The sequence below is a fragment of the Phodopus roborovskii genome, unplaced genomic scaffold (assembly GCF_943737965.1).
Source record: "Phodopus roborovskii unplaced genomic scaffold, PHOROB, whole genome shotgun sequence".
Taxonomy (NCBI): Eukaryota; Metazoa; Chordata; class Mammalia; order Rodentia; family Cricetidae; genus Phodopus; species Phodopus roborovskii.
This window is the reverse complement of record NW_026126567.1, coordinates 3,983,174-4,242,500: the sequence shown is the minus strand read 5'-3', so window position 1 is coordinate 4,242,500 and position 259,327 is coordinate 3,983,174. Positions and strand designations below refer to the sequence as shown.

Genomic DNA, 259,327 nt, shown 5'->3' with positions numbered 1-259,327 from the left:
TCTCCATCTTGGCTCCTCCTTACTACTTCCTCTTTCCTCCTTGTCTCCTAGTCCCTCCTATCTTCATTTCCTATTGGCCAACAGTGCTTTATTCATTAACCAGTATGAGAAACATATACATAATAACATCTCCCATCAGACAAACGGTCACCTGCGCATTCGTGTGTAAATGTGTGCCCACATGTGCATTCATACATGTGTGCATGATACGGAATGATGGGCTAAAGTTATGAAAGGTCATTTAATCTGTTTTTAGCTCACTACCAGGCTGGGGATGGAGCTTAGAGGTCATATATATGCCTGGCATATGCAAGGCCCTGGGTTCTTTCCTTAACTCACAAAATGCAGGAAGTAAAATCAGCCACAGGGAGAGAGGCTAGCAGCAGGAGAAACTTCTTTCTTGCTGCAAAGGAAGAGGAAAAGGAAAGAGAATAATGTAAAATAGGTTAATAGGGCCCGAGGAATAGAAAACGTTGACGCCACTGTACATTACATTAAGACATGCCCATCCAATTTATTGATGGTGTATTCCCCAAACTCAAACATATGTGTGAGTGTAGTGACGTTAGAATAAACCATCAGAGTAGGAAGCATCCAATCCTGCAGCCTGTTACTGGCTGAATGAAGAGTCTGACCTTCATCTGAACCAACAGTGTGGGAGACCCTGAAGGGCTTTAAGTGAGGAAAGAAAAACCAGACTTGCATTTTTAAAGCTCAGTGCGGTGCAGCATAGGCAATCAGTGAGACACTGGACAATGATATAGAAGGGGGGGATTGGTGGGGAGTGGGGGGGGTAGGGTAGGGGTGGAGTTGAGGGGCTCTTAGAAAAAAAAAACCATAGGGCTTATAGACAAAGCCATTGGGGGTGCAGGGAAGGGGCAAGGCTTCCAGACCTCTGGAAGAATGGGGAGACCATTCAAATGGACAGAGAACCCCAAGAGAGAAGAAAATGGGTGTGGGGAGCCGTTTGCAAGAGGAAGGACAATTGTTTCTTTAGACATGGGAATACAAAAGCAAAACAAGACCAGAGTGGTTCCTTAATCAGAGACCCACTTGATTTAAGGCCAACAGAGGGGCTTGTCATAAAAACAAATTTGGAGAAACTGTTCAAGGGCTAAGGATCATGGCTGGGCAGCTTGCAGCCTGGGGTCCTCGGCCGATGCGATGTCCCCCACTCTGGGTTTTGCTTAACTGTTCTGTGAGGTAGGCTGTCCTTTTCCTATTCCAGCAGCAGGTTCTTCAACTCCAGTGGCATTATTTCTTTGGTATATAATGTTTTATTCCTCCCTGTGCTGTTAAAAACCCAGAAAACAAATCACCAGCAATTTATATAGATTTTTAAAGTGTGCTTTATATAGATAGGCTTCGGTTTGATGAGCAGCTGTGGTGATTTGAATGAGAGATGTCTCAAAATAACCAGGGACGTTTGAACACTTGATCCCCAGTTGGTGGTGCTGTTGGGAGATGCTTAGCTGGCAAAGCCTTGTTGACCAAGGATGTGAGTGAGCTCTTGGCCTCCCGCTGCAGCTGCCATGCTTGCGGCTTCCTGTCCTGCTTCTCAGCCAGCTCGCATGGAACCTGCAACCAAAAGTTCAGGCACAATCTTTCTTCTATGAGATGTATAAGGATTCAGGCATTATGCTGACCCCATCCCCTAACAACTGGCACTCAGGCAGATACTTAGCTCAACGGGCCCTGTGCTACATGGCTATGTCGTGCATTACGCAGCTGCATAGGGGCTCTGTACGCATGTGCAAGCTTTCCCTTTTAAGCAAGTGCCTCCCACCTGTTCCTGCCTTCTTTCCCCCTCCCCTTTCCCTTCCATCCCTGTCGCTGGTGGGCGACACCTACCCCTCACTTTGCTCCCTTTCCCCCAATAAACTCCATGTGGGTTTTACTGAGTTTTGTGATTCGTATTTCATCGGCTGCAGCTGCATCAAAACAACAAACAACAAGATGCTTTGGCTGTGGTGTTTCATAGCAGCAACGGAAAGTAATTAATACAGCGGCCTAGTTTTTTGAAGGCGCCCATGAACTTACTAGCACATCTATCATGGGCTAAGACACCGTGTGCGAGTGACTTAAGTGCACAGTATTGCTCCATCTCAATATTTCTGCGAGGGAGAGGTTTATGACCGACGAGGCTTTGGCTTAGTGAGGTCCTTTCCTTGATGGTCTCTGTCACAGCTTGCAGTTGAGAGGCCAGCCTCCAAAGCCTGTGCTCTTTCTGCTATGTCTCAGAAATACTTTGGAGATGACTTGGGTGCATGCGCAAGGGCTCATAGGTAAAAGCTTGAACCTTGGTTAGTGACGGTAAGAGATGGTGGGACCTGGGTGAGGTGGGGGCTTGTGGAAGATCTTTTGGTCCTGATGGGCACTGCCTTCAGAAAGGTTAAATCCATGCTCAGGAGAACCTGGTTAAGGCCTGAGATAGAAGGTTGCTAAGAAGCAGGAAGACTAGCCCCTCTCCTGCCTCTGCATCCTGTCTCATCACGAGTTATTGCTGTCTCATCACTGAGGTTTTTTTTTTTCTCTCTCTCTCTCTTCCACACACCCCACCCTCTATGAAGCCTTACCCATGGGCTGAACTGATAGGGCAATCTGGACTTTCAACCGCCAAAACCCCAAGCTAAGTAAATTTTCATCTGTATAAAATACTCAGCCCCAGTTCTTCAGTACAGAGACTGAAAACAGTGTGATACTGGCTCTTGGTAATAGCCTTTTGTTTCAAAGTAGAACAACAGAGCCCTCTTTCTGATAAGCAAGGTTAGGGGGAAAAAAAACCAAGACCAGCAAAAAATCTAGACATTGTTTTCTAAACTCACTGATGCCGCATTAGCTAAAGATGCTATCTAAGAAATAGGTTTCCAAAATTAGCTCTTTCCTAGACTTCCTCACTATTCACAGTTTCATAGATGGAAGACAAGGGAAGCCCATCCTTGGAATGAGCAGCTGGCCTGCGGAACAGTTGACAGGGAAAAGGAAACCAAGGCCCCCATTTCACAGGGAAAACAAGGAGAAACAACTTGACTACTTCCGAGTACATAGTAGCAATCTGGGAGGAAAAATTCCATTTGTAACCAGTAAAGTTCACTGTTACTCACTGGGGTTATTGTTACAGCTTTTGTTTTGTCTGTGGAAGAAAATGTCAAATCGTCCTCAGGTCATGGAATCCTAAGCAGTGGACCTGAGTGACTTGTATCAATAAATCACCACTAGATGTCTGCTGACCTCAATCTCTTTACTGGACAAACACACTTTTTTTTATTTGACCTCAACACCCAAGGGAGAGCAGTATCTCAGACCAGTATTAAAAATCAGCTGCAAAATGTGTTCGCTGCATTGGGATTACTCTATTTCTCTAAGGAACCTTTGCAGAAGACACACTGTCTACCTGGTCATATTGCAAAGCCCTCGCTGTCTACCTGGTCATGTTTTCAATGTTAACAAGTTTCATTTTCATGAGAATCCACCGAGTTAGGTGGTGGTGTGACACTCCTTTGACAATGGAGGGAAGTAAAATGTGGGTCAAATAACTCTTTCAAGGTCACACAGGCATGAAGAAGCTGGCTCTTTAAGATATAATCTTACCTGTCTTGCTAAGTGGCCCTGTATTTCTGAGGCAGATGATGGCACTGTAGTGTCTATGGGTTTATTCCCCTGAGGACTAGCAGCTCCTAGTTTTCCTCCTGTGAAACAGAGAACTGGTGTCCCCAAGCCACATGGATGGTGTGTGGGACATGCATGGTGTGAAATTCTTAGTGAGTGCAGACCCTTCACATTTTAAATAGCATATCAATTTTCTCTGAATGTGGACTTTCAAAGTCTGAGCGAGATTTCCAGACAACATAAAGGGGAAAAGGGAATCAACTAGAAAAGAAACTGAGGCCAGTACTGGATGTGCCAATGAGTAGCCATGCAGATGTGTAGAGTGTAAATAAGTAAAAAGTCTTTACCCCATAGCACAAGGCACAGTAGTTTCATTATCCTTCTATCCTCTGAATCTATCCTGTGTCCGCTTCAACCTCCTTCTGTGTCTGAAAGGCTATGCTCTAAATATGCCATTTGGACTTCCCTGACCTCTCTGTCTTCTTCTTGGACTCAGCCAAAGGGAGGTACCTGCTGGGGGGACTATATAAAAGGGTGAGGTCGGGGTGCTTGGTCCCCTGGATCATTCCTAGATGTACCCTGTCTTCAGCTCCATCTTTGTGGAGTGTTTTCTTCTGCCCCTACAGCTGGCACAAACCTAGTTTTCCTTGCGCTCTGTAGAGGCAGGGTGGCCAAGTTTTATGCTGATGTGTCACACAGCTAGCTACTCTCCCCTTTTAGTTTCTCTCTCCCCACCCTCACCGTGTAAATAACCTTTTCCGAAAATCCTGTTACGGCCCTTTCTGAGTGCTCCATTTCTGTCCTCTCAGGATTCTAATAAATTGAAAGAGAGTATAAGCAAAAAGGAAATAGAAGACTCGCTGTTTGATAACACGGTAAGAGAAAACAATATACTATTTCACTAGATGGTCTTCTCTATGTGGGGGGGAGGGGGGCGTGAGTACGTTCACTTGCCCATCGCACCCTTTCATTTGCTGTGTGGGGTGTCTCACTACGAGACTTAGGTTTTAAGCACCTCTTTGAGGACACACCAGGTTATACTTGCATGACCCTGAGGTTGACAGGGCATCTGTCCCTGCTTGGTGATAAATGGGGATAGGTGTAGTAATACCGAACGAGCGAAGTGGGACCTTTGGAGGATCCATGGCAGGTGAGGGGACAAACAGCAGGTGAGAGGCAGACAGACCTGCAGATGTAACTCATGTGGAAGAGAATGGAGCAAGGCAAGGGAAGGGAGAGGGAGGGAGAGAGAGAGACAGAGAGGGGACAGACAGACAGACAGACAGACAGACAGACAGACAGACAGACAGATAGACAGAGACAAGGACAGTGACCTGCTTCCTCAGAGAAAGAGCAGGAAGAGAGCGGACATGGGCAGAGCTTGCCTCTTAAAGGAACACTCACGCCTGTGTACAGAGACAGGATACTGCTTGCCATGCATGCCAGGTCCCCCAGGAGCTGGGGTGGGTGGGTGGCAGATTTGCGTTTGCCTGGATGATAGCACTAAAGAGACAGGGAATAGCCTTAAAGCTATGTCTGGTCCCATATGGTCATCTCTGATGCCTGTAAGAAATGACGACCCTAGCAGGCATACATTCTTGCCTTCCATGGTTGCTTTCCCAATGACTAGCGGCAAAATCTCACCAAATAGTAACTCCAGCCCCAGAGTTCACCCCATTGTCAAAAAGTAGGCATACCCAGACGAGTCTGCTGCCCCTGATATTCACGGTCCATCCCTCCTCCCTTCTTGTCCCACATGACCTGATCCCATGAGCCCTGCTCAAATGGATTTTAGGGTTTAAAGCCCTAAGGAGAGGGGGTGTTATCTTTAAATAGTGAAAACAACACGATACTATTATTTTCATATTTGAAGACTGTGAGCCTCCTTTGGAGAATGTCTGAGAGTTTGGTGGTAGCATTTTAACGGTAGTAGTAGTAACAGTAACAGCCACTTCTGTTGGAGGCTGTCAGCTGCTTACCAAGCATCCATAGTCTCTTTTCCCTTACCGAAGAACTCCAGTTTTGTTGGAGATGGCAATGTACCCAAATGTGCCAGAGAGAATCATCTGGGAAGAGGGCAGCTCACCAGACTCCCCTGAAGGCGAGTGTAGGGAAGGGGTCACATCTTCCTGATTACTGACTGATGTTGATGTGGGAATGTTAAGAGTAGTTTTTCCTCTGCCAGTCTGGTTCCACTGCTGCACCAGCCCCAAATAACACACTGAGACATTGTAATGATAGAAAGCTATTGGCCAGTTACTAGCGTTTCTTATCGGCTAGCTCTGTCTTAAATATTAACCCATTTCTATTAATCTAAGTATTTCCACATGGTTTCATCTTACCAGAAAGAGGCCCCACGTCGTCATTTCCACTTGACTCAACCTGATGCATCTGAACTACAAACATCACCCTAAAACCGGTTTGAGACTGTTTTGCTCGAGACAACTCCTGACTAGCTAGCTGTTATGGTGCACCTTCTTATTACACCCTGGCCAGAGTTTCAGATAGAACCCCAGCAAAGCATTTCCTGCCACACAGTGACTAGCTACACGTCACAGCCAGTCCTGTCGAAATTTTGTTGCTAAAAATTTTCTTCCTACAGGGTCCCATGGAGCAATCATTTTCCCAGTTCAGCAGGAAGTAATCTTAAGATAACGACGCCCCCTTTCCCTACTCTTGGCTATTAGAGATAATATTTATCTTCTTAGGGTTGGTTTTAGTTACTTAGGGTTGGGTTTGGAAGGTGATGCTTAGACGCGGGTATCTCTTTTAGACAGGGATAGGGTATGATTGGGAAGGATATTGTTTAGATGGTATATAGGTAGATTAGCCTATCTTCTTGTGAATTATTTTAGTAATAGTGAGATATTAGTATTATACAGCTTACATTGTTATAAGTTCTTATATGTAGTAACCTATGTAAAATTATGTTTATATTCCCTTCCTGGAAGAATTGTATAATTATATTTTGTCATATTGTATAAAATCTCTCCAATTATGATGTTTTATGCACATTATACTTACCATATTCTATGTATGTATACTTTTACTTATGTTCAAGACATTTGTATATTGATAAAATTCAGGATATTTTTATCATGCTGCCCTTTATAGTTCTACCTCTGGTCTAGACATTTCTACTCTACCTCTGTTTAGGGGATTTACATGTATATATACGTACATAGTTATATTGCTTAGATATTTGTCCCTGCTTTACTCAGGGAAGTTTCAACCAGTTTTATAGCTAGGTTCCTGAGTATTACAGATTATTTTCAACCATGTTTTCTATACCTATGAGGTTAGTCAGACATAGATGCTTAATCTTCAAACACTTCATAGACCTGCAGAACATGGCATTTAAATGTTTCAATATTAGTACTCCGTTGACATGAGACACTGTTGCTCCTGACAGCACTGTGCACTTTCCTGAAAATATGTTGGACACTGTTGTTGCTCCTGCTGGAGTTCATTCTCGCCTCAGCTAATGGCCTCTTGTGCAAAGAACTGCCCCCACCTCAACCACTGATTTGGACATGCGGTCCTATGTGCTTGCAGGAGACAAACATAGAAGACTGCTGGACCCTGCCAAGTCAAAGTAAGACAGCCTTCCTACCTTCCTGCTGTTGTTGTGGTCTGTCAGATACTCCAGGCCTTAACCAAAACTGGCTCTACCAACATTGCTGTGAGACCTTGGGTGACTGTCCAGGTAGTTTGCTGTTTCTGTCCTTGCTGCACCTTTTGGAAGTTGCCCATCTGCACTTCCAGTCTACCCTAGTATCATTATTTTCCTTCTCAGGTCTTGATGAGGTTGAAGATTAAACTATCACAACTATTATTCTCTTTTCCTAGTTAGATATATAGGAACTAGACTTAAGCTTTCCAGCTTAGGACAACTCTATTATAAACACTGTTTCGACTTTACCCTAGGACTAGATAGTTAGGTCTTAAGTTTGTACGTTCTCGATTTTCCTTTTCTTAGAGCACACTTGTTATTCACTGTTTTGTATCAAGCCTAAATCTTTTCCTAGACTGAAAGAGGAATTGTAGTGAGATATTCACTCTGTCTGCATCTGTGGCACTGACCATGCCCATTGGGGGTGGAGCCAGGGACGGAAGTGACCTGGCGGAACTAGGTCTGAGGAGGAGCCCGGAGAGTTTTCTTGCTTGCAGCACAGGGACAGGAGAGGATCTGGAGGCATCCTTGGGACCAGGAACCTGCTGGTGTTCATCTGTCTATGTTGTAAGTTATTTCTCCCTGAATAAACATCTGTTCAGCCTATTTGTTTACCCTGATCCTTATTAAACCAGGATATGGGAGGGCTCATCCAATGGTTCGCAATGTTAACCCTGGCCAGGTGGTCCTTGGTTGCATAAGAAAGTGGGCTGAGCGGGGCAGTAAGCAGCATACTTCCATGGTCTCTGCTTCAATTCCTGCCTTCAGGTTCCTGGGTCAGATCCTGCCTTGCTTTTCCTCAGAGATGGACTATAATGTGGAAATTTAAGACAAATAATCACCTCTCCAAGTTGGTTTTGGTGAGTGACTCATCATCACAACCGAGAACCCTGAGCATAACCCTGAGCAAGTATTGCCCTTGTCAGCTCTGCCCCATGCAAGCAAGTATCCCCATTGCTGTGTACATCTATTTGGTTTTGAGACAGGATCTCACTATATAGCCTTGGCTGTCCTGGAACTTGGTATTTAATCCGGACTGGCCATGAACTCATAGTGATCTGCTTGCTTTCACGTTTTTTTTTTTTTAATTAATTTACTTTTATTTTATGCACATTGGTGTTTTGCCTGCATGTATATCTGTGTGAGGGTATCAGATCTTGGGGTTATAGATGATTGCTAGCTGCCATGTGGATGCTGGGAGTTGAACCTGGGTCCTCTGGAAGATCAGTCAGTGCTCTTAACTGCTAAGCCATCTCTCCAGCCCCTGTTGTACATGTTGTGCTCAGATTTTGAATCCCCAAATCACCCGTTCCAATGCAAAAGCAAAAAGCATTCTATTGCTGTTTAACAAACTAACTGCAACAACTGGGCCCTTCATTTGTTCATCATGGCGGATGGCGGGAGGCGGGGAACTTATTAGGCAGTGTAAGGGGAGTGCCTAGGGGTGCGCAGAAGTCTCAGGACTGGTGCACTTCTGGGCTTGGATGACCTGTCCTGTGTTGATTGGTCAGCACATCCAGAGTCCCACCAGCCAGCTAACTTCTGATTGGTTCCTTGTCACAAGGAAACTATCTGACCTCCTAGTGACTAAGAGCAGGCCCAGTAAGGTCAAACACTGCTGAGTCAGAGGCCTACATGCCTTTTCTGCAGCCTGTCATGGCTGCTGAAGCAGGGGGCTGGTCCCTTCAGCAAATCTTCAGTGACATTTTGGGGGGCTGCAGGAAAGCATCTTACCGACAGAAAAGGATGAGCACGTTCTAACCGCTTCCCTGTGATCTTTCCATCCTTCCTCTTCTTCTTGTCTGGGACGAGGTTAGGATGCCCACAATGGAAAGGGATCAGATTTGCCAGTTTGAGGACGGTGAAAGGAACATAGCATCGGTGGCATCCTGTAGCCACCACACCAGGTGTACACAGTGTACTTTGGGACTTGGTGAAGAATGAGAATTAGGCACATGTATTTGGTTAGGTGCTGAAGGCAGGACTTTCTTTAATTCGGAATCACTCACTTATTGACACACTGTAAGGCCCACGTCAAAGCCATTGTCCACATGTATGTAATGGATTAGCATGTGAATGGATGCTGTTACTAGTAAGGAATTACTTATAACGCTGTGTAATCATAGTTGAGTTTAAATGTTAAAGGACTGTGGTGCTTGCTCTCCCCACTTCCTGGTTACTCACTTCCTGGTTATCCACTTCCTGGTTACCCACTTCCTGGTTACCCACTTCCTGGTTATCCACTTCCTGGTTACCCACTTCCTGGTTACCCACTTCCTGGTTACCCACTTCCTGGTGCTTCCTGGAACCATTTTCCAAATAAATACTTGGCTCAGGGTTATTATCCAGGGTGTGTGCTTCTGGGGGGGACACACCCAAGGCTTTCACAGGGAACCAGATAAGCCACATACCTGTCTTAGCTGCTCTGTTATGCTCTGTTATGGGACAGCTTCAGGCTTTGCTGTGGGACAGCCTGGGACAAAGTTCCACATGTTCAGAGCCCGGCTAATCAATATTAAAGCGAAATAAATCACAATCCTGTAATTTTTTTTTTTTTTTGTTAATCACTGAAGGTTTTGAATTGGATTATGTTGCGCAGTGGTTTCAAATTACTAGATTCTAGAAATATTACAAAAAAAGAATATTAAAACTTATTAATATCTTTAGATTATTGACTATAATGTGGAAATAACATTCTGAATACATTGGGTTGATTAAATGACTTCATTAACTTTTGCCTCTTTTCAAATTGTTGACTTCTACATGATTTAAAACAACGTACATAGCTCATATCAACCCCCACTCCCCCGTGGAATGGCGACGCTCTACTGACATGTTCTCTGTCCTGGGCTCATGGGTCCAGCGGTCAGCACTACACATTTATCCCATAAGGGTCATAAAGTAACTCTTTGTAATGAGTGGTACCACCTTCATTTTCAAGAGACGCTTGAAGAGGCAGCTTTACCCCCAAGTCCCCAGATGATTATGGGGAGGCTGTTGATGTCGACTCTGAAGGTGGTGGCTTCAAACACCATGTGCTGTGGTAACTCAGCTGTGCAAAGGTCATTGAGCTTTCTCCATTGAGATGGTGATGGGTCGCAGACCAGCCTCGAGTAAGTGTAGCTAGAGAGGTCAAGTAAGACCCAATGAGGAGATAAATTAGCTGGACGAACCTGGGATACTACTGCCTGCCAACTGTCAACTGAGGCAGAATGAGGTGGATTAAGGACACCACACCTGTCTCCCCCATTAACAGCAAGCGGGGGCTTGGGGAGTATATATTAACCTGGTATAAATCCAGACAAAGCTAGGAGCGATAGCTGAGATTTGTGGGTGAGCTAGCTGCATCTTGTTGAGAATGCAGATAACGAAATGCTTGGCCACACGTAGCTTGTCCTGTAGCAACTGTCAAAAAGTCTACTCTTGTTCTGAAATATTTTCCTTGGGAATTCTATGGTCGCACATGAATATACAGCTTCAACTTTACGTCTGCTTTTTCCCACAGATAGGCTTACATTACCTTTCTTTAGTTATAGTTAAAGAACAATTGCAAGCTTGTACTCTTTTAAAAATGGTTTATTTCGGTTTTAATTATACGTATGCTTCTGTCTCTGTTGGTATGTTCATATGGTGCATCTGCCTGAGGAGGCCACAAGAGGGCGTCAGATGTCCTGGCACTAGTATAAGCAGTTGTGAGCCCCCCACCCCCCCACTCCTGTACTGTGAACAGGACTCAGGTCTTCTGCAAGAAGCTCAGGTGTTCCTAACTGCTGAGTTGAGCCATCCAACCCCAACACTCACCTTTTTCTTTTCAGTTTTCAAGACACTGTAACAGTCCTGGCTGTCCTGGAACTCTCTCTGTAGACAAGGCTGGTTTCAAACTCACAGAGATCCACCTGCCTCTGCCTCCTGAGTGCTGGGATTAAATGCCTGTGCCACCATGTCTGGCTAACATTGGTCTTCTTACATGATGCCTACTGTACTGGCTTTAAAAGCTTCATCACCTTACCCGTTCGTTAGCTGTTCACACCCAGACAATTTGCTACTGCCAAAAATACTTTTTTTGAGACTATTTTGGCAAACTCAGTATGTGCAGTTTTACCCTCTAATGTAGGCGGAATTGCTTTTTGTGTATTTTTATATGTCCTGATGAGAAATAGTGGGCTAGTAGATGGACATAGATGTTTTTACTGCAGTGGCAATAATGTTTTACATTTCAGTGCTGCTTTTGAAACCATAGAATCTTACAGAGCTCCAGAGTTGGTGATAACTTGGTGCATTCCAGCATCACATATGGGAAGGGTACAGGGTGGCTTCCACATCAAGGAAAATAATAAGACACATTTCTAGCATGGCTGGATCTGAGGACACAGGGAAGTTTCCAGGGTCTTCTCTGCAAGTCTTTGTCTCATCTGATCTCAATAAAACAAGAAGAAAACAACTGTTAACTTCTACACTTCCCTGGCTTAGAAATAGAGACAGAAGGATTTGGAATCTGGAGGGAACGCCAAGGCAGGTCCTGATGGGGTCCAATATGGGGTCCATATCCTCTTTTTTCTGCCCATCATGTGACTGACCCTGGATCTGTTGATTCTTGTGCCTTTGCCCACCTGGCAAAACCCAAGTGGCTCTCATGCAACACTTTTGGGGGCATGTGCTTCCAAACATGGCCACTAGGGGGTGTGCGCGCAATATTTCTGTTGTCTTTCCTGTGGGAACAGAAGGCAGATGGCTTCTGCTGTGGTAATAAGAAGTGTGCCAGGGGACCTGGGCTTGCCATCCACCAGATAGGAAGGGCATTTGCAAAGCATGTGGGATACAGAGTCAGCAGGTTAGATGGCTCCAGGTATAGGTATGTGTGGTTGGGCTGGAAGGCACGATTTTTCCTGTTGTTTTGGACTGGGTGGGACAGAGATGATATAATGAATATCGATGCACAATTGTGTGCACCTATATGTGCGTGTGCACTCACATGCTCGTGTGTGTATACTCACCGAGTGTGCATGCATGCGCATATGAGCAAATGTATCCAATCCTCCTTCCAATTTCTTAGCCACGCTTTCTTAGTCTGAGCTTCCTTCTAGCTCTCCTACGTCCCGAGTGTGGAAGCCCTCCTAGAGCCACTACTGATCTGAGGATGGGCTTCAGACTTTGAGGATTCCTGCCTACCAAAGTGTCTCCTACCCTCCCAGGGTTGCATTTAGCCCTTTCAGTCATAATCACAGCTTTGGACATCTGTTTTCTGTGGCAGCAATTGGAGTCAGAGACCAGAGTGGGCCGTTTGGGCTTCTTTTTTCTGTAACAAGTTGATGACAGATTTCTAGGTGAGGCTGTGCCATATTTGGGTGCGTGACAAAGCCACTGTCTCCAGCAGAGGTGTTACAGAGATGCTCTTTGGGAGGAATGTCCCCTAGATAAACGGCTGCATGCAGTGAACTGGCCACTCGGCCAGACCCTGGGCTAAGGAGCTGAGCGGGCTCCAAGGACACGGAGGATGAAGACTCGGTGTGGTAAACATGAACGAGAGTGTAGGTAATGCTGGTGGAGCGTGGTAGAAGATTACTTTAAGGTGTGAGACTTTTGTTTACGCTGCATTTGTTTAACTCCGTGAAGCTGTGTTACTGTGCCTGTCTAAAACACCTGGTGGTCCTGATAAAGAGCTGAATGGCAAGTATCGAGGCAGGAGAAGGACGGTTGGGGCTGGAAATAGAGAGGATAAAGAGGAGGGGAAATGAAAAAAAGAAGGGACAAAAAGAAAACAAGGAGAGAAGATGACAGGACCCAGCCACCCAGCCAGGGAGTAAGGAAGAAAAAGTAAGATGTATAAAAGGAAGATGAAAGCTCAGAGGAAGAAGGTAGACGTAATTTAAGATAAGAAAAGCTGGCTAACAAAAAGCCACGCTAAGGCCAGACATTCATAAGTGATAAGACTCCGTGTATGATTTATTTGAGAGCGGGGTGGTGGGTCCCCCCAAAAACAAAGAGTAAAAACCATTTAACAGTGGAGAGAGGAGGAAGAGCCGGAACGCATTAACACTATGAGGAGGTTTAAATCTACTTTGAGGTTGGACCCTGCAAACTGGTCACCCATCACCTTTGCCCTGGGAAGTGAGGGTGAGTGCCGGTGTAATATTGGTAGCTAGTAAACGATGGAAACAGGCGCCCAGATCGAAACCTGGCTTGATCTTCTCCACCCATGAGAACGCAGCATAAGATTCACCTGTCTCTAAACACGTAGAAAGAGGAGTTTGTTGTGTGGGAGGTAATCCTTCCACATAAGGAAACTACCTCACAGACACAGAACCTGTGCTTGGTGCCCTGATGATGTCATGCACTCCAGCTGTGTCTCCTTACTGGAGTTAATATCAGCCAGGGCTGTGTCATCTGTTTCTCCTTAGGAGCAATTGGAAGTTGTGAATGACAGCTGCCCCACCCACCAGGATTTCCAGGACTGGCTGTGCTTCCTCTGGTAGCCTGGAATGATGGGGTAGGTTGGCTTGGGGAAGTACTCCTTGCATCTTGGGTTGAGTAGCAATTCCCTGACCTGGATGTGAGGAGAAGTTAGCCCCCCCCCTTAAGTCAGCTGAAGGACTCCATGAATGGTGGCCTGCAACTGTGGAGCCTTGTGTAAGGTCTGCAGCCACATGGTGCCCTTGTCATAAGACGCCTTTGGAGAAGGCCCCCTTTGCCATGCAGTGTCCTCCAAATGCAGAGCAGGCTCGGCAAACAATGTATGCTTGGTGAGAACCACAGTGTTCTGGAAAGGTCTCCAGCCTAGAAGCCCAAGACCTGGAAGTAATTACTGCCTACAGATGTTTGCATGAAAGTTGCAACTTTCCCCAAGACCTATGTCTTTTTCTTTGTAAAGAACTCAAAAGCTATGGGTTGCTGGGTGGTGGGTTCGTGAAGAATAGTGGAGGTGCCCTACATAAGATCTTCTGGTCCAGCCAGACTGTTGGGTGGGGACAATTTCCGGATCCTCTTACAGAAACATCAGTCTTCTTCCCTGGAGGACCTGGCACCTGCCCTTTTGGAAGGTTCTGCAAGGAGGAGGGTCCCGAGCAGACGCTTCAGCATCTCAGCTGTCAGCTTCTGGTATATAGTCCTCCTCCACAGCTGCTGGCTGGGCATCTCTGCCAAATGCTCCGATGGGGGGAGACGGGAGGCGGTGGAACATAGATCTGGTCTCACAAGTCTCAGATCACTACCAGGGAAGGTGGGGGTGGGGAGCCTTTGGGACAGCGGTGGGACAGTTGGCAGAGTGTGAAATTACTCAGCCTCAGAACAGAATCTTTGCTGCCTGTATCCAGAGGACTAAGTGTAAACTGCCAGAGCAGCCCGACTCTTAGCAAATGCTTAAAATGACGACCATCAGTGAAGCTTTCTCAGTGCTTCTCAGAGCATCACTGGAATCCAAGTCTAGGGAGGAAAAAATAAATAAATAAAATAAAGACAAGCAAGAGGCATGCGTTTCTACTTAGATGTAAAGGGAGACAACTTTCCCTCAAGAGCCCCACATAACCCAGATATCGGAGGTCTGTCTGTATGTGAGGGTCAGGCTTGGGTATCATTGGGATTCCTCCCTACTCTGCTGGGGTTGTGTTCTGCGTCCAACGGCGGCGAAGCCCACACAGATGGTTTCTGCCTGTTGCCGTTCAAGGCTTGTGTCAGAGAGCAGCCATGCAAGGGAGACTACCACAGAACAGCCAGGCTTTCCTTTTCTGCTGGGTGCTTGTGAAATAGTAAATCCTCATGTGCTTTCTATGAAAACCCCTTCTTATCTCCACTTGGCAGGTGAGGAAACCGAGGTGCAAGTGACCTAACTTTGCTAACGGCCCACACACTATTAACCATTTCATTTGCTGTGTCTTGACAGTTTTGACTAAGGAGAGACACAGGACACTGTTGCAGGGGACTCTGGACTAGTACCTCCCTATGTACACATAAGGCTGGAGCAAGGGATCAGGCGTGTGGAGGATTCATTCCTTGAGCAAACCTCTCTTGTGCCCCTCCCCATACTCATCCAAGCACCGGGTGTTGGACACCTCTCCATCAGACAAAACTTGCTTTGCCCTTCGGTAGTCCTGGTCTAATGAAAGCAGAGTTGCAGTTCTGTGAACGGTTTCAGAACACAGGGAAAAGAAAATGAAGCGATTTGGTTTTCCGGGGGAGGTCTTCAGGGCTATCAAGGTACTATGATGTGGAGGTCAGGACTTGAGGTGAGGCTAATGGAGTCTGAACAAGGACTCAGGAGTCCTTAGCCAGGTGTGCGACCTTCATTCCACACTCTTCAGGGGATCTGCAAAGGGGCCTAGGACAGCATTTGCTGGGGTTTCTTTGGGCGTTTGGAAGGACAATCACCACCCAAGTGCCTTCTGGTAGGTTCCCTCCTGAGGACAGTTTTCAGAGACTCACTCATCCATGTCCAGGCACCAGCATGTTTATAGCTAAAGAGAAGGGCAACCCGAGCAAGTCTTGGAAGACAAAGACAGTCTGAAGGACAGGCGCTTTTATGTAACCGACCTCTGCGCCAAGGGTCTCAGGAGGCTGGCGTTCCAAGCCCGAGCCCAGGGTTATTTTCCTACAAATACCAGCGCACAGCAAAGAGACCTAAGTTAGACGAGTCCGCGAGTCCGCCGAGCTTTTGAGAACGAGGCACCTGGTCGCATCGCATCGCCTATTCCCAGAGCCCTGCCTGGTGAACCCGGGGTCCCCCAGACTCTGCCCTTGTCCCCTTCTCCCCAGGACCGGTGACCTTGGGCGCCCCACTTGACCTGCGGGCCTCAGTTTCCCAGCCTGTGCACATCCAAGGCAATGCCGGACAGGTTAGGGACGCTTCCCGGGGAGCCCGGGACGGACAGCGGGGGCCTGGGGACCCGATGCGCCCCCACGATCTCCCCGTCGCGGGCCCGCGCAGTCCCGGTGCCCCCGCGAGGCGGCGCGCGCCGGGCGGTCGGCTCATCGCGCAGGCGCGGCGGGTGGGGCGGGGAGGGCGCGGGATACTGCGCGGCGGCTCACAACGCGCGGGGCGGCGCGCGGGGCGGGTCGAGGCAGAGCTAGGCATCCGCGCGGCTGGCGGGCGAGCCCGGCCGGCGCTCCTCCGCTTCCCGGCTCGCTCCTTCCGCTCATCCCGCCGCCGTGCAGCCCGCGGCCCTCAGCGCGGTGATCTGGGGCTCCACGGGGCCGGGCTGAGCGGCCGCCGCCCGCCCCGAGCCGCCGCCGCCGCCCGGCCGCCCGCCCGGCTTGGCCGCCGAGGCGCCTGGCGGGGTCCGCGTCGCCGGGGGCGGGCGGCTCGGGCTGCGGGGCGGCTGGCGCGCGCGCGCCGCGGGGCGGAGAAGCGGGCCCGGCGGCCGGCGAGCATGGAGGAGAAGTACCTGCCGGAGCTGATGGCGGAGAAGGACTCTCTGGACCCCTCCTTCACGCACGCCCTGCGCCTGGTGAACCGAGGTGAGCGCGCCGGCCGTTAACGGCACCCGCGCACCTGGCTCCGGGGAGGAGGGAGGAGGCCGGGCAGCTGGGGGGGGGGGGGGGAGACGGACGACGGGATCCTGGTGGACCCAGGGGGAAACTTCTGGGGCAGACACAGCGAGCCTGCAGGGTCCTGTGTCTGGGCTGACGATGGACCAGCCTCCCGGAGAGCGACAGTGGGGCGCCCCGGGACCTGGGGTGTTCGGGGTGTCCAAGGAGCTGGAAGAAAGCGCTGCAGGGAAATGGATGGGCTTGAGCGGATTGGCTGCGCAGGAGGTGAAGGGAACAGGTGCTTGGGTTGTTAGTGAAGTTTGGGGACCTTGGTAGAGGCTTAGGGTCAGATTCTCCAAGCAAGACCGAGGGGAGGACCCCAGCGGCCCCGAGGGAGGAGCCCAGTCCCTCTCCCACGATCATTTGTGTGCCTGGGCAGCCACCGGCTGTGCAGTTTGCCGTTCCTGGGGGCGGGCACTCATGCCAGCCTGGCAGTCAGGCGGCCCTTGGAGGACTCAGTTTGGGAGAGGAGGCCCGCCAGAGAGCCAGCCGGTTCTTGCTCGCCCTTTCTCTCCGAGACAAGCTGGGCGGGTGACCCTCATTGGTGGCGGCTTGGGGTTGAGCACATTGCCAAAGGAACCACCCGCCTGTGCCGTTTTTCACACTCCTCCAACCAGCGCGGGTGGGGAAGGAGCCGGAAAGTGCCAAGGACAGGGACACCGGGGTTTATGGAGGCACGCCTACCCACAACAGTGTTCTTCAGTCCCACTTCTCCTTTGGCTTTCTGACTCGTCTGCTGGGATGGAATCTGCTGGCATGGAAGGTAAATGAAGCCTGCCTTCCCCGGATCTGTCTGCTACACCCGGGTTCAGCATATGTGTTTCAGAGGAAGATGGGCTGGGGACCTCTGGCTGCCTTCTCTCTCTCTCTGTCTCTCTCTCTCTTTTCTCTTTCTTTTTCAGGGACATGACAGATACATCATCTGGTCAGATCTGTAACCATTTTATGAATCATTCTGTGCAGTTGTGCATCTCAATGATGGCCCCGAGTCTTACTGTTGAGAAAGATGAGGCAGACATATTCTATTTGTGTGTAGATACCTATGTTTTAGAACCACGACCTCTGCTACTTGCTGCCTATGGTAGACAGTTGTCGGGAGTAGGCTCTGCCGCCTGGTGGGGGTGGTGAAGAGACAAGACCTCCACGAATTTAAGCTTCTTAGAATTGTTGAGTAGAAATAACATTTGCACAGCTCTCCCATTAATGGCATGCGTATATTTCGGTCCCTTTACTAGAACAGGCTTGTGGAAGAGTAACGGCATCCACTCCTAAATTAGAGAACGAGAATTTAAGTTTTACTGCCTGGACCTTCAGAGCAGTTCTGTAGCTAGATTCCTGCAGTTAGGTTTGTACTCCTCACTCTTTTATGATTTACATATATCTCTTGCTGCCTGCTGGGCTGTCATCTCTGTAAGAAATTTCTTTGTACATTGTGTGAGATCAGTGAGTTAGAAATGGTATGGACAGTTTTCCCAGCAAGACTCTCTCTCTCTCTCTCTCTCTCTCTCTCTCTCTCTCTCTCTCTCTCTCTCAAACCAGGGCTGTCTGTACTCAACCAGGGAAACCAGCTGTAAAGGATAATGAGTTATTTTCCATGCAGTGTTGTCGTGTCATAGCCCTGTGTTAAGATGTTCACGTTTCTGTCGGTGGTAATAATGGCCCCATTTCCTGAGCCAGATACAGGGGTGGGGATGGGGGGGTAGCTTATTGGGGCTTGTTTGGTGTTGAACTTGTTTGCCTTGCCTTTCATCCAGAGTGTAGTTCTTGTAAGAAGTACACACCTTAGCTGTGACGACAGCCCTGCCGCCAGGGTGCTCCTTCCTGTTACTCCGAGTTTTTACCGGACTTGAGGTGGAGGCTGGCATCCAGAAGGCAGTGCTCTGTCATTTACAATATTAATTATGTGGTCTGTTATGTAACTCCAACGGTACAAGTGCCTTTTTAAAAACACCGGGTCTGAAGTGAGTGTTCGGGTGATGGTTGGCCAAGTTTCATTTGAAACCCTCTTACTGCTTATATAAAATGTTATTTTTATTTTGCTGGGGGCTTGGGTCCTCCTCCCCCAGGAGAAAGTCTCCTTTGAGAAGTTGTTAGGCTGGAGTCTCAAACAGGGAATGGTCGGCACTGTGAGCCCTTGCTGTGGTGGTGTGGTAGCTGGTGTCTCCAAAGCTCAGTGTTTGCACAGTTTCCATGGCACTTTGAGGCACTTGCTAACTAGTTCCTTCCGATCTTCAGGCTTCCAGCCCCACAGGCCAGACAATCAGTGCTTTCCTGTAAGGCTGCTGGGACCCCTGCTGCCTATTAGCCTCCAGGTGCTGAGAATTAATTTGAATCCACATCTCCTGTCTTGAAAGCCGCTAAAACACTATTGAAATCAACACAGCCAGTATGAGTGTCCCTGCTTAAGTTAATGTAAGAGAGGGAAATGATGTGCATGATTTAGAAAGATTTGTGTTGCTTTAAAAGACTGTGGTCTCTTTCTGTACCTCTTTGAAGAAACAGACCTCCATCGTAGACTTGAGGATTGGATGTTAAGACCAAGGCACCTTGGAATTAAAGCCCCCCTGTGACCGGTGTTTTGGTAGTCAGCACCATGTGATAACGAGACAGTTTATAAACCAGACCTCGTCATTTCAGAATGCAGTCCTTGGGCGGACATGCTGTCAGGAGCACCCACTTCCTAGTACAGCTGGGCTTCTGCCCTTCTTTCCAGGCTGGTGTTCTGTGACGGACATTACTTACCTACTGAGTTGATGCTTAATTTCCAGCTGTTTCTCTCTCTTTGCCCCAAATGTGAGATTTTCTTCTCCAACAAAAGTAAGGATGATGCTTAATTGACATTAGAGACAAGGAAATCAGATTCAGTAAGAAATGGAAGAAGTCAGGCTTTGGCGTTCTGTCGCTGCCCTCCACTTGTTCCCATAGACATGCATGCTGTAGGGTGGAGTGTTGTGCTTCTTGCTAAGGGAGTTGGAGTTGAGGGCAGTGTTGCATGCTTTTGCAGGAGATGTACCCACTCCCTGAAGCCCTCTCCAGAATGTCTTGTGTTCTGATTTAATGTAGCACTTTGGTCAAGGCTTGGATGGCTCTCTGTCCAAGTCTATCCGAGGCACAACTCCATGTTTTTAATTATCTGGTTATGATATGTACAGGTCTGTCGCTGTTCCTGGCCTAGTGAAATTTAGTTGTTGTTGGTTATAGGAGGAGGTAGAGTGAGGGACACCAGAGTAAGGTTAACTTCATAATAAGTGGTTTTTGTGGCACCTCAATTTCTCAAGTACTGAGGTTCTTTGCATTACTTAGGACGTACGTGTCGCAACCTATGTGCAGGAAGAAGGCCACTAGCCTGTGTTTCTTTGCAGTGCACAGAATTCAGTGGTGTAGCATGGCTTTTGGGGAATCCCTTTTGCAACCATTTTGGTTTTGTTCGTATGTGCTCAGACCTGTATGGTGAGGGCTCAACAGTGAGGTTTGCAGAGTGCTGGCTAAGGTCTGGTTCTTGTATGCTTCGGAGTGCGATTTCCCACTTCATCCAGAGGAGGCTGCCATTATTTCCGTTTTTATTGTTTCTCTTCTGGTTGTGTTTTGGTTTGTCTTGTAGGAAATGCAGTGCCTCAGTTTTGAGGTCAGCCACTCTCGAGTTTTATTCAGTACTGTATAGAGAGATACAGAGTTCCAACACATGGACCGTGGGGGCCCAGCCTGTGCTGCGTACTGGAGAGGAGATGAACTAGAATACCCCATGCTCACTGTGGGAGAGAATGAGTTTTGTGTTTGTACGGTTTCTTTCCTAGGGAGCTTGGTCCTTCAGCTGTTCTGTAAGACAGAGATCAGAATGTGCAACTGGGCTAAGACAGGCCTTTTGTCCTGACCCGATGGTGCTTGTATTCTTACTACTGCCTACACACCGGGGATGGAGAGGTCTTTGGACTGGCTTTCAGTTGTAGAACTTGCCCCAAATGGCACAATTTAAGGATATCAGAGAGATGGCAAAACTTGGTGCTTGGTTTTGCCATGCCGTTCAGTACAGACCCTCGGGGTCTGGCAAGTGCAGTTCCTGTAAGACTGTTGGCTAATGACAGGATGAGACTAGGCAAGCCTGCAGTTGCTTCTTTTTCTCCCTGACCACACTGGGTTCAAAGACACATGATACGGTGTCTATTTTTATTCTAACCCCTTGAAGATTTCTGCTTTAATTCCTCCATCTACTTTCCTCTCTCCACCAAAGGGGGAGGGCTCCATTGCTTTTCTCTGGTGTCCACTCCCAGCCCTCACCTCTGCCCTGGCGGGATGCTGCTGCTTAGGTCTCATCACTTTGCTGGGAGAGTGAGGGCCTGCGAGGAGGCAGACCTGGTCCCACCTGTCCTTGTGTCTTCAGGACGTAGCATCAAGTGTCATGCTTGGGCCTTGCAAACTGAGCTCCCGCCTTCATGGCTGTACAGTAGTTGTACGTAGTGACCATGGATAAATGTGTGCTTGGAATTCGGAGCCAGGGAGAGCTCTGCTCCTAACCTGTGTGGTGCCCCAGGTCTGGGGGTGGGCATGAGGACTCCAGTGTACACATCCCTGCTCCCTGCAGGAGGGAGGGAGGGAGGGAGGGAGGGAGGGAGGGAGGGAGGGAGGGAGGGAGGCAGGCAGGCAGGCAGGCAGGCAGGCAGGCTCTAAGTGAAACCTGTTAAAGAAGCAGACCTGTACCCTGATCCTAATGTGGCAGACCAGTAGGGGTCTTTCTTCAGGAGATAATGAGAAGATGTCATCAGATCTGCTTAGAATCAGATGTTTATTTACTTTTATTCTTTCTTGAAGAACTTGTTAAACCAGGGCACTCTGGTGTGCAATCAGCTTTCCTTCTGAAATCCATAATGGGGTGACGTTTTTTCTTTTTAATAGAATCAAATTGGAATTCTAGGAACCCTTGGACCTTGTCTTGTAAGACTTCTTGCCTGAAGGAGTCAATCTGCAATTCAGGTGCCAGCCAGAAAGTAATGTACTTAACTTTCTGTTTTCCTTCCTTCCTTCCTTCCTTCCTTCCTTCCTTCCTTCCTTCCTTCCTTTCTCCCTCCCTCCCTCTCTCCCTCCCTTCCCCCCTACCCCACACTCTGCCCTTCCTCTTTTTAGACAGGATTTCACTATGTAGCCCCGGTTGGCCTAGAACTCACAGTGTAGACCAGGCTGATCTTGTCCCTTGTTCATAGAGACCCTCTGTCTGCCTCACTTCCCGAGAGCTGGGATTATAGGTGTGCACACCTGCAGCCTGGCTTAGCCACAAACCGGAAATGAGCATGGGTGGTTGGGTGGTTGGTTGTCCAGAGGCCCCGTTGCCACTGGTCATCTGTCTGACTGAAAGAAGAGAGAAAGGCTTACATTTTTACCACATCAGTAAGCAGGGTGTTGTTAGCTCCGGGACAGGGTTAAAGTACAAGCTGCCACAGAGAGGCCTCTGTGTTCCTGTGCATTATCTCTGACCCACACAGGAGCTTTCGAGATGGGTAATTTTATCCCTGCCTTCCTTGCTACCTTTGGCTTCCCCTTTATTCCTAATGCGGCACCCATAGCTCCAGCATGGAGAGCAGTGGGAGTGGAGCTTGTAGTCAGGCTGGGACTTCAGATCTGCGGGGTTTTGAAAGGATACTTTAAGAAAGGATATAGAAGGCTGTTAGTGCTGCTGTTAAATAAAAATTTTAAATTAAAAAAGTGGTAGAAGCCCATTAGGAATTTCCATTGGTGAGGATTAATTTTTAAAAGAGGTGTCTGAAAATGTGCTTCAGCAGAAAGGCAACCCCCCCCCCCCTTGTCCTGAGCTCTCAGCAGTGTTACTGAGGCTTTGGTCCCTCAGGGTAGGGGAGCCTGACTTAGGTGTGTCTCTTGGAAGTCGAAGAGGAAGCAGAGCTACATGGCCTAGAAAGTGTGCAAGTGTGACCTTGGCTCAGGGCCAGCTGTGTGGGAGGGTCCAGTGGAATTACAGAGCTCTTTGTGTTTAGTACTTCCGTGGTCGGCCAGGACTGGTTCAGAGTGTATGGTGGGGAGTTTCCATCCTTTAAAACCAGGCTCAAAGAGAAAGGCGGGGGGGAGAATGTTATGTTTTGGTGTTCTGGATGGTAATATATTTAAATATATATGCCTTGTAGTTGCTGATTGCACCTGCCGTTTATCAAGGACCTTTTCATGCTTTATGTATATTACTTCATTCTATTCTTCTAACGCTCTCAAAATGACTTCTTTAGTCATTTTGCAGGTGAGAAAGCTGAGGTCTGGAAAGTTAACCAGTGAGTGTGCCTGCGGCTTGGGCATCAGGGTGAGTGAGGTGGGCACCCTGGCTGCTCTTGCTAGTTCATCTGGTTCAGTTCAGTGAGTCTTTGCAGGGGTCATCTGCTAAGCGGAACAGATTCCATTGCTGTCCAGAGAGACAGACTGGGACTCTGCCTGTGTGGAGATTTGGGAAGAGCCATACTTAACAGGGACCAAACTGCAGAAAGTTTCCTGGGATCATGGAGGGTGTCGCCTTCAGGTTTGTCCGGTTGTGCAATTTGTCAGTTTGCCCATCAGCGGATTTGGGACACGGTGCTCTGTTGTTTGTGTGATCGATGTTCTACACATATGTAATGCAGAACACATAGGAGGTTCTAAATTATTATTCCCTGCTGTTTTTGTAGATTGGCCCAAGGCAGCTGTGTGAGTACTGGTATCACTTTGCTGACAGCAGTGTCCAGTGACACCTTAACACACAGATCCTAGCCCATGTGTATCTTAATCTTACATCATTAGTATGATTTTAGTTTCCCAGCCCTGGAAGTACGGGAAGAGAAATCCCTGTCTTAGGAAGCCTTTTTCATTCCCACCAGAATCAGCAGCTTGGGTTGATTTCAATTTAACAAGTGACGTTTCATAAACATTTCTTATGACCCCACAGCTTACAGCATGCCTGGCCACGGCAGCCTCCACAGCAAAGAGAGATTGCTCTGAGTTGGAAGGCTGGAAATTTGCATGGTTTTCACCAATCAGCTTCTGCTGCTATTTTAAGGACTTTAAAGGTGTTCTGGCAGATTATTGGTGCTCTTCCTTGGCATGGTAAAGGGCCTGGATGTGTGACGAGCACCCCTTTGATCTCTCTGTGCAGCATAAATCCTTCGGGGGGGGGTCACTGTTGGCTCGAGGTCCCAGTGAGAAATTAGAAGAACAGGGAGGGGCAGTTTTCATTCTCATTTTCCTTGTATTTTTCTTCTGCTCATGGTGTTCCTCCGTGCTCTGCTTTTCTTCCACTAGATGGCGACCCACATAGCTGCAGATCATCTTATATCCTTACTGGCTGAACTCCTGAGCTTAGTGTTCATGGACAAGCTTGTGTTTCTTTAGGGTTCCATGCATCTCTCTCTCTCTCTCTCTCCCCCTCTCTCCCTCTCTCCCTCTCTCCCTCCCCCCCTCCCCCCAAATCTAGAATACTTCCTGGCTAGCATTTCAGGTCACAGTGGAATGTTTTTCTCTCGTTGCCATTGTTTCTGAGTTCCTAAGGGGTGCTGTGCTCAGTTGCTAGTTTGCTTTTCCTTTTAGTTGTGGTATTACTGTGCGAGGTTAGTTTTGTTCATCTCATTCTACAGATAAAGCAATGGTGGTCACAGGGTCATCTGAGTGACTCATGCGGCTAACTCAGAGGGCGCTCTGTGATCTAAGGAAAGTATAGGAGCTCCGGATTGAACAAGTAGGTACTTCTTCCTTGGAAGAATTAGAGTTCTCACAGTCAGTTTGCACTGGAGTATGTGTATCAAAGTCTTAGATATGCAAGCAAGCGACAGTAAGACCAGGTTTGTCAGCTGGTGTGGGATTTCCTGCCTCTTGTTGCCTTCTGTTGCTGTTGACTTGTGTGATGCATTACAGGGTCTGTCATTGCCAGGTTCGTACAAATCCGTGTGAGGGTTTGAAAAGCAAACACAGCTCTCTTTTGAACTTATTTCTAGCGGGCTGAATGCTGGATCACTGTATTTATAAACTATAAGAATTCCAAAAATTGTTTTTCAATGATGCAAGTAATGTGTGTTGAAGTATTTTGAACTACCAAATTGAACTGTGAATATTTAATACTGCTAAATTGAATTGGAGTAATTCTGTCTCTGAGCTGACATTCCTAGCTTTGTAAATGGCAGTGATGTTTAGCTCATTTGTTGTTACTGAGATGAGTGACAATGACATCTTTACCTGGTCCTCTTTGTTCCCTACAAGCTACCTTTCATAGCTGGGTCTCAGACCCAGCTCTTGCCTGCTGGACAGGGCAGAGTGTCATACCTGTTTTCTGTGGGGAGGGACTGGGTTTTCCTACTGCCCTGGGTTCTTTGTTTTTGTTTTTGTTGTTGTTGTTGTTTTCAGTTCAGTTCTGCTCAGAGAGCATGAGCAGAAGTTATCCGCTTGGGAAAATCCTTGTGTGGCCACAGTTAGCTGACACTGGAGCAGGAGTCAGGCTACTTTGCAGCACAGGAGAGTTAAGTTTTGTGTCAACCAAATGTGGTCTCATGTCCTGGCTCTGCCCGTGTTGTTCTGTGATGGAGGCCACACTGATTGTTCTGAGCCTCAGTTTCCTGTCTGCACAGTGGTGATTAAATGAGTACATGTACCGGGAGTGTCTGTGTTGTGTCCCCTGTGCAGACAAGGTGTGTGGTGAGCGAAGAGCAAATGACTGCTGCCGTCATCCCTGCCCTCTCCCTCATTACTCATTTTAACAAAGGGGTCCATCTTTTTAAAGATTAGTGTGTGTGTGAGTGTGTGTGTGAGTGTGTGAGTGTGTGCCTGTGTGTGTTTGTGTGTGTGTGAGTGTGTGCCTGTGTGTGTGTTTGTGAGTGTGTGTGTATGTGTGTGTGTGAGTGTGTGTGTGTGAGTGTGTGCCTGTGTGTGTTTGTGTGTGTGTGAGTGTGTGCCTGTGTGTGTGTTTGAGTGTGTGTGTGGTCCATAGGAGGCATCAGATCTCTTGAAGCTGGGCTTGTGAGCTGCCTGTGGGTGCTGGGAACAGAACTTGGGTCCTTAGCAAGAGTAGCAAGAGCTCTTGCCTGTGGCGGTCTCTGCAGCCTCCTGTCTCCTTTACAGGGTGTCTCATCAAGTGTTCAGGCCCTGGCAGGGAGGTAAACATGCTAAGGAACTGCTTGCAGAGTGGGCTGTGCGCTGTGACAGAGCTCAGGATGTGAAGCTTATGCTGCTCTTCCTCTCTCAGTACAGTCTGACGGGCCTGTTTCCCCCCTCCACTCCCTCCCTCTCCCTCCCCCTCCTCTCTCCTGCCCCCTCCACCCCTCTTCTGGCGTCCCTGTCAGAGAGGTGTGAGGCTGATGCTATGTACTTAGCTCAGTGCCCTGGTGCTGGCTGCATACTGTAACCTCTTGGGGCTTTCCTGTTTCTCCTCATCTTCATTTTCCTACCTTTGATGATATTTGTCTGTTTTTTCTTCCTCCAGTATTCAAGAGTTTTTTTGTTCTTGGCATTAAAGATTTTATTTTGAAATAATTTTAAGCTTACACATCAAAAGGATAGTGCTAAGACCCCTTTATCTCATCGACAGGGGTCCACCAGCTATCGCTTGCTGTAGTTTTGTTCTCCCGACCCCTGTGTGTGTAAGGTGTGTGTGTATCACGTGGCTTGTCTACTTCCCACCAGAAGGGCATTCTTCCCCAGCTCTGACGAAGCTCAGCCGTGATGCCGGCCTGTCAGCTGCCAGGTTCCTCATGTTTTAGTGTCCATGGCCCTCTGCTTCCCTGCCTCTGAGGGCATCCAGGGTTCGTGGTGAGCATCTCTAAGTTTGGACTGTCTGATTCTTATGCACTGAGTGGAGGGGACACTGTGTCTGTCCCCTGTGTGTGAGGATGCATGGTGCTGAAAGCTGCGCAGTGCTGTGGTCGGGTTGGTGACTGGTTGAAGTTGTGCTAGCATCTCCCTTGTTGGGGGACGGATATACTTCAAGGCTAAATATTCCATGTTTGTCAACCTCAACAGACCAGCGCCCAGTCTTTCTTGCCTGAAACACGGCTGTGGGTGTGGTGTTTATAAATGACAGCCTTCTAAGTCCTCTGCTCTAGTTCCGTTTAGCAGATGACATTCTGTGAAAGGGGACATTTCTTCTCTTTGGTTGTCTCTCTGTCTCCGTTCCTTTTCCCTGCCCCTCTGTTCAGTTCATCTCATTTGTCTTGCACGGTCATGGATTATTTTACTCAATGAGTTAGGAACCTTTACCGTGTAAACAGCCCCTCATAGTGGCCCACGTGGTTATTGGGAGCCCTTTGCCTTGCATGTGCCCTCGGCCCTTTGATAGGATGATCACATGTAAGTACAGCTAGCCTACTGTTTTTAACCAGGTATGCATGAGAAATATGTGGAAAAAAATAGAATCTTTATTAAACATCTACTTTTTTGTTATGGAAATGACACACAATTACAGATTACATAGTATTAGGATCTAACAGGTATTCTAGTGACCATTTACTGAACAGAGAAGACACAGATAGCTTAATATGAGTAAGTGTCGCACTGTTTTATATGCAGAGGTTGAGCCTCTGTGGATTTGGGTATTTAGGGCAGTCCAGGAACCAGGCACCGAAGGATGTCAGAGAGGAAACAGCATCTTGTTCCAGGCCTCATTTGCTGTTCCCTTTCTCAGAAATTGGTCCTCTCTTACACAGTTCCCTGGCTTCTTTCAGTGAGGGATGCTCTTATAAACCAGGGTTTGGCATTGCTTCCAGGCTGCTTGCTCAAAGGTCTGGGAATCAGATTTGTGTCTCCATTGTCTCTATGCTAAATTCAGGCATTTTCTATAAAAACCAAACATTAGGGTGTTTTCTTTCTTCTTCTTTTTTTTTTTTTTTTTTTTTAAAGACTGATATTTTTAAGGTATGCCTTCTTCTATTAAACTCCTGTTAGTATATCAGGACAGCAGAACAGACAATATGTACATGAGTGAGTATGTTTGTACTCTGATAAGGCTTCATAAAAACAAGCAATATGCAAGGCTATGGTGGTGGTCAGGGCCTAGTCAGCCTACCTCATACTGTTCTCATGTTGCAGACTAAAGACCAGTCCTGGTACGTTTTGTTTTACCCGGTCACCCACAGTTAACAAATGATAAGAGTGAGTGAGTTACATCTATTGCAGACCACTCATTTCTCTTATGTAGATTTTTCCAACATGCTGCCACTTGCCAGTATACCTGCAAGTTGAGTCTTTTTAACTGTTTTATGCATATTATTCAGTGTTTCATTATTATATTTGGAAAATAATCTTGTAAACTCATGAGAGTTAAGTTTTCTTGGCACAGCAATACAAATGCCTTGTGCGTGGGGGAAGCCAGAGGCCTAAATCAGGTGTCCTTAGTGACACTCTACCTACTCTTTCATGGAAGCTGGAGTTCGCTGATTCAGCTGCACACTGGCCTGCAAGTCACATGGTTCCTTTTGTCTGTCATCCAGTATTAGTTAGGCTTACAAGCTGGCTTACAAGCCTGCCGCCGCTGCTGGCTTTTTGCATGGGTTCTGGGGATCCAAACTCGGATTGTCATGCTTGCATGGCAAATACAGACGGCGCCATCTCCCAGCTCTGATACTTTGTTTGTAAAGCCCTGCCTACAGGCAGAACCACACTGCGGGGCACAGCGCCTGGCCCTCCTCTGGCTTCACATTGCTCCGTCAAGGCTTTGCAGAAAGGCTAGATTTTGGCACCAATCTATTGAGTTAAAAAAAAAAAAAAAAAAAAAAAACCTCAAAATTATACTTTTCCTCTTCTTTGCAAACTTTTAATTATTTATTTGTATTTTACGTATGAGTGTTCTGTCTGTGTACATGCCAGCACACCAGAAGAGAGCATCACATCCCATTACAGATGGTTGTGAGCCAACATGTGGTTGCTGCAAATTGAACTCAGGACCTCGGGAAGAGCAGCCAGTGTTCCAGACTTGTTTCTCAAACAGTTTTTGATGTAACTTACTGGTTTAGTGTATTTATGTAAAGGGACTTGTTGAGAGCAATGACCAAGGGGTTTTATCAGGAGTGACCCCATTCTCAGGAGATTGTGTCCTTAGGACACATCGCCTGTGATTGGAAGTACAAGCTGTGCACTGGAGCAGCATGTGACACACAGCAGAATGCAGGTGGCTAGGTACAACAAACTAGGCTTTTCCTAATTGTCTCCTGTACACCACCATCATCATCACCATCATCATCACCATTATCATCATCCCCATCATCATCACCATCACCATCATCATCATCACCATCATCACCATCATCATCACCACCATCATCACCATCATCATCACCACCATCATCACCATCATCATCACCACCATCATCATCACCATCACCATCATCACCATCATCATCATCCCCAGCATCACCATCATCATCCCCATCATCATCATCACCGTCACCATCACCGTCATCATCATCACCGTCATCATCACCGTCATCATCATCACCATCATCATCACCATCATCATCCCCATCATCATCCCCATCATCATCATCCCCATCATCACCATCATCGTCATCCCCATCATCATCATCGTCATCCCCATCATCATCCCCATCACTGTCACCATCATCATCATCCTCATCACCCTCATCATCCCCAGAGGTCTTCAATTTACCAGCAAGAAGTGACCTCAACCTTGGATTGGATTGGTTCTGGAGTGACAGGTGTGTGTGCCACTAAGCCCAAAGTATTGCTCTGGATTTTCAGTCTTCGGTGATGTACAAGAATGAGAGAAGAGTTAGGAGGTAATTTACCACTTGTGTGATTGTGTTCTAGATGATTCTATCATAAGGTAGTTTCCCTTTCCCTATTCTTGGACAGTTCAGTGGTGCATTAACTTGCGATATGCACCACAAACTTCAGTGTTTTTATCTCTAAATGGTCCTGGGAGAATCTATGTGAACTGCTAATATATTGGTAGTTCTTAAAACTCCGCCATCTTCCTTTCCCCAAGTCCAGTGAGCCGGCAGCACACATGGTCCAGCGTAGAATACTGGGTCTCGAGTTGGTGCTGCTTGGATACTTCTCTGAGTTACTTATAAGAGAGCAGAATTCTTCTCTCACCTGTTTTGGTAGCACATAGGGTTGCTTCTAATGAAGAATTGCTATCATTGCTAGCAACAGTACTTGTGTAGGATTGGAGAGTTAAAGAAAGGAGAAGCATGACTTTGCACTGAGGAAATTATGGCCTCCTAGGAGCAGCTCTAGGAGGCTGACAGGTGTGACTTTCCCACTGGCTCCTCAGGCCAGGGGTGGGTTCCATCCTTCTGCAGTGGGAGCATGGTTAGACTGGGCTAAGTGCTGAAACACAGAGCTGGTTAATGTGTCATCCCTGCTTAGAGTTTCCAGCGCAGTGGGGAAGCAGCCAAATTAAAAGACATTTATATTGTAGGGTGGTAAGTGCTGTAATAAACACAGCCTGGATACTGTGCCCCACTTAGGAGCAAGTAGTGAGTGCATTATTCCAGTCAGGGGAGGGAAAGGGAACTTCAGAGTGACCCTGATGGACAGCAGAAACACCCTTGACTCTTGGGAGGAATGAATGCTTTTCCTTAGTGTCAAAAAATGTCGTCTCTGAAGACTGCAGGCTCCCTGTCTGCTGTGTAGCAGGGCAGACTCATGTGCTCTTCCATCTGTACCCCATTGCCTAGGGCACACCCCTTCAGAATCTGCCTGATCCCACTGTGTTAGTCACAATGGAATTCTGGGAGTTGTTTCCCAGGAGAACCTAAGCACTCTGTGCGGGACTGTGTCTCATTATTGTGCCTCTTGCCCCGTGCTGGGCCCTCCGCTTTGCCGGAGGCGGTGGCCATAGCATAGCTGGGGCAGGGGACTAGTTGGCTCCAGGGTTTCCAGGTTGCTTTGGTGAGGGAAGGCAGTAGATTGTTTTTCTTTTGAGTGTCCAGCGACTGGCTCTGAGGAGATCTATGTCAGGCTTGTGCATTCTGAGGTTTGTGGATGAACCATGACAGGCGAGGGCTGGACAGAAGGGTACACCCTTCTTGTAGCCTTTTAAATGGCTACTGCTGCTAACGCTGAACCCTGCACACCCTTGACCTCCAGCAGCTAGAGTGGAGCAGAGCACCATGGTACAGGGCCAGGCAGTGGCGTGGAGCTCGGCTCATGTCCCCAGAAAACTCAGCAGCCCCTGGCAGCTTCTCTTTAGCTCTGACTTTGCCAGTTGACTTTACATTTAATGGTATGCACTATGCAGTGTCTTTGTGGCTGCCTTTGATGGATGTTGCCTGGATCTTCAGACACTTGAGTGTGACTCCTCCTGCCTGCATGGGCCTGCTTGCCTCCCTGATGATATGTACAGGGTGCAGAGGCCACAACCTTTGACATAGGAACCTCAACAGATTAATGCTTAGGGCTCAGTAGAAGCCAGACCCAGGCGCCTCCCTTACTGCTGTCTTCTTATGGGTGTATTTTGGTTCTGGTTTGCTTTGTTGAGAGAGGCAGTGGCCTGATCCACAGTATGCTGGTGCATCTTTACTGCAAGAGGAAGCCCAATGATAAAAGCTGGTCAAAAAGGGAGTTTGAGGAGGAAAGATCCTTTTGTGGACAGCATCTATTAATCATCAGTCCGTCCATCCATCTGTCAATCATCTATCTATTTATCTACTATTTATCATCTATCTTTTTATCATCTGTCTTTATCTATCATATCTATCTATCTATCTATCTGTCTGTCTGTCTGTCTATTGTCCATCTACTCTTTTAAATTTTGCCCCCTGTATTCTCTGTACAGAAGCTCCACGTATGCGCCCTGTCTTGGACAAATTGATATGTCAGAGGAGTTGATTAGTACGGCCTTGGTTAAGGGGAAAACGGACCCTTGCGATACTCCACAGACTTGAGTAAAGTGTGTATTTGTTTTGCCTAAGTGAATTGTTGCTTCCTAGTGAATTAGAAAAATGTGAAGAAACTAGTTATGACAGTCTCATAACTCATTTAGTGCACTTTGAATGAAAGTGAATTTCTATTTGAATGATCTGTAAGAGACTCTTTTAGAATTTTTGATCTGTCTGAAGTGTAAATAACAGACCTTTCAATTAAGTTGAGTTGGCTTTCTTACATGGAGAGAAGATGATGGTATCAACTGACAGCACATATATAAACATAGAGGAGTAGTATGGCTTCTGTTTAAAAAAAAAAAAAAAAAGATAAAGTATTCACAAAAGATTTCAAACCATGCATTGCCTGGGAAACTGCCTTAGTTAATTTTGTGCTGCTGTAAGAAAATACTTGAAGCCAATTCACTTATAAAGAGGCTCCAGTGGCTGGAGAGTCCCAACAGCATGATGTCAGTGTCTTAGTATGGGCCTCTGTGCTGCATCAACATAGCAGAGAAGTGGAAGGAAAACCCACTGCATAGAGAAGGAGTCAAAAAACTAGGCAGCCTGTGTTCTGGCAGCTCGTTCTTAAAGAACGGTCTAGACATGAACAGCTTTAATGAGACAGCATTAGCTCATACATGCACTGTCTCCCTCTGACCCACTTACCTTCAGGGAGTTGATCACTAAAGACCAAGCTTCTACAGCATGGAGCTTTTAACCATATCCAAGCAGTGGCAGAAGCTAATCCCCAGTGCTTAAAGGTGGCCAAGTGCTCAGGGGAGGTAGGTATGCAAATCTATTGCTTAGCATCTGAAAATTGCAGCTTGACTTGAGTTGGCTCCTCCCCAAACCCCGGGGTATTTCTGTGTTTTGTGATCTATCTTGGTCTCTTTAGTTAAAATGCTGAGCTGATGCAGTTGTGTGATTTAACATCCTCTGAGTTCCTTATGGACAAGACATGTAATCATCCCAGTTAAGATCGTATAGTTTAGCGAGAAGTGTGAGTACACAGAAGAAGCGAAATTATTTTCACTTTTGTCAGTTTTCAGATTCACATCTATAAGATCTACTTGAAATAAACCTGAAAACCAGGTAATATGTTCCTTTTCTGTGGCTCTTGTGATTAATTATTATAAATACAGTGTCTTCCTTACCTCGCAGCCCAGTAGATGCTGTAGAGTGTTCTGGAAGCTCTGTAGAACTAGCTGCAGAGTGGGCTTGTAGCTCCCTCCTTTTTATCTGCAAGAGAAGTACCAGGAGGCTATCATCTTTTCCATTTGTAGGCCTTTGTGATTGCCCTGGGCTCACCTGGGTAATGGCTCCACTTTAAGGCCAGCCCATCTGCAGCCATTCTCCGCAATCCTTAATGATTATGGGCTCTGGAGGTAAGGATGCAGATGTCTTTGGAGAAAGCCAATTTTCTGTCTACCACAGAGCATTGGGGTGTGCAGCAGGAAATGAATGTTTACGGGTGCCTAGAGTATCTGCAGGCAGGCTTTAGAGATTTTTACGTACTCTGATTATCTCAAATTGTGCATCAGGATCTTAGAGACATCAAATGAGTTGTCACTGCCACAGAAGGAGTACTAAAGATGGCCTTTCAAAGCTTGAGTCCCTGCTAAACATCAGGCTGTGCTGGGAGACTGACACAGTACCCAGAACCAACTTCTGGCCTAAAGTCACAAGGCTGGCTTAACACTGAATGCTACGACTAGAAGGCAGGCTGGTTCCCAAACTCACCTTTCAGATTACAGTGGGGTGAAAAGTAAGGGAATTATGAGTTGATTTCTCTTCCTTTGTACTTCAACAAGGTCCTGTGTGTCTTATACTCAAGAGCATCTGTCAGGGTGTCTGCCAAGGATGGTGTGGCCTGCCAGAATGGTCAGGTGGCTAAATGAACAACTTGATGCCCCCCTTTCCCACCCCTGTTCCCCCATTCTGCTTCTTATCCACTGCATACCAGGCCTACCTCATTAAGTATTTTTTTGGGGGGGGGCTGCTTTTTAATTATGGCTTTTGTTTTCTCCTAAAGTGGTTTCTTCATACTCTGCAGTCTGTGAAGTGGGTACCATTGTCTTTAGCCTCAATGAAAATCTCATTTTTGAATTGCCAGATTGGAGGCTGAGCATCAGAAAGGCAGGCTGCAGAGCGTTCTGAAGGTTACCAAGTCAGTGTTGGGATGAGTTCAGCCCCTTTGTTTCCAAAGCTCTGGCTTCCCGCTTAGTTGGGTGACTGGGATAGAAAAATAGAGCAAGAGGAGAAAGAGGCGAAGCTAAGGTGAATTGCACCAGTCAAGGGTAAAGCAGTCCAGGGGCTTGTGGGCAGTAATGAGCTTGTCCCGAGTGGGGCCTGTGAAGAAAGTGGCTTGTCTGGTTCCATGTAATTAGCTCTGATCTGGTCCATAGTCAGAACTAAGTGTGACAGTGCTAGTGGTAACTCCCATCCACCTGCTATTGAGCAATTTTTTATCTGATCTTTGTAACAGCATCCTGCAGATGGGTGCCCATGCCCCATTTTACAGATAATGCCACTGAGCCTGGGGGTGTTAGGCTTTGGCATAAGTGAACACCAGACCTCCTGGAGTGGAAGGCCTGTGTTCATTTTGCTGTTCTATGCATCTTCTTTCAGCATATTCAACATTATTGACTGAAACAATTCCATAAAACTCTGGGAACTATAGAGAGAGAGAGAATCAGAGTGCCCGACGTAGAGATTATACAGGATAAACACCAAAGGAGCACAGGCGTGTGCATTTTAGAGTAGGTAAAATGTGCTTGGCTCGTAGTACCATCCTGGATATGCTCTGAGCGCTGGCAGCAGCTAGGATTTAATTCTGTTCTTGAGATACCTTGTGGCGCCGTGTTCTTGCTCTTAGTCCATAGTGCTTTCAGACATCTGGTCCCCTTCCTCCCTGTCTGCCCCCTTACCATCAAAAGAAGGTAACCCGTGGTCTGTTTTCTCTGTGGAAGTCTGTGTGTGCTAATTAAAGGCTCTGGCTGGCCAGTAAGTGTTTGGAACTTGCTAATTACGTTATGAACTCTTGCCCCACATTAAACACAGTACGGTGGTCAAGGCTGTCTGGAAAACCTTCTTAAAGCAGTAACTACTGTAGTCGCATTGTTGTTCAGCCCCAGACCCGGAGCCCAGTGGATGGCAGCAAAATGCTCTCCTCTGCCACTCGTACCTGTGTTGTGGCTTGCAGCTCCCACGGTGTTCGTGCTTGCCACCAGGTTGTGGTCCAGCTGGCTGTTGCCATGGCGGCTGCAGTGGGGAGAAGTGAGGCATCTTCTGTGCTTTACAATCTTGGATGCTGATTAGCTAAAGCATAGGAAGGAGAGGCCTGCACTGAGACCCCTGGCTCTTTTCTGCAGTGGATGCTCCCCGGGGAGAAGCCCCCTGCTCTGGCCTGTTTCTGCCTCTGTCCCTTTTCCTGCTGCCCCTCGGCTAAGCTTGCTTCAGAGGCCATGGAGACCCTCCAGGGCTTTAACTGCAGACAGGACCAGGTCATCTTCTCCTGACCCAGTGACCGTTTCTGGGTTCACACCTTCAGAGCATAGACGGAGAATCCCTGTTTGTGACTGTCCACTCATTTTGGAAGATGATGCTGTGTAATGATTAGAAATGGTCTGTCTCATCGCCCTGCTGCTTGAGTGTGTGTCCTGGGGCAAGTAACTCCCTCCCCCTAAATTTCCTGATTCAAAACTTGGCTATAGTAAAAGAAGAAGCCACCTTGCAGGACTCTTGGTGAAGAATAAATATGCCACCAGGTGTAAAACATTATTGCCTGACAGGCAGCAGCGTTCAATAAATGTTATGTATGGCTGTTATTACTTTACTATTGTTGATTTGTTAATATTGACTGCTAGGACCTGAACCGTGACTAAGGAATAGTATAGTTCCTGACCTTAGAAAAAGTAGTCTGCACAGTGTGGCCAGTGCTGTGTAAGAGACTCCTCTCCTCCTCGGTTCCCGTGTCTTCAGAGGGTGCTTTTGCACCATCTGACAGGACGCACTGACATGGTGCCCTGCTGACACTCCATACTCCATGTATGCAGTACTTTTTCCGATGCTCACTTGTAGTAGGTGTTCAGTTGGCGACAGTGAATGAACAGACACTGGGTAGGAAACAGTTAGGGAAGAATATGAACAAGGAAGTAAGCTCATGAGAATGTCATGGCGGAAGTGTCCTGCACAGGCGTGCCTCATAGTTAACGTGTTTGCAGGAGCCTTCATCAGGGTTAAACTTAGTGAGAGTGAAGAGGAAGGGGATTCAGGACATCCACAGCCACAAGGCTCCAGATAGACAGCTGTGAATTCCAGAATGATGATGTCTTTACAGTTAGGGAGGAGTGTTTGTGCGGCCGCGGGCTTTGACTTATAGGGGTGCTGCAGAAATTCTGTCTTTAAAACGTGATTCAGCCAGGCAGTGGTGGCACACGCCTTTAATCCCAGCACTTGGGAGGCAGAGGCAGAGGCAGGTGGATTACTGTGAGTTTGAGGCCAGCCTGGTCTACAAGAACTAGTTCCAGGAAAGCTTCCAAAGCTACAGAGAAACCCTGTCTTGGAAAAAAAACAATCTCCCCCCCCCCAAAAAAAACCCCAAACCCCATGATTCAGAATTTTAGCTTTAACTTATTTTCAGAATTTGTCCCTGTTTGTTCATGGCCATAGCTTCATGTACATTTCTGTATGGCATATAGGATGCCAGGTTTCAGAAAATATGTCTGTAGCATATGGATATGTTCATATGAAAAGTTGTTCATGTAGCTCTAACTTGTATTTTTATTTGGTTACATGTATTTGATATGTATATCTTAAGTGGTGGTACCCAACATTCCTGATGCTGTGAACCCATGAACACAGTTTCCCATGTTGTGGTGACCCCAACCATAAAATTACTTTCATATCTGCTTCACAACTGTAAGTTGGTACTGTTGTGAATTGTAATCTAAATATCTGGTTTGCAGAATATCTGTTATTGAAACTCCCTGAAAAAGGGTCATTCTACCTCCACAATGGTTACACCCCACAGGTTGAGTAATTTTTATGTGGATCGGCCTCTCTCTCTCTTCTCCATATCTGCCCTATCCATCTATCCATCCATCCATCCATCCATCCATCCATCCATCTTCCATCTGTTTGTCTGTCTGTCTATCTATCTATCTATCTATCTATCTATCTATCTATCTATGTTTGTCTTTCTCTGATGTTATCTGTACACTTTTCAATGCTATTTGGTTGATTTTCTTTTTTCCCCTGACAGGGAGATTATCAATACACTGGTCTCAGAAACAGAATATAAAAGGATAAATATGTTGCTCTAGATCATTTAATTCTTACCAAATTATGAAGCAAGTGTCTTTTTCAAGTAGACATGGTTGGTTGTAAGAGGAGTCATATTTCTTTCAATTAATAAGCTGTTAAGATAGTTTTGTAGTTGTGAATGGTTCTTACTGCTTGGCAGAATGGTTTAAAGATAGCTACTCTAGATTCATCTTGCTAGGAAAATGCTGTTTAGTGGGCTTAATTTATGCCATTATCTGTCTGTATTAGTGTTTGGCTTCAGTATTCAGGGATTAGAGAATCCCATGGATGGTGAATGTCAGCCTGCTTCCATACATCCTTTTCAAAACTTAAGCTATCCTTTATAGTGGAGATGTTTGGAAAACAAACTGGGGAAACAAATATCTATATATCTATATCTATATAAATAATTTATTTTTCATAAATTAAGTTATATACAAATTAGTTAGGTAATGTATGTTGACATCACTGGTATGTATTGATAGTGAATACTCTATTTGATTGGAAATCTGATTATTACCTAAACCATAAAGAACGAGTGTTCCGTCTGTACTCGGGACCATGTGGCAGTACACTGAGGTGGCAAGGATATGTGACCTGACTGTTGTAGCTGCAGCGCACGGCTAGTTGATTGGAAGGAACATCTTCTGGATGCAGAAGGCAGCCACACATGACTGTAAACTATAGAATGGCTATGATGAGTGTTGCATCACTGCTGTCTGAAACCCTGTAGCTGGTCACAGGTAGAGGCCTCCTTTCTTCTGGTATTGTGTCCAGCTGCTCCCCACATTGTCTTTGTGTGCCTCATCTCCCTTGCCCTGGGCCCAAGAGGACCATGCTGGCTTATGCCTGTTGTGGTGCCTGCCTGGTGCTGCTTTCCTGGCCTTGGTGCTCCCTGGCGCTCTATGTAGCCAATGCTGTGTCTTCTTCCACTTGCTAGTTGTATGATTTGGGCCAAAATGAAGTCAGCAAAATTAGATGCAGACTCAGGCTTCTTTTGTTTATTTTCTAGGCAGAGATTTAGGTGTCTTTTCTTACAGAGATTACATTTTAGTTATTGTGAATGTAAGTTATAGGTGCAGAGTTACTTTAATATTTTCTTGTTCTAGAGCACTTGTCTCTTCTTAACCCAGGTACCAGAAGCTTGCTCTGTTGTACCGGGAGAAAGGAAAGATTTTGCTGTCTTCTCTGAGAGAGAGGGAAGCCAGGGCTTTTTGTGTGCAGGTGCAAGCGAGGAATTCAGGGCCAGTGACTGGCTCAATTTCTAGAGCTGTAAAGATTAAATAAGACCATGGCTGTAAACCTTGAGCATTGGCAGTGCTATAGACAAGTTCCTATGATTTGACACTGAGGTCTAAAATTACTGTACGGAGTGGGGCCGAGGAACAGGGTTTCCTCACAAGGAAAATGTAGTCTCCATTGAAGGCGTTTATTTAATTGAAATGTTTCTTCTTAACTGGGGGGGAGGGGTAAATTTTTTTTTTTATTTTTACTTATGTTTTTGTAGAACTATGTGGGTTTTATAATACATCAACTGCAAGTTTGCTAAACATTTGCTTGTTTATTTCTGAGAAATTGGTGGTTTTGGGTAGGTTTTGTTTTGAGCTTCAGACTGTTGTTTCATTTCTTCTAATTTGTTGAATTTACATGCATATAGTGTTTCTAACTTTCTTTTCCTTTTACAATGTTCTGGGAGTCTGTGGTGCTATCTGTGTATTCACTTTTGATAGTATAAATTCTGTTCCTCCTTTTCTCCCCTTCCTTTCCTTTCCTTCCTCCTTTCCTTCCTATTCCTTCCCCCATCTGCCTGTCCTTTCCGTTATCCTTAGAATAAGAACAATTCAAAGAATAGCCTCCTCCTTACTCATTTTTGTCTTCTCATGCTTAAGTTTCATTGGAACTTAATCTTTTTACTGATTAGAGTTTATTTTTGATTTATCTTTTAGTTTCTTTAAGTGAGTCTTAGATTGTAGATTTTAGACAGTTCTAATAAAAATACCAACACAAAAAGTTTCTGTCTAGTGGCTATATACTACAAATGTTCGATTACTTTTTTAATTTAAAATATTTCTTAATTATCATGAAACTTCTTTTTTGACCAATGCTTATTTGTGAATTTGGTTTTGCAATTTTTGTGAATTTAAAGAATGCCCTATGATCCATTATGGACTTGTAGTTCAATCCTAGTATAGTCAAAGATGATAGTTTGTAAGAGTTCAATGTTGGGAATCATAGTCCCAGGGTTGTCAACTACTCAGGTGTGCTTTGCTTTGGTGATTGCTCTCCATGCCCTGAAAATGCTACATTGTTGCTAACCCTCTCTTTGCCCTGAAAATGTTACACTGTTGCTAACCCTCTCCATGCCCTGAAAACGATACATTGTTGCCAACCCTATGCTTGCTCTGAAAATGCTACATTGTTGCTAACCCTCTCCAGGTCCTAAAACGCTACATTGTTGCTAACCCAGGTGGTTGATGGTACTTTGTTTCTTTTTGAGACAAGATGTAGCTATATAGTGCAGGCTGTCCTTAAACTTTTGACCCTTCTGTTTCAACCTCCTTGAGTGCTTGGACTGTAGACATGTGTTACCATCTATGGCTTAAAAATATTACTTGACATTCAAAATTGTGTGGAAGCCCAATTACAGTGACTACTAATAAAGTAATATTGGATTATAGAACATCATTGGTGTTTCCATTGCAGCTGTCCTGTGCAGAAACCATGTGGTGTCTCCTACAGTTACAGAAAGGTGTACCCCATGTCCCAAGTCCACTTATTTCTCTCAGCACCCTGAGTTTGAGCCACTGTGAGTTCTGGGGTGCACACTGGATGCGTAGCAATAGTCTGCACTCAGTTCTGTGAATTGTGATCAGGAGCCATAAAGAGATCATGAAACCAAATATTCTGGCTCTCGAACGCACTCAGCAAAGTTTTATTCTTTCTGGTTCCCCTTAGTTTCTAGGCTGACCTTGAGATGCCTGCTTGACAGATAGGTGTGGATTTCCAGTGTGGAATGATGTTTACCTTTCTTCCCCTATGGGGACTTCGTGCCAGAGAATCTCATTGCATATCCCAAGACTGAGAGGTGGCCAGCCAGAGAGCAAATACCTCCTTTTCTGCTCTTCTGTGTATCCAGAGACCCTGTCCTGAGGTCTGAACAACTCCAAGGACACTTGGTGACATTTTCATTCTGTCTGTTCATAGTCAAGTTTGGAACCCAATTTTGTCCTTAAGTTTGAATCAATAGGAAACTGTATGGAAAATAGAGTATGGACAGTATTAATGTGTGTGTTGTTGTGGGGAACCAATTAGAGATGACCACTTACACATAGTGTATAGCCAGTTAAACTGGAACTACACTCAAGTATTCAGGATCTAAGTATAGCTCCATAAACAAAGGAACTTTTTAAAGGCAAAAACCACATCCTGCTGTCTCACTCAGCGGCTGCAGCGGGGAAGTTTGTACAAGCAAGCAGTTTAACAGAAGCTAAAGTAAGCTGTTAGCTGGAGGCAGGGTTCTGTAAAAGATAAGTTAGCTGGGGCATCTTGACCTCAGGTTCCTAGAATAGAGTTGGGTAATTTCCCATGGGATTCTTCATCAAGGAGATCAAATTCTAGTTAAACCTGAAATGGCTTTAGCAAGAATACAAAATGGAGGAATATCTCAACTGTCTTGTCCTGTCACAGTGTCTTCTGAGTCATTGTAAAAAAAAAACAAACCTAACAAAACTGTCTCTTTAGTTTTAAGAAAGTTTTTTTCTCCTTTCTGGAGTTTCTGTCCATAATAGGATTTGTAAGACTATTCTCAGTTGACAGAAGATAAGGCTTGGGTGGCGGAACAGAAGGTGGGCCGGGCTGGGGAGGCCTGACATAGCTTCTCAGGTCAAGTGGAACTGCTGTGTGTACCTGTAAGTTGAAAGCATCTTTAACTGAGAAGCCTGGGATTTTTAATCTTGGGATTTTGGAGTCTTTGTGTTGGTTTGGGAAGAGAGTAGAGAGATCCATTTTGAACCAGAGATGGGTGCTTTGGTAATGTTTGTGATGCCAAGGTTCCATCTGATGTGGGCAGCAGAGGCTATTATCATGGAGTCTGGGGATAGATGATAGTTGCAGAAATGGATTCCCAGGTATGAAGTGTGGGCAAAAGTCCTGGAGGGTCCCAGACCCTCAGGTGGGACAGGCTTGCAGGTTAGAATGAGTTTTCTGAGATGGTGATGTTTTTAAAGCTTTTCCCTCTGTGTTGACGTTTTTAACTGATACCATCTGTAGGTTAAACGTCAGTTCCCTTAACAGACACCAGATAGTGGCACCAAACCTTGCAGTGGTGAGTTTTATTTTCTCTGCCAGGTACTTTGAGCTTCAAAAATAGAAAGCAGGTTTCACCGAAGAATGCTCCAGATGGAGCAGTAGCAACTATTGACAATACTGAATGTGACCCCCTCGTGTACACATTTAAACAGTACTCTTTGTGAGTGCAGTCTGGATGTGGCAGTAGAAAGTTCTCAGAAAAAGCTGGTAAACATTCATCAGGAGAGGAGGCTCTTCTGCTGCAAGGATACAGGGTGGGGGTGGGGGTGGAGTGGGGATCAGGGCTATCAGCACTGCTTGGGGGGCGGGTGGGTTGGGTGTTGCTCCTCTTTGCATGGTTTTGTGCTAAACTTTGTGAGTCTTAAAGTGAAATCCATTTTATATTTACTTTAGACAGTGATTCAAATACTTCTGTATCCAAGCAGTTAATTTATTCTGAGAAAACTTGATGTTCAGAGTTAAGGTATATTAAAGAGACTCGACAGTGGGAAGGAGTGTGTGACCTTTGTGACCTTTGCTCTACTTCAGGGTCGCTCTTGTGTAGTTCATGGTCAAGCTTGTTGGCTTATGTGTCTAAGTGTTCAGCCCTGTGTCATGGACTCTTCTGCACTGAACGGCCCTTAGATGCTTATCTAACACTAGGTAACTGTAGCTCAGTTGTAATGTACTTCACAGCATGTACACACAAATCCCTGGTTCAGCCCTCAGCAGTGCAGACAAAGCTAACATGCAGTCAGCAGTGAAATACCTGCCCCGTTCTGGGTCTGTGGCTCTGTCTGTCTCTTTAAACCAGTCCCCATTGTGTTCATTGCTGGAACCGAGGAAGGCTTGGCAGCTTCGGTGTAGGTCTCTCAACGTTTAGGATTTTATTTTCTAGTCATTTAGGATCACACATACCTTTAAGCTACAGAATTGATTTAAGATTTACATAAATGTCTACCATGACCTTGATGGGACCACAGACTTGGATAGTTGAATTTTAAGAGGAAGGGCTTGTACTGGATTTCTTATCTGTGACCATGCCGTGGCCATATTTTCATTTTCAGGTTCTTTTTGGTTTCTACCTGAGTATTTGTTGTTCCTAGTACATAAGTTTTATACTCATTTTATCAAATGAACTTTAATGTCATATTTCGATAGAATCACAAATAACATCACAATGCTATTTCTAATGTTTTTGCTCTGTATTTAGCCATGCAGTTGATTGCTACATAGTACTCCCACAAGCAGCGACTCTGCTGAACTCAGGGCTACTTCTGGTGTCTTTGTTGTGGATAAATTGGAACTTTCTAGACTATTTTATCTAAATAATGACAGTTTTGCCTTTTCTAATCAGAGTTAAATTTATGTTCAGTTTTCATGTTTTTCTGTTCTGAGTAGGACTCCTGCCACAGGCTCTGAAGACACATGTTATAGCATTTTTGGTCGATTATGATGTGGCGTGGGGTTTTCTTTTTGTGTGTGTGTGTGTTATTGTGTATGTGTGTGTATCTGTTTGTGTGTGTGTATATGTGTGTGAATCTGAGTGTGTGTGTGTGTCCTATTATGTGAGTGTGTTAGTGTGTGTGTTATTTTTTGTGTGTGAATGTGTTACTGTGTTGTGTGTTGTGTATGTATGTGAATGTGTTATTGTGTGTGTTGTTGTATGTGTGTTATTGTGTGTGTGTGAGTGTGTTGTGTGTGTGTGTGTGAGAGAGAGAGAGATACGTGGTGAGAGAGAGAGAGAGAGAGATACGTGGTGAGAGAGAGAGAGAGAGAGAGAGAGAGAGAGATGTGGTGAGAGAGAGAGAGAGAGAGAGAGAGAGAGAGAGAGAGAGAGATACGTGGTGTCCAGAAGTTGACATTGGATGCCCTCCTCCATCACTGTCTATGTTATGTTTTGAGGCAGGACCTATCCTCACCTGGAGCTTGTCGGGTTGGTTGGGCCAGTGAGTTCTTCTGTGTTGCTGTCTCCAGGTCCGAGCACTGGACTTGCTACTGGGGGTCAAACTTGTCTCCAGACTTGCATAGCAAGTCCTTTCCTGACTGACCCAGCCCAACCTGTTCTTTTTTAAAGATGGCCTTTGGTCTTTTTCAGCCTGAGGAAGTTTCTTTTTCCTCTTACTTTGTGAAGAGTTTTAATTATTTCAGGTATTTACTACATTAAAGGCTTTTCTTGCATTGACTCAGATCCTCCCGGTTTCGTCTTTAGTCATTTAAGTGTAGTGATCCCTGATGAATTGTTTTCAAATCTTAGACCATGTTACCTCCCTGAAATTCTTAATGCTCTTGAGCTATGTATTATCCTATTTAAAGCTCCAGAGATTCCTGTTGCTAATATCTGTGTGGTACTCCATCCGCATTCATAAGGAATAGTAGGTAACTAGGTGGGGTTGGAGGCTTTATTTATTTTTGGAAAGGTTTGCCAGAATTTTGTGGCAGCCTGATGAAGTGTGCTTGGCATTTGTGGCTCTTCTGTTTTAGAGTAGTTTGTGTAGAACTGATAGTGTCCTCTGTTCCACGTTTTGAGGAATCATCCATGTGGGGCCATGTAGGCCTGGGAGCTTGATCCCTGAGCACAGTCCTCTGTTCTGAATAGTTCTCCATATCATCTCTTACCCCTTGAGTAGCCTTTGGTAGTTAGTGGGTTTTATGGCAATTAACTGACTTGAATTATCAAATTTATTGGTCTGAAACTTCTGATAACACCCTGTTCTCTCTGAGGGTGCTGATGTTAATAGTTATGCATTTTTCTTTTTATTGCATAGTAACCTGTAACGAGTATGGTTTTTCTCCGCCTGCTGGTTTTGTCCTGCTGCTGTGCCAGCCCCAGTTAACACACAGAGACTCTGTATTTGATATAATCCTGTTGGCCAGTTACTAGTTTCTTGTCGGCTAGCTCTGTCTTAATTATTAACCCATTTCTATGTATTTCCACGTGGTTTTACGGAGAGCGGAGGAATGGCGGTTCTGTTCTCTCCAGGCTCTCCATCCTGACTCCTCCTTACTACTTCCTCTTCCTCCTTGTCTCCTAGTCCCTCCTATCTTCCTTTCCTATTGGTCAGCAGTGCTTTATTTATTAACCAGTATGAGAAACATATACAGAATGACATCTCCCATCAGTAACCTACAGCTTTTCTTTGTCTTCTCTTTTCATTTGTTAGTTGGAAGCTTAGGTTGTTGGCCTCAGAGGCTTCTCCTTTCTATATATGCTCCTCATGTGTGGTTCTCGGCCTGTGGGTCATGACCCCTTCTGGGGGTTACATAAGTTGCCTAAGACTATCTGCATATCAAATATTTACACTACAATTCATAACAGTAGCAAAATTACAGTTAGGAAGTAGGAACAAAAATAATTTTGTGGTCAGGAGTCACCACACGAGGAACTAACTGTATTAAAGGGTCACAGCATTAGGAGGGTGGAGAGCTGCTCTAAGGCTTTGCGCCACTGTAGAACCCCTACTGGTTTCAGAAGATGTCTTCCCTCACAGCCATCAGCAGCCCCTCCCCAGGTGACCCGTCCCTTCATCTCCCACCTCTGACTGGAACAGGAACATGGAGAAGGTCACTGGTTGGGAGGGTTGTGTCTTGCCAGTGGCTGGTGGCTTTCTCTGGGTGTGACTGAGTGGAGGCAGGGTTTCCCCTGCTTCCCAGCTCCCTGTGTTTGTTTCTCTGACCATGTCCATCGTGGCTATGAGCACCAGGTGGAGGCTGGAGGAGAACGCTCCAGTGGGTGCTTTTCGGCACAGCTCCAGCTGCTGTGCTAGCCCGCACTCTGTGTGACCGTTGCTAACACATTGTTTCTTCATGGCTACTGATGTGTGGTCTGCCAGAGGTGAAGCCCTGCTTGGGCCTCACCAGACACCATCCTCAGAGTTGGTTTCCCTTGTTTCGTGACCTCAGGTCTCTGGTTGTCCCAAAAATACATCGTGGGTGATGCAGCTCTTTTCGCTTTCAAGTGCTGCTGCTGTCACCATCCTGGGTAAAAGTGGGGTAGCAGCATCCTTGGCTCCTAAGTGCCTGCAGTGGGCTGCTGTGAGGACCACACAGAATGCACTCAGATAGTCTGCTGTGGTCAGCTCTCAGTGTAACACCTGTCAGAAAGGGGGTGCTGTTGCTTTGCCGAGTTTCTGCCACTGGACACAGATTTATCGTCTTTGATCAGCTTTCGTTGGTCCTTTGTGATTTTGTGCCATGGGTCGTAATATGTCATGATCATTTCCTTACAAATTAAGGTCGGGGATTCTTTCCTGAGGGTGTCTGGGCATCATGAACTGGATGAATAGGTAACTAAAAAGGCAAGAGAGGGCTCAGCAGGCATCAAAAGCTGCCTCTGAGTGAAATTCATCTCCGAGATGCAAATATAAGTTCCTTATATTTCAGTTTTGGATATATGATATTTTTCTATTTTATACAATATACTTTAAGGCAATAAATGCTCTTTTTGAAATGCATGTTCTGTAGAGATAGGTGTTTTCTTCTAGGGAGGTAGATGTAGAGGCTCGGCGAGCTGGGGTGCACTTAACTGGAGCCCACTAGCAAGCACATTTACCTGCTTATCTGCAACTGTGAACCCGGGTGTGGTTAGACAGTAGTAGGAGAGGGCGAACATAGAAGAAAGGGCAGCTCATGCAAAGTGTGTGTGTGTGTGAGTGTGTGTGTGTGTGTGTGTGTGTGAGTGTGTGTGTGTGTGTGTGTGTGTGTGAGTGTGTGTGTGTGTGTGTGTGTGTAGACAGATAAATAAAAGTTTGGCGAGTGAACCCTGGCAAGAAAATGGTGAACTGAAGAGAGCTTCCAAGCAGACTGAGTTTCTAAGTACCAAGTTTGGGTAGAACCTGGAGACAGATGCGAGAAAGCATGGAGGCATGGTGATTCCTGACTTAAAGTCCACATATTTTGACACATGTGTTGTCTGTGTCCACATGGTAAGCCGTCCCAATCCAAGTGCCTCACCCAGAACTGGTGTGTTGCCCCTCACAGTTGGGTGGTTAGTGCCTGCTCTCCGCAGAGCTCTCCATGGACCAGGTTGCTGGATGCATGCTTCTGGCTTTCAGCTGCAGGAACTCAGCCCGGCTTTGTTGGAGCATTACCAGTGAACTGCTTGCAGCCTCACCTTGGCTTTGGCGTCTTAGAGCTAAGGAGCAGGTTTTCTAGAACCCAGCCCATGGGCAAGCATGTTGAGACCGCCTGCAGGGTTTCCTGTGCCCAGGGTCTGCTGTGCTGCTCTGGCCATAGTCATTTGTGTGCTTCTGCATTTGCTCCCTGCTGCCCAGGGCCCTGGAGCTCACGGGCGGGCGAGGTCTGGTGCTGCCTCCTTGGAAGGAGTAACACAAAGACTGGGACCATCCTCGTTGTTGGATTGTGATGAGCACACAACAGGGCTCCTTAGTTTACAAGGCTGCCTGTCCTGTAGAGGAGGCTGTGCTGTTGGTTTGGATGCAGACACTTCCTCTGGCTCTGAGCATCCTTTGCACCCTTGCTAGCTCAGTCTCTGCTAACCCACAAGTTCTGCTGGAGGGCTCAGAAGGGCGTTTCTCACAGTGCTGCCTTGGGACCCCAGCAGCTTCCTTCCTGTGTGTCCCTTTCTCTTGTCATTGAGTTTTTGTAGGTGCTGCCAAGGCTTCCATGGTTTCCATTTGCCGTCTGCACGGATTCAAACTACCTTTAACACAGGCATCTCCCACCAGTCATATGTAGTGGCATTTCCGAAAGCTCTTTTGTCTCGCTGGAGGAGTGAGCCACAGGCAGGTCTGTGGAGTCTTAAGAGTGAAGAAGGGGACATTTTAATGGACCGGGCTAAGGAGCAGCGGATAATGAGTACCTGCCCTCAGCTTCTGCTCAGCAGGTCCTCAAGCCACCAGCTGCCCCCCCCCTTCAGTAACCTGTCAAGGAAATGTTGTCCCTCAACCCTTAAAACAACAGACAAACAGAAAAACCCACCGCAAACAAACAATCCCCCCCTTTCCCTTGGTGGTCCTGGAGAGCAAACCCAGGCCCTTGCTCATGGCATGCCAGGAGTCAGTACACCTGCAGCTTACTTGTCTCCCTTTTTAAACACGAGAAAAGTGCTAACCCAGTGAGCAGACTGCTTATGTGAGGTCATAAAGGTAGAAGTTGGAAATTCTTTTTGTGCTATTCCTTCTGACTTCCCCAAATAGACATTTTGCTAATAACTGGGTCACTATCTTGTGTGTAAGGCTGGAGTCTTGTCCTCTGCACTGAATTTCCACAGTGTGGTGTGACTTCCCCCACTTCCTGTGCTGCCTGTGGACCTGGCTTCGTGATTTCTTAGGTGATTTCTTAGGGCAGACTCCACATAAAGGGAAAGATGGCTCCGGTGGCCACAGCCCAGACATAGAATACCCAGTTATATCTGTATACACTGTTCTGGAGGACTGAAGCCTGTATATTGTCAGAGCCAAATACAGCCCTCACCTTAAAGAGAACATGAGACTACTTATTCTGAAACCATATTTGAGTGATGATGGCACAGGAACACAGAGTGGATTACTCTAAATTCATGCTCCAGGTGAAAGCAGTTTCGTGGAATATTGTAGGTTAACAGAACAAAGAATATGTCAAGCCAAGTCATGTTTAAACATTTGTAGATACATCAGAAGGGTGATGACCGCAAGATGGGTTGGGGAGGCTTTTCTATAGGCCTCAGCTGCCGATGGTATACTCAAGCCTTTGGGTTGGTGCAAAGTAAGAGGTCTGCTAAGTAAACAGGTGCCAGACGGTTTTATCTATTAATCATGAGACGTTCTGACACCGGAGGGCAGGAATGGCTATTCGGGGGACTCAAGCTAGCCTGAGATAAGGTAATTGGCCTGTAGACTTGCAACATTCCAACTTCTCCACATCACTGTTGTAATCAGTCAGTCAGTCTGTGCAGACACAGCTTCTTTCCAGGAATCTCCTTGACAGTTCATAAAACACTTTCTTTGAGATGCTAGAAGTGCTTTTAGTCACCCTTAAGAAGGCCCAGCAGAGGCCTCCTGAGCTGTCCTAAGTGTGCATTCAGGACTGGTCACAGCTCCTGTGCTGAAAACCTTTCAACACCTCTGAGCTTACTTCCTCCTCTTTAACCCTGGAGTGAACTGGAGAAAGCCCTCCTGATAGAATCTTCTGTAGTTGTCACACACTGACCGCCCTTGGCTGTAAGTCCCTCTCTAGTATCTGACTTCCCTACTTTAAGTTATGTGCTGGAAAACGTGTCTGGTCTCTGGGAGGATTCTGCAGATAGTGTAAGTGCCAGCATTGGCAGGCTCCCGTAGACAGGCTCTTTGGTCCTGTGGTTGTATGATGGGAGCTATCCATTCGGGGCCACCTGAGTGCCATCCACTTGGTGGCTGGAAGTTTCCCATGTGCCGATGATCCTTCCCTGTCTCAGGACCTGAACCCAAACGGAGATCTCACCCGGCAGGTCCCCCTTCATTTGCTGCCTTCAAAGATTAAGACTGTGTTTTATGTTTACATGTAGCTTAAAGTGTCTAAAATGTGTGTCTGCTCTTCAGTGGGTGCTCAGTAAAGCCTGCTGTCTTTGTCCTTCGCGCTTCAGCTGTGTCTGATAAAGTTATGGCGGAACAGACATTTAATTTATAAACAAACAGAAGCAACGCTGGTTGAATTCCAAGCTCTTTGTCTTTCATTTTGTTTTCTTTCCTAGAATTTAAGGACTTTGAACCTGTCAGGCATTGAAGGCAGAAGCCATAAAGGCAGAAGCCTTGGCCTTTTCACACTTGGCAGGTCCCAGTCACCAAGGGAGTCTTTTGTGTGGTGTTGCTGAGTTGTACACATCCTTTCCTGAAGTGCTGAAAGCATGGGAAAGAAACAGAATAGAGTCAACAGGTTCGAGAGGAAGAATCAGGTTTCTAATCCACCCTGCAGTGAGGTTTATGATGGTTTTATCAGTTGTCTAAAAATACATTTTATGTAATAAAGATCTTTCCAGGCTTAGTGGGAGGTGCTCTGAGGTGGATCAGATTCTTTAATTATCAGGTCACTCACAGAGGGAAGGCTGGGACAGGGGATCCAATGACAACCGGCAGAATGAAGACTATCCTGACATGTCTAAACTCCAGAGGGGAGGGATCTCTGCATTTAGCAGGTGAAGTACCAGGTAGCATTTGATCCCCTCTACAGGGAAAGCGTCTGTGACCAACAAAGGGTAATTTGCTGTCCCTTCCTGTTGCAAAGTTGAAAAGTTGGCATGTGGAAGTATTTTTGGTTTTGTTCTATTGTTTGTTCTTCTGAGACAGGATTCCTGTAGAAGCCTCCAAGAACGCCTTCATCCTTTACCTCTGTCTCCCAAGTGTATAGATTACAGGTATATGCTGCCACGCCCAGCCTAGCCTTGTTAATGTTCATCCATTTGCCTCTCTCTTGTAATGGAATTTTCTTTTAATGTGCTCTGTAGCCTCCAAATCTGTGGATCTTTTTCTGTTGTTGTTGTTGTTTGTTTGTTTGTTTTGTTTTGTTTTTTTGAGACGGGGTTTCTCTGTGTGGCTTTGGAGCCTGTCCTGGAACTCACTCTGTAGACCAGAGCTCTGTCTGTCTCTGCCTCCCTAATGCTGGGATTAAAGGCGTGGGCCACCACCACCCGGCTTGCCTGTGTGTCTTTAAAGTAAGTTTGTAGTCACTAGTGCACATTTTGTGGTTCTGTTTTGTAGTCATACTTACCCTTTGTAGTCTTTCTGTGGCCACAGCCTTAGCATGCAATGTATGAGTTTTTCACTCCAGTTTCTATAAGCATATCTCACATTTGCTGAATGTTATTGTAGTGTTTTAATGGTGACTGCATGGCCTGTAGGGGATCTCGCTTCCCCCTTTTCCACCTATACAAATACCTCCCTAGATTTCTTAAGCTACGCCATAGCGGAAGCTTAGGGGGCACACACATTTATGGACGTCCCTGTCTTTCTACAGTTTCCCTACCTTTCAGTTTTACCGTTAGACACTAGATACCATGTCTTACATTTTTAAGGTTTCCTTTTGACACTTGGAAGTATGTAATGATGCATGGTGATTGCTTTCACCCACCCTTTTCTGTCTACAATCTCTCAGCCCCCTCTCTTCCTACAAGTCTCTTTCAGCTTGGCCGTGTGTAAGAGCATGGGTATGGATCTGTTCACTGGACGCTGGTGAGCTCACTAGTGGCTACACAAATAAAGATGATGATACCCATCCTTCCTCATCCATCAGCAGCCAGTAGTTCTCTGGGAAGGGACAGAACCTCAGTAGCTCCCGGGACTAACTGATAATAGGCCCAGTCTTGTGCAGGCAATCACAGCTTCTGTGAGCCCTGGATTGCTAGTATTTCCTAGCCCTCTTCATTATCATATGGGGTTTATAGTCTTCCCTTTCTTTTGATGTGTTCTTCAGCGTTAGGGGATGTGATACAGATGTCTGGTTTAGGACTGGCCACTCAGCACCCTTAGCAACCATGAGCCTCTACCTTCACTGGTATTCGCTGTAAAAAGAAGCAGCACTAATCTATGTGCATACGCATAAATATTTACAAGACAGTTTGCCAACATGTCTGTTTAGCAGAGCAACAGAAGTAGCATATAGGGCCTATGGTTTTCCCAACTGTGGATTTTTGACCAGGTTTACAGTACTAGGCATTTATTCCTGATTATAGAGCAGGCCTCAGATTGAGAGACTATTTGGTTACCTTCACATCCTGTTGCACCAGTGTGGTAGACTGGTGTTGTAACACTGACGGCCCACAGCTCATAAAACCACTGGTATGTCTTCTCCCTCAGCAGCCTGCATAGCGCTTCCCCGCACTATGTACCGTACCCAGCAAGGAGGGAGATGGCGCTCAGTTCCAGCTTGGTTTCTACATACCCTGCACAAAAGTGTGTGAAATCTTCAGCAGTGGCTCTTACCATATAGGTCTCGGGAGTAGTCAAGAACACTGGCTATAACAGTACTGACCAGTAACTCATAAAAAAAGATATCTCATACCCGATGCTGGTATTTTTCATTTGGCTGAAGACACATGGGTGCAAAGGGTAGTGTTTGTTATGTGTGGTTCCTAGGCATGGTACCATTAATCTTCAGGACTCTTCAGCCAGGCACGGTACCCTCTGTGGATATTGGGTACCAGTACCCGGATGACACCTATGTGATGTTTTGTTTTTATAATCAGGACCAGTTTTTTTTAATACTTAGGTCTGCTAACTTAAGCTCTTATTTCCTTATTATCATTACTTTATACGTGCTTACTACAGTCGCCACAAAGCTAGACAGTTGGGCTATGTGGAGGCTGTAGGTTAACACGCTGTCTAAAGCAGAGCGGTGACTGGAGAGTCCGTCAAGCATCACTTCCTACTTTTGCTTTTTCCTCTAAGCGACTTAATTTCACATTCATCTTTGCTCATGTTTTGGCTTCATTTGTTCCTAGACCTTGAGATCGTAGAGTTTAAAGGACTTGCCTGGTCACTGTGTGTATGTATACCTGCAATACAGTTCCTTTGTCAGAAGCATAATTAACAATATGATTTGTACATCCACTGCCTTCTGGTATTCACAACACAGTTTGTAAACTTAATTAGTTCTTGGAATAGCACATGTTTTGAAGATGAGAAACATTTTCTCTGTGAATAATGTGTTGAATGGTTATATATTCATAGAAACGTATTTTGTGCTGCTCAAATTAGGAGTCTGATAGGTACACTTCACAATGTGAGCCCCAACTGCAGGTGCATATCCCAGACTGCATTGTCCTGTGCCTTTCACAGGGGACACAGAAATTTAGCTCAGATCATTTAGCCTCCAAGAATATTCATTCTGGTTCCATTCCTTAGAGAGCGTCTATGCTAAGGTCATTACAGAGATTACATTTTCCTGAACAATAGTGGCTATCATTATGATGCGCACGGGGGAGGAGGGGCAGTAAACAGACACAGTGGTGAGGCATTACCCTCATCTCTCCACTCTCAGGGATGTAGGTAGCTGAGACCCAGGGCATTAGCAAGAAAACTACTGCCTGCAGCCTCTAGAGATAGCATAAACCATGCCGTGCGCCCAGGAACACTTTCTGGGCCTTTTCTTAGTACCTCATTGCCACCAATGAGTCACAAATCTTAAAAAATGAAATTATTCAGGGGGTCCTAGTTCATTCCCATGCTGGATTCCCAGCTATCAGACTTGGGGGGGGCGTTAGCTCCTCTTTGTTCAGGTCAGCTGTCTGCAACCTAGTCTTGTCCTCTCTCCATCTGCATCTGGGTTCTAGTTTGACTCAGTGTATAGGTATGGGTGTCTGCTTCTGTTTCCAACAGGTACTAGATGAGGACTCCATGATGGTGGATAAGTTAGTTTTTGATCTCACTATCCGGGAAGGGCATTTATGGTAGCCTTTCCACGCTTGCTCAAATTGTTAGTTGGTGGCAGTCTTGTAGGTCTGTAGATCTTTCTTTAGGTTCAGTTTTCTTTTCAAACCAATATTGGCTCCCTCTTTTATGTTCTCTCTCTCTCTCTCTCTCTCTCTCTCTCTCTCTCTCTCTCTCTCTCTCTCTCTATCTTCCTGGTCTCACATGTTTTCCTTTCCTCCCCCTCATTTTCTCCTACTTCTCTCTCCATTCTCTGCCCCCCTCCACTTCCCCTGAGCTCTGGGGGACTTGTCCCTTCCCCTTTCTGTAAGGGACTTTATATGAACCTCTTAGAATATACCTTGTATCCTAGTTCCTCTGGTGGTGTGAACTATAGGCTGGTGATCCTTTGCTCTAGGTCTAAAATCCATATATGAGCGAGTACATACCATGTTCCTCTTTTTGTGACTTAGTTACCTCATTCAGGATGGTTTCTTCAGGTGCCATCCACTTGCCTGTGAATTTCAAGATTCCAGTATTTTTTTCCACAGAGTATTCCATTGTGTAGATGTACTACATCTTCTTTATCCATTCTTCAGTTGAGGGGCATCTAGGTTGCCTCCAGGTTCTTGCTATTACAAATAATGCTGCTATAAACATAGTTGAGCACATGTCTTTGTTGCATGGATGTGGATCATTTGGTTGGGTATATGCCTAAGAGGGGGATTGCTGGGTCCTGTGGTAAACTGATTCCCATTTTCCTGAGGAACCGCCATACTGATCTCCAAAATGGCTGTACGAGTTTGCGCTGCCACCAGCATGTGTCTCAGCTAGAAGGACTGGGCAGTCTAAGGGACCTCAGACAGTGGAACCAGGACGTATTCCTGGTGCACACAAGGACCTTGCAGACACATCCTCCATGGAGGGATACTCCCTTAGCCTAGAGACAGGAGAGAAGTCCTAGTCCCTATTTCACATGACCTGTCAGACCTCCATGACCCCAACTGGATGGCATTGCTCTACATGTGGAATTGGGGGTGGGTTGGGAGGGGAGGGGAGGGTGGTCATGGTGCATGTAAGGGGACAGAGAGGGTAAGAGGGAGGGAGAGGGAACAAGGATCGACATGTAAAATAAAAAATAAATAAATAAAATGAAATTATTTGCCTTCTCAAGAAGAGTTGGACTAGAAAAATCAAATCAGAGGGTCTTTGTCATAAAGGCAGTAAGAAGTTAAAAAATGCCGAGAAGGAGGCTGGAGCTCATACACTGAGAAGACACCTGCTGGGTGGAGGTGGACAATTAAAGAGTGATGGTGGTTATGTCAGCACAAGGAGACTTGGGAGCCATTAACGAACAGCCAAGATCAGAATTAATGAAATAGAAGTTACCTGTCACCTCATTTCGCAGGCAGACCCCGAGTCCGTTGTTGAACTTGCTCCTTAGTGCCTTTCCATGCAGCTGCACCCTGTTGCAGAATTGGGCAGGGGTGTCCACTTCACATTTTATGTCTAGCTGAAGGGCCATATACGTTTCGGGGGACCTTTGGGGATCTCATCTACTTCTGCATAGCATGAGGTTCGAAATGTGTGACTCCTCACTGGGGACTGGCATTTGCTTGATTTATTGAAAATATCAATCTACTCATTATTCCCAAATATACAAATTCTTATTGTTGGGTTGGTGAAAACCTTGTTCCTTTTCCTCAGTAGCTAATAGAGGCTTCGGCCCCTGAGATTCCCCAGACCTGAGACTCCACATACACTCACATCTGCAGAAGACAGGGTTCGGGTCACAGATGGAGTCTTGGTTCTGGCTCCAGCAGCGTTGTCATCGGGCATCGGGTGACCTCCTTTTCTTCCTCCATTGGCTTGCTGCAGTCCCCGCGGCATGATTTCTTTTCCATTTTTACAGACAGGGTTTCTCTGTAGCCCTGGCTGTTCCTGGGACTCACTCTGTAGACCAGGGTGGCCTCAAACTCACAAGAGATCCGCCTGCCTCTGCCTCCCGAGTGCTGGGATTAAGGGTGTGCGCCACCACCACCCAGCTGCGTGGCACTATTTCTAAGTGACTTGAGTATTTTCCAGTTTCATACACCCAGTGCCTGTCTTCCAATCCTTTCTACTGAATCAGCTGGCGTAGTTTCTGTTTACCTGGGTAGATCCTGACTGATAAACCGCTTGGAAAGTTCTTTGGCTCTGGGGGAAGCACCCAGGAATCAGCAGGCTGTAGTCTTGCACACCAAACATTATGCTAAAAGTTCTGGATAGCCTCAGGATCCCAGCAACCATGAGCATCATGAAGAAGACACAGTATGGGGAGGAGACTGAGCTGGAGCAGGAGAAACAGCCTGTGAAGTGGGATTTGCAGAACTTCTGCCCATAATTCTACAACAGGACCCAGACAGCTCAGTGGGTATAGAGCTAAGAGACATCAGTTTAAAGCTGACACACAGGAGGCCTATTTGTGACATGAAGTGACAGTGACTTCCATTTTGTTAATTCTAATCTGGGCTATTCTTTAATGGTTTTAAGACTCACTGTGCCACCAAGACGACTACCATCCTGTATTTGTTCCCGTCCATTCAGCAGGTGTCTTTTGATGCATGCTATCTATATTCAAGGCCCAGGAACTGGGTTTAGGTTTACAGAATTTTAAGTGTCTAGGAACTAGTCAGTAAGACAGATGGTGGGAATATGTACATCTCAAGACCGGCAGGCATCTTTGTGTCCAGCTTGCTGTCAGATGATTGAGACATTGCTGAGAGGCTATACTAGACTGGGCTCCTGATGAACTTAAAGCTCCGAAGTAGCCATTTCTAGGTTAGTCCAATGCTGCTATATGTTAGAAACCTCATGCCTGCTTCTTTGTGGTTGTTTTCCTTTTAGTTCTCCTCTTACTGGCTGTACTTAACCAAAAGTACTTGTGTAAATGTCACTCTTTCCCAGCCATTTATCCTTTAGTGTAAGCATTCCGGGCCATTTCAGCTGCTTAACTCGGCTTTGCTGACCAACATCTTCCCTACTATTGCCTGTTCTGAGGAACGTTTTAGGCTTCCCCCATTTTCCTCTCAATGAAGTAGCCACACCTCAGCTACATTGCACATCTGCCTTTGGTAGCCAGCTTCTGTGGGGGCTGAACCCAACATCTGCGCTAGGACCATCTTTGGATCACTGGTTCTGTTGCTCTTGGAGTATTTATCTCAGTCTGTCACTGCTTTGTAGATCATCATATTCTACCTATCACAGTAACTAGACAACGGAGCACCTGCCTAAGGTAGTCACTGTTGGCCTCTCGTGCACAAAAGTCCTCCGCATTGACTCTGTATTTACTGATTCTGTGTTACTTGCCCAGACAGGCCATGTAGTAAGCCACACATTCAGCCAGAGTAGATTTGGCAAGTGAGGCCTTTGGGTTGCACATTCACTGAACTAAATCCTTTAAGGTTGAAGGACACAGAGAAAACAAATGTCATTGGCAATGCCATTTTCTTTTTAAGATCCCAAGATAAGCTTTAAGTATAACTCAGTTTAGAATATAAAAATTTGTATCTTCAAAAATGACACCCTGGAAAGAAATCCCCAGCTTGGCTGTCCACTGTGAATGGAGACAGTCAGTGTATAAAATGTGTCTGGAGGGATACCCAGAAGGGAGAAGTGGTCTCTCCAGCTTTAGTATGTGGAGAGAGTAATTTTCAACTGCTGTATATATACATCTGTCCCAAGATGTACCATGTCCTCCGAGGCTCTGACTATGAAAGTATATTCTAACTGATACTGCAGAAGCATGTTAACTTTCTGTCATGCTTATGAAATAAACTCTGAGTGACAGAATGTGCATTTATGCTGCAGTTGTATTTTACTATTCAGCATTTTTATTCATTTGGTAGTTTTCAGGTGACTGGGATAAAAATTGGGCATGATGAGTGTATGTTTTGTTTCAACACTAAAGTGTGTTGGAAGGTGTGTGTGTGTGTGTGTGTCTGTGTGTGTCTGTGTGTGTGTCTGTGTGTGTTGTTGTTGTTTTTGTTGTTGTTGGCGGGGCCATCTCTTAACAATTGATCCCTTTTATCTCTCCTGGATGTTTCCTTTGGGATCTAGTTGTAGCCTTGGATCATTTATCTTTAAAGTTCTACTTTAAATAAAAGTGACCCCTTCAGATAATATCATAGAAAAATGAAATTTAGTCTTACATTTCTTTCCAAACATTTATTTGCTTTCACTTTGTACTGAGCAGGATAGATAAGAGTGGGATGATAAAGTCTACTTTGATTCTATTTTGAGGTTGGTCACTGTATGTATTTATTATTCATCTAGCCGATAGAAAATACTCATTTGTAATCCTATTAGCTACAAAATAAAGAGTAAAATGCTTGTGTGATATGGTTGTTATAGAATGTTATTAGTGCAGTCATATTTCTGTCTCAATGTGTGATGATGCCAGCAGGATAAATGAGAAAGACATTGGATCTTCACACAAAGGAAATGGGTTTTATAATGAGTGTGGTCTGAACAGAACTAATCTTTCTTGGATCATTACTCCATCTAATCAAAAAAATTTTTTTTAATTCAAATCCTTGCAGGGTTCTAATTGGTGACCTAGAGCCTGATAATTGTTTAAGATAACTGGTTCTTTGCAGAGTACTTAATGGTGTTTGCAATTAAAAGTGAGAAATGTGCCTTAACCCCAAAGTACAACTAAAAGGTGGATTTTCTTTTTCTCAGTCTTCAGTAATTCTTACTTTATTCTAAACATTATTGACTTAAATCCTTACTGACTCAAATTAATCAAACACCGTCTGTGAGCTTTCTGAATGTTCTTACAAATGCTTTGAGTTGTACTAAAGATGATCTCTTTAGTCTTTGGAGTAGCCAGGGTGGTTACTCTGTTTGGGAAGACAAGCCCTGTGTGCTTAGCTCCTGTCCTTTTTGGTGGTTTGTGTAGTCACCGAGCCAATCCTTTGTTAACCTGCTTCAACACATACATATTTTAGACCTTCCTTTTCTTATTATCAGATGAAAGTGGCCTGAAGAAAACTGTGCCAGCCTTTGTCATTAGTACAAATAAAATTGCATGTGATCATGAGCCCAGGTGCTCATGGTCTTTCTGTGTGCACAGCAGGGGTTGCAGATGTTTGCATGGCTGTGTGCTGTTATATAGTAACTACCTTCGCTGCTTCTGTTAGATTTCTTAATCAAGAATGGCTGTCCGTGAATGCAGTCAGCTTGGTTTCTATCCATACACAGTTCCTGGACAATAAACTTAGGCTGCTCAGTTTGCTTGCTTTTTGGAAGATTTTGTTTTGTCTCAAATCCATCGTCATATCTGTAGGGTGGTGTTTGTGGAAGAGAAGAATGATTCAGACAGTTCTAGAGGGAAATTTCAGCTCTATCATTTAAGGAGAAGGGAAGCGGCAGCTTCTGTTCTAGGCAGTTATAAGGACTAAACGTGTAGGAAACTTCCATTATGTTGTCTAGAATATAATAATTACTGAATTTGTTAGTTTCCTTCTACTAATATTAGAGTCCACCCAGTTTATCTTTACTTTGTAGTCCTTACTGCTTCAAAATTGTCACAAACATTTTTATTACTAGCTTAGTGTTTGTTAATAACTTAAGGCTGGAACACAGTAATTTTGAAGGCCTTGGAGTAAGGGTGTAAATTTAAATTTTATTGATGCAGTGATTTTATTTTTCCCATTGGGGTGTGTGTGTGTGTGTGTGTACATTTGTGTGAATATACCTATATAATTAATGAGGAGTCAAGGGAACAGTACAAACAATGCAAAGGCAAGTGTTGACATTCACACTCTTGGGGAAAAGCTGTGTAGAGTTCTCAGAATTAAAACTTGGACTCCCATTGAGCCCAGCATCTGTATGAGGGAAGGTGCAGACACCGAGCAGAAGAAATGTCACTCTTCGAGGTTTCTCTTGGCACCACACACTGTAGTCAGGATTTGGAGTCAACTGTCCAGTAGCAGATAAATACTTAAAAGAAAATGTACAAACTGCTCCATGTATCTGACTGGGAACACACTCCAGCCTGCTTACTGTCCTCAGACACTAAAGGTATTAGGCTACAGGAATACAAAGCAGGGCTTGGGCTTGCCAGGGTCGCAGGGGAAGCAGAACAGACCCTCGTTTGCTCTTCCACATTGGATCAGCGATGGTGCTGTCAGAGCTGTTTCTCTTATGTAGGCATACAAGGAGGTAGACAGCCATGTTGAGTGATTCTGGCCTGTTGTTCTTCTTCTAATGGGGTGAATAAATCACAAATTGTTATTGTAAACAGTAGCTTGTAGCCCTGCTAGTCCTGGAACTTGCTCTGTAGACCAGGCTGCTCTGGAATTCTGAGATCTTCCTGTCTCTGCTTCCTGGGTGCTGCTATTAAAGGCATATGCCATCACCACTGGCCACAAAGTTTTATTAAAGTTTGTATTGGGGGGAATAGGAGAGACAAGTTGAAAATTCCACCATTTGCCAGGAAGAGGGGAAATGAAGGGGAAAAAATTCCCCGAGAATCCAAAATCTTGCCCTTGAAGTTTGGCCTGGTGGGCAGAGAAACAGTGAGAAAGTCTGGAGTGTCAGGGGAAGGACAACGGTTAGGATGCTGAGGGCTAGGATGCTGAGGGCTAGGATGCTGAGGGCTAGGATGCTGGGGCCTAGGATGCTGGGGCCTAGGATGCTGGGGGCTAGGATGCTGGGGGCTAGGATGCTGGGGGCTAGGATGCTGGGGGCTAGGATGCTGAGGGCTAGGATGCTGGGGGCTAGGATGCTGAGGGCTAGGATGCTGGGGGCTAGGATGCTGAGGGCTAGGATGCTGGGGGCTAGGATGCTGAGGGCTAGGATGCTGGGGGCTAGGATGCTGGGGATTAGGATGCTGGGGGCTAGGATGCTGGGGATTAGGATGCTGAGGGCTCTCAGTTCCAGGCTTCTTTTGTCCTAGGGCAAAGGATTGCATCAGGGATGTGTGGCTGGCTGGAAATAGAAACAGACATGTTTTTAGGAAGGGGAAAGCAGTAGAGTGTTAACACATTCTTTTTATCCCAATGCCCAGAGACAGCGAAAGGCCGGTCTCTGAGTTCCAGGCCTGCCTGGGTTCCCAGACTGGGGACTGTCTAGTGAGTTGGGTGAGGAAAGGGCCACAAAAATATTGAGCCAGGAGGCCCTGTCCCCTGTCCCATTCTGCCCTGTCCCTCAGGTGGAGCCTAGGCAGTCCTGTTGCTAACTGGCTACTGTCATATGCTGTTCTTGATGTTTCAGTCTCTAGCCCCTGCCACACTTGCAATGTCATTTGAGTGTCCCCAAATGTATGACAATCCAGTGCACCTTTATTTTGTACTCAGAATCAAAGTTGCTCCTGGCCAGTAATAACGACGATGGGCGAGGCCCAGGCCTCTGAGGTGTAGGGTGTCTTAGGCACTGTCTCCTGTGCAGTGACAGTTCTGCCTGCCCTGTGGCATTGGTGCAGGGATAACCAGCCTGGGAAGTAATCCTCAAATAAATTCCAGTGCTCATCAGCATTACTTGGCTTTCTTAATTACCCATGAGATGTGAAATTAGTAATCTCACCTTCTTTCCTCTTTGCTAGTCCTTTCTTTATGATTGTAGCTGTCATTTCCTTCTGTGCGGGGTTTAACCTTATGCATTTTCTCTAATAATATTTGTTCCAATTAATGAAAATTAGTTTGTTTCCAAGAGTGCTTACTGTTTAGAGTGCCACTTTTTTCTCCATTAATGATGTGTTTACATGTATTTGTGATGAGCTTATGCATTCTTGCTAGGCAGTGACAGGTGTCTACTCTGCCATGTCATTTTTTTTTCTTCTCATGGAACACTACTTGCAGGGTGATGAGCTGCATGAGTCATTGCCAGTTAGACAGGTTTTAGCGTAAAGCATCTGGTTTGGATGCAAGAGGTGTTCCTTTAGGCCTGCACTACTTAATTAAAATAATTTGTAATGAAAACATTTATGGGGTTGGAGTTAAAACTTTCTTCTCAGACTAGCAGGTGCAGTAGGGTTTCTCATGGGTAGAGGTGCTGCATGGAAGTTAAAACTTTCTTCTCAGACTAGCAGGTGCAGTAGGGTTTCTCATGGGTAGAGGTGCTGCATGGAAGTTAAAACTTTCTTCTCAGACTAGCAGGTGCAGTAGGGTTTCTCATGGGTAGAGGTGCCGCATGTGCATTTAAAGACGACTCGCGAACCCCGGCTGCACGGTTACTCTCACTGGGAACTGGCTTTCTGAGTGTTGAGCTTGTGTTTCATTCTTCTTGCGTGAAGGCGTCATGTTAGTACTGTTTTTTGATTACCGTTGTTAAAAGCAGTGGCTGTGATTAGGAAGGGCTGTGGCTCACACCTCTTCATTGTGTCATTGTGTCACATGGCTGTCACCCTGGCTGTCACCCTCACTGTCCCTTTGTGGTGCTGGCTGATCTGAATTGTTCTCTCCAGGGCTTAGACACTCTCATGAATTCTTAACACAGTACCTTTTAAACACTACTAAATATGACGTTTAGAAGATCACTTCACCAGTGGCTGTCACTTGTGCAGCTCATTTCACCTATTCTACAACAGCTGTTTAGCCATCTAGAAACCATGCGTGGGGCCTTTGCTATGTTAGTACTAGAGGCTGGAACACAACAACCGTGTAGGAGCAGAGGCATCTGCCTTCCCTCGTCGCCATCATGGATACAGGGACACATCCCCAAAAGGTTCTAGACTGAGGGAGGTCTGGGGTCAGGGAGTGTTTTAACTTAGAGCTGGACCCAGAACTGTGTTTTTGGGTCATTCAAGAACTACAAAGTTAAAGTGGGGGGGGAAATGTTGCCTTCAAGGACTAACCATCCCCGGGGGCACTTTGTTGGTAAATGTGAAAATGCAGTTGCCTCTGTCACATAACTGTCCTAACTTTTGATTGGATCATCATTCAGTCCTCTGTTGACCCTGTAGGATAGGTATGGAGTTGTTTGTTTGTTTGTTTTTTCTTCTTTTCTTTTCTTTTTTTTTCCTTTTTGATAGGTATTCAGTGACACAGATGAGGTGACCTTGAATTATTTCCTGGGCTCTTGAGGTTTTGTGTTTTAGTTTCTTCTTGCAGAGTTTGTGTATTAGACAAGAATTTCTAGAGAAACAAAACTATAGAAGTCTAATTTAATTCCATGTGTGTTTATTAGGCTTACAAGGCTGTGGTACAGCTAGTCCATCAATGGTGTCTAACAACTGAAAGTTCAAAAAGTCCAGTAGTTGTTCACTCCGCAAGGCTGGGTGTCCCCTCTGGTCTTCAGTGTACCCTGGGACCCCACAGCAGTAGGCTGTAGTAAGGCCAGAGGAGGAATGGACTTGGCAGTGAGGCCAAAGCTGCCTTCTTCCAGTCCTTTCCATAGGGTGCTAGCAGGAGGTGTGGATCTTCCCACCTCAAAAGATCTGGGTTAAAAGTGGGTTCTCTCACCTCAAATATTAAGAAAAAAATTGCTCAGGCCCCTGGGCTTTAGTTAATTACAGATGTAGTCAAGTTGACAATCAAGGATAGCTATTACAAATCTACCCCTTGTCAACTTGACACACAATTTCATCTCCTTATGTCATGCTAATTTTCAAATAAAAACAATGGTCAGGTCATAATTATGCTTAACATGATATGACTATTCGACATGCAACCACAAACACATATTTTTAAGTAGGTCATAATTATGTCTAATATAACTATCTCTCATAGAACCTTAGACACATTATACATTTTACAATAGGTGGTAATGTCCCTTGAGAGACATTCTTTTTTGTATTTCAAAACTTAAATATCATAACCATCAATAGTCTCTTAATTGATGTTACATAATGAAGAAAGCAAGGAAAGAAAACAAATGTCTGTATAAACACGTTCTTAAAACACATGGCAGAAATACTTATCAGTTATGTTTCTGCAACTGGTCACAATGGCCTTAGGTGGTATTTATAACTACCTTCCTCTACTACCCATTCTGTGTTTACTCCACCATTAGCAAGCACTCAACAAGTTTGGGTTCTTTTCCTAGAGGAGTGACTCATACCTGCAGTTTTGATGGATCTGTGCCCTCTGTTATCCTGCCTGGATTGGTAGTTTCCCATTGAATTTAATTACAAGATGTGGTAGCACCAAGAGATGCCCGAAAGGATCTCCTGCACTCCTGACATAATCAATTGTAGACAACAATACGATTTTACCATGGCAATCTGAATCAGTCACCCCCTCTGACACTGTTATTCCTTTCCTAGCCAGTTGACTTAAGGACATCAGAAGCCCAGAGTAGTTAGTGGGAGTCTGAGCTTCCGGTTTATTGGGATGTTTGTTGTGTTTCCTGGCAGGAGCACCCTCCTTCTAGAACCCAAACTTCCAGGCCAGCAGAACTCATGGTTGTGGGAACAGCAAGCAAAATTTTCTTACTGGGTCACTAGGGTCATAGTAAGCAGAACTATTCCCCTATCCACCATTTGATTACTAGACCTGTAGATCCTGGCTATGGAAGAAACTGTACCATATATTGGAAACTGATTCAAAGCATATATATACCGCCCTCTGAAGAACCCTGCCTCAGCCTGCCAGCCTAATGGCACCTAGTTGGGGCTGTTATTGTGTCTTCACTAAGGCCATTCCATCTTTCTGTCAGGCCAGCTGCTTCAGGACTGTGGGTAACGTGGTAACACCAGTGGACTCCGTGATTGTGGGCCCATTGTCCTACTTCTCTGGCTGTGAAGTGAGTTCCTTGATCAGAAGCAGCCCTGTGGGGATACCATGATGGAGGATAAGGCATTCTGTAAGGCCACGGATGGTGGTTTGGCAGAAGCATTGCACGCAGGAAAGGGATCTGTAAGCAGTGTAAGTGTCTACTCCAGCCAGGACAAAGTGTTGTATTTCCCCAGAGAAAGGGGTCCAGGGTAGCCAACCTGTCCCCAGGTCCCCAGAGTCAGCATCAATTCAGGGCCAGTCTCCAAAGGACCCCAGGAAGTCCTTTGTTCCCTTCACACAGTGCACAGTTAGCCTTGTAAAGAAAGGATTATAGGTCTCTCTGAGGAAGGATTGGGGAAAGATTTAATAGTAGGACTGGAGAAGGCTAGCAATAAAAACTCTTAGGTATTTTCAAGGTCCTTCCGCAGGGCAACTTTGTCATCCCTTTTAAGGGGTTCTGGGTCTGCAGACTGGCCCACGCCTAGAAATGGTTCATGGGCTGAGATTCCCTTTTGACACAATCCAGTGGAACTTATCTTCCATTTGAGACATTTTTTTTTTTTTCCACGGATGCAGATAAATAAACGAGGCATCTGGATTGAGTGCCCAGGTCCATACAAGTCATGCCACTAGCAAAATCACTTTGCCTGTGATTTGACAGCTACAGTAGCTTCCCTTTGGTGACTCTTCTGCCACCTGGCCCCTGCTTCTGAGGGCCTGGCATTTAGTTCATGCAGCTGAGCAGCAATGTCTTCAAGCTTAAAGGAGAAGGTGACAACAAGGATTTGGTTTTTGGATGAGCTGGGGGCCCTCTCTCCGCTTTACATTTTGTGGATTTAGTGAAGGGTGTGTCTTCTGGGCCTTCCATGTAGAGGATTCGGTTTTACAGTTTACCCACTCTAGCTTTGCAATTTCCCTGATGCTTAAAATCCCTTTGTTAGCACTAAGTCAAGGATATCAGGCATCTCCAACTCCTTTTCAGTAAGCCACCCTTGAACAAATGCCTCAGCTAACCATTCAAGCAAACTTTTGACACCTTTTTAAATGGTGGGAGCTTCCATGTTGAACCTGGAATCTACTCAGCCGTAAACTCAGCCTGATCGAGTTTATGTTCCTTTCGCTGATGTTGCACACTCTCACAATCCATTTCCACACCCATTCCCCAGACTGCTGTTTGGATGAATTAGCAACTCATTAAGCTCTTTAGTATATAGACCTCAGGTACTGCACTTTCTAGCTCCCTTCTAGGACCCTGCCTGAAGTGTGGTTATTGGTTTAGAGACAGCTAGCTATTGTGACCCTGGGGGACATGAGGGTTGTCCTGTCTGACACTTCCTTCAGAGAAAGTCACTGCTGCTTTAGCAGTCCGTGAAGGATCAATTTTCTCAGTCAAAGACGAAAAGGCAGTATTGCAGGGGGTTGGAGAACCTCTGCCAAAGCAGAGACAATGTATTTAGCTGAGATAAACCCCGAGAGTCGGAGGGTTCTCCCACGCTTCCCCGTCCAGTGTTACAGGGTCCCATTCCTCACCAATCAGGGCCCTTACTTTAACTGCTGAGGCTGGGACTTGGATTTTCAGTGTAATTCAGCCAGCCTCGGGATGAGGGCTTTTGTTTGCTCTCTGGTTGCTGGAGAGATTCTCCTCTAGACTGTGCTTCTAGACAGTTGATGTGCATTTGGACCTGGCTGATTTTTATAACTGAACTCATTGCTGTCCTTCACCATATTCTGAGATGCTTGAAGTGGGCTAATTTTATCACAGAGTTCATTCTTTTCATTTGTCCATTTATCCAGAGGTGCTAGGAGCGAGTAGCCAGCATCATTTTCCTTATTTTTTCACAAATTGTCAACATTTTCTATAGTCAACAAATTCATTGCCTTTCACAATTAGTAAGTCAGGATAATCAAATGTGTTTGTCTCTTTAAGTTTGCTTATAAAATAGTTCACACCATGGGCTTTTAATACTCTCCTAGCTGGAGGGGCTTCAGTAACTATAGGTAATGGCAAATTGGAAAGCCTATTTCAGACACTTCCAAAATTCATCTTTATACATCTGTTGGTCTAGAACCCCTTCTGGTACCAAACTCTGTGTTAGTCAGGGTTCTCTAGCTCAGTGGCTCTAAATCGTCCTAATGCTGTGACCCACTAATACAGTTCCTCATATTGTGTTGACCCCAACCATAAAGTTATTACTTTGTTGCTACTCATAGCTATAATTTTGCTGCTGTTATGAAACACAATGTGAATATTTTTGGAGATAGAGGTTGCCAAAGGGGTTGCAACCCAACACACCACCCCCAAAGTCGTCATCCTCGGGTGGGCGTGGCTGTACGTGATTTCCTCCGCTTCATTGTTTCTCCTTGCCTTTGCTGTGAGGCTTTATGTGTACTGCGCCCAAGTGGGGCTTTGTCAGACAGACCTGCCACATGCTTTTCACATTGCCAGAGGCCTTACATGTCTGCCACTCCTCCTTCCCTGCTACTCTGCCCCTCAGAGGCAGTGTGGACAGACCTCTTTGTTATATTCATAACCATATGCTCTCTGCTACCAGCAGTCGGAGGCGATGTGACCAGAGCGTTTGGTTTCTTTACTCTCCCTGTGCTGTGCCTGAGTTTGCCTGCCTGTCTCTGTGCAAGTTCACGACTCCTGTATGTAGTACCGCCCCATGTCCCTTACTCTGCCTCCTGTCCCGTCTCCCTCTTCTTCACCTTGTTCCAAGTCTTACCCTGACCCTCATCCCTCTTCATTTTAACCCCCGAGCCCTTCACAGCTCTTTATTGCTTGGATTATTCATATCTTTGTTGGAATTTAAAGACAAAGATTTAGTTTTATTTTATGTGTTTGGGTGTTTTGCCTCCATGTTTATAAGTACACTGAGTGCATGCCTAATGCCTTAATGGATAGGTGTGAGCCACCATGTGGGTGTTGGGAACCCAACCCAGGTCCCCTGCCAGAGCAGCAAGCGGTCTTAAACCCTGAGGCATCTCTCCTCCCTCCATGCTTTTGCATGTAACCCTTTACCAAAGTGTTCAGATGACTCAAGTTTATCCATTCTTTTCTGGAATCTCGTTTTCAAGGTCAGCTACTTAACAAAAAAGAAGCTCCAGGAAAGCCAAGTTGCAGTGTGAGGCTTTCAGCCTAATGTCTCATTCAAAAGTGTAAGTTCTGCATGTGCTCAACCCAGGGACTCACTTCCTTAATACTTGCCTTTGCATTCTAGCTTATAACAATCCACAACCCCACCCCAGCCCCCACACATGCACACAATCCACAAGATTCATTGGGTTGATTCTTCCCTTAATAAAAGCATATGAATGACCTGTTGTTGATACATGTTAAGGGATGCCTAGATTTTTTTAGTTCTGACTCACTAATTATGTGATTTTTAGAAATCATCATGGAAAACTGTGACATCCATCTGAGACGCGGAGGTGGAATGAGAGAATCAGTAATATTTCAATGAACAGTACCTTTACCTGTACTGAGAGACTGCTAACTAGTATGTATCCAAAGCCCATTTAGTTCTGAGGTATAAAAAGAATCCACAGAGTAAGGCAGAGACAGATGTAATATTATGCACAAAATGCTTCAGAAAGGGACTAACAGCTTTGGGATGTGGCAGCCCACTTTTAATTCCAGCCACAGAGGCAGAGAGGGAGCCCCAGAGCAGCTTGGCTAACAAGACTAGTAATATCAGTGAGTTCTGGGTTTGATTGAGACACCTTGCATCAGTGGGTAAGTCCTGGGTGATGGCAAACTATCAAGGATGATTTCCTGCATTAACCTAACCTCCACACACACTTTCAAACACATGAATATTCACCCACACTTGTACTCACACTCCTACAGATGAATGCATACACACACACGCATGCATACAACACAAACATGAAAAATGGGGAAAATCTAATTGTTTTATGGGAAATTTTAGTTTACCTAGTTTGTTGACTCATGTCAAAGATTATTTCTAATTATTATATGAATAGATAATAAAAGATGGGATTTATTTTCTCTTACTAATTAACACTTTAATCTTAGATAATATACTCAGTGAAGCAGCTGACTTTTGACTTGCTGCCGTTTTATTTCTTAATTTATTCGCTGAGAATTTTAACCATGTATACAGTTATGATCATATCTGCCCTACAGTGTCCTGAAGTTCCCAACATGCCCTTCTCCCAACTATATGACCCCCTCTTATTTTTTTTTTTTTAAATAACCCACTAAATTAAATTAATGCCACTCATAGGTGCATGGGTTAGGCCATCCACTGTAGCTCTGCCGACCTACCAGTGGCCACGCCCCCAAAGAAAGCGTCTCCTTTCCCTAGCATCTGTAAACTGCCACTGGCTCCTCCATTCGGAAGGAGGGCTTTTGAATTCCTTCCCCTCCATATTGGAGTTTCAGCTGGCGTGCTTTTGTGCAAGTAACTGCCGCTGTGAGTTCGTGAGTGTAATCACCGTGTCCTGTCCGGGGGACTGCATTTCTTAGACTTCTTCCCACCCAGTTTCTTACATGCTTTGTCTTTCCTCTTCTGAGGTGGCCCAAGAGTCACAGAAGAGATTGCGATGGTATTTAATAAAGCTGTGCCTTTTTGGATCTGTACTCACAGCTCTTACTCTCAGCACTCTGACCAGTTAGACACCCTCACAATGACTGCTGCCCCGTGCAAAAGCAAGCTCCTCTGACAGGCTGAGAGCAGCCTAGCTCCATGGGTAGAAACATATTTAGAAGGCAGTTTGACAGCATGGCCATTAAAAAGAAATCACAGCAGGTTCTACCCTAGGATGTATGGCCTTCCTCCCAAGACCCCAGCCTTGAACTTTGGATTAGGATTATAATACCATACCAGGCATTACGTTCCCTCCTGTTGAGCAGACCTCAGAACTATTGAAAGCAGGTAGCTACTCCATGACAGCCATGCCCCTTCTGCCCAAGTGGCACGTTTTCCCTGTAGCCTGTGAGGTCCATGGCTGGGAAAGCTAACTGGTGGTGAGGAAGTTTCTTTGTTAGGGTATCAGTTGCTTTCTTTATGTCCTTTGACCAACATGTGTGGTGTCTTCAGCAGTTGGGTCCGTCTGTCCTTGTGGTTAATAGTGGGCAACCAAGAGAAATGGTGTAGTTGGAGACCTCTGGGGAGGTTTTTGTTTAACAGCCATGTCTTCTGGGAGCAGCCTCCATTTATGCAGGCTTCTTGCATTTTAACTAATACTCAAAAACTACATTTTGAAATTACCTTACCAACTAGCAAGCTTCCATAAAGCTTTTTCATAACCCTTAGCTTTGGTTAATTATCTCCTCCTACCTCCACCCCCTTTATAATTACACCTTTAACTCTCACTGTGTCACCCTTTCATCCATCACGTGTTCTACAGTTTCCTCTAATTACATTTTAATTGGATTATACGTTTCCATATACCCTTCCTCCAGGTTACTCCAAAGGACTCGGTGCTTTTTATTGAAGAATAAAAATTATTAATTTATCACACCACTGATTCTGAAATTATTCACCTTGTTAATTTATGGGAAGTGGCTGAGTGTTTCTCATCTTCAAATCGTTTCCTTTCTCTCATTTCCTTCCCCATCACTCTAGTTCCTGTTGCAGTGTTTCCTGGCGCAATCAGATCTTTAATGCCAGCAAGGTACCCAGTGATCCAATCCTGTTCTGGAGATGGAGAGTGGGACATGCACACTCCACCCACTGCACCTGCATTCTCTTGGGGCAGAGATAGATAGATGATTGATAGATAGATAGATGATAGATAGATGATTGATAGATAGATGATTGATTGATAGATAGATAGATAGATAGATAGATAGATAGATAGATAGATAGATAGATGATAGATAGACAAGTCATCCCTTTTGTGCATTTCTCCCCCCCTCCAGTTCTTTCTCCAAGCCTTGTGTCTTGTAGTTGTTGGGGTGAAGTCCATAGGCTTTGCTGTGGAAGCACCTGGCTGTGCCTCTTGTATACAATCAAATATTGTAGACGATATACAAAGTGAGTAAACGTGTGTGTGCTTCCGTTTCTGAAACTTGCACATGTCAGGTGCTGGGAGGAGGTGTTTGTATGTAGAATAGTCTTTACATTAGAGGAACTTGTGAGAGATGCTGCCTCCATTTTTCTCCATTGCAGTAATAGAGCTGTCCCCCGTGTGCTCTGTGAGGATCAAGCTAGGAGGGATTAATTTTCCTGTTTGCGATACTTCCCCAAGGAAGGGGAATCTGTAAGCTTTAGATGGATGAACCTTGAAGGAAGATGAGCTCATTCTAGCTTCCCAGGGAAGGGAGGGGATCTCCCTGCAGAAGACAGTGTATTTAGTGTGGTGGCCATGCTGTATGCGGAGGTGGGCTTAGAACCAGCTTTTAAAACTTGCAAAAAATATGAAATAAAAATAGAATTAGATAATTTCCCACCTCCTCTTTCCTCCCTTCAGCCCTCCCCCTGCCCCCCCCCCCGCCCTCCCCTTTGCTCTTCTGATCCCTGTCTTTGAGCCAATCCTTGGCAGTACAAGCTATAGAACTCCAGGCAAGACCATCAGTTAGGGTGCCGGTGCTGTGTAATGCTGAGCTGACTCAGGACGGGGGTGGGGTGGGGTGGGAAGTCCCCAGGCTGCTTCTTCATTAATTTTTGTTTAATTGTGTAAGTTTGCGTTTGTCCACTTTTGCTGTCATTAGCATATACAGCTGAGGGCTGCTTTGAGAGCAGTACTTGCTGCCTTCGTCACTGAAGAAGATTCCATTGGTAAAATAGGAGCTGTGTCATCACTTGAAAATGTCTGCATTTGATCTTCTCGAACAGTGGAGCTAGCCAGACTCCACACCTGCCGTTCTGGGTCACGTGCTTCATGGGTATCTTTTTGCCTCCACAGAAATAGAGAAGTTTCAAAAAGGAGAAGGCAAGGATGAAGAGAAGTATATTGACGTGGTGGTAAATAAGAACATGAAGCTGGGACAGAAAGTGTTGATTCCTGTGAAACAGTTTCCAAAGGTAAGAAGTGAGCTGTGAGTCGCTGTTAGCCTGCACCCCAGGGAGCAGACACTAGTGTGGGAGGCTCTTTGGGCTTCACACACTGCTGAAGCTAATTAACCCTTTTAGTGAACTTAGTGATCTGATTTTTTTTTTCTTTGACTTCAGTATATGACATGTGAAGTCATAACTAGCCATGGGCCCAGCCTACCTTTCTTGTCAGTTCCTGATTTAAGATGAGAAATGGTTTACAACTAAAATTGTTTATGTGAAATGCATCGAACAACATTGGGCATATGCATGCCTGTTGGAACGAACATTCTTTCCGGTGTTTCTATGTGTTTCAGGAACACCGTTGTTTATACCATCGTTCATTTCTTTGTATTGCAGAGTGATGATCCTTACTTACTGTACTAGAATAGTTTAGACAGTTTTCAGTTTGATGTTAAATATTACATTGCAGGAGTGTCTGCTTGCAAGTTGTTTTCTGCAGGTATTTTTATTTATCTGCCCAAATGCCAAGTATTGAAATGGAGCTTTGTTCAATTTTTCAAAGAATTCCAGTCCCCACCCCCCCACCCCCCAAGTGCTCACACAGTGTGAGGTATCCGTAGGTGAAACATTTGGGTTGTGGCTGCCTGTGATATGGTGTGACCTTTAACATGGTGCACTCTTGGGAGTTAGTTGTTACCATGCTTTCTGTTGTTCTGTTGGTCTCTTCTTGTGCTCTGATGATTAGCATTCTGTGTGTTTGTGTCTGCTGTTACGAAGGACACATGCTTCCCGTTTCTCTTTTGGCTGCATGCATTTTGATGACTGACTGCTAGGAGCTGTTTATAGACCCTAGGTACAAGTGTTTTATCATCATTTTTGGGTGCTGTTGAATCTCAAATGAGTTTTGTAGATTGTGTAACTTAGACGTTTGCTCTAGGGTTACCATGTCCTTCAGCAATCCCTTTGTTAGAAACTTAACCCTAGACTTGACTGTCAGTCATGTTTGGAGGTGGGACCTTTGGGAGGTGGGCTACTTTGATGGCATTAGTAGCTTATAGAAACAGAGAGATAATGTGTTTGTTGCTCAGGCATGGGCCTTGAGTTCAGCCCCATGTAAAGGCTGGCCCTAGCGGCATACTTACTAAGAGTGGGTGCAGGAAGCCAGCCCCTCTAGCCCAAATAAGGAACAGTGGTTTCCCTAAGAAAGCCTGTCTCAAAAACTAAGAGGAAAGCAACTGAGGAAGATAACAGACATTACTCTGCCCAGGCACCCATGGCCACCTGACTTCCACATGCACTAAAATAAAAGAAAATGAAAAAGGAAGAGGAAGAGAGATCAGATTACCCTGCTTACTCTTTGCTTTTGATTTTTATCCTCAGATGGTGAGTTGGCCACCCTCCATTGGAAAATCGTACAACCAATAGTATGTAGGGATCATGAATTGGTCTAGAGGCATTAAAAACAAAAGTGGGGGTTGGGATGGGAGACAAAGATGGGTGGTAGGGAAGGGGTGTGTGTGAAGGACCAATAATTACTTCACAAACACATCCACAATTGCAAATTCTGGTGTTTTGCTCTAGTATGTCTCAGCCTACAGAGCTGGTGACCAATAAACATCCATTCTTTGAAAGTTTCCTCTGTTCAGGAATTTTGTCACAGCAACAGAAGATGGAACAAGGCAAAAGGGAAGCTTATTTTTCTTTCCCCTGTGAGAGTGTTTGCTTTCCTCATCAGGATCTGATGCTTTCTGTCCATGGATCGATTTAGCACCTTTGATGGAAATCAAATGGCTGTGGAAGTGAGGTTTATTTCTGACTGCTTTGTTCTGTTCCACTGATGTATTTATGGGTCCTTATTCCAGGGCCACAGTCTTGTTTACTGCCGCTTTTTATGGAGAGACGTGAATTTAAATTGCTCCAGCTTTGACCTTCTTTTTCTGGATTACTTACACATTCTGGATCTTTCACAATTCCACATAAATTTATGAATCCACTCATGGATTTCTACACAGTGGCCTCTGTGTTCTGCTGATGGCTCTGGGGACTGTGCCCTCTTCCCAGCTTTTACTCTTCCTTGTCTGAGTGTGATATGGCTGCCTGTTGGTATAGACATCTAAGATTCTTCTCAGCAGCATCGCTCACCTTCCTAGTGCAGGGTCTGTCTGACACTCATGACTATTCACTATCAGAAATGTTTGTTTCCACCTATTGACCTTCACAGCTTCAAAGACAGCATCCGCTATCCTTATTATCTGTTTTTGTTGTTGTTAAATTACTAGTTGATTATGTTGTTTGATAGGTCTGTTAGGATTTCTCGTTACATAATCATGGTATCTACATGTGCAACTTTACTTCTTCCTTTACAACATCCAAACCTCTTACATTTCTGCTATGACCCTGACCACGGGTGGTGGGGGTAGGAGACCTCTGCTTTCGCCAGAGAAGAAAAATGTACGATTCTATTTTATTTCTCATAATTACTTTATTGGTGAAAAACTTAAGAGCAAATGAAAATGATATTTTACATTTCATGTAGTTGCCTCTTCCATCCACCATCTGTTAAGCAAGTGTGCCCCTAGTGTTTGGGTGTAATCGGGAAGTCAGATGCCCTGCTGGACTCTCTCTGCTGCAACTGTTACCTAATTTTGTCACAAGTGTTGTGCTCCAGTTTTATAACTCGGGAAGGTTATTTAATAAGCAGATTAAGACAGTCTTAAAAGAAAAATAGTAGCTTTTCCAAATGCAAAGCAGTCTGTATTTTTTATTTGGACTTCTGACTGGTCAAAATGTGGAGTCTAATGTAGTGAGTGATTCTCAGCGTTCCAGATGCTGTGACCTTTTAATACAGCGCATGTGTGGTGACCCCCCAACCACAAAATTATTCTTGTTGGTACTTCATAGCTGTAATTTTGTTACTGTAATGAATCATAATGTATGTATCTGTGTTTTCCGATGGTCTTAGGCGACCCCTTGTGAATGGGTCAACCTCAAAGGGGAGGCTACCCACAGGTTAAGAGCTGCTGGGCTAACGGCTGCGATTCCTCAAGTACAAATCAGTTCTTAAGTTAAAAAATAAGGATGCTATCACTTTTGAGAAGCATTTGGTCTGAGGTGTCTGCTGTGGCCAGTGCTCTAGTCTTCTGCTAACTGAACTTTCAGTCTTAATCCTGAAGGTGGTTGGTATTCCTGAAAATACCATAATTTTGTCTGATTAAAGCTTGTTAGCAAAAACCAGCTCACTTACTCGAAGGCAGATGTGTTTGTACTTACACACTCTTTCCTAGTGTTTTAGAAGTGTCAATGTGCCAGGTGGTGGTGGCACACACTCTTAAACACAGCGCTTGGGAAGCAGAGGTAGGCGGATCTCTGAATCCCAAGACAACTGGGGCTATACAGAGAAACCCTGTCTTGAAAAACAAAACAAAAGTGCCAACTTACTGATGTGTTGATTTTGGTTTGTCTTGAAAACAAATTATCTGTGACACTTTTAAGTTCATGCTGAAAATGCAAACAGATGCAATTGCCTGGGCAAAGCAGATCTAGGTGGCGCTTTCGGTGCCCCCCATCCCCGAGCGCTAGCGTTTCAGTGGTTTAAACGGTGGCCTGCATCAGCCCCCAGCCCCTCCTAGGTCTGTCTTTCCAGGAAGGGTCCAGGAGCTGCTTCCTTCCCTTTCATCTTTTCTGAGAACTTTGAATGTTTTCTTGCCTCTGCTGAGGCGAATACTAGGTATTGCTTATCTTGTTTATAGACTGATTATTGTTTTGACTGCTCTGAATTAATCCTTTGTTGAAGGCTATTTGATAAAGACGTTCATTTGCATACTGCAGGATTCAGAATCCTTTATATTCTCCAATGATAATGTCCTACAACATGCACTTAATACCTTTGTGAGATTTGTTACTGGTTTTATGTTGCTGCTATAAAACGAGTGAGAAGTACTCTTTGTTTTCTAAATCTTGGATAGAGTTCACTCACCAAGGTGTCTGGTCCTGCTGCTTGACGAAGAATTCAGTGACTGTTGTGACACTAGTTACATTTTCCAATTCAATTTTTCTGGAAAAGTCGCTTTATTGGGCTTGTCTGGCTCATGGTATTTTAAATATTATTCCTTCAAGTACTTCTGGTGACTTTTCTCTCACCTGTCTAGAGTTCAGTGCATGCCCTCTGATGTTCTCAGTAACTTGTACCATTCTGCTTGCTTTTGTTAGCCATGTTTTTGTTTGATGGTTGTTCTTCAGATTAGATGGTTTTCATTGTTGTATTTTTTCTGTATTGTATTCATTTTGCTATTATCTTCAATCAGGTGAATCTTTTTCTTAGCTACAGTGTGTGTGTGTGTGTGTGTGTGTGTGTGTGTGTGTGTGTAAGATGGGGGCTCTTAATGTGTGGGTGCACCAAGGTGTGTGTTGAATTCAGAGAACTACCTTGGGTGTGGTGCTGGTTTGCTGGCCTTTGATCTTGTGTGAGTCAGGCTGGCTCTTATGGTTGGTCCCAGCTGCTTACTCCAGCTTGCTGGCCCATGAGCTGCTTAGACGCTTCTGCCTCTGCTTCCCGTGTCTGATTGTAGATGGATGCTGCTGCCCTCAGCTTTCTGCGGCTTCTGGGGACCACACTTAGGTCTCCAGCCCCATAGATGCTACCTTCATTTATGCCGTCGAGCGCAGTTCAAGCAGATGCTCCCAATTCTTGGTCATTTAGTTCTGAAGTTTTGGCTCTCTTACCTTGACGAAGAGTTGTGTTGTCTGTCACGCTGAGTAATTTTTGATTGTATCCTGTTCATTCTTGCAAGGCTCAGTTCTGCAACACTTCTCTGAAGGACACTGATGCCTTGTTGATAGCTAATTAACCAGATTATATTCAGACTGTAAACTATTAATAAGAGTTGGGCTCTTTCTTTAGCTTGACTTTGCATTTAATGCCAGAGTGTATGGTTATTGGAAGCCCAAGATCTTGGCAGATCTTCTATTCTGATCCCTTTTCTGTCACTTTCCAGGGCTCACAATAGTTGACTTCAATATTTTTCTTCAGACATGGACAGTTTATGGTTGATACCTATAGGTATCAGATTTTGGCCAACCTTATTCACAGACTTAGGCATATACACTTTTATATAAATAGAAAGTATGGACAGACACATTATTAAGCAAATATGGCACATGGAATGGATAGAATGATGAACAGACATAGCAACCCCTTTTTAATAATATTTGGGTACACGATAATTATCCTGAAATTGATACTTTGTTTTATATGAATTCTTGTTTAGAGTAATACATGAGTATAGTATCTGAAAGTTTCAAATATTCCTTCTTGTATGAGTGTTGATGAGATAGGAAAACATGTCATTTCTGTAAACAACAGATTTGAGGGCAGTGCATTTGCTTACAGTGTCTTGGCAGGCCAGATGTCTTCCATCCGCATCACCTAGGCAGCACCTTCAGACACCTTTGTGTGAGTGTGAATGTGTGTATGAGCTATGGATGCCTCTAAGCTAGCATCAGTTAACTGTGAGCTGGAGGACGGTGGAGGACTGTCCCTTGAGAGTAGCTGTAGGGACAGTACAGTTCCTTGTAAAGTTGCTGCTGGCTGTAGGCCTTGAGCTTCTGCAGCAAGAGAGAACTGTTGGGTGTGGAATTCTAGTTAATGAAGAACCTTAAACTTACTGAATTCTTTTCTGCTGGTGACTGGTTCTATGTCTGACACTGAGGGTCTTTTCTGAGCTGGGTTTGTTATGGGAAAACTATAGTGACTCGGGTCTCAAACTCAGCCCCCACCCCGCCCACCCTCAACCCGTCATCTGTTTCCTCTGTGTGGGTGCTGTCAGCTGTCACCCACACTGTTGTAAGAACCTCTTATCCATCGCAGATTCTTGCCTTTGATTTTAAATCCTTAACTAATCCCCTGTATTTATAACCAGACTGTATGATCTCTGACTTTGTGGACTAACATTGTCTAGGTATCTTGCACACACTTTCCACTGGCAAACTCAGCTTATCTGATCAAACAGTGGTGAGAAATATGCAAGTAAGGAGTCTCTGAAGTGTGTGTCACCTGTACATCGCTGTCCACATCTTTGTCCCCTACCACGTAATCTGGAGAGGTTACTTGTAATCTCCATTTTTTTTTTTTAAATAAGATTTGGTAATGTCTGAGTACACTGGGTTCTCTACTGTTTACCAATCCCATGTTAAAGCAATCTTCAACGGAGTAGCGCTGCACTTTACCACCAATAATAGTAATATTTTCTAGAAAAATTAAGACATTAAAATAACAGCATTTGTTGGCAGCTTAAATATGTTACAGAAATCTCGGTAGCAAAGAAAATTGACATAAACTGTGTGCTGTTTGATTTGAGAGGCAAACAAGCTTTAATTTCATAAGTATTTACTGAGAAGCCATTATGCAGGAAAGATAGGAAATCGAAGTGGGTTCTACAAAGTCTGAGAATTTGTAATGTTAACAGTGGAAAGCATTCATTTCATTAAATAATAGGCTGAAGGGTGAATTAATGGAGGAGAGGTAGTGGGGCAATTGGAAGGAGTGATGGAGGTTATTTGGAGAGTTCCAGCTGCACTGGGCATGTGATAAAAAGTTTCCTCAGTTGAAATCATCTCTGCATCCAGTTTGTTCTGAGTCCCACACCCATTGTTACCGTTGATTTTTTTCAAACAGTGATAGTACAGCAGTAGCATTTTAAAGACGTGAATGTGCAATTTTATAAACCTTCATGCATGCCCAGGTGGGACAGATGGTGGCCATCCCTGGGACATACACCGATGAACCTGTTTCCGTCTGCTCCCTAGTCTGTCCGTTTCTCAGCTCTTAATCAATTTTCCATGTGTACTTTATACTGTGCTCAAACATTAAAAACTACCTGAGCCCTCTTGTTCTTTCACTGAATTCAGCCTCATCTCTAGAGACTATGTTAACATTGTCTGATACTGCACCTCAGTTTTATATTGTCCTGTGATATATATTCATGGATTTTAAATGCACATTAAATTTCTATTAGATCCTTGGTCTGAAGACACTCTTGGTCTGAAGACACTCTTGGTCTGTTAGCACTGCTATTCCAGAAACCAGGTTCCTGCCCTCTGTCCTTACGGTGTATTCTATGCTTGGTTCTATTTAAGGTCCCAGTAGTCACTGATAGAACGTGAGTATTAGTTTATATTCATGAGGTGTTACTTGCTTCTTGTCAACAGGTTTTTTTTTCTAGTCTGTCATTGGGGTACAAAGATGCACGAGACAGGGCCTTCAACCTCAGCGTCACTGCCGCCTTGTTACCATTGAGCAAGCAAAGCAAGGGGGCAGGTAGGCCTTGCCCGTCCTAAAGCACCACATTGTTTGCCGCAGTTGAGTATGCTTGGTGGATGGTGGCTGCCCCATCAGTGTAGCATCCTGTGCTGTGTGTGTCACATGACTCCAAAACCCAACACACACACGCTTTGTCTGTCCTGACTTCCTTCCGGTGCTAATAGCCCAGGCAGGACTGAATCAGAGATTAGGCTAGAAGAACCAAACGCACCATCAAGCACACTGTCGCAAGTGAAGTCCAGGACACACAGCTGAAGGACAATCAGTATAGCCGCCGAGGACTGAGGTTCCCAGCAGCCCGCCAGCACTGGCTTAGAGCAAAGGGAAGGGACCAGGCATCCCAGAAGTGAACCTGCTCACCCCACGGGCCTGGCTGGTGCACCCAGCTTTACCACCCTGTCTTCTGCCTCGCAGATTCAGTGTGGTTTGTCTCTTCTGAAACCCATGTGGGAAATGGACTGACTCTCGGGGGTATTGGAAGCAGGGCCTTATTAAAATAAAAAAAGAGATCTTTATCAGGGAGTGAATTCTTGCTCTCCAGACACACAGGAGAGCTGGTTCTTTGTACAGCTGGGCTGCCTCCTCAGCACACTCCTGGTATTCTTGTGGCCCAGATACCCCCTTCCCTCCTCGTGTAAGTTTCTGAACTGTGAGAAAATAAACACAATGGCTATCGTCCAACACTGATAAGTTTGTAAGAGTTTGAATGTTACAGATGTGATACAGATTGTAGTCAGATGAAACACCCTTGCCCTCCCCCTCCCCTTCTCCCTTTCCCCCTCCCCCTCTCTCCCTTCCCTTCTCCCCTTCCCCCTCCCCCTCTCTCCCTTCCCTTCTCCCCTTCCCCCTCCCCCTCTCCCCCTCCTCCTCTCTCCCTCCCCTTCCCTCTCGCTCTCCCAGTTCCAATTTACTCAGTGAATTCAGGCTAGGTGAAAGCTGATTCCCATTTATGCTGTACTGTTTCTCAACAGTTATATGTAATATCTTGGTAGAGGTTTCAGGTCTGTAATAGAACATAGCGGTCATATTGTATGTAAGTGTTGGATCAGATGGTTTAGCTCCATTTAAAATGTTGTATTGGTGCTACAGAGATGGCTCAGTGGATAGGAATGTTTGATACTCTTCCTGAGCCCTGAGTTCAGGTCCCAGCAGCCATGTCCAGTGGCTCATAAGCACCTCTTCCAAACCTCTAATGGAACAAAGGGAGGGCATCAGATCTAGCAGGTGTGAGTACAGCGAGTGCTGAGAGGTAGGAATGGCACCAGAAACTGCCACGTGGCCGAGAGCTCACGAGTTGGTTCCGGTTGGTGGTCCTTGGTGAACGGTCATTGTTTATGACAATGTTTATGACATTGCATGTGCTCAGCTGTGTGGCTCCTGGTGACCTAAGCTCATAGTGCCGGTTCCTGTTGCTAACTTTAGACGTTATTCGGTGATGTGTAATGATGTTGCAGAAGGGCAGGGGGCCTTGTTGAGCGGGAAGCCAGGACAAGTGTCCCGAGGATGTGCACACCATGAACAGGGTCAGAAGAGAACGTGTGTGGATGGTCTGCCCGAGGCAGATGACCTATGCCCATGCCTGTCATACTGTGTGCATTAAAGTCTTTTTAATGGGGGGGGGGGTTGGGCACTTGGTCTGCTTATGTAACTCCATGCCAGAAGAGGACATCAGATCCTACTGTAGATGACCTTTGGAAGAGCAGCCAATGCTCTTAACCCCTGAGCCAGAGAGAGAGAGAGAGAGAGAGAGAGAGAGAGAGAGAGAGAGAGAGAGAGAGAGAGAATGCACAATTGTGACGTTCAGAAGAAAACTTTGCAGCTCTGTATCTCTGTTCATTCCTTCCTTCTGTGTGGATCTAGAGGATTTAATTACAGGTGGGAAAAAAATGTGGCTTTCTCAACATAAATGACAACAGGCAGACACTAAGGTTTCCTCCTCCCTCTTCCATGATCTTGCTTCCATCCTTGGCCAGATGTGTTCAGGCTTGAGTTTTCTGGTAGGGTTTGATATGTCCTTCTGTTGGTGACTTCTGGTTATGTTTGGTAAGTTGTGGGTGGTAATGCTTTACTTGTATAATACCTTAGCTGTCAGTCTGTGCTGTGGTTTGTTTTGCTGTGGACAGAAGGTAGATGTCTGCTGCCACAAGCAGGATGCAGAGTTATTTTCTCCGCATTAGCATTCACAATGGAGCCACTCAAGGCAAGGCACAGGAAGCCACTGTTTGATACAACATGGAGCGCTTAGAGCGAACAGCAAGGTCAGCATGGGAAGCGCGTTTATGGTGGTTAGATTTTTGTTTTGTGCCATCGGGGTCAGATCCTTTCACATGTTAGGCAAGCACTGTCCCCTCCCTCTGAGCGTCCCACTGACAAGACCTTGTTGTTTTGAAGTTCTGTTTTTACTTCTTGTTCAGAGTGCTTTTTATGTTCTAGAGCTTTACTGATAGAGATGTGGCTTTCCCAACACAGACAAAAGGTAGGTAGGAGCTCAGGCCCTGGTCCTGAGACCATTGCTTTATGGCTTCTCCCCCCCCCCCCCCCCCCCCCGCACTTGTTCACCTTAGTTTGTTTCTGGCAGGGAATGGAGGGTGAGGAAAGGGACTGGGGATGGAGATTTCAGAGTTTAATAAAGTTTTTTTTTCCAGTACCAAGAGTTCAAAGTAATATCTTCAAATAGCTTGGTTTGTATAGCAGGGGTGAATGGCTTCAGAATGTCTAGAAAAGTGGGCAGGGGCGGGTAAACAGTGAAGGAGCATGGGAAGACAGGCTGCACATGGTGTTGGATTCATACAGCATTCATTACTTTCAGGTATTTGCCATTGTTAAAATGTTAAATTCATACTAATGTGGAAAATTTTAGGCAGTGACCAAACACAGTGGGGAAATGATTTCTGGACTTCTGGGCAGAGGAGATGGGCAAAGGGCTTGGCTGGATGAGGAGATGGGCAAAGGGCTTGGCTGGATGAGGAGATGGGCAAAGGGCTTGGCTGGATGAGGAGATGGGCAAAGGGCTTGGCTGGATGTATCTGTCCTCTGCTTTTCCCTTCTCTGTCTCAGAGTCACTCACTCTGTCCTGACCCCCTACTGATTCCTGTCTGAGAAACCCTTTGCCTGTGCATAGCTCACGTGTAACTGTTCCGGAGGCCATCCCCGTTTGCTCTGTCTCTTAGTAGACGTCATCATCTGTGTACATGCCTCACTTGTCATTGGCAACAGTACCCTGGACTGCTTTTGTTTCTCACTGGACCTTAGACAATTTTTTTGCTCTTCCTGGAGATGAATGATGGTTCTGGGTGTACTTAGGGAGTGACTGCTTTCTACTTGCCCCCAGGTAATTCATCAGAGAATTGTGTATTAACTCTCCTCCCCATTTCCTTCCAGGGGCTCTGGGAACAGAGTAATCCTTTGAGAAAAGATCAATCTTTATAACTCAGTGACTGAATTATACCCTCATGCTATTGCATATGCTTTAGGATCGTGGCTTCCTGTGTGTTCCAGGGATGCTAGGGAGTCAGAGTTTCCTAGGATAGCTAATTTGCAGCAAGTACAGCTACTTTTTCCTTTGTCAGTGAGGAAGTAACTTTCTCCCCAGCCCTCTCTGGCCACACTGTGTGGGCTGTGGTGAGACATGGTGGCTACAGCTTTGATGAGAGAGACAGTGCTAAATTCGGCAGCATGCTAAACATTAGGACACAGGTTCTAAGAAGAGTGGTTCCAGTGTGTTCTAACCAGAGACCTGCTGTGGTCAGCTTTCTCTGTTGGTGGAAGAAGGAAGTAGAAGAGGTAGAAAGACCTCCAGTGGTTTTGAGTGAGAGGACGCAGCCCACAGATGAGTAGTTGAGTGGTTACAGCAGGGTTGAAGAAAGATGCACAGACTTCAGCATATCCCAGCCTAAGCTTGCCAGCATTCAGTTAATTAGCTCCTCAAACAGTATGCTCTCTGCACAGACATTGTAAATAGAGCAGTGCACACAGAGGGCCTGGCCAGCACCTGCAGGGAAACTCAGCCTGCAGGCTTGAGCCACAGGGTGCAGGATGGTGGTTCCCTTGCTGGGGTTGGGGCACTGAAGAGGAATGCTTTAGAAACTCTGTTCTCAGTGCTGACTTAGAGTCGTGAAACATTCATGCAGTGGGATAGTCAACTGTTCGGTGAGTACCCAAACACAGGAAGCTTTTAAGCAGAAGCTCTACATGTTCTTGAGGCTGGGTTGTGATTGTCCCCAGGGAACAGTTTCAGGTCACAGGTGTAGAAGGGCAGCTGGTCTTTGTCAGTGAGGATCATGATTATTGCAGCTCACTTTGCTGTGTGTGTGTGTGTGTGTGTGTGTGTGTGTGTGTGTAATTGGCATCTGAAGACAAATCATTGCTTCTAGAAACGATAGCGGTTTCATTTTTTAGTACAGATGAACAAATGAAATTATTCAATATCTGCTGACTTAATGGAGAAATGAATGCTGAAGTGCATTAGTTCTTACTGTCTTGCAGACGTAGTTGCCATACTAAAAACTGAGCCCTGAACTCAGTAAAGATAGACTGTTTATAAAAGTCATTGCAGGGACCCAGAAAGGGACTGTTTCAGCAGGGATGAATGGATGGTGAAGCTGTGGACATAGACAATGCAATTCTATTTGGCTGCCAAGGAAAATGTAACCATGAAATTTGCAGGTGAATGGGCTGAAGTAAAGCATACTCTACTGAGTAAGATAACCCAGACCCAGAAAGACAAATGCTACATGTTTCTCTTATGGGGATCTGGCTCTCACACCTCATCAAGGAGGGTTTTTTGTTTTTGTTTTATTTTGTTTTGTTTTCCCCCCCTCTTCAGTACATGGGTGCCACTTTAGAGTTGGACAACTGGTCAAAATGGAGAGAATAAATGACTGGATAGCCCAGCTTCAGTTGGCATGTCTGCAGTGCAAGGTCTCCTCTTAATGCTCAGGGAACATGGAGGAAGGAAGATGGGGTGGAGAGACTGACTGTAAGTGGACCAGGACACTGTCTGTGAGACAGTGTTCTACAGACATGGAATATAACAGAATGGTGTTGTAATTAAAAGTGACAGTGCCAATTAACATGCCATCATGGATAGGGGAATCTCGTAAGGTTCCACTCCTAGACAAGAACTCCAGTCAGTGGCTACTGGGAGAGGAAGAACCAGTCTAAATACATGTACATATGAGCAGCATTCAATGGACTCAAGAGATTTCGTGTGAGTGTGTGTGTGTGTGTGTGTGTGTGTGTGTGTGTCTCCACGCGTGCGCGCGTGCACATACATGCACATGTGGATGGATGGACCGATCAATAAGTAGAGTTCATGGATTTGAAATGGGTGAGTGTGACATTGCATAAAAATTAAAAAAATTTAAAAAGAGAAAAACATTGTTATTAACATTTGATAAAGGAATGAAAGAATCAACATTATACAAGAAATGTAGTTGCACATTCTAAAAAGTCAAATCAGGAAGGATAATAGAAACTTGGAGATCCAGCTCAGGGAATCTACTGTCCAAACAGTAGAAACATCTAGGAAGATGATGCAGAGTGGGTAGCAAGGACAGACACAATGGGTCAGGATGCTGAAGCTGCTACTATGCAATTGTTTTTGATTGTTTAAACTGTATACGATTTTTATATTTAAAAACATACGTATGTTTCAAAAGCAAGGAATAATTTCATATGAAGATGAAACTCTTTGAATTTTGATTGTAGACCAATAAAATTACAAATCAGGTATGAAAATGCCATTTTGAGTTTTGAAGTGTTCTGTTTCAAGAAAGTTACTTGAACTGCCATAGTTAGATCAACTGCTGAGCATCGTTCCTCCCTAAGCCAGCAACAGCTGTCCTGAGTGTGGACTCACAATTCCTACCAAAGAGAAATAAATGGTGAGCTGCTTGAGTTTCTGGTTTACAGACAGAAGTGTTTGCAATTTGCCTCAACTATAGAAAGCTATAGAACTTAATCACATTTCTCTTTAGAATTCCTTTGTTCGAGGTGTTTCTTTCTTGCACGTGTGTTATATGTTAAGTGTTGTTAGAATGATCTGTTCTCGTAATGACCCCGGGAGAGGGGCTCCTCCTCTCCTGTTGCCCCTTGCACAGAGAATGGAATGTGTCTCCAGTGTGAGCCATGGCAGTCTGACTCAGAGGCTGTGTGCTCAGTTAACTCCTCCTCCCCTGCTTGTTAACTAAGAAACCATACACACCCAGTTACACGAACACCCTGCGCTCTCTCATCTGCTGATTCTGGGAAAGACTTATTTTGTTGTGACTCCCTTGTCAGTCACTGACTGGGAACTCACCGGGGTCACTCCATTCACCAGGTAACGACTCCAGTGCTGACAAAGCATGAGAACCCAGGGCCCTTCTGTCACCTGCATGCTCATACTAGCCCTGTTGATGGTGGCTAGGAAATTTATAATTACCACTGTCACTGAAATGGCTAGTACAGAAGATACCTTTTAAAATTGTATATCATCTGTGGAGAACACCACAGTAAGCTTTGTGTAGCAGGAAGATAAATGCTGGTTAGTGATAAGAGTGTTTGGAACTGTTTCCCAATGTTCGAGGCTGGTAAACTACTTTTAGGTCTGAATGTTACAAATATGGCCGGTTTGTTTTTCCTAGTTCAACTTTGTGGGGAAGCTTTTGGGTCCTCGTGGCAATTCCCTGAAGCGCTTACAAGAAGAAACATTGACAAAAATGTCCATCCTTGGAAAAGGCTCCATGAGAGACAAGGCAAAGGTAACATTGATCATACACAGTGAGGACTTTCGGGTCATGTCCTATTATGTCTGTTTATCACCTGTTGTGTTAATGCCTAGTGTCTAAGTGCTAAGTAGAAACTCCAATGGGATTATAGGAAAATGTTGTATAGGGTGGATATATTTTGATGCTCTATAGAAAATTGAATTCTCTGGCCAGTTTCAAAACACACAGCATCTTACCGCTTATAACCATTTAAGACTCATGCTCAAAAGTTCAAACAGTAGAGGCTTACACTTTTTATTCTGAATGCAGCATGTCACCTTTTGTAATGAAGAGAAAGAAAAGTTACCTGTAGTTGTCCCACGTTTGTATTTTAAGTTAGCTCCTAGGGACTTTTTTACTGTATAGGTCTTTCACCTACTTCCACATGCTACATGAGGATGCGTGGCCAACAGTGAACCACGAATGGCTGTAGTCTCTTACAGTTTCCCTGTACACTGGTGTGGCTGTGCTAGCTTGTGGAACCCTTCACAGTGTGCCCAGGAGAATGTGGCTTACTAATGCATTTCTCACAGTGCCTTCTTCCTGACGTTAAGTGATGCATGGTTGGACTTGAATTACAGTATGTGTACAATGACTTCTTTTCCTGACCTTTATTTGATAAGCACATTTAATGACCTTTAATAGATCTCCTTAAAAATGTTTAATAATTGCTGCATATTCTAAAAAAATTTTGTCCTACATACAGGTATTTGTGTTATTGTTTGAGAAGTTAAAAATTAATGAGTTACTTTATTGATTCGGTTAACTTCTGAGAGGAATTTTCACATAAGAGGGCTTCTTACATTGCTTTCTGTTCTCACCTCTCTTACTGTTAGAGGTTTACATTGTGAGAACCAAATCCACGTTCCAGAATCACCCATCCTGAAACATTAAACAATGAGTATTAGATGTTAACTTGCTCCTGTAAAGTACGTGTTGCCTCTTAACAAGCCAAGTCCATCTGAATGGAGTTTCCTTGATATAAGAAGTCTGCCTTTACTCCATGTTATACTTAGGAAATCTGATAGGTGATAGCATTTTCTTCGTTGTACATGTAGTAAAACCAAGACTTGGGAACTTGGGTCGTGACCTGGATGACCCAGAAGAATCAGCTCTGTTATTAGGACAGCACAGTGAAGCCTGTGTCTCTGTCCTCAGCACTAATGGAAGTGGAAACTGGTGTATAGCAGACTCACACACAGTTTCAGATACAGCTTCCAGGACCCCAAAAACTTGAGGATAGAAAGTCAGTGCTTTCGGTGTTAGTGGGAAACTAACCCAGCGGGCACTTAGCCTCACACCTCACCAGGCGTGGAGGGGAGTGAGGGTGGCAGCTCTCACCCAATTACATATACTATGCACTCACAGCCATAATTTGTGCCTGGCTGTCCATGCAGTAAATGGAATCCTGAATGCCACCAGCTTGCTATCAAAGTTTAGTGATCCTTTTAAATTATTCCATCTAATAAGGCTGTGGTTGTTCTCTGTTGCTGGCATATTTGGCACCTAAGAATGACAGCAATCAGCATTCCTCAAGAAAAAGGAATCTGTGCTGTGAAATAATGAATAACCCCATCCCTGTCACTGGAGCAGCACTGAGCTGTCTGCAGAAGGGACCAAGACATCTGCCACAGTAGTTCCTCATGAATGCCTGTCACTTGAGTTGCTGTTCAGGTACCCTGTCTGCAAGCTTAGACCGCTGCCCCAGAGCACTTACCACCCACTTGGTGATTCTCTTCAGTTCTCTGTCTGACCATGTGAATCCATCACCAAACACGAATGCTGTCCAGCCACAGAGTAACTAGAGGAAGAGAATATATTGTACATCTTCCACTCCACCAGCCATTATCAATGAGATGGAATGGAATGGAACCAGAAGTCTGTGTCTCTTGATGTCAGGAGCCCTAGTCTGCGTGGTGGCCCTTAGCAAAACAGTGTAGAGTCAGGTCTGCTAACTCTGTGTCTTTAGAGATCCTTCTCATTATACCATCCCTCTAGAAAAATGTTCCAGATCCCAGGAAGACAAGGGGTGTGCCTATTATTATATTCCTATAGAACCCTATTCTTCTAGAATCGAGGAGCAAGCAGAAGTGTGAGCATGGGCCAGGAAGTAGTTAGGGGGAGAAATCACCATGACAACTATGGTCTCCTGTCAAGGCGCTGCCTCAGTGGCTCAGGCAATGAAGATGCTAACTAGACAGACATCCTGGGTGTGAAAGACTCGGGTTTGTTTTGGCACTTTGGGTATTTAGAATTATTTGAATCTCTGCCCAAATGCTGCCAATACAGTTCTGAGGTCTTATTGGTATCCAGACATCAACCCAAATCTCATGAAGAGACTGAAGTGTGTATTTTTGTGTTGGATCTAATACCCTTTGGCTACATGCAGCACTAAAACCTCCATGGACAATTGTGTCTCTTCTGTGTTAGCTTGCTATCACAGTAGCAAATATTTGAAATGACCAGCTTATGAAAGAGGAAAGGCTTATGTGGGCCCACATTTTTTGGGTACCATCCCATTGGGTTGACCCCATTGTTTGGGGATCTGTAGTGATACAGCACTTGATGTCTGGAGTGTAGATCAGCAAAAGCACTCACTCATGGTCAGGAAGCATGAGAGAGGCTAGCTCAGGTACTTCCCATCTCTTCCTAGGGACACCTCCAGTGATGGGAAGATCTTGCTTGCCTCCAAGCCACTTGTTCTAGTTACCTTTCTGGGGACATGGACTTGTGAGGAACTCTCAAGAGCCAAGCTCCCTCTTCATTCCACCCTAACAGCTTCCTCCTCCTCCTCATGCCTGCTTCCTCCACCATGTGGTCTGTCAGTTAAACCTCCAAAAACATTTCACCAAAAGCAACCGCGGGTGATAGTTTAAGTAGCAAGTCTCCCTTTAGGTGTGCACCATCAGGGTTCCCATTCGCTGGCCCATAGCCAACTCTTTCCTGCTGGAACACTTGGATAGTGGTTGCAGTTGATCCTTCTGGTAGTTTAACTTTATCCTGCATAAATTCTGTTAATCATGTTTGTTTCTAAAGAGATAGCCCTTACTTTCATCACTTGAAAAAAATCACATTACGTTCTAAGTGTTCACTGCTATAGCAAATTTAACAAGAACTCATTATGTGCGTGCATTTGCCACACTGATGAAGCCAGTGGCTGCCTTGCTGTAACGGCAGTGGTGCTGTGAACTTTGGGCCATCATTGGTGTCACAGGTGTGTCCTGCTGTAGACCGCATACTGGACACCATTCTGAGGGAGGAGTCTGACTTCAACAGGCCCCTGAAATAGCATTGTCCTACTGTTACCCATGTTAAAAACCCTTCCTGATAGATAAAGGCACCTACCCAAAGGCATGCAGTTGGGTCTGCAGCCTTCCTAACAGCACACTTCCCTTCATCATGACACCATGGAACAGGGTTCTGGAACTCACTCTGGATTGCACAGTGACTACTCACAAGACATCCTTCATGATTCTGGGATAGAAATGAAAAGCATAAACCAGCACTTCACACATTGTCAGGCAAGATGGGCACCCAGGGTCTGTCCTCTGGCAGTCACCTGCCAATGAGGGAAAACCAGAAAGGAAGGAAGGAAGGAAGGAAGGAAGGAAGGAAGGAAGGAAGGAAGAAATGAACTTGAAACATCTTGGATGTTTTGAATTGTGGTGAAGCTGGTGTCAGCATCCCAGAAACAGCAAGCGTCAATGGTACAGGAGTGAGCTGGGCACTTAGCCAAGGAGAACACGGGTTTGTGCATAGCTAGGGTAGACAATGGGACAGGCAGGAGCGGACAGGAGTCAGCAGGTGGCCAAGGGAAGCTGATTCCTTAGGGCCGCATCAGGCAGGGTTCCTGAGAACCTGGGAACAATGGGATCAGATCTGTAGTTGAAAACTATCCTGGGGTGTCTCCCAGGACAAACATATACGATACGGGTTTGGGTAATTTTTGCTTTGTATTTCCTGTTACAAAATGTCACATTTTCGACATGATTTTCTTCTTTAGGAGGAAGAGCTGAGGAAAAGTGGAGAAGCAAAATACTTCCACCTCAATGATGACCTGCATGTGCTCATTGAAGTGTTTGCACCGCCAGCGGAAGCTTATGCCCGGATGGGGCATGCCTTGGAAGAGATCAAGAAGTTCCTCATCCCTGTCAGTACTTTTCCCTGGGATTGAGTTGTGTCTTTACCCAAAACCTCGATGATCTAATTCCTAGTTGTTCCCTGTGTACCTCCCCGTGTTAAGAGCTTCCTGTTTGTCCTGTTTTGTAGACATCCACATTAAGGAAGTGGAATTTTAGACAGATTAAATACCACCAGCAAGTTTAGAAGACTAAAATATTGGAAAAGCAGAATCACTAATTCAGATTTGGGGACTTAATATGTTTTTATGTGATCCTGAAAATGCCACACAATTTCCATGCTGTCCCTTAGTCATTAATGCTCCATATGCCTGGCCCATGATTGGTGTGAGACATGCAGACTTAAATAAAAGCACTCCCTGACTCCTTGACCGATGCGAGGTCAGCCTGGTCTGCAGAGCAAGTTCTAGGACAGGCTCCAAAGCAATGCAGAGAAACTTGTCTTGAGAAAACAAAAACAAAACAAAACAAACAAAAAACCAAACCAAAATAACAGCAACCACAAAAACACAGCAAAACTAAGGACCTCATAAGATCCTTTGCATTTAAGTCCCTTTGCATTGATTTTTGTGTTTGGCGTGAGGCTAGAATCTGCATTTGACTTCTTCTGTTGTCCCTGTTGAATTTGTTGAATTGCTAGCATCAGTCTATGTTTGGGACTCTGAGCTGTGCCCCATTGACTACAGTGAGCCTGTCTCAGGCCAGCTGCATCCCTTTTCTTCATCCTTGCCGGGAACTCTGAAGTCTGGGGGTGAAAAGGCCCAGCATCATGTTGCTCTCCTCCTCCTCCTTTGTCTTCTCATTCTCAGTAAGGTTAGTCCAGGGCAGGGGTGACAGGCGCCTTGGTCTCTTTTCCTTTCGTGGAGTTGTCTGGGCTCATTTCCACTTCCATGTTTGCTGTGGTATCAGCTTCTGACTTCTGGAATGTTCAGCAAGAATTCAGCTAGATGCTTTGTTGAATCTGTAGATGAGTTTGGAGTTAATTTTTAACTTTGTGTGAATATTAAGTATTTCTCATTCTCAAAAACAATGTCCTTTAGTAATTCAAAAGTATTTTATGTTTTTAAGGGTCCAGCTGACACTTATTTCCAAATATTTGGGAAAAAATACTTTTTACTTTATGAGTGTTTTGCCTGCGTGTGTCTGTGTACCACATGTGTGCAGTACCCACAGAGGCCAGAAGAGGGTGTTGGATCCTCTGGGACTCCTGTTACAGAATGTTGTGAGCTTTTGTGTGGGTGCTGAGAATGGAACCCACCTCCTCTGCAAGAACAATAAATACTCAAACTGCTGAGCCTCACAAATATTTTACATTTTCCAATACTGTTGGGAATGGAACATTTATTTATAGGTACAATTGATTTTCTTCAGATTGATTTTGCTCTGTGACCTTGCTGGATAGTTTTTACTGTTTATACACTGTATTTTAAAAAAACAGAGGCATTAAAAAACAAAAGGTATTTAAATTAATCGTAGTTAACTGAATTATTAGGACTCTGTGACGCGCCTGTCACACTTACTAAAGACCACTCCTGGCATTCCCGATGCCTGTGACATTTTTCTGGACGCCTTTTGTCGTCTTTGTGTTTTCACCTCCATTTTTCAGTCTTCTCTTCCCGCAGAAGACGGAAGGTCCTGTAGTTTTTCCTCCTCCATTCTCCTAATAGTAGCACATCACATTGGCTGTTCCGCAAGTCCCATTTTGTATTCATCCATCTTCGTGTATTGTCCTCGTCACTTGTTGCAGGATACGGTTTACTGTTGGTTTGCTAACGTTTACCATCGGTCACCCTGCAAGACTGGGTTACACTTGTCATTGCTGGTGTTTTCCGTGTGAGTGGAGCTGCCCTGCAGCTCCTTTTGTTTAGGCTTTGAAGAGCTATAGGCTTTCATTTCGGTTTTCTGGGAGTCAGTTACCTCGACCCACATGGTGAAGAGTAGGCTTTATAAATCTTGGGTGGCACTTGGTACCCACAGTCCTTTGCATGTCTCTTTACACCCTGGGCCCCTTACTTGTAGTGAGTCCAGGACTCACTCTGCTTCTGTCCATGACACACTGTTCTTTTGCTGTGTCTCAGGTTCAGTTTTTAGCAATGTGGCTATCACGTGCCTGTGATGGTTGCGATGGGCAAGCTTTGTGGATCTGTGTTTGTAGTTTGTCTTACATGTGGTGTATTTTCAGTTGTTGAGTTTTTGTGTTTGTTTTCTCTTCTGCCCTCTGCCCTGAATGACATACCTGTACGCCCATGTTGGATTGCCTGCTCTCCTCCTGTAGTTACAGCCTCCATTACCTCCTTCCTTTCTGTTTCTCAGGTGGCGTTGTTTAAACGGCCTGTTTCTCAGGGTACCTGGTTTCGCTGTCTCCCTTGTGCTGTGTGGCTTCTCTGGGGACTTTGCACCGCAATAATTTTACCTTTTTGTCTCTTCTTTTACAAGGGTAATGTCTGGCTCCTCTTCAACACAGTTGCCTATGTCTGCTTTCCTCACATTCACTCTGTGTATCTCTTTATCTGTTGCTTTTTAAAATGCTAGAGTTTAGATAACGTACCACCGCAGATCTGAATTTTGTGTACTTCACTTCCAAAACAGCTGCTGTTGTTGGTGTTCCGTCTTCTGTTTCTCTAAAATCATGCTGAACTAAAGCCACAGGCTGGCCTCTGTGCCCTTCATGCTTCCTTTGTATGTCTGTGTCTTCCTCCTTTGCTTTTACTGTTTATGTCCTTGTAGAAGAGAACATGCTGTGTCCACATGGCTTAGTTGTCATCAGTGGCTGGCCAAAGGCTGTGTGCTCAGAGCCTGTTTTAATACGATTTCCGATTTCCCTTTTACTATGCATTAGGAAATCCAGAGTGGCCCATTTTCATGTCCACCTTGCATTTCCTTCCTGCTGGGCTTCCTTGGTGTCTCCTCGGCACAGACTCGCTGTCAGGCAAGTGCGCCTGAGAGCTGATCAGGGTTTTGCCTGGCTCTGATGAGGCAGTGTGTTGCTTGCCTCTCTGGAGGTGGCGGATTCAGGTCCTCATTCATTTCCTATTGAGATTTTTACTGCCGTGGATTTGTTGCTGCTGGTGTGGGTGCTTTACCCTTTATCCCAGAGCTATGGGATTTTCATACTTGGGCTGAAGAGGAGGCGTGATGGCATCCCCGGGCAAGAGTGCCACAGACCTGCAATTTAGCAATTTTTCATGAGTGATTTTATAGTATTTTCATCTTACTGTATGGCTTCAATCCATGCTCTGCCTCCTTAGACTGTGTCTTTGGACCATTTTACTTTCATGGGTCTTCATAGAGATACTTTCCTCAGTTATCCAGAAGATACCATCTCTACTCATTCTCAGTTATCTAGAGCATGCCATCTCTACTCTCTGTTTTTTTTGTATCTTAAAATGAATGTGATTTTATACATTTGTTCTTAGGAGCATATATGAAGTTTCACACACACACACACACACACACACACACACACACACCACGGTGGGGGGGACTACAGTTCTAATCCCCTTCCTACTCTTAACTACTGACGAACATGTAGATGCTTCCATAGTTTTACTTTTTACATAGAGTTAAAGTTATGAGTCCATAAACCATCACATATGCCGTCATTGTAACTATGATGTATCTATCATACCTGCCCATCTGATATCACACGTGTAAACCAACTAAATCTTTCTTAAATTGCCTTAAGAAACACATAGCCATGCATCCAGTCATTGAGTATCTGTGTATTTTAAAATACTTTTGCAAAACTGGTATTTAAAGTGGACTGTTACAAACATCGACTCTTACTTAGGGCAAATGATTTTAACTTGACTTTTCCAAACCTCTACTGACGTCTCGACAGAGGTCCAGCTACGATCTTTTAATCAAATCTATTTTTATCTATCTACAACTATCACACCTCCCAACAATTTCCCACAGGGCAAGTATTAGCATTTTTCTAGACATTTTATTTAGAATGTGCTTTGTAAATTATTTATTAATGTTCACCCTTTTTAGCAGTCTTACCTCAGACAGTTCAGAACAGTGGGAAGATGCCGGTGGCAGCTCCGAGGCGCAGGTGGCCTGGGAGGGAGGAGTCTATGTTGCGTGTCAGCGTTCTTCTCGCCAGTGCGCACGGGTTCCCTCTCACCCCATGGCACTCACGTAGGCTTTGCTTGACACTTGAGGAAAGCCCATGAAAAGACATAGATTTGGTTGTAGACGCGCTGTTTTGTTCAGATTTTAATTCAGGTTGTAAATACTTCAGGGCACACCAGAACCCCTGTCCACACTGAAGTGTGCTCGTAGCTTTCCAGTTTGAAGTCTCCCTGCTGCCCCTGAACTTGTGAAGCCTTGTGTCAGTGAGAGCCTTTTTGTAGCCAAGTATCAGGAGACAATCATGGCTTCACCGTGGTCCTTAACTGTCTTTTACTCTTTGTCTCTCGGAGATCTATTCCATGTCCACCTTCTCCATCCATCCCGTCTGGTCAAGAGTGTTTCCGGTTAGGCAGTCTCCAGACATCTTTCTGGGCTGTTTGATAAACTTTAAGGTAGCACACACTTTTTGTGGCTGCCCTCACGGGACACCCTGGAGTGGAGCCTTCTCATTCTTCTGCCTCCTTTACAGTCTGGAGGTTTGTTTTGTCCTCTCCAGAACATAAACCTAAATGTGCAGTTCATTCCCTAAAAACTGTTAAATTGTCTCAGCAACCTTCATTCTAATTGTTTGAAGTCACCTTTAAAGTGATGTATTGCTTTACATGATTTGGTTTTGCTTTCTCTTTAAGACCCCTTATTGTCCTTATAATTTGTCTGTATAGTACCTTTTTTGGTTTAGTATTTATTTATTCATTTTTGTGATTTCTTGTGTTCCAGGCTGACCTGCTATTCACTGTGTAGCCTAGGGTGGTCTTAAACTCAAAATGCCTGTCTACCTTAGCTAGCATCTCTGGGGGTTTTTTGTGGGGGGGTTGGGGAGAATTTAATGCTCTTGGAGCCTTTTTTATGTCCTTCTGTGTGGCACTTAGAGCCGCCCATCTGACAACATGACCTCTCTCCCTCTGATGGGCCCTTTTGCAGAGAAGTTCCTTTGGCTGCTAAACAGCTAAGTTAGACTTTCCTCTTTGTAAATACTGTGATGGTGCATTTTTATCTGTTTATTCTGTGTCTTTGTTGATTGTCAAATGGAATTGAGGAGGGTTACAAGGAGGAAGAAGGCAGGATGGAGCCATAGTTTTCAGGGATCCATGTGTGGACATTGCTGCCATTTGAAAAAAGTAGAAACTTGCAGGACTCAGATTGAGAAACTTGGAGTTTCTTTGTTAGTGCAGCATAATGGTTCTGGCACAATTTAGAATTACCTCTGATGTGGGCCTCTGAACATGTCTGTGCTAGCAGGATTCTCATAATTCCTTACTTTCATTGGGGTGGGAAGGCCCTCCTACTATTGACTCTTTCCTAGGCAGTGAATGCATGCATGCATGTGTTCATGCTCTCTGCCCGGTTTGGGTGTGCTGTGCCATGAGATAAGCTCCCTCAGGCCTTTCGTTAGTCCATGTAGATGCTCAGTACTTATGAATGGATGTGTGGCCTTGTCTACGTCACAGCTATGTGGCCTTGTATCATTGTACATATTTCAGACGGAAATTGTGCGTTAGAAGAGGAGAGAGTTAAGTCTGAAAGAAAAAAACCCATAGTTTTCTATTTTAAAAAATTTATTTTTATTTCAGTAAATTCATATTTTAACAGCTTCCCTCATTTTCTTTTCTTTTTCTTTTTTAAATACTGCTTACTTTATATTCTAAGTACTTTTGTATTTTCAATATCTTTTCTGTGCAGGACTATAATGACGAAATCCGGCAAGCACAGCTCCAGGAATTAACGTATTTGAATGGAGGTTCAGATAATGCAGATGTCCCAGTCGTCAGAGGGAAATCCACTTTGCGTACAAGAGGTGCGACAACACCAGCAATAACCAGGTAGGCATAATTAATTTCTGTTTTTGATTGGCTTGCCATGGTAGCAGCTTGAATGTTGCTGTCATTAGTGAATGGAAATAATTGTCGGTATATTTGCACAAACCTGCATTCAGACATTGTGATGGCACAGTCAGGAGACTGACTTTGGTGTGAGAACGTTGAACCTATACGTCCTGTACCACTTCCGGGCTGGTAGCTGTTGGCATTCCCTCCAGCACAGATTCTACAATTCCCTGAGATGGAGCTTATTTTTAAGTCAGCATGGCATTGGGACTGTGAGGGGACACCCTGTGCGCGTACTGACTGCTTCCTGTTTGGGCTGCTACCCGCCAGTACTGAGCATAATGTCAGGCAATGAGAGGCCCTCTGAATGCCTCTGCCTCTCTGTCCATGACCTGGGGCTGAGGAAAACTACCGAGCTGGCATGTAGACACAAAATTTTTATTTCTCTGGATTGATGGTTAATTTATAATAGAGAAAAAAGTGTCAAAAATCAAAACAAAACAAACAAAACAAAACAAAAAACAAAACTGAGATGGCTGTCCTAAAATCAGGGAGGTAAGAGTCAAACTTTCTGTTAGGAAGTTGTTTCTGGAGACAGTGATTTCCTGTGTCAGCTCAGTTCTACGATTATAGCCCGGACCACTGTTCCCAACTAGAAATTTCAACTTTTTTGTAAGCTGGGAACTATATAGAAATTTATTTTTCAGATACACTATGTGAATTTAAAATAGCATTTATTTTATATCTCTGAATTCATTTGGGGGATGAACAGTACTTCCTTTGGGTGTGCTAGTCAGTAGCTGTTGGTGCTGCTGTGTCGTAGGCCAGGCCTGGATGTAAGCACCTCAGTTCCTCCAGGAGAAAGAGCTAAGGGTTGCTGTGGATGAGTCGCTGTGTGGATTCTCAGTAAATGAGAATGTCCATTTAGTTTCCACATTTTTGCTGCCTTGCTTGAAATACTTCTTGCTGGAGCTGCCATGACCCATGGCTGCAGATCTGGTATCTTCTAGGTAGAATTGTCTTGATTTTTTTTTTTTTTTCTAACAAAAACAGAAGGCAGATACCCAAATTCATTGTTGTTAGGCCAAGGGTGGCATTTTGGAAAGGAGTAAATCCTTTCCTCGACTTTTCTGCTCTGGGTGACTGCCGGCCGGGGCTTTGTGATTTGTGGCCCATCACTCACCCCTCCATCCGTCTTCACGGTGTTCCCTCTTCTGTGTCCCCTCTGTAAAGGGGGTGTAACTGTAGGGGAGGCCTGCTTGGGTGTCTGATGTCCTCATTCCGTCTGAAGGTTCCATCAGGCCTTTTCCCGTTACTAACATAAACTGCACAGGCTCCTGTGGTAACAGTGGTTGGCCTGGCATGCAGCTTACTGCAGTTTACCAGGCTACTTTTATCTTCATGTGGCGGGAGCTTACACATTTCCCCAAACCATGTCACATGTAAAGAGTATGTTCAGTAGGTGTTTTTGAAAGTTTCGTAACTTGTAATGTTTGTATATTACCACTCTGCTGTCTGTTGCCATGTATCGGAGGGGGAAGGGGACAGGTCTTGTGTTTTTGGCTGAGTGTTACACTTTGCAGATAAGACGTCCCTTTGTTCAGATCTTCCTTCCAAAGGAAATAGCATATATGGACAGACAAGGAGCAGCCTCCCAGAACGAGCATCTTTCTGTGCTGTAAGGCTTTCTTTTAGTTGTTTCAGTCCTATACACGTCTGATTGGTCTTACTAGATTATAACGCAGCTAAAACAAATTCCTATAGCCTGTTGATGTGGTAACCATGGTAACAGTGGTACAACAAGCTTTTGTGCTTCCTGTCCTGTAAAAGCAGAACATGTACAGCACTGTACACTAAGTATGCAGGAAGTTCTGTTCTCTAGTTTAAGCAAGTACACACCGACCACATGTAATGGTGCCTGTGACGAGCCATCCTTTAGTCATGCCTGATAATCTGTGGATGCAGAAATAGGGGTCACCATATTGGAACATAGATCTATAAATGTTCTTTACAGTGACGGATACAGGACATTATACAAGTAAGTTTACTACACAGAATCTCATGTTCTGGTATTTATTATATACTAGTGTATCATAAATTTCATCATGCTACCTAATAGCTCTTGCATATCACATGGTCAAATAGTAGCTCAAAGTGGGTCTCCACTGACCGGGAAATGTCATGTCCAGTGCCTGTGTGTGAAAACTTAGTGTCCCTTCAGTCACTAATAGATGATAATTTGGAGCTCTTTCCATTGGTAGCAATATTACCAAGAGGTGAGGAAGAGAGCAGCTTTCTTTATTCTAGAATGTAATAGTTGGAGAAACCCCTTCTTCTGTGCATGTACAACTTGACCATTTAAAGCTTCCATCCCTACTTGATGGTTGAGACTCAAACTTGAGTTTTCTTTGTGGCAAGTGATGAAGAAAGCCTGGGTACTGGATATACAACGTCTGACTGTGAGAGAAGCCACGATGTAAAGCCACAGAGAGCACAGGCCCAGGTGCCGAGCACTGTAGTCCTTGAATGAGATCACAGTCTGATCTCGTTTGTAATCTCAGAAGCCGGGTTGGTTTGTGCCCGCCAGGGCTGCACGATGAGACCTTGTCTCACAAACTACAAACAGCTTTTTTAGAAACTTCTTGTGGTGCTGTATAATTTTGTTTATTTTATAAGATATTTGCGTAGCTTTCCAGAAGCTGGTTTTTATGACCATGTCTTGGTTACTGGTGTCTATCAACCTGAATTTATCTTATCCACATCTCCCTTGTTTATTCCCTATTCCATGGTAAATTCATAAACGCCCGCGTAGAAGGCACTTGTGGTCATCTCTCAGCACTGATCACTTACAATTCTTATCTTCTTCACGTATTTCTTATATAGTGGCATGAGTAAGTTTGCAGAGCTTGTGCCTTGTGGGGCCACTTTGGCGTCTCAGAGTAGAGCAGATTGGTTTCTAGAACCTTCTATCTGAAGTTAAATCACCCAGTTATAATGTGGTAATAAAACTTTTCCATTTTCATTGCAAAGAAAGGTAAGCTTATTCTTTACCCGTAGTCTTCCTGTGCCCTGCCTGACCCCAAGTGTGATCCGGGAGACCCCAGGGGAGAGACTAGGGTTCGCAGCAGCAATGGAGAGGATGTGTACTCGAGGCAGCACACTTTGTTTCAGGCTTTTACTCCACATTTGCAGGTTGCTGTGGCGGCCTAACCTACAAGTTGGAGACCCCTCACGGATACCTGCTTCTCTTCCCTTAAGCCTATTGTGTGTTGGTGGTGGGTGGCACTGTGACACACATTTTGAATCCCTTCTCTGCTCTGCATGTGTTTGCAGGCAATTTTAAGATCTTTCCAAGTCTCAGGTTCCTTGTCCATAGATGAACAAGATAGGGCCCACTCACGCTTTGGAAACACATTGCTGTCATTCCGGAATGGCATCATTCATGTGGTCTCCCGGAAGTCAGTTTCCCACTGTGAACACAGAGAAGAAGCTAAGCTCTGCCTTGGATATTCCCATATTGTGTTGTGCTAGCTTCCCAGCTGCGTGTTCGTTTGTTGTGATTTACTTTGTTTCCTTACTACATGTTACAGTAGTATGGAACAATGATTTGTCTGAGATACCAATGTGTGTGAAGAATAACATATTAGAAAATATGACAGATACTGCTCATTTGACCCTCTTGCTTACAGGGGAAGAGGAGGAGTCACAGCCAGGCCTGTTGCAGTTGGGGTACCACGTGGGACACCAACTCCCCGAGGAGTCCTTTCCACCCGAGGGCCAGTGAGCCGGGGAAGAGGACTTCTCACTCCCAGAGCAAGAGGTGTTCCCCCAACTGGATACAGACCTCCACCACCACCCCCAACACAGGAGACCTATGGAGAGTATGTAAGTAAAGGTGGCAGCCTTGGTGATCAGTTGATCCAATCCAGATAGTGTATCATTCTCTGTTTCACCGCCTCAGTTTGGCGAGTAGTTATTAACCATTAAAGATACTTAGCATAGAAATTCAAAAGTATATGCTTAGTTTTTCCAGGAAGCTTGAAACTAAGCAAATGTCAGTTGTGGGGAATGCATGACAGGGTTAAAGGGATAGCTGTTAAGCTCTTCCATGTGTTGACTAGAACATTCATATTCTATTTCAGGTTGCCTGAAAGTCAGTCACTTGAAAAGTGGTGTCACCTTAAATATGTCATTGTAATCTGCTTAGTATGGCTTTGCAGTGGAAGTTCTTTCCAGTCGAGAAAATTAAAATTCCCTATTTTTGCTTCAGTTAATTTTCTTTACCAATTCATTAATTCTCAGATGTAGTTTGTGGTTAAGGTAAGAGAAAGAAATACAACTGTAAAAGTTGGACAGAATGGAAGGAATTCGTTAAGGACAGCGACCCATGGGATTCTTGTTATAGCTTCCTTGCTTATCACAGATGGAGAAAATGAAAAGTCAGTAGATGGATGGTTCCTGCCAGTCACTGCGGGTATTGAGGGGGAGTCCACAGACAGTTGTCAGAGGCCGTAGTGATGAGGATAAGACACCAGCATTAATGGCCCTTTCTCCCTGCTTTATGGAGGTACTGGGCACCTCGTTGTCTCTTTGCTCGGTTTCTGTAAGGTTATTTATCCCAGAGTCACCGATGTCCAGAGCCACCTGGAGCTGTTTAGAGTTGCGCATTCTGAACTTCACTGAAATCCCATGAATACTGTCTTCTTAGCTTCTAGACCAGGCTCATGCTTTGGGTTTGGCCTAACTAAACTGCTCTTCCTGTATCAGCCGCCTCCTTTTCTCTGCTTCTGCGTAGGCAGCCATTGCTGTAGAAACTCCCAGCAGCAGTTGCCGGGCTGTGGGCTCTTGAACATACAGCTATTGTTAGCGTATCTTGCTACCTCACCTGAGCATGTGTCAGGGCAGGGATGGGCAGTGCTTGGCTCCTTTGACTCAGCAGAGAACCCCGTGATTTATACTCAGCGATGCTGTCATCCTGTAACAAACAGAGCTTCTGTTGTGCTATTCAGTTGTGGAAGGATGTGACTCTTTTCTTGTCTCTTAAAATTGCTTGTCTTCCTGTTTCATTATGTTCTTGTGAAACTGACGGTATTGGCCATGCCTAGAGTTCTTCCCTGATGCTGACTCTTCCAAAGGAGTAGGGACAACAAAGAGGGCAGCTCTTGAAGCTCCTGTAGGTGCATGCCATGAGCCACTTTATTCCCACCTGGCTAACTGTGGCTGAACGATGTTCTAGAAATCGCTAGGCAAGGATTGTGGGAAATTGGGTCACGAAATTCATTTCACCTTCCATTTGCAATGAGTTAGGCAAGTTAACATTTGCTGGTTTCGTAACCACGTGTTGGGAAAGTTACTGTCACCTTCCCATGACGTAATTCATTTTATAGTCACTAAGGCCTGCTTGACAGCCTTCCGTGTGAGCTGCATCTGAATCCCCTGCCCCTGTGTGAATGCTGACCAGCCTAAAGATTATTTGAAGAAATCCAAACACTTCTTGCCTGGAGGAGGAAAATAAAAACAAACGGATCCTTACTTTTGACCCCAGTGCAGGAAACAAAGCACTGTCGTAGGTACACACCTTCCCCAAGCAACCCGCATTGTGAAGGGTTCAGACTGAGACGCGATCCCTTAACTTCACACCTGTTATTCATTGAAATACCTTCCCAGCTTAATAGCCACGCTGAAGGATTGTCCCCACTTAGCCTAGCTTTTTGTAATCCCTTGGCACAGTTAATGTACAGTGCTTAGCGGCTGTGTGGTTCAGGGAGGGGAAGAGGCCTCCTCCCTCACTTACGGTAGCTCACCATCAGCAGCTTCCCAACTGTTCCCTCTTAACCCCGTCCTGCTCGTGACCCAGTAGAACTGAGTGTCCCCCTTGTAGTCACAGCGGTCCAGTCGGTACTCTCTGACCTGTGTCTGACATTGGCCATTATTCGTAACTGAAATTCTGATGGTTAGTCAGGGTTTAGCTTTCACCATTGTATGTGTAGGATGTCTTACCAAACAAAACAACAAAAAATCAACAGCGCCTAACTTTGTGTTTCTTCAGTATTTTTTTTTTTTTTTTTTAAGATAGGATAGGAGCACTACCAAATAGTGAATTTCAGATCTGAGAGCTGTGAATAACACGGAAGCCCTGGCTCCTGAGGGCAGCTGAACTGTTGTTCCCTTGCAGTGGGGTAGCCAGGAACCACGCTCTGGACTCTGAGAGGAGGGGCTTCTCCCCTCTCCATATTGACCGTCTCATTTACCGGCGTTGCCGTCATGGCCAGAACCTCCATGCCTCAGTCAGTGCTGACTATGCGGATGATTGGGAAGGGTGCCTGTGCTAAAGAAAGTCAGGTTTTAGAAAGTTGCCAACTGCAGCCTTGTGCTGAGGCCTCTGTGACAGGCAGTTCATGCTGTGTCTCATGAGTTTGCATGGAGCTGAACAGTACAAGCATCTGTATTTATCTGTCTCAGAGACTATTAGCTCCCATGAAGAGAAACGATGGCCTCTTTAGTTTTTCTGTAGGCATTGGCAGTTTGTGGCACACTCTTCTGCCAAGCAGGATGGCTTCCCTCTTTGGAGGCACCATTGACTTGATTAAATGTGGTTTGTGCCCCTTTCTATTTAGTACTCACCTATTTTATGATACCTTAAGCTGGTAAATAAAAATGGAGAACTATTAGGAAGAATGAGTAGGGTTAAGGATGAAAGCAAACTAATAACCTAAAATAAACAGACAGATAAATAAGGCCTTTTCACTGTTGACGGATATCAGAGCATTCCTTTCTCTGAGAAGCAAGCATTCTTTTGCAATTCAGAAATATAAATTCTAGAGAGGTCCTTGAGGCTGGGAACTTGGCTTATTTGCATAGCATATATGCAGCCTATTCCTGGTACTACAATGAATAAGAATTTTTAAAAGACCTTAACAAATATTCAGTAACAAAAATTTTATTTGCGTAACCCTTGCTTGATTATATTTAACTATCCCTGTTTACTTTTTAAAAATTTGATTTAACACTTAATGTTTGAAGTGGTTATTTCTACAGTAAATACGGGAGCAGGGTATCATACAGTTGCTTATTTAAGCCAAGCCCAGAGGAAGAATCCTAGTGTGTGTTTGTTTGTTTTAAATCCTGACATGTTTGAAACTTTGTTGAGATAATCTGTTTGAATGCTTGACAACATCCATCCACTTTGTAGTAAGTGTCCTAAAATAGAGCATTCCCAAACAGGCTGAGGCACAAAAAAGACACTTAATGGGCAAGTTGTCATTGATTTTGCTTTCTAATGAACTCGGTGAAGCCTATAGAAAGCTGAAGACCCATAGGAATGTCCTGTTGAAACCGGATGGAGTTTCCCCTAGATGCGTGGGGAATTGCATCCTCTGTAATGCCTCGTGAGCCCAGTGTGTTCCTCAGTAGTAACAACCACAAAGGAGAATGTCTTCTGGGTGTGTGTGGCTAGGATTACCGGTCCCTGGGTAGAGCTGGCTAGCCATAGTCAACCCAAAACCTGCCCTTTATTAATGACTTTTCTTTAACAAATATTCCAGGAAAGCTCCGTAGTTCATCATCTCTGTTTTTTCCTAAAATGCAGAAAAAAGATAGGGGCCCCGGGTGTTGGTGGCTCATACCTTTAATGCCAGCACTCAGGAGGGTCTCTGTGAGTTTGGGGCCAGCCTGGTCTATAAAGCGAGTTCCAGGACAGGCTCTAAAGCAATACAGAGAAACCCTGTCTCAAAAAAACAAGGGGGGAAAGAGGGAAAATGGATAGGCTAGCTAGGGGATGTGTTTTCAGTCACTGGGGGCTTTGCATCAGGGCCTTGCTCTGTAGACACAGTTACAGTAACCCACATCTCTCTTTCTGGAGAGCAAGAAGTTCCTTTCTCCCAGTGATATTAACTTACTTATACTTATACCCAAATAATTACATAACTGAAAATTTAATTAATGTAGACTGTAGTTCTGTGCTTCTCAACCTGTAGGTTGTGGCCCTTTTGAGGGTCACCTGTCAGATATCCTGCATGTCAGATATACACATGATGATTCATAACAGTAGCAAAATTACAGTTATGAAGTAGCAATGAAATAACTTTGTGGTCGGGGTCACCACACCATGAGCGTCTCAGCACTAGGAAGGTTGAGAGCCCCTGCCACTGCGTTCACACTGTCCGCACTTAAGCAGTTCAGTGCCAGGCCTGGCAGAGCCCTGCATTCCTGCGAAGTGGGGACAAGCTGCTCTTTGGTCACAGTAAAAGAAAATAAGCATTCAAGTAAGCATGCATCCCTGTTGTGCGGCTGACACGCTGCGGAAGAGAAAGGCTCGCTCAGGGTTGCGGCTATGGCAGATCTATGGCAGCGCTCACGTGTTTGTACCTCCTAAGCGCTCACGTGGAACTGCTGGGCGGAGATCAGCTGGGTCACTTTCCTGCCCTTGTCAGGCTTCCAGGCCCTGTGTGTGTGAGTTCCTTCCATACCATACTCTAGGTGTCTTCCGCTTCACCTTGATGCTGTACAAGCTTTTAAGTTGTCACAGATCCAGCAGGTTATGCCTACATCCCTGTCTCCCCTCCATTTCAAAACCAGCCCTGCCCAAAGGATCTCTGGTTTCTTTCTGAAATGGCTACATGTGGGAAGAGCCATCATCAATGATTCAGGTGTACACATTGTCGGGGCAATGGCTTGCTAACCAATTACCAACTCATTATTTATATTACCAATGCGTTACTTTGGGCATAATTAACAACTCTAGAAGAAGTAATCCTCTGTTTGGAACCAACTACTGTGACCATGCAAGGATGGTGGTGAGGCATGGCTTCAAGTCACCTGTACGACACACCCAGCAATATCAACGGTTACGCAAGCCTTTATAGCCAGATTTTAGATATGCTGCCACCCCTTCCCACGTGAGGGAGAAGCTGGTTTAGAATTCCAAAAGTGTCCTCAGCTTGAAACTGAGTGTCTGACTGTTGAGGCACCATCAGCCTTTTGCTCACGGCACATCAGCTTGCAGGGTTCCAGCTGTGCTGGCACGCTCCCTAACCACACAGACACCTGAGTATCGCGTGCCTTTCCACAAGCTCTTGCCTCCTTTTATTCCCCTCATCCTCCAACTGGAGCCTCTGTCCTCATCAGCCATTGTTAGTGTCAAAAATGATGACTGAATTAGAAGATCTGATTGCTGTTGTTTTCACTGCTAGAATTGAGCAGTGCTTTATCCCGTAGAATAGAGTACAGGCTTAGTGAGCCAACAGAGGGAAGTTAGATTGGTATACATGTTGTACCCGAGTCCACACCCCCAAAGACCACCAGGAGACCAGATCCCATGCAAAAAGCAAAGTCTTTTTAATATTATTATTATTATTATTCCTGCATGCTGGGGCCGACCTCCCTACACAGAGGCAAGATGGCGAAGACCCGAGAAGGAAGTGGGAGCTTCTTTACTGAGGGGAGTGTCTAAGGAAGTTAGGTCATTTTATATATGATTGGGTTAATCAGTCCTTTCATACACACATACAGATAGAGCTGGGCTGGGCAGGGGTGGCTCACGCCTTTAATCCCAGCACTCAGGAGGCAGAGGAAAGCAGTTATCTGTGAGCTGGAGTCCAGCCTGGTCTACAAAATGAGTTCCACAACAGAAAAAGAGCTGAGGAAGGCAGGAACAGAGAGAGAGGGAGGGGAGAGAGGGAGGAGAGAGAGAGAGAGAGAGAGAGAGAGAGAGAGAGAGAGAGAGAGAGAGAGAGAGAGAGCAGACTGGCCACTTCAGAGGGACCCCCTTGTGAAATACGGGCTAAGCATAGTGAGAAAGCTTTCCCCACCCATGCCCACACCCCGTTTCCTTTGACACAGACCTAGAGCCTGAGTGGCTGTATCCTTACTTCACTTTCTTCAAGAACTGTGTCCTCCCAAGTTTGTGTTCAGGTTGCTTTATCACCTCCGCCACTTAGCACTTGACCCTGCCCACTCCCTTTCTTGTCTTTATTATTTTTCCATCTCTCACAGGGCCTGACAGTTGCAGATGACCCCTAAGGGTGTAGAAGGTGCCTAACTCAGTGCAGTCACACTTGCCGCCTTCTCAGTGAAGTCAAATTGAGTGTATTTAGCCAGTTTGAGCAACTTAGATGGTTCACTTGGGGGGCTAGGAACTATTAAATGCCACTGCCATTTAATGAGGAACCTGTTATCCTAAGAGGCGAAGTGGGCTTTCCACTGTCCGTTAGAATGCACATGTGTTTAGCCCTTCTGGGACTGAGATACTTCTCAGTGTGCAGATGAAGCTGCCCATGCTGCGGCTGACAGATCTGTAGTCAGTCTACACGTCTGTAACATTGCCCAGCTTGAGGATTCCATAACGGAGTGTTTTCCATTGAAACTTGACTTCCTTTAACAATTCACATGAGGACTAATGAGGAACTTAATTCACTAAATAAAAATTCTGATGCTGAAGAGAAAGTGACAGAACACAAAGAAAGGAAATATGTTGATGATGATAGAAGCAAACTAAAACTGAGAGGCTGTGAGTGTTTGAAGTATTAAAGTAGTTTTGACATTTGCTTAGTTTGATGTGTGCACGTACAGTTGTGTGTCAGCAGGTCAGAGGACAATTTGCAGGAGTCAGATCTCTCCTTCCAATGTGTGGATGCTGGGGCCACAGCATCTGAGTGCCCCGGGGATTTGAGTGAGCAGTGAGCACACTGGTTGGAAGTTTCATGCACACAGTTGTGTATGCTACTCACAGAGCGCTCCCAGATGAGCCTCATCTGGAAAGGCCACAGTGACTCCCAAGGGCTAAGGGGGAATGGGACAGGATTGGGCTCCTTTCTCTGGTCCCTGAGCTAAAGCCTTTGTTTTTACTATTCTCACTTAAATAATGCTATCGGCTAGAAGAAATAAGAAAATGAGCAAAAGACTGCAAGGACCAAAGCTAGAGGCAAAAGTCATCAAGTGTACGTGCGTCAAGGCATCACTGGCATGCACCATTTTTCCAGCTGCTGTGCTCTGGCCCGCTGCCTTGCTGGAGGTGAGCTGCAGGAGAGCCTCCAGCTCTGGGGTTAGTGAGACTCCATCACTGTGCTGGAGGTACCTGAAGTAACATCATTTGTGAATGACCACAGAGCATCCTTGCACTGATTCATGGCTTAGGGAACCGCTGTGCTCTGCAGCTGCTTTGAATGAGAGAAGAGGTGGCTGCCTCTTACTTGGTGACTGTGAGGCCTGCCCTGTTAGGTATGCCTTGCCTCGCCAGCCTCTTCAGGGGAGTTTCCTCACAGGGTGCCAGCTGTGGCTCAAACCCCAGACCCCAGGTTCTTTTAGCAGACATCCTGCTTGTCCTGTCCTCTTGCTGTACGGCCCATTAAGGCTGTACTAGATGGCAGATGATTTGCAGGAAAATGATGCCCTCACTTGTCACTTGGGAGCACTTTCTCCATTGTGAGGATTTCTCCTCTCAAAATCCCACTGCAGGGACATCAGGGAGCCATTAGGGAAAGCCAGGGGTGTGTGAAGTTTACCTGTCACTCCTTAGCAGTTTCTGTGTGAAGAGTCAAGAAGGACGATTGCTCTCATTCCGGCTTCTCTGGGGGCTTTGGGGATTTGTTGTTGTTTGTTTGTTTTCTGAGTCAGGATCTTATGTAGACCAGGCTAGCCTTGAATGCAGAGATGCCCTCTTCCTCCCAAGTGCTGGGATTAAAGGCGTGTGCCACCACCGCTGGCTCGCCTAAAGTTTTAACCTGACAGATGTTGGGATTTTGTGGGGAGATGCTTTGCTGCTGTAGTAATGCCACAGGTAACTGATCACCAACTGCTTCAATTATCTTGTCCCATAAAGAACATTTTAATTAAAACAATGCAGACTGTGGAAAGGGTATTTAGGAAATACAGTTTTTTAAAACCTGATTTGAAAAGCCCAGGGACACCTTATTTAAATAAATAAAAACAATGTTCTATTACTTCTTTAATTTACCAGAAATAAGGGTGAAGAGCAGCAATATGCATTTTGCTTGAAATATCTGTCAGGAGCCTCACAAGTCAAATCCTTTTCCCAAACTGCTTGAATGGCTGATTTATTTTAGGAATGGGAAATTGTATGAAATAACATGTTAAATAATCTAGGCGAGATGGGCGGGCAGGCAGCTTTACTTTCATGTCCTTTGTAGTTGCTTTCAGTGCAGACTAACTCTGCTCTTGGTGTCAGGCTAGCCACTAGTGTGCCTGTGGCCTCCAGCAGATGCCACCCTCATCTTTATCTCCTTATAACCCTGTCTCCTTCAGGTGTTCAGTCTCTTGTGTGGATGCATTAGTGATGGCAGACTCTGCCCCTTTTTGTCATCACGGCCAAGTGTGTAGGAAAGGCTCTGTTTGATTTCTTGATATAGACACAAAAGACAGTTGACTTTCAGGGTAACAATATGCATAACTAACTTGTGTGCACAGAAAATAGAGGACGTAGCATTTTCCTCAGGTAGGGAACTGGCAGCATTGAGATGGGGTACCCTGAAGTAGCCAGGAGGGATTTCTCCGGAGAGTCCCAAACACAGAGAAGGGTGTGTACCACAGAGGAGGACTTAGATGGCTGGGTGTCACTGTTGAGGTATGTTACCATCCTTATCCTCAGAGAGGTGTTTTTAATGCTGTACAGTTTATTTTTAGATAGAGTGCCGGGTACATGACAGGATATGGGTAAAAGATCCTTCAGAGCTATTACATTTGGATGGGAATATTTTAAAAAGATAAAATGCATGCCCCACCAGCTGGGTGATAGCCAATGAAAGGCTCAGGGCTGGACACGGAAAGCAGGGAACCCAGTTAGCTGGATTCAGCTCCGTGCTCTGCCTCAGTTCCTCATTTACAAAGAGAGAGAGAAACATTTAACACCTGGGGATGTTATAAAGATTAGTTAGATTGTCATGTGGAAAGAACTCAGGTTTGTGGCTGTTTCCTGCGTGCTGTGTTGTGGTTGACTCAGAAGTCCAGCCTCATCTTTCAGGAGGAATACCAGTACGATTCTTACCAACCAGTGACAGACTGGGGAAAGATAGTTCCGGGTCTTAGCTGGGATTCAGCTGAGGAGGAGTGCTGTGCACGACTCTTGGAGTACACATCTGTACACATACTTCAGAAAAAGCTTCTACCCTGATTACGGCACAGTCCTTCGCTGCTCCTCAGATCTCCTGGTACATCTGAGTGGCTCCCAGCAGCGACGCACAGCAGAGTACACCAGGCTCAGGTGGAAACCCACAGGCAAAAACAAGCTGAAGACTGTCGACCTAGGTGAAGTAGATAAACAGGCTGCAGCCAATTCATACAGAATGGTATTTTAAAACCATGGGGGAGAAGCCAGTGATTGCTATGTACAGCAGTGTGAATAATTCCCACAAACATCACACTGAATCAAAGAAACATGGCCCAAAATAGTAACAATTCTGACTCTAAACTCTCAGATTGTGTTGAAAATCATGGCGGTGGTCTGGGGAGTGGATAGTAATAGCAAAACGGCATGGGGGGGGGGTGTCCTGGGAACTGTTGTCTTCCATTTCATGAACTGGGTGCTCTATTCCCTAGTGCATAATGAGCTGAGCCCCCACAATGCAGCCTCTAAGCTGAGTTCTTAGGACTTTGGTTTTATAACTCATGGGCTCTTGAGGAAGAAGTTCAAAGAGTTGATCAACTTGTGAATTAAGAGAATCTAGCTGTTAGACCTAATGTTGTTGTTTAAAGCAGTTGGACTGGGTAGTGATCTGCAGGGTTCTCAGTGAGCTCTGTGCAAGGAAAATTCCTACAAAACTGAGAGCTGGGTGCTTTTCATTTCAACCTCTTCCTTTCCGAAACCACTGGGCCATTACTCAGATGGAAGCTCATGTGAGATAATGAGTAGATCCGGGAAATGCATCACTGGTAGCCAGGGACTCATTCAGAAAGCATTCCTTGGATGCTCACTTAGTGGCAGTGACCGGGAGAAGGGATGAATGAAACTCTTGTCCTCATGAGCTTGCTTGCATACTGGCAGGCACAGCCTGGAATAAATATTAGCAAGAATCTGCTTCCGGGCCATGTTGGTGTAAGTACAAAAGGTGAGACAAAAACAGCAAACAAAGGAGAATATTTACAACATAAAACCTGAAAAAGCAAAAGAGAAAAAAGAGGTGGGGGAGAAAAGTTAGCCGGAGCGGTACCGTGAGGCCCTGTTACTCTGAGGCCGTAGCCTGGTACCGCGTTAACACACACTCAATGAAATATTTCCCTTCTTTCCTGCCATTGTAGGATCGCTAGTTTAACGTTTAATTTTTTCCCCATTTATAGTTTTATCCTGCCCTTGACTGTAAGAGTTCAAGTTTAACTGTCCCACTGTTTGTCTGTTCTGAGTTCCTTAGAAAATCCTCCAGTGTACTTGGCCTTGAGTTAGGTGGGAGACATACCGTCAGTGACGGACAGGCAGGCATCTCTCTACAGGCTGTCCCGGGATCTGTATGGAGCCTCAGTTTATCTTGCCATTCAGTTCTTGATTTGCATCATAGCATTTGCAGAGCAGAAATGCAGACTTTGCGTTTCAGGCAGGGTTTTAAGAGTTTCTCTTCTTCTATGGAAGTCATACTTAGCATTGATTTTTTTTTTTTTTTTCCTCCGACTCCATGGTTCTAGAATTAAAAGGAGAGGGCTTCAAATGAAACAACCATCTGTTTTGGAAAGTACTGTGCCAAACACTTCTACCTGCCTCTTTTTCTTGGTTAATCTTAAACAACCATAGGAAGTAGTGGGAGCTGTGATTTGATGCCTCCTTTGGAAATTGCCATGTTGAGGTTCTGAGAGGTTAGTGAGAGCTCTATGGGTATTTACCATACCTATGCCACAGGTGGATTTGGAACGTGATTATCACATTGCCAATGCCTGGTGGGAGCAGCCTTATGAGGCACTTCTGACACCACAAGGTTGGCGTCTACCCATAGCATCCTAGGGTTACGAAGTCATATTTGATGCATATGTTGTGGGGAGACTTCTCTTTGGGGTTAGCGGTACTGCAGCCCGTGTCTTTACTTCAGACTACTTAGCTCATATTTTCACTGTCATTAAAGTTACTGTTGAAGCTCCACTGCCAAGGATACTATTTCCCAGCTAAAATGAATTTTTAATAGTCTTTACTATTTGTTTTATAAACTCAACATAATCATTGCAAACCTAAATTGAAGCTTTTCACACTGCATCTGTGTGGAAACTTCTCGTATCTCAGAGTGGACAGTCGTCACCCTCATTAGAGTGAAGTATTGACAGTATAATTGCCTCCCTTTAAAAGGATGCCACACTGAAGCAATGTTTGTGTATTCTTTTAAATTCTCTCAATTTAAAAGGTTTCCCAGATTTAAATATTATGCTTGATTTTTCTTGTGGCAGAGATGCTGTTTTCTGTGTCCTGGAAGTTGGCTTAAAAGCTGTGTGTTCTGTTTATCTGGACGTGTGTTGGAGCACGGAGCACATGTCCCTTGCTGCAGCCTGTTGCCTGGCCAGGGTCCCATTGTCCCCCTGCTGTTTCTAAGCAGAAGCTGCAGGTGTATGCTCGGTGAAGAAGCAAGCCTTGTACGCATTTGCAGTTTTTGATAACGTCATTCTGACTTGCGGAAATAGAATAGACTTGCAAAGGTGATCATTTGCTCAAGGCAGAGAACACAAGTCTGAGTGCTCTCACCAGACATGGTGTAAATGTCAAGATTTTCAACATTTCAATAAGTCCCGTGCTTGCTTTCTTCTGTAGTGTTGCCTTGACTTGTGTTCATCTCTAGGAAAGTTGTTGTATTCCCTGCGAGTTGGTGGTAGATGTGCTCTTTCGTGCTACCTTGCCTGCTCCGTGTGAGATGAGACCATGCCCTGGTACTCTTAGACATGCACTCAGCTGCCCCTCCATTTCCCTCCCGTTCACCTCCAGGGGCATCTTTGTTGTGTCTCATGACCTACCTCCCTTTTAGCTCTCTGACCTGTGCACACGTGTAAAAGATGCACTTATATGCATAGTTCTAAATCTGGCTTTCACATGGAAGAGAAAAGACACAGAATTTGTCTTCCTGAATCTGGCTTATTACTAACAGGAAGAAGAACAGGAACCAGCTGGGTGGTGTAGGGGAGGGCAGTGGGTTACCAGTGTGACAGTGAGAGTAAAGTGTAACAACCTGTGCCTGAAGGTCCTAACTCATAGGGACCTGCTAGGCTGGAAAGCAAGAAAGGAGCCAAAGAGGTAATTATAGGTGCCAGATATATGTGAGTTATCCATTATGGTAGCACAGAGTGATATTTCCGTTTGCAGGCTAACATTTGCTGTCCGAGAAGGTTCCAGAAGAGAGAACATGTAGAGGCACCATCAGTAAAGCCACACAGGTGTCCATTTGTATGAACCAGGAAACAGTAGAAGTCAGGAAGCAACAAGCCTAGATTTTCATTTTAGCTAGGTACTTCTAGATGAAGACCTACTTTAGAACCGAATGTAGATTCCTTGCTTTGTCCAATTGAAAGATTCCAAATGATCTGGAAGCTTCTGTAGGTTCTGGTGAACCTAATAACGGCAGCTGGACCTCAGGCTTGGTATCAGAGTGCAGAGGGAGGGTGCGTGAGAGAGGGTGAGGATGTGGAACAGATTCTCTGGCTGGTCAGAACACCTGCAGGACAGTATGGCAGAAGTGCAAGGAAGGTGAGGGAAGGCCAGTGTGCGCCTCCAGATAGCATACCGGCACTCCTAAGATACGTGCCTTGAACTGCTGCTGCCGCCCACTTCAGTCGTTTCTGGTCACCTGAGGATTGGCTACAACGGGAAGAGCTGGAAAGAGCTCAGGCTGGGAGGCGAGAGAAACAAACAGGGCTACCCTGCTCTCTACCCGAGCATCTGTGAGGAGAACAGCATTACCACGTCCTCCTTGTGCGTTGCTGAGCCTGGTACGAAGGAAGCTTTTAAGACAACCTCAGTTCATAATGTAAGCGAGGTACAAAGCAAGTCCTCTGCTGGGAGCAGTCACAGAGCTGTGCACATCAGGCTGAGTGCTGGCATTGTGCAGGCACGGGGAACTGTTTTGTTGCAGTTTTGTAACAGAATCGAAGCTCCCCATTTGATCTTCACCCTAGAAAGCTGATTAGGAGACACAGAGGGCAGAGACAGGCACCTGGTGACCTGGGTAGGTTTCTACACTGGAGGCAGAGAAGTGAGCAGACAAAGAAACATTGTCTTTAAGAGAAAAGGTGGAGTGTGGGAAGTAACACAAAGACCTCCAGGGTAAAGGCATGTCTAATGTATCAACCGTGCCCCAGAAGTGTAGTGACTGAGTAGGGAGGTATGTGACTCAACCAGGGTCTCAATGTCGTTTCTCTCCTGTTTATTATTCCACTCAATTGTTTGTTCAATACAGCCCATAATGTACTCATTGTTTTTTTCCTCACTCTACCCACTGAAATACCTGAAAAGTAATTTAAGTGTAAAATTATTCAAATAAGAAAAAGGTGAGCAACCAGTTGCTTTGTACAATGGAAGATAAAATTTATAAAAAAGAGAAAGAGGATGGCTAAATTCTAATATCATCAAATTGTCAGACAAAACACCCTAATACAAGGACTGGCGCGATGTGCCCTCCTGTCTTGTCAGCACTTGGGGAGATAGAGGCAGAAAGAACAGGGATTCAAGGTCAAGCTCTGTTACAGAGTGAGTTCTAGGCCAGCCTGGGCTACTTGAGATAGTCTCACAAAAATAAATGGGGAGGGGGAGAGTATCTAATGTTCAGAGCCTTCGTAAGCTCTGCCATTCCTCACCCACCCACCCTTGTTCCCTTGTCTGCCCAGCCATTCTCTGGTTCATGCCCTGCTTGTCCTCAGTCTAGGAACTCTCATCCACGCCTTTCAGTAAAATCTGTAGGAGAGCGAGCACCAGAGTCCCAGGCAGCTCTTTCTTAACCCTGTCACATGAGTCTTATAGGCCCCGTATTTCCATGTGTTGTCCATTGAGCAGATATCAATGCTGTAGTTAGAAGAAGCACAAAATATATACTTTTTGTCAAGTTCAATAAAGAAAACATAAAGAACTGTAGGCTCATATTGTGAAATACAGAACACAGATCTTAGTGAGCTTAAACGGTTGTGCCCTTAAATAGTACAGCAATAACCTGACAGATAGTAGAGGAATAAAATTGTACCTACATACTGTTTTAGTTAAAATTGTGGTCATTTATAATCTTAAATACATGTCAGAACTCGTTACTTGAACTCTACACATTCTTTACAGATATCTAGCATGTTACTAAAGAAGTCATAGCCTGCGTGTTTTCCAAGTTACAAGTACCCCACACTGACCTCATTGCACTCCCGGCTTTACAGATCGTCCTTTCTGTTCTGCAGTATTGCTAGACAGGGATTTCTGTAACACAAGGTAATCAATCATGGCACTCAAATTCCAGATGTCCATTCCTTAATTGGTCCTCCATGATGCAGCTCCTGGCTCTTCATCATTATCCCTGTAGTCATGTCTTACAGTGTCCACGCCAGCTCTCAGCTTCCCTGGAGGCAAAGGTTCTGGCCTCTTTCCTTCCTTCATTCTGGTTAATTTTTAAGACCGTTCTTTAAAAAGGAAAGGCTAGCATTTCTGTGAATTCACACGGAGCCTCCTTTGCTTTTCTCAGTTGGGCTGGTCCACCTCATCTCAGAGCTTTACCTTTGACGTGATGAATAAGAAGGGTCTCTTTGGCTGTCCGTTATCTCTGCTCCATCCGTTGTATGCCAGCGCGCTTATTACACAGAGGAAGATCTCCATCCATGGTGTCTGGCAACAGGTTAGGTGATAGATGGAAAGTTCCCACAGTAACTAGAAAGGTTCCTGTTATTAGTAATTGCCAGCTTTTAGCTTAGTAACTGTCCAGCATTCATGTTACTGTTTTGCTACTGCTCTGATAATGAAAATCATCTCAGAATTTGTTTTACGGCCACTTTGCTTTGGCCACAGAAAGATCATAACCAAATTAGTAATTTACTTTTAACTCTGAAGAACACTGTGATTTGCCTTTTGAGTTTAAATTTTATTCCTTTTATATGACTCTCCCCATTTTGTATTCATTTCTTCCTTTGTGACAAAACATTCACTGGTAGGTAATCATGTATAATTTACATAAGACTTACTCCTGCAAGTTGGTGGTTTCCATTTATGCTGATATTTGTTTTATAAAATTGAAAGATTCTGAAACCTTCTATTTCGATAAATGTTTCTCACACACATACACCAACACACACATATATGTGAATAACAATGTTTTAAGGGAATGAGGTAAGCACCTTTGAACCTATTCTGTGACTCCTTTGCACATAGCTTTCACCCTTTTGAGTTTTACGAAAACTGTAGGAACAGTGTACAGATGTGAGATTATAGGGTACCACATGAGAATGATGGATGCCAGAGTCCTCATGAAGCTCTTCATATGCTGGCCATATGTCCATACTTTCTCATCCTTTCTATGTAGTTTGAGGATTAACATAAATATAAAGACATTCTGATATGAGTATGAGTGTATTGAGTGAGAGGTTGTGCATCCTGGACACTGATGCGGACGCTTCTTTAACCACATGGTACATTTGCCTGTCTCCAGGGGTTGCTCATGTATTTGAAATCTCTTGAGTGACTGATCCATGTTGTTCCTAGGTGGTGTTTATTTAAATGTTTTTAAAATGCCAGTAAATTCAAAACTGCCATATAATTAAACCTGGAAACTTAAAGCCAGCTGGAGGAAAAGATACAGCGCTTTTGTGGCCCAAATACCAGTGTGTAACATGTCTGATTCCATTTTATAGAAGCATTGTTTTTCTTGGCTGTTTTTAAGTTCATAGCCCTCTAGAAATAACAGTGAGAGGCAGAGGCAGGAGGATCTCTTCTGAATTGGAGGCCAGCCTAGTCGACGTAGAGCTCTGTTTCAAAATGAATTATGCAACATGGAGAAAGTGTCTCCCAAAGAATGACAAGGGTGTCTTTTCCTTTGTAGTTACATCTTTTCCTGGTTGAGTTATAAGAATTCTTTATCTATACTGGAGAGTAAACGAAACCACATGTATTATTTGTAAATATTTTCTCCCATGCAGTAGTTTATCTTTTTATTTCTTTTAAATAGTGTCCTTTGAAAGTTCAAAGCTTTGAATTTTTCTGAATTCCATTTCTCTCCACATTCCTCAGCTCTGTGCTTTTGCTATCATAGCAAGGAAATCACTGACCCAAGGTCATGACAGTGTATACTTATTCATGCTTTTTTTTTTTTTTTTTCCTCATGGTTCTGTAACTGTTCACATACAGGTGTGGTGCAGATTGTGTTGTTAGTATATAACGTGGGTCTGTCTGCAGGCTGCCCAGCTTTGTTACTTGAGAAGTTCCCAGTGAGCTGTCTTGACCCTATAGTTAAAAAGTGAATGAACGGGGTAGTTTCTGACTTTCTTTTGCTTATTATTTTGGTTACTGTAACCATCCATGAAATACACGGACTGCTTTCTGTGGGCAGGTGTGTTTTACTCTTACTGGATGTATGGCTCCCTAGACGTACAATAGCATTACGTATTTATATTGTCCTTTATGTATACTTATATATGAAGTTTTTCATGTAGCCTCAAGTTACTAAAGGCTCCTCACTTCTCTGAAGGGCTCCCTTTGTGTTTTCTAGAAAGTGTATCTACCACTGGTAAATTTTCTGGTCTTATCTGCTGAGGTACTAGTTCCCCCTTACCTTTGAAGGAGCGTTCCCCTGGATGTAAAGTCCTGTGCCCAGTGCAGCTTACAGATGTTAAGGAGTCACTCTCCCTAGCCCACTCTTCCTATCTAGCTTCCTTGGAGTCTAGAATCTCGGCTTTCAGTCTTCTAGTTTCCATCCTTCCTTCCTGTTAAGAGTCAGGATGCTCCAGGGTCTGGAGGTGATTGCCTGTGGCGGGGGTTCCTGTTTTTGTCTTTCAGGCTCTTATGGTTATGGGTCTCTCAGGTTTAGTGTTTGGTAATGTTAAGCTTCCTAGGTATGTGAAGTTTTTTCATCAAATTGGCAAAGTTTTAAACCAGTTGTTTCTCTGAATATTTTTCTGCTCATACATCTGGTGCTGTCACAGGCCTCAGCATGTCTGTCTTCAAGTTCAGTGACTTCTGTTTCTGCTGAGGAGACCAGTGAGGGGTCTGCTTTCATTACTTATTTTGAAGCCACACGTTTACCTTGGCTTCTCTGTGTACTGACAATCTGTATTTGGTGAGGTGATATACTGAGGGTTTACTTGATTGGTCCCAGCAGTTTCTTTAGCTCCTTGGCTGTGTTTGAGATGTTAGTTTAAATTCTTTGCCTAATGGACTGGCTTTTTGGTGCTCATTCCACACGGTGGGATACCTTGCTCAGCCTAGATGCAGCGGGAAGGGGCTATGCTCTGCCTCCACTTGGTATCCCAGACTCTGTTGACTTGCCAAGGGAGGCCTTAACCCTAACTCTGGGAAGGATGGGGGGAGGGAGAAAAAGAGAAAGGGGCAGCTACTATGTAAAATGAAAAAAAAATTTAAAGAAACAAACAAATAAATAAGTTCTTTGCCTAGCAGATTCAATTTCAACTTCCCCAGAGACAATTTTTAGTAATAGCTATTTTTCTTATAGAGAGACCATATTGTTTGTATTTTTTTTACACATCTCAATTTCTTGCTTTACATTAGATAAACTATATTAATCAATTCTAGGAGTCACATTCTTCCAGGGTTTGTTATTTGTTTTATATTTAGGACTATTCAGAACAAACTGTGGAGTTCATCAGGTGTTGCCACTTTAGTCTCCTCCGCATTAACTAACTCTGTGCCTGGCTCTGATGGGAGAGTGCCTATTATGTATACTGACACTCATTCCGGGCACTCGCCCAGCCGCTGGGAACATTACTGACATTCCAGCTGCCTCACTGCACCCAGTGCTAAGTGAAAATATCCCATATCTCTGCTCGAACCAGCATTTAGCCCTGCTCTGCGCGCGTGCGTGCGCGCAAGTGCTCATTTCTGAGTGCGGACAGTGGTGCCCTCAGCAATGGTACCCAGCATGAGCTTGCTTCTTGAGACAATATTGGAAGCTTCTTGTTCTGGCGTTTGTGCTCAGCCACCACTGTACTTCTTCTCACATCGTGGTTCGACACAGTTAGCATCAGCTGTGTCATGCAGGGGCTGGAAGAAGAGTGTCCTTTCTTGCAAGAGGGTCTTCTCAAATGTCTCTCCTAATGGTGTGTGTTTCAGGACTACGATGATGGGTATGGTACTGCATACGATGAGCAGAGTTATGACTCCTATGACAACAGCTACAGCACCCCAGCCCAAAGGTAAGAGTCACCCTTTGCTGCCAGCCCAGAGCCCCTCCATGGGGAGGTGTGATGGTGCTGGGAGGACTTGGTGTTTGTTTTATCTGCTAACTGGAGAAGTGAATCTGCCCTTCCAAGTAACATGTATGAAAACTCCCATACATGCCCCATGTAACATGCTTCTGGAAATTGTTATGCTAGAGCATGTGGACTTGAAAACTATGTTTAATTTTATCTCCTCTGAAAATTGGACCCAAGTGTTTCATATCATCCTAAAGAAGGATGATATCCTGAGGAGGGATGATGGTTTCAAAGTGGATAGCCCTTCAGTTCTAAGGCCCCCAAATTTCATGGCCACTCTGAACACATTGTCAGACCTTGGCTTGCTACCCACAGAACAGTATGCCTTCTTAGAAGTGATGCTCCCTGCTTCCCAGCAGCTTCAGCTTCTGTAAATACAACAACTTCATCCTGATCAGACACCCCCCACCCCAAAAATGAAGAAATGGCAACTGCATACACAGTGACTGCAGCGCCTAAACACAGATTGTGTCTCTAATTGTGATGGATCCCAGCCGCATGCATGGCTGTGGTGCCTCCGAAGTGTGAGTGAATGCATGGGTTCTGTAACCTGCAAACTCTGATGCTGGATACATAGGTGACGATACTGAACAGCTTTCATCGTGGCTCTAGGCATAGTACTTTGTATATGACCTGTGACGGGTGGCCTTCACACATAGGCTGACAAGGGGTCTTTTTCAGTGGCCGCCTTTTTGATTGTGCTTGTGTTTGTGCCACTAGTTCTGGGGACGGAGGCATTCCTACAGTTTGTTAAAAAAGACAGACAAGAAGCTGCATGAGCCTTGCCCTACAGCTCCTCCTGTAGCTAGGCCAGCAGAAGTATCCGCCCCCTCCCCTGTGAAGAGAGATTCCAGAAGAAGTTGTTTGTCTGAGGTCACACCATAAATGGAATGAGGAGATGGGTCTGTAGTCCAATCTCCTCACTCAAAGACTACGGTTTACAACTGGGCATTTCTCTGCTTTGCTTAAAAACATCATGAATGTCTCCATTTTCAATATGAAGGGCCCTGGGGAAGCATGTGTGTGCTCTACCTCAGAACACTTGCTGGGTGTGTGGTTTCTATCTGAGCCTGTAGTCGTAAGGCCTGTCACCCAGGCCAAGTGAGCATGTCCTATATATAATAGACACACTGCCTGTGGAAGAGGAGACCAATAGCAAAGATACATCACTGCTCAGTCAGAAGGAGGGACCGTATCCTCTGGGCTTCCTGTACTCTCTAGTGAGTTCTGGCCCCACACCCATCTAGCACTAGAATCACCTGCCATTGCATGCTTTTGCTTGAGCTGTATGACAATGGGAATATCTGAATGTTCTAGATAGTGCGTTAGAACTTAAGGACCTTTGTTTTCTCACTTCTAGTTAGCATGCATTTTTCTTTTTTTCATTTTTATTTTATTTAAATAACTTTCATTTGTTATATATATATATATATATATATATATATATATATATATATATACACATACTGACCACAGTTTCCCCTCTGTCCCCTCCTCCAGAGTTCCGCCACCAACACCACCTTCCCATCTACTGCCCTCCCTACCCAATTCCATATTGTCTGCCTGTCTGTCATCTGTATCTCAACAACAATAACAACAAAAGTCAAAACAAGCAAAAAGCCAGTAAGAAGAAAAAATGAGACAAAAAATGCATGCATGTACTTGTTGGATCTTGTGGGCCTTGTATCATACTCTTTGTGAGCTCACTTGTACACCAGTCCTTTTGTGTCCTCAAGACACTGTGTCCTTGGAGTCACCCACCCCCTCTGATGCTTAAACTCTTCCCACCTCCTCTTGCATATAGATCCCTGAGCTTGAGGGACGGGTTTGATGGGGACATGCCATTTAGGACTGGGTGTTGAAAGCCTTTCACTCTCTGCACACTGTCCATTCATGGGTCTTTATCTTAATTATCGTCTACTGTAAGAAGAAACTTCTCTGATGAGGACTGAATAATGCACTGACCTTTAGGTATAGCAGTATATCAGGAGCCATTTTATTCCTCTGCTCCTTTAGTAGAACAATAGAGGTAGGTGTCTCCTAAGGCCCATGGCCTATCTAGTCTCAGGTTCATAGCTAGCAGTATCAGACACTGGTTTCATCTCATGCAGTGGGTGTATTTTTTAATATGATTGTTGAGTTTATAATATGATTATATCATTTCTCCCCACTTCCTCCCTCCATCCTGCCCCATTCCCCCTCCATGTAATATAAACATATATTTATACACACACGTATATATTCATAATTATAACCTGCTCAGACTGTTTAATATTACTTGCATGCTCCCAGCTCTGACCATTTGCTATAGGCTCAGCAGCTGGTATGACTATTTCTTCAGCTCTCGGCATTACTTAGTTGTCTGTAGTTCTTGGTATAGAGTGAGACTTTGTAACCTTTGTCCCACTTCACTTTGGCCTGTCTGTTGTGTCCTTGTTTGGTTCATGTTAAATGGTAGTGTTGGTGAGACCTTATTGTGTAGCTACTAACCGTTCTAGGAAATGTAGTCTCACAGTACACTCCCTGCTCTTAAAATATTTCCTCCCCGTCTTCTGCCCTGTTCCCTTACCTGTATGGTTATTTTGTAGATGTATCCATTGGGACTAGATTTCACAACTTACATTTTGATTGGTTATTGTGTCTGGAATGGTCCTCATCTGTTGTGTGAGAAGTTCCCTTGGTAAAAACTACACTTATCTGTGGATATAAGAACAGTTATTTAGGGTGTAGTTAGGATTACGCTGATCTAGTAAAGTAATGGTTTTAGGTTCTTCTCCAAAATCTATGACTTCACTAGCCATGGGTAGTTGCTAGGTTTCCAGCACCAGCCCTGATTTCCTTCTTGCTGAGTGGGTCTTAAGTCCAATTACAGAGCTGTTGGTTACTGGCAATGTATGTGTGCCACCGCTGCACCCTAGGATTCTTGTGCTATATTAGTTATTATTGTGGTTGATAGATACCATAGCTGAATAGAAATGTTGGTTGCTTACCTCCTTTAGAAGCTCGCTGTAGCTGGAAATTTCTCTTCTGCATTTCAGTTCCTGAATAACCACTCTGAGGCTTAATATAAATTATAATTGTTATAATTGTTTGGCCAATGGCTCAGACATATTACTAACTAGCTCTCATAATCAAATTAACCCATTTCTATTGATCTGTGGCCAGGTGGCCGTGCCTTGCCAGTAACGCTCTGGCATCCTACTCTTCCGGTGGCTACATGCTGCCTTCCTTTTCTCTGTATCCCTGTTCGTATTTTCTGTCTAGCTATATTCTGCCCAGCTGTTGGCCAAATCAGCTTCTTTATTAACCAAACATTTATTAACCAAAACATTTTCACAGCATATGGAGGGTCATCCCATACCAGCTTGCTCTGTACCTTCTGGTCAGTTCCAACTTGGGTTAGTTCCAGCTCAGGGGTTTCTAGGTCATGTGATGGATCTTAAAACCAAAAAATAAAAAGTAAATAAAAGAGTGGTTGGTTGCTCCCATAACACATGTGCCATTAGTACAACAATAGCTCTGGCAAGCAGGTTGCTATTGTGGATGTCAGAGTTTGTATCTGGGAGATATGGATGATTAGTTTTCTCCTCTGGTAACATGTAATTATCTTATAGTACCATAAACACTATTGAGTAGGAGTGAAGCTTCTAATTGGGCACCAGCTAAATGTCTCTGTGATCGATGACATAGGTAACTGTTGATAGCAACAGGGCCTAACTACCAGGCTATGGAGAAGTACCCAGTAGCTTTGGCAATAGTCTTTGATATATGGACGCTTCAATGGGTCCCCTTGACCAGTGAATCAACAAGATGTAGTTCATCCCTGGCAGTTGGTAGCATAAGATGCCTAATTGGGGCATTTGTCTCTTTTCTTACTTTTATTACTCTTCCATTCCTTTCATATATGTATTTTAGTAAGTTTCTACAGTATTAAGTTTCCATATGTCTTTTCAAAAGGCTGTTGTTAATAATTGTCCCTCCTTGTATTCCTTTTACCTTTTCCAGCCACACCCCTCTCTATTTAACCCTTGTATTTAGGGCTTGCTTTATCTCCTTTTATAACACTGTATCCCTTACCTCATGCACATTCACTTCCCATAATGGCTAACTAATATCTGTGGTTATTTAGTTTGAGACACATCTGAAGTTAAAAACAAACTTTCATATCTGAAAAAAACAAACTGGCAATATTTATCTTTTCAGGTCTGGGTACCTCACTCAGGATAATGTTTTTCTCTATTTATTGCAAATTTCACAATTTTAATTTTCAAAGCAGTTGAATAATATTCCATGTGTCAATATATCATATTTTCATTATTCATTTTAGGCTATTTTCATGTTTCTGGCTTTTATGAATGAGCTCCAATGAACAGGGATGAGCTAAAATATAGCCTTTGAGTTTATGCCCAAGAATTGTGTAGCTGGATCTTAAGGTAGATAATTGCCACATTGATTTTCTCAGCAACTGAACAAATTTACAATCCACCAGCAGTGGATGAATGTTCCCCTTACTCTACACATCCTTACCAGAATGAGCTGTCATTTGTTGTATTGATATTCACTTTTTTGATTTGATTTGATTTGATTTAAAATTAAATTTCAAAGTAGTATTGATTTGAATTTCTGTGGTTGCTAAAGATACTGACCATTTTTTGAGTGTTTCTGAGCCATTTGTTTTTCGTCTTTTGAGAACTCTGCTTAGTTCTGTACTGCATTTTTTTAATTGCGCTGTTTTCTTGATCCTTTGTTTACTTGTTTGTTTTTGTTTTTAGTTCTTCGTATATTCTCGAGACTATCCTTGTGTCACATGTATATCTGGTAAAGGTCTTTTCCATTCTGAGGCTGCTGCTTTGCTTGAATGTCCTTTATCATGGAGAAGATTTTAGGATCATGAGGTCCCATTTATTAGTTATGCCTGTGCTCTCAGGGTCCTATTCCTTTTCTGTGCCAATGAGTTCAGCCTATTGCCCACTCTCTCCTTCAGATTCAGTGCATCTGGTTTCATGCTGAGGTCTTTGATTCATTTGGAGCTGTTTTGTGTAGGTTGATCCACATGCAGCCATCCGTTTTGACCTGTACCATTAGTTGAAGATGTTGTCTTTCCTCTTGTATATATTTTTGGTTTTGTTGGGTAAAAACCAACTGTGTGTCTCAGTCTTCAGTTTGATTCCACTGTTGGACATGTCTGTTTTTATTATTACTATCTCTACAGTACAACTTGTCGTCAGGGATGGTGAGAACACTAGCAGTTCTTTTGCTGTTCAGAGTGGTTTTAGACACCTGGAGTTTTTTATGTTTCCTGTTTGTTTGTTTTGTTTTGTTTTTATTCTGTTAAGTACTGTGTTCAAATTGCACTGAATCTCAGATTACTTTTGGTCGAATGGCCATTACATTGTGTTAATCCTACTGATCCATGAGCATGGGATATATTTCAATCTTAAAATATTTTCCTGAGTTTCTTTCTTCGGTGTCTTTATTATCTAAGTTTTTCACTTGCTTGGTTACAGTTATCCAAAGATTTTTGTTTGTTATAATTATTGTTTAGTTTTGAGTTGATTGTGAAAAGTACTATTTTCCTGGTTTCTTTTTCAGTCTATTTGTATATGCATGTAGAAATGTTCCTGATTCTTGTATACTAATTTTGTATCCTTCTTATTTGCTCAGTATGTTTATCAACTGTAAAAGTTTTTGTAAGTTTTTAGTGACTTCATATATATAATCACTCCATGTGCAAATGAAGATACTTTGACATTTTCCTGTCCTGTTTGAATCCTGCTCTCCTTTAGTTGTCTTAATTGCTCTAGCTAACATTTCAAGCCTTTCACTAAATTGGTTTGGAGAGAGAGGACAGCCTTCCCTTGTTCTGGATTTTAGTTTGAGCTGGCTATAAATTCCCTTTATATTGTTGAGATGTGTCACTATATATCTCCAATCTCTCCAAGACTGTAATCATGAAGGGGTCTTGGATTTTTGTCAATGGCTTTTTCTCCATCTAATGAGACGGTTGTGTCTAACTGGTCTTTCATTTTCTTTTTTATATGGATTATATTTATCAATTTTATATATGTTGACCCATCCCTGCAACTCTGGGATGAAGTCTAGGGATGATCTTTTTAATGTGTTTTTTTATTTGGTTTGCAAGTATTTTTTTTGCATCTGTGTTCATGAGATACTTTCATCTTTTAGTTTGTTCTTTGTGTGGTTTTTGCTATCTGTGTAATAGTGGCTTCATAAAAAGAATTAGAAAAATGTTCCTTCAGTTTTGCAGACTAATTTGAGGAGTATTGGTGATCTTCTTTTTGGGTCTGGTTGAATTCTGCAGCAAATCCAGCTGGCCCTGAGATTCTGTGAGCTGGGAGATTTTTAATGATGCTTCTATTTTACCAGATGCTATGAGCCTCGTAAAAGTGTTTATTTTTTCCCAACTTGGTTTAATATTGGTAGATATATTAAGAAATATTAAGATATAGTAAGAAATTTAACCATTTATTTTAGCTTTTCCAGTTTTGTAAAATTCAAATTTTTAAGTATGTCATTATGATTTTTTTGAGTTTTAGATTTTTCCTCTTTTAGATAATTGGGCCAAGGGTTTGTTAATTCTGTGGGCTTTTTCAAAGAATCAACACTTCATTTCATTGATTCTTTGTGGCTTTTGTCTGTCTGTCTGTTTGATTCTGTTTCATTGATTTTTGCCCTGAGTTTGAGAATTTCTTCCCATCTAGTCATTTTGGTATTATTTCTTCTTGTTATTGTTATCATAGAAAATCTCTCCAGTTGTTTTTTTTTCTCTCTCTCTCTCTCTCTTTAATGTAGTGACTTGTGCTGTGATCTAGCATCTCAGAGCTGCCTTGTATCCCTTCCATTCAGATATGCTGTGTTTTCATTGTGTAGATGAGCTGTCTTGGTGAGAGTGGGTTACTGAAGTCACCCCCTGCCATTGTGTTGGGGTCAATATACAATTTTACATTTAGTAGTGTTTCTTTTTATGAACTTGGTGCTCTTGGTGTTTGGTGCGTAAGTGTTTAGAATTACAATAACCTCTTCCTGGATGTTTTGCCTTTGAGTATGCACTGTCCTTCTCTATCTCTTCTTTCTAGTTTAATTTGAAGTCTGATTTGCCAGGTATTGAAGTAGCTGTACCTGTTTGTTTCTTGGTGCCATTTGTTTGGAATATCTTTTTTCTATACTTTTACTCTGAGTCAATATCTACCTTGACATTGGGGTGTGGTTTTTCTTGGATCTAGCAGAAGAATGGATCCTGTTTTTATATCCATTCTGTTAGTCTGTGTCTTCTATTGAAGAATTGAGAGTTAATAAATAGTATTCATTGATTCCTAGAATTTTGATATGGTGTGAGGTTTCCCCCCTCTTTCAACTGACTATTCTGGGAATATTTATTTGTGGTATAGTTAACCTTCTCTTCAGACTGATATTTTCTTCTGAGTGCCATCTGTAGCTGGGGTGGTGGATAGAATTTCCTTACATGTGTTTTTATAGTGAAATAACTTTTTCTTTCACCTTTGCAGATATAGTAGTCTCAGCTGGCATCTGTGGGGTCCTCAAGCTTGTAGAGCATCCATCCAGTCCCTTCTGACTCTAAAGTCTAATGGGTCAGCCTCTATATGTGACTTGATCTTTTCCCTTGCAACTTTTAATATCCTTTCTCTGTCCTATACTGTAGTGTTTTGGGTGTGGGGGGGGTTGTTTTGGGGTGTGTGGTGTGTGTGTGTGTGTGCGCGCGCGCACTTCATGGACTTTTCTAGTCTATTTGATGTCCTTTATGTTTCTTTCTTTCTTTCTTTCTTTTTTTTTTTTTTTTTTAATGTTTCTTTATAAAGACATCTCTTAGCCAGATGGTGGTGGCTAGGCCTTTAATGCCAGCACTCAGGCGGCAGAGGCAGGCAGATCTCTGTGAGTTTGAGGCCAGCCTGGTCTACAATAGCTAGCTTCAGGACAGTCTCCAAAGCCACAGAGAAACCCAGTCTCAGAAGGTGGGGGGGATCATTTCTTTAGATTGCGAAATTTTTCTTTTATGATTTAATTGAAAATATTTTCTGTGCCTTTGATCTGTGTTTCTTTTTCTTCCCTTTATCTTATTATCTGTAAGTTTGGTCTTTTTGAAATGCCCTACATTGCCTAGCTATTTTATGCATGTTGTTTTGTTTTGTTTTTAATGTAACATTTTCTTTGATTGAATTATTAATTTCTTCTCTATCGTGCCTTCAAGACCTGAGTTTCTTTCTTCTGTGTCTTGCATTCTGTTGGTGAAGCTTGCCTCTGAGCTGTTTGTTTGACAGCCTGAGGTTTTTCATTTCTAGTTTTGTCTTGGTCCTGGATTTCTTTGTTAAATTCTATTTACATGTCTTGAATTTTTTTTTCTTCTATTTCTTTCAACTGTGTGTGCTTTCGTGGTCATCCTTAAGGTCATTGTTATTTGAAGCTCTTGTCTTAATGCTTCAGTTGTATGACTTTTCTCGGGGCCTGTTGGTTTCTGGAGGACACATATTGCTTTGGTTGTTCATCTTTGTGTCTTTAGAGCTGTGGTCTAGGCATCTGGAGTTCTGTTGTTTGAATTGTTTCTTGTTATAGATATCTGGTCTCCTTTCTCTTGGGTGAGTAGTCTGTCATATGGTTTCTAGCCTAGTGTGAGTAGTCTGTCATATGGTTTCTAGCCTAGTGTGAGTAGTCTGTCATATGGTTTCTAGCCAAGTGTGGTTGTGAGGTTCCTACTGGAGAGATTTTTCATGTCTGTCATATGCTAGGCACTGCTCTTAGGGTTTGATATAAAGGACTGTTAATGCATGTCCTGTCATCGGAAAGCTCACTGGCTATGAGAAAACAAATGTAAAAACTTAGTTGTAAGCTGTTTTGAGAATCCTGAGAAGGTTCTTGTTTTTACTGGAAAGACTACAAAATTGCAGTTTGGAATTTGTGCATCTATCTGAGGGAATAAAGGGTAAGGAGCAGTCCCAGATGATGGTCAGGGAAAGGACCACACAGCCAGGTGAGGCAGGCACAGGGGACACCAAACAGCAGCACTGGTGATGGAATACTCTCTCTGGGAGCTGAGACATGAGGCTTGGAAGCAATAGGGGGCCAAGAGAATGGCAAGTTTAGACTTCAATTTAGAGAAACGAATTAGCCAATAGTAAAGAGAAGCTGGATTGACAGATGCTTCACGAAGCTAGGGGCCAAATCAGTTAATAGGCTGCAACACTATAAATGATCAACCCTGAAGTGCCAGGAAAGGCTGGCTTACTTGGTTGTGCAGACACCTTCTCTGCAGTGACGTTTTTTGGTGCTGCAGCTGACACCGTACCCAGGAGCAAAGACCAGGAGAACTGAATGCATGAGCAGCGCAGAAGGGACCCAGTGACGTGAGACACACACAAGTCCGTGGCCCTCGCTCTGGGTGGCAGAGACAGGCCTATCTAACCTGCTGCTTTTTAGGAAATTAAAGACAGAGTACTGTTTTGCAGTTGTCTGAAGATTTTTTTCTTGATCTGTTAGCATGTGATAAAATACTGCAATACTGCGTTCCTGTGGTTCTGTAACAGGCACAGCCAGCCTGTCAGTAACTCCTGCTCTGCCCGCGGCCTTCCTATCTCTGTCTGGCTGGTGACCACCTTTCCCCTGTGTCCCCCGGTGTATTTCCTGTGAGGACAAACATCCTTCGTGTCTTTGTGTATTCCAAGTTTGTCTTTGGAGAACATTGGATTAGAACCCATTCTTATGCTTCATTTCAACTTAAACCACCTAATTGAAGGTTCTGTCTTTATTGACAGTCATAATTAGGAGTTTGGGGGTCCAGGGATTCAGCCTGGGACTTTAGGGGGAGGGTTCACAATCTGTTCCACACCTCGTAGCTACTATAACCATGATGTGTGTGCAGCATATGTCTCAATGTTAGGAACCTGAAATAAAGCATAGTAACCCTAGTATCACATAGTGTCAGTATAGAGATCAGCTTTCCCTTCACAGTGACCCCCAAGACACCGCTAGATCTTGGGATGTCATCTTGCATCAGGTTGAGAGAGTTTGTCTGAAACTGAACGCAGGATACAAAGTGTGTCCGGTCCTCTTGGTACCATACCTCATCCTCCTTCCACTCTTGTTTCATTTCAGCTGCGTTGACTAATTGTATCCCATATCTGCTGTTGTGGTGTGTAAGGGTTAGCCTTAGAAGGCTGCTGTGCTACAGGCTGGAGCCACAGCTGCTACAGGCTGCAGCCTTGGAAAACCTTAGGGGTGGGTCCTCACTGGAGGGGACGGGAACTGTGGGGCGGTCCTTGGGAACTTCTTCCCCTTGATTCCACTCTGGTTGTCTGCTTTCCTGCTACCGTGAGGAAGAACCCCCCTCCTCACAGGCTGCTGCTGCTCTGATGCTGTGCCTATCACGGGGTGGGGGTTAGGGGGGACAGTAGTGATCAGAAGCTCAGAAACAGTCTACCATATCAAGCCTTTCTTCCCATAAGTTGTTTATTCAGGTATTTTGTCAGATTAAAAACTTAACCATAAAACATTGAAAACTCATGGTATTTAACACTTTCCGGTATCTTAAGAATTGTGTATTAAAGCCTTACTTTATCAGATCTGGACTATCTTAGTCAATAGAACCTCACAAGCCGCATCATTAATATTCCGGTTAAGACAGCAGCATTAAGAACTTGAGTCTTACAACTTGACATTAGATCCTTGCAGCAATAGCACTTCTGCTTGTGCTGTCAGGGAACACATAGCCTCAGCCTGGGCTGCAGCTGCAGTGCTGGGTAGCACCCTGTGTCCGTAGCCCCGGCTGTCTGTCTTTACACACCGCATTTGTGTGGAGTCACCAACATGAGAGCTGTGAGAGCCTAACAGGTGACCACTGTCACCTGAGATGGGCTGGAACATGCCCATCAGACTGCAGTAGACATGTCATTAACCCACGTCACTGTCCATTTGATTTGTTCAAATAAGTGGTGCAGAGCTTTGAATCCTTCATGGCTGCCATTTTCTCTCTTTTAGGCAGGGCTATCCTAAGCGCAGCTGGCTGCCTCTAGCCATGTTCGGGGCCACACTGCCCGAGTAGAGAGAACTGGAGAGAGCTACATACATTAGTGTTTTCAAGTTTTCGCTTTGATGTGTTACCCTTAGCACGTGCTATCCACAGACACAGAGCAGCTACAAGTTCAAAATGTCTTTACTCCCTGATACATGTGCATTGTCTGTAACATTCGGAGACCAGGGTTTCAAACGCACACCAGCAACACACACACAGGCACTTGATTCAAGCTCCCTAGGCCTCTGTTTATAGGAAACATAACCATGTGATTCTCCCTTGGAAGATAGGGAAGTATGCCATTCACTGTTTGTCTGCTAGAGGACCAGTGGACTGTACAGCTCTCCTTTCAAACTCCAGTTACCTCTCATTTCACAGGTGGGTGGACACAGGAAGCCCACATTCATAAGTCTGGAAGGACTCTCTGGGCAAGTGTTGCCAAAGGACAATGGAAGGGCAGGACAGCCTTGCATAAGACTTCCCATCTGCTCCCTTAGTGTCTTGATTTGCCATAGTGATAGGAAGATAGGCGGTGACAGAAAGGACCAGAGGTGGCATAACCACCTGCCCCATGTGCGGAGTGGAGGGCTTTGTGCCATGTGCGTGCGGAGTGGAGGGCTCTCTCCCATGTGCGGAGTGGAGGGCTCTGACCCATATGTGGAGTGGAGGGCTCTGCCCCATATGTGGAGTGGAGGGCTCTGCCCCATGTGCGGAGTGGAGGGCTCTGTCCCATGTGCGGAGTGGAGGGCTCTGACCCATATGTGGAGTGGAGGGCTCTGCCCCAAGTGCGGAGTGGAGGGCTCTGACCCATATGTGGAGTGGAGGGCTCTCTTTAGAACAGATGTCTATGCTTCCGCAGTCCTGAGCACCTTTACAGAGATTTATGTTGCACAAACAAGTGTATCGGAACGCTTTATGCATTTAATATTTTTCTATGCCTACCTATCATTTTTGTAATGACCTTGGCAATACTGGCATCGTAGTAAATAAACAATGCAGTTTATTTAATTTCACACATTTAGCAAATACAACATCAGCATAGATACTGGAAAGGGGACTATAACCGGTTCTTCGTAATTTGCAATTATAATAACTAATTAGAAGTTACTGATTGGTCCCTGTGGGTACATAGTTTCTGAGTAGCTGTAGTGATAAATGTAAACAGATGATGAATGGCCCTGACCTGACCTAAGCTTCCATGCGCCCTATGGTTTTGGCTCCTGGAAGCCTGGGCCCCATTGTAATCCCTTCCATTCTTTTGCGTTAGTTTACATCTAACATCTTACCTACATGCTTTATGACAGTGAAAACACTAGTCTGTATTTGTCAGCGACTGTGAAGAAGCCAAAGAAATAGCTGGCCCTTGTAGTAATCACAAGTTTAGTAAAGGGAAAAACGATCTCAAAGGGTGAGTTGACACTGAGGGGTTGGTGATGACATTCAGCTTCTGGGGCTTCATTCTGTACTGATGAGCTAATTTCCCATTGCACCCAGGTTTTGACAGTACTTTTAGATACGCATTTCTTCTAACATCTCTGAGAATTTCATGAAGATACTTTAAGTTCCTGAAAAGGCAATTAAAGATGGCACCCCACTGTGGCCATTGGCCATTGTGCATCATCTCTGTGTCATGGTAACCTGAGTGGTGGAGTCTTCTACTTAAGGCTCTATAACTTTGCTGGGGATGCACAGGCTTAGGCTTGTGTCCCATGTGTGACACATCTGCCAAGTGTTGGTTACTGTGTTAGATGCTGTCAAGCTTGTCATTTGATTTGCCTGACAGTCCTTAATCTTAGAAGGAGATGCCTAGAACACTCAGACTGCCTCCCTGTCCAGGTCAAGATCCGTCCCAGTCCAGTTCTGATAAATATGAGGTGTGTGCAGGTGTGTGTTGGGGCATTGCAGTAAATTGCTGACTACCCAACAGTGTTCACTTGGAGTCTTGACACCTTTCCTCCACAAGTATATGGAAACACACTAGGGCAAAAGCAGTCTAGTGGTAATAAATCAATTGCCTCTGTCAGCTTACTGTTTAATGTTCTCGAGAATACATGAGATTTATCACCGAGGACTTGTAGAATAATGGCAGTGTATGAAAACAGAGTCCACCAGGGAGATGTACGACATCATTTGGATTTAGCGCTGCCATCTGCTTAACAGTGCCGAGAAAGACTAGAGCAGCACTTATGATCAGCCACTCACAGCAGTGACAGATGCCATGCTGGGTGAGCGCGGAGGGAAGAGGGGCTTTGCCTCACGGTGGACTGCATGACGGGCTGTCCGAGCAGGGTGTGCATCGGTTTTCAAACCCCAACTTAAATCTTCACTACACAGTTTTAAAGGTCTCCTTAGCAGATCTCTCCGAGTCTTCTCTCTGTTTGTTCATACAGTCTTTTTGTGTTTCTACTGGTTTGTAAAAGTTTTTCTACTCAGTTTTACACACATGGGATATTTTTAACCAAAATTAATGTTAATATTTACTTGGGGGGGTACCATAAGTAATGTTGCAGGATATTTTTAAAAGAAAAAATAGTATATGCTGAGATTTGGGTACCAGTAAGGAGAGGGAGGTGGGGAGTCTAAGGAAAAGGACATCGTGCATTTCCAGGACAAGTAGTGGTGTGAGCTTCTCAAGAGTCATCCATGGAGTTAACTTCAGAAAGGGATAGAACTTTCAAAGTAAGTTTGAACTTCCAATTGAGCATTAGGGTTTAGAAAAGAGTGTTTAGAAATTTGTGCAAACTTACATTTAAATTCTAACTCCTCTCTTATCTGCATGAATTTTGCCAGGAGACATTTGTAACAGTAGAACTAACTTGTGGGTGTGTGTTTAAATGAGCTAGGACCTGTAACATGCATGGCAGTATCCATTGAGTCACTGCAGCCACATACAATGGACACCACACACTGTTGGAAGCCTTTGACACCATTTCATAGAAGGGGACATGAGGGGAGTTTAGACTGTTAGGAGCCTCTTTTCATACCTGGAATCTTAGACGGTCTTTCCTCTTAATACAATGCCAAGAAAAAAGTAGAAAGGGTGAATGATGCATGCTTTCTCAGACCCCCCCCCAAATTTGAAAACTCTTGTCAGTTACTGTTAGGAAGTACTCGATCTGCCAATAGGTCAGCTTGATGACTTATTTAAAAAGTGTGTGTCTGAAATCTTCAAAATGTGTTCAGACCTTATTTATTTGACAATGTTTGAAGCAGTGATGATGTGGATTGTATTTCTCCTTTTATAATTCATTTATAAAGGGACTCTCCTTTTAAGAAAGTTGTATTTCTAGATGTGCATGAACTTAACAGGGCCACAATGAACCCTGGACAGTAGGAGCTGGGGGGGGGGGTGGGGGGCGGTTTGTAGGAGGGACAGTTAAGAGATTATCCAGGTAAAGAGGATTAGCCAAAGAATTTAGTTTCCCACTTGCCCTGTTAAGATAGTCATATAACTACTTTCAGTGGGTAATGCAGTTTGGGGTAAAGTTTCTTTGGGACATGTTGATTTGGGGATAATCCCTACATTAAATAATTTATATGGGATATTCCGTATGCTAATAGCTCACCACACAGGTGGTAGCTGTTATATCCCAGCTGTTGCCATTAGTTACAGATCTGTTGTATGATAGATTTTCCTGGGGACAGCGGTGTATGTCCGCAGCATTACAGAAGCTCAGGTAGGATGCTCAGAGAAGAAGTGTGTTTACCTAGGAATCTGACACTATGTAGCAGCTGTTTGTGTTACTTCTCTGATATCAATAGCCTCATCTACAAAATGGGGATAAATAGCTCTCTCACCTACCTCGAATGGCTGTGGGGGTTGAGGAGAGAATTTATCATCAATCTGTAGTGTAAAAGCCAGTGGCACAGAGCTCTCGGTGTCTCTGTCTTAGTTATATCATGCCTTCCTTCTCATGTGTTTGCCTGCTCTTCCCACTGGTGGCTCTGAGCGCCCGGGTTGCCTCCTTGGTAGTCCTACATACAACTTGTCTATGACTCAGTATATATATGATGAGCATTTAAAAGCAATAATGTTCTCCGCTTTATGCCGCTTACTTCCTGTTGTGATGTTTTTATTTGATGTTCTGTAGCGAAGACCAGGAGCTAATAGACAGACAAAGCAGTAGAAATTACTCACCATTTGCCTGTCTTCCTTAGTCTGTCACTTAGAAGAACTATCTTCCTCAAGAACACAAATTTTTGTTAAAAAAAGTTACAAAATTAGAATCATTTAGTTCAATTGCAGTCTTTTAAAAAAAATGATCAGTAGAAACTATTGGTGATGCTCTTAGGTATTGCTAAATTTAGACACATAAGTTGTATTATGTACATACATATTTTATATCCTGATAGACATTTTTATGGGGCCTGGAGAAATGGCTCAGGGGGTAAGAGCACTGGCTGCTCTTCCAGAGGTCCTGAGTTCAATTCCCAGCACCCACATGGTGCCTCGCAACCATGTGTAATGAGATCACATGCCCTCTTCTGGCCTGCAAGCATACATGCAGACAGAATACTATATACACAATAGTAAGTCAATCTAAAAAATAAAGCATTTCTATGCATCATACATAAGCTTAGCCACAGTAGTGGAGATAAAGGTATCTCAGGTGAGGCTGCATCAATACTTCATTGTTTTACCTGTCTTAGCCGGTCTTTCTGCCTTCATTTGTATCACCCATCTACTGTCAACCTACAGTGCCAGGGTAAGCTACAAAACCTGTGCTGTATGATTACAGTAGTGGCCACAGTCAAGGGTTCCTCTGTGGAAGGTGTGTAGCCTAAGGAAGAATTGTTCAGAGCTCATTTACATATTCAAATATTGTAATTTGACAGGAGGTTTCTTGGACTGGATAACATCTAAGTCTCTGTCTGAAAGTGTGAACACTGAGCACTCTCCATCTTGTTTCCCAGAAGCCTGTGCAGCAATCACAAAGCTGGTGTCTAAACAAACACCTCTTTATTATCTTCCATTCAGGGTGCTGGAGCAGGTCAGCTAGCAGTAGTTTTGTTTTTTAACTCCGCAGAAGCTTTCTACAAGCAGCCATGATTGAGGGCTACTCCTGCTGACTAGTAAACACCGTGTGAGTGAGGTTGTGCACATATTGATAGAACTCTGCACAATGTCTTGTAGGTAGGTGCTAGGTAAATACTCTTTTCCCCGAGTAAATGACTGGGCTCTAAAATATGCTCTGGTGCTGTGGAAGAGCTGATGAACAGAGTGGTGATGGTTATGTGTTGGGCGTGTTCAGCTCTGTTGAGAACGTTGATTTAGGATTTGAAAGTACTTCCAGCGCTTGGCTGAATGAAAGCCTCCTGTGAGAACAACAGTCTGTGTAAAAGATCGGGAATGACAATGTTTTCTGTGTCTTGCCCTCCAAAGTGCTAGGATTTTCTTCTCTGGACTCAGGATTCCAAAATCTTCTGAATACAAAAGCATTACATTTCCCTTTGAGATACTTTTAAGAAATTTGTTATATGAACCTTTAAAGAGTATGTTATAGCAATCAAATTGAAATAAGTTATACATTTAAACCTTTGAAGTTAGTCAGCCAGGTGGCAGATGCAGACAGATCTCTGTGAGTTCTAGGCCAGCCAGGTCTACATAGGAAGTTCCAACACCATCCACGATTACATAGTGAGACCCTGTCTTAAAATGAACTAAATACAGCTAACCAAAAGCTATGGGACTAGAGAGGTGGCTTCATGTACTTACTGCTTTTGAAGAGGACTGAGTTCTTCCAAGGGAGTCACCACCCTCTTGTGACCTTCCAAGGCACCTGGACTCACATGCATGTAACACACACACACACACACACACACACACACGCGCGCGCGCACTTAAAAATTTTAAATTAACTATGAGCTACAGGAGAGTGTTTGAACATAGATAGCAACATTGCCTGTGGCAACAACTCTGTTGAGCAGAGCAGAGCAGTAGCTTTCAGAGGCGTCCAGGTCCTGGTCCCCACGTAGGGAAGTGTGCCACCATACTACCATGCAGGTAGGACTGTGTAAATATGTGAATGTAAAGAACTGAGTGGAGCAAATTACCCTCAGCTTCTGGTGGGTTTATTATAATCACACAGCAGAAAATCCAGAGACTGTAGCTGTGGAAGAAGGTGGAGATGAATCACACTGCTGACTTTGAGGACGGGGAGGGGCTACAGACTGAGACAAATGGCCTGAACAGAAGGGTGGGCAGATGATGCTTCCCCAGAGTGGACAAGAAGGAATGTGGCCCTTGCCCCTTGATTTAACTCCGAAGGGACTGTATGGAGTAATAACTCATGTTAACTGTAGCTTCATTTGTAGTAATCTCAAACAAACAAAAATACAGCCCCCACCCAGACCAAGGAGTGCTCTGTGCAGCTGTAGCCATTACTAAGTTTCCAGTTATTTCCAATAAATGTTAAGCAGTCAATAAGAATTTGTGAACAAGGAAATATAATAATCAAGAGATTGTTATTTGCCAAAATTAATATAATTGATCAATAAGTAAGGATATAAAAGAAAATAGCAAATCAGCATAAAAAGATATTGAATGCCACTATCAGATCCTTATTACTAATAAATAGCATGCTGCATTCACAAAAATACAAATTATTACCAAACTTAGAACTTCCATCAACACATAGTATTCAGTGTAATGCTTTAAGATTCATCAAGTCTGTGAATGACAGTGAATGAAGAAAAAAGAAATAAAAAGGGAAGTACATGGCTGCTCCTAGTGTGATGGAGGAGGAAGTTCAGTTAGATAAAAGCCTGAGGCAGGGACATCTGGAGAGTCCAGAGAGAACATGACCCTGAGCCTGGCCTTGGGGGAGAACAGAGGAAGAAGGGTGGATTATCTAGGGAAGAACACTGAGGAGAAGGCACTTCCTGGAGAAGTGGGACTAGCCCTGTAACAGAGGAGGCTAGGGCATGCTCGGAGGACTGGTGGCCAGAGTTCACTTTGATGTGTTCAGTAGGCACCTCAGCCCTTTTTCTCAGGGTTGAGACCTAACAGACAAAAAGGAAGTAGGAAATACACAAGAATCCCAAATAACCTGTGGTGCCAGACAGGAAGAAAATGTCAAAGGCATGTAAAGACTCGGTGTATCAAAGAAACACTGGAATTAACTAAGGGACTTCCAGTTGCCAAAGCTAAGGAATTGGAGCAGGAAAACATATGCTATCGGATTGCTAGTGCCAATCACAGTAAATGGCACAGTCCTGGACACCGCAATCCCCGAAGTCACAGTCTGGTAAAGTTTAAAGTTTGGGATAATGAGATTCTAAAAGGTAACATCCAGAAACCACAAATCCCAATGAAAAGATCTGGAAACACCCACTTACTTGGGTGAAAAATTTGGTGATCTTCCAATCTCCAAATTGTCCATACTAAGGCACAGGGCACACTAAACAGTAAACTAGCCATGGGTAGACATGTGAAGCCTCTAGTTTATGTTTATCACTTAGAAACTGAGCTCCCCCCCCCCCATTTTCACTTTGGCTATTGGTGACACTTTTATGACTGCTCCAGTTTTTAGGGGTGTGGGAGTTACCAAGTATTGAGAGTTACCAAGTATAATTGTGTTGGATTCCAAGATTCTAGAACTGGTCGTCTCATCTATGTAGCCATTATTAGAAAACCAAGGTACTTGGTAAATGTTATCTGAAATTGATGAAGCTTGTAGAAAAAGATGGATATCTGTTGAATCCCCAAACCATAATGAGAAATTTGCAACTTGGGATTAGGGCCTTCTGAGGATGATTTTCAAGATAATTCCAGTAATGTTTACACCGATTAGTCCCCCTATGTGTGGTAGAGACCCCAGATGTCTGGTAATAGCTGAATGATGGGGCAATGATGAAAACCTGTTTTTATATGTGAGTTCCTCATTTTGCATTCATATTCTTTCCAGCAGATGGAATCTGGGAAACATAACATTAAGTGAAATGACTCGAACCCAGAAAGATCAAAAATATGTGTTCTTTATTCATATGCAAACTCAGGAACTTTTGAGGAATTAAAACTCTTCGCCTGAAGAACCTAGCACAGTTTCTGGTTGATTAAACAGTGTACTCACGGAAAACAGTAAACATACGACAGCATCACCAGTCTGGTTTTTGCCATTTTTGTGGTCTGTGCATGTACATACAGAACAACACTACATCTCACATTCCGTGTAGGAACATGGCACAGACTCAGGGTACTCATGTGATGGCTACCAGTAAGAATGCCAGAAGGAAACTGCAGTTGGATGGCTTGCCTAGCAATCCCATCAGGCTTTGAGAAAGTTCCCCTCTGCTGTTGCTTTTGTCCTTGCGGAAGCAGAGAAGTCAGGACAGTTTCGAGCTTGTTTTCTGAGACTACCATACCAAACCTTATTGCCCACATCAGAAAGAGGTACTGTGAGAGAAATCAAACCCAAGTAGCTACAGATGGTAGTTTCTTACAGTCATACATGTAAAATTCATTTACCAAAATACCAAATCAACGGCAGTAGTATTTGAAAGCAAGGATTTATCTCTGTAAATAAATTTGCCTCATTACTGACAGCGTTGGATGAGAGTCCTATACTTCACCACAGTAAATGGTCATGCGATCGTTTCCAGAGATGGCAGAATCTACTGGATACAACTTGATGTACATTGACAATGACAAGTAGAAATTAGGACAAATAGGAAATAAAAGGTAATTTGTTGACTTGATAAAATTTATTCCCAAGGAAAACTTTCAGTGACTTTTTTGAAATATATTAAACATCTCCCTTCCTTCCATATGTGAGTGTCCTCCCAGGCATGGTTCTTGCCCCCTGCAGAGCTGAGGGCCTCTAAGACTGGCAAGGGCAGGAGGAGAAAGTAGAGGTACAGACCGGAAGGGACGGCATTGCTCCCCAGGGCCATTGCTTGTGTGTCAGCAACTAATGTCATACTGTTTCAAATAAACCAACCTCATTAGCAGCATCAGAAGCCCAATGCTTAGGCTGGGCATTGGTGGCGCACACCTTTAATCCCAAGCAGTTGGGAGTGGAGGCAGGTGGATCTCTGTGAGTTCGAGGCCATCCTGATCTACAGAGCGAGTTCCAAGACAAGCGGGGCTACACAAAGAAACCCGATCTTGAAAAGCCAAAACAAACCAAAGAACTAAATACTTAGGAAAGATTTTTAAACATTATTTTTTAATTGTAATTTATGTGTATGGGTATTTTGCCTTACAGATACCTGGTACCCACAAGAGGCCAGAGTATGTGTTTCTCCTGGAACTGGAATTAACAGGTGGTTGTGAGCCACCATGTGGGTGCTGGGATTTGAACCTGGGGCCTCTGAAGAGCACCCAGTGCTCTTAACCACTATCTTTCCAGCACTAATCTTCATCATCTTTTTAAATATTTTTTAATTTTCATTTCATTTATTCAATGTACATGGACTGGTTGCTTAAGAACATTTTCATACAGGCATAGGTCATACATGGAGTTCATTCTTTTAACATGACATAAAATTTCACTATTTAAGTTAAAATTGTAATTATTTTAGTATATGTCCAGTTTGTGAAGTCACTTTAGGATATTCCTACTCCTCCAGTTAGCTTGTTTATACCCAGTTTTCTATCACTTTCATAGCCTCTTCTCCAGACAGCCTTGGTTTACTACTGTGTATGTAGCTTTCCCTCTTCAGGATGTTTCTTGCAGCCCAACCACATCCTTTGTGATTTTTACATCACATGCCATCATGGAGTGTTGCGTTTTTAGACCAATTCACAAGTAGCCTATAGCATCAGACAGGCCTGCCTTTGGCTTATTGCTTTGGCAGTGGTGGTTACTGGGCTGTGCCCATTGTAAGCTGTTACTGGATAATGCTACCATGAGCATGTTTGCTCAAGTCTTTGTGTGGACTTGTTTGTAACTAGGACTTGGAAATTACTACATTAAATGATTTGTGTTTAACCTCTGAAGAACTTTCCAGTGGTACTTGCCTATGTGCCCAGCGTCAAGAAGATCACAAGTTCAAGGATGGGCTGTATATACTAAATGCAGGATTTGAGATGTTTGTGTAATACAGGGAGGAAGGGAAGGCAGAGGAGCCCAGTTATTTTTAAAGTGGGTGTGTTGTTGAGAATTCTCTCTAGGAATGTGTGAAGCTTCTTAGTTATAAGTCTGGTAAAACAGCTCAAGTCTTCTGTACTGGCAATCATTAACATTATTAATATATAGAGATTATAATAATATAAGAAAAGATATTTGTTACCAGCAGTTTTCTACCAGCCTGCTCCCAGAGCCACATCAGTCCCCAAATAACACACAGAGACTCTATTAGTTATAAAGCTGTTGGCTGGTTACTAGCATTTCTTATCAGTTAGCTCTGTCTAAAATACTAACCCATTTCTATCAATCTTAGTATTTCCACGTGGTCTTATCTTACAGGAGAGAGGGTCTAGACCTCTTCTCTCTTGTTCTACATCTTGACTCCTTTCTACTACATCTCCCAGAATCTTCCTTGTCTCCTAGTCCCGCCTATCTTGCCTTCCTATTTGCCAACAGTGCTTTGTTCATTAACCAATAAGAGAAATATATTTACGGAATGACATCTCCCATCAGTTATTAGATGTCAATCCCCTACCCCTACCATCAGCTATCTGTAAAATCATTACATCAAAATGGCAGGCTACTTTTTTGTTTTTCCAATAGAGCAGATAGGATTGCCAGTAAAAACACATTTAAGATTGACAGACGAGCCAATGGAACACTAAACCAGCTATAAAATGCCAATTGAGCATTCTGGTACTATGCAATATAGCCACAGACCTCAGTGGCAAGAGTACACCTCGCTACCCACTGTAGGTTGGATTGGGAAACTAATGCAGCTTGATATACATCGATCTCCATTATGCCACAGAGCACACATGGAGGCTTCACTCAACTCTGATGTCTCCCCAGAAAGGATTTTATTCTTTTTGAACTTGAACACGTATTCTATTCTGTTGTACCTCATTCTTAGCAACCTGCCAGCCTCCTGTCTCAACAGAGTGACTCTTGGACCCGTGTCCCATGCTTCTCTGCCTTGCATTTTTCTTGTGCTTATATCTGGAAAAAATGATGTTATGGGTTTTGAGTGGTTTGTGCAAAAAGGTGTGCTATAGATCATGGCTCCACCATTGGCTGTGTGAGCATGAGCGGCTACACAGTGTCCTTCTGGAACTGTGTGTTTAGCTTCTGAGATGACAGAATGGTGCTTCCCTTCTGGAAGGTGCAGTGCATTTAGGAAGTGGTGATTAGGTGCAGCCTGTAAAAGGCACTGTCCCCAGTTGTTGTTCCCATTAGGCTTGTGTCACTGTGCATAAGTGCTTTGCTCTTAGCATTGAATGTTGGCAGAACAGATCCTGTGAAAGATACTGTGTTTCCAGGGTGAATATACTGCTTTAACACTGTCAACAAACTTTTGAGTAACTGCTCTGTTCCACTTAGGCTTACAGCACTGAGGCTTACAGCACTCTCAAGAAAGATGTGGTTCTCAAACAATGTTTCTAATGAGAGAATAGAAATAACTGCCTGCATTTACACAACAAGAAAGCTGAAGCCTACCTACTGTTTGTTTGCTTGGAAAGCCTGCTTCATGGCAACTGTTCCCTTGACCTTATCATCTGATGGCCACAGTAGTAGCATGGAAAACCCGCGGTTTGAGATGACGATCTGTTGTGCAGGAGAGTCCACCTGGTATTGCCAGCATCACAGTGGTGCTGCCCGTGTGTGCTCTGTGAAACTCACATGCGGAACATTGCTAGGCGTCTGTGCGGGGTCACCTGGGGGGGTCTGGGGTGGGGAGTTCTTACCAACAAAGGATCGATCGGTAGCCTTTTACATGCCCCCCTCCCCTGGAATCTATTCAGAGTTCATTTCATTTCCAGTCATGTGGTACCATCTACATCCTTTAAGTAGGGAGCACAGGAGGGAGGGCCCTTTCTTCTGTAGGAAGCACAGTCTGTCTCTGGGTCAGGACACAGGCTCACACAGATCTTTTGAGCTCTGTCATCAGGAATTAGCCCAACCAGGTGTTTACTTTCCCAACCCAGAATGGAAGCAGTTGTGGCCAGTGAGAGGACAGTGCTGTAGCTTTGAGTCTAGGCTCCCTGTTGTGTCTCCTTCAGCTCTAGTTTCCGTCATGATGGGTATTACAGCTGCATCCCTCCCCGAGTCTTCCTGTTCCAGTGTTTGCATCTGGAAAGGAGCTAGGGTGCAGAGGGTTGAGCTGATGCTTTCCTGGCCCCACCCGCAGTCCCTAGTCCAGCTGGCTCAGGGGTCTGCTGAGGGGAAGTGGGGCTGCAGAGGTGACTCTGGTTACAGAGCACTAACCCCAGCTCTGGGACACCTGAAGTTCCTTTTACCCTCTGAAGGTGCCCGGCACATATATACGTGCAAGCAGAATACTCGTAGTGGTAAGATAAAAACCCTTTTACTCGAGGACGAGGGACACATGTTGTGCAGGCAGCCTGTCCTGTTGGTTTCCTCCCTTGATTCATAAATAATTTATTTTTTTTCCTTTATTTTTTTTTTATTTGTGCTAAACTAGAGTGTACTTTTAGCAGAGAAATTTATATTTATCTGAAACAAACAAACAAAAAAGAGTGCCTGTTTTCCTGGGTATGTGACCTGAAGGTGTTTCCTGTTCCTCGGAAGTGTCTCTGGCGTTTTTGTTTGATTCGACCATGAGATTTTTAATTCCAGTAATCTCTTTTGTCACCCGAAGTGACATGCCTATCACAGATTAGACTGTGGTGGTTGATGGTTAAATTGGATGGTAGTGAAAAGCTAGTCAGAGTACCTGGGCCTCTTCCCCAGCCCTGTGGCAGCTTGTGCGTGGTCCTCCAGAGATGACTTTGTCCCTGAAGCTGCTTTCTCATTCCACTGCGGATTGTGCGTCTGCAGTTAGCATGTTCCTGCCCTTTGTCTGGCTTTTTTCTTACTTGTCAATGAAGACATTTATTCTCCCGAGAAACCTTCCTGTGTCCCTAAAAACTTGGGCAGTGCCCCCCATATCTATACAACTTTGAGCTGCAAGGTTCTAGCATAGTCTGGGCATACTCACTTGCCTGATTTGCATGAGCAACTAAACATGTTTTCTTGAAAAGACCAAACTGTGTTTACCTGCTGCATTCCCAACATTGGCACATAGTAGGTGCTTTCTACCAGTTAAACAGCTTGGAATGAAGAAGATGCTGAAAAGCATCAAGATTATCTCACAGCATAGTGTGGGAGCTGTGTAGACAAATGTTCCTTTCAAACTAGATCTATGAAATGACAGGGCCAAGGCGTGGGGAAGATAGTGCGTACAGACGACCTAGAACATCATTTATAGCAAGCGGCCTCCACGGCCGCTGTCCTCCAAACGGCTTGCTTGTTACATCCCACATGTGTTAGTTATGTTCCTGTTACTGTCATAAAATACCCTGACAAAAGCAACTTCTGGGTTAATTTGGCTCATGGTTTGAGGGGAAAGCATTGTGGTAGCTGATCATGTGGCACCCACGGTCAGGAAGTTGATGGTGATGGGTGCTGGTATTCATTTCTGACCCCAGCCCACGGGGAGTGGCATTGCCCACATTGAGGCCCAGCCTCTCCACCTCATCCACCCTAATGGAGCTGCTGTCTCCCAGCCATGACAGCAGGGCTGTAGTGGGTCAGCCTTTGTGAGCTCGGGTGTAGGCCTCTTCTGTTCTCAGCCTGCGTCTTCCATGTGGGAGCTGGCGGGCAGAGGAAAGGGACCCAGAGCCTCTCCGCCGAGAGTGTTTCTAGAAGATGTGTTGGAGTGTGTTACTGTGATGAGTGATCCAAGTTTAATATCTCTAAATTTTTTAAAATAATCATTTCTGTTAGCTGATTAAGATAGTGTAGCCCGAATGCAAGTAGGGTAGGTGGGCTGCATGATACCCCTGACCAATTTCTTCTCTGTGATTTAACAAAGCACTAGCCAACATGGGTACTTAGCACTTGTAGTGGAGGTGGAGGTGATGCTTAGAAGTATTTCATGGTAGAAAGGGGCTTTAGGAGGCAACTGGTATCTTTGATTGGCATTTAAAACATTTTTATTAGAAAAAGTGATTATTACAAACTTAATTATAACAATAGGGTAGGAACAACAGTCGGCATTTATTTTATACTAAATGGCAGGCCAGCGAAAGTGCTTTGCATGTGTGAACCCTAATTACCCCACTTTTGTCATCAGCCTGGCATCTACGCCACAGCTGCAGTGGTGACTTAGGAAGATTACAAGCCACGTTCTTCATTTGTGCATCCTTCCTTTCTGTGTGTGATTGGCCATTTTTTATGTCTGAGACAGTTGTAAAGTCGAATCTCCAAAGATCGAACTGCCTGCTGCTGCTTCCAAAAGGGAGAAGAGCATCCATTCCCCCCTGAACCTTTAAGCCACACCCTGGCTGGCATCCTTTGTAGTGTGAGGGCTCTTAACCTTCCAGCGGCATGTGAAACAGGTGGATGTGAACTGGACAGGCATTGGTCTGAGGCACGAGGGAACAGTAATGGCCACCCTGGACTTTGAGGGATCAGGCAGGCGGTGGGAACCTGTGCTCTAACCCTGGTTCATATTTTCCACTTGCCAGACTCATCATAGCTTTATGAAAGCAAACCTATCCCACAGCAACTGTAAAGGACAGTTTCTAGAAGACCTCAGTGAGACTGGGAAAGGCTAACAGTATCTGTGGGGTCTGGCTGCTGCCATGGGGTGGTCATGCTTTGCAGGAGGGTGGGTTTGTCCATGCACCCATGCACAGAGTGGTAGGAGCTCTGTGATGTGAGACTAACACCAGCACCTTTAGTGCTTGGGGACACACAGGCTGAAACCTGGGGTCACTTGCACCCTGTTTGTCTGAGGTGGGACCCCAGACTAGATAGACTTCTGGGCGCTCTGGTTGTTGGCAGCATATTCCATGGAAATCTTGAAAGACACCTGTTGCCAATTTTGTGAATATAAGGCCTTAGGCCTAGAGAAATTGAGTCTATAAAATCTGGATGTTTTCTAGTTCGTGAAATAATTCTTTCAGGTTCAATTCCTAAGTGTGTGGGGTGTGTGTGTATTACTTATCCTTATCCTTTATCTGATCTAAACAATGTAAGGAGGAGAAAGTTTATCTTAGCTCACAGTTTCAGAGGCTTTGGTCTCAAATGGGGAGGTGTGGCGAAGCAGCCTGCATCCTGGCAGCTAGGAAGCAGAGGCAGGAACGCCATCACACTCCTCTTCTATTCCATCAGGGCCTTCATCCCATAGACGTTAGGGTTTAGATCAGATGCAAAGGCATTTAGGTTATCTGAGGGCACATGAATTCTCTTATTCTAATTTCCCTGCCCTCATTCTAATTCCTCCTAGCTTCTCCGCCTCTTGCCTCACAAAACTCTTTCTTACAGGAGCCTTGTAGTGATTAAAACAAACAAAAAAATTTTACATTGGTCAAAAGCACATTCCTAGGGTAAGCTATAAGTAGCTGAGCCATTGCCATGGCAACACAAGGTACAGGAGTAAGACTGTGATCAGATAGAGTGGGGGACACTTTGAGACACAGGTCTGTTGTCAGCAGACTTGGCAAGTGAAGAATTGGCATGCTTTGCTTAGGATGCTTTGATAATAACCTTGGTTGGATACCTGCAACTCTGACCTTGTGCATAGCTATAAAGTTTTAAACCTACGATCTATTTACTAAACAACCTTTAGTCTAGTCTAACTTGCTCTAAGATTAAAAAAAAGGGGGGGAGACCTAATTGTGTGTGGCTAATCTGAGCAAAAGGAACAAAGCATGCTTGTGTCTACAGTCCTTGTGAGACAAAGATCTAGTTATGAAGCATGTCCTAGTATATTTTCTATATATCAAAATTATACAGCTATATGAAAATCATATTCCTGACCACCCACAGATACATGTACCTATAATATTGACATGCCATCATGAGATTACATATACACATCACATGAGATCACACATTACAGTGCAGGTATTGGGGAGACCCCAAGCTGCTTTAAGCAAATGTGAGCAGCAGTTTCCATGGTCCAGCAGACCTTGTCTAGACTGGATTAACCCGCATCAGAGAATCTGGTGGGTTGACCTGAATACTAGTTCCCATTTACTATAACTCTCACAGCCAGCAGCCGATTGGCACTATCAACGTGCATGGCGAGCCACCCGTACCTTGGCTTAGCCTCTGGAGATACCCTCATAGACACTACTGGAAGTGTGCCCTGACCTTCCGCCTGCCTGCGTAGTGGGCAGTAGTTAGTTAGGCCCACTTATATAGGGTATGTGGAGATCTATGTACATAGTTGTTCTCCTGAATCCAGTTCTATCTTCAGTGTTCTCTGGTATCTGCTGTCAGCCATACTCTGGAAATATTAAATGGAAAAATCCAGAGAAAGATACTTAGTACATCTTAAAGTGTGTTCTGGTGTGTTGGATTGTCATAGTCCTATTTCATCCTGTTAGGAAATGAAACATCCTTTTGTTCAGCATATACATACCGTATGCACAATGAACTAATAAGTCTGTAGCCATCTTGGTCACTGCAGCTGCCATAGGGTGCCACAGTGTCCCTGCTGTACCTAATGACAGCACCAAAGCAGCAGAACGTTCCTCTTCTACTGAAGAAGAGGTTGACACTCCCAGCTTGGTAGGAAAGAAATGTGACTGTATTAAAAACAGTATGACTCTTTACTAGTCCGTTCATATTGAAGATTCTAAGTATGTTAGGAACTGCACAGGGCTTGGGAGTGGTTCCTGGTTCAGAGTGCTTGCTACACTGACACAAGACAGGACCAGTCACCAGGGTCCACGCTAGGGGCCTCACAGCTGCTGGCGCCTCGCTGCAGGGGGTCTGACACCTTCTGTCCTCCTCTGGCACCTGAATTCATACTGCCTCTCTGGAGTAATGACATGACTGAACAAGTTAAATAAATGCGCTTTTTTCATAGTAATTCGTTAAGTATAAGCTGGCAATACCATGTGAAAATTCAGATCTTAATACAGCAAATTAACTATTAAATATTTCAGTACAATCAATTTTACATTTTAAAAAAGATTTTATGTTCTTTGAATGTCTGTGAATATGTATGTATATATGTATATGTGTAGGTACCCATGGAGACCACAAGAAGGTATTAGATCCCTTGGAGTTGGAGTCCCAGGCAGTAAGTTGTAAACTGTTCAGTGTGGGTACCAAACTCAGGTCCTCTGCAAAAACAGTGTATATTCTTAACCACTGAGCCATCGCTCCAACCAAACATACATACATTCCTAATTATCATTGAGAGAGAAAAGGATTTTCCCTACTCTATCTGAGTAAAAGAAAAAACAAATGTGTGATGAGTTTTAAATTCCTTATTTCTGAGGTTTGTGGGTATAATTTAGTGGTGGGCTGCTTGCCTAATATGCCCAAGATTCCTACTTCATCTGTATTACTTTTACCAAAGAACAACATAAGATTATTTGACAGTTTTTCTTTGTCATAGCTCCCTCCCATCAGCCCTATAGTGGATGTCTTAACAGATGTGGTATCTCTTAGCCAGGTTAAAGAATAGTTCCTAAAGGTCTATAATTTAGGAAATCGGACCTTCAATGTTAATAGGGCTACTGCAGCTTTCTCTTAGAGAAATTATCTAAAAGGCTGCATACCACAGAGATGCTGTGGATTTTAGTTTGAGGCTGCTGAAATAAAGAGTGAACATTTGCACAAGGCCCTCCTCGCTCTCGGCAGGTGTGTGTGTCATGCTGAAGCACTCTCGTCTGTGTGTGCAGAAGCAGAATGGCTGTGAAAGCAATGTGCATACCCTAAGTAGACAGGGCTTCGCTGCTAGAAATGCTAACACCGATGTGAGCCGCAGTCTTTTTGGTGGTCAGCAGGGAGAGTAGGGGTTGTTGCCACGGTGGAAAAAGCACCTCACGTTTTTATTACTGTGACGACGTTTTTCCCTTCATGTATGCTGGGTGTCCTCAGGCCTTACAGTGAAAGCCATGGTTCTGGGCCATTTCAAAGATGGGACAGTACGATGCAGTAGAAAGATGGATCCTCACAGGTGGAACAAGCCGTCTATATTGTGTTTGACATGTGCATGCTTCTCCTATATTGTGTTTGACATGTGCATGCTTCTCCTGAAATGGATGAGCACTCTGAATGCAAGTGTGACTCCTCCCGTGCAGAGGAATGCCATGCCCCTGTCTCACCTGAAGACCGCTAGCAGTAAAGTCATCGCCATCTCCCCTCCCACAGGAGGTGACATTAGCCCCTGGGTACAGGGCGCCTGTGGAAGGGCAGGCCAAGAGGCAGCGTGGCTGGGGGAGGAGGCTGGCTTGACTTCACTGGTAGCTGCTTTCATCAATTGCTACAACCTGATTTTGTGGCTTTTTATTCAATGTCCTCCTGAGGAAATATCATTAAATATTATGAGAGAACTATTAGGTAAGGAAGGATCTGATTGAAAGTAGATTGAAATTTTTTTAGCTATTTACCCTGAAGGAATTTCAGATCTTCAGTTATCTATGATAATAGGAAAATAAGAATACTCCCAAAATTTCATTTGAAATATTACTTTTCATTTATTCTGCTTTATCTTTAGAAAGTCTCCATGGTTAGTATAAGGATTAATGGCTCTGTTGGTAGAATAGAAACACTGAACAGGGAACCTGGCCTAGATCAATTGCTTATGTCACATAATAAAAATTTACCTAGTATTAGCTTAAAATTAATTTTATGATAATATATACAGAAAGATTTTCCTTAAAGAGACAAGTCAAATAACTGGGAAATCAGCCTTGTAAATTAAATTCAAAAGATGTAGCTGCAGAGGAGTGCCCCAGCCCAAAGTCATTGGAACCACGAGCCACAGGACAAAGCGCAGTTACAGACTTCACTGAGGTAAGGGCTGCTCAACCCCCATGTTCATATCAGTCTGTGGTCCCTCTGAATCTGGATAATTAAAATGGGAAGACTTTTAGAATTAGAAAAACACAAAACTGAATCAGAATGTCCATCTACTCCACCAACTCTCCTTCCTCAAATTCTGCCCCATGAAATGAACTGTCAAACGGTTTAAAAGAGTCTCCAGGAAAAGAGGGAGGAAGCAGATAAAACCAGGAGGAGGATGCTATGGAGTGTGACTGGCACAGGAAAGGCTCACACACACAGGCAGCCATGACTGCGGGAGCCGCCTCGTGTGCCTTCAAGACCTGTTTCTGAAGCCTGAGGCCTGGCACCCAGTAATGAAAAAGGAGTAGTGTCTGCCCCGGGGGATTGTTGAATCTGAAAGAATCTTAAAGGAGGTGTGTGTGTGTGTGTGTGTGTGTGTGTTGCATTTACAGACAAGTGTGCTGAGAATCTGAAAAGCAAGAATTCTTACATTGCAAAAAAATTTGTAAAGCTTTTTTCCAAACATCAGACTCAGCCTACTAAAATTGGCACACCTTGAAAGAACTGTTCTCTCTCATGGAATAGATGATTTTATAATTAATATCCATGTGGATAAGAAGACATGACCCATAATGGCCAGACAAGCTGTGAAGTGAGATGGCAATGTAAGAATAAAGAAAGCATTGGGTAAAAGGTACAGAGACTAAGATGAAAGGTCCGGGCTTTAAAAGGAGCCCAGCAGCATTACCAGAGTGGCAGAACACAGTGAAGGGAGTATATAGTTGCCACTTGACAGTATCTAGAATTGTCCGGAAGATAGTCCTCTCTGGGCATGCCTGTGGGGGATTATCTTGGTTATGTTAAGTGGTATCGGACAGGGGGATTCAAAACTATGAAATGCATTAGCAGAAGTGAGTACAGCTTACATCAATCCTTGTCTCCTGGCTGTCCAGACCTTACTGCCATGATGGACTATGTACCCTGATCTATAAGCCAAGATATATATATATATATATATATATATATATATATATATATTACACCCTTTCTCATTAAAATTGCCTTTGTTAGTGTATTTCCTCATAGCAACAAGGATTTTTAGAAAGAAGAAAGGTTGAAGGAAGCTTTCTAAAAACAAAAACAGTTTTCTACTCACTTTGAAGAACTTAGCAGCTGCCAGAGGGTTAGGTGGGTAGCAGGTCATATGCCATGGATACAAAGCTCAGGCGAAAACCTCTTAGCAGTAAGCAGGCTGGATGTCACTTTGCTGTCCAAAGATAAGTTCCGGACTCCATAACGCTGCAGACGTGAGGGATGCACCCAACCGTCAATACAGCTTCACTATTGGTGCACAAGAAGGAATTAATATTATCTACTTAATAGGTTTGTGATATAGTTGCATGTTATCCATCATTGCCTTCTTTATTATTATTTTACATATGGATCCCAGTTCCCCCTCCCTCCCTCCCTTGTAGTAGGTGAATCGGGCATTTCCCTTCTAGAGTCCAAAAAGGACTTTTTAGTTTAACCCCATTCACCTCTTCCTCTTGTGTCCCTCAGTCCCTCAGCTCCTCTCAGACACCTGTGCCGCCCAGCCCCTCCTCTTCTCCCGCCTCACCAGACGAGGCTGTGTGGGAGTCCACACACCAGCGCTGCTATCAGGCACTCTCTGGTCTGCATGCGCTTCGCAGGAGCACATGCGGCATCTTGTTTTCATGTCTGCAATTTCAGTTCAGGATCCTGGATGCAGAAAGAGCCCACTGTGTTCACTGATACATGGTTCTGCTCAGACTTAGCACTGTTCCTGTCATTCCTTTAGAGCTGGAAGAGGAGGAGATGCCCCTTGTCAAGCATTACCTACTAACAGCATTGCATCTCTCCATTCATTCAATATATTAAGCTAAAATCTAGTGAGTTGTGCCTTCTGTGTTCTAGACATTGTTCTGGGGGAACTGAGCCATATCGCTGAACAAAACAGACACATCCCTTTTTTTTTTTTTTTTTTTTTGTGGGTCTTAACTTCTCGCTAAACTGGGAAGAAATTGAGAAGTTGTTCCTATCAGGTGGCTGTTGTGTGTTGCTGAGTGGCGTGGTGGCACAGTCTCCCTGCAGCCCTGGCTGGAGTGGTTCCAGCAGGGATGGACTGCAGACCTTTTGTTCTGAGCACACTTGGGAAGGGCAGGTTGAGGGATGAGTTCAGAAGGCTGATGCGTTATGGAGCTTTTTGAGTGAAGTGTCTGTTAGCGATTTAGATGTTAAAAGGCAGTTGGCACATGAATATTAGTCTCAGAAGAAACACCTTAAAAGATTATTTGAGAGGCTTGGATGTTTAGACTAAGAGAGCTGACACCTGAACTCAAACGCTCTAACCAGACAGGTTAAAGAGTAGAGGAGGGATTGTCAGGCTAACGGTCAAGGTGACTGCAGTGGTAGAAAAGAGCCAAGAAGCACCTTGTCCCCCACAGAGCTAAGTGTTTGAGGGGACAAGAACATGGGGGGGATGGGTGTGAAAGGCTTCACTTTGCCCTACCAGAAACTAAGAGAAAACCACAGACAGAGGGCTTAAGAAACAAATTTTGTGTTTGGAATACCCAAGGATCATGTCATCAAGTGAGGTGATTAATTAGAGGGACAAGGAGGCCCGGACCTTCCGGTATGAAGCGTTACCTATATACACCTTGATACATCAGGCCTTGGGGTTGGGTAGCTGCTTGGGAGAGTCACTGCATAGTGTTTGCACACAAGTGCAGTGTTGTAGTTGTGCATGTATGCTGGAAGACAGAGGGACCCCAAAGAGCCTCTACCTGCTCTTGCTCCCAGCTTAGGGAGGCGACTCTTAGAGCAGTGGTTCTCATTTTGGGTTGAGATCCCTTGGGGTCCTATATCAGATGTTTGCACTGTAGTTCATAGCTGTAGCAAAACTACAGTTACGGCATAGCAATGACATAATGTTATGGCTGGAAGCCACCACACATAAAGAGAATCTTCCAAGTGAGGTCATCCTAGTAAACTGAAGAAAAGGGGACATAATGGAATGGAGCGCTAGTGAGCTACACTGCCACCTTACAGACAGCTTCTCTAGGCGGGGATCATGTCATTGACGGCTGGGGTGTGGAGGCCTGGGGAGTATGTTTGTTTCCCTCCGGCATGTCCTGGCTTTTAGTTTATCCTTGGGAAATAGGACACATCTTTGGCTAATAGACATTGGAGGTACAGGAAATGCAATGCTATGGAAGTAATTCACGAGAGGCTGACAGGGTAGGAGAATGGGGTGCAGCTCCACAGCTTGCCGACGGTCTTACAATGAATAGTCAGAAACTGGGTGAAATGATGGCAAATGTCAACTTAAAGTTTTCACTTGTCAAAAGGCAGCATTATTTGGCCCAGCATTGGTTTATCTTTCTGTTCATTGGAAGATATTCATGACCCCACCCCACACCGAGTTGGCTGAGTGCTCTCACAGGTAAGTTTCCAGCCTGAGTGGGTGTTCATTCCCAGTGACGTCATTTAGTCAGTGACACAGTTGTCATACTCTGTGCTCCTTAGTCTTGGGCCTGCCTGACAGCTTAGCTCTGAGGCACCTTTGATGGAGCTGTCTCTGGAAAGGAAGCACTTTCTGTTTTATGAAGGGCCCTCTCACTTTAACTGTGCACCAGGTAAAATTCCCAAGAACCACTAAGTTTCATTTGCCTAAGAGCCATTATACTGTTACTTCTGACTTTCTTCGGGGGCCGTTTTCTTTCAAACCACCACCGTCCCAGTGGACCCTGCCTTCTGTGCTGAGTACATGAGCTCTGGGGAAGTGTGATCATCTAAGGAAAACACGGCCTTTGTCCTGTGCGTGGTAGCAGAGCCTTAGGTGTGGGTGTGCTACCAGCAGCGAATGTAGTGCCCTGAGCTTGTGTGCCTCTTTACATAAAACAGAATTTTAGACCAGATGGGACTGTGCCCAAGAGAAGCTGCCAGTAAGGCACCTGGCCAGGTTGGTGTAGATCCATTCTTGCCTCCCGTTTCCTTCTTAGTCCCGTGAGAGTGCCAATCGCCATTCTGATGAGCATTTTTAAAGCTCTGTGTCTACCTATGCCTCCAGTACAGCATGTTCTAGAGCCTAGACTGGACTGCAGAAGGTTCACATTGGAACAAGAGTGTTCACTGTGTTTAGCTAACTGGTAAGAAGAATGTGGATAGCCCAGGTTTACAGGTTCTCTTTCCTGTATGGTGCACTGTAGAGACCTATCCTGAAGGTCATTCTGGCCCATGGATGCTATTAGCACTTGGTAATTGAAAACACTTGAATTTCTCATCCTTTTTCCTTCGTTTATGCTGTGCTTACTTTGTCCTTTCCTCAGCTCCTTCACTCCATCCTCCTGGCCCTTCAGAACATGATACAGCATTGCACTTGTTACACACAGGGTGTGTGTGTGTGTGTGTGTGTGTGCGTGTGCGCCCGCGTGCGCGCGCCTTTGTATCTACACCCTTATCCACACACTGGCCCCTCCCTGCCTGCTGTGGACACCTTTGGTATAGACTAGGATAGGAGCCAGCCTGACTCCGAATGGGAGAGGGACAGAAGGGAGCCAGCCTGTTTCCCTCCCTTTGGAGGGACCCTTTGGCCTTAAGTATATTTGACAGGAAAAGGAACATGGGTTAAGGAGATCGGGTATACCCTGCAATTGGGAGCAATAGAGTGAGTTGCGCTTGCTGTTACCAGTGAGAGTGTAGGCTGCTTCCCTAACCATCTCCCCTGGACATACATGGCTAACCCTACCTTGGTTCCAGAGCATGCAGATCTCAGCAGACAGCAGAAGACACCATGAGGTGTGGAAAGCCAGCTGGGTTCAGTTGTGCTGGGAAGCTTCATGTCTGGTTGTTAGAACTTGAAATAATCGGGATACTTGCTTCTTACGAAGTTGGTTGGGAGAGAGGAAAACCCTCTTCAGATACTTCAGATACCACTTGTGGCAACCAAACTTCTGTCTGTAAAAACAAAACGGAACCTCACACACTTCAAATCTGGTATGAAGATGCACAATGATGGCAACAACAGGTTCTCCTTACTGTCAGGGGAATTGTAGATTAAAACCTCGACTTCCCTATGCATTGAAAAGACCTTGTAACTCCCTGGGGCGATTCACCTGCCTCTCCTCTGGCACACCACAGCGTCCAGGCACCCAGGCCTGAGGTTTTTTGCCACTCCTCATGCTGGAGAGCAGTAGTGCTCCTGGCTTGGCCTGTCGCTCAGTGGATGAGTAGAGAACCTACAGCCGGCGTGGTACTGAGTTCTGTGGAAACGGTGTCTACGCTTCCTCCTCACCCCCCACGGCACCTGATAGTCAGAAAACCTGTCTTCTCTCAGCATTCTGTCATCTCAGGAGGAATTAATTCCACTTTAGCCCTTTCTATTTTTAGTTTATCTGGTTTTGAGTGCATCGTTGGGTGTGACATAACCCCACAGCGGAAGCATCTTGTGCTAACGGTGTTTTCTTTTGTTCGTGCAGCGGAGGTGATTACTATGATTATGGACATGGACTGGGTGAGGAGGCCTACGATTCCTATGGTGAGTGAGTGGCCATCACAATCACACAGAGACAGGGCCACTGGCAGGGACAGACCTTCAGAGTCCTTATTGGAAGGGAGAGCCCTACTTGCTTAATGATGAACTCATTTTGTGTGTGGACCCTCCCCCCCTTCATCCCCCATCCAGTTTCTCTGTGTATGCCTTGCTATTGCCTGAGGCTGACAGTTAAATGCTAAAGACCATTACGGTGCAAGAGTTCGGATCCCACACATAGCTGTATGGGTTGGTGGCCAGTGCCGACCTTGTTACTCTGCACTGTAGGCTTCCAATCTGCAGCCACTTGCCAGCATGGTTCTTTTTGAAGTATCTTTGCTTCTTGACAGTAAAGGAAATGAAGCCATCACTAACTAGTACAGCCTTCTCTCTCCCCCATCCTCAAGACCTCAGAACAATTATGCTAAGAGTCATTGACAAAGGTTACAAAAGCTGACCATGGAGGAACACAAGGGCCTATCAGTCTCATGAGGAGCCTACACCTTAGTTCTGCAGGAGCCCATAAAGGTGCTGGGGAATCCATGACCAGAGTCTCAATGTATAGAAGGATGACAGGTCTCATTAAGAGTATTGACGGTGGTAAACAAAATGATGCTAAGAAGTGCCTTAGCCTGTGGGCAGAGGCAGAAGAGAACAAGAAGTGTCTATTGGAAGAATGCTCCACAAATGCCCGATAACCTGTTCCAGTGAGTCACAGCACTGTGGAAGTCAGCTCTGCCTTCGACATTTCCTGAACTGAACTCTAAACCTATTTCTGGTGCCCTTCACCGGCCGGGGGTTGGGTTTCTGTTTTGTTTTTTTTTTTTTTTTTGTTATTCATAATAAACATTTAAGAGAGATGCACTGGCTTGGGGAGTGCCGCCCACTTAAATTGTGCAAGTTAGCCAAAGGGGGTGACATTGATTGCATGTTTGTATCGGAAGAGGTCATCTTAAGCATTTTTCTCTCACGGCTTTTTAAATTGGTCTCTGAGGACACATGGCTTTTTGATTGCTTTGTGTTACAGCAGAGGCTTAACTGTTTGCTGTCTGAGACCTGGGAATAAAGGAGAGTCTGGACACTTGAATTTCAGGAGGTAAAGATGGTAAATGTCGTGGTTAGTGACGGCTGTCCACGTATGCTATTGGTGACATGGTGTCACAAGGAAAGCGGCACCATGTCCCTTCAGTCTCTCTGTGGAGACACTGTCAAGAGGCAGCGAGCTTTTTATTTTCTCCTTCTGCCCTTCCCAATTCCGTGTTCTTTTTCCTTTTCTTTGCTGTTGGAAGAATTAGAATAGTCCTTTCCATTGCGCTGGAGTTTTGATAAGGCTGCTGGATTTGCTCTAGGCAGAAACTCTTGCAGTTAGTAGCTGTTTCCAACACAAAGGTCCCTCTCTCAAAGTGATCATGCCACTGGTGACAAGGTCATTTTGTATTGTGTTCATAACATTTCTAAGTAAATCCCCATGTGTTTCTTTTATTAGTACATCAGAGACATGTAGCTGCAGTATGACATTTACCACTGGTTCCCCATGACAGTGGCCTAATTATGATTCATCTTCCTGATTTTAGGGCAAGAGGAATGGACTAACTCAAGACATAAGGCTCCTTCAGCGAGGACGGCGAAGGGCGTCTACCGAGACCAGCCATATGGCAGATACTGATTGTACTGTCTGATGTTGTGAAATAGCCAATCTCCACCGTCCTGTATACTGTTCAAAGTAATTTTTTTCTATGAACAATCCCTTTTTAAATAAATCAAAATGCTTAAAATCTGAATGGATGGAACTTAAAGCCACTTTGTTGAAGCATCTACTTGGCAGGGAGAAGGACATGTAAAACTTTGTTATTTGCAGTCTGTATATGAAAACTAGGTCATGAGAAGAAAAAAAAATAACTTTGATTAACTAGTGTTAAAACATAAAGATAGGTTTACTAAACATGTTAATCCATTCTTTTAACATAAGCCTCACCTTTCATTTTGAAGGTTTCCACAGAATTTAGTTATTTTATCTTTCAGCCATATGCTAGATTTTGTTTTTATTTTTCTTGCCAACTTGCGTAAAAAGGGAGCCAATTACAAGTGCGAACAATGTGGTATTCTTTTGTAACTCGAGTCTTGAAATGTTCTGTAGTGTTAAGCAAAGTCTCTTGCTTGATACTAAATAAACTTTTGAAAGAAATTTCGTGTGTGTGAGCTAACGATTTCATGTTTTCTATTTAAAAAGGCCTTCATAAATAGCTGTAAACAGGGAAAGGGTTCCTCTAACAGTGCCTGTCATAAAAGGGTCACACTAAATATTGTACAGCTTATCTTAAAAGTGGTATAAAATTAAATGTGCCATGACATACTCACCGTAGGTTCAGATGCGGTCTAAGGGTCCACACGGTATCGATGTACTCACTCAAGTGGCACGTTAAACCCACGCAAACCAAATCTGCTTTTAAAACTGGTTTTAAAATAACTACTGGATTCTCTGGAAAGGATGTGATCAGTTTTCATCTTGTCGAGCGTTTTTTCACTAGTGCAACTTTGGATTTTTTATGAGACTTTTGGTACCTTAATGAACACCTCGCTCCATGCTGGAAGCATAAGCACAGACCTTTTAAAGACACTCTGACTAATTGAGGTCGCACTCGCCAAGGCTGAGGATGTGTAACCCTTAAACGGTCTTCATTTTCAAAGGTAAATAAATCAAATAAGATTTTAATCTCACTTAATTTATCTTAATATAACTAATAAAACCAGGGAGATTACAACTTAGCCAGTTTCATTATCCATTTTAGAAAGGTTTTAAGATCACCTAAATTCTCATTTTAAAAAGTTTAATTTGTTTTAGTAATCTAAAAAGCCTTAGTTTAGCCAGTTTAATTGGGGCCAATTCTTCCCTATTAAACAACTGTAAAACCTCATAACTAGTTGTGTGTAATACATCTTTTGGTTAGTAATTGAGGGCGTTCTTAAAACTGACAAGGGTTTAATAAAGTTATTTGTTAATCATTTGGCTTAAGTTTTAATTGTAGATTATGCAAAATATTTGTCTTTATTGGGGTGGGGGTGTTTCCTTGCATTTATTTTGAGTAAAAAGATTTCTTCTTTTGTTAGGAAATGTGGACCACTTGAACTATCAGAGGAGCTCAGTTCGACTTGGAGCAAACAAAGGTATGCACCTTTGGTCCCCTGGTTCCGGTCACTGCTGTGGTCGGTGTGGTGTTAGACTGTTCTTGCTAATGCAGTGGGTGGAGCGAGGTTCCCTTCCCACTGCTTCTAAGGTGACTGCACAGCTAAGGTCCTAAAGGACCCCTGGAGAGCCGAGCCAGGAAGCTTCTGCAGCATGAAAGGGTCAGAGGCTAGAAATTGGAGGCTGAGGCTGTCAGCACCTCAGTTTTCAATGAGAGTGGAGAAGTCCAGTCAGTAATCTATCCACAAAGGTTTTTCTGAATTCTTAAGTTAAAGCAGTCTGCCAAACTGCCTGTTTAGAACCCTTTGTTTTTAATACGTATATGTGACTGCAAAACCTACAGAGACATACAAACCATTTTTCAAAATAGTAATCTGGTCTTGTAGAACAAAGTTTTGTGCTTCTGAATTTTGAAAATTAGGACTTTTATAAAATAAATATCAAAGCGGGTATTTCTAGAGTTATTTCTTTTTCATAAATCTGGAGATCTATAAAAGAAGACAGGTATTGTTCATTTGATGTCATTTTGTAGATCCTGGGACACACGATCTTTCTGAAACTTCTCTTTAGGGATGTGATGTGATGTTTGGGGACTTTGCTGTGCGTTTGAGTGGTTTGTTTGTGTGATTTTGAAATTTGCTCTCACTCTATAGCTGTGGCCAGCCCCTAGAATTCATTGCATGTGTATGCCACCATACCTGGCTGGATCTTCTCAAGTGTTGATTATATTTGAGCTCTGCTGCTCAGCTGTGCACATCTGGACACGTGTCCCTTCCTGCCAGTTCCAGGGAGATGAAGACATGCTGTCATATTCATAGTTGTAGGCATTGTTTATCCTGACAATGATAATCACATGGAAAGTCAGTGGTCAGGATTGAGTTCATGTATGTAATATAAAGGAGAAACATACAAACATTCCTTAGTCAGAGTTAACTGAACACTTAAATTGCCCAGAGAAAGAAAACGAATCTCCTCTAATAGAAGCCCAGAGAAAGAAAACGAATATTGAGTTTGTTGTTTGCTTGGTTTTTGCTTCTTTTCCTGATATTCAGGGAATGTGGCATATTGTAGTTAGAACTTTTTTTAAAATCTATTTATTTTTACTTTGATTTTTTGAGACAGGGTTTCTCTCTGTAGCTTCCTAGACCAGGCTGGCCTCGAACTCACAAAGATCTGCCTGCCTCTGCCTCCCAAGTACTGGGATTAAAGGTGTGTGCCACCACCACCTGGCTGTGTGAGAGCTTTTATGTTGCTTGCTTTGTGAAGTAGTATTTTGTTCTTGTTTAGAAATTGGCATGTAATAATAAACATAGGCTTTTCTTTTTCATGTTTTACACAGTAAATAGTTTCATATGATTCTGTGTGTCAAAACTGACACATCAGGCTCCAGTCAAGATGTTGGCCAGACTGAGGTCCCTTGTACAGGCTCCAGGGATACCAGGCCCTTGAGTGGCAGCCTGTTCCAAATAGTCTGTTATTCACAGCTCACGTCTCGCAGTGGATAAACTACTGATCCATTGGAGCCATCGTGAGCTAACATCCTCTGAAGACTCAGCGAGGGCAGGCTTTACTCTCCTCCCAAGCTGTTCTTCTCAGTGCAGTCTGATAGGGCTAAGCATTACAACTGTAGGATGTTCCCTAGCCTGTCCACCGCTCCCCAAACCCGATTTCCTCCTGGTGCTCCCCCCCCCCCCCAGTCACGCTGCTCTCATGTCTCCTTGTGGCCTGTCTCTTGTTGGAGCCCATCTTTCTTCTCGTGTGATAGCATTCACAGAGCTCTGTGATGTAAGTTAGGTAGAGGGGATGCAGTGGCTAAAAAGACACAGAACCCTACATAAAGTAATCTGGAATCCAGTCATTGGTGAGTCAGTATTCCCTGCTCTTTTGCACATGGGACTCAGCCCAGGCCCCTCTGCTGTAAATTAGACTGCCATCCTCTGCCCTCTGAAGAGCTGGTTTCAGTCTGGACGTCATCACATAGTGGTTGGAAGCTGTGCCAGTTGCCAGGCATGTGCTCATCGCTTCATGTAAACTGTGTCACTGGATTCTAGTTATTATAAACCTTGTCTGTGTTTTATAAAGGAAGCAACTTAATCTTCAGACCATGAGGTCATTATGTTAGCTACAAGTCCTTGCAACTGGTAGAAGCAAGATTTGGATACGGCTACTTTGCTCGAGAGCCTTTGAGTTTCAAACCCTCCTTCCTTCAGTCTCCACGTTACACTGGTAAAGGTGTCTTGCAGAGAGGAGCTGTATGCTACCTTATGTCCCACCAGGCGTCATACAAACATTATGATTATCCCTGCCCCATATCCCTGCATAAGAAGATCCACTGATTTTTCTTTAGGTCCTAAACATGATGTACTCCAGGTATTCCAAGTCGAATTCTCTGTTTAGTATTCACTTAGGGTAAATACAGGCAGAAAGGATTGGGAGATGAAGACAGTTCCTGCCCTTGCTGGCTACACACCTTGCTGTGGAAAATAGTAAGCAAAGAGCCTACCAGCCTGGCCTCAGGTACATGTAAGTGCTTTATGCATGCCAGAAGGAGGATGCAAGCCCAGGCAGGGTTGTTGGAGAGTGAAGAATTTGCCAGCAGGGGCCTAGGGCAAAAGAAAGAAGATGCATGCATCACCCAGCGTGGTAACTTTGTGTGAAATGTATATCTGCTCCTCTCAGCTGTAGGGTACCCATCTGTGAAATGAACATGGCAGACACAACTGCCTTCATAGGGCTATGCAGATAGAAGCCTGCCCAAAGCAAGGTCAAAGGTCTTTGCTCTCATCTGGTGCTGTGGGTATTTCTATAAGAAAAGGTGACCCTGGGAGAATGAGAGATGGTCTTGGCTGGGTGGGTGAGGGGTGTGATACATCACAGGGTCTCCTTTCAACCTGCCTTCCTGAAACCACACCTCCAAAGCACTCGACTCCGTCCAGAGCTCAGTGCAAACTCCCTGCAGCCCTCACATCTCCACCCTCGTCTCTGACTCATCACACTCATCACACAGCTTGAGACAGGGCTGGGTTCAGTCAGTCAACATGTAGAGAACTGTGCTAGCTGACATCCCCCTGGCGTCACATTCGGGGGAATGTCATGGAAGTAACTGCAGTGCAGATAGTCTAGTCCTCGAAATTACTCATACTCATCACAGTGAATAGAGAAAGAGAGAAACGTCCCATATAAAACTGATGACTAGAAATGTAGTCAGAAACCCAACTGCCTCTATGCCACTGTTTTCAAATTATCTGTTGTACATAAAATAAGGTTTATGTTTCCCACTCACCGTTCTGTAGGGACAGGAAGGAGAGAGCTCATCATTAACAATAAAGTGGCACATTTATCCGGCCTCTGTACCCCGTCTGGGAACGCTGTAAATCGGGTTCCCATCCCCATTCCACCCTCTTTATCTAATGGGAAATTAAAATCACTTGCAGAAGAGACCGATCCCCAGGAGCTCACCTCCAACCCCTACCCCCTTCAGGGATCACCACCCAGGCTGAATTATCTTCTGCTCTTCCTGGAGCCCTGTGCGGTCTAGCTGCTGCCTCCCTGCTTGCAGGGGGGGTCTCTCCACATTTCCACTGCTCCGAAGCCTTGATGTGAAGTAGGCCCCTCACCCTTCTGACACTTCCCGCCTGCGCCGTTCTCTGCCCGTTATTCCCAGTGTCCCAGCTCATAATGTTGGCGTCTGCCTATTTCACTGAGACTTGGAGCATAGCACACACAGGAATCCTTCGTCCCTGTCCCCACCCAAAGACCCATAGAACATCAGAAATGCTAACATAAATGTTCTGTGACTAGGTATTTGCCCTTCTCTCCCAATCAAAATATAAACGTCCACAGTGCAGGTCTTATGCATTGTAGGTTGTGAATGTCTAATCAATCAAAGGAAAGGGAGGGAGATGGCTTCATCATGTCATATAGTTTAGAAAAAATGCATCAGGATTTCTTTGATTTCTTTGATCTTCTCTTACAACTTTATAAACAGGTTGTAAAGTGGGGAGAGAGAGATGTGACTACCAGTCTTAGCGTGAGTCATGCATCGGCTACCTAACACAGCTCCCAGTATTTAACTTTCACTGACACAAAGGGGCGGATGGGATGGTGAGCAGTGGCTGCTGCCGCCGCCACCGTGGGTAGCGCATCTGGCACACGTGCTGGGGGCCAATGAGCGAGGAGAGGCAGTGGGGTTGAGTTCAGTATAGACGGCCCTGGGCGCCCATCTGTGTGTCTTAGCGGAGGGGTGAAACCCTCACCCACCCTCCGACGAGGGCTCTCTCCTTTAGGAGCCTTCTTACGTACCACTGAATGGGGGGCTTTGTACCATTCACCAGTAAAGGGGCCTCTTTCCTGGAACCCTAGACCTCTTGGAGAAAACAGCCTTCACCGGTGTCTTCCCTGCCTCCCTGGATCCTGCCAGCTTGCCAAGGACCTCCCTCTCATCTGCAGCCAAAGAAGCCCATCGCTGTCAGATTACCAGCTGACAGTACTCATTCCAGCACGAATTGTGCGGGTTGGCCTTCACCCCTCAGTAAACTCAGGCAGGCTTCATTTAGTACTTTACACTTTATAAACTTGAAGCATTTAAAAGTCAGGTCATGAGACCTGCCACATTGAAAGTGTTTGAACTCCATGTATTAAGGTTTAGGAAAGCAGTTTTCCTCTGATTCTTCTATGCAGTAGTGGCATGGTCTGCACACGGCCCCAACATGGCTTGCTGTGTGTTTAGTACCATGTGGGAATAAAAGACTCAATGGCTGCAGAGGTGACACAGAGCGAAAGCAATGTAACTAAGTCTGTGGAAGGGGGTAGGGAGGAGGGGTTAGGGTGACACAGAGCGAAAGCAATTTGTAACTAAGTCTGTGGAAGGGGGTAGGGAGGAGGGGTTAGGGGTGAAAATCGCCGTCACACAAATGGGTGGGGACAAGAGAATCGCTAGAGCTGACAGGCTGGTGTAGGTGTGAGGCGGTGTAGGTGATGGCTGCATGGGCTAGCTTGCGTGTTTGGGGAGTTATTAGCTGTTGCTGGAATGTGGGGTTGCCAGGTGACCTGTGGAACAGGATGCTATAGAAAGACGGGAAGAAGCTAGGGCTCAGCAAGCAATGAACGATGCTGCTGTGTCCCCTAGCACAGGTGTGTGGGGGTGGAGCCTCTCCTTCTGAGTGTCACCTGGCCTTTGAACTACCAGTTCTGCCATGGAGAGTGCTTGGAAATGAGTAGTCTAGTGTTGATTACTAAAACGGTCATTTAAACACCCAACAGTTTAGTCTCTTTTTTGACAAGGAGGAAAGGGGGACCATGAGAATATCACTGTGTGTGTGTGTGTGTGTGTGTGTGTGTGTGTGTGTGTGTGTGTGTGAGTGAATGTGCGTGAGTGTGCGTGTGCGTGTGTGAGAGAGAGAGTCAACGGTCGTGTGCCCCAAGCATTACCATTCTGGATCCAGCCCTGACCACCACATCAGCACCAGGCTGCTTGTCCACCCGTGGTCTTCACCCCACAAATGTTTCCTACTGCCCTGCGTGTGCTGAGTATCTATCTACCTGTGTGCTTCTGATGCTTGAGACTCACCGTGTGGCACAGAGGTTTGTTGCTTTGTTGAAGTGTACAAATGTATTTCATTTCCCTCTTTTTCAGGAACCGCTTTTGTTAGGGCTGCTTTAGGACAGTCACCTGACCGTTGTGCCTACGCAGTGAATGGACCCACTCGAGAACAGTCATCAATTGATTATTGCTGATTATTGCTGTCGTGTCCCTAATTTGTGTTTTTGTAATGTTTCTATGAAATATCTTTTCTTTTTAAAGGAAGTTTTATTTTGTTGTGTCAGAAACCAACAAATAAGAGAAGAAGAATGATTTGTATTGTGGCTAATAAAGGCCCCACATCAAAATCTCTTCCATTTTAATATAGATGAAGACCACGGGTCTAGTTATTTCTGCACAGCTATATAAAGTTTACGTATTTGAGAGCCTTGTAAGACTATATCTCCCCACAAGAAGTTAAGAATCTACACAGATTGCAGATTTGAGAGTGATTTATCCATCTCAGTTCTGGGCCAATAAACTTGAGTGTTAGGCAAGAGAGTCCTGCCCAGTCCCGGGTTAGTTATGGGGGCAGTCTGTGGGAAGTGGAGTAGCACGTGGAACAAATCAGGACTTCAGTGTGTCCTTGTGATTTGACATGTAACATAGAGGTCATGGCCTTGGTGTACAGGGTTACTCTGTTCCCTTTCCTGTCATCAGATGCTACCGCGCTGCGATTTTCATTCCATACACCTCAGGAGCATGTGTTTTATATGGGAAACTCATCGCAGCATGCTTCCTGATCTTGGAATTTCCAGAACAGTCTCACACATTGTCAAGGTGTTGCTTTCTCCCCTCAAATGTTTCCTAGAGGCACTGACACTTTCCAGCATCTTAGGTTTGGGACATTGTGTACACACAGAATCATTTTGAATAGTTTACTATGCATCCTAAAAACATCGTCATCTACTGAAGCTCTGACCTTTATATTTATCAAATGAGCATCTTCCATCTATGTGGTGGGCAAGCTGTATGCTAGAGAACACACAGCAGAGCCCTCCAGCCAGCAGGGTGCTTGCAAAAGAGGGTGAGAGCTGTCGTCTGGGGGCAAGTTAGGGAAGGCCATGGCCTTTAGCCCATTTGGACAAGTAGACACCGCAGACCGTGAGCAGGCTGTGATAAATGGAAGACACTGCAGCCCTATGGTGGTGAGCCTCCCAGCACAACTGACCCATCACCATGACTGTACTTTTGATGTATTTATCAAGAATGTCTACATGAAGCTAACTACAGAGAAGATGGAGAATAAACCAGAGGGAGTCCACCCTGTAGAGGCCCACCTTCTAGTGAAGACGGGCCACCACCCACAAAATGGAAGGCCGTGGAGCTGTGGCAACAGGAATAAGCCTCACTCCACCTGGGCTGATTGAAGAATACAGCAAGGCCTTAGCAGATCAATGAAAGCAAACGGGAGTTTTATTGGGACACTGTGTAAAGCGGGCACTAAGGACAACGGGGGATGGGATGCCAGTGTAAAAAAAAAAGACAGTTAAGGAAACTAAAGCTCGGGAGCGAGCTAGAGGACAGAGCGTGGAGGACTGCCTTTGAGTTTCATGGGAGCCACTGACAGGATGAACCGAGAGTAAAATGGTCCAGCATATATTGCTCTGCTTTGGTAATTATCAGGTAGTAAATCAGGTAGTGACTGACTACTCACAAAATAGGCTATAGTGGAATCTCAAAGATCATGGAAGGGAAGAGAAAGCCATCACAGTGCAGGATGGCAGCAATGGCCAGGTTTCAGGTAGGTTTTGAAAGGAGAGCTCTTAGGACTGGCGGTGAGATGCAAGAAATGAGCTGGATGATGCAAAGAAGGTCCAAACCCACTGACAAGTACTGTCTTCCTGGGGTGGAAAGATGGTTGGGTTGTAGGAGGAGCCAGGTGATGCATGATGTTTGAGCCGTGCATCTGAAGGGGAGATGAGCTCAGCTGGAGAGAAAAGCCATAGTCTCTGAACCTAGAGGAGTCCTCACCCTCCTTGTCTTCAGGCTCTCCTGCCATGGCCATGCAGCAAGACACTGGACAGTACACCCATCATGCTCAGAGCCCTCAGGAACTCCGCAGCTTCTGGGTCAGCTGCAAATCTTCACCGTACCGCCCATGCCCCTTCGTAGTTTGGATACCCTAGGTACCCATCACTTAAATTCCTGCTCGGCTAATTAATCAGGTAATAGACTTTACCAGCAGCTGCTGCTTGTTTGAGACTTCCCTGATCATTGTTAACTGAATGATTTCAACTACAGTGTGGACATTTGGGGTGTTACACGTGAGGATTCAGGATCTCTTTCAGCTACTACTAAACATTTCCCTTTGCAGAGAGGAGGAGGTATTGGCCCTGCCTGGTTGTTTCCAGAACAGACAAAGTAGGGATAACAAGCTGCTGGCTTGTTGACATGGGAACCAGTGAGGAAAACCCTCTCATTTCTGCTGGAATAGAGTAGGGAGATCTGGTTCTTGGGAGCCTCTGTCATGTTTATGTGTGTGGTAATATCTGCAAAGCTAGGCTGCCGCTTGGTGCCTCTGATGTACTCAGTGGACCTCAATACAGGCAGCTGAGGACATGCCAGCTCCCCACAGCACCTTTACTAACACCACTGCTACCAAGTAGACATGAAATTCACAGCTTTCTATTCTTCATATGCAACCGCGCGCGCGCGCACACTATGTATATCTATCTCCACATGGGCTGGGTTCCCCTACATGTCTTTCATCTGTCATTTCAGTCAACCAAACATGGCATACGAAGGAAATGGCAGCGTGACTCCAGCCACTTTGGACCCATCACAGCTCAGTAGGCATGTTTCCTTGGCTGGCCCGTCTCTGCAGTCTTTGTGTACCTCGTTTCCAAGTACTCAACCCAAAACGCCCCAGGCCGCCTCTCTATAAACAGTGGAGGCTGGGAGGTCCACGTGTTCCTTCTCCATGGAAAGGGACAAAGGAACCTGTCCCAGCCTCTAGCTAAGGACACATCCCAGTCACTTCCTAAATGCCTCCCTTCCGAGTGCTGGCAACGCGGCGTCCAGTTAAAGTGTGTGAGTCCAGTTAAAGTGTGTGAGTTCGGAGGGCCATCAATTTGGCAATGAAAGCGGCCTATGGGACACGACAGACGGTCAGAGGTGGCTGGAGTCCCTGACTGGATCTAGGGCCCAGCCTCTAGTGAAGTGCCCTTGGAATGTTTGCAGATGGGGGACAGCCGCCACCTGCCCTTAGAGGGGACGAAGGTGCCAGGCGGAAAGGCAATTCGCCTTTACTCTGAGTTAATTCTCAGAGACATGGGGTCCCTCCTTGACATCCTGTCGTCAATGGCTCAAGCACAGAAGGCTGGAAATAGCCATTCTCCTTTTTGGTTTTAAAGGATCTCAGCAAGTCCCTGTGGTTTTAAAAATAAAAGCTCCTGGCTCTTCTCCAAATGCATTTAACTACATTAGACCATAAAGCTCCATGTTCAGGGTGACAATCTCATGGAGTTATGACATGGTTGCCATTGCTGTGCCAAGAGATTTCCCTCTGGTTATCTGAGGATTCTGCCCAGTTTGGACTGGTCAGCTAGATGTTCTGGCACAGTGATGTTCTTCATAGGCACTAACAGCTTCTCAGATTCTTGCTTTGTGGAGACTTAAACTTGCCCTTCACGTTGCCTCTGCCCAGACAGTTCGGTTCTGACATGTTTCCTAATTGCCACCTGTGCCCCCCTTGGCCCCACACTGTCAGACCCTAACCATGTGGGTCAGCTGTCCTCCGCTAGCCTACCCACCAAGCTCAGCCTTCTATTGCTCTCCCCTGCCCCGAAATGCCTGCCTTCACTCACTTGCGGACTTCAAAGCGGCCCTCTTGTGGTCCACTATCCTCACTGGAATTGATACCTGGTGTGTGGGTTACTAGCACCGGGGGATAACTCTAGAGTTAAGTAAATGGTACGATCATTTACTATCTGTTTTCCGAAGGTTGGGAACCGGGATCCATTCTGTTCCAGTCTCAGGAAGCTTTTAGTGAGACTGCACAGACTTGACATAGCTATGTTGCCCACATCTCTCCATTCCTTGCCATGTGGGTCCTCTCACAGCCTGCCTCAGCATCCTACAACCTGGTAGCAGCTTCCCCACACCACTGGTGCAAGAGAAAGCCTTTGTGAGAAGGAAAGATAAGAGAAACCACAGACATCTCTACGCTACCTTCAGAAGTGACATTCCATTACCTGTTGGCCAATGGTTGGAGGTTGGTTGGAGGTCATGGTGTAATGTTAATGAACCAAGACGTACAACAACTAGGGGGCCATCTGTAAGCTGGCTTCCTACTGGCAGGTCCCGTTGCATCTGTTAGCACACAATGTAACAACAGGGCATGTCTCACAGGGGCTATGATGATGTGCATGCTACACTCAGTGAGAACGGGATCTGTATCAACTATCGCTCATGGTAGTACTTCTCCCACACTCACAGGAGATAAAGCTTGTAGACGCGCGCGCACACGCACACACACACACACGCACGCACGCACACACACATACACACACACACATAGACACACACACACACCACACACACACACACACACACACACACACACACACACCAGTCCCACTCACTGGTGATCACAGCCCCAACCTCACTGAATCTGTCTGGAAGCTACGCTATTTCTGCCAGATAACCCTATTGGGAATGTCGTCAGTCTTCATCCTACGCTGCATCTCCTTACCTTGCTTTGAACTATCCTTTCTGGATTCCAGACCATGTCCACACTAAGTTCTTTTGATGCTGTTTAATTGTCTCTAGAGTGAGGTTTAAACTCCCTTCTGGGCCAATTTCCCTTCCCAGTGCTTCTACGGTCTCCCTTCTGGACTCTGTAAGTCTGCCTGCACTGACACCACCCACTTTACCCCCTCTCTAGCTTCCGGGCTTGTTTCTCTTCCTCTGCAGTCTGCACCCTTGACACCTGCACTTTACACCATCATGGACTCTGCCTTAGTTCCAGCCTGCTGCCCAAGAGCGTGGCAATGTCCCTAGTATGTTATCTCAGCCAGAAGCACTTTCCACGCTCCTCCTCCTCACCCCCAGCCTAGCACCTGTTGGACGCCAGTCACAGTGCCCCAGCATCCGTGTTTAGTAGCTGCCTCTTGTGGACAGATTTGCAGAAAGGAGATAATGGGGTAGGGAGTTCTTAGCTGTAGACTGTATTGAACAGAGGAATTATACATTTCCCGGGGCCCACTAAAGCGGAGCCTCTTCCCTAGACCACACAAAGCCTGTGTGTGTGTGTGTGTGTGTGTGTGTGTGTGTGTGTGTGTGTGTGTGTGTACAAGTATGCACACAGCGGCTAAACTTGAAGATGGCCAGATTGATGCGCCATTACCCTTGCCTGAGTCTCCAGTGACCTTACAGGGAGGTTGAGACTGGGCCTAATTGACTATTTTGTGGTGGTTGGGGGGATGCGGCTCTCAATCACAGTGCAAGTTAGGCGTATTCACAAGCTGCGGGTGGTTTCAGCTTCAGCGATTACCATTACTTCCTCCTCACTGAATTCCTTCCAGCTCCCGCCCCTCATCCCCTGTGGGCCAGTGCTAGAGCTGCTTACAAAGGTGGCCAAAATAGCCAGCATGCCCGGAGAGCTGACCCACTGACCACGCTTGGAAGTCTGCCTGTTCTATTTGGGAGGAATTTCTGGCACTTAGGTTCTTCCAGGAAACATATTAAAGGATGAAGAAGTAAGGTATGATAGAAACACACACACACACTAAACACATCTGCCAGGCCTGTAGTAGTGCTGCTCATCACCTTGGTGGCCGCCACAGGAGGAAGATTCTGTGCAGGGAAGGGTGGGGACGTTCCCAGTTAGTTGCCTTTCGGCTGAGGCACAGAGTGGCCTTAACAGTGTTTTTTCCTCCAAGGCCCTTTGGCAGCCTGGCAAACTCTGCCCTCCTAAAAACTGCCGCTCCCTCCCTGTGGGGCCTTCCTATGCCTGCTTCTCCTGGCCTTCATTTCACACCTCACCCGGTGATGCCTGCCCCGGCCATTCGTCCCCTGGCATGGCATGGGGCCCTTAGCTGTTTTCCTTCCAAGGCAGTGGCCCCAATGGCAGAGGAGGGCGACAACTGCCCCGTCCAACCACACTTGTGCCGTGTGGCTCATGGCACATGCCTCCCTATCCTTGCTGGGACGCAGTCTCACTTCCTTGTCTGAGCTGCCATGCTGATTGGCCCTGACTCTCCTGACTTCCTTCATTCCCCTGGGATCCTATCATCTGGAGCCCAGCAGCATGCTGGTCCCAGTCCTGGGTATCAAAGGCAGCTGAAGCCAAGTGCCATGGAGCCCAAAGAGGCTTTGCTTTTTCTGGCAGTGTTGGGCACAGGCTCCCATACAGAATGTGGCTTGCCTGCCTCCTCATCCTATATTTGAGAACTGGCTCTCAGAAGCCAGGCTGTTCTAGTTTGCTTTCTGTTGCTGTGATAAACACACAACTAGGAGAGGAAATGCTTTATTTGCCCTATACTTCCAGGTCGCAACCCATCATTAAGAGAAGTCAGGGCAGGAGCTCAAGCAGAAACCATGGGAGAAGCTGCTGTCTGGCTTGCTCCCTGGTTTGTGCTGAGCTAGCTTTCTTACACAGCACAGGCCCACCTGGCTAGGCCCTCTCACACTCATCATTAACCGAGACAACTCCTCATGGACATGGACACCGGTCCATCTGGTCTTAGCAATCCCCCAAGCCAGACTCCATAAAGTGACTAGATTATGTTGTTAATGGCCAGAACTAGAACTTTGTCTCCAAATATCTTCCCCATTGGCTAGGAAGTGTGGAAGACCTCTGAGCGGGTTTAGATACATCTGTAAAGCAGCGATGCCACCCTATGGTCCTAGAAAGTTGTCAGAGACTCTTAAAAGCCCAGGCTGCAGGGACATAGCTGGACCCCAAACAGAAGTAAAGTATGCCGCCGCCGTGGCTCATGTAGTCAGCCACTCATCCAGTGCTGGCTGAGCCCTTGTTGTGTTCAACCAGTGCAGAATACAGGGCATTCCTCTCTTAGGCAGTTCTCAGACTCCTCAGGAAGCAAGAGGAAAAGGTAAGCATGAAGATCGCAAACACACTGCCCTTCAAAATACAGAAACTGGGCAAAGAACGTTGAGCTCTTTAGTCTAATGTGATATTTCAACTGAGAAATGTCAAGGCAATCTTCCAAATGCTGTGATCCACTTACCTGCTTTAAACCCTGACTTCTGAACATGGTGGCCTGCAGTTGTTCAGGAGATGGCAGTGTCCCAACCCCCCCCCCCAAGCTTCCTGTTGTGAAAACAGAGTAGACAGTGGGGTCCCTTTCTCTCCCATTTGGGGACAGGCGCTTGCTCCCTCCGTTCACGATGCCAGCAGTGAGCACAGGACTGGGAACACGGTAAAATAATCCCTACACAAGTATGAGAACTTGAGTTCAGACCTCCTGGAAGCCACATAAAAGGCAAGTGTCCTTAATCCTAGCACTTGAAAGGCCAAGAACGGAGAATCCCTGCGGCTCAGTGGGCAGCCAGTCCTAGATGAATCGGGGGAGCTCTTAGTGTATTGAGAGAGCCGATCTCAGGAAAACGAGATGGTGACAGATTCAGAAAGGTACCCAGTATCAGCTCCTGACCTCTGCACATGGCACGTTCATGCACCCACACACAGATTAAGGAGAGGAGGAGGGGGGAGAGGAAGGGAGAGAACTGTGGGATAACCCCTCTGTATGCCAGATGCCAGCGAGCCACAGGAACAACAAGATGTACTAGAGAACTGGTAACGCCACGAAGCCACAGGGCAAAATATTGGTTAATAGAAATGGGTTAATTTGAGTTGTAAGGGCTAGTTAGTAATAAACCTGAGCAATAGGCCACACAGTTTGCAATTAATAATGAGCCTCTGAGTGATTATTTTAAAAGTGGTTGTGGGGCCTGACAGGACAGAAAAGCCTCTGTTTACAAGATAGATAGATACAGAGATAGATAGATGATAGATAGATGATAGCTCTATCAATCAATAGATAGATACATAGATGATAGATGATAGATAGATAGATAGATGATAGTAGATAGGTAGGTAGGTAGATAGATATATAGATAAATAGATGATAGATAGATGATAGATGATAGTTCTATCAATTGATAGATACATAGATGATAGATGATTAATAGATGATAGTAGATAGATAGATGATAGATAGATAGAGATAGATAGATAGATAGATAGATGATAGATAAATAGATGGATGGATGGATGGATGGATAGATGGATGGATAGATGGATGGACAGATAGATAGACATCTTCCAAAGAGGAAAGCAGAGCACTGCAAAGGCAGCTCCCTGGTGTCTAGTGGCACTGCTGTCTGTAGGTGTCAGAAGGAAAGAGGAAGATTAGAATCTAGGAAACTCTCCAAGAATGCTCCACCCAGACATCTCATCTAGGTCTCTGTGTCTGTGTCAGCGAGGGGCACTCTGTTAGAGTAGAATGACAATTACAGGACCTGCATGCTAGATCACGTTAACAAACACTGTCATTCACTCCTGAGACCATGCAGGCCTGACCGAGGTGAACAATTCCCTCCAGCCTGTAACTTCTCTAACTTACACTGATGGTGAGCCACACCAGCCATACTATGCTGCCTCCCCAAATCCTTGTTTTACAAATCCATTACACTGAGTAAGGAGGCAGGGATTAAACAGGGTGCCTGTGTTTTGGTTTCTAGTGATGGCGGCCATGTCTCCTTTGGTTAAAACAGTGCCAAAATTTGTTTCCATGTGCCTCCCTAGTACACAGGGGACATCTGCGTCTGGTTTCCCTAGATGGGGCAGTGACTTCATCAATAGGTTGTCTAATGCAGGAGTCGGTTTCCTGAGGGGGAGGGGTGTGGGAATGCTGTCTAGGAGTCAGTTCCCATTCTCCGTTAACCCCACCGGGCCCAGACCCTGCATTTGCTGCAAACTGTGGACATGCCTGCATTTGCTTTGGATTTGATGTCCCAGGTTAAAGCATTGTGGCCTCGTCTTCACACACACTCCACAATCTAAGCACAGTAACAACTGCGAAGGGATGTGCCAAGTTAAATAAAGAGTGGGAACATGATGGACTTCGGGTTCAGGAATTAATTGGGCAAAACTGATAAGAAGAAATATGTATTTGGTTGGTCCCTGTCACCATTGACCTGAGCACTATGTCCTGCTTCTGCTGTAGACTGTGCTAGAGCTCCGGAGCCTCCTAGGAGGCTGTCCAGGCTTCACATGGTGTGTGCATGCTGAGGTAAGGGCATTGCATCTTAGCTCAGGAATGTCTCTGGGGCAACAATGCCTCAGGACTGGCTTCACGGGGTAGGGCAGGCCTAGACCCCACACTTCTGGACTGTTCTTCTAGTCACTGGGCAACAGCACTTATCTCCAGTGATGGCACCCTCTGAGGGCATGGACACAGCTTACAACATCCTGCCTCTGTGCTTTAGTGCCAGTGCCATAGCCCTCTGAGCTTCAGGGTCCCTCAGCTGACAAGCTGGAATGACAACATTCATCTAGTAGGAATCATAGGAATAAAGGAATGCTTTGCCAAGGTCCTTACAGAGCAGCGAGGGGTACAGCACTACCCCAGACTCAACAGGATGCCATCTGCAAAGTGGCCCTCAATTCCCTCGAGCCACGACAGTGTGACAGAGGATGGTGTGAAGGACACAGAAGCAGGAGGCAAGGAAAGATGGGAGAAACCGCCTGCGCGGGACACATGCAGACACTTGTGTGATCCGTAGTGACCTCCTATCTTTAGATGTCTATGCTCTGTAAGTAGACACTTTGCCAAAACAGACTGGCCATTCTTGGGTGATGGGTAAGAGGAAGGGCGTGGCAGGGGACAGGCAGAGCAGAGGAAGGGCGTGGCAGGGGACAGGCAGAGCAGAGGAGCATCAGCCTCCCTGTGCTCGAGAACTGGTCCCATGAGAAGAACTACAGTTAAGGCAAAGGAGAATATTACAAGGTGAGACCTGTCCCACTCTTGGGCCATTTTGAGGGCATCATTTGTGCCAAAGCAGTTTTCTTGGGTTTGATAGAACTGTAGTAAATACAGGGGAGAGCTTGTCCTGCCGCTGTGGAAAGATGGTCCCACCACTCACCACAGGCATGTACCTCACCTGGGAAGCACACTAGAGCCGACCTTGTTTTCAGGGTCACAAGTGAGCCATCCCTGAGGGCTTGAGAGTAGGAGAGCTGAACACCTCCCCCCCATTATGTCCCCTACAACAATTGGGAGAGAGAAATAGGCATCTTGCCTGGGCAAAACAGTAGAGCTGGCCCCGGACATCTGAGTGAGGGGCGACCCAGATCTGAGGGTCCCCAGAGTAGAACAGGCCATGCTCCTTGCTGTAGGTTGCATTGGGTGAGCTAGCTGGAAAGTTTATCTAGATAGTGATGATGACAGAAAGCTAGCAAGCTGACCAACCCAGCTTCTACCCAGGCCCGGAACCAGGTCTATGAGGTGACCCACCCCAACATCCAGCAAATCTATAAATTGTTGGTACATATGAAGGAGACAAACCTATAGATCCAAAATAGAATCTCCCTGACATGGGACAACAACGGAATATCCATGAGAAGCCGTAGTAAGAACACATTATCCACGGTAGAGCAGAAGCCAGAGGCCTTGAGCCAGACCAATGACTTGTGCCAATGATCACTTGCAAGAAAGTATGATTGAACTAGAGGGTAAACGTGCCTGGACAGGCCACACTATGTCTTCCACTAGATTCTCCCCCTTCTCCTTCTCTTTTTCGTTTGTTTTCTGTCTTTGTTTTATTTGGTTTTTCTTTTCAATTTGGTTTTAATTGTGGCGTGGAGGTTACAAGAGCAGAAAGCAGATGCAAGGGGATGGGGAGGTAAATATAACGGAAAAGGTATGGAAACGAGGTTAGGGGTTAGCTCAGTCCATAGAGTGCTTGCTTCTCAAGCATGAGGACCTGAACTCGATTCCCAACACCCATATCAAAGCCAGCAGTGGTGATCTGCACTCGTGATCCTGGCTCTGGGAAGGCAAACACTGCTGGACCTTATGAGCCAGTGTAATCACACTGGTCTTTATAAGGAAGACACTGAGGAGAGTCATGGGTAGATGTGCTGGTGGAGGAAGTGTCCCCCCACCAACCTGAGCCAAGGAACACAGCAGAAGGTGGGAAATGGCAGGATGGATTCTTTACTAAGACTCCACAAAGGGGCAGGATGCTCCTCACACCTGGGGTGTAGCTTATGAGACTCATATAAGATAAAACTTACTGAGCTGGATGGAAGGCTATGCTATGGCAAGCCTCTAGGCTTGGCTGTAGTGGAGACAGATGCATAAGTCTAAGAGGTGTCAGCATCCCTGGGTACATGGGAAGCAGCCCGGTCTGAAGCCTTGATGACCCTGCCCTGGCTGTGAGCAGCAGAACCGGGATACACTATGCAATCTGTCACTCCTAATTTTCTGACCTGGATTTGCAGACAGTTTTTAAAGGCTGTTTAAGAGGAACCTCGGCAGGAGATAAATGGCAGGAAGAAGTCAAGGCAATTTATTTCTCATTTCCCTAAAATACCAACAACGTTTTACACTGGGTGGGGAGAAAGCATGCAGTCTCATTGCCTCTCAAGAGAAATGTATTGTCCTTACTAGTTATGTAACTGAATTCGTAGAGTTTGGCGGGCTTTTTATCATTTTAACAGACTGGATTCTGCATTTGGTGTTCCCCATTCCCCCACCTCCACTAAAGGATTCAGGGCGGTCCCTTGCAATGCGTATTACTGACTTCGCAGAAGGGTTGAAGGGAAAGATAAAGTGAGGGAAAAGTTACTGAGGTTGGAAAAATTCCCAACAGCGGAAGGCGAGACTGGTGGCCGCACGCCCGAGACAGGCCGGCGAGCATCCTTGCAGTCCAGGTGCACAAGGCAAAGGGATTAAAAAGGCCACAAGAGACATCCTTCACAATGTGCGGAGGAGCACACGGAACACACTCCATCTGCATGAAGGAGGGGTTTTCAGGGTGGGAAGGTGTAGGTGTCGGGCAGGAAGGAAGGGAAGCAATCCCAGAGGACATAAGGCCTGGGCTACAGCTAGAGGACAGTAGGGGAGATGGAAGGAAGCCCTCCATGCGCAGAGCAGTGCAGCTGTGCCTGGAGGAGAGCCATGAGTATGGTGGTGTGGCCCACACTGTGGGGCAGGGTAGGACCGGCATGAGCCAGGCCCCTTGCCATGCTTGTGGGCAGCGAGAGGCCCCAGGGCTACAGGCTATCGATAGCATCAACAGCTCTGATCACCACAGTAGTGCTTCAGGGCTGTAGCAAGCGCTGGAAGAGCACACCTCGTTGCTTGCCTGTAGCCTCTGGCTATACAGTAAACTGAAGGACGCCTCTGATGACAAACAGTGACAGCACAGGCCTTTGAAGCCATGGCTCTCCTAGACTTAGCAGTCAGCTTTCCTGTACCCCTGCTCGCAAAGCCCTACCCTAAGGCAGGAGACAGGAGCAAAGGGTGTTGTTTGCCCAGGGAAGGTGAGTAGCCATGCCAGCTGTCATGGGTCAGGCATCTAACCTGGCCTCTTAGCATCTGTGGATCCCAAATGGACCTGACCAGATTTCCAGAGCAAGCACTTTTGGCCCTGTGTATTACTTAGGGTTTGCTAGTGTCTCAGAACTTAAGGAATAAAGGTCTCTCTATATAAATACATTCATATGTACTGTATGTATGTATGTATGCATGCATGTATAATTTCTATATATATTCCATCTATATGGAGTTTATTGGAATGAGTCAAAGGCTGCATGCAGTCCAGCTAAACAATGGCTACCTATGAATGAAAAGTTCAAGAATCTAGTAGTTGCTCAGACCCATGAGGCTGGATGTCTCAGTTGGACTTCTGTATACTCTGGAACCCTGAAGAAGTAGGCACTAATGCCAGTGAATGAATGGATGTACTGCCAAGGCGAGGGGAAAGAAGACAATGAAGAAGGAACCCCAGCAGATGGCATGGCCTCAAGATCCAAACTGAAGTCTATTGTCTTCCAGCCTCAAGACGTGGATCCAGATTGCAGAGCAGCATCAGAGCAGGGCCCAGACCAGTGTCAAGGGAGCCACATGCCTCAAACTAGGAACAGCGTCAGAGGGAGGCCCCACCTCAGCACCAGCAGCAAGGCGTGATCACTGGGCAAAGCAACAGCAGTGCTTTCCAGCAGGAGCTTCCAGAAACTTTTGCAAAAAGTTTCTCTGGGAAAGACGCCTGTGTCCCAGACAGACAGCATGCACTGCCATTTCTCCATGGGAGATGCCGGCAACTACATCAACTCAGCCCCATTTGCACCTCCAACGGGAGGAGCATCCACCAGAGTTGCAACCCCACCTGAGCATTGGGCAACTTCCTCCAGGAGGAACGTACACCAGAAGCTCTGCTCTATTTGTGCCTGAAAGAGCAGTCAAGGGAGCCATAGCCCACAACTATACCAACTGGAGAAAGAGAGAACCCCTCAAGTACAAGCTCCACTTATACTGATTAGAGGAAGAGATGTGTAGACAACGAGGTAAGAACATACTCAACAATACAAAGAGCAATATGGCATCACTAGAAACTAGTGGTACTACAACAGCAAGACCTGAACATTCCAACACAGATGAAGTAGAGGAAACGACTTAAAAAGTAACTTTATGAGGATGACTGAGGCCCTTAAAGAGGAAATGAAAATTTCTCTCAAAGAAATGGAGGAAAAGACAAAAAAAAATGGATGATAGCAACAAATCCCTCAGAGAAAACCAAGGAAAAGCATTCAAACAAGTGAAGGAAACCATTGAAGAGATGAAATCTGAAATAGAGGCAAAAAAGAAAACACAAAACAAGGAAAATCTGGAATTGGAAAATCTGGGTAAATGATCAGTAACCACAAATGCAAACATAAACAACAGAATACAAAAGATGGAAGAGAGAATTTCAGGCACTGAAGATAACTTGGAGGAAATAGATTCATCGGTCAGAAAATTTTAAATCCAGTAATTCCTTAACACAAAACATGCAGGAAATCTGGGACACCATGAAAAGGTCTAACCTAAGGATACTAGGGATAGAAGAATTCCAACTCAAAGGCACAGAAAATATATTCAGCAAAACCACAGAAGAAAACTTCCCTAACCTAAAGGAAGGCACACCTATGAAAATACAAGAGGCTTACAGAACACCAAATAGACTGGAACAAACAACACAACACAACAAGAAAAAAGTCCCCTTAACACATAATAATCAAAACAATAAATATACAGAATAAAGAAAGAATATTAAGAGCTGCAAAGGAGAAAGGCCAGGTAATACATAAAGGCAGACCTATCAGAATTACATCTGACTTCTCAACTGAAACAATGAACAGCAGAAGGTGTTGGTTACAGGTTATGAAGACACCGAGGGACAACAGATGTAGCCCAGGCAACTTTACCCAGCAAAGCTTTCAATAACCAGATGGAGAAAATAGGATATTCCATGATAAAACCAAATTTAAACAATATCTATCCACAAACCCAGTCCTATAGAAAGTACTAGAAGGAAAACGTCAATCCAAGGAAGTCACTGATGTCCAGAAGAACACAGCTTACAGCAGCAAACCCCAAAGAAGGGAATTGAACACACAATGCCATCACCACCAACAAAAATAATAACAGGAGCTAGCATTTCACTGGTCATTAATATCCATTAATACAAATAGTCTCAATTCACCTATAAAAAGACACAGGCTAACAGATTGGATATGAATACAGAATCTATCCTTCAGCTGCTTACAAGAAACATCTCAAACTCACAGACAGACATTACCTCAGAGTAAAGGGTTAGGAAAAAGTTTTCCAATCAAATGGACCTAAGAAACAAGCTGTTGTAGTTATCATAATATCTAACAAAATAGTCTTAAAGCTAAAATCAATCAAAAAAGATAAAGAAGGGCATTTTATATTCACAGGAAAAATCTGTCAAGGGAAAATCTCAATTCTGAACATCTATGCCCAAAACACAAGGGCTCCTGAATTAGTAAAAGAAACATTTCTAAAGTTTGAATCACAAATCAAGCCCCACAAACTAATAGTGGAATACTTTAACACCCAACTCTCACCACCGGACAGAGCTTCCAGAATGCAGCTTACAGAGAAATAAGGGAACTAACAGAGGTTATGATTCAAATGGACTTAACAGATATCTGTAGAGCATTCCATTCAAACACAATAGAATATACTTTCTTTTTTGGCACCTCATAGAAACTTCAAGAACCCACCACATACTCTAACAAAGCAAACCTAAACAGATACAAAAAAAAAAATTGGGATAAACCCCTGTACTCTATTAAATCCCACAGCTTAAAGCTAGAATTCAGCAGCAACATTAATTTCAGAAAGCCCACAAACACATGGAAATTGAATAATGATCAACTGAACCACCATTGGTTAAAGGAAGAAATAAGACTTCCTATGCTCAGAGCAGCATTATTTGTAATAGCAAGAACTTGGAAGCAACCTAGATGCCCCTCAACTGAAGAATGGATAAAGAGCATGTGGCACATTTACACAATGGAATACTACTCTAAGAGGGGGTGAGAGGGGGCGGGGGAGGGAGACAATGGAATCTTGAAATTCACAGGCAAATGGATGGAACTTGAAACCATTCTGAGTGAGGTTAACACAGTCATAAAAAGAGGAACGTGGTATGTACTCACTCATATATGGATTTTAGACATAGAGCAAATAATTCACACCAGCCAATAATTCACACCACCAGAGAAACTGGGATACAAGGAGGAACCTAAGAGATTCATACAATGTCCCTCACAGAATGGGAAAGGAACAAGTTCTCCTGGGAGTGGGGAGGGGGGCAGTGAGTAGAGAGGGAGTTAGGGGAAAGAGAAGGGGAGGAGAGAACATGTGGGACCAGGAAGATTGAGTCGGGGGACAAATAGACGAGAGTAAAAATAAGAAATACCATAATAGATGGAGCCATTATAGGTTTGAAGAGAAACTGACTCTAGAGAAATATCCAGAGACCTACAAGGATGACCTCAACTAACAATCTGAGCAACAGTGGAAAGGCTACCTTAAATGCCCTTCCACAATAATGAGATTGATAACTAACTTATATGCCATCACAGAGCCCTCATCTAGTAGCTTCTGGAAACAGAAGCAGACACCCATAGCTAAACACTGAGCCAAACTCCTGGAATCCAGTTGCAGAGAGGGAGGAGTGATAAGAAAAGGGGTCCAACCAGGCTACAGAAATCCACAGAGACATTTGACCTGAACAAGGGTGAGCTTATGAATTCCCACACTGATAGCTGGGAAACCAGCATTGTACCGACTCAGACCCCCTAAACATGGATCTCAGAAGGCCTGGGCAATCAAGGAATCTATGACAGTGGAACCAGAATGTATCCCTGGTGCACAACAGGACTTTGGAGCACATTCCCCATGGAGGGATACTCCCTTAGCCTAGAGGCAGGAGGAAGGGCCTAGTCCCTACTCCAAATGACGACAGATTTTGATGACCCCTCCTGGAAGGCATCACCTTCCCTGTGGAGTGGGGGAGAGTGGGATGGGAGGGGCTTTGGGGGGCATGGGAAGGAGGGATGAGAAGTAAAATAATATTTAGTAATAAATAAGAAAAAAAGACTTCCTAAAATTTAATGAAAATGACCTCACAACATACTCAAACTTACGGAACACAATGGAAGCAGTGCTGAGAGGAAAGTTCACAGCACTAAACGCCCACATAGAGAAGCTGGAGAGACCCCACACTGGTGAATTAACAGAACAACTGAAAATGCTAGAAGAAAAAGAAGCACCCAGAAGGAGTAGATGGCAAGAAATAGTCAAATCGAGGGCTGAAATCAACAAAATAGAAACATAGAAAAGAATGCAAAGGATCAATGAGACAAAGAGTTGTTCTTTGAGAAATTCAACAAAATAGACAAACCTTTATTCAACCTAATCGAAAGGCAGAGAGAGAATATCCAAATTAACAAAATCAGAAAGGAAAAGGGGGGACATAACAACAGACACTGAGGAAATCCAGAGAATTATCAGGTCATACTTCAAAAACCTGTACTCCACAAAATTAGAAAACTTTAAGGAGTTGGACAATTTTCTAGGTAAGTACCACATACCAAAATTAAATCAAGAACAGATAAACAACTTAAATACACCTATAACCCCTAATAAAAACAGCTATCAATAGTCTCCCAACCAAAAAAACTCAGGTCCAGATGGATTCAGTGCAGAAAATTCTACCAGATGTTTAAAGAAGATCTAATACCAATATTCCCCAAATTTACACACAATAGAAAAAGAAGGAACATTGTCAAAGTCTTTTTATGAGGCTACAATTACACTGATATCCAAACCACACACAGACAAAACTAAGAAAGAACTACCGACCAATCTCCCTCATAAACATTGATGCAAAAATACTCAATAAAATACTGGCAAACTGAATTCAAGAACACATAAGAAAAGCATGTGTTCCATGTGTACCATGTGTACCATGACCAAGTAGTATTCATCCCAGGGATGGTTCAACATATGAAAATCCATCAATGTAATCCACCATATAAACAAACTAAAAGAAACAAACCACATGATCACCTCACTAGGTGCTTAAAAAGCCATTGACAAAATTCAAAACCCCTTCATGATAAAGGTCTTAGAGAGAATAGGGATACAAGGAACATACCTAAACATAATAAAGGCAATATAAAGTAACCTAACAGCCAACATCAAACTAAATGGAGAGACTCAAAGCAATCCCACTGAAATCAGGAACAAGACCAGGGTGTCCTCTCTTTCTATATCTATAACACAGTACTTGGAGTTCTAGCCATAGAAAGACAACAAAAGGAGATCAGAAGGATGCAGTTTAGAAAAGTCAAACTAATACCACTTGCTGATGATATGATAATATACATAAGTGACCCCCAAAATACTACCAGAGAATTCCTACAACTGATAAACACTTTAAGTAATGTAGCAGGATACAAGATTACCTCACAAACATCAGTAGCCCTGCACCCACTGGGAAAGGTGAGTATGAGGACTTCTCCAGCCACCTTTCCCTTCCCCTCCTTGGAGTCTCCTGTCCCAGGGACTGTGCAGAGCAGTCTGGTCCCAGCAGAGCAAACCATCCAGAGTCTGCTGCTATTGCAGTCTCAGACCCGTCTGTACCTACCAAGGAGAGTTCTAGACCTGCCCACAACCATTGGAAGAGACCTGGGGCAGGCCAAACCATCCAGCAACAGCAGCCATTGGAGTCTTGGATCTGCCTGCACAAACTGGGACAGGGCCTGGACCCTTAATCACTGGGAGATGGAGGGGCCCCACCTGCACCCACTGGAAGAAGGGATGGGAAGATAACAGTATAAGAATGCATTCAACAACAGAAAGACCAATACGACACCAGCTGAGTCTAGGATCTCCACACCAGCAAGACCTGAACATCCCAACACAGATGAAGCAAAGAGAATTATCTTAAAACAACTTCATGAAGATGATAGAGACCCTCAAAGAGGAGGATGAGGAAATCCCTTAGAGAAATGGAGGAAAGAAGAAAAAATAAAGAAATGGAGGAAAAGACAAACCAAAAAATGCAGAAAATAAACAAATCACTTAAAGGAAGCAAGGAGAGCCAAGAAAACACAATCAAAACAGGTGAAAGAAACAATCCACACAGTTCAAGATCTGAAAGCTGAAAGAGACAATAAAGAACACAGATTAAAGGAATGCTGGAAATAGAAGAGATGGGTAAATGATCAGGAACTACAGATGCAAGCATAACAATCAGAATACAAGAGATGTAGACAGAATCTCAGGCATTGAAGATACACCAGGAGAAAGAGATTCATCGACCAAAGAAAATCTTAAGTCTAACAAATCCCTAACAAAATTCCAGGAAATATTGGATACTGTGAAAAGGCCAAACCTAAGAAAATAGGTATAGAAGAAGGCAAAGAAACCCAGCTCAAATATGCAGAAAAACATATTCAAGAAAATCAAAGAAGAAAAAAATTCCAACCTAAAGAAAGACATGCCTAAGAAAGTACAAGAAGCTTACATAACACCAAGTAACATGAACCACAAAAAAAGTACCCTGTCCACATAGTAATGAAAACACCAAACATACAGAATAAAGAAAGAATATTAAGAGCAGCAATGGAAAAAGGCTAAGTAACATAAGAACACCTGATTTTTGACAAACTAAAATTATACAATGGAAAATTATACAATGGAAAAAAAGAAAGCATCTTCAACAAATGGTGCCAGCATAACTGGCTGTCAACATGTAGAAGAATGCAAATAGATCCATATTGTATATCTATAGATCTATTTATATCTCCATATACAAAACTCAAGCCAAATGGATCAAAGACCCCAATATAAATCCATCCACAATGAAACTTATAGAAGAGAAAGTGAGAAATACACTTGAATGCATAAGTACAAGAGTCCACTTCCTAAATAGAACACCAGTACCACTTTCTCTGAGAGCAACAATTAATAAATGGGACCTCCTGAAACTGAGAAGCTTCTGTAAAGCAATGAACATGGTCAATAAGACAAAATGACTCCTTACAGAATGGGAAAAGATCTTCACCAACTCCACACCATAGGGCTGATCTCCAAAATATACAAAGAATTCAAAAACTAGAAATCAAACTACCATATAATTTCATTAAAAAATGGGGTACAGATCTAAATAGAGAATTCTCAACAGAACAAACTCAAATGGCAGAAAGACACTTAAGGAAATGATCAATATCCTTAGTCATCAGGGAAATGCAAATCAAAACCACTCTGAGATTCCATCTCACACCTATCAGAATGGCTAAGATCAAAAACACCAGTGACAGCTTATGCTGGAGAGGATGTGGAGAAAGGGAACACTCCTCCACTGCTGATGGGAGTGCAAACTTGTACAGCCACTGTGGGAATCCATATGGCGATTTCTCAGAAAATTAAGGATCAACATACCCCATGACCCTGCAATACCTAATGAAGGTACATTCACACCATAAGGACATTTGCTCAACTTCGTTCATAGCAACATTATTTGTAATAGCCAAATCTTGGAAACAACCTAGATACCCCTCAACTGAATAATGGATAAAGAAAACATGTTTTATTTATACAATGGAGCACTACTCAGCGGTAACAAATAATAACATGGTAAAATTCACAAGGAAATGGAGAGAACTAGAAAAACAAACAAACAAATAAAAAAAACAAGAATAAAAAAAAAAAAAAAAACGCCCTGACTGAGGTAACCCAAAACAAGAAAGATAAATATAGTATGTACTCACTCATAAGTGGATATCAGACATAAAGCAAAAAAAAAAAAAAAAAAAAAAAAAAAAAATCCAGCCTACAATTCAAAACTCCAGAGAATCTTGAACCCTCTTCCAGAAACAGATGGAAACAGATGCAGAAATCCACAACTAACCATTGGGCCAAGCTCCTGGAGTAATATGAACAAAGAAGTCAAGACCTTGATGGGGAAACTCACAGAATCAGCTGACCTGAGCTAATGAGCAATTACTGACTGAGGTCTGACAGATGGGGAACCTGTATAAGACTGACCTAGACTCCATTTGTATAGGTGACAGTGCTGTGACTGGGACGATATAGGAGGCCACTGGCATGGTTCCAAGACCTAACTCTAATGCACAGACTGACTTAGTGGAGCCCATTCCATATGGAGAGATCCCTTGCCCAGCCTAGACACAGGGGTGTGGCGCTGGAGAGGTGCCTTGGTCCTGCCTCAATGACATGATGGGACAGACTTGGCAGACTTCCTGGGGAGAGGGTTACCCTCCCTGTGGAGCAGGTGGGAGGAGGGGGAAGTAGAGGGAGTGGGATTGGAATGTAAAAATTAAATTAATAAAAAAAGGAAGATAAAAAAGCTGCAGATTACAGGGTGTTCTTCATTTCTGGATTATAGTTCATTCCAGATATGGTCAAGTTGACAACCAAGAATAGCCATTACACCCTATGACAGTCTTGGCACAAACCACTTGACCTCAGCGGCCTATTCCCCTCACTCAGAAGGAGCACAGGTTTTGACATTGGGCTGCTCAGTCTCCAGGCCCAGTCCACTTCACGACGTGTCCTATCGCCTCAGACTCCACGTCACACGTGGGGCCTCTGTAACCTCGCCTGTAGCACGAGCTGCAAAGAGTTCAGACTTGTACCACATGGGAGAGCAGGTGGGAAAGGTTTAGAGCTGATGAACATCCATCCCTTTGTTACTATTTCCTTACCTGTTTAGCCACAAGGAGAGTAGTGTGAGGGACCACCCTTCAGAATGAGAGCTAACTCATGCATGACGATAGATGCTAGAGTCCTAGCCATTTCTTCTACCTCCTTTTCCTGGCCATTACAGCAAGGCCGGCCGGCCATGTGCAGTTGTTACGAGGTAAGCATACTGGAAAGTGTGCTTGGATTAATCACAGCGTAGCTTAAACTACACAAAGCATCAGGTCTATGCCCAGTAGACTCCACAACCAATGGACACTATGAACTAACTCTAGCCCTATATCCCCCAAACTAAACCATTTAAATACATAAATTAAAACATTTAAACCAAAAGAAGTATTGGTGAAAGAAAATTTTCTAAGGAGCTATAGAGACAGTACCTCAAGGGAAAGGTGAACAAATGAAAAAGTAAAGATTAAACCTTGTACCTTTTGCATAATGAACTAACTAGAAAACCTCTAAGAGAACTTTAGCTAGAATCCCCAAAACCAAACGAGTTTCATGAATGAACCAGTCTATGAAGCAAAACAGTGGGAAGATTTCTAAGTAGAGGTGAAGAGCCTATAACGGAGCTTGGTGATAGCTTGTTACCCAACAAAGAATTTCAGTTCAACTTTAAGTTTACCATAAGAAATTGCAATCTAAATGTAAATTTAAAATATACTCTAAAAAAGGACAGCTCTTTAGGAACGGAAATAACCTCAAATAGTGAGTAAACCACAAAAATAATCCATAGCTGGCTTAAAAGCAGTCACCAATAAAGACTATGTTCAAGTTTAATACCCAAAACATTATACCTAAAATCAGTCATTTCCTATAATTTTAATTGGGTTAGTCCATTTTTATATAAACGAAATGCTGTTAGCATGAGTAACAAGAATTTTATTCTCCATGTACTAGCCTATAACAATCCAGATAACTATTGTTAGTTAACATATACGCAAGTATATTAACCCCCTATAAAATTTACTTCCTACATAATGTTAATCCAACAAGGGTGTGCTTAAAGGAAAGATTAAAAGAAATAAAAGGAACTCGGCAAACATAAATCCTGCCCATTTACCAAAAACATCAACTCTACCATTTCAAGTAGTAGAGGCAATGCCTGCCCAGTGCCTGAGTTAACCGGCCGCAGCATCCTGACTGGGAAAGGTAGCATAATCACTTGTTCCTGCGGCTTGGATCGGCTGGCCGGGAAGTTTCTCCAACATATCACCTTTTCTTTTCCTTTTTTATTTTTATTTTTGAATATGGCTTAGCGGGAGTCAAATTTCTACCTTCATCTTCATTGTCCCTGCCTCAGAGAGCATCCAGCATGATGGACTATGCCTGTCTTAGGTTGGCCTGCTTCCCAGGTCCTTACCCTTCATTAACTACCACCCTCGAAGGATGACATCTCTGGGAAGCACCTCGGGGTCAGAGGAATGCCTGTCAACTATATCTCAGGAGGTTCTGTGAGCCAGGCCCAAGAGACCTCCCGAGGAGGGCCACCTTCTGGGTGTCGAAGTGCCAAGAGAACCTGGAGTGTGGACATACACTGTAGTAAAGTCTTAGAGAGAATGACTAGTAATAAGACAATACCACAATAAAAGCATAGGAAAAAGGGGGTCTCTCCTGAGCCAGCCTCACGCTTTCAGGCATATACAGAGGCTGTGCTCCCACACGTTTTCAGAAGAAATCCAATGAGCCAATGACCTCATCCCAGAAACATTCCAGATGGTTGGTCTTAACCTTAGTCACCTGGTGACCAATGCTGACATTATCGCCCTCACCTGAGGCTCCTTACAGAAGTTCTCCAGTCTCTTAAATGGCAAGCTGTTATACATTAATTTTCAAATTTAATTCTTTAAAAATCATTTTTTCTTCTTTTTTTTCTTATGACAAGATTTCCCTGTCAATCTGTAGACCACGCTGGCCTGGAACTCACAGAGATCCACCTGCCTCTGCATGTTCCCCATTCTCATAATGGCAGGAGACGTAGACAAGAACAAAGTCTAAAACAGACAAAGGTAAACTCGAACCAAAACATTAAGTGTGTCGGACCTAAGTAGTAGATGCTCCTACCTAATTCACCAGGGGTACTAGACCAACACAAAGAAAAGGACAGAAAAGAAGGAGGGTCCGCTCGCTCACCTTCAAGAGGACCAAGGACATGCAACAGGCAGGGGCCAACTCACCCAACAAGTCACCGAAGAGGGGGCGCTGAAAACTACTGTGGGCTGAAGAGGAGTCCAAGACGGTGCTGACAGGGAAAGCAGAAGTGCACCGATGTAGAATCCATCTGCCGACGCACCACCAGCAACAAAAGGCAAAGATCAGGGCCCCGAAAACCGCGGCGGCGATGGAAAAATAAACCCTGATTCAAGCAGGGGTGAGGTCCATGCCAGCACGGGATCCATTAGGCACAGATAATGCAGGTGACCCTGCTCAGACACTCCTTGGGGAAGGGGTGGGTGAGAAGACTCAGCGCCAACGACTCAGGCACTGGGAGTCAGTGAGTAGCAGAGCGTAAGGTAAACTCAACTATTAAGGAAGTTAGGCCTGCCTTTATACGCCCTCCCAAGGTCCTATTGGCTTAGACGGCTGACTTCTGTGCCGTCCTTCTTTTCCCATTGGTGTCTCTGGGTCAGGTGTCTCTTAGTCAGCAGTCTCTGGGGGGTAGAGGCAGGCTTGGCTCAGGAAGGAAGTGCCTGCTGAGCATGCTCATGCAGGCTGCCCTGGGCACCTGTGTCTGGGGTAGGCTGGGCTGGGCACCTGTGTCTGGGGTAGGCTGGGCTGGGCACCTGTGTCTGGGGTAGGCTGGGCTGGGCACCTGTGTCTGGGGTAGGCTGGGCTGGGCACCTGTGTCTGGGGTAGGCTGGGCTGGGCAGGCACCTGTGTCTGGGGTAGGCTGGACTGGGCACCTGTGTCTGGGGTAGGCTGGCCCGCAGTTTCTCTGGCATTCAGGAAACAGTTGCTCACTGGAAAGAAAGAAAATGAATACCGTTTGAACACAAACAACTACGTCAGCGGAAGATGCTGTAGCTGCATTGATCTTCACAGCATTGACCCCAAAGCTCTCAGTTGCATGGTCGCTCAGGCTGGGAGGGGCTTCCTGCCTTTGTTGTTACACTCACCCAACTGTTTTAGAGAACTTACCATGGATCGCAACTGGGGCCACCTGAGTGGAGCTGGCGCTCTAGAGCTCATCCTGGGTACTCTCCCCTCTCCAAGCCCTGAAAAAACCCAGGCTGCAAGAATCAAGGTACTTTGCAGGACCCACCCTGTTCTGAGACTCCCAACACAGGCTTGGGGACCACAGGTTGTCCATTCTGTAACACATAAAGGCAGATACAGGCTGACCAGCTTTCTGGAAAGGTTCCGGAAAGGAGTTAGTAGGGGATGTCTTAATACTTAGCGACAGATTTGGGGACGGAATGCCAAAAGTCTAAGGCTTCCAGTGTTCTCAAGAATCTTCATCCTCCAGAGTCAAAGATCAGAGCCAAAGGCATACAGTTGGCTGCGTTCTGTGCAGGAGGGAGGAGGGTGTGGTATGACAGCATCCACTACGGTACACCAATAAAGCGCTTCAGCCGCAGCCTCCCTTCCCTCAAGCCCCTTTACTCCCTCATACCCCACCCGCATCTTTTCAGTTCCCTCTGTCTTGACGGAAGGAGTCTCGGTGGTAACCCACCCAGGGAATCCCCTGGTAGACAAAGCAAAGCCCAATAAGGCCCTTTGTCTCCTTCCCACGTGTCTTTACTCAGGTTCTACCTCAATGGGTAGTCAGGCTGGTCTCTGGTCTCCCTTGGCTTTTGGGCTGGCGAAGGTTTGTAGAACACAGACTTGGGGACCCTGGAATCTCTAATCCTCCTATCAACACCGCATTAGGAGGGCCAATAAGGAAGACTATCTCACACCTTTGGGGACAGTGTCATTACTAACCCAGAGCCCCCCTCCATCTCTGCTGGCTGCTGGGGTGTATCCCAGGACTTGGTGAGACAGCTTCCTGCACAAGGGGTGAACAAGGACATGGAAGGAGCCAGATACCAGTGAGAATGCTTGCCTTGAGTGACAGACATGAAGAAGGAATGAAAAATTACTTTGGGGGGGGAACCACTTGTGTCTTCTTTATTTATTTATGTGTTTATTCATTTATCATTTATATTCTGTCTACCTCTTAGAAAGGATTTGAGAAGTCTTACAATATTAAAACCCATATAAAAGAAACAAACAAACAAAAATCCCTCTACAAAATAAAGATCATTTTAAGGGGGGGGGAATAAACTGCGTGTATCCAGCACTTAGGCTGAAGTCCTTTCTGCGTCTGAGCTATTAATCTAGCTCCAGGCCGCCTGAAGGTAACACCATGACTCGCCTGTGTGGTGCAGCTCAAGGCTGGAGGGAGTAACTCTGGGGTCCCTGTGCCCTGTGTCCTTTTCTCTGGCCTGCAGTGCCCCCAGAGGCTAGTGAATTACTAAGGAGGATGCTCACTCTATAGCAGGCATGAAATGCTTAGTCCAGCACTTCTCGGTTGTCATGATGGGCTGTGGGGACACGAGCCCTGGAGAACGTGTGACTGCTGGTAGTTTGCTTTCTGGTGTCTGCAGATTTGTCTGCCTTGTTAAGACAACGGAGAACAGCCCCTGGAGTGGAGCAGCCACCAGAGGCAGACAGAAGGCTAGGAGAGGACTCAGCCTAAGGGCCTCTGAGCTTGATGAAGAGCAATGAGAGGAAGGGGGGGAGGATAGCCTCTGGGACTGGCAGGTCCTGGAGGGGCTGACCCTAGGGGAGCTATGGGAAAGGCAAGTTCCTAACCACAAGCTTTTCTGGTGACAAGGTGACCCTGGGTAGCAGGGGAGGAGAAAAAGGTGGAGGCTTTGTAAGGCTGCTTCAATGCTGAGCACTTGGCGTTCTCTCTCTGCCTGACCTTGGGGTAAGCGGGAGCCTCCTCCTGTAAGAGATGGGTGCTGGGGATCCCAAAACTAAAACCCCACTGAAGTCCCTTGGAGACAGACCTTGGGCATTCACACTGCCTGCCGATGCAGGCCGGAGCCTGGGCTGAACTACAGACTCCCTGCCCAGCCTCCAGATAGAGTTTCCCATGCTGGATACAGCCAGCTGTACAGGGTGCTCTGAGGCACACCCTGAGCTCTATCTGGAAGCACTCGACTCAGCAGGACTGGGAACAGGACATCATTTATAGCTGAAGAGCTGACATAAAAACCAATCTAACCGTGCTGGAACTCTCCATGCTGTGTCTTCCGTGTGTTTGTCCAGGGGGCATGACACTATCTAGTGACAAGGGACGCCTTCCCTCTCACGTCATCCAGCCCACCGACAAGCCCCTGATGCTGACTATCTCTCATCTCACTGATCCTGCTCATGGCTACTCAAAATCAGGTTCAAGCAAATTAATGTCCTCTGTTCACAGTGCGACTCTCAGAGGTTGTTAGCCCAAACAACACTGAATTTGGGCCAAGACTGGGACAAATGTCTAACGTCTGATCATTCACTGACTCCTCTGCAGGCGGGGAGGCAAGTCCTGGCTCCTAGGATATTCTCTGCATTAATGAAGCCTCACCCTGCTCAAGGGATCTTGCTCCTTTGTTTGCCTACTCTGCAGCCCTCGGTAGGTGGTTCCCATGTCAAGGGGGCCTTTGAATCTTGAAAGAGGCACATCAGGGATAGCCATGTGGAGCAACCGCAGACATGTGAGCGCCTGCATGCTATAAACCCTGGTGGACACTCACATTTAGATTCAGACAAGCTGAGAGGGGGCGGGCACTGGAACACATCAAAGCGGGCTTCAGGAGAAGCCCCAGGTGGTGAGGAGTACCCAGGGATGTATTGTGATTTGGGTTTAAGTCCCCCAAAGGCCACATGGTAAAGATTTAGTACAAAGAGAGAGCAGTAGTCTTTGGAGGTTGTAGAATATTTAGGAGAGATACATCACTGGGGGCATGCCCTTGAAATGTGTCTTGAGACATCGCCTCCCTCTATCCCCATCTCTGCATCCCGACTGCTGTAAGATGCTCCACCCTGAGCGCTCTCTGTGAGGTTCTGCCTCACTACAGACCTAAGCAAGCATGCCAAACAACCATAGACCAAGCCATCGGAGATCATGGACCCAAAGACACCTTTCTTGCTTTAGCTTGACAACTTAGCTACTTTGTCACCAGAACGAAGACACACATTAATCAGCTGATGCATCTTAAAATTCAGCCGAATCAGCCATCACCTGAGATTTTCATAACATGGGTGTTGGGCACATATCAGGGCTTCAGATTTGGTAAACCTGGCGGGGCTGATGTCTGGATCACAGAGAGTCTTAGATGGGAGATGTGCCATACACTCAGCCATGGGGGCTTCTTGCCTGTTAAAGTGTTAGTCTGGAGAGGGAAGGATGGAGGGACGGACAGATAGACAGGGAGGAGATGAATATGAATAGGAGGCTGATGCAGCCAGGTATTGTCAGTTATTAGAAGTGTGATACTGTTAAAAATGCCCTTCCTCCAAGCCTCTGTGTCCTGAAACAATATACTATAACGGCTCAGGACTCAAGTATGCCTCCCTCTCCCACCATCACATTGAAATCGTCTCCTGACTTTTCAGAATCGCTTAGAGAGTGAAAAGAGAAAAGCAACATGAGAATCTGCCCAGGGCAGGAAAATTCCTGCTGGTTTTCCTATAGATAAAGGCTGCAGGCTTCCCGGGGAGAGCTGCACTCTAAAATAGCAGCAGAGCAGGCGAGTAGGGCAACTGCTTGGGAGTAAAGGAAGGCAGAGGCGCTCTGAAATGCATTCACCGGGGCCTGTCCTGACGAGGCTGGCTTGTGGCACACAGACACAGAGGTTCTATATGGCCCAGAGACCTTGGTGCCCTTCCGTAGCGGCTCCCCGATCCTTCAAATGAAGCTGAGTGTGGGATTATTTATGATTCCCATTGCACATGTGGATAGGGTCTGAAGCTTGGGGGCTTGAATCATGAATGATCCCAAGGCTGGATTTACACAATAAGCGTCTGTGACACTCCTAACCCGGTGGAATGGCGGCAATGCCAATGGTTTGGCCACACGTGCATGGCCTGCAATATTGAAAAGCAGCAGTTTTCCTCACTGTAGGTGCACAACCCTAAGTCACCCCTGAACGATGATTCAGGTGTGCCTGTAGGCATACCTACCATGGTGTGGCTGGGGAAAGTCATCTCACACTTTTGAGCTTGTTTTTCATGAATCACATGTGACTAATTCTGTTTCCTTGCAAGACTGATGGGAAAACCGAATGTCGAAGTCCCCACGAACGTATCCAATGTCTGCCTTGATACCTAAATGGAGAAAAAAGGCAGACACAGGGGAGAGGGCTGCGTGTGCCCAAGACCTGTGTGACATTATGTATGTACTTTTCTTCCTTAAAGTCCTGACTGTGCGCCAAGCTCTAACCTAAGAGCGTCTTTGAATTTCTTGACGTGATCTTGCTTATGCTATGCGTCAAGCGTAACTCATTTTCACACGAGGACGATGTTGGGATCTTAGATTCACATTCACATCTCATCTCTCCATCACCCCACAGTCCCATCTTCCCGGGTTGATTATGCGCTGAGAGGGCTGCATGAGACAATCCTTACCAGAGACCCAGCTCAGTCATTGCTGAGCAGAGGGAGTAGATGTGCCTTCCCACACACAGCCATGCCCCCCCTTACCCCAAGTTCTATCTGCAGCCACTTTTCCAGTCCAAACTTATGAAGATACATGGGCTTCATTAGGCTGGGCCTAAGCCCTAATTCATCATCATCCACACACCTTTCAGAAAGCCCCATGTGTTCTAAGAAGAGTGGACTGGGGTGTCAGACGGCAGTGTTCTGATTGGAAACAACAGGCGAGGCTCAGAATCGATCCAGGCATTGGAGTCTGGCTCCTTGCAGAAGTCTCCCAGGCGGAGACTCAGAGGGCTGGATGACCGGGTTGTAATGATGATGGATGACCCAGCCCTTGACTCTGAGCTTGAGGGTGGGGAGTTGGACCAACGTCTTGAGGTTTAATGAGATGCTGCCTGAATCTTTCTTCCCCAGCCCCATCTAGTGTTTCCCACAAGGGGTCCCTCAAAGAGTGGAAGGGGTAGCTCTAACTCTGGCAACAGGGATGCCCTGGAGGGCTTGCAGGATGGATAACAGTCACCTGTCTATCTGCAGCTGGAAGGATGGTGGTCATAAATGGTTCTCCGCTAGCTCATCAGCAAATGGCTCCTGCTTAAGAGGAGTTTAAGATTTGACCAGGCAACAATGAGCCCTGGAGGAGGGTAGGGAGGACAGTTTTTTTTCCTTCGCCCACACAGATTAACCTTAAGACTTTGTTTAGGAGAGTGCACCCCCGCCATTCTCCAGGAACATGGAAACATGGAGCACATGATGACTCCTCCAGCTCTCATCTCCTGTACCTGTGGCAGCAATTCTACCATTAGCTAGTTATCCAATTGAGGCCACTGAAACACAGATAGATTATCTAGCAAAAGTGACTCAACTCACAAATGGTTCTGATAGGATTCAAGCCCAGTTATCTATTCATGAACTCAAGGTCTCCAGCTCCCAGAATCCCCAAGGTTTAGTGCTATAGGATATTTGCAGATAGAGCAGGGCCTGTACTGTGACCCCATTTGCTCCATTTTTACAACATGAACTCATTCTGTGTCTACTTCTCCCTTTAGACCATGGGAAGAAATTGTGTCTGGGGCTCTCCACTTCCCAAGCATTTCAGCCTCCAAAACAGGACTTTGCTGATGTTATTGTAGCCCTGGGAGAGGTAGCCACTCAACCTTTCTTAATAGACTGTATGGGTATGGATGTCCTAAGAGACAGATATATGGATGGGTAGATATACAGACATATAGCTAGAACAAAATGTATTGTAGAATTGGATCACATGATTATGAAGGCTAATAAAATCTCATGGCATGCCATCCATAAGTTGAGAACCAAAGAAGCTGGTAACAGAGTACAATTTAAATCTAAAGGTGTTAGAGCCTAGGAAGTTGAGTACACAACTTTAGTCTAAGTATGAAGGTCAAATTACACAGTAGTCAAAGATGGAGACCTGGAGTTCTATCACCCAACAGCAGAAGAAGCAGAGATTATGCCTTCCTGTTTTTTTTTTTTTTTTTTGTTGTTGTTGTTCCTTTTGGGATCCGAGCATATGGGTTGGTTCCCAGCTACATTGAGGTTACATCTTCCCCACCACCTCCAATTCCTATGTCAATCTCCAGAAACAACCCCCTCCACACTCACACAGAGAATACTTTCATGATGCTCTATCACCCATGAAAATATTCCTAAAGCTGGTTACCTAAACTGAACCATTTGATTTTATTCCCAAGGGCATGACACCCACAGGGAATAATGTTGAGAGAACTATCAGCAATTAAAAAGAAATTAAGAGCACCTCCAAGTCATCTAGGGAGGTGAAGTCCCTCTTGACTACAGAGTCCCTGGCTTAGTGGATACTCAGGACCTAGTGTTCATCATACAAGGATTCCATTTCCACTGCAACTTTGTGATGATGTGGATCCTTTCTTTAATGTATGCTCTTCTACATATGCAGTCTCTCATTAGTCACTCAGTTATCCCAATAGTCAGGCTGGCTGTCATGGGATCATAGAATTGCTGTTTAAGTCCAGTGTTTTTACTTAATAATGGTCTTAAAGTATAAGACTAACAATGCCGGCAGTCTCATTAGAGTATGCCTTTATGATTGTCATATTTTACCATTACTTGCTATTAATGTTTCATTATACCTAATTTACAAGCGAAACTTCACCATAGTTGTGTGCATAGATGAGTAAATATTATAGTCATTCATCTCCTCCTGACAGGGATTTATGAGAAACATACTAGTAGGGATTTTTTTGTCACTGTATGAATATCATAGCATATTTATACAAACTAAGATGAATACACAGTAACTAGGTGACACAATGGGACTATACCATTGTGCACATGGCCCATCATTGGCCAAAAGGGGGCCATATGGAATAGGACTGCATATACAAGGTTCATTAGTACCTGTCATTTCAGGTACCCTTTAGGGATCTTGGTTTTAATTCCCCATTTATGTGGGGCTCTACTTTACTATTTTATGATGAAGTGTGTTGGTTTCTGTCCTAGCAGACACAGAGTTAGTAGGCAAATACACATCTTGTGGATGATGCAGTATCTTGGTCCCTCTGAGGTTCTGGTACTCACACTGTGTCTCTGATATAACAATATATACGTTTGCAGTTCTCCAAACACTGAAATGTGTGTCCTTTGCCTTTGATTAGACCCTTCACTGTCTAAATGATTTTTTTCATGGCATTTCCTGCTTTTTTTTTCTGCCACTTGGATTCTACTAGTCACCTGGGCAGTTTCTAGCCCTGGAGCCCCTTGCTTATCATTGCCTGCCTTTCATCTATTGTGGATGGCCTTCTCTCTCACTTAGGCTGCTGAAAGACCAGAGACCTTGTCCTTTGAGTCACCCAACTTTCCCCTATGCTCCAAACAGTATGACTGGGCATATAAACAATGACACCCTATCCACATATGAGCATACAGATCTATCATTTCTTCTAATAGTTAAGTAAGATTTCACAAAGATCTGGACATACTTTTTAAAAGCTAAACATATGGCTGCCAGCAGTTTAATGCAGAACTGTGAACAGCATTTCAAAGAAAACAATGGAAGCCTAGGACAATTGCACATTGCACAGCATGTAGCCAACTGGAAATAGCCCGGCTTTTGTTTGCTATCAGAAAAACCTGTGTGTGTGTGTGTGTCCATGAGGCAGGAATCTGAGTTCACCGCAGGCTGGAAGAGGAAGACTCTGTTAACTCCAACAAATACGGTAGTATTTTGCCTCAATACCTCATGACATGGAAATCATTTAAATCTTTGAGAATTTTAGGACATCAGCTAAGAGGAAACAGGGTTGTTCTAGTATTTTTTTGAGTGGTACCCCCTTTCAGTGCCATAAAAGACTAGTGCCAGCCTTCCTGCTCTGCCTGCACCATCCAGTTGATGTCCCATGTCCCCAGCCCAATGTAACTATTGTGTCTGTGTTGGAGAGGACAGTGGTGGTGTGACTATTTATCTGCCCTTGTTAGTGATTTTCTCTATATCCAGATGTGTGTTTTTTTTTTTTTTGGTGGGGGGATCCCACTCATCTTGGTTCAGGTGCTTTTAGTTTGCTCCATCCTGAAGGAATGTCCTGTTGTAAGCCTTGCTTTTCTGCTTGTAGGCTGACAGAGGTCAGTAGAGCAACTGATGCACAAGACTATGGTTTCGGCACGGTCATGACCATACAGCATTCTGGGTATTTCCCATCTATGAGGTAATGTTCAGTGCTCTGCACCATGTATTTCTTCCTGTGTTTCTTTTTCTACCCTTCTGGAGGGGGGGTAGAGGAGATACTTTGCAAGCTGCATGTTTTCTTAGGGAGGTTTCCACTGCTAGACCATTGTCAGTATTTTTTTTCTTTCTTTTTGTAATTTTTTTTCTTCTTAACTGTGACTGCATTTGCTATTCCACTGGGATGGTGTATTTAACTACCATGAAGCATTTTCTCTCCTGAACAAAATTTACTGGATACTTACTATGTGAATGAGCCATCTTGTTATCATGGGAAACCAGGAACAATGGCAATGGACGATTATTTTGAGATGCTTCCGGGTCTTCTTTGACCAAAAACCTGCTAGGAAGGTGACCTATGCTTAGCACTGATATTTTAATGTAATGATTTGTGTCTCAGTTCTCTGTGTGTTGGGAGGGTGTTAGACTATTGTGAAAACACTTGGAAAGGACTCTAAGAGAAGGCCTTTCTAACCAAAATTGGAAACGAAAGGCTCTTCTCCAAAGAATACTGTGAGAAATTACCATCATCTCTCTGCCTCCTCCTTCCCCACACCATACTGTCTGCCCCTTCAGCTCCATTCACTTGGGGATTTTTATACAAATCTTCCCTGTCTCTCCAAGAATGGCCCATGTCTCCTACACAAGCAGGCTGGGCAGTCCCTTAAGAATTCTGCAAGTTGTTCTGGAAATAGACTTTAGCATTGGTGAGGTCACCACACAGCCCTGCTTCTGTTAGGAATGACTTCAGCACATTCTTAATAAGCTGATTTAGGATTGGCAGGGGCAAACAGGGAGATGCCTGTCGAATCCTAACAGTATCAGAACAAAGGCACACTAGAAGAAATGGCCCCGTACATTTGGGGATTTATTTATTAATTTTTTTCTTTTGTTTAATTCTGATTTTAATTCCCAAACTCCCCTTTAAATTGTAATGCTAACGTTAGTTGCATCATACAGGATGCAGGTAAATAAGAGAAAGAAAGTCAATATCCAATCAGAGTTCTGAAGGGACAGTAGGCTTTATTTAAAAAAAAAAAAAAAAAAAAAAAAAAAAGACAAAGGCAGGGATGGAGAAAGAAACAGAAAACTGGGAGGGATGGAGTGTTTAGGTTGAGCACTGAGCAAATGTTAATAACAAGTAGAGAAAATTGTTAGTATTGATTTATTTCTCATGTTGGGAAGATCAAACATAGGACTTTAACACAACTTATAATTTTCACGCTGAGCCAACCCAAAATACTGGGTATATAAGTTAAACTGCCTTAATGCTGGGATTTTCATATCATACAAATGACTACGTATGAATTTGTATGATAACTTGATTAATGTTTATTTCCTCCGCTGATCTGAAAATCCCAAGGGAAAAAGAAAGATAACTGTCTTCTGTTCTCTGAAGTTAACAGGGTATTGGCTGAGTTGTAAAACGCTTGTAAAATATGTCATTGAAAGAGTACAGAAGGATCAGAAGGGGAGTCACAGGTCATCAGGGCTGTGAGTAGGGATATGACTCTTCCATGAGGTCAGGACTGGTCAGGACTCCAGCATGAACATGATAACACTGCACAAATCAATGTCAGGCAGAATGGGGCCCTGGGTACAAGCATCTCAGGAGGAGCTACAGAGAATCTTCAGGTGCTACAGGGAATCTCTTAGAAAGGACACTTGGGGGTGGATGTGAGCACATAAGAAGTTTATTAGTCATTGCTCTGGAGGTCATATGTACGGTAGAGAAAGAAGGATTCCTCAGTGGGAGGAGTAAAGTCACATTGAGTCTTTCCTCGATTCTACCTGGGGCTCTGAAGTCAAATCAGCCTTTATGGATGTCAGGAGGTGAAGCAAAGGAGATGCTCTTTCGTGCTTCTATCACTGACTTGCTAATGGTTGTGGGATAGCCAAGGAGATACCTTGAACTTGGACAAGGTATCTAATTATAACCAAGACAGTTCCTCAAGAGTGCCATCAGCCAGCAGCATGCTCAGTCCCTCGGGCAGCAATTTCTTCAGACTTGAAGGGGCATCTTGCTGGTTTCCAGTGCATTCTCCACAGGCTTACAGAGAATAAGCAATGGGTGGAGGAGGAAGCGTCCCTCTGCCCACTGTGTAAAAGTTGGGAGGTAACAGAGGACCGTGTTCCAAGCAATGTCAGGAATGCTTCCTGTTCCCTAGCAAGAAACCCATGGAGCTTTGGGAACATGGATAAGATCCTGAGATGATGGAATCTATTTGGAAAGAAGCACAGTTTGCTCAGAATCAGTGTTCTAGCCTTCAGTGGTGAAAGCGAGGCAAGAAAAGCTCTTGTAGCAATCTTTCAGATTCTACAAAATGAGATGAAGTCATGCTTAAGTGCTTGATTTTCATTTGGAAAACAATAAATGTCTATTTGTGATGGTCAGGAAAGTTCAGAAAAATCGCAAACTATGTAGAGTCCTCCTAACTGGAAACAACCATAAGAATTCGGAAATATTTTCTTATTCACTTTTAATCTTCATATAGGCATCTTCACTGAGTTTTTAGTTAGATCTTAATCATAATTTAAGATCCAGGCTGCTAGCCTGTTGCTCCATTGCTCTGGTTGAGCACTAGGCCAGGGTGAGGGTCCAACAACCCCTCCACCTCCGGGGAACTTCCTGGATCTGCTCTGAGCACACTGGACCTGCCTATCCATACAGGACCACCCTGAATCCATGCCTGCCTAACCTTTGACTCCCATCGCCAGGCCTCTGCTGGAGGAGAGACCACCTGGAGAGCATGGACCATAGGGAGTTACAGACTTCCACCTCCTGACACACCTACCCCAAATGGTAGAGTAAAGTAGAGTAGAAAGAGATTCTACCTGCATCCACTGGAAGAAGCTATGGGAAGACAGCAATACAAGAAAACACACAAGCATGACACCACCAGATCTAGGGACTCTACACCAACTAGACCTGAACACACCAAAGCAGATGAAGCAGAAGAGAACGACTTAAAAAATAACTACATAAAAATGGTAGAGGCCCTCAAAGATGATATAAGAAAATCACTTAAAGAAATGGAAGAAAAAAAATAAAAAAATTGGAAGAAATAAACAAATCTCTTAAAGAAAGCAAGAAAAGCCAAGAAAAAACAAACAGATGAAGGAAACAGTTCAAGACTTGAAAACTGAAATAGAGACAATAAAGTAAACACAAACTAAGAGAATGCTGGAAATAGAAAAATTAGGCAAGCAGTCAGGAACTACAGATGCAAGTATAACCAACAGAATAAAAGAGATGGAAGAGAGAATCTCAGGAGCTGAAGATAAACTAGAGGAAATAGTTTCATTGACCAAAGAAAATCTTAAATATAACAATCCTTAACACAAAACATCCAGAAAATGTGGGACACTGTGAAAAGGCCACACCTAAGAATAATAGGCATAGAGGAAGGTGAAGAAGCCCAACTCAAAGGTGCAGAAAACATATTCAACAAAATCACTGAAGAAAAACTTTCCCAATCTGAAGAAGGACATGTCCATGGAAGTACAAGAAGCATACTGAACATCAAATAGACTGGACCAAAGAAAAAAGACCCCTCAACACATAATAACCAAAACACCTAACATACAGTATAAAGAAAGAATATTAAGAGCAGAGAAGGAGAAAGGTCAGGTAACATATAAAGGCAGACCTATCAAAATTACACCAGACTTCTCTATGGAAACTCTCAAGGCCAGAAGGTCCTGGATAGAAGTTCTACAAGTACTAAGAGTCCACAGATGCCAGCATAGGCTACTATACCCAGCAAAACTCAATCATTATAGATGGAGAAAACAAGATGTTCAATGACAAAGCCAGATTTTCACAATATATATCTACAAATCCAACCCTACAGAAAGTTCTGGAAGGAAAACTCCAACTTAAGGAAGTTAACTACACTCACAAAGACTTAGGCAATAGATAATCTCACTTCACCAGAACCCAAAAGAAAAGCAGAGCAAATATACTCACAATACCACTGCCACCAACAAATATAAAATAAACAGAATTAACAATCAATGGTCCCGACTTTCCCTCAACATTAATGGTCTTGAGTCACCAATAAAGACACAGGCGAACAAAATGGATACAAAGACAGAATCCATCCTTCTGCTGCATACAAGAAACACATCTGAGCTTCAAAGACAGACATCAGGGTAAAGGGTTAGAAAAAGTTCTTCCAATCAAATGGACCCAAGAAGCAAGCAGGTGTAGCTAAACTAATATCTAACAAGTTAGATTTCAAACCAAAATTAATCAAAAGAGATGAAGAAGGTCATTTCATATTCTTCACAGGACAAATCCATCAGCACAAGTCTCAATTCTGAACATCTATGCCCCAAATACAAAAGCACCCACATTCGTAAAAGAATCATGAGAATGAAGACAGAACATACCCGAATTTATGGGACATTTTGAAAGCAGTGCGATGAGGAAAGTTCATTACATTAAGTGTCCATATGAAGAAAAGGGACGATAGTCACAATAGAGAATTAACAGCACAACTGAAAGACTTAGAACAAAAAGAAGCAAACTCACACTGGAGGAGTAGACACCAGGAAATAATCAATTTGAGGGCTCAAATCAATAAAGCAGAAACTAAGAAAACAATACAAAAAAATCAATATAACAAAGAGTTGGTTTTTCGAGAAAATCAACAAGATAGACAAACCTTTATCCAAACCAATGAAAAAGCAGAGAGAGAACATGCAAATTAAAAAAATTAGAAACAAAAAGAGGGATATAACAACGACACTGAGGAATCCAGACAATCTTCAGGTCATACTTTGAAAACCTGTACTCCACAAAATTTGAAAATTCAAAGGAAATGGAGAAATTTCTGGATAACTATCACTTACCAAAATTAAATCAAGAACAGATAAGCCAATTAAATAGACCTATAACCCCAAATGAAATAGAAGCAATCATCAAAAGCCTCCCAACCTAAAAAAGCCCAGGGCCAGATGGCTTCAGTGAAGAATTCTTCCAGAAATTCAAAGATCTTTTACCAATACTCAACTTGGTCCATACAATAGAAGCAAAAGGATCATTACCAAACTCTTTTTTTATGAGGCCAAAATTACCTTGGTACCCAAGCCACACAAAGACACAACTAAGAAAGAGAACTACAGACCAATATATCTCATGAACATTGATGTGAAAATACTCAATAAAATACTGGCAAATCGAATTGAAAAACAAATCAGAGAAATTATTCACCATGACCAAGTAGGCTTCATCACTGGGTTGCAGGGATGGTTCAACATACAAAAATCTATCAATGTGATCCACCATATAAACAAACTGAAAAAGAACAACCACATGATCATCTCACAAGATGCTGAAAAATCCTTTGACAAAATTCAATACCCTTTCATGATAAAGGTCTTGGAGAGATCAGGAATAACAGGAACATACCTAAACATAATAAAAAAAAATATACAGTAAACCAACAGCCAACATCAAACTGAATGGAGAGAAGCTTAAGGCGATTCCTCTAAAATCAGGAACAAGACAAGGCTGCCATCTCTCTCCATATCTCTTCAATATTGTATTTGAAGTTCTAGCTAAAGCAATAAGACAACAAAAGGAGATCAAGGGGATACAAATTGGAAAGAGGTCAAACTGTCACTATTTGCAGATGATATGATAGTTTACATAAGCGATCCAAAAAACTCTACTAGGAAACTTCTACAGTGGATAAACACCTTCAGCAAACTAGTAGGATACAGGATAAACTAAAAAAAATCAGTAGCCCTACCATATATAGACAACAAAGGAGCTGAGAAAGAAATCAGAGTAACATCACCTTTTACAATAGCCACAAATGACATAAAGTATCTTGGGGTAACACTTACCAAACAAGTGAAATACCTATAAAGCAAGAACTTTGTGTCTTTAAAGAAAGAAATTAAAGAAGATACCAGAAGACAGAAAGATCTCCCATGATCTTGGATAGGTAGGATAAACATAGTAAAAATGGCAATCTTGACAAAAGCAATCTACAGATTCAATGCAATTCCCATTAAAATCCCACCACAATTCTTCACTGACCTTGAAAGGGTAATACTCAACTTAATATGGAAAAACAAAAGACCCAGGGTAGCCAAAACAACCCTGTACAATAAAGGAACTTCTAGAGGCATTACCATTCCCAACTTCAAGCTCTACTATAGAGCTATCGTATGAAAACAGCATAGTATTGGAACAAAAATAGACAGGTAGACCAATGGAATCGAATCAAAAATCCTGATATTAACCCATACACCTATGAATACCTAATTTCTGACAAAACAGCTAAAAGTATACAATGGGAGAAGGAAAGCATCTTCAACAAATGGATGCTGGTGTGTAGAAGACTGCAGATAGACCTATGTCTATCGCCATGCACAAAACTCAAGTCCAAATGGATCAAAGACCTCAACATAAATCCAGCCACAGTGAACCTCTTAGAAGAGAAAGTGGGAAGTACCCTTGAATATACTGGTACATGAGACTGCTCCCTGAACATAACACCAGTAGCACAGACACTGATATAAATGGGACCTCCTCAAACTGGGAAGCTTCTGTAAGGCAAAGGACACAATTGACAAGACCAAAAGGCAGCCCAGAGATTGAGAAAATATCTTCACCAATCCTACATCTGACCGAGAGCTGGTCTCTAAAATATACAAAGAACTCAAGAAACTACTCACCAAAACACCTAATATCCCTATTTAAAAATGGGGTACAGAACTGAAGAGAGAATTCTCAATAGAGGAAATCAAAAAGGCTGAAAGACACTTATGAACCAGACTGATAGCTGGGAAGCCAGCATGGGACTGACTCAGGCCCCCCTGAATATGGGTCTCAGCCAGAAGGACTGAGCAGTCTAAGGGACCTCAGACAGTGGAGCCAGGATGTATTCCTGGTGCACAAAAGGACTTTGCGAACACATCCCCCATGGAGGGATAACTGCCTTAATCTAGAGACAGGAGAGAAGCCCTAGTCTCTACTTCACAGGACCTGTCAGATCTACATGACCCCAACTGGATGGCATTCCCCTACATATGGAATTGGGGTGGGGGATGGGATGGGAGGGTGGTTAGAGTGCATGTGAGAGGGCAGAGAGGGTAAAAGGGAGGGAAGGAGAGAGGGAGGAAGGGCAGGAGGGAGAGGGAACTGGGATCGACATGTAAAATAATAAATTAAATTAAAAAAAATGCTTTGACTCCAAAATTTAAGTTCAAGGACAAGTTACTGGGGAAAAGGATTTCTATTTTTGTTTCCACAGAAAATGAAAAGCAGTGGATTCCTTCCAGACTAATATGGTTTGATCAAGCCAGACCACCTGAAACAGAGTACCAGGTGATCCTACATTCAAAACAGCTGGACAAAGCAGCCTGACAGACTACAGCCAGGATTTCTGAATCTTCTTCGAATCCCCCATGACAGTGCCCCTTAGCAGCAGGAAGTAGTTTGGAAAGAACAACGCCCAAATTCCCAAATATTGTCTATAAATGTTTGTTTTCATTTAAATGGACTTGGTTATATAAAATAAATAAAAAAAGAAAGTGCTCAACATCCTTAGCTATCAGGGAAATACAAATCAAAACAACTCTGAAATACCATCTTACTCCTGCCAGAATGGCTAAAATTAGAAACACCAATGACAACTTACGCTGGAGAGGATGTGGAAAAAGGGGACCACTCCTCCACTGCTAGTGGAAGTGCAAACTTCTACAGCCATTTTGGAGATCAGTATAGCAGTTTTTCACGAAAATGGGAATAAGTCTACCACAGGACCCAGCAATCCCCATCTTAGGCATATACCCAAATGATCCACATCCATGCAACAAAGACATCTGTTCAACTATGTTTATAACAGCATTATTGTAATAGCAAGAACCTGAAAGCAACCTAGATGCCCCTCAACTGAAGAATGGATAAACATGTGGCACATTTACTCAATGGAATACTACTCAGCGGGGTTGAGGGGTAGGTGTGGGGGGAACAATGGAATCTTAAAATTCACAGGCAAATGGATAGAACTTGAAGAAATCATCTTGAGTAAGCTAACCCAGTGACAAAAAAGAGGAATATGATATGTACTCACTCATGTATGGATTTTAGACATAGAGCAAAGGATCACAAGCCTATGATTCACACTGCCAGAGAAACTAGGATACAAGGAGGAACCTAAGAGATTCATACAAGGTCTCTCACAGAAGGGGAAAGGAACAAGATCTCCTCAGCATATGGGTTGTGGCGGGGGAGTAGTGAGTGGAGAGGGAGCTAGGAGGAAGAGAAGGGGAGGAGAGGAATGCAGGAATGCATGTGAGACTAGGAAGACAGAGTCTGGGGAGGAATAGATGAGAGGAGAGAGAGAGAGAGAGAGAGAGAGAGAGAGAGAGAGAGAGAGAGAGAGAGAGAGAGAGAGAGAGAGAATAAAAGAGGGAGCCATTATAGGTTTGAACAGAAAACTGACTCTAGAATAATGTTCTGGGACCTACAAGGATGACCCCAACTAACAGTCTGAGCAACAGTGGAAAGGCTTCCTTAAATGCCCTTCCCTGATAATGAGATTGATGACTAACTTATCCACCATCATAGAGCCCTCATCTAGTAGCTGATGGAAACAGAAGCAAACACCCACAGCTAAACACTGAGCAGGACTGGAATCCAGATGCAGAGAGGGAGGACAAGACCAGGCTACAGAAACCCACAGAGATAGCTGACCTGGACAAAGAGGAGCTAATGGACCCCCAATGTGATATCTGGGAGACCAGCATTATACTGACTCTGACCCCCTGAACATGGGTCTCAGCTGGAAGGCCTGGGCAGTCTAAGGGACCTCAGAGAGTGGAACCAGGAAGTATCCCTGGTGCACAAAAGGACTTTAGGAGCACATTCCCCATGGAGGAATACACCCTTAACCTAGAGGCAGGAGGGAGGGCCCAGTCCCTACTCCAAATGACTTGACAGATTTTGTCCTGGAAGGTATCACCCTCCCTGTGTAGTGGGGGAGGGAATGGGATGGGAGGGTGGTCAGGGGACATGGGAGGGAGGGAGGGAGAGAGAGGGAGGGAGGGAAGAAGGGACGGAGGTGGTGAGGTAGGTAGGAAGGGAGGGAGAGGGAACTCGGAAAGAATAAAAAAAAAATGAAGACAGAAAAAAGATACAGGCTGCTAACTCTGATATGTAGTAAACCATTGGTCCTGGATGCACAGTATTTCACCAACTGGACATGCCTTAATTTTCCTAACAGGACAATTTGATTATTTTCATATTATTCTTGTTACAAACAATGATGTTATAGTTCTGTATGTGTGTGCCTACATGTCTACACTTAATTATTTTATTACACAAATTCTAATTACAAATTATCCAGATCTAAATGAATGAACAAACATTTCTACCGTCTTTGACTGGAAGTTGAAGGTATTTATTTGTCTTCATGTCCAGAAATATGTGTAAGGTACTTCACTATGGCAATTCCAGTCATTGGAAATACCCTGAAAGTAATAACTGAATGTACAGACACGGGAAAGAACTTGCATGCTGGTATGGGTTCTAAGGGGGAGGCAATGGCTATTGCTGCCTCTCTATTGGATGGTTTTTTTTTTTTTTTTCTGTTTGTAGGTCACACTTAAGGAGAAGATTCTGGCTTCACTGAGAAGTAACTGTCAACCCTCCTCCCTACCTATATCCCAATTCATAGCATGGAACTCAGACTCATCGCAGTAGAACAGACTTCCCTGATTTGAGAACTGTCTGTCCAGTTTTCTCCCAAGTTTGGAAGACGCATGGACTATATGAGAGAGCCGCTAGCATCACTGGTAATTACTATAAAAGGAGGATATGTAGGGTTACAATGCTGGTGGACAGAGCTACCCTGAACTCAGAACCACACGGAGGCAATCTCTACATCCCCTGAAGGATCTGCGACCTCACACCTGAGACGGTGGTAAGGGTGGAGTTTCCGACGAACCAATGAACCACACTTCCTGTGTTTTCTTTGGCCAATAAGACCTTGGTTATCAGAATGCAGAGCTCCAAAGAGCATGTACATGTGCGCAGCACTAACTGGTCTTAGTGGATTTAAACAACAACAACAAAGAGAGGCCCATGCTGAAGCTATGGGGGCTTCTGGAGGAGATACAGGCAGGCAGTTGGACGGAAGGGTAGACATGATATTTCTTTGCACACAATGTATGAAATTCTTGACACTGAACGATACATTTTTGTTTTTCAAGACAGGGTTTCTTTTTGTAGCTTTGTAGACCAGGCTGGCCTTGAACTCACAGAGATCCTCCTGCCTCTGCCTCCCAAGTGCTGGTGTTAAAGGTGTGAGCCACCCCCGCCCGGCTGAAAGATACTTGTAAGCACTGTATTCTGAGCCTTTTTGAAATGTAAGCTATTGATTGACATGAGGTTTTGCCAGTAGGGGCACCAGACGATAAGACACCTCATGGAGAGTTAAGCACCTGGAGAAGTGAAGCTTCCTGGCCAACCTCACAGCTGGACAGGTCAGCAAATGCCACAGATAGCATTAGTGTCACTCGGACAACCCAGAAGGAGCTTTCCAGGCACAGGTCAGAACTTCTGAATCTCGGTTGCAGACCTGTGGCACAAAGGACGGTTCTCACTACGCATGCCTGTTTGCTTGCTGAGAGAGAGGCGTGAAACGTGGCAGACTGGTGCTCAGACAAGCCACTGACTCTTTGGCGTGATTTGCAAGGCAAGACTACATGAATGAGCAGCGAGAGTGGCCTGCGTCTCCCGGATCCCTCAGGTGTTGCACAACCAGGCAGAAGAGTGAAATGAAAGCCTTGCCTCTTGGCTTCCTGCTTGGCATGCTCATGTTTTATGGACGTGTGCTGAGGGCTTCAGCACTCCTCACTGTCACTAAATTGGCACTGTTCTCCCCAGGGACCTCATTTTCTTCATTGTCAACAAGAAGCCCACGGACTAGGGCTTCTTTGAACAAAGCGGGTCCTTGCAGTGTTCGCCCTTCAATGTTCTACGCGAAACTGGACACGCTGTCTTCGTGCTGGGGCCTCAGGAAAGAAGACACCTGAGTTTAGCATCCCAGTGGGATGTGTGTCCATTGTATGGGCCCCAGCAACACCCCTGAAGGTCTGCTGCCTCTTGGCTCATTTCACAGTAGGTCTGTAAGATAACCCACGAAGGGTCACTCTTCCCCTCCATCTACATGGATACTTCCAGAAACAGGATGGGCTTCACCGAAACTAGATGTCAGCTGGGTAGGGGGTGTGCTGTGTTCCACTGGGAACGCCAGTATGACATAACATTACTTTCCAATAATCATGAACGTTGTCGGCTTCTAAAAGGGAAGGATGTTTAACTCACTCTGTGTGACGGCGGATTTTTCAGTAAACGAGTATATTCAAAAATACCTGGGAGACACAGTCCTGTACACATCTGTGAGGATATTTCCAGACAGAATTAATTGAGGATGGAAGTTCTACCCTCAACACAAGAGGCACTATCCCCACAGACTAGGGATCCTGAAGAGCAAAAGAAGATGGCCACTGAGCACCAGAATTCACCACTCTCTGCTTTCGACAGACACAATGTGACTAACTGCCTCATACTTCTCGCCATTAGCATCAAACCTTGAACCAAGTCAAACCTTCCTTAATCCATTAAGGTGCTTCGTTACAGCAGCAAGAGCAGTAGCTAACACACGCTTGGGTAGTGAATGGAGCGGAGGTTAGGTTAGAGTGCCGGAAAGTCCTCCGTGTCTGGGGAAGAGCTGAGACTTTTCGGTAGTGATGCAAAGAAGGGAGGGAAGGCATGGCTTATGTTGGCTTTGAAAGGCACTTGTCATTGCTGATTAGAGATGTCCAGGAAGCAGCAGTGGAAGCTGAGGTCAAAGGCAGGTAGGACAACACTGCTGAGGGCCCCCATGTGGGCCCAGGTGACTGCACTCAGCATGGGAGTTGGAAGCTCAGCAAGCAAGGAAACAAGGAGATGAGCAGATTGGGCATCTATGGATGTGAGGGAGCCGGGGCAGGCAGGTCAGAAGCAGTGTCTCCAGGAGCTCCTCGTGTCTCTCTCTCTGTCTCTCTCTATCTCTCACCCACACCCTCCCTCCCTTTCCTCCTGCCCCCCCCCCCATGTGGGATGGGTAAGATGGAACTTGTTGGAAATAAAAAAAGCCAAGTTTATCTGTCCACTGGACTAGAATTAGCAGGAGAGAAGCCGGCGGCCTGCTCTTGGGCAGCGTCTTTCTTTGCAGAGACAGTAGTGAAGTGATGAACAAAGATCACTGAAGCCCCCCTCCCCCCAACACACAGATGGTCCTGTGTCTATTCATCACAAGCCTGTGTCCACCCCACCCCACTAAGCCACATACAAGCTCTTCCCTCGAGCCACAAAGGAGGGGCTTGTGGCTGAGTTCATCGTATTGCAGATAGGATGACATGCTGTGGCCAAGCCCAGCTTACTGGATTAATTCTTTTTACCATGCAAGGGCTTTTAAGTTTCTGAGCTTCACATTCTGTAGCCCCCACCACCGGACTCAGATTGAGTGTTTTAAGGTGAGTATTCCTGTGTAGAACTCTGATGGGTTCCAACCTAGTATGTGTCCCCAATCAAGGCACAGAAGGAGCGAAGACAAGGCAGGAGGCTACCAAACAGTCCCCAAGAGGCCTGAGGGAGCTTTCTGGATTGAGCAGGACTTTGATGATATCATCTTCATATTGACGAATGGTGTTTGCTATCATCTTGGATGATGACCCCTGCCCCCGCCATGCCCACTTTGTCCTTCATCATCTTTATGCATGCAGGAAAAGGACATAAGTAGAACCCAGGGCCAGAAACAGATCTCGCTCATCTCTCACCCACTGCCCCTGGGGCCAGCAGTTTACACATGCTTTAAAACTTAACTCTCCTCCAGAATAGTTGCATTCTTAAATTAGGAATATTACTCCAGCATAGCTGAGGTATAATGGACAACGCACACACATGCACACAAATGGAAGGTATGCAGCACACATGGATCCACCGTGACATGATTACAGCACCCAGCTAACACATACAAGCTAACACACACATCTCCCAACCTCTTTTCTTTTCCTTTACCCATGATGACACTTCAAACTCGTCCATCTGTGTTGGAATTTTGACTGACTCAGTCTTGTGTGGGTTCTATGCATGTAATCACAGCCACTGTGAGTTTTTTAGTGTTACGGCCATTTCATGTCCTAAAGAGAGCCCTTCACGGTACTCCTCAACATCCTCTGGCTCGTTCATTTTCATTCCTACTGATTTTCGGATACGGGATCTTACCATGCAACTCTGGCTGGCCTGAAACTTGTTATATAGACCAAGCCAGGGCAGGAGCTCGTGAGACCCCACTTCTTAGTGAGTTATTGGAAGTTTATAGCCAATGGGGGAAGGAGACTCATTCTTCAGGGTTAGAGTAACGGGTGGCATATCCAGTTTCATATCTTAAGGATTCAGGCATTATGGTGGCCTGCCCCTGTCACCTGGCGGAATGCACTCAGGCAGTACCCTGGTCAGCCCAGGTGCAAAGGACCCCTTTAAAAGAAAGACCTCTGCCCACTCATGCTCTTTCCCATGGTTCCCCTGGGGCAGACAGGACTTTTCCTGTCTCCCTCTTCTCTTCTGTCCCCTCTCTGTCTCTGTCTCTCTGTCTCTTTTCCTCTTTTCTCTTTCCTTCCCCCTCCCTCCCCTTTCTAATAAAACTTCTCACTTAAGCTCTGTCTGTCTGGCATGTTTGTCCCCCACCTTGGTCACCCTTGTCTGCCATGGAATCCACCAAGGGTCCCCATATACTTTATTCCTGACACATATAGCTTAAAAATCCATGCACATATGGGCATCACTAAGTGAGCTTAGTGTGTTATTTTTATTTCATTTTAATATTTGAAATTTAATTTAATTAATTTGTATTAATGTTTTCCTGAATGAATGTCTGTGCACCATGTGTGTGTGCAGTCCTCTGTAGACCTAGAACTCACAGAGTTCTGCCTGCCTCTGCCTCTTGAGAGCTGGGATTAAATGTGTGTGCCACCATGTCTGGCTCTTCTATTTTTTCTCACTCCTCTTTTAAGATGTTCTCTGAGCCTTGGGGGTTGAAAAAGATGTCCTGTTTAGGGCTGAGCACCCATAGTCACTCATTCTCAGCACTCTGGCCAATTACAAGCCTCTGCATTGATTTCTGCCCAATGCAATAAGAAGCTTCTCCGCCACGGTTGAGAGCAGCTCAGGTCTATGGTTATAAACTTCTCCACCATGGTTGAGAGCAGCAGAAGTCTACAGTTATAAACATAAATATTTAGAAAACAGTTTGACAACATGGCCACTTAGTAAAATAACAACCATAGTGTCCTCCCCTAGAGCCTATAATCTCCTAGTCATGGGCTTTTGAGCAGGTTTACAGCAGCAGGCATGAATCCGTCCTATGGAGCAGACATCACATCTGATCAGAAAGCAATGGGGTGCCCTATAACAGTCATGGCACTATTGTATCAGTGGGTTCGTCTTGCCTGATGGGTCAGTATTGGCGCTTGCAGAGTCCAACACTGGGTAAGATTATTGATGTCTGTTCTCCCTCAGCCACCTACCTAGCACCTTCTGGCACTGCAAAAGCTACCTAGCAGGGAAGATGTCTATTAGTTGGTCTTAGATTGGTTTCTCTATGTCCTGTAGCTACAGTGTGTGGCATCTTCAGCAATACAGGCTTAGCACGTATTTGGTGCAAACTTTAAAATTCTTTATCCATTTGTCTACTGACAGAAACTTTTCATGTTTCGGCTGTTATAAATTGTGCTGCAACAGCCAACATGATACAGCGGTCAAATAGCTCAATAGTAATAATAATAACAACAACAACAACAACAACAACAACAACCAATTAAAATGGGCTAAGGTCCTGATCATGAAGTGCATTTTACAGAAGAGCAAATAGTCTGCCAAGGGCTACCCACCCAGTTGAGTGAAATGAGTACAAAGGACAAACCAAGCCTGCAGCTGAACCTCCCAGCTGTGCTACAGGGAGGAGGAGGGGGTACACATTCATCCTCATCAAGGTGTTAGAAACAGAGTCTCATATCTCCCTGTGGGGACTAGTGAGCCCTGCAATCATTACTGCAGGCTGCCCTGTTGTTTCCTAGCCCATGTCAAGAACATCAATTAAGGGAACTCCAGAGCTCCCACACTCTGCAAACTTCAGTCGCTGAGCAATTATCGAGTCTCTCTGCCTGGCAATTATTTCCTCGCTGGCCCCTTTCATGTATCCAGTTCCCTTGGTGCACTTGTGCAAGGTGGGGACCAGGTGACCCACTGTAACGAGTTTCTAGTCTCAGGGGCTCAGGGAGCTGCGCAGGGACACAAATACATCCACAGTGGAGTTAGGACAGGCCACAGTGGGCCAGGAGCCTGGGTGACAGCCAGGAGACCAGAGCCAGGCCTCTGCTCTGTGGTTTGGTCTCAGTGGGCATTTCAACAGCCTGGAGAGGGTAGTGGCAGACCTTGCTGCAGGGGAGCATGGCCTCCCTAGCAGAGTGTCAGGCCTCTTCACCGTGAACCTCGGTGCCTCCACGGAAAACAGACAGAATCCACAGAACCAGTGGCTTCCCCAGGCCAGTCTCTTTGCCTTTCTCTGGGTGTCTCTTTCTGTCTCAAACACTCCGACTCTCCCTCTTTCTTTCTCTCTGTGTGTCTGTCTCTATGTCTCTGTAAATCTGTCTCTGTATCTCTATTTCTATTTGACTGTGTGTGTGTGTGTGTGTGTGTGTGTGTGTGTGTGTGTGCGCGCGCGCACATGAGTGGGCACATGTGGAGGCCAGAGGTTGACACTGGATGTTTTCCTTAGTAGTTTCTCCACCTTATTTTCTGAGTCAGAGTCTCTCACTGAGTCTGGAACTCAATGGAACTCAACAGCAAGCCTCTGGGATAAATATCTCTCTCTCTCTCTCTCTCTCTCTCTCTCTCTCTCTCTGTGTGTGTGTGTAAGTGTGTGTATGTATGTGTGTGTGTATGTGTGTGTGTGTGGTATGTGTGTGTGTGTGCCCCATGCTCTGCTTTTACATGAGTGCTACGCATGTAGACTTTGTTCTTGTATAGTAAGGCCCTTACCCCCAAGCCACCTTCAAACCCCTGGCTTTCTTATTCATACTCTCTATTGCAACTCACAATCATGTAATAAACTCTGGCACAACTGTGGTTTTAGCATGAATAAATAAATAGAAGGAGGGACTGGGAGAAGACCCTGATGGGTAGAAAGAAGCACACAGGTTTCTGGAGGCATGCTTCCTAGCTTGTAATGCTGTGGGGTGGTAAGTGTGCAGCCCATGGGAAGATGGCCACATTCTGTACCTATGGCACGTACTCCTCCTGTATGTAAGCAGTAGCTTTCTTAGAGGTTTTGGGGCTCTGGGGTCCAGAGGAAGAAAAGAGACTGAGGACCTCAAAGGCGAGTGGCTGAGTCACTTTCAGAGCTGAATCCTGTCATTAACCTGATCGCCCCCTCGGGAGTTCTGCAGCAATGTATTTCCCACAAATGAGGGCGCTCCTCTGTGTAACTGTGTAGCATCCATCAAAATTGGTGCTGAGGGCATGAAGAGATGGCTCAGCGCATAAAGCACTTGCCATGTCAACATCAGGACCTTAGCTCTAATCCGCAGAACCCATGGAAAATCAGGAATGGTGGCTTTACAAAATCTACATAGTGCTTCTACAGCAAAAAGAAAACAAGCAGAGAGAGAGAGAGACAGAGAGAGACAGAGAGAGAGACTGAGACTGGAAGTTCCTCTGCTGTCTGGCCTTGTTTTTGTACCAGAGAACAACCAAAGAGACACCCCATTTCAAACAAAGTAGAAGTGAGGACCTATACCAAGGTTGTACACACACACACACACACACACACACACACACACACACACACACACACACACACCTCCTTCCCTCCAAATCCTTGGTTTTCTTCCAGGTCCACATTCACAAACTGGGTCCCATGTGAAAAAGACTCTGAGTCATCCCAGAACAGTGTTACTAGCTAGGAACCAAGTGTTCAAAGACACGAGCTCTTGCAGGAGAATTCACACTCAAACTACGTTTTACTCTGCTTTTTCTGGATGTTTGGTTTCCCAGATTTGGCCATTAGGATTCTTTTTCCCCTCTTTCAGACATATCCTCTTCATTAAAAAATTACTACCTCACTCTGTGGCACAACATGTTCTAGGTTCACCTTGTGTGTCTCCCGCATTGGCCTTGAAAATCACCGTTTGGTAGTGTGTCCCATTTTCTTTCAGTAAGTAACAATATCTAGGAGCCAAGGGCAGGATATAAGGGAGTATGGCCATTCCCAGGCACCCATGTTGTTTGCATGCAAGTTTGTTTTTGTGTTGATCTGTATGTGTGATGCTGTGGGTTAACACTGATATGCTCGCTTCTAGCCTATCCTCGGATTTGTTCTCATTCTCACACCTTCTGTACTTCTAAGACCTTCTCTAACACTGAAAAATCTGACTTTTGTCTTCCTCAAGGCAGTCATTTATTTAACCAAATCTGCTGTATGAAAATCTCCCTGTCATTTGCCAACTTGTCTCTATGATAGAACCCCACCACAACTGTATGTGACTTTGACTGCATGCTGCCAGTCTGACTCTCTAGCCTTCCTGGGCTTCAGAGCCTCACCTGAGGCTCCCTGTCCAACAAATCGGCCTTCCTGTACCCAGGCTCTTTAATGATCCCCTTCAATATTGGTTCCCTCCCCTGGGCTCAGCTCCCTTCAAATCTTGAAATACGTCTATTTTTTTTTTATTATGCAGTTATTTACTCATGGCATTTAACAGATATTTACTATGAGAGTGAAGGAAGGGCACCATAGACAAAAGCTCAAACACAGGCAGAACCGGGAACACAACAGACAGAATGCCCAGGCCAGCCTCCACAGAGTTCCAAGTTCCCCTGAAAGGAGCACTTGGAAGTGAGTAAGTCCTGTCTTTCAGCATGGGAGACAGGCCATGTCTGTGTTTGTAAGCGACCCTCTCCTCCCACAGAAGGTGTATTGTACAGAAGTGGGTGGAGAACCTGAGGTCACAGGGTCACACACGTGTGTGTGTGTGTGTGTATGTGTGTGTGTGCGCGCGCATGTATCCGTGTTCAGCAGGGCTTCAGGACTTGAACATTATATCACTGGTATGTATGTGCAGTAGGGGCTTACAACACACTTTGATGCCACACAATAGTTATGCATGTATGTACATGTTCAGAAGGGCTCAGAGCACACCTGAATACCACATCATTCGCGTGCACGTGTGTGTGTGTACACACGTGTGCCTGTGTGTCCACGTGTACAGCAGGGACTCAGGGCACGTGGGCAGGACATCACTGTGGCCTTCGTCTTGAATTTTAGCGCTGTGTGTTCATTGTGCAAATGGAGATGTGGCCTCTCTCAGATGTGGTAGTTTTGATGTTCTCATGTATAAATGCATAGAGAGAAAGAGCCTTTTCATACTTCATCTACTTCCTTGTCAGCCTCAGCTTCATTTTCAATTCCCTGCCTTAGTGTTCTAATTTCCTCCTTGATGGATTGCTTGATCCCATCTTTCCGAGCCCCAACTTGCTGCTGGGGGGATCAGTTTGGGCTAGACTCTGAGTCTCTGCCTTCCTCCATCCCTCCCTGCCTCCCCCTCCCTACCTCTCTCCCTCTTCTCCCTCCCCTCTCCCACGGCATCTTTCCTTGGTTTGTAGAAGTACTGAAGCTGTGATGCAACCCCCCCCCCCCACACACACACACGTGCCTACCGCTCCAACAGTTTCTGGCTGTGAAACCTTGAGTAGGAAATTCTGGGATGGGAGAGTGGTAGCGGAGTGTGTGCAGTAGACCCACAGAATACTGTGTGCCCAATACATTCTCTCTATCACAATCCTTTGTACTTTCTTCTGCAGAAAAATGTTGTCTATTGAAGTCTTTAATTTTCCTTTTATTTTGTTTGCTTTTTTGTTCTGTTTTGCATCGCTGTTTGGTCACTCCATGCTACAGTGCCACTGACAACATCTGCTCTCCCCTCCTCAGAATAAGAAATGGGGAGGACCAGCGGCTTGCCAACAAGCAGCCAGCACATCACAGGCTTGGCAGGAGCCCCTCTTCTGCTTGTACCGTCGTCATCCACCGGTAGAGTGGACCTCACGATTCAGAATTGTTCATTACGTTGGAATCTCAGAGAGTGTGGTTGCAGTATTTTGAGGGGCCCAGAATACTCTGCTCTTTCGCAGGCAGTCCTGTCACTTAGCAGCGAATGAGACTTGAGCTTTACTCTCACAAAGGGTCAGAGGGAACCAGGGGCATACCCCCATCAGATCTTCCTTAGACTCCATACGAGCAGAGGACTGGCAGATGCTGGTTCAGCTGAATGAGTGAGAGCTACACAGCCAATAGTACAAACATACCCAACTCCATAATGTCAGGAGACTTGTCAACCTTGAGATAACGTAAAATCTAGAAACGGCTCATACCTGCCCGTGCCACACACAAGCCCCTTAACTCCTGAGATCTCCTGGATTATCCTCAGTAGATGAGAAAATAGAAGGCTGCCTGCCTTTCAGAGTTGTTTAAAAAATTGGGGACGATGTCTATGTAACATGCTCAGTACATGGGAGGCATTCAGTAAGTTAGAGAGGTAATAACAATAATAACAGCTGTGATCATGATCCCTTGTTCTCAGAAAGCTGCCTTGCATTCAATGGGTGTTCTGTAAATTATTCCGGTTGAGTTAATTCTCTTTTGATACTCAAAAACATGGGATGTCCTGACTATAGACACAAAAGGCTTACTCAATTAACTGTGCTTTGAAGTGTCAGTAAGGGCCAGGAGAAGGCATTTCTATACTTTGTGTTTTTACAATCTCATCGTCTGCTATGGTTTTTAGATGGGAAAATGTGATTGCCAATTAACAATCCCTTTATTAACCACACACACACACACACACACACACACACACACACACACACACACTTCACACAGAGTTGGAGCTGCTGCTGGCTAGCTGGAATTTACCCACCTCATGTCCCAGTAGAGGAAATTTGTAGCTGGATTAATGCCCCTTCCTCTAGTAGTAAATCAATTCCATACATGTGGCCATATTTTCACCTAAGCGACAGGCGACACTGAATGCTGTTTTGTAGGCACTGTAGGAGAACTTGGGGATAATTCCCAGGCCACCAGGCATCTCCTCCATGAACAACAGACTCCTGTGATTTTCCTGGGGAGTCATTTTAGAAAACTTGACTCAACTTGTTCAAAGACAGGAAAATGGAGCTTGGGACCTTGTTGCAGTGACTCAGTCTGCCAGGTTAGGCTCCTTCCTGGGACTTTAGAAGGTGGCTGATTGGGAAAACCACCCTTGGCCACTCTCTCCTCTGCTGTGGACTAATCTTTTTGTACACTGTGAAGATATGCCTCTGCTTTACCTCACTTGTCTGAAGAACATTCTGATTGGCTCAGTAAAGAGCCGAATATCCAATAACTAGGCAGAAGAGGATAGGAGAGGAATGTGAGCTAAGAATCAGAGAGGTAGAGATTCACCAGTGAAACATGGAGGAAGCCAGACATATGGCACTGAGAAGAGGTAATGAGCCATATGGCAGAATGTAGATTAATACAAAAGTGTTAATCTAAGTTATAAGAGCTAGTTGGGAACAAGCCTAAGCTAAGGCTAAGCTTTCACACATAGTAAGAAGCCTCTGTGTCATTATTTGGGTGCTGGTGATCCAAAAAGTAAGTCTGACTACACTCCTCCTCGATTTCACACCTTCCTTCCTGGTCTGCATGATGGCCCTCCCGGCTACCTCTCAGCAAAAGCCTGTTCTAGGTTATTATGGCATCCTTGGTGTTCTCTTACCACCCACACATTGTTACTGACTTCTCACAGGTCTGTATGATGAGTCTGCTGATGTCCATATGGTTTCCTTTCTTTGGCTCCTGTATTTCCTGTGTAGACTACCAAATCTCTTATACAGTGAGCCCAGAGCATCTTTGGGTACTGGATGAGTTACCAGCAGTTGAATGAATGAAGCAAGGAGGTATGGGTTGTGCTGTAGTGGTAAGATCTCACTACAGTTGGTTTGAGGATTTCCCATGTAGTGCAAGACAAGATTGAAATGCACATAGATGGGCAAGGGTCATGAGCAGATAGAGGTCTTTTGGATGTGTGGCACTCTGATACTTGGATTTTGAGAAATGCAACGTTAGTGGTATCTGCCACTAATGCTTATACTCAGCTTAACATATATATCAAACTACACGGCGTTCTGGGTCTTGGCACAGGAGCTCATAGAACTTGGGGGCTAACCTGATTCTATGTAGTCAGAGAGATGGGTCACTCTTGGTTCCTGATGAGAACCATGTTCTTGTTACTTAGAACTGTCATGCCTCTCTACAGATAATGGATGTCTTCTTGAACCATCTTAGTTAAGGTTTTATTGCTGTGAAGAGACACCATGACCACGGCAACTCTTATAAAGAAAACATTTAAGTGAGGGAACTCGCTTACCATGTCAGAGGTTCAGTCCATTATCATCATGACAGGGAGCATGGTGGACTGAGGCAGATGTGGTGCTGGAGCTGAGAGGGCTACATCTTGCAGGGACAGGAAGTCACACTGAGAAAAGATGGAGCAAAAGAGACCTCAAAGCCCACCCCTACAGTGACACATGTCTTCTTACAAGGCAACAACACCTCCTAATAGTGCCACTCCCCATGAAGGCCCTTTTCCTTCAAACACCACATCACCCTTTCAAAGAAGATACTCTAGCCAGGGGGATGCAAGCATATCACCATCCTATCCCTGGACTGGCCCTGGGCTCATCATCCTATCCCTGGACTGGCCCTGCCTTCATAGACTCCCTGTCATTTTGAGCAAACTTATTAGAGTCAGGATGGTGGCTGGCAGAAGCTACCTGGGATGATGCCCCATGGAACAAAATTCCTCTGACCAGTTACACGTGGTGATTCCTTCCTTCCTTCCTTCCTTTTTCTTCATTTCCTTCCTTCCTTTCTTCCTTTTCTTCTTCCTCTCTTCTTCCTTCTCCTCTTCTATCAAGAAAACAGAAGAATTCCAATTTTCCTAGAAGAAGCCATGACTTGCTACGAGGCTCCATTCCTTGCCTCTTTTCAACTGAGATGAGCAACAAGGCTGTCAGATGATATGCATGCATACAGGCAGAAGTTGTAGGATAGACTCTTTGAGTTCTTGCAAAGGACCTTATCTAGCTGAAGAGTCTTTATTCCTCCTTAGCATCCCTTCCAAATCCCTGGAATGAAGACTCAGTGGCCACTACCGGACACATATGCTGAGGGTACAGAGTAACTGATTACCCAGATATTGCCTGCTGCAGCATATGCTCCTGCCTTGAGAGCAGCTCCAGGGTCCTGGGCAGGCTTCCCACATTCTATCTGGAACTTTGGTAGCTTCCTGGGGCCTTCTTTCATGAGAATGTCTCATTTATCTCCCAACAGTCTCCTGGTCAGTTCTAAACCTGCATAAGAATTCTCAACTCAAACCCCAACACCTGCTTTGCTAAGAGGTCCGTAGTCCCTAGTTATCCAATTGTTCACAGCTGACTGATTCATGCCTCGACTGGAAGGAGCAGAGCCGTAGTGTGCAAAGTCCCGTGCTGAGAATTTCCCCATAATTTGGACCTGCCAATCATAAGACAAGTCTGTATATGAGCATATTAGTCTCAGCCACATCTTTGTGGTTGAGAAAGGAGTTACCAATGTGATTCTACAGTATCATCCATACATTTTGTTTGCCCCCTAGTGTGTCCCCAGGCACTCCTTCATTGATGCTGTGACAGATATGGACTACTCTGTGTGTGTGTGTGTGTGTGTGTGTGTGTGCAGCATGAATGCATGTGGAGATCAGAAGTGTAGATTCTCTTCTTCTCCTAGGAATGGAACTCAAGAGGTTAGACGCGGCAGCAAGCATCTGAACTGAGTCATCTCTCCAATCCTAAAATGAAGTATATAAAAGACATCTCTGGTATTACCGTGTTCATGTTCTGGGGAAAGGAGATTAACTGACATGTTAACAGGCACGGAGTCTGTAATTAGTACGTCTAGACAACTAAAATACATGGATGGAAAGGGTGCTTCTCTCAGTCCCTGCCGGCTGCATATAGTCTGTGGGGGGGGGTGTCTTTTACCTCAATCTCTGCCAGTGTCTTAACACGGCCTTCTCTGGTGTGTCTGTGTCTCCTTTTCTAATAAGGGCACTAGTCGTTGGCTTTAGGTCACCCCCTTCATCTAAAAGTCACAGAAGATGAAAAGAAGGTGATAAGTTCCTGGTCCCAAAGACAGGACCTCAAAGTATCTTTTCGGAGACACAGTTGGACCCACACTTCCTTTAGTTTATGTTTGGCGGTGGCCAGGCTGTGCCACTATGTAGAGCTTGCTTGTTAGGGGAACAGCAAGGGCTGCCAGTGTCATCCATACAAGAGATCCTGGGAAGCCGGACAGGGCAGGAGCAAAGGCCACAGGAGGAGGGGGATAGATTCAAGATGCATTTTGGTGGTAGAGCAGACAGGTCCTGCTGGGAGGGTGAGTGTGGTTGGGTGTGTTGCTTCTGTAAAGACAAGCATCCTCAATGGCACCTAAATATGTATCCTGTGCCCCAATGAGGTGCCAGAGATAAAGGGAATCTGCATAGGGGCATGCTGGGTGGCACCGAGTCACACGGGAAGGAAGGCCATGTTGCCATTTCCCCTAATACTGGAGTCTTCCAGCAAAGCAGCGGCACTTCCACGCACATTACCCAATGCTCTTCATCCCAGTCAGGGCTCTGTGGCCACATTGGGCTACAGTGGAGACATCGTAAAGACCCCCTCAGGTTTGGCTCATTTTGAAGCCGGTCAAGTTTTCAAAGGGGATAAAAGGCGAAAACTTCCCAAGCATCCGAAATGAAAGCTCTTAATCTAATTCCATGTCCTCTTGGGGACTGCAGCTATTCGGGCCAGCCTCCTCGGTGCTCATGCTGTCCAAATGAAGTGTTCTGTTCTTTTCACAAAAAGAAGATGCATCCCCAGGCATCCAGAGCTCTGCGTGGGGAGTTGGGGCTGTTTCTATTGACTGTGTGTTGCCTTAATGGCCCAGCATTGATCTGAGCGATCGACCTCTGGGTTTCAAATAACTGACGCGGTTTCCAATGGATCCAGATAATTAAGACTTCTCAAATGGCAACTAATAATTTGCATTTGTAGGGCAGCCATCCACAGGAGCCTGGGGAACCCATGGCTGGTGAGAAATGAAAGGCAAAGCTCATCCTGGTGGTCGTCTGATCCTTGCTAATGGAGTCTTAGAAAAATCATTTTGCCCTCCTGACCTCTCTTGCCAATGTTATCAAGTGGCCTCAGGGAGTTATTTTCATTCATTGGAAAGCACTCGGGACCAGCTGGAAGCATTATGGGGCATGATCCAGTTCTGTTCTCTGCCTTCATTCCAGATGGCTTATCAGGGGCCCCGTGGAGCACCTGGAGGGGCCATGATAAAGGCCCCCTGCTTCCTGTTCCTCTCTTTTGCTTCCTAAATCCAAGTTTGGGCCTTCACTTCTCTGATCCCTTGTGTCTGTTGCGTCCAGAACCAAAGCGGAGATTCCTGTGCATGATCTAGACACACCCTTATTCTATGTCCCCACTGTAAGGATTCAGGTATTATGCTGGCCTGCCCCTGTCACCTGGCAGAATGTACTCAGGCAGTACCCTGGTCAGTCCAGGTGCAAAGGACCCCTTTAAAAGAAAGACCTCCGCCCACTTACACTCTCTTTCTGGCTCGCCTCTTTCCACCTCTTTTTCTGCTCTCCCTTTCTGCTCTCCCTCCCTTTCTATTTACTGCGGTTCCCCGAGGGCAGACAGGACTTTTCCTGTCTCCTTCTCCTCTTCTGTCCTCTCTCTGTCTCCTCTGTCTCTGTGCCTCTGTATCTCTTTCTCTTTCCTCCCCCCACCGCCCCTTTCTAATGAAACGTCTCACTTGAGTTCTATCCACCTGGCATGTTTGTCTTTCCACCATGCAAGGTCCCCCATGTAAAAGGAGTTCTTCACTGGTCTAGATAATAAAAGGCCAGAGTCAGATACAGAGGGAAATGCGGAGAGATCAGAGAGAAGAGAAGGAGCGAGCTTCAGCACACAGAGATCAGAGAGAAGGAGCGAGCTTCAGCACACAGAGATTAGAGAGAAGGAGCGAGCTTCAGCACACAGAGATCAGAGAGAAGGAGCGAGCTTCAGCACACCTTACCTCCTAAGCATCGCGGCTGAGAAGAGAGTGAATTTCCTGTTTCTCCTTGCTTATATCCTGTTTCTACCCAGCTATGTCACTTCCTGTCTATCTGTACAGATCTCCAGACCTCTATGGTTAGCTAGTGGCAAACTCCATTCTCTGACCCTGGACAGGCTTTATTTGTGCGAGAAAGATATCACCACACCCCCACGAGCTTTATTATTCATAACACCCACACCTACCTCATCACAAGTAGCTACAACGGGCTTCAGTCTGAACTTGGGTCTATGCCATCGGGATGACCGGACAATCCCTCTGTGGAGAATCCTGTGTCCTTTCTTATCTGAATGAACCCACCCTCTTGAGCTCTGGTCATCTGTCAGTGAGAAGAGCTTGCCGTGGAAACTGCTGGCCCAAGGATGATAAGAAAAGAGACAGACACAAAAAAAGATGTTAACCTGGAACCTTCGGCCAGCCAATGACACCCAACGTAATTCAGCTACCTCAAAGCCAGTCTATGGGACCTCATGTGTGACCACTAGCACTTACTGCACCATGCCAGACACGGGGTTAGGAGGTGGCTTGTTATGTAACACCATTAGGGCAGTGGCTGGCAGGTAAAATTATCCTTGCTATGTGGTGTTTGTCTGTGAGCCCATCTCCCCTAAAAATTATTATGTCAAAGTCCATGCTCTTAGATACATCAGAGTCTGTCCACAATACATGCCCAGACATTGTTGTCTGTGAGTAATTGTGTGAGAAGCAAATAGAGGAGAAATAATGGGGGATGGAGGATTGGCTACACCGCGTATGTCACGTGGACAGCAAGGCTTATTGAGCGCTAACCGTGTGCTGAGCGGAGCTGTAACACTTTTAAGAACCACTTTCATTGACTGTTAACATCTCTGTCAGGCAAAGAATTGGGCTTTAGTGAAATGAGGGGTTTCCTTAAAGCACCAGTCACAGCGGGAAGCTGAACTTCTCAGTCCTGTTTCCGTCATTTGGAGAAAGAGCTACTTGGCCTCTGCGAGGTGGGAAGAGAAGCCAGAGTTTAAGGGCCTTTCTGTGGCTTATCAACCAAAAGCTGATGGAGAAAGGATTTGCAAAGGTACCATTTTGTTTACTAAATTATGCCAAGATGGAGGTGGCATGCAAACCCTCCCTAGTATAATGGAGGGGTAAAAGGCCAGGGTGAAGCGTTCTAAGTGGGTACAGAGTGTTGCTTGTGTCAAGCGGCAGCAGGGCCATGGGAGTTGGGTCATGTGGTTCCGGGTGGAACTTGTGGTGTGGTGTGCAGAGACTCCATTCAGATCTCAGTCAGTGTTTCTGCACAGTGAGCTTGCGCCCTTGAGTTTGTCTGACCTTTTTTCGCAGCCTCTCATCAGATCCCCGAAGCAGCTAAGGTTCATCTGTACAGCCAGCCTTCTTTTACACTGCTTTGTTCATTGTTGGGTTCCTGGTCTGGCATGCATGCTCTGTTGGAGTATTGGACAGTAGTAAGCATGTGACAGACACTGTTGGGAACTACCCAGTGACCTGAGGGGTGCACACCATCACCCTCATTTTATAAGGGAGGACACCCAAGTCATAGAGGTAGAGACTACACACTTGTGTTGTTGGTAGGACCTGGCATTCTGACCACTGACATGAGCTTCACCTCCCTCCCTGCCTTCTCCCTTCTTCCCCCCACCCCTGTGTGTGTGTGTGTGTGTGTGTGTGTGTGTGTGTGCACGCGTGTTCTCATTTTGTGGAACTGTGACCATCTGGCACATGCTACTTAGTCAACTGTTTACTGGCAATCCAGGCTTGTGGACTGAATTAAAGGGCCCCTGTTTCCTCCTTTCCTTTCCTTTCCTTTCCTTTCTCTCTTCCACGGACACCCGTCTGGTGTCGTTTTTGTGAGTTCACCAAAGGTTCTCTTCCTGCAAGGCAGAAACACCTGTCTGTACAAAAAAAAAAAAGAGTAAGCATATCAGGGTGCAAGGTTTGATGGGCTCCACAGGAGCCAAGTTTAGCCTTTTGCACTGTGCTATGTATTATCAACTCATGCCAAGCACAGCCATCCTCCAGGCTCCACACACGTGAAGGATGTTGTCCCAACCGTGGTGGAGGCAATGGGCAGCTGTACCCATTCCTTTTTTCTGATGCTTGCCATCGAGACTGCTTCTCCAGAGGTGATGCTGCTTGGGGACAGTGCTGGCAAGGGCACCATGATGAGGGAAAGGCATTGCAGAAAGCATGCGATTTGTGTGGGATTTGGAACGAGGCAACTGCTCAGCAGCATGTCTCTGAGACAGGGCAGTACTGACCCCTTGAGTATATCACCGCCACCTGCTGAGGGAACATCCACAGCCACGATGAGGCCCGACATAGTCGCATCTCCACAGTGGGGCAATGCACAGCTTGTGCAATGGATCTGGACAAGTCATCATCTTTTGGACCTTCGGTGTCTTTTTCTTGTGATCCAGTCCTTGTAGAAATGGGTTTGTGAGAATTAGCAGTTACCATGCTTGACCCGAGCCCAAAACCTGAGGAGGAGCGATGGCCACTATTATTGTTGTTGCTGTTAGTCAGGTTTCAGATGGGTGAAAGTGATGATGACGGCGGGAACATCGGTGTCTGTACAGGACCCGCACCCTGCACCGCTGCAGTGGGGTTGCACAATCACAGCCACTTCCTAAGTGTCCTGTACACATGATGTGTTGCAAAGCAGTCGTCACAGAGTCCTCTGTGTGGGTCAGAAAGCAATGCGTGCATTATTCGGGGACTTGAACAAAGCAAACACATAGTAAATATCGCAAGCAGCACTTAACTCCCCTGACTCTCACTTCGTTCTTCGTTCTCGTCTGGACGATTCAGTGACAATGACAGTGATATTGGCTGTGCATGTGAGGCGTGTATGTATGGAGATGGCATGCAGGAGATGTGTGTATGTATGGTAAGAGGTATGTGTGTATTTATGGGGTTTATGTGTATGTGGTACATGGAATTCATAGTATATGTGTACAGAATGTATGTGGGGGAGTCTGTGTGTGCTATGTATATATATGTTCTATGTAGGACATATGTGTATATTGTGAGTAAGCATGTTGTATGTATATATTTTGTGAGTACATGAAGGAATTATAAAATATGCACAGTATGTGTATGTGTGGTATGTATGATGTATGCATGTACACATGGCATATAAATACAGTGCTCATGTGAACTGTACATGTGATGTTTATGTTACATGTAGGTATAAGTCATGTATGTCATCTGTGCATAACTTATAGGTAGAGGGATGTGTGCTTGTATAATGTGTGTATAATCTGAGTGAAATGTGTATACATATATGTGTGTGTGTGGTATATATGAGGCCTGTGTGTATGTATAGTGTGTGTATGGTGTGTGTGTATGATATATATGTGTAACATGCGTGTGTGTGCATATGATGTGTTATGTTTGCTGTGCGTGCTGTATTTGGTATGTGTGGAGTGTGTGCACATATGTTGTGTGTATATAGTCTGTATATGTGAGGCTTATGTTTGTATATGTTGTGTTTGTATGTTCTATATGGTCTGTGTGTGAGTGCATATGTGTGTGTGTGTTATGCATAGTCTGCATGCCTGTGTATGGTATTTGGTATGTGTGTATGAATATATTATATGTGTGGTATCTCTCTATGTGTGGTGTATGTATTGACTTATGGTCTCTGTGAAGGGTGTGTAGAGTGTGTGTGTATTGTGTGTTCAGATGAACCTTCGCTGGAATTCCCTATTAAGTTGGCTTTTGTCATTGCTCCAGATTTATTGCTTTAATTTGTTTCAGTTCTTTGTACCAAAGAGCTGCATTTGTTCTGTTCTACCTCGGTTTGAACCTGCCTGTGGGGCATAAAAATATACTTTTATATTTCACTCTCTACAGTTTTTTTTCTCTAGTGACCAATGTTAATCAAGAAAATGATTTACCTTGGATTTGAGAGTCAGTGAACTGTTAGGTCATTTGTATCTGTGGCACCTCTGTATTTATGGATGCATGTGTGCAGGCACTAACCAGGACCACGTAAGCCCTTGGGACTCCTGGGAGATGAGCTGGCCTATTCCAAGGACTGGTCTTTCTATTCCAATTTTCTCACCTCAGTGGATGTGCTGTACCCTGCTGACTCTGCCTCTGCCACCCATGGCCACGCAGACTTCTCTGGGACGTTTCCAACCCAGGCCATGCTTACTGGACCACTTGTGAGATGGCCGTGCCTGACCACTTCCCTCCCTCCCACAGCTCTATTGACTCCCCTACTGAATGGAGAAACGGACCGTGCCATTCAAAGCTTTTGTGAATCACATGAATAACATCTTGTGGGGAAGGCCATGGGGAAGGAAGAAATTATAGAAAGGGGAGGAGATCGAATCCCCATGACAGCGCCCCTTACCAGCAGGAAGTAGTTTAGAAAGAACGATGGTCAAATTCCCAAATATTGTCTATAAATGTTTGTTTTCATTTAAATGGAGTTGGTTATATAAAATAAATAAAAAGAAAAAGAAATAGGGAAACAGGGAAAGGGAAGGGGGCTGGAGTCAGAGGCCTGGGCATTGAGAAATAAAACCACGAGTTGCAATTCTTCTCCGGTAATCCAGGCCCCCTTATCTGAATCACACCAGTGTGTGCCTGGTAGGGTCAGGTCACATGGCGCCTTCTCATTCCAAGGAGGGAGGGACCCAGAGGCCAGTTTCCACGGCAGGTGTAACAGGCGCTGTGACAGATGAATTTCCAAATGCCCATAGTCCACACCTTGCCCGGCTCATCCCGACTTCCTGCCTCAGTTGCCTTGATGGGAGATGCCATTATGTATATATGTTTCTCATACTGGTTAATGAATAAAGCACTGTTGGCCAATAGGAAAGCAAGAGAGGAGGGGCTAGGAGACAAGGAGGAGGAGGAAGTAGGAAGGAGAGCCAAGATGGAGAGTCAGAAGAAAGCAGAATGCTGGTTGGCTTCCCGGTAAGAGAAATACATAGATCAGCAGAAACAGGCTAATATTTAAGATAGAGCTAGCCGATAAGAAACTAGTAACTGGCCAACAGAATTATATCAAATACAGAGTCTCTGTGTGTTAATTGTGGCTGGTGCTGCGGCAGGACCAGGCCAGCCACGGGAGGAAAAACTGCACTCCCTACATATGGCACTCAACGTGGGGCTAATAAGAACTTCCACTTAAAATTTAACAAAAGCTTAAAAAGGGGTGTTAGAAACAAAAGAACAGAGACAAGCAAGGTTTCTTGGTAGCAGCATTTTTCTCGGTTGGAATCTGCTTTGTGAGAGACAAGCAGATATTTGCGCGGCTCCTTTAAGGGAAGATTCCTGACTCAGCATAAGTGGCAAAAAGCCGCACAGCTTTTAAGAAACTCTGCTAACAATTTATTGGTGTGTATGAGAGATGGCAATGGCAGTGACCACATCTCCAAGCCAGCAGCAGGCTTGGAGATGGCAGCGCAGACCAAGGTGGTGAGCATAGCTTTCAGTGCTAGCGGTAAAAGTACCCGCCACCACCATCTTTGATAAACAGTGGCTGACACAGCTATGATTTTCATTTCAGCAATGTTGTTGTTTACCAGATAAAAGACTCGTGGCTACAAAAAGATAAAGATTTACATTAAAGACAAATTCATATTAAGAAAACCTCTAAAGGTTTACAGTGTGTTTTAAAATATACATAGGCTTGGGAGTGAAAAATAAAATGGTTTAAAAAGACAGAGAGGAGCTGGGTGTGGTGACACATGCCTTTAATTCCAGCACTTGGGAGACAGAGGCAAGCAGATCTCTTGTGATTTCAAAGCAAACCTGGTATGCAGAGTGAATTCCAGGACAGATAAGAGTTACACAGAGAAACCCTGTCTCAAAAAATGAAACAATAGAAGTAAAAGAAACGGAGTAATAAAAAAGCCATGTAAAGATGGAAAGCACAGAAAAATTATGGATGCTATACGCTATTCTGTTGTCTTTAAATTGTTTGACTGCTGAGGAAATAACTGTTAAAACAAATGCTGCTTTGTTCAATTTATTCAATTTATATATTAATTATTCAATTTATATATTTTAAAAATGCTTTGACTCAAAAATTTAAGTTCAAGGACAAGTTACTGGGGAAAAGGATTTCTATTTTTGTTTCCATAGAAAATAAAAAGCTGTGGATTCCTTCCAGACTAATGTGGTTTGAGCAAGCCAGACCCCCTGAAACAGTGTTCCTGGTAATCCAACATTAAAACAGCTTGAACAAGGCAGCCTTGCAGACTACACAGCCAGGATTTCTTCATCTTCTTAGGATTCCCCCATGACAGCGCCCCCTATCAGCAGGAAGTAGTTTGGAAAGAACGACACCCAAATTCACAAATATTGTTTATAAATGTTTGTTTTCATTTAAATGGACTTGGTTATAAATGGTTAATGATCACAGCCAATTCTTTTTAAAGGTAAAAAGGGGATTATGGTATAGATATAAATACTTTGTTTTGGAATGGATTTTCATTTATTGATACTATTTAAGGTCAACTTTGTGATATGTATATTTTTCCTCTTGTTTAGGTATTGTGTTTGTATAGCTCAGTTAGAAATGTAATGTATAATTTATTACAGATTTTAGATAGTTACCTATAATAGTAAAAACTTATAGCAAGGTGAGTTAGGTTTTCTTGATATATAGAGATGTATTTGAGATAGATAGGAATTCTTCAAACCTTTCAAAGACCTACAGAATATGGCATTTAAAATGGTTTAGGGTTTTTCTTGACAATTAGACATAACTGCTCCTGGCAACGCCACCTGCATCACAAAGGAAGATGGACCTTGAAGAAACGGGTTATGGAGTTTGCTTCCATATGGCAAGACTAGCCACTTGGACAACATACTGCTCTTGTCTGGACTGTTTGACTTTATGCTGTATAAACTGGACATGCAGGACCCATAGAAAAGTGACTGCTGATTCAAGGTGGACATTGCTACAGAGTTCCTGCTTCATGGAAGGGTCTGCCAGTCTGCAAGACACAGAGAAAAATGACTGGCAAACTGCCAATACAAGAAGACAGTTTAAAGTTTCCTGCTTTGCTGAAGAGTCTGCCAGACACACTATGGCCTATGGGCTGAAGATGGAAGATTACAGAAGAACTTCAGGTGACTGACCAGGCAAGATGTCTCTGTCATTTCTAGAGTTTATACACTGTCCTTATGTGGTCTTTGAAAGAGTTGAAGACAAATAGTTATGGTTATAGTTTTTCTTAGGATTACAGATAAGTTACATAGACTTTATACACACAAAGATAGGATATATGATAAAATATTTTCTTCAAATCTTGCTAAATGTTAATGGACTAAATATTGTTAACTGTGATTCTTATTTGATAACTGTTGTGTTGTATATTTTGCTATGTTAAGGTTAAAACCCTTCTTTTTATTTAGACAGAAAAGAGGAGATGATGGGAGATGACATTCTGTATATGTTTCTCATACTGGTTAATGAATAAAGCACGGTTAGCCAATAGGAAAGCAAGAGAAGAGGCACTAGGAGCAAGGAGGAAAGAGGAAGTAGGAAGGAGGGTCAAGATGGAGAGTCTGGAGAAAGCAGAAGGCTCCCTGGTAAGAGAAATACATAGATCAGCAGAAATGGGTTAATAATTAAGACAGAGCTAGCCGATAAGAAACAAGTAACTGGCCAACAGAATTATATCAAATACAGAGTCTCTGTGTGTTAATTGGGGCTGCGAGGCGGTGGGACAAGTCCAGCCATGGGAGGAAAAACCATACCCCCTACATTGCCTTGCAGCCTGCATTCCTTCTCTCTGCTCACACCCCCTTCCTCTTCCAGCTGTTGCCCAGTGAGTGGCCGTCACTGGAGGCAAGTATGACCACGGTTGGACCTTGTCACCTCTCTCCGTCGTTTCCTTCACCGTGCCTCTGGGGCCCACATTTCATGGCTGTGTACAGTTTTGACCGCAGCATGCAGTCTGGGTGTGGGGGTTTGAATGAGGAATGTCTCCAATAGGCTCAGGTGTTTCAACACTGGGTTACTAAAGAGTGATGCTGTTTGCGGGGAGGTTAGGTGGTGCAGCCTAGCTGGAGGAAGTACATTAGTACATCCTCACCCTTACTCTGTCTGCTCTCTTTGACTCTTGAGATGCATGCTCTAGCTGACAGGCCTGCCTGCTGCTTGTTGGCCATGCTTCTCTGCCACAATGCACTCTTAACACCTTTGGAACCGTAGGTCAGATGAAATAAGTTCCCCTGGCCACGGTGTTTTGCACAGAAAGAGCAAAGCGATTAAGATACCGAGGGACTGCTCACAGCACCCGTGGCAACAGTGGGCAACCCTGTAGGGCTGAGTCTTTGTCTCTCTCTAACACGGAGCGCAGGCAATGGCCAGGGTATTCTCAAATCCTATGGGGAGCAGCGAGGGGGAAGTTGGGGTCCCCACTTGCTGGGCCATTTATGCACCCTGATTATCCCACTTCTTGGAAAGCACCTGTAGGTGTCTCTGGCACGGACCTGGCTGGAGTCTCTGGAAAGTACGGATTTCTCCTGACCCTTGTTCAGTCTCCGTACCCAGAAAAGGGGAGTCAGTGTCATGGAGCTCTAGCCATCGGGGGCCCACCCCATCCTTGGCATGTGAGGGAGCGTCAGTGCTGGTGGTGAGGAGGCAGAGACTCAAATATGAGGCTGAGATGGGAGCTGGTGGGGCTACTGGGCGCTGAGTATCCTGACTCCTTGGAGAGAGCAAGGCGCAGACGGCTTTGTTTCTGTCGGCCGGAGAAAGTGTGAGCATTGCCCAAAGGTGGATTCTAAGGATGTTCCCACCTGAAGTTCCCCGCCATGAAGGTGTCCTGATGGAAGGTGCTCTCTCTTGGTGCAAAGGGCTCCCGCTTGAAGTCCCACAGGCTGTAAGTCTTCCCCGAGATGGGGTAAATGGAGGGGCATTTTCTTTAAAACAAGGACTGTCAAGATAGTAAATGCTTCAGCAGCTGCAGACACTCAGGAGTGCGCCGCTCTGTGTGAACGAAAGAGACTATTACAGGAGAGCAGGCTGGGCTCCAGGCCACAGCTCCCATCTCTGCTGTACAGTCATCTCACACACACTGTACTCGGCCGCCGCCCAGAGCACCACAGGCTCAGCTAGTGGGGGTCTGCTCTCTCGTTATTAATAAAATATTTATAATTCTTTCAGAATTTCGTACAGTGTACTCTCACCATATTCACCCATAAGCCCTCTCTTCATGCAAGCTCCCCCCACTTTTCCTCCCTTTCCCTTCCCTCCCTTCCCTCCCCCTTCCCTTCCCCCCCTCCCCCTCCTCTTCCCTTCCCTCCCCTCCTCTTCCCTTTCCCCCTCCTCTCCCCTCCCCTCCCCTCCCCTCCCCTCCTCTCCTCTTCCCTCCCCTTCCTTCTCTCCTCCTCTTTCTCCTCCTCCTCTTCCTTTAGAGGACACTATCTTGAAGCTGTTACATGCACGGTCCACTGGCTCTTACAATCTTTCCAACCCTTCTTTCACCATTTCCCAAGCCCCAGGTGTAAGGGTTGTGTTGCAGACACAGCAATGGGGCTGGGTGTTCCACCATCAGTTGTCGTCTGCATTTTGACCTGCGGTGGCTTCTGCCATGGTCTCCGTCAGGATGCTTCTGCTTCTGGGCTCTCATGCTTCTGAAAAGGCAGACTCGCTCTTCACAGACACCCCTGTCTCTTTTCCCTTCACCACTAGACCACAAGCATGATGGGACTATGTCCTCATAGGACATGGCTTCCGGACCTGACCTGTCCTTTTTAGCTGTGTGATTTTGGCCAGGAGAACTTTTGAAGTTGAGTTCACCTGTCACCAGGAAGCTCCATGAATAGGCATGGCATCACCAGCACAGGGACACAGAGGAAAGGGATCCAAGGTTAAGTTGTACACGAAGGCTGAAAAATGCACATGAAGGGTGCCTGGCAGACAGAACTTACTAACACATAGAGCTGAGGGCAATCGCTCTCTGGGTGAAACACTGAACATGAAGGCAAGCTTTGCCCGTTGGTATGGCTCTGCACTTTTCTGGCACTTGTGAAACTCTAAGAGACAGTTTCATGGTGATTCCAGGTGAGCAGAGACTGGGAGCCAGTGCCTGGGACTTAGATATCGGAGCTGTTGTATCTGCAGGTGCTTGATTTGCTTGGGTTAGTTTGTCTGGAGCGGGAAGAGTCATGGAGACCAATACCACACAGGTATCTCCTTCCTGACTGTGGGCCAGGGCTGCATCCTGAATCCTTTACTTCACAAACTTCACAGTGGCTCCAGGAGACATCCTGTTGCTCCAGGATAGAGGGGGTCTTGTGAACCTCTTCTCACAGCTTGGATGTCCCCACCTGTGAAGATGTCTTCACAGAGGGCAGGAGGAAGCAGGGCTGGCCCCTGAGTACTGTGTGTGGCCCCTGCAAACGTGCAGGTGAGGGAAGAGGCCCCAGAGTTGGTGGTGGCCTCTTAGTTATGCTGGTGGGCTCAAAAGCAATGGGAAATTGTTCTTAAAGGGACAACACCTTCCTCCCCCCCTTACAGCTGGAGATGCAAGAAAGCTGGTGGAAGCCTGATGCAGGGAGCAAGGGGACCCTCATCTTCCTGGTCCCCTGTTCCTAGGCTGATGTAACAGATTGCATACACGGAGTGGCAGAGGTGCTGGCAGGGCTGGATCCCCAGTCTCTGAGGGAGGAGCCACCCCTGGCTTTTCTCCAGGCTTCTGCTCACTGCCAGCAAGCACTGTTTTTCCTGTCTTTCAGACACATCACACGGAGTTTCTGCTCCCATCTTCACAGGCCTTCTCTCTACGTCTCAAATGCATCTCCCCTTTCCTACGAAGAAACTGCTGGATGGATTTAGAAACAACTTTCGATCCCTTCTATTTCATACTGAGATGCTCAGCTTAATTGCCTCTGCCAAGACCTCATTTCCAAGGAACAGCCTCTTCACAGACACTTAGAGGGTTAGGACTTGAACACGCTTTCTTAGAAACACAATTAAGTACATTATAGTGCGTCGTACACCACAGAGGAAGCCCAGATCCCCTCTCCCTATCTGTGGGCTCCTTTGATATCCCTGCCTCTACTCATTTCAGGTTTGGCCCTCACTTTCTCCTCTCCACCTTTTGGGAGTTCTGCTTCCTGGGTTTCTCCCCAGAGAGTAGCTAGCAGCCACAGCTCAGCATCCTGGACCCGGGCTGGGGAGGAACTTAACATGGCTGAGAGCCTGATGGGGCGCCTGGAAGTCAGAAACATCGGCTCCATTTGTCACTTTGAGAGTCTCTCACTCTGAGGGAAGATATCTTTTTCTCTGTGAGTGAGTTTTCCCAGAAAAGGTTTCTAAAACAACATCCTAAAAGCTTTTCTCAAAAAAACCACACCTAAAAACAGAAACCTTGCCTCTAGCACGCAGACTTCTGGCAACACAGGAAAAATAAATAAATAAATAAACTAAAAAGGTAAAAGGAAGTGGTATAAATGGAGAGGAGAACATTCGGGAGCACATTCTGTGGGCCAGGTTGGTCCCAGGAGGGAGCCTCCTCCTCCTTTTCCCTCTTATGTGGTTGGTCAGGATGCTGTGTGAACCAGGAGTATGGGCATCAGTCAGGGGTCCTGTGAGTCTGTGCTAGCGCTACCTGCCATTGCTTCTAGAAGTTGTACTGGCTCCTATGGGTCACAGGCTCCTTGATTTCCTCTTCAAATGGATGGTGTAGAAACAAAAATAAATTACAAGACAGAAAATGCTGGAGTCCGGTGCCTGGCACAACACTGCCTCCACATCGGCCCAGGGTGGGGGACTCCATGCCCAGTGGACCCCAGGCTAGTACCTCTCTTCAGATCCTCGCCTGTAGTCCCTGTTCTATGGAGTTTGCTGTGCACACAACATCATAGTTTGTAAGCACCATGTTTGTAAATACACCGTGTAAGACACCAGGAAGCTGATAAAGTGTCCCCACTCAACCTTTTCCCACAGGGTGCCCCTGTAGACGCGGAGCTCCAAACCTTGGTGATGGACTTTCTGTTTCCTTCCTCTCCCCCAGCCTTCACACACAGTATCAATGGAAGGGATTATTCTTAAAATCATATATACATATATGTATATGAAAGAATATAAACATATGGATTTATATATGATTGTATGTTTATATTTAATATCCCCAAATGGAGACAAGTCCTCCGGGTTGCCTGATATCTGCATTTTTGAAAAATACTGTTCCCTCTTCCTCCTGCTTCAGTGTGTAGCTGGGACACATTATTCTTTCCCTCCAAGCATTTGGGCTGGGTGAGGCTTTGAAAGTCTGAACTTCTCCTGCCCGTTACATTGCCATGGGCGAGGTTCTTGGGTGAACTTTGGTTAGCCAGGCCAATATCTCTGTGTTCTTAGTCCCCAGCACAGCCATGGCCTGTGATGGAGGGGTGTCACCTGCTTCTCTTTTTTCTATGTTGAGCCCCCAGGGACTAGTCATAGGCTCAAACATGCAAATCAAATGTATCTGCTTCAAATTAAGCTCATATTCTTGTCTAGTGGGGGTAGAGTTGTTTCGCAGGCAATAAATATTAATAAGAAAAATAAACCAATCTTTTAGGCTTCTTCCCCCTGGCTGCCACCCCAGGGTTATAAATTATGTACTGCCTGAGTCTGTTTTGACAGCTGTGATAAAGTGGGTTTCAGATTCAGAGAGCGTTGCCCCTGAAAGAATGCAGCATCGTGCATTTTCAACACAATCACCGCCCCCTCCTTCCTGTCTGGAAGGAAGATTGGACTGGACTAGCTATTTTTCTACTTTGGGGTCTTCTCTCTTGCCTCCGCCAAATAGGCACAGTGATTTTATTTATGTTTCTGAACTACATTTTCACTGTTATCACAGAACTCAGAAGGAATTTAGTGGAAGAAAAAGCACACCCTGTCTTTAAGCTGGGACACAAGGAGCCAGGAGGCTATGCTGGCCATGCAGGGCTTCCTTCTTCAGCATGTGATCCATAAAAACAATTCCCATCCATCCTCTGACCTTAGGGCAGCTCTGGCTTCTTTCAGTTTCTTCTAGTCTCCCATCATCTCTCCCTCCTGTGTCCCTGGAATGAGGCTGACCCTGGATCCTATGTGTCCCTGGAATGAGGCTGACCATGGATCCTAGCCCCCCCATCTGCCCCTTCCCATCTGCATGACCTCCAACCTCACTCATCCTACCTTTCAGTATCTGTCATTCCTCTTCCTCTACTCCCCTCCCTCCACCCCTGACTCCACTTGGGCTTTCCTTTAGGGTCACCTGGACTTGCCTCCTTCCTCCCCAGGGCACACACCAACAATCCCCACAATGAGTTTTCACTGACACTGTGTAAAACAGTAGAGAAGATTCCAATGCCCCATCAGCCTCTGAAGTGAACTCTCTGTCTACGACAGAATGGAACGCCTAACCTTTCTATCAAGTGGCTTACACCACTCTTGAACTTCTTATGAATGGAATGGCAGAATAACCACTCTTGTGTACTCTTTTCCTTTGGTCTTAATGAAATATCTATGAAGAAAATCCAAACATGCTGCTTAGTATATATGTAGCATTAGTAAAAACTCTACCAGAAGGTATTTTCATGTATATAAAATAAACAACATATATTTACATAGACATGCACTATGTATACCTTACCTATATGCATGAGATAACTAAGAAGATTTATTCCATTTTGATGAGTATTTAGTGGTTTCCAACTTTGGGTGGATATAAATAATGCTATAAACTTTCTTGGACCCACCTTTGGGGGGGTATAAATCTTGACTTCTCTTATAGAAAGTCAGAAGGGGAAATTCTCGGTCATAAACTCTTTTGAATTACTGCAGAACTTGTTCACAGACTCATGACTGTGTGGGAGGGTCTAGATACCACATAGCTTGCAGTCATTTAGGACTATGGGACTTTGGATCCATTTTAAATTAGATTGATTAATGTTCCATTTGCAGGGGCTACACATACATTCTCTCTCTCTCTCTCTCTCTCTCTCTCTCTTTCTGTGTGTGTGTGTGTGTGTGTGTGTGTGTGTGTGTGCTTGTGTGTGGGGGTGTGTGTGTGTGCGCACATGCACATGTTGTATTGCTTGGGCTCAAACCCAGAGCTTCAGGTATACTAGAAAAGTGCTCTGCCACTTTATACCTCTTGCCCCAGTATATATTCTGAATATGAGTAATTTTCTAGATATATGTGCTACATGTGCTACATTTTGCCAGGCTATGGCTTCTTCTGTTACATTCTTACAGATGTTTTCATATGAATAGACTTTAATTTTAAAGAATTCCAAGTAATCAATCTTTTCTTTATGAATAGCACTTTTGTGGTATGTTTAGGAAATCTCTACCCACCCAAGATCATACAGATATTTTCATGTTTCCTTCTAGAGTCTTCCTTGCTTCACCTTTCACATTTAGGTTTATGAACCAAGTCAAATTAATTTTCATGGTTGTATGAAGGTTGACCTTGGGTAAGAAATGGCCTCTTGCCTGGCATATCAGCTGTCTTTATTACATTGTCTCGATTTTTCCTGCTTGAATGGCCACCCATCCCACAGACAAGTTGGCTTTGTATGCCATTTTGTGCTTCTCTGACTGCAAAGTCTAAAGGTCTTAGCATTGTACCTAATGACTTTCAGAATTGAAGAGCAACTTACTTTTCTAACTTCACTCCTCACAATTCCCCTCCATGGATGTCCTAAATGTGCTACAGTGAAATCTGCTGTGGATTGAACTTGGACATTTCCCCACTCCCTGTAAAGATACACTGAAGTCCTGACTCCTTGTAATTCAGAATGTGACTGTGGAAACAGGGTTCTTACAAAAGTAATCAGGCTAAGACTGATGGTTACATTTTTCCTGTGGAAGTGTGCACACTACCTTCTAGCACTATAAGAGCTGGACATCAGGGATGAAACTTCCAGGTTAGTATCAGCTTGATTCCTCAGGTCATGTTCTAGATTCACTATTACCTATGTATGAGCCCAGCAAGCAACCATAATAACTGGCCTGGAAAGACACGCCAACTGGTGTGACAATGATGCAAATGTCATTGGAATAACCAAATACTTCTGATTGGATTTAAGGTTTACTCCACAAGATAGAACCTATATGTCACACCATTATCAAGGTCAACAACTGTGGCTAGATAGGTCACTGTCCTAAAGGAGAATAGAGAGAACCGACTACCATTCATTATTCTAATGAATAGACATACTGTTAAAATGACCTCTAATGACTTTCTACTGTACACATAGATTAGCGCATCTCTCTGTTCTCGTCACAGAAGCTGCTTCTTCGTAAGAGATGACAATCAACACAGAGACCCACAACTGTAAACATGAAAAGGAAAAGACTCATAGAGTGATCAGCCCTAAACGGAACATATATATCATTTTTCTACATGACAAGGCTCAGGGAAGAGGGGGCAGAAAGATTCTAAGAGCTAGAGGAGCTGATGACTTAAAAGGAAACAGTGTTTTCCAAACACAACCCGGAAGTTGTACACATGAACCCTCAGAGGTTGTGATAGCAGGTGTATGAGCTGCGTAAGCTCAAGTTAGATAAGATTCCAGCATGGAGGAGGTATCTGAGCACAAAATACTACCCATAGCCGAGGAACTATAATTGATACCTTCTAAGAAGAGGGCAGAGATTCAGTTTTCTTTAAGGGTATGAAATTTGGTAGGTTGAACACCGCCCCCCCCCCCAGGGATCCCTATGCATCTAAGAGTATCTGTGGAGCACAAATTTGACTCAATGGATTTAATAAAATAAAAAAGAGAACATGGTGCTCGGTGGGTATACAGAGGTATGTGAATCTCATGGGAGTTGGAGGAGGGATGGTGAAAATGGCCAAAAAGCTGTATGAAAGTCTCAAAGAATTAATAAAGACAGTATTTTAAGAAAAGTAGTTGAGCTAAAATGAAATAATTGTAGTGTCTTTTAATCCAGCATGACTGATGTCCTTATAGAAAAGGGAATTTGGTTGTAGGCACACAGAGAATGTGATACGATGAAAGACAGAGGTCAGATAATGCTCTGTAAGCACGGGAATACCACGGCCCATCAGAAGCTATGAGGAAAGAGAAGAGCAAGGCTTGCCCACCTTTTTTTTACATGTCCCAGAATGAAGCAACCCTGTAGACAACTTACGTTTAGATTGTTGTCTCTAGACACAGTCTAGAACAGTCAAAATAAAACATTTTTTTTGTGATTAAAGCACCCACACTTAGGTAGTTTGTTGAGATACTGTTTGAAAATGAAAACATCTACCCTCACATTCTTGGACTTGTCTTACCTGCAATATCCAGCATGACTCCAGTCCTAATACCTAACACTGCATAATAAACTACTCCAAAATTGATTGAGAAGATGAATTGTTATTTCTCACAGTACTGTGGGCTTCCCTTGGTACTCTTCACTTACTGGTTCTTGTTTTGTATTCCATACTTTGCAGTCATATGGCGTCTAGGACCAAACGAGCTGAGCACTTGACTGCATTGTACATTGTGGCACCCTTTACACCTATTCAGGGACCTGGGTTGTGGGACACAGAACTTCCAGAGGCTGACTGTCCTGTTTCTTCCTCTCGATTCTCCACTTAGATAGCTTGAACTCTCTCACATTATGGCAGCCTCAAGGTCATCTAAATATTCATGTAGAACTGTGTTTCTTCAAGCATGCATATTCTAAGAGGCAGTTATAACATCTTTTTTGGATCTAGCCTCAAAAGATACAGGGTGTCACTTTCTCTGTGCTCTATTGGTCACAGTGATGAATCATTTTAGATTTTAGGACCAAGAGAGTAAATATTGAATATTGGTAGATATCAGAACTTAGGACTCTGTTCTGAACAGGTTTTACCCCTGGCCTGGTCCCAGACCCAAATAACACACAGAGACGCTATATTAGATATAATGCTGTAGGCCAGTTACTAGTTTTTTTTTTTTATCAGCTAGCTCTGTCTTAAATATTAACCCATTTCTATTAATCTAAGTATTTCCATGTGGTATCATCTTACCTGAGAGAGACCCTGGCATTCTCTCTTAGTCCTCCATCTTGAATCTCCTCCCTACTACTTCCTCTCTCATCATCTCCTCTTTTCTGTCTAAAATAAAAAGAAGGGTTTTAACCTTAACATAGCAAAATATATAACACAACAGTTATCAAATAAGAACCACAGTTAATAATATTTAGTTTAATAACATTTAGCAAGATTTAAAGGAAATATTCCATCATCTATCCTATTTTTGTGAGTCTGAAGTCCTATATGTAACTTATCTTTAATCCTAACTAAGGAAAACTATAACCATAACTATCTGTATTCAACTCCTTCAAAGACCACAGAAGGAAAATATATAAACTCTAGAATTGACAGAGACAACTTACCTGGTCAGTCACCTGACTTTCTTCTGTAATCTTCCATCTTCAGCCCATAGGCCGTAGTGTGTCTGGCAGACTCCTCAGCAAAGCAGGAAAGTTTAAACTGTCCACCTGTATTGGCAGTTTGTCAGTCACTTTTCTCTGTGTCCTGCAGACTGTCTGGCAGACTCTTCCATGAAGCAGGAACCCTGTAGCAAAGTCTATCTTGTTTCAGCAATCACTTTCCTATGGGTCCTGTTTGTCTATTTTATATAGCATAAAGGCAAACAATCCACACAAGAGCAGTATCTTGCCCAAATGGCTAGTCTTGCCATATTGGAAGTAAACTCCATACGTGATTCTTGAATTTCCATCTTTCTTTGTGATGCAGGTGGTGTTGCCAGGAGCAGTTGTGCCTCACTGTTAAGAAAAACCCTAAACCATTTTGAATGCCATATTCTGTAGGTCTTTGAAAGGTTTGAAGAAATTCCTATTTATCTCAAATACATCTCTGTATATCTAGAATTCTAACTAACTTTAAGTTTTGACTATTATAGGTAACTATCTAAAATCTGTACTAAATTATAAAATTTTAAATGAGCTATATAAGCACAATACCTAAACAAGAGGAGAAATATACATATCACAACATTGACCTTAAATTTGTATCAATAAATGAAAATATATTTCAAAACAAAGTATTCTTATCTACTCCATAATCCCATTTTTACCTTTAAAAAGATTGGTTGTGGCCATTAAGTATTTATAACCAACCCCATATAAATGAAAACAAACATTTATAAACAATATTTGGGAATTTGCAAGTCGTTCTTTCCAAACTGCTTCCTGCTGGTAGGGGGCGCTGTCATGGGGATCCTAAGAAGACACAGAAATCCTGGCTGTAGTCTGCAAGGCTACCTTGTCCCAACTGTTTTGAATATTGGATCACCTGGAACACTGTTTTAGGGGGTCTGGCTTGATCAAACCATGTTAGTTTGGAAGGATTCTACAACTTTTTATTTTTTGTGGAAACAAAAATAGAAATCCTTTTCCCCAGTAACCTGCCCTTGAACTTAAATTTTGAAGTTAAAGTAGTTTTAAAATATATAAATTAGAATAATTTAGCAGTATTGATAATAAAGTATATTGTCACAATTATTTTTGTCTTATTAATTGAGCAATTTAAAGAGCACATGATAGCATACAGTTTTTAAATTCTTCTTGTGTTTTTTATTTTTACGTGGCTTTTTTATTATTTTATTTTTTGAGACAGGGTTTGTCTGTGTAACTTTGTCTGCCCTGGAAATTCCGTACACCAGGTTTACTTTGAAATCATAGAGATCCGCTCGTCTCTGCCTCCTGAGTGCTGGAATTAAAGGTGTGTGCAACCTTTCCAGCTGCTCATACACTATTGAATTGTTAGCAGGGCTTCTTAAAAGCCATGTGGGTTTTTTCTTTCCCGCTTATGCTGACTCAGAAAATCTCCCTTAAAGGAGCCGCACAAGTCTCTGCTTGTCTCTCGCAAAACAAGGTATAACCTAGAAAAATGCTGCTACCAAGAAGCCTTGCTTGTCTCTATTCTTTTGTTTCTAAAACCGTTTTTTAAGCTTTTGTTAAGTTTTACATGGAAGTTCTTATCAGCCACTTTGAAGGCGCCATTACGAGCAGTTTTCCCCACCGGTCTGGTCCCACAGCCGAGCCAGCCCCAAGTATCACACAGAGACGCTGTATTAGTTATAAACTGTTAGCCTGTTACTAGCATTTCTTATTGGCTAGCTCTGTCTTAAATATTAACCCATTTCTATCAATCTAAGTATTTCCACATGGTCTTATCTTACAGGAGAGAAGGCCCAGCGCTCTGTTCTCTTTCTGTCCTCCATCTTGAATCTCCCTACTGCTTCCTCTCTCCTAGTCTCCTAGTCCCGCCTACCCTGCTTTCCTATTGGCCAACAGGGATTTAGTCATTAACCAATAAGAGAAACATATTTACAGAATGACATCTCCCAACAGGACTCACTGAGTGTGTAGATAGCTGTGATAGCTCTTTTTTTTTTTTTATAATGCACCTTAGCAATGAGGGTTTGTCTTTATCCTCAGAGGGATCTAATGTGCATTAAAAAAGAGAAAACTTAGATGAGTAATTTAGTCTTCAGTCAATATTCTACTATCGAAAACATCATCCACATGATATCTAGAACAAAACCATGAGATAAACGTGGAGGGCAACCTATGTCTGATGGAGGATGTTCCTTCTGTATATGTTTCTCTTATTGGCTGATGAATAAAACACTGATTGGCTAGTAGCCAGGCAGGAAGGAAAGGCAGGGTTTAAATGAGTCCATCAGATCCAAGATAGATGATAAATAGGTATTTGTTAGGGAAGCACTTACACAGAGAAGAGTAAATAAGTGCTGCAGTCTTCCTGCTCCAGATGATGCAGTCTTTGCCCTTCTGATACTCTCTACAGCCTAAGAGAGCATGAGCCAGCCCCTCCTCTACCTTATAATGGCTCACATCTGCACCTAAAACCACACCCAAAGGGTGTGGTCACCATCACAAGTTCACTGGCACTGCAAGATGACACTATATATAACTAGTCCCCTTAATAACATTATACCAACAACATACACACCTCAAAAAGGGTCACACGGGGGACTGGAGAGATGGCTCAGCGGTTAAGAGTGCCAGCTGCTCTCCCAGAGGACTAGGGTTCAACTCCCAGCACCCACACGGCAACTCACAACTGTCTGTAACTCCAATTCCAGGGGATCTGGCACCTTCATCCCAATTCACATAAAATAAAGTTAATTAAAAAAAAAATGGCCACATTGCACAGAGAACAGGGAGGCTGTCCAAATGTATATCACTCATTTGCAAAATTTGAAAGATGGAAAAATGCCTATTCAGGTATTATCTGTGACCTCAAGCTAAGAAGCACCATCAAAATAGATCATTTCAATATCATGGTAGCAATAAACATTTTCATTATGTGTAACAGAACTGATTGATACTACCCATGTAATGGAGCAAAGATATATTGCATGGATGGAGTTTCAGACACACAGATTGATTCATACAAGGAAACAGCCATTCAAAATCTGCTATAGCAACTATAGTAATGTCAGCAGGTGTGCATAATGCATAGTTTAAACTCCTTCAGTGTCTATACATCCATCACTAATCGATTAAGAAAGTTTATCTGCCACATTGAGGCATTGGCTCATAGACGCCAACAGCACTCTACTAACCACTTGAGGCTCCATCTAACACATCCCTTCATCCTAATTCTCTGTGTTGCCTGTCTGGAAGCTGACAAGGTCTTAAATGATACTTTAGGCTAGATGTTGTTGGATCTCTGTACAATGGAAAGCCTACATCTTTGAGTAGAGAAATTTCAATTGCAAGGAATATTCTCTTTTTATTTAATTCTAAGGTACACACTGCTGCCCACTTGTTCACCTTACCATACACATTTTAATATTTCTAACTCCAAGATTTGTCTTAACATTCATATGACTACCTTTTCACTATTTAAACAATGGTGTCTTGTTCAAATAACAGAATCTTAGAAGTGAGAAATGATTGCATCCATTTACATATGGGTTTATTTGTCTGGTATGTATTTGTGTTGACTAAATGATAGTTAGGCTATATCAGGGAAGGTAGTATAGACAGAGAGCTGAAGGCCAGGGTTTCTTGGCCTTGGCATTGCTGACATTTGAAGTTGAATAATGGCGACAACGATGATGATGTTGTTGATGATATAAGGGTGAGAGTCTGTCCTTTTCCCTTGTTCTGTGCAGTCTTAAGAATGACCTATAATTGCCATATTTTTTTATTTTGAGTGAGTGAGTTTTTTAAGTATACAGTGAGCTGAGATAAAAGAAAGAATAACAAGATAGAAAGGCATTCAAGCATCGTCAAAACAGCTACTTAAAATATCTATCTATCAGGATCTGGGCGGGGAAGACCCTTCAAGGCAGGCATATAGAAGGTGTTCTCATAGAGAGACTCTGGGAGAAAGCAGAGTGTCTCTCTGAGTGAAGCCTCTAAGTGAAAGAACAAATAACTCCAGAAATGTAGCATCATCAAATTGGGGGCTCACAAACAGGCAGCAGAATGCAAATAAGGAGGTTGAGGCATCTAGCTGGAGTTTCTGATTGAGCTGTCTCTTTGTGGAGAAGTATCCCATGGCCGAACTTCCTATGGCTGAACTTACAGCTTCTCTTCCTCACTGTGAGCATCTGTATATATGGAATAAACTATAGTCATCTCTGTAATAATTTACCCTCTAGCTGTTTTTTTTCTTGGGCCATGATCCTTTCTCTTCCCTCCATATTATATAGTTGGATGGACTAACCTACCCCTAAGCAAGGATTTTTTGAGAATACTTTGGAACAAATATATTTGGGTCTGCAATGGGAGATAGTAGATTTCTTTTGACCTGAATTGTTTTAAACATTTATAAATTATTATTTTAATGGTATGAACCAATTTAAATTACAATGCAATTCTATCATCTTTCTATCATCTATTTATCTATCATCTGTCTCTCAATCATCTGTCTATATATCTATCATCTATGTATCATCTATTTCAATATGTTCAATAATTCAAAGTAGGGTAATTAATATTTCCATCTCCTTAAAATATTGATTCATACATAATTGGATATATTTATGAGATACAATGTGATATTTTGTTATACTATATATACTGATAACCTTGGTAATATGTCCATGCTATTTCCATGAATGCTTGGAGTTTGAAACCTTGAGCACCAATATTCTGCTGTTCACAATTCATATAACAGACTAATATGAACCATGTTCCTTTTTGTACTCTGTAACACCAGAAATTTTCACTTCTCTCTGAATGTATTTTGGTACCTGTTATCTTCTCTCCCTTTTTTCTTCCCTCATGTCTTTCATTAGATTATATAAAATAAGTCAGGCACAGAGAGACAAACACCAGCTCTTCTCTCATATGTGGATGATAATAAAAGCTGATCTAAATGCAGGGCCCAGAAGTCCTCATAAAGCAATTCGATTACAGTCCTGAATTCAGTAATACAGATCTTACTGTCTCCTTATTCAAATGAAGACATGGAAACCACAGAGGTTAAATAAGTTGACAATACCACCGAATGAGCAGCAGAACCAAGATTCAAATTCTGTTCTGCCTAATCTTAAAGACAATGGAAAACCTGAATAGTTTTGAAGAAATGCTCCAGGTCAGGGGTGTGGTGGACATCTGAGCTGGCCACCAAGGGAGGACCCAAATTAGCAAGCAGCTGGAGTCAGAAGCTTGTGTTGTCTTTTTCAGTCAGGGTCACTGAAGGTCTCAAGTTAGAACACTCATGATAGCCCTGTGCAGCAAGGTAATGGAAAAACTCCGTGGACTGTGGCAAAAGAGAAAATGAGAAACATGCAGAGAAAAAAGTGGTAAATGACAGATGAGAACCAATACAGAAGACACAGGTGGGCACGGAGCAGACCTTAGCAGGCGAGTAAGGTTGGCGCCCCCATCACAGCATCTTCTCACACTTGTTTGCCTGTGAGCAGCCAGTGGTTTTGTTGAGAGCTGCTTTCTGAGATGGCTTGGTTCTGACTGTGGCTCCCTTTCATGGGGGCTTATGGAGACCCATACTTCCCATATCTGAAGGGTTTATAGCCCTGATTTGGGCTTGAAATGTTGAACATAGGGTATGCCTTAATTATCTGTGGGTGGCCAGCCAGGTGAAGGGTCTCATGACATTTGGATGTTGATCACTTTACAGAGGAACAAGTCATGGTAAATGACAATAAATCATTCAAGCCCAGGGGGCATGGGGAATTGGAATTTTCTAATATCCTCTACTACTATTCCCCCAGGTGATCATCTAAATAAGCAGATAATGTCCATAGTATATACTATACATTTGATCACTCATTCATTCATTCATGTTGTCAACTAATAAAGATCACACATTTATGACAGCCACTTGATGAAATTAGTGACTTCATATTGTTTGAACAGCTTAACTTAGCTTGTAAAACTATATCTCATGTTGTGGTGATATTTTGTTTATGATCTAATAAAGCTTGACTGAAGATCAGAAAAGCAAAGCATCTAACTACTAGAGAGTTCTTACCTCTACCAAGGCTGCAGCAACCCTGTCATCAGCATGACTGCAGACTGAATACAGACTGAGACCCTGAGCTCCTGTCTTATATTTAGCTTTATTAGATCATAAACAAAATAACACTGTATAACTCAGAAAATGTCTATTATCTATTTGTATTGATTTGCCCAGAGCTTAGTCACTGGGACTCTACATAAAATCAAGACTTGGTCCTACTCTCAACAAGCTCTGCTTTAGTGTGGAGACAGAATGGATATTTATTTCATCAGATGATTATAATTTACACCAAGCATATGGTTCAATCGCTTTTATTCAAGGGATGAACAGTCCTCTGCAAGGTAGGGATGAGTCTTCTTTCATGTGACTCTCCAAACGAAGCTGGGGGTGTAGGACACTATGACCTGTTAGACCCAACCCAACTAGTATTCATGCAAAGATTTCATGTTGGAGACAGAAAAATATTGCTCTTGATGAGAAATGAAATAAATTAGATAATAAGTTCAATGGCTCCTGGAGATCTGGGCTATAGTGTCTGAAAGGTCCCAAGGTGTTTGTTAGGTTGTAGCAGTAAGGTATTAATGCATAACAAGTATTTATCAACTACATGTTTTCAGTATGTTTGTGTCTCTATATATGCATTTTCATATATGAGTGAACATCTGTGTGCACAAATGTGCGTGCACGTGTGTGTGTGTGTGTGTGTGTGTGTGTGTGTACATGCCATTAATAAGTTGGAGAGGCTAGAGGAGGACTACTTCAAGTTTCCTTCCTTTGGCACCATCATTTTTTTTTTTTTGAGAAAGGGTCTCATATTGTCCAGGAATGCATCTAGTTCACCAGGCTAGCTGTCCAACATGCTCTATAGATCCCATCTCCACATTGTCAGCTCTTGGATGCTACCATTCCCATTTTATTATTATTATTATTATTTTTAAAGAATATGATTTCTGAAAACCAAACTTAGGTAGGGAAAACTTTACCAACTAAGTTATCTTGTCAGTCCCTCAACTAATCTTAAAGAATTAATTACTGCCAGTGACTTAAAGGTCCACTGTACTTTTATTCTGGTCTGACTGGGCATATGCAAGAACCTGTGATGTGCTGTGCTTCACGGAGATATCCAGCCAGTCTTACCTGGACTGGTTTACAGAGATCACTTGACTGGTTGGCTGTACTGGCATGGCTATGGAATGGACAAGGCTAGGTTTCCCACCTGATCTCTGTCCTCCCACCATCCAGGAATGGCTTAGAACAGGCATGTGAGCATTTTTATTGCACACAACAGATAAAACCAGGTCACATGCAGTCTAGATTTAAGAGCTGCAAGTTCCTTTGCTGACCTGCATCATTCTTGGTGGGTGGAGCCAGCACGCTGATTTTCTTCCACACGCTGATTTTCTTCCCATCTAGTGGCAGTGCTCAGGTGCTTGGTGTACTTCCTGCTCTGCTTAGAATGGATTCAGGTAGCACATACACAGGTTAGAAATCACACTTACACTCTACTTCCGGGAGTCGGAAAGACCAAGGAAAAGGAGGATCCCATAATGTGTAGAGTATTCGTGTATTCAGGTAGAAAGAGACTGGTGATCTTAGCTCGTTCACCAGCTATCAGATGGCTTTGGGCCACTTACTTAATCTCTCTGAGTCCTATATACTACACCTGAAAAGCAGATGTAGGGAATAGTGGTCTTTATTTAGAGTAATGATATTTGAATGGGGCAATAAACACAAGAGACTACTTCTAACAAATGCAAATATATAGAATAACCCTTTAGTAAGTTACTATCAGTTTCCAACTTTAATTACCCTAGCATACAAATGCTAAGTGAAAAAGAGTTTGGTCCGCCAATAAAAGAGAACATGCAGTGTTTGTCTTTCTGGGCTTAGGTTATCTCATGTGGTACAGTGTTTCCCAGGTACATCCATTTACCTGCAGATTTCACGATTTTGTTTTTCCTTGCAATAGAGTTACATTGTGTGTACGTACGCCCCTTTCCTCACTCATTCATCAGCTAATGGACATCTTGATGGGTTCTGTTCCCTGGCTATTGTGAGTAAAGAGACAATGAGCATATTTGAGCCAGTGTCTGTGGAGGAGGATCTTAATTCCTTTGGATGCGTGTCAAGGAGCGATGTAGCTGAATCACAACAATGAATCTATCTTTAGCTTTTTGAAAATCTCTAAACTGATATAGTTTTCATAGTGTCTGTGCCAGTTTGCAACCCCACCAACAGTGAAGGCGCGTTTCCCTTCCCCCACATGCTTACACCTGCTAGCATTTGTTGTTATCAGGTGTTTTTGTGGCCTGGGCCATTCTGAGTGAGGTGAGGTAAAAATCTCAAAGTAGTTCTAATTTAAATTTCCCTAACTACTAAGGATGCTGAACATCTTTAAAGGTATTTGTTAGGCATGCCTTTTTCTTCTTTGGAGAACATTTTGTTCAGATCCACAGCCTGGTTTTTGACTGTTTGTCGTCTTGATTCTTTGAGTTCTTTGTATATCCTCCATATTAATCTTCTACTGGATGCGTAGCTGACAAATGTGCTCTCCCGCCCTTTGGGTCCCTTGTCACCTGGTTTGTTGTTCCCTTTGCTGAACAAAACCTCCTTCAGTTAATGAGTGCTGTAACTGCTGTGAAGAGATACCATGACCACAGCAACTCTTTTTATTTTCTTTTTAAATTTTTAATCATTTTACATACTAACCTAACCACAGTTGCCCTTCCCTCCCCTCCTCCAATCCTTCTCCCCATCCCCACCATATACACCTCAGAGGGGGTAAGGCTTCCCATTGGGAGTCAACTAAACCTGGTATATCGAGTTGAGGCAGGACAAAGTCCTTCCCTGCCATATCAAGGCTGAGAAAGGCATCCCACCATAGGGAATGGGCTACAAAAAATGCAATTCATGTACCAGGGATAAATCCTGGTCCCACTGCAAGGGTTACCACAAACAGACCAACCCACATAACTGTTATCCACATTCACAGGGCCTAGTTCGGTCCTGTGCAGGCTCCCTAGCTATCAGCCCAGAGTCATGTGCTCCTCCTAGCTCACTTCAGCTGTCTCTGCAGGTTTCCCCATCATAATCTTGACCCCACTTTGGTCATATAATCCCTCCCCACTCTCTTTGACTAAACTCCAGGAGTTTGACCCAGTACTTGGCTGTGGATCTCTGCATCTTCTTCCATCAGTTACTGGATGAAGGCTCTATGATGACAGTTAAGGTTGTTGCCAATCTGATTATAGGAGAAGGTCAGTTCAGGCACTGTCTCCACTATTGCTAGGAGTCTTAGCTGGGGTCATCCTTGTGGATTCCTGGGAATCTCCCTAGCACCTGGTTTTCCCATAAGTCCATAACGGCTCCCTTTATCAAGATATCTCTTTCATTGCTCTCCCTCCCCACCCCTCCCCCAACTTGACCATCCCCTTCCCTCATGTTCTCATCCCCCCTCACCCTTACCCCCAATGTCTTCAATTTACCCAGGAGATCTTACCCATTTCTCCTTCCTAGGACAATTCATGTGTCTGCGGAGGAGGATCTTAATTCCTTTGGATGCGTGTCAAGGAGCGATGTAGCTGAATCACAACAATGAATCTATTTTTAGCTTTTTGAAAATCTCTAAACTGATATAGTTTTCATAGTGTCTGTGCCAGTTTGCAACCCCACCAACAGTGAAGGTGCGTTTCCCTTCCCCCACACGCTCTTAGGGTCCTCCTTGTTACCTAGCTTCTCTGAGGCTGTGGATCATCATAGCCTGGTTATTCTTTGTTCACATCTAATATCCACTTATGGGTGAGTACATACCTTCTTTGTCTTTCTGGGTCTTGATTGCCTTACACAGGATGTTTTTCTAGTTCCATCAACTTGTCTGCAAATTTTATGATGTCATTTTTTCCCCCACTGAGTAGTACTCTATTGTGTAAATGCACCACATTTTTTTATCCATTCTTCAGTTGTTGAGGGGCATCTAGGTTGTTTCCAGGTTCTAGCTGTTATAAGTAATGCTGCTATGAACATAGTTGAGCAGGTATCCTTGTGGTATGATTGAGCATCCTTTGGCTATATGCCCAAGAGTCCACAGCAACTCTTATAAAGGAACACATTTAATTGGGGCTGGCTTACAGTTAAAAACATACTTTATCAATTTTGAATATATAAAAAGTAATTTGCAGTCAGATTTCTCTTTTGTATTTTAAAAAATGCTTGTGTTTTTTAAATGTCCTTGCCCTCACAAACACGTTTTGAATAGCTTTATAATGGCCAGACCATGGTACCACCTTAAACTCTGTAGAGGATATCCCGAATATATATGTATGTGTGAAATAACACACCAGAAATTTGAACTTGAAAAGAAGACACTCCATGTAGTAGAATACCAAAGTCAACAACAGCCCCAGTGCTGTGGAGATATGCTGTACAACACGGGGAAGAAAAGGGACAAGTCGTGACATTCTAACACATCTTTTCAGCTCAGTTATTTATGCATATGAGACAGTGCTGTTCATTATGATGGCCTCACACATATAAGTCACAGCCGGTTCTTGCTCACCCTCCCTCTCTTCTTCTCTCCGGCCTCCTTCTTCCTCTCAAATACTTGCCCATAGCAATATGTGCCCTGACCCTCTCTTGTCACCTCCTACCTCCCTTTGTACCTCCTTCTCTTATGTCCCAGTGTACTTTCTGCCTTTCACTCACATGTACATATATGCACATGCATGTACATATGTCTGTCTCTAAGTTTTGATGTATCATCTATCTATTTATCTATCTATCATCATCTTTAAATCTAGATTCTACCTGTGAAAGGAAACATACAGTATTTGTCTAAGTGTGACTTGTTTTGCTTAGCATAATATTCTCCAATTCTACCCATTCCTCTTCAAATTTTGTAGTTTCATTCTTCTTTATTGAGAATATAATATTATGTATATACATGCCATTTTCCTTATTCATTCATCTGCTGTTGGATAGCTAGGCCAGTCCCATAGCTGCCATAAAAAAACATGGATGAGTAGGTATCTGTCCTTATAGCAGGTCAATTTATATTCCTTTGATCACATTTCCAGGAATGGTATGGATAGATGATATGGTAATTCTTTATTCAGATTTTTGGTGGTATTTCCATACTGATTTCATAGTATCTGTACTGTACCTTTCCACTAGCAAAATATAAAAGTTCCTTTTGCTCTATATCCTCACCAGGATTTGTTATTTCTTTTATTTTAATGGTGACCATTCTGAGAGAAGTGATGTTGAATTTCAGTGTAGACTTTTACTGTTATAATCATATTGATTTCCTTGGTATTTTTCACTCTAATTAGTTTTAAGAATTTTGTACAATGTATTTTTTTTTATCATATCCACACCCTTTCTTGACACCTCTAAGGTCAACTATCCTTCCTTATCTAGTAAACATAGTGATTTCATTTTTAATTTAAAGCATAATCCTGGTGCTGTTCATATGCACCTGGATGTATGGCTTTCTACTAAAGTGCATTCAACTCAAGGGCTGTATCCTTAAAGAAGATATTAGTTGCCTGTAGCCACTTATCTAGGGCTGGGATTTCATGCACACACCACCTCTCCATGCTAGGATTTTGTTTGGCTTGAGTCTACATGTGGGTTCCCAGTTCTATTCTGTTGATCAGTGTGTCTACTTTTATTTCAGTAACATGCCATTTTAATTGCTATAGCTCTGTAGTTTAACTTGAAGCCTGGGCTAGTGTTGTTGTTGGCTCCTCTCCCCCCAGGACTATTATGGTTATTCTGGGTCTTCGGTGCTAGGTATCAAACTAAGGACTTCATGCATGTTAGACAGGCACTCTAACAATCAACTCACATTCCCAGCCTCAAGTTTGTTGTTTGTCTTACTGTGTGTTTTTGTAGTGGACACGAGGCTCTTTATTTTCTATAATAGTATTTTTGTTTTCATTGGATGGGCAATTAGAAATACTCTAGAGCAAGCCAAAGAGTCCTAAAACAGGTTTTGCAATGACAGACAGCTACTATTCATTATATGTTAAAACTTCCTTGCAGAACTTTCTGTTAAGAGACTAATGAAGAATATTTACCATGGATCAAGATTAGTCACATCCAATGCAGAATCTGCAATACTGTAGCAGCCATGTGTTTTCTGGTTCACTTGTGAGCCCTGTGATGGGACACACTACCACCCAGCAGTTCATGCTAACAGTATTGAGAGAGAGCTGCCAATAGCACAGAAATTTAGCTGTTAGTTTTTTTTAAGGATCTTTTACAGAAGCACCATTTCTGTTTGTTGTATATTCTATTCATCTCTTTAAAAAAGTAAACATTGCTGTGATGATGATATTGAAAAGACAGTTGAGTTGTAGAGATAGAAACATTTTCTTAAAGGCCACTCATTATAAGGGGGTGTCATAAAAGACCAGAGGCCTTGTTCCAACTAGAGAACAGCAGCACCACTGTGTACCCCTGCGTCGCCGCTGTCCACCCCTGCGTCGCCGCTGTCCACCCCTGCGTCGCCGCTGTCCACCCCTGCGTCGCCGCTGTCCACCCCTGCGTCGCCGCTGTCCACCCCTGCGTCGCCGCTGTCCACCCCTGCGTCGACTGTACGATTTGTACACATTGTGGTTTCCTTTTCTTTCCTCCCTCTCCCCTTTCGTACTTTTGGACTTTGTGTCTCACAATCCTTGTCATGCTTCTTGCTTCTGTTTGTCAGTCTGATCAGTATAGTTTTATTTTCTGCTTTGATAGAAGAGTTTTTGGGAAGATTCCAGTTTCCTCCTCCATTCCTGCATTTCTCCCTTCTTCCATCCCTTATTTTCTCCCCTGCATCCCTCCCTTTTCTGCCTTTCCTTCTTCTGCCTCTACTCTTTCCTTATACCCAGACTTGCATTTTCATATAATTTGTAATTTTGAAAATATACAGTGTTAATATGAAATATGCATAAATGGGAGCAACTAAGATGCTTTTTAAAATTCTTTCCAATTTGAATTGAGCTATTAATTAATGAAACAATCCAATTATTGTCCCTTTTTAGACTGACTTGCTAATGATTGTGTAGGAGTTTGTCACTTTGTTTCTTTGGGCTGTTTAATGTTGTCCTTGACAACTCAGGGTTCAAATTCATCTGTATCCAGGGAATATACTCAGCATCATCTGCACTGGCTATGTGAAATCTGTGTAATGACATGTCAAAGCTATACATTCTCATATAGCATATTTACTATTTGGTGATCTGCTGCAGGTTTACTTCAGGGATTCTGGTGATTTTACACAATTCTGTATGAAGAGATGCATGACATCAGTCTTATCTAAACCTGTAAGTAGATACTATGCTGTTTTAAACAAGGGTATAGATCTCTATGATGTTTGGTATCTTTGGAGGGTTTGAAACCAATCTATCATGCATACAGAGCAATGACTGTAGCTCTCCACAGATCCCCACTAAACACATCTTCAATTTAACCTTAATGATCCAAGTCCTCAAGATGTTATTGTTGCATTCACGCCACCGCTATCAGCAGATACTTGGAAGTAGACACAATGAAGTGGGGGAAATGGTGGTCTTGCCAGTTGAGATAGCAACATGTGACTTCAGCGAACAGTCCAGTAAACTGGCTCATGGAGACACATCTGCACAGACCCTGTCCAGGGCTTTAGTGTGTCCTGTCAGAAGGAAAGACCCTAGCATTTCACCTGCACTAGCGTTATGCTCATGTTCTATGTGGCTTTGTAGACGGGAGACGATGAATTCTTGTGTGCCGGGGGTTGTCTCCTGCAGAGATGAATCAGTCTAGGCTTCCTAAGTTATAAGGAATGTAATTCAACATACAGTCACTTGCATGCATATGATTTTACGGCCAACCACTCGGTACTGGATAATCCACCTGGAGGCTCTTTCTCCCTGCTCCCAACATCCCTTAGTTACCTGCAGAGTTTGTTAATTTATTTATTTAACTATTCATTATTTATTTATTTTTCTCTTTGGTTAAGGACCCTTGAGATGTACCCCTTTCATATTAGCACATTTATTGGTGTTGTCCTTGTTCAGTCTTGATTAGGCAGCCATGCGGATTAAACTTCATAAGGGTGGCTTCTCTGACATTTCTAGGAGAGAAATCTCACAGCAAATTTCCCGTTCTTTGCCCCTTAACATTTCCCTTCCCTTCTACATGCCTTCTGCTATGATTCATGAACCTGAGATGCTAGAGTTGTGTTGTAGACATACCAGTTTGGGCTGATCACCACATGGTCCCTTTGTGTGTGTGTGTGTGTGTGTGTGTGTGTGTGTATGTGTGTGTGTGTGTGTGTGTGTGTATAACAACAACTAAAGAAACAGAGGCCATTAGAAAGAGAAAGAAAAGGAGAAAGAGAGAAAGAGAGAGGGAGAGAGAAAGAAAAGAGGTTTGTGGGAAGGAAGGGTTGGAGGAGAAATGTATAGGGGAAATGATATAATTGTATTTAATAAAAATATTAATAGCTATCCTGCTTAGAACTTCTGGGGAGACTTGAGATTCTTACAATGTGGAATATACATGCCTGTGCATGGAGTCAGTGCCTGAAGGCTTGGGCAATGGTGTTTGCAAGAAGATAGGTCTGTTACTGTTCCTGCTTGTCTCTACATTACATTGGGACAAAACATCTCCATCTCTCCATGGCAGAAACCAAGGGTCACAGTGAAGCCACCAGAGACATTGTGCATGAGTTAATTTCATACAGTATAGCATACAACATATGCAGTTTCCATGGACGGCAACAGCATGTTCTGACTCACTTCTCTTCCCCCTGCAGAATTTTAGGGCTGGAGAGTGGTCCCAGTGCCCACACTCCAGTACCTGACACTGTGTTCATTCCATTACTCCTCAATAAGTATTCTTCCAATCCACTGAGACTAAGGATTCCCTCAGCACTCTCTGATACCCACAGGAGCATTGTTTTGCAGAGCACTGGTGCCACAGCTACAAGAACATAGACCATAGTCAAAACCTTGTCTTTGTGACAATTGCTGGGAATATGGTGGACACTCGGATTAGAAGCAAGGCAGACACGTTTAAGAGGCGAGAGAACCCATTAATAATGTAAGTGAAGATTTGAAATCAGTAATAAAATTTCCATGCTAGAAATAAAGTGAAATGTTAGGCGTAAATGTACATCATCATCTGGATATGAGGTCCCAGCTCCTGGCAACAGTTAACGAAGACCAGCACAAATGAGGTTAATAGTGGTAGGAATAGCCCCACCCCCATTTAAAAATAAGAACTAATAAAAATATAGGCAATGAATTAGAAAAGAGAAAATGGTGAATGGATTTGGTCAGACCACATTATACCAAAGTATGCAATTCTCAAGCAATAAAAATTTGCTGGAAAATAATTTATATAATATCAATTTTTTGTTTGTTTGTTTTTTTGAGACAAGATTTCTCTGTGGCTTTGGAGGCTTTCCTGAAACTTGCTCTTGTAGACCAGGCTGGTCTCAAACTCACAGAGATCCTCCTGCCTCTGCCTCCGGAGTGCTGGGATTAAAGACGTGTGCCACCACTGCCTTGCAAAATATTAAATTCTTATTTCTAAATTTACACATATAAATAATACGAACATACAAGAGAGAGAGAAGCAGAGTGTCCCAGGTTAGTGGTGGGGGCTGGGGCTAGTGGTGGGGGCTGGGGTTAGTGGTGGGGGCTGGGGTTAGTGGTGGGGGCTGGGGTTAGTGGTGGGGACTGGGGTTAGTGGTGGGGGCTGGGGTTAGTGGTGGGGGCTGTGGTTAGTGGTGGGGGCTGGGGCTAGTGGTGGGGGCTGGGGTTAGTGGTGGGGGCTGGGGTTAGTGGTGGGGGTTGGGGTTAGTGGTGGGGGCTGTGGTTAGTGGTGGGGGCTGGGGTTAGTGGTGGGGGCTGGGGCTAGTGGTGGGGGCTGGGGTTAGTGGCGGGGGCTGGGGTTAGTGGTGGGGGTTGGGGTTAGTGGTGGGGGCTGTGGTTAGTGGTGGGGGCTGGGGTTAGTGGTGGGGGCTGTGGTTAGTGGTGGGGGCTGTGGTTAGTGGTGGGGGCTGGGGCTAGTGGTGGGGGCTGGGGTTAGTGGTGGGGGTTGGGGTTAGTGGTGGGGGCTGTGGTTAGTGGTGGGGGCTGGGGCTAGTGGTGGGGGCTGGGGTTAGTGGTGGGGGCTGGGGTTAGTGGTGGGGGCTGTGGTTAGTGGTGGGGGCTGTGGTTAGTGGTGGGGGCTGGGGTTAGTGGTGGGGGCTGGGGCTAGTGGTGGGAGCTGGGGTTAGTGGTGGGGGCTGGGGTTAGTGGTGGGGGCTGGGGTTAGTGGTGGGGGCTGGGGCTAGTGGTGGGAGCTGGGGTTAGTGGTGGGGGCTGGGGTTAGTGGTGGGGGCTGGGGTTAGTGGTGGGGGCTGTGGTTAGTGGTGGGGGCTGTGGTTAGTGGTGGTGGCTGGGGTTAGTGGTGGGGGCTGGGGTTAGTGGTGGGGGCTGGGGTTAGTGGTGGGGGCTGTGGTTAGTGGTGGGGGCTGGGGTTAGTGGTGGGGGCTGGTGTTAGTGGTGGGGGCTGGGGTTAGTGGTGGGGGCTGGGGCTAGTGGTGGGGGCTGGGGTTAGTGGTGGGGGCTGGGGTTAGTGGTGGGGGCTGGGGTTAGTGGTGGGGGCTGTGGTTAGTGGTGGGGGCTGGGGTTAGTGGTGGGGGCTGGGGTTAGTGGTGGGGGCTGTGGTTAGTGGTGGGGGCTGTGGTTAGTGGTGGGGGCTGGGGTTAGTGGTGGGGGCTGGGGTTGGTGGTGGGGGCTGTGGTTAGTGGTGGGGGCTGTGGTTAGTGGTGGGGACTGGGGTTAGTGGTGGGGGCTGGGGTTAGTGGTGGGGGCTGGGGTTAGTGGTGGGGACTGGGGTTAGTGGTGGGGGCTGGGGTTAGTGGTGGGGGCTGGGGTTAGTGGTGGGGGCTGGGGTTAGTGGTGGGGGCTGGGATTAGTGGTGGGGGCTGGGGTTAGTGGCGGGGGCTGGGGTTAGTGGTGGGGGCTGGGGTTAGTGGCGGGGGCTGGGGTTAGTGGTGGGGGCTGTGGTTAGTGGTGGGGGGCTGGGGCTAGTGGCGGGGGCTGTGGTTAGTGGTGGGGGCTGGGGCTAGTGGTGGGGGCTGGGGTTAGTGGTGGGGGGCTGGGGTTAGTGGTGGGGGCTGGGGTTAGTGGTGGGGGCTGGGGTTAGTGGTGGGGGCTGGGGTTAGTGGTGGGGGGCTGGGGTTAGTGGTGGGGGCTGGGGGTTAGTGGTGGGGGCTGGGGTTAGTGGTGGGGGCTGGGGTTAGTGGTGGGGGCTGGGGTTGGTGGTGGGGGCTGGGGTTAGTGGTGGGGGCTGGGGTTAGTGGTGGGGGCTGGGGTTAGTGGTGGGGGCTGGGGTTAGTGGTGGGGGCTGGGGTTAGTGGTGGGGGCTGGGGTTAGTGGTGGGGGCTGGGGTTAGTGGTGGGGGCTGGGGTTAGTGGTGGGGGCTGGGGTTAGTGGTGGGGGCTGGGGTTAGTGGTGGGGGCTGGGGTTAGTGGTGGGGGCTGGGGTTAGTGGTGGGGGCTGGGGTTAGTGGTGGGGGCTGGGGTTAGTGGTGGGGGCTGGGGTTAGTGGTGGGGGCTGGGGTTAGTGGTGGGGGCTGGGGTTAGTGGTGGGGGCTGGGGTTAGTGGTGGGGGCTGGGGCTAGTGGTGGGGGCTGGGGTTAGTGGTGGGGGCTGGGGTTAGTGGTGGGGGCTGGGGTTAGTGGTGGGGGCTGGGGTTAGTGGTGGGGGCTGGGGTTAGTGGTGGGGGCTGGGGTTAGTGGTGGGGGCTGGGGTTAGTGGTGGGGGCTGGGGTTAGTGGTGGGGGCTGGGGTTAGTGGTGGGACAAGTTTTCATGTGGGTGGCAGCTACTTACTCCTGGCCTCCATTCTTCATATCTATTCTTTCTTAGAATTGAAGCTGTGGAGTCAGATGAGACTGACATTTTTCTTTTTCCATTTACTTCTTGGCTGGGAAAACTTGGTCATAGGATGTGACTTTTGTTTTTTTAAGGTTTTGTTTCTTCCTCTATAAAATGGTGTCTCACTATTTTACACTGAGGTTTCCCAAGAAGGTATTTTGGGATGACATTTGTGTCTAACTGTGTCCCATGCCAGCACACATCATGAGCCCAATAAATGTTTATTAATTCTATTTTGTACCATGAAAGATAAGATGGAGGAAAAGTGTTGACATTAATAAGATGGGACTTTGTGCTGTCAGCAGCATTAGGACATTGGCTGGACACACAGTTTCACACTGCTGCCTGCAGCAGCTCACGAAGCTGTTTCCAGAGATCTCCGTTCAGGCAAATCTGGGATCCTTGACGTCATCACAGAAAAGAGTTTTAGGACAACCTGGCATGAAAGGGAGTTAGAATTTGTTAGGAAGAGACTTTAATATAGATCTAGGCATGAGTGTAGCAAAGGAAAAATGACAGTAGAAAGCGTAGCACTTGGGAAAAAAAGCTAAAACACATCCTAGTGTGCACAAGGGCTTCTCTGGAGAGCAGCGTTGTGTTAACTGCCTTAGCAGTAGCCAAAGACAATTTTGGTAGTAAGTTATGTCTCAACGGGTTTCTCTCAGGACCATTCTGGTAGGTGTGGTTATCGGGTGGTTTGGGAGGTACTGTGAGTAACATTATTACCTGATAAGGCAGAACCATGAATCACCAGGGTGGCAAAGTGTAAATTCAGATTCTTACCTTTTTTCAAGAGATTCTTAGAAAACTCCAGGTTTATAGCTGGTAGACTGGAAACTCGGTCATATATACCCAGCCTTAAGCATAGCTCATTGCTGTCTCCACACTCTTCTTTGCAATAGCTCTAGAAAAACGGGATGTTGTCTCTTTGAAGACAACCTTCACGGTGGATACTGACTGCCACCTGTTGCAAGGTTCTCAGCTAGACTTCATAGCGAGGGGCTCCTTTGCCTTCACGTGTGTGTTGAGTTTACCCATCTCCCAGTCTTGCCCCATCGCCATTTAAAACTAGATACTGATGAAAAGGTCTAATCTTATAAGGTATTGTGCTACGGACCTGTTAATTAACCTCTCTGTACGTTACTTTCCCATTCAGCTCAGAGACAGTGACAATGCAGAACTCAAATATTTGTCGTAGATAAGAAATGAGATTTAAAATGTTGCTTAGACACGTAAAGGCGAATGCTGGCAATGCGTTTATTGTAAAAAACAAATGGTTTCCCCCTCCCCCCAGCATTCTTTCATCTTCAGCTCAAAATGAACGAGGTTGCTCTGCCCAAGATTTAGTCTCTTGATTTTAAAGAGAGAAAAATTTCTATCACTAGGACACTGAGAGCCATGGAGGTGACAAGAATGGGTAGCCCTTTGCCAGAAAAGAGTCATAGATCTTGCTCTACCCATAGACAAAAGTCATGTGAAAATTAAATTCATGTTTCTTTCAAAGCCCCCCCCAACTTCATCCCTACTCCAGAAGCTGGACAGTTCCTGGGATAGCTAGAGCACCTCACCTCCCTCTCTTTGCATACCTGTTCTGTGTTCTTCTGTTCTTCATTTGGGGAGCTGCAAAGCAGAGGGGGTGGGGATCTGTCTCCTAGCAGATGTATGAGGTGGTTAGAAGCAGGGTGGGCACAGGGAAGCTGCCAAAGTCACCCCAGTTTGCAGGTGAGAAATCCAGATGCACAGAGATGTCTCTGGGCCATGTGACTCTTGAGCTGTGCTGGGTCTCACGTGGCTGGGAGCTGGTGCTTAGCCCCAACCCTGGGTGGTACTCCTTCATCATAGCTCTGCTCCTAGACTCAAATTCCACTCTGATTTACCCTTCATGCATCAGGAGAAGTGACACAAAGGTTTCAAAGGGTAATGCTCATAGTCTGCTTTCTGAACATAAAGGTTAAGGATCTAAAAGTCCCTTTTCATTTCAAATCTTTATTCTTTACCCACAGGGGCACATTGTTTTAAACACTCTGTGGGCTTCTTCTGTGTCTACTTATAACTTCTGCACTAGGCAAATGTGAGCCTTACAGGGACACATTTCTCTTCTTTACACTCGGCAGAGGGTTGCTGTACCAGAAGTGCCTGCTCTTTGATGAAGATGGACTGCAGGAATCTCTAAAAGCTGCACAGAAGGACATTTAATACATTTTAAATTGCAGTTATCCAATTTTTGAGTTTTGGGGCAAGGCACATGCCTGACACACTTGTGTGACAGCCAGGAAACAACTTTCAGGCGTCTAGTCTCTCCTTTCCTTGGGAGAGGGTTGAATTCAGGTCCTCAGGCTTGGTGACAGGTGCCATGTCCCGGAGCCACGGGAGGCTTTCTATTTATCTGATTGAATTTGTGATGGGACAGCACCTTAAAAGACTTTCTGCTTTAACAAATGTCTCACCCTGCTAGCCTGAGGCGATCCTGGCTCAGACAGCCTTCCTTCCACAGTCTTCTTTTGAGACACGGGAGGTCAGAGGTGCTTCGTTTCCCAAACCAGTAATTCTTAGCAATGCCTTCCCCGGCAAAAGAAGGTTTCTAAGAAACTTCACAATTCAGCTTTCAGGGGATTTTCTTTCACATATGCTGCCGCGGTGGGTCCAGGCCAGCAGGGGAAAAACCTTACTCCTTACACATGGCTCCACAACGTGGCTAATAAGAACTTCCACTTACGACTTAACAAAAGGTTAAAACATGGTTTTAGAAACAAAAGAAGAGAGACAAGCAATGCTTCTTGCTAACAGCACATTTCTGGATTGGACTCTGTTTTGCGAGAGACAAACAGAGACTTGCGCAGCTCCTTTAAGGGAGATTTCCCGACTCAGCATAAGCGGCAAAAACCGCTCGGCTTTAAACAATTTATTGGTGTGTATCAGAGCTGGCAATGGCAGTGACCACATCTCCAAGCTGGCAGCATGCTACTGGATGACAGTGCAGACCAAGGCAGTGAGCACAGCTCTCAGTGCTGGTGGTAAAATAGCCGCCGCCATCTTTGATAAACCACGGCAGAAACAACTATGACTTTCATTTTAACAATGTTGTTGTTTACCAGATAAAGACTTGTGGACAGGAAAAGATAAAGATTTACAGTAAAGACCGATTCACAGAAAATGAAAAGCTGTACATTCCTTCCAGACTAATGTGGTTTGAGCAAGCCAGATCCCCTGAAACAGAGTCACAGGTGATCCAACATTCAAAGAGTTGGGACATAGCAGCCTTGCAGACTACAGCCAGAATTTCTGCATCTTCTTAGGATCCCCAATGACAGCGCCCCTATCATCAGGAAGCATGTTAGAACAACAGCGAAATTCCCAAATATTGTTTATAAATGTTTGTTTTCATTTAAAGTGGGCTTAGTTTAAATGGTTAATGGCCACAACAAATCTCTTTTTAAAGGTAAAAAGGGGATTATAGTATAGATATGAATACTTTGTTTTGGAATTATTTTCATTTATTTCAATTTAAGGTCAATTTTGTGATGTGTTTATTTCTCCTTTTGTTTATGTATTGTGTTTATATAGCTCATTTAGAAATGTAATGTATAATGTAGTATAAATTATAGATAATTACCTATGATAGTCAAAGCTTAGAGTTAAGTTAGTTAGGTTTTTCAAGATACACAGAGATGTATTTGAGATGGATAGGCATTCTTCAAACCTTTCAAAGACCTACAGAATATGGCATTTAAAATGGTTGAGGGTTTTTCTTAACAGTGAGGCACAACTGCTCCTGGTAACACCACCTGCGTCAGAAAGGAAGATGGACCTCGAAGAAACACGTATGGAGTTTGCTTCCAATATGGCAAGACTAGCCATTTGGACAAGATACTGCTCCTGTCTGGACTGTTTGACTTTATGCTGTATAAACTGAACATGCAGGACCCACAGAAAAGTGACTGTTGATACAAGATGGACATTGCTACAGAATTCCTGCTTCATGGAAGAGTCTGCCAGACAGTCTGCAGGACACAGAGAAAAATGACTAACAAGCTGCCAATAAAAGAAGACAGTTTAAAGTTTCCTGCTTTGCTGAAGAGTCTGCCAGACACATTATGGCCTATGGGCTGAAGATGGAACATTACAGAAGAACTTCAGGTGACTGACCAGGCAGTGAATTGTCTCTGTCAGTTCTAGAGTTTATGTTCTGTCTTTGAAGGAGTTGAAGACAAATAGTTATGGTTATAGTTTTCCTTAGCTAGGATTAAAGATAAGTTACATAGACTTTAGACGCACAAAGATAGGATATATGATGGAATATTTTCTTTAAATCTTGCTAGATGTTAATGAACTAATTATTGTTAACTGTGACTCTTATTTGATAACTGTTGTGTGATATATTTTACTATGTTAAAGTTAAAACCCTTCTTTTTATTTAGACAGAAAAGAGGAGATGATGGGAGATGTCATTCTGTAAATATGTTTCTCGTATTGGTTAATGAATAAAGCACTGTTGGCCAATAGGAAAGCAAGATAGGTGGGACTAGGAGACTAGGAGGAGAGAGGAAGTAGTAGGAGAGAGATCCAAGATGGAGGTCAGAGAGAGAGCAGAACTCCAGCCCCTCTCTCCAGTAAGATAAGTCCATGTGGAAATACTTAGATTAATAGAAATGGGTTAATATTTAAGACAGAACTAGCTGATAAGAAACTAGTAACTGGCCAACAGCTCTATATCTAATACAGTGCCTCAGTGTGTTATTTGGGGCTGGCTCAGTGGTGGGACCAGACCTGCGGGGGAGGGGGGGAAGGGAGAACTACTCATAACATACTTGAGGCTGGCTTTGCTTTCTGAATTTTCAGGCAAGCTTTAAGAAATCATATATATTCAACCTTATACAAGTTCCCTATTTGTCAGGCCTGAGTTAGTGATCTCTTGCCAGCTATGGTCAGCTAATTCTGTAAGTTTCACCATCATGGTCTTGACTCTGTTATTCATATTATCGCTCATCCCTTACTTCGATTGTACTCCAGGAGCTTGCCCAATGGTAAGTTATGGATTTCTGCATCTGCTTCCATCTGTTTCTGGAAGAGGATTCTAGCTTC

At 44.6% G+C, this 259,327-nt stretch overlaps 1 protein-coding gene across 1 annotated transcript; it reads left to right on the top strand.

The window, feature by feature from the left end:
• The first annotated feature begins 16,146 nt into the window (after window positions 1–16,146).
• Khdrbs3 (KH RNA binding domain containing, signal transduction associated 3) lies at window positions 16,147–154,398 on the top strand. The gene is made up of 9 exons (XM_051202510.1): window positions 16,147–16,729; window positions 70,118–70,236; window positions 84,154–84,270; window positions 88,280–88,426; window positions 94,233–94,372; window positions 98,065–98,260; window positions 116,595–116,677; window positions 152,161–152,219; window positions 153,788–154,398. The coding sequence occupies exons 1-9, from the start codon at window positions 16,162–16,164 to the stop codon at window positions 153,877–153,879; spliced, it is 1,521 nt and encodes a 506-aa protein (XP_051058467.1). The 5' UTR covers window positions 16,147–16,161; the 3' UTR covers window positions 153,880–154,398.
• The last annotated feature ends 104,929 nt before the right edge of the window (window positions 154,399–259,327 follow it).

What these genes read in the sequence shown, in the direction of transcription:
- Khdrbs3 (XM_051202510.1), top strand. Translation starts at nt 16,162, where the DNA reads ATGCGCCCCCACGATCTCCCCGTCGCGGGCCCGCGCAGTCCCGGTGCC. An exon ending in CCTGCGCCTGGTGAACCGAG is followed by an intron (nt 16,730 to 70,117) that starts GTGAGCGCGCCG and finishes TTGCCTCCACAG; the next exon opens with AAATAGAGAAGTTTCAAAAA. An exon ending in GGAGGCCTACGATTCCTATG is followed by an intron (nt 152,220 to 153,787) that starts GTGAGTGAGTGG and finishes TCCTGATTTTAG; the next exon opens with GGCAAGAGGAATGGACTAAC.